Source organism: Pongo abelii, chromosome 3, assembly GCF_028885655.2.
Source record: "Pongo abelii isolate AG06213 chromosome 3, NHGRI_mPonAbe1-v2.0_pri, whole genome shotgun sequence".
Classification (NCBI taxonomy): domain Eukaryota; kingdom Metazoa; phylum Chordata; class Mammalia; order Primates; family Hominidae; genus Pongo; species Pongo abelii.
The window spans coordinates 127,326,823-127,545,265 of NC_071988.2; the positions used below are offsets into that span (position 1 = coordinate 127,326,823).

Below are 218,443 nucleotides of genomic sequence, written 5' to 3' on the forward strand. Positions count from 1 at the left end.
GTTTTCTTGCTGTGAATAATAAACTGTTTCTCTGATGCAGAGGGCTTCCTATCTTCTCTTAGAATATGCATGTACAACAATTGCTGGTTAATTTGTTAGCTTGCAAGTAAGACAACAACTCAGACCTTCCACATTTTCTGACTTAACCCACTTATGCCTAGTGTTCCATTATTGCAATGCTCAGCTTGTAGGAGTTATTTATATCCTACTGTTCAAGGTCATCACCAGGTCTGATTTTTCACCAAAAAATTTGCAACCTCTGGCATAAATGGGTTAACAATGTACAAAATAATCTCAAGAATTAATCATTATATAGGAGCTTATTGTATATAAAGTTAGCTAAAATTAGGTAAAATGCTATAACATTTTGAGCACTAAGTAAGACAGCCTTTTCTTTCATGGTATAGGAAGAAGCCATCAGTGTGTGAACAAGTCATACATTTTCATCTGCAAAGACCCTTGGGAAATGATATTTTTCTTCAAAACTTATCAGGAATGTGCATAACCAGGATGAATCAAAATTCAACATTTATTACATACCATGTGCATATAGTACATTGGCAATGTAGGAAAAGTGAGCAATGTGAGAAAAAATATTGTATTAAACACCAAGAGAGTTCACAATTTATTGGAAAAAGATATATCCTTAAATAACTGAAATGAGGTGATAAAAAAGGTAAAGATACAATATGAGGTATGATAAATCAATTAGGAAAATCCATTGATGTGAGAAATCAATAATGAAAAAATAATTTTGAAAAAGATGAAATAATTGGGAGGGAGAGGGAGGGTCAGTTGAAATGGGGCTAGCACAGAAAATGAACACCCAGAATACGGGGAGAAAAATAGAAAACTATGTTGGGTCATCCCTGCCGCCACATAAGGCACCTCATTCATCAGGATCAACTCTTGGGACTTTGCTAGAAGACGAACTATTTCTTTTTCCTTAAATTCACTGATGCTTTCAATCTTCTGAAGATCTCATCAAGAACCAGTCATTCTAATCATTGTTTTCACACACTATGGAAATCATTAAAATAAAAGTGGTGAAGACTGATTTAAAATAAAAGTTTCCAAGTTTTGTTATATAATTTTTAGCATTTTAAGGTAAGAAACAATAGAAATTTGATTATGAAGACTTTTATTAAATTACAGTATATTACAGATTATATCTTAATAATAAGCCTTTCATCTTTAGGCTAATATGATATAAAAACCTACTTGGCCACATTACTTCTTGAGTTTCTTTTGGGCGGCTTTCTTCTTGACCATCTGTAATCGCTTCATAGCATTGAGCTGTGATTCTTGTGAAGTTGGACCTTTAAGGGATGCTGAGGGAGAGCTGCTGGATTCTGAAGTAGTTTTGCTAGCAGTACTTCCACTAGGTCCTGGTGTTCCACTATTTCCATTCCCACTTAGTTGGCTGCTGCTTCCTGGAACTAAACTACTTGGACTAGGAAGACCTACTTTGCTGACATTGTCACAACTAACTGAGCGACTAAGACCAGTTTTACCCAAGGTTAGAGGTGGAGGTGGTTTTAAAGGTACAGTGGGCGTAGTGCTGTTATTGGAACCTATTTTGGAACCTATTCCACCTTTGGATGATGTTGCCAGACCAGTCAAACCCACAGGTTTCTGGTTAGCTGATGAAGTAGCAGGTTTCCCAGTATTGTTTTGTGTTGTTGAACTCAATTTTGCTGTTGAGGGACCAGCAGAGGAAGTTTTGGCTGCAAAAGCTGCCCATCCAGTTAAGCCACTAGTTACTGATGAGGAAACGCTGGCACTAGAAGAATTTCCTGAAATAACTGTGGATGTCTAAAAAAATAAGGTAAATATTACATTAGAGCCAAGTATAATCAATACCTACATAAACATCCTTGAATATATAAAAAGTCATTAGACTTTTTATATCTAAGTTATGAATTGGGAAATTTAAATTACACTACCAAATTAGGTTCTTATGAAGCTGATCTGAAAAACCACACAGAACGAAACTTATCTGTATCTAGTGGGTATTATCATTTGCAAAGCAGAAAATTTTTGATACCATATTCTTGTTCTAATGATTCCAAAAGAAAATATATGAAATTCCTTTTTGAGAATTGCTTTTAGATTCAATTCTAAGCTATATCTGAAAACCAGATTTAGTGCTTTAACATACTTTTTACCCAACAAAGTATTATCTAGCTTAGTTAAACATCTAATTCTTTTAGACTTTGCTCCAAATAACTAGGGATCATTTCAAAAATTTAATTCACTCTTAATAGCAAAAATGCCCATACCCAGAATATTCAGGAGAACATATCCAAGATGAAGAGATTCAGCCAATGTTTATTTACTGAGTGACTGTGTGAGAGAAAGAAGACAGCTGTATAGATTCTAAACCCATTAAAAAAAATGTTCTCCTAAATTTTGAGCAACAGTTACAGGAGTAAAAAATATATGCAAAGTTAATTACTTAGAAGTGTACAACTTTTATGATGTATTATAAAGGTCTCATGATTTTAGTTTCACAATTTGCCCATGATTCCGGTTAAACTATCATACAAGAGTCTCCTACTCCTTTAATAAGGATTTTATCAATTGCCTCATTAGGCTGCACAGTGACATTTTGGGTAGGACTGATCTCACTCTCTGATATATTTCATAAGGGTATAACACTTCAACTTCTCTGATTAACATCCCTGGCTAATCAGAAGCTCACAATGATACCAATGCCACTATATAAATACATATTGCTCTTGTTCACACAAGAATATATTTTTTCACTTTCACATTAGGCACAAATGTACGTAGTTCAAATTAATTTTGAATTGAATTTCTTATTAACACCTTTTCTACCTTTATACTCTTAAGAAGATTCACAAAAGCATTACGTTCACATATAGGTAAAAGATAAAATTTTACAAAATAACATCCTACTTAAAAAATGGTAGTTATTATACCTAAAATATATCCAGTTATAATTTAGAACTTTACTCTGAAATAGTTGATAAAACATTTTCAGCTCTTGAAATCAAGGTAGCCTTCAATATTGTCTGCATGCATACATTTTTAATCAATGTGAAAAGTAACAAAAATAGAGTTCTGAGATCCTTGTTTTATAAGAGAAGGAATCCAGATATTTGTCCACATACTCTGAAAATTGATAGGATGTTTTCTTACAGTAACATATTAACTATCTTATGAAGTTATCCAGAGAAGAAAAACTACATAAACCATTTATTCCTAGAGGAATATATACCAGCAATGAGAGAAAAAGTTAGTCAAGAAGTAAACCTTTACTTTTCAGTTATGAAAGACCTAATTTTTTTTTCCTTTTCTTGCTATTAAACATAAAACTGTCTGCCATATGGTTAAATGATCTTTCAAAAAACTTCACAAAAGAAAACCCATCTTTAGTAATTAAAAGACCAACACTTAGGAAGTACAAGCAAGAAAGCATGTTCTATGTGTCTGGCATTTCATTTTAATGGCTTGCTGTTGTTTAGTATTGCTTTTCAACAGGATGACCGATGGTTTATAATACTATCAGGACACACAGAAGTAATATAACACAAACAATGGAGACCAAGTGATTTCTTACTATTTCAGTGTAGAAAACAAATTTCTCAAGTTTTTAACTATAAATATTTTCTTGCCCATTTGCTAGATGGGCAAGTTAGAAAAGACATTTGCTTTTTATATGTGAATGGGAACAATTTTTTTATAGTATAAATTTATTCACTTTTATAAAAAGTGAATTTTTTATTAAAGAAACACAAAACTTCTTAATCAAAACAAATATGACAGCAAAGTCTTTAATTTGTTTGCCACAAAATGATTTCATGTTGAATTTTCTAAAAATAAACTTTAGTTTATTTAGTTTATTTAGTAACAGATTAGTCTAAAAATCTACTAAAAAGTGATTATATGCAGAATATAGCAACTCTAATTACTTTCAATAAACTGGTTATTTTTACTTCTATTCCAATTCACCAAGTTCCTATATGACAAATCAATAATGGATATGCCTTGGATAGCAAATCCTCCCTGGCAAATTAAAATGAAAAATAATCTCCAAATATAATTATCAATAAGTTTTTAAAAGTACTTCATATTCATATTCTTTTTCATCACATCAAGGGTATTAAGCTTACTACTTATAGTCACTTAGATAAGGCAATAACTTTAGAGTTTTCTCAGGTCAATCTGAGAATTTGAGGCTAATTTTTTTAAAATATTTTTTTCTTCCATATTTAGTGCTATGCTTGATATTGGAATGTGTACCTCAATAAAAGTATTCTTTTTGTTACAAAATTAGATTAGAAAATTATTTTTTTCCATGATATAAAAAGGCCAAGATATTAAGAAATAATGTAGTATGATTTCAAGGATGCAAACTTAGAAATGAGAAAGGTGATACCCTCACTAGACAATGTGGTCCCTTTGTATAAGAGGTAGATAACATCGAAAGTTTATTATAAAGAAACAAAACAAGACAAAGCAAGAAAACTCCTTCAACAGCCAATAAGAAGGGAGAAAAAAATATTACAAGGCCAATCTGCTCAAGTAGTGTGGGGAGCAAAATTGTTGCTACTGAGGGCAGAGGTATTTTGAATTTAAACCAGATTTCTTTTTCTTTTTTTGAGTCGGAGTTTCACTCTTGTCGCCCAGGCTGGAGTGCAATGGTGCTATCTCAGCTCACTGCAACCTTCGCCTCTGGGGTTCAAGCGATTCTCCTGCCTCAGCCTCCCAAGTAGCTGATCACAGGCACCCGCCACCGTGCCTGGGAATTACAGGTGCCCATCACCACACCTGGCTAATTTTTGTATTTTTAGTAAAGATGGGGTTTCACCATGTTGGCCAGGCTGGTCTCGAACTCCTGACCTCAGGTGAGCCACCCACCTTGGCCTCCCAAAGTTCTGGGACTATCGGTGTGAGTCATGGCGCCTTGCCTGAATTTAAACCAGATTTCTGATTGAAGGTAAGTATCTAACCAGATGAGAATGGTAAAGGATGTCATTTTGGAATGATCATAGACTGTTCCTATTTGTGATAAAAAGAAAAACAACAGAGTTAGAGATTAATTAATGATATAAATGTTCCCTTTCTACCTAATAATAATAGTAGTAAAGTCTTAATTTCTAAAATATAGCCATTTAGTATATAAAGTTTCTCATTAAATTTTTTATCAAGCAACTATTGTTTAGTCAACTAAACTTTAAGATATAATCTTAGATAAAAATAGAATCTACTATACCTTGACTTCTGTTCTCTTAAATGCTAGAAAAGTTGTCTCTTGTTTCAGTTTAGTTTCTGGTTTCTTAACCAGTGGATCTTTGACAGCTGGAGTTACAGAAACAACTGCGGGGGCTGGTTTCTGTGGTGGTTTCTGAGTTTTTTGAGCCTGCAAAAACCAGTGGATTAAATCAGATACAAAATCTTCACTGAATATACAGAAAGATAATAATCTCTCACAGGACTCATCATTGAAATGAAATACAGTTGAACATTTTAAAAAATATTGTGATGATAATGAATATATATGCTCTTTGACAAATTATTATTATCATATTAATGGTTTTACAGATTGTATTAGTTTCTAAACAGTAAAGATAATATTAAGCTTTAGAAATAATACAGAATAGGGTTAGTTAAATACCATTTTAACAAGATAAAATTGTTTTTTAAAGAGCAAAATCACAAACTATATGTAACCGTTAGCTTTACTCATGATGAAGTACATTTATTTCTCATTGGGGTTTGTCAAATACATAGGAGTTTTCTTCTTGGGGTCTAGGCATAAGTCGACTCTCCAGTTGCTGAAGGCAAATTAAAACACAGCTCAGATCATTTATACGGTTTTAAATACAGAACAGGGAGAAAAAAAACTATTGATAAATGATGAAACTTTTTGAGGTTTTTCCACATTGCAAAACTAGGCACGCTAAATCTTTAGAGAAAGTTAATAAATACAAATTTCTGTTATGAAAGAATTTTCACCCACTATTACTTTATAAGCATCTTCAGTTTTATTTTGACCAATAATTGATTTTTTCCTTTATTTTATAACTAGGTACTTGACTAAATTTTCCTATAAACTCTAATCATTTTTGAGTTTATTTTTTAGTGTTTTCTAGGTAGATAATTATAACTGTTTATAAATGGTTATGTGCCACGTTTAAGAGTAATTTTCGGAGTCAAACACAGTTAGGATTAAAACCCAGCAACTGGCTGGGCGCAGTGGCTCACGCCTGTAATCCCAGCACTTTGGGAGGCTGGGGCGGGTGGTTCACTTGAGGTCAGAAGTTTGAGAACAGCCTGGCCCACATGGTGAAACCCCATCTCTACTAAAAATACAGAAATTAGCTGGGCATGGTGGCGGGTGCCTATAATCCCAGCTACTCGGGAGGTTGAGGCAGGAGAATTGTTTGAACCCATTAGGTGGCGGTTGCAGTGAGCTGAGATCGCACCACTGCCCTCCAGCCTGGGCAACAAGAATGAAACTCCATCTCAAAAAAACAACAACAGAAAAAAATTAGCAACTATTTTTCTAGGTACATTACCTCAGGCAAAATATGTGAATCTCTAAAAGCCTCATTCTCTTGATCTGTAAAATGGTAATAGCATTTGTTTCAAAGGTGGGTTATGAGCATGAATTATGATTATGTAAGAGTTTAGCATAGTGTCTGGAAAATGTTGAGTGCTAACAAAAAGTTACTGTTTATTCATCATTATTATTTACAAAGGATAATCAAACTGAATCCAGAAAAATCCATGCATACTGAACGGGGAAAGATGCTTTCCGCCAGCCATTCCATAGTCTTTGATAATCTTCGTAAGCCCATACAGTACTATACCAGGGAATTTATTAACAATTTGTCACCATTTCTGGAAGCCAGAATTTGGCCTATTTTGTTCTTGTTTGGGCCTTCGTGTGTAATCGTGGGCTATTGTTTGCCATACTATATAGTTTGGGTCCTTAAATCTCAATTCGTATCACTTTTTATACTACATACCTTCCACATCAAAGTACACCTACCTTCAACATCACTTATAAAGCAACAATTAGGTCAAGAATATTAAGAATGTTTGAAGTAATTCACTGTTGATTACTGGTACTAGCAGGAAAGGAGAGCCATCTTATCCTTCATTGCAAAACCATGTTACGAGAATGCATCCCTCACAGTAAAACAGAAACATGTGGCCCCAAAACCATGGTTTTCAATCTTAACACTGCCTTCCACCCACATCTAGCACTCCTGAGGTTAGACTCTGAGGACCCACCTAACTTGTGTGTTTTAACAGATAAAGACTAATTATGATGAAGCCCCAGGAAGTACTTCTGCCTGTGAGATCATGGTTCAGTCTTCTGCCTTCCCTGTTTTATCCAGCCATCTTAGAAACTGAGTAAGAAATACCCACAACCCTTTGTCCTTTACTGGTAATACTAGTTTAGGGAACTAGGATATAATTACTGATTCAGTTTTGTTCAACAAAGGTACTAAAATTTTCATTGGATGACTGCTTCAAACATTGCAAAATGTATAAAATTCTCCACTAAGGCACTAACTGCCAGAATAGCAGTACTAAAAAACCCACGTATTTCCAAATGCTGCAAAATAGGAATGTGTTACTACCTTAGATTGAGAACCACTGCAATAAGTGATATGAGTCTCTCACCTGAAGCTGGGGAAAAACTCCACTACTGGGTAGAGAGAAAACTATAGAACTGAAGAATAACCTTGGACCCTGCCATACACGATCACAACATTCTTAACTAGGTCTTCCTACAATAATGTGTACTGCAGAACTTGCCCCAGTTTGAGGAATCTGTGTGAGGAGAAAGGGGATATCAGGTGCTACTTATAATATCTTTGAGATACCTTGGAACAATAACCAATGCACATATGAGAATCTCACTCAAAGCAATTATAGTCAGAATGACTGGATTTAGAATCCCCACTGTTCCAAAATTATCTCATTAAACCTTATATTTCCTGGATTCTCATCTTTAGGCTCACTTCAGATCATGTCTTTTGGTATTTCCCCACATTTGCTCTTGGTGTATTCTAGTCATGTTATAATATTAGCCATGACTCCCCATTTAGTACTTTGACTTCTGGACACACAGACCAGATTCACTGTTGATTTCTGGTACTAATCTGCATTTAGCCTGGCATGGTGGCTCATGCCGATAAACCCAGCACTTTGGGAGGCCAAGGCAGGAGGATCACTTGAGGTCAGGAGTTCGAGACCAGCCCTGGCAACATAGCAAGACTCCATCTCTACAAAAAATAATAAAAAATTAGCTAGGCCTGGTGACACATGCTTGTAGTCCCAGCTACTTGGGAGGCTGAGGTGGGAGGATTGCTTGAGCCTGGGAGGTCGAGGCTGCAGTGAGCCATGGTCACGCTACTGCACTCCAGCCTAGAAAACAGAGTGAGACTCTGTCTCAGAAAAAGAAAAAAATTACATTTACTTCATTTTATTTAACTTAAGAACAACAGAATGTAGAATGTGTCCAGTCTTGAGCTCTGCTTAAGTGCTATGCCAATGAATTACATGCTCTTACTGATAAATTAGATATGATTTGCAAAGTAGATAAAAGAATAAACAGTATCCCAGATGAAAAGAAGAAGCTGAGAAGCAGAACATAAGGGAACATGAAAGTTCTCCACATATTCAGGGAATGACACACTTAGTCTGTGTCAGAGTGGCTAGAGTGTATGAATGTGTATGCTGAAGCAGTAAGAGGGCTGTAAGGTAGAGTCGGGTCAAAAAGAGAAGGTCCATATATGCATCCTAATGAGTATAACCTCATTATATAAGTAATTGAGAGCCACTGGGCCTATATAAGCAGGTAAATATTTTAGAAGAATTCTAATGATAGTAAGCAAAGTGGATTGATAGGAAGCAAGGAGATTTCTTAAGTGGCTATTGCAATAGCCAAGTAATGGACTTGTGGAACAGGGTAATAAAAGAGAAGTGAATAGATTTCAGAGACATATAAGAGGTAGAATTAGCAAATCTGGTAAACAACGGGATATGGAATTAAAAGAGGCATCAAAGATGTTTTCTAATTCAGGCAATTGCAGAAAAAAAAAAACGGATAATAGAACAACTTTTACTTTTAAATATATTGACCTTAAAGTATCTAAAGACTATCTAGTTAGCTATAGAAGCTCATCCAGGAAGAGGGTTAGAACCATAAACATAGATCTGACATGAAATAAATCAGAAAAAAATGGAGGAGAAAAAACTTGGGTGAAGAACAGTGCTTACTTTAGATATTAAGGGAGCTAAAGTGATAATAATAATGAAACAGTTGAGTACATACTAAAGAAAGACAGATTATTGTCACAATTTGTTTCTTTTGACAATTTCCAATTCTTAGTGGTTTCTTATCAATGCTCTGGAATGCATTGCTCATCTGTAATAATTTCACTTGAGATCCTGGAGGGCCAGTTTAAATAATAAATTAAATAAAAATCAAACTGAGTAGAATAGATTGTAACTTGTCACAGAAATTTCCTGTTACAAGTAAGAAATATACACACTATTGATATACACACTTTTCATTTACTACTTTTTATTTCATAGGAATAAATAAAAACACTTCCTATTTCTGATTTAACTGATTAAAAAGTAAAATGGGTATCCCGAATTTTTACTTTTAACTAAGTACTTCTGACCTTTAAAAGATATATTGGTTAGACAAATTTATGTAGAAATTCATTTGATTAACAGACATGAGAACTCTGCAATTGAGAATCACTAATTTAAGGCAGGGGAAGAGAGATGGAAGTGGGAGGGAGAGGTGGAGAATAAGACATTATGGCAATTTCTTGTTTTCTTTAAAAGAAAAATTATGAAATTCATTTATCATGTATCTATTTTATAAGTGAATAAAAGTTAGAAAACTATCCAATATAACAAATGAAAAGATATTTCACTATGATATTAAAGGTAGGTATGTTAGTGAACAGTAAAAAGAGAAAGTACATAGGAAGAATGAGGTAATGGTCACTTGAGGACAATGAGAAGGAAAGACTAAGCAACAGAGAAATGCTGCTGGAAAGACAGATATGCACATATAAATATCACCTCTGTATACATCTTATCCATGCGGTGGTTTAAGCTCACTCAGAAATTTTCTGTATTTCCTTACCAGACCTCAACAAAGAGTGGGGCTTTGTATCTCACCACTTCTCAGTGCTGCATGGTATTTTAAAATGTTTGTAAATACACTGACAGACTAGTAAGGAATATTCATAATTTGTGTGTCACCAATCTTGTTTTATCTATATTAGAATTAGATAAAACTAAACAGAGAAAAATGCACATAACATGGTCTGGTCTTTAGCCATAGAAATATTAATCACATATACATATAAATATTTAAATAATCAGCTTATATTATTTATTTTTTCAATATCTTAAATATTCAAATCTTTGTTTTGAAAGCACATACCAACAAAAACATTGACAGACTGTTTAAAATAAAGAAAAATATGATTCCTACCATTCTTTTCATTTGTCTGGTACATCGGGCACAATACCACACCAGGCGAGGGTCATTCGCTTCCTTGTCTGTCACCTGGGGTTTATGGCAATCTCGGTGGTAGAGATTATGGCACTCCTGACATTCTACTAATTGATTGCCAGATGCCACCATCATTTGCCTAAGAAAACATACCATTAAATATTACACTACTTTTTTAAATGTCATAATTTAAAGTTATTTCAGGGGCCAGGTGTGCTGGCTCATGCCTGTAATCCCAGCACTTTGGGAGGCCAAGGCAGGCGGATCATTTGAGGTCAGGAGTTCAAGACCAGCCTGGCCAACATGATGAAACCCTGTCTCTACTAAAAATACAAAAATCAGCTGGGCGTGGTGGTACACACCTATAATCCCCACTACTCAGGAGGCTGAGGCAGGAGAATCGCTTGAACTTAGGAGATGGAGGCTGCAGTGAGCCAAGATCATGCCACTGCACTCCAGCCTTGGTGACAGAGTAAGACTCTGTCTCAAAAAAAAAAAAAAAAAAAAAAAAAAAAAAGTTATTTCAGGGTTGTTCTGGTAAAGTTTGGTTTATTAAAAAGAAAAAAAATCCCAGAAACCCAAAGAGCAAATAACAAACCCCAACACTTGGCATGCACAAAAGCATAAGCTTTTAAAGCTTATGGTCAACCATTAATAAATATATAGAATGCCTTGATTAAATTTGGCTATTTTCTCATCATTTCTCATCATAATTTTTGTCTTTCTCTCAGAGGGTAGTAGACTCTGATTAGTCTTCCAACAGCCTCATAACATTTTGTATCTCCATTAAATTCCCTTATATTAGTTAGCTATATGTTGTTGTTGTTCTTCATTAATATGAGTTACCTAAAGGTGAGAACTGGACCTAATTATCCACAGTCCTTAGCACATTACTGTACACAAAGGGTGCTCAATAAATGTCTGATCATCTTAATAGAATGAAGTCACATGTGTATAAAAAAGTATAAATTTCAACAGCACAAAAAGCAATCATCATAGACTTAGATTATCAAAGGCATATATATCAAAATATAATAATCACTTTCCCTCTGGAACCCAAAAATGCAGAAAATGTTACAACATGACAGATTTAAAAGCCATAGTTGGGAAACACAAAATAGTTGACAATTTTCAATATGTTAAATTGTTATATGGGCAGTTACCTACTTATCTCCACCCCAGTGCCAAATAATAAAAACAAAATAGAAAATGCACAACAATTGTTCTGATTTTGGGGGTTGAGGAGTGGAAAGGGTCATGTGTTCTTTATAAAGTAACAAAAGAATCTGTGGCAAGTTACAACTTACCTACAAACAACGCAGGCCAATCCCATCTCCATGGCAAAATCATCAGCACTGGTCTCCTCAAAACTGGAAAGGTCAGCCATAGGTAAATCCTTGCTACTTTGGACAGTAATGGGAGATGACTGTGTTTCCGGTTTCTCCAATCTAGGTTTCTTTGGAATATCAACTCCTTCAGTGATATCTGATTTCATCTATAAAAAGCAGGCATCAGAAAATGATAAAGTAATGTGGTAGAATAAACTTTGAGTCACTGAAAGATGAGTAAGAAGGACAATTGGCAATGATCAAGTCCATTTTACAGATATATTCACGTAGTTAGGGACAGATGTGCACATTAAAGATCTGTAGAAGAATTGTAATGAATTTATTAGTACATTAAATGAAACCAGCAAGATAGAAATAAATAAATTGGAACAGTTTAACAAATATTTGTATTTCTCTTTGTACTCTTCTATCTACTAAAGAATTATGGAAGATCGATGGACTTACTTAGACTAGTATCTACCGTACAGACTTAACACATTTGCTTCAAAGCAAATTCGGATTCCTGTCTTTAAGATATAAATATTATCAATATACCCATTAGATTTGGCAAAAATCAAAAAGTCTGATAAGACATGGAATTTGGAATTCTTATACTTTGTTGATGACAGTGTAAATTTAGTACATCTACTTTTGATAGAAATTTGGCAATGCCTAGTAATGTTGAAGATGTCATATCCTATTATATTCACTTACAGGTACACATCCTATAGAAACTATTAACTATAGAAACTATTAACTCCATTGTAATAGAAACAAAGGAGAAATATCTAATTGTGCATCAGTAGGGGAATGATAAACTGGTTAATTTATAGAATGAGTATTATGTAGTAGCTAAAAGAAATCTAGATCTACATGCATCAACAAAGATACATTTCAAAAGCACATAGTTGAGTAGAGAAAAAGTTACCAAAGGATACACACACACGTAGTATGATATCATTTACATAATTTTTTTTTTTGAGACAGAGTCTTGCAGTGTTGCCCAGGCTGGAGTGCAGTGGCACAATCTCTGCTCACTGTAACCTCTGCCTCCTGGGTTAGAGTGATTCTCATGTCTCAGCCTCCTGAGTTGCTGGAACTACAAGTGTGCGCCACCACACCTGGCTAATTTTTGTATTTTTAGTAGAGAGGGGGTTTTGCCATGTTGGCCAGGGTGGCCAACTCCTGACCTGCTGACCTCAAGTGATCCTCCTGCCTTGACCTCCCAAAGTGCTGGGATTACAGGCATGAGCCACCACACCCAGCTTCACTTATGTAGATCTAAAAGCAGAGAAATAATCTAATGTAGTTTATGAACAGCCACTATTTAGCAAAAGTATGAAAACATACGGGATAATATACTCCATCTCAAGGGCAAGGGTTACTGAAGATATCTTTCAAATGTATTTTTTTCTAACTACTAAAATCTTAATTACTATATGTAGAAATCATCTAAAAATAGACAATCCAAGAATCATCTTTGGCCCTGTTCAGGTGCATACCATTCTATAAAGTTTATGTTTAGTCATTTACATCTATACTCTTTCCCATCTTTTCTTTCTTGCTTTCCTTTTTTTTTGAGACAGCGCCTCACTCTGTCACCCAGGCTGGAGTGCAGTGGCACGATCACTACTCACTGCAATCTCTGCCTCCTGCGCTCAAGCAATCCTCCCACCCCCGACCCGCCCACAAATAGCTGGGACTACAGGTGCATGCCACCACACCCAGATGATTTTTGTATTTTTTGTAGAGACGGGGTTTCACCATGTTGCGCAGGCTGATCTTGAACTCCTGAGCTCAAGCAATCTATCTGCCTTGGCCTCCCAAAGTGTATCTATCTTTTCTTCTTAACAACTGTTCCATCTAGGATCTCTGAGGCATAGATTAAAGTTTACACTCAAAGTTACTATACTCCCTAGGGCTCAAATATTTATTGACAATAACTTTTAACCATTTAACTTTAAAATTTGTAAATTTTACTCATTTTTTGAAAAGTCAAAATCTATAGCTATCAATATATATTCACTGAGTGATGTTTATTATATACCTATACCATTATATAAAAGAAACAGGCATAAAACATTGTTTCTTTCTGCTTATGGAACAACTAATTTACTTTCTTTTAACAAGATTAAAATAAAATCTTACTTTATCAGCAGGTCTCTTTTCAGCTTCCTTCTTTACCTTTTCAGTTGTGAGGACCTTGCCATTATTATTACCAGAAGGAAGACTGGATGATATTTTGGGCTCTTGCTTAATGGAAATGTTTTTTGTGCTTGAAATTTTGGGTGGCTCCACATCCTAAAAGATGAAAAAAGGTACCAGTAATTAAATATTCAGACTGATCATCATAAAAAAAAGATCATTAATCTAAACAATTTTCAGTTAAAAATTAAGACATTTCATTATAACCAATGTAATATTCCTTTCTTAAATAGTTAAATAGCTTTATTGAGAAATAATTGATATACAAACTGTACCTTTTTATTTTATTTTTATTTTTTGGGACAGAGTCTCACTCTGTTGCCCAGGCTGGAGTGGAGTGCTATGGCACAGTCTTGGTTCACTGCAACTTCTGCCTCCTGGGTTCAAGTGATTCTCCTGCCTCAGCCTCTCGAGTATCTGGGACTACAGGTGCACCACCATACCTGGCTAATTTTTGTAGTTTTAGTAGAGATGGCGTTTCACCATGTTGGCCACACTGGTCTCAAACTCCAGCCTCAAATGATCCGCCCACCTCGGCCTCCCAAAGTGCTGGGATTACAGATGTGAACCACCACACCCGGCCCAAACTACACCTACTTAAAGTGTAACATTTGATAAGTTTTGACATATGTATACATCTGTGACACCATCACTACAATCAACATAATGAACATATCCATCATCTCTCCAAATTTCCTTGTGGCCCTTTGTAATTACCCTCTTACAGGTATACACCCTATAGAAAAATATGTCTCCCATCATCAAGCAAGAAAAATATGTCTCCCATCATCAGGCATATAGAAAAATATGTCTCCCATCATCACCATCACTTATCTGTTTTCTGTAACAATACATTAGTTTGCATTTCCTAGAAATTTATATAAATGGAATCATATTCTTTTTTGGTCTGGCTTCTTTTACTTCGCATATTTATTTTGAGATTCATCCATGTTGTTAAGTGTATCAATAGTTAATTCCTTTTTATTGCTGAATAATATTCCATTGAATGAATAGACTACAATTTATTTATCAATTTACCTATTGATGGATATTTGGGTTGTCTGCAGTTTGGGACTATTACAAATAAAGCTGTTATGAATATTCATGTACAAATATTTGTACATATCTATGTTTTTATTTCTCTAGAAAAAATAGGAGTGGGTTATATGGTAAGTATTAATATATGCTTAATTACTTGAGAAACTGCCAAACTGTGGCAGTACCATTTTATATTTCCACCAAGCATATATGAGAGAGTTCCAGTTCCTTCTCATCCTCACGAATGCTTTGTATGGCTACTCTTTTTAAATTGTAGATGTTCTAATAGGTATGTAATGGTATCTCATTTAGATTTAATTTACATTTCCCCAATAACTGATGATGTTGAGCAGCTTTTCAAGTGTTCATATGGCATACATATATCTTCTTTGGTAAACTATTTGATAAAATATTTTGCCCATTTAAAAGAAATGAATCTGTTTGTTTCATTATTGAGTTTAAAGAGTTCTTCATAGATTTTGGGCACAAGGCCTTTATCAGATATATGATTTGCAAATATTTTCTCTCAGTCTGTGGCTTGTCTTTTCATTCTGTTTAACTTCGATTCCTTATTCGTGTATTATAGCTTTGCTGATATAGATAACTTGTTATTTATTGTTATTAATAGTATGCATAAACTTTGGCAGCTCTTGGAATTTCCCCTCCCCAAAAAGGAGGGCACTCCCCCACCATTCTAAACAAAACTAAGGCAGCTGAGTGCAGTCTATCTTACTGTGGTAATATGTAAAAGTACAAAAGTATAAATGGGAATAATACACATCAATTTCAGAATAGTGGTTACCTCTGAGGAGGAAGAGAAGAAAAAGGAAGGAGGAATGGGTCCTCAGATCTAGTGGTGGCAGGGCTTGATATATTATTATGCTGATTGTTTAGACAACGGGTTAGCAAACTGAGGCCTATAGTTTTTTATAAACAGTTATATTAGAACACAGCCACACCCATTCATTTTATAATGTATGGCTGCTTTCACATTACCATGGCAGAATTAAATAGTTGCAATGGAGACCATCTGGCACACAAAATCTAGAATTCTTACTATTTGGCTCTTTATAAAGTCTGTTGACCAGTGTACACCACTGGTGTAGACTTAGTGAAGTGTTGAAGAAAATGTTAATAATGCAGATTAAACTTAAAAATGTGTGGTGGCCCAGGTGTGGTGACTCATGCCTGTAATCCCAGCACTTTGGGAAGCCAAGGTGGGCAGATCACTTGAGTCCAGGAGTTTGAGACCAACCTGGGCAACATGGCAAAACTCTGTCTCCACAAAATATAAAAAAATTAGCCAAGCATGGTGGCATGCACCTGTAGTCTTAGCTACTCAAGAGGCTGAAGTGGGAGGATTGCTTGAACCTGAGAGGGAGAGAGCACAGTGAGCCAAGATTGTGCCACTGCACTCCAGCCTGGGTAACAGAGTGAGACCCTGTCTCAACAAAAAAACAAAAAAAAAACAAAAACGTGTATTGTGTGTAACTAAAAAATTGAAGACAAAGTCATGCACTATTAAACTATTACCTAATTCAGCAAAAAAGTTGTTCTAGTTGTTGACGGATGAGTTAAGTTTTAACTGCATTATTTCACATTTGCCTTCCTCATTAATGTAAATGAATATCAACCAATATTCATGTTAGAATACACTTGGAGACCTGGTAATGTTTGTAAGCATTACCTCCAGGTGATTCTTATCCATGCTAAAGTTTAAGAAACACTGGCATAAATCACTCTTCTCACACAAATCTAGTGACGAAAATATTCAGCTGAAGGCTAAAATTAAACGGACCTGGGCTTTAAAAACCTATAACAAAGTAGTTTCTGAAAACTGACCAAGAGAAGTAAACTCTAGCTAGAAACCTAAAGGCAGCATGCTTTTTAATCACAACAAATTTTTCATGTTCTTTAAGAGATAAACTTCCATTTTAGAACCCCATTAAAACAATTGTTTTTCTTTAGTAATAATAGGTTTTCCTATCTGGACAATACCAACACCCACAGTGGAATGAATTTGGTAGTATGTTTTGTAGAGCCATATTGATTTAGTCGATCTGAACTCACTGAACCTACTGCAATGAGAATGGATAGAAGAAATGAAGTCACAATGGTTCTGCTATTCAAAGTACAATAAAAAGGCTTCGGAGTACTAGACCTAGTATTGAAAGAAGACTGGGGACAAAATGCCAGTGTTTACTTGGGCTCTGAGCCTGGGACTAGATCCTCTCTTGAGCTTCAGATTCTGGTTAGACTTGAGCTAGTTATGTTCTATTTTCTCCTTCTCAGTTTGGGATCTAAGTCCACAGACCTGAGTGATTTGGAGTTTCAGGGCCAGAGCTTAGAAGAATTTGATAGAATGTCTTAGTAGGTATTAGGGAATATAATAGGAGTTGTCATTCAGTGACAGCCTATTATGCACCAGGCAGGTACTATACTAGGTGACTTATTTACTGTATCTCCTTCGATTTTTACAACTCTGCAAAGTAGTTCTTATTATCCCCATTTTACCAATAAACAGACTAAGTGAAATGAAGTTTCTACGTACCTCAGTTTCCTTATGTAAAATGAAGAAAACAGTATCTATCTTAAAGGATCATTATCATAATTAAAATTAATTATTCACATAAACTACTCAGAAAAGCACCTGGGACATCAAGATACGTTGTCTATTATTATCACACAATTATAAGATTTAAGTGGAATTTAAAACAGGTATGTTTGGTATCAAAACATATATTCTTTTCACATAAAGCTGCCATCGGCTGCTTTGTTATTATCAAGACAGGAGCTACAGAGTTCTCAGAGTTCATCCATACCTCCTTTTCTCTTAAATTATCCTACCCATATTCAATTTATTTTGTTGAAAAATCTGTCCTTTTACTTGATTTTTTTAATCCTTAAAATATTAGACAATAATTAGAAGTAAGCTGTGGTTACATTCAGCAGCTTAAAAAAATTCTGATCATAAAGAATCGGAAATTAAGTTGTAAACAAGTGAATTCATATACACATAAAGTAGTAGAATAGAATATCCTGCACCCCCAGCTGACTTTTCTATGTGGTGTAACAGTTCTCTGAAAACTTGAAGGAAAAAAAGAAAATAAAGAATATAATTTCTTCGTGCTACAAGGAAAGATTATTTCGGCAGAGATTGTTTTGAGATGGTCTATATGTTATAAATATAGTACTACAGGCCTTACAAAACTCTCTCCAAGCTTTTTATTCATTCAAGTACCTTTTGAGATGGACGGTAACTGGAATCAATGCCCCGAGCCAAAGATTCATCAAGCAGTGCTTTTAGCTTTTCAGCAGAATCTTTACTCTTTGAATGCAAGAAACCTAGTGCTTTCAAAAAAGTGGGATCAAGTTCCAAGTTCACAGTAGCAGCCATTGCAAACGCCTGAAGGAAAAAAAGAGAAAGTAATCTAGAAGACAATGCACAATTATCTATGTTAAAGTTTTACTTTTCTGTTTTTTAATTTGTAATAGATAATACTGTACACATGATATAAAATTTAAAATCACCAAAAAGTTATTACAAATAAAAGTAAATTTCCTTCTTATTCCTCACAGGCATTATCTAGTTCCTTCCCCCGAAACAACTAGCAATATCAGTTTTCTCTGTATCCATATCGATGGTAACGTTTTAAATCCAGGTAGGCCTCTCCCTGCCACAGAACTCCTTCCTAACTGTGTTTTAAAAGATACACTTCACAGTTTCAGTACATAGAACTTGATGGGTTTATGTCAAATTTACTCTGTATCAAAATTTCTTCTCTCAAACCTTATTTCCATAACACAAAGGAAGACTTAGTGTGCATGTGTTTGTGCGTGTAAGGGGTATCGCAAGAGGGCAATGGTGAAAACATGCATTAAGTGATTAGCTATCACGGTCACTGCTGCCGCTTTTACCTCAACTCTTTTTTTTTTTTTTTTTTTTTTTTTCCTAAACTCACCTCTTTAGTTCTCTGCCCCAACCCTGAATGTCTCAGAAAACATATTAATGACAACCTTATTTGATCACATTTAGATTGTGGTATCTCATGCATTAACCTATTTTTAAAAGTAAGGTCTCTGAGGGATAATATCATATCTACTTAAAACACACACACATACACACACACACACACACACACACACACACACACACACAGAGAGCCTATGATGCTTTGTGTCCTAAAGAGCTTAAAAAATAGCCAAGATGGATAAAGATACATACCAAAGGCTTATGAAATTCCACAATACTAAAAAGTTTTGTTTTTAGTTAATACCAATGCTATCATGTGGTTCTGCTTCTGGCTGTCACTTTTTCAAAGACCTCTCCAGGCAAGAAATTATCAAAATAAAAATGTATTCTTTGTGTTCAATCCTTTGATCAATATACTGTGGCTTGAAATCTTCTATCCTTGAGGTTAATATTGTATTAATGCAACACACTTGCACTGCTATAGTTAGGGAACTGTCAGCAATTCCACAGTTATCTCCCATTTTCAGGGGTTTATAACACCATTAAAACTTGCTGTAGGTTGAATCCTAGCATACGAAGGCACATCTGAAAATGGATTTTGTTGTTCCCTCCCCTCCAACTTCACTCCTCATCCTTCTCCACATCTGACAAGAAACACACATACACATCCCTAGGTTTTTTTTTTTTTAAGTTCCCGGGAAGGTATTAGTTATCTATCTGATAACTACAAAATTATTGTCGAATTCTGTACTGTACTAAAATATCATCTGAATCACCCATGGAAAGGAATCCAAAGGCCAGTACTATAATGAAAAAGTGCCCTTATCTCAAACTGTTGTATTTGTAAGAATTTAACAAAATTGAAAAGCAGCCTCTGTCACTTCTTAAAATTATATTATTATATACATCACCTCTACATAATGATAGGTACAGAAAAGTTATTTTAAAATTTACTCATGGGGCTGGCCACCATGTATGTTCTGAGGAAAAAATAGCTCCTTAATAAAATTTCCAAGATTAAAAGGGTAAACCTGCCATTCCTCCAGCATATACAAGGGTAACAGCCTCATCTCTTTTTTTCTTTAAATTCCACTCCTGTGACAGTTTACTAATCTTTCCACTGATTTTATTTCATATAGGTAAAGGAAACAGCAGTTTACTTATCCAGATTGTTATAAAACAATTTATTTTATTGGGTACTGACCAAAGGGTTGACACCTAAAAGAATCCTTGTAATATATTAGAAAAAACATTTCTTGAAATTTCTATGCTGAAAAATGAAAGCCAAGTATTTATTGCTATGTATTTCTACAATCACAGGTAAGAGGTTTACATTACAGATTAGGTGACAAGAGTCAGCACCTAGATTACAAGACTGTGGAAGTCATCAACACTAACATTCCAGTTGGAACCTTGGAGTCAGTTCTTTTTATGCAATCTTGCCATTATAAAACTTAACAGGCTTTGTACCGCTTCCCTAAATTACTAACATGGCCCTTTGGCCCAGTGGTCCCCATGGTGGAATACAGAGAAAAAAACATTAACTTTTTAATTTATTTCTATTTCTTTTTTTTTTTTTTTGAGACAGAGTCTCGTTCTGTCACCCAGGCTGGAGTGCAGTGGCGCTATCTTCGCTCACGGCAAGCTCCGCCTCACGGGTTCACGCCATTCTCCTGCCTCAGCCTCCCGAGTAGCTGGGACTACAGGCATCCGCCACCACGCCTGGCTAATTTTTTGTATTTTTTAGTAGAGACGGGGTTTCACCATGTTAGCCAGGATGGTCTCGATCTCCTGACCTTGTGATCCGCCCGCCTTGGCCTCCCAAAGTGCTGGGATTACAGGCGTAAGCCACTGCGCCCGGCCAATTTATTTCTATTTCTATTTATTTTTTAAAAATCTATTCATATACAGAGTGATAATAGTGTGTTATATAATTGATCTTTAACCTCAAGGAGCTTTATCTTCAGCCAGTGAAATCTGAAACTTGCCACAACTATTCTCCTCTTTTATTACAATCAATTCTCCTTTCTGACTACAATCTTCCATTACTCTATCTCTTCCACTGCCTTAATCCAGGGACCTCTTCAAAGTGCCAAGTCAATCTTTCTTCTGTATTTATTCATTTCTCTATTCCCATTCTACTTGTTCTTTGTTACAGAAGCCTTCAATTTCTTGTCCCTTCTGCTTTCTCCTTATTGACACCCTCTTGCCCTGACTTTTGTTTCCTCACCAAACAGAAAACAGTAGTTGAGCCTAAAATAAAACATCCATGGTTATGTGGTTTATATTTTATATTTTAGTTTTCTATCTTACCTTTACTCCCCCTTTTCTGTTGCCTTCTCTAATTTCTGTTACTTTTCCTTCCTTACTGGCAAATATCCATATAGTGAAAGAAGTTTACTTTCTACAGCAGTCACAGAGGTCAGCAACTTGGTGTAACTGTGTTGATCTATACATACAAAAATATTTTCCTGGAGTCACACCAAATCATGTTACTTCCATACAATTCCTTTCCTGTATATTCATTCCTAAACCCATGGCCAAAACAGACTGTAAAAGAGCCATATCATTCTTACTATGGATTAGAGTTCTAGAAAACAAAGTCCTGTGTATATGTATGAAAGAAAAATGTATATATGAAAGAAATTTAATATATTAAATGTAGGTTTCATTTAAAAAGTAGATGTTGCTTTCAAAAAGGAGAATGTAAGAAAATTAATATTTACAACCTTAAAGCTTTCACTGACCTAGGGAAGTGGTGGTAGTAGTAGTATTGATAGGAGTGAATTCTTAGGTGATGCTAGGAATTAGCTGTGTCAAATGCATATAGCACAAAAATCCCCATTACTAAACAATGATCTTTTTTCTGTATCTCTTATTATCCTTGATTTATTGCAGTATGCCGTTTACTTCCTATCCAGCTCACATTCTGTGGTCCAACCTTTCAATACCTCTTTCAGTACTCTAGGCACCTGAAAGCCCTGTAATTTCCCTACTTTATAGACATCCACCCTGCTAGCCATTCTCTCTCTGCCTGCACCCAAACTCTAAGTGCAACTGAGAGGAATATATATACATTATATCTTCAGAATCACCATTCTCAGCTTGGCGTTCAGTACAACTAGGCAATTCTCTCATCCTTCTCTGGTCAACTCACTTCCCCACTTTCTGCAAAGATCAGTTATACTTTCTCCATTTTCTTTTAAAATTGCTTCTGTGTTTCAGTAGACGGCCTCACCTACTTCACAAAGAGAGGCTGTCAGAGAGGAATTAAGTCAACTTCCTTCCAGCACATCTACAAACTTACCTGCACTCATCCTTTCCTCTTTCCCATCTGATAAAAAAGGAGAAGGTGGCTCTCTATGTAGTGTCACCTGGATCTGGATCCTATCTCTTCTTGTCCCCTCTTGAACCTTGGCCTATGGATTATTTCCCATATCTTCTTTTTTTTTTTTCAGCCTTTTCTTTCTACTGGCATTTTTTCATTGACATTAAATATATTCAAACATCTTCTATCTTTTCTCTTTTATAGCAAAACTTTCTCAGAAATCATATGCTTTTGTACTATTTTTCTTCATTCCTTCTATTTATACAGCAATTCTTGCAATTTGGCCTTTGTCGCACTATTCCATGAAAATGCTCTCATGAGTCATTTGCGGCCTCAGTCAGGTAAACTTAATACATACGATTTTCCCTCCTACTTCTTTGTCAGTTGTCTTTGTAGGTTCCTCCTATCCAATTAAAAATGAGTTCCTCAGTGCTAGGTTCTGGGTCTCTCCTTGACTTGTTCTACATCTTCTTCCAAAAATGTGTTCTCTGAGTCAGCCGCATAGGCATCTCATCAGAACTTAGAAATGCAAACTCTTGGTCTCCATTCCTAGGCCTGCTGAAGAAAAAACTCTGGGAGTAGGGTCTAGAAATCTGTGTTAAGCCTTCCAGGCAATTCTATCTACTCTGAAGTTTGGGAATTATTGCCCTAGACAATTTGATCTATATAGTCTTTTGCCAGCGATTACTAATACATCTCTGCAGTCCACGTGTCTCTCCCAAGATCCAACTGCCAGCTTGACATGGATATCTCATTGGTGCCTCCTATGCAACGTGTCTCCAACAGAGCCACTCATACACTATTCCCTTTTCTCCTAACCAGTTCTTCCTCTAGTAATCCCTTTTTCAAATGACATTTACCCTATTGCCCAAGCCAGTAACCCAGAAGCAGCTTTAACTCTTCCCACTTCCTTAATTCCCACCCCCAATTCAATAACCAAACCTCTTAAACATATCTCAAATCTATCCACCCTTTTCAATCCTTACTACTACCACCCTAGACCAACCCAGCATCATCTATTATCTGGCCCACTGCAAAAGCTTAATCAGTCTCCCACAATCACTCTTGTCATCCTTTAAACCTTTTCATATCACTCACTTGCTTAAAATCCTTTTATCACTTCTCACAATCCAAAGGTTCAAGAATAAGATTCTTAACAAGGTCTCCAATTCTCTACATCAGGGGTCCCTAACCTTCAGGCCATGCAGCAGGAGGTGAGCAGTAGGCAAGTGAGGGAAGCTTCATTTGTATTTACAGCCACTCCCATCACTTGCATTACTACCTGAGCTCTGCCTCCTGTCAGATCACTGGTGGAATTAGATTCTCATAGGAGTGCGAATCCTATGTGAACTGTGCATGTGAGTGATCTAGGTTGTGTGCTCCTTATGAGAATCTAATGCCTGATGATCTGTCACAGTATCCCCCATCATCCCCAGATGAAACCGTCTAGCTGCAGGAAAGCAAGCTCAAGGTTCCCACTGATTCTACATTATGGTGAGTTGTCTAATTATTTTATTATATATTACAATGTAGTAATAAGAGAAATAAAGTGCACAATAAATGTAATGCACTTGAATCATCCTGAAACCATGTCTTCAATGAAACCGGCCCCTGGTGCCAAAAAGGTTGGGGACCATTGCTCTACATGATTAATAACACATATAAAGCAGTTACAACAGTACCTGGCACGTAGTTCACACTCATTAAATGTTACCTAGTATCTCAGGCCATTCTCACTCTCTCTGTTATAGCTATATGACTTATTTCAAGTCCTCCAAAATACTCTTTCTTACCTAAGCACTTCAGTAGAAAGTGTGCCACCCCCACCTCCATCTTAAGTCACCTCTCAAGTTTCAGTTTTTCCTGCACATTCCCTCAACAAAACTAGAAGTTTCACTGTTACATAGTCCAAAAACATTCTGTACTTATTTGTAATATTAATCACACTGTTAATTATGTAAACAATCTTTCTTTCTCATTAGAATGTAAGTTCCATGAAGGCAGGCAGTGGATTGGTCTTGCCTACTGCTGTAACCCCTGTCTGGCAGAGTTCCTGGAAAACAGCAAATAACTGTAAATGTTGGCCAAGTAAATACTTGTTATCTACTTCCAATTTCATAAAACTTTCTCCTCCCTTGAGTTCTGTTATACTCAACTTTTCTGTTTTTCCTCTTCTATCTCTGACTACTCTTTCTTTGGCTTATCTTCTGATCTTTGTTGCTTTTGGTATGGTCCAAGTATTTGTCCTTGGCTGTCTTCTTAGTTCTGCTAGCAGTTTCTTCTTGGTAATCTTATACATATCAGGCTTTCAACTATCATCTCTGGGTAGAAGATTTAATATGTTTTACCCCAACTCCAATCTCTCTTTTTTTTTGAGACATGGTCTTGCTCTGTCACCCAGGTTGGAGTGCACTGAGATCATGGCTCACTGCAGCCTTGAACTCCTGGGCTCCAGTGATCCTCCTGCCTCAGCCTCCCAAGCAGCTAGGACTACAGGCATGCACCACCGTACCCATGCCCAGCTAATTTTGTTGTTTTTTAAGTAGAGCCAGGGTCTTGCTATGTTGCTCTTATCTGGTCTCAAACAATCCTCCTGTTGTGGCTTCCCAAAGTGCTGGGATTACAAGTGTGAGCCAAATCTCTTAAATTTGAATCCCATGTTTCCAAATGCTTAGTGTATGTGTCTATCTGATTCCTTAATGACATCTCAAATTCAGTTACAACTAAAATTGAGATTCTGATTATCTTCCTGAAAAGTTCCTTGTCCTGCTCTTACTTTCAATAAATGACACAACTTTCTTTTAGTCAGGTTTGAGACCAAAGTCTTTCCTTCACTGAGTCTTTCCCTACTCCTTATGTTCAAATAATCAGCAGGCCTTTCCTGTGGATTCTGACTGCAATATTTTTCACACTTGTCCTACTTTACACTTCCACTGCTACTACTGAAATTCAGGTTTTATTAGCTTACTTGAACTATGGCAATAACCTCGTTATTTTCCTTGACTTCAACATTGTTGCCATATGAATTTTCCTGAAACCCAGTTTTCTTCTTTTTCATTAAAATAAAAAAAAAAAATTCTTGCTGAGAAGTCAGGGCTTTCTACCACCTTCAAAATAAAGACCAAATTTCTTGGCCTAGCATTTAAGAAGATCCAGTAACTGGCACAAAAATTATCATTCATCATCCCCAGATCTGCCTTATAGCTAGCTGACCCTGCCACTCTTATTTTTTTTGTCCAGGAAGCTCTTTACTTATTTTTATATATCTACATCCTATCAAGACCCTATTCAAATACTTCTCATGAAGATTTGACTGACAGCTGCTGTGCCCCTCTCCATTCCAAACCCTATTAATAGTCTCTCCCTTCAAGGACATCTCATAGTGCTTTTTCATGGTAGTGCAACTTTCTCCCTTGAAGCTTTTTTTTTTTTTTTTTTTTTTTTTTTGGCACAAGTGTTATGTCCCCTACAAAACTCTGAGTACTTTAAGGGCAGAGTCTATATTTATCTTTTTCCCTATCTCTTTGCCACTTTGCAAAGTACAACAAAATAATGGCTATAGAATTACTGGAATTAAATGATCAAAGTATAGTGGTCTTATCTCTCCTTCTACACAATTGTAGCCATTTCCAAGGTCCCTTCAGCAAAAATCACAAAAGTAACTCACCTCTGCCCCCACAAAAAAAACTCCAAACATCAAAAAAGCAAAAGCAAAGCAATCACCTCTTTCATGACTGGGGACTTGTAGTACAATGTTCCTATCTGTAAAATTCTCATCATCTTTCGCCTGTCTTGCTTAAATTCATTAATCCCACTGGTCTGTAAACTTGATGACAGCAGGAACTTGTTTTGTTCACTGTTATTTCCCTAGTGCTTGAAACTTAATAAGGGCTCAAAAATATTTATCGAATGAATGAACTAGGTTTTTTGGGTAAATGTCACCTTATAAGGCTTCTGTGATCTCTCCAATCTAAATTGGGCATTCATATATAAATATAAGTATGTGCTTTCTCCTAGATCCGTTTTTCACCCTACCTGGCAATCTCAAAAGAAGCCCAAAGTTGATCACATGCATGTGCCCCAGATGAAGGAAACCGAATCTATTCACATAGAGTGCAGTATTACCGTTGCCATTTCATTATGGCTCTAAAAAACTTTGTTCTTCATGACTTCGCAAGCTCTTGCAACCCCTTCCAATAAACATTCTTTTAAAGATGCTGCCTTTTTCACTTCTCCACTGAGTTCTTGGTTCTAGATAACACTGATACCTTAGGGACACCTGGAATCGCAGGAGAAAAGGCTCCGATTCCAAACAATCAAGTGGCTCAAAGCTGACAGCAAACACTTAGAAAAGGAATGTCAATCCTTTGATCAAAGCATCACACATCGAAGGCCTAGAATGGGGGATGGTCCTTGACAGGGGAGCCAAAAGATAAGAGACAATGAGGGAACTACGTAGAGAAGTCACTAAAACCCTCCGACAAAGTCCGAGGCAGGATTCCAAGTCCCTTGTCCCTAGACCTAGAAATATGCTCGGTCCTCATGCCCCGGCCCGTAACTCCCTCGGAGGAAGCACAGTCCTCACTGAAAAGGGAGAGCAGTCAGTCTAGGGCACGCAACCGCCCGTAAATTATGATGATTCCCCTTGAGGAGCGAGGAAACTAATACCCCACGTAGCTACTCTCCCACCTCGCTCCTGGCGGGGGGGTCTCGAGCCTCCAGGAGGAGGCCGGGAGCAGAGTCGCTCAGCATAACTCACCGTTCCGCCCCGCCCTGCCGATCCGTCTGTTCCCGGTGGTCCCTTCGGAAACGGTCCCCGCACTGGCCGGCTCCGAAAGCAGGAAAACAAAGGTTCCCACAGTAGGGGCGGGGGAAACGTTTGGCAGGGCGATAGTAGGAAGTGACGTTACTTCCCTTTTTCCGGTCCGCCGGATTATGAATGACGGCCGGTGCGAGTATTTTCCAGATAAACTGGCTGTCGTTTTTCTCCTGGGCCCTGTGGAAGCGAGTGGTCTGCGGGCAGCAGCTCCCAGAGGCAGCCTTGGAATTCCAGCTCGGGCTGGGCGGGAAGGCGCAGGCGGCCCAGGTCGCCGACACGCTCACGCACCCTCCCTGCCTGGCCGCGCCTCTGCGACCAGGTAAAGAGGGCGCTCGGGCCGCCAGCTTCTCAGCCTCCGCGACCCCCCAAGAACTGCTCTTTTCTTCGGGGGTCTACAGGGCTGAGGATGCGGGGGAAGGGTGGGAAGGACAAGGGCGTGGTATCATCGTCCTGATTTTTCTCCAGCCCTGGGGCCGCCTCAAATTCCTTTTTGGTCACTCCTGCTGAAGGTGCGGGTTGAGGGCTCTGGGCTCCTCGGTAGTACGCGTTTCCCAGTTTCCCCCTAGCCAGTCCCTCATGTCTTCCTCTGCTGATGGAGAAATGGGGCAGCTTCCAGTTGGAGGCGTTGGTTGGGGTGGTTTGATGTTTGCTGTTAAGTGTTACTTCAAGACCTCTTGGGTCATACTAGCTTCTCTTCTCTCTTTGGCATTGAGTTTTCCATTCCAGCCCTTCCTGATTGCAGAAAGCAGTTGTATATGAATACTAAACATTTACTCCAAAGGACTTGCTTCATTTGGGGCCATTTGCTTATGTTTTGTCATCACAGCAGTATCTCTTCGGTTTTTAACTTCTATAGAAAGTTTAATTTGCATGAAAGTTGCTTTGGCTTCAAAAACGTTTGCTAATACACGTACTTCCCATCCCAACTTTCTACCTGGTTTTGGGATTAGATGACTTGTTTTTTTCCCCTTTATTCTTAATGCCAGGATCCCATTCCTTGTCATAAATTCTTAAATATCAAGAAAATGCCAGCTTTAGTAATATATTGTGTGCTACATTATTGATAAAGAAGGTGGTGTATTTCTATTTTATCTAAGCTTATCTGTAAAAACAATGTTTACAGGAGAAAATGCAAAAGCTAGCAAGAACTAGTGATGTGATAATTTTAAACATGTAAACATGGTCATTTAAATCCATGATAATAAACTGTTATAACTAAGTGATTCACTGTCATGTTTAATAAACATTAAGCTATGCGGGTGTTTTTTTTTTTTTCTTTTTTTTAACTGCCTGTTGGGGAGCATACAGCACTGAGAGGATTGCTTTAAGCATACTCATTACTAAAAATTGTGTTTGTATTACACCTGAAGGTATCGTTTTGTGAGGTCTCAGTTCAGAAATAAGACTGAAAAGGTCAATGAGATTTGAGAATCATCATTTCTTACTTTATGTATTTTGCACTTCTACGTGTTTTTGCTTTAATTTAAACACAGCTCAAACTTGAGCTTCTGTAGTAGTGGGCCCATCAAGTTGTTTTTTTTTTTTTTTTGAGCCGGAGTCTTGCTCAGTCGCCTGGGGATGGATTGCAATGGCAACATCCGCCTCCCGGGCTCAAGCAATTCTCTGCCTCAGCCTCCCGAGTAGTTGGGATTACAGGCGCCCACCATCACACTCAGCTCCTTTTTTTTTTTTTTTTTTTTCAGTCGAGGAGGGGTTTCACCATGTTGGCCAGGCTGGTCTCAAACTCCTGACCTCAAATGATCCGCCCGCCTCGGCTTCCCAAAGTGCTGGGATTACAGGTGTGAGCCACTGCGCCCGGCCTGTTTTTGTTTTTTTAAACTTGTTTTACTTGTAGCTTTTGTATCATCATCTGTGATTTTTAAATAAAAATAAATACTGAGTATCCAATTAGCTTTTCTAACAAAGAATAAATACTGAGTATCCAATTAGCCTTTCTAATAGCAACAATTTAGCAGGCCTCAAAATTAACAAATTCTAGAGCCAGCTGATACATCTGTAGTATACACAGTTCCCTAGTATGTTTTTTTTTTTTTTAAATTCTAAGGTATTTAATGTAGCTTATGGAATTCTGTTATGCAGAATATTGGAATACTTGGAATGCAGATATTTAAACCATTTAGATTAAAACAAGCACAGGTATTGTTTGCTGTGAAAATTCAGTAATTTTATTTCATACTTGGTAACATGTTAGCCATTTGCGCTTTCGATCACTGTTAATTATGAGGTCGGGTTTAGCTGAAGGCATTATGACTCCATGGCAACAGATGATTCCCTGATTCTCCAGAGAGAAGATTACACACTTCGTTTGTGGCTAAGGTTACGGTAAGCTTTTCACTTAAAAACTTTTCCTACTTCTTTACCAGATAAGAAAACAGCTAATTTTAATCACTGGCTTTTGTTCTCTAGGACTTAACTGCATCCCATATTACGTATTTAATGAGCTTGAAAAAAATCTCAGTTTTTTTCTTATCTTTTTTGACCCTAAATATTTAAGGTAATTGGCTGCTATCTATCTGTTGAGGGGCAAGTTTGTTTTGTTTTGTTTTGGTTAAATCTATATTATTGTAATAAAATAGGGTACAATTTTCAACCAAATACTGTTGCTTTATGAAAAGCATAAAACACAAGCTAAGTTATAAAATTCAAAATGTTGAACATATGATGTAGGAGAGAATTTAAGCAGGTTTACATTTTAATCTTTAAGAAAAGTAAGTGTTTGTGATTTTTCATACTTATAAACTGTGTTGAACTTCTTATTTTGTGCAATAGGTTAATATGCACATGGATTAAGGGTTTCACATTTATATTTTACCATTTCATGATTCCCTGGCTTTCAGCCTCAGTAACAAATATGTTTTTTCAGTATTTGGTTGGGAAGAACTTCTCAATCAATATAAATCCTTTACCTTTCATGGAAAGAAGCTTGAAAATATGAACCATAATTTGGATTTTGTCCATCAAGGTTTGCATATTTTAATAGTGCCAATTGGTAAGGAATTTGGTTATAAATTATAAAGAAATAACAGTAGCTAGTATTTATTTAAGGACTTAATATGTGACAAACTTTGTTCTGTATAGCACACTACATGGTAGGTACAGTTATTATTGTCTCCATTTTATTATATAAGTGAGGAAACAGATATGCAGAAAAGTTTTTCATAGCCACTAAGAATCAGAACCAGTGTATTTGCACCCAGGTAGTCTGGCTCAACAGTCTCGGCTCTAATCTATTACTTTATAATTCTTGTTTTATAAATATTCTTGCTAGGCACATGTATGGAATCTAATTAAGATTCTTAGTTCCTTTGCCCTGGATATAAGTATACATAAAAACTTCTGTGCTTGCTTTATTTTTGAGTTTGGTTAGATTTCATTTATACTTTTCTCAATTCACCTCACAAAGGTGATCTTATTTCTTCATTTTAATTTATACTTAGTTGGTCCTTAAAATAGAGTTATTAATTTGGAAAAGAAAGAATGGTATCATGAAGAATGAGATTCATGTTGTACCAGGACTAAAGTTATTAATAATACTCTGAGGCAGTGATTTCTGACATTCATATATGTACATTCATTCCTTGAACTAAAGTTTGAGTTCATTAAGCACTGGAGATATTATAGTGTTAGGTGATAAGAGCTATGAAGAAAAAGGGAAGCTAAGTAAGAGGCTAGGGAGTGCTTTTTCAATTCAGGCAGTCAGGGGAGGCTGTTCTGAGTTAATATTTATGCAGAAAAATCAATGAAATGAGGGAGCAAGCCATGTGAATCTCTTGGAGAAAAGCATTCTAGGCAAAGCAATAGCAAGTACAAATATTCTCAAGTGGGAGCATTTCTGGCACCTTCCAAAAACAGCAAGGACAACTGTGGCTAGAAGGGAGTGAAGAAGGATAAAAGATGAGGTAAGAAAGGGATAGCTAGGGTCACAGTAGGCCTATAGACCATAATAGGAAATTTGGATTTTATTCTGAGTGTGCTGAAGAGCCATTGGATGGTTTTGAGCACGAGACATCTGATTTATGTTTTTAAGGATCACCCTGTTGTTGGAGAATGGACTGTTTTATGGAAAGTGGAGAAAAATAGTTAATAGGCTTTTGCAGTAGTCCTTGTAAGCACTGGCGATGACTTAGATTAAGGTGGTAGTGGTAGAGGTGCTGAGGAGTTGGATTTAGCATATACTTCAAAGGTAGAGATGGCAGGGTATGAGAGAGAGAAAAAAAGAAGTTGAGTGGGACTTTTGAGTTTTTGGCCTGAGCATCTGGGTGATTGGTGTTGCCATTTTACCAGGAAGTAGAACACGAAGGGAAGGGGAGCAGGTTTAGAAAAACATCCACATGGAGATGTCAAGTAGAATATAGGAGTCTGGAGTTACGGGAGAAAATATGGCTGGGATATACATGTAAGAGACAGATCATGTTTAAAGCTATGGCGCTGGAGATCACCCAGAACGGTGCTGTCATATTGTGAGTTGTACCCCATTAATGAGTCAGGAAATCAATGTAATGAGTAACAACCAGCATTTAAAAAAACAAGCACAGAGTAAAAAATATCAGATTTATCCCATATAGTAGGATAAGTATTGCTTCATGACATTTTTGTTTCCATTTTATTCAGTGTATTGTGTTACATTATAAAATATATACCTAATTGTGTGGCATGCTCAAAAGTTTGAAAGCCAGTATTCGAAGGATGGAGTGTGGATTGAGAAGAGAGCAAACACTGAGCTGTTGGTCACTGAGACATCTGCAGAGTAGCCAATGAAAGGAATCAGGAAAGAATTGCCAAAGAATTTAATCCAGTGCAGAAACTTGTCAAATAACCCAGCCTTTGGAATGGAAGTTTATATCAAGGATTACTGAGACCAGCATACTTGCTTAGAATAACATAATATCTGATGATTTTCACTTTGGTAAAATCGCTTCAATTTATGAAATTTTATTTATAAATAGTACTACTATATTAGAACAATACCTATTCTTAAATGTCTCTAAATAAGATCTTTTATAAATTTAATTAATACTTTTCGACTGATGTATAATTCTCATCTCTTATTTCCATTATAGGAAATAAATACTTTTAAGGATTGTGAGCATTAGAGTAATGCACATGTTCTGTGTGCTCAGCACGTAGTAGGTGGACAATAAAATGCATGTAATATTTAAAACTTTATTTACCTAATGTTTGTTGAGCTCCTATCAAATTGTAGTCACAAAGATAACTTATTTGAAAAAACAAAAAACAAAACACAGGTTAATCATTTGCAGCAGTTATGCACTTTTTGGTCTTCATTATATAATATATAATTTATCTAATATATAATGTTATACATAATGCCATAGATCTTGACTTGAATTTTGATCACAAAATTTGCAAGCTTTATTTTTTCTGGACTGTGGAGAAGTATGCTTGTTTTTAATATGTTTACTGTTTATCTCTCTCATTCTCTGTGTTTTATCAAGGCTAAGATATATTCATTAGAATGAAAGTGCAAAAAAAAAAAACAACAGATCTGAATGCCTAAATATTAAACCTATGACTAATTCCACCATTTAAAAATATATTAGAACATTCCTGAGTAATGAAATCAAAGACATAATCTTTTCTTTTTACCTATTTATTCATTCGGTAAGATTCCCAAGCAAATTGGCATGTCCAGGAAAGAGATGCACACTCTATTTAATATCCTGAAGTTAGTGGTTTTGTCTGCTACTTTCTCACTCCCTCTCTGCAGAGTGGCACCTGTCAAAGCTGAGAAAGAGTAAATTACTCTATTTCTGTGCTTGGCAGGAATGTAATATGGAGTAACAAGAGCTGTGCCCCAGAAGCCCTAGAGACAAAAGTTGATTCTATAATACCTACCTTCTTAAAGCTCATGACAGAAAATTAATGAACTAAGGCATTCTGAAGCTAGAAAAGAAAAAAGAGGAAGGAATTTTTTTTTTTTTGCCTGTGATATTTGCATACTTGGAGCAAATACCGGTTCTACTCTCTAAAAAGGCACAGTGCAAGCCAAAAACATCACATTCGTACAGGTTTACTAAATATTTAATATTTATTTTAAAAATTACATTAGTACATAATTGGGAGACATTATTCAAGGAGAGTAATTTTTTTTTATTCTAAGATCATTAAGTAACATTTTTAATCTCCCAGGGGAAAACCAACATCTATATTAAAAAAAATACGTTAAGAATCAATAGTACTTTGTTGCATTTTCTCTCAGGCATCTCATTAATTTTTAGATATCACCATGGGCAGGTTATTGCTATTCTGTTTTGCTGACATTTAGCATTTTATTAAGTGCTAACAGTGAGAAGAGTTTATAGAATATGTCTAAAATCCTATTTTCATATTCTTATGTGCCTTGCAACATGGCAAATATAGGCATACTTTTAAAAAGAATATTTCTACATATCTTAAAAGCTATTAAATAGCATGGCTTTGTTTCCAGTTTTTTAAAAAGTGTTAGGATGAGCCTCATAATTACTATTTTTTAGACTGTTGGGCAAATGATGAAATCATTCATGTTTTCTTTCAAATCTGCTTTCTTGAAACACTTAGGGGTCAGTCTTCTTTTTACTCTCCTACTGTCAGGAGAGTGAGTCCAGAGCAAACTCCTCAAAAAAACTTAATTCCTGGAAAGTGTGGTTGGTCCTTTTTGCCCTAGTGTTGTTACAGATCTCACTTTGTTTGACTGTTTTTAAGGACTTGTAGCATAAAGGTGTTATATTAATAATGAAAATATTTCCAGAGCTCTATTCAGCTTTATAAAAAAAACCCTGTAAACTTTGATCTTTAATAAATACTTTTTGTTTTAAAATTATCTCTCAGTGACAAAAATTTTAAAAAAATAAGCTCAGGGAGAAAATGGCATCTGTAAGTTAAAAAGTTGTTGCTTTTACAGTATATAAAGTAATTTTCCCCCAGATAATCTTTTAAGAAGTAACAAATCATGGTATGTATCTGTTATATTTTAATAGAAGAAATATGAAATAAAGCAGTAGTGATCACTTGTATTATTAAGAAACTTTCCAAGATAATACTTTACTAACTATATTTATTTTTTACAATGGATTATAAGTTGTTTAATTTTAAAAAATGAAGAACTAAGAAGCTTAATGTGTTTAGGTCTTGTTTCAGATTTTTTTAAAAAAGGAATTTAAAATACTAAAGAAAATTTAGTATGATGAAGGTTTTCTAAAATTAAGTGTACACTAACATTTTGAATACACTTAAAAGACAAGAGGTGCATGTGTACTTTTTAAAAGCTTTTAAAGTAATTTTCCTTCTAATATGTCATGTTTCTGGTACATATTTCCATGGTGAATGCTTTTAAAGAGTGCCATCTAGTGTCAGTTTTGGAATTGTGATTTATGGATTAGAACATTGGGAATTTTTGACCCGGGAAATGTATAAACATAAAAAGACAGGACAATTGATAAAAACCTTAAGGAATATGACTTGAAAATAGCCATGGAGAATCTGACCGCAAGACTGTGTGTGTTTGCATCTTTAACCAGTGTGTATATCTGTCTCTGCTTTCATTTGTCAAATACTGCTTGCTTATATATATAATAAGCCTATAAAGCAGTGAACAAAAAATTTTTACTCATGGAACATTCTAGTTGGAGGAGACAAATAATAAAATATAGTATATCACCATAGCAATAAGCGCTATGGAGAAAAAACATAGATGGAAATAGGTTTTCTTCAGGGAGCGTGGGGATTGGGGTTTGTGATTTAAATTGAGTAGTCAGGGAAGATCTCAGTAAGAAGTTGCCATTGAATAAATAAATACCTGAAAGAAGTGAGGAAGTGTTCTAGGTACTGGAAACACCAAGTGCAAAGGCCCTGATGTGGGAATGTACCTAGTGTTTTAGCAAGGGTCCCCAACCCCTGGGCCCAGGGCTAGTATCCATCTGTGGCCTGTTAGGAACCCCACCTCAAAGTGGGAGGTGAGTGGCAGGTGAGCCAGCATTACTGCCTGAATGGCGCCTCTTGTCAGATCAGCAGCGGCATCAGATTCTCATAGGAGCTCCAACCCTCTTAACTGCATGCAGGAGGGATCTAGGTTGCACGCTCCTTATGAGAATCTAATGCCTGATTATCTGAGGTGAAACAGTTTCATCCGGAAACCATCTCCATCCCTTCACCAACCTCCCGTGGAAAAATTGTCTTTCATGAAACTGATCCGTGGTGCCAAGAATGTTGGAGATGGCTGTTTTAGAGAATAACAATCTGCTTTGGCTGGAGCAGTGAGCAATGAAGAGAGTTAATGAGACAAACTCAGAGACATAAAGGAGGATTAGATCAAGGAGATTTTTGTAGGCTGTTGCAGAAACTTTGGCTTTTCTCTAAGGAGGATGGGAAGACCTTGGAGGGTTTGGTTATGGGGGTGTGAAGGAAAAGAATGGTGTAACCTGAGATGGGAAGACACATAAGAAGCAGGTTTGAGGGGTGGGAGAGAATTAGGAACTGGATTTTGGACATGTTAACTTTAAGATATCTCAGCTATCAGTATCCATGTTATGGGGAAATTTAAATATTTTTGTATTATGATTCAGCACTCAGCAGTTATCACTTACTTGAGGAGAATCCACTTCTCCTGAAAGAACGAATATCCCCTCCCTATTATTTTGTAGGGTCATAAAAAAGAAGCAGTATGGAAGGACCAGCACTGTCAAAACTTCTCAAGGATATTATCCCCAGACAGCTCTCAGTATTTTTGGTTAATTTATTTCCCCTTCTATTTATCTCCTGTTCTCACCTATAGTGAGACCCCAAAGTACTTGATTGGGAGGGCTCTATTGCAAAGCACTGGGGTTTGCTCATTTTAAAGGAGCTGGGTGTAAAATTTCCTCTAATGCTAGTTAATTGCACAGGGTGGAATTTTTTTCTTTTGGAAGTCAGTCAGTCTGTCTTCAGAAACCTTATAGCATTGTTATCTACTGCAAATTTTTACTGATTTCTAGAACAGGCTTTTGAAACATTCATCTTTTATTTTAGCTTCTAAATGATTATATTCTAAGACCATAATCACTTCAATTTATACTTTAGGTGACCCAATGAAAGAAGAAAATGAAAGCCATAAAGAAAAGTCTTACAGAAGAAGAATACCTGTACCTGGACTTTTCTCACCAAACAAAAGGATGCATCTTTCCTCTTCATACATCTGTAACTTTATTTCTGTTATCTTACTGTGACTGTAAAATCTTTAAAATTTGCTTAGTTGTCACCAAAGAAGTGAGTACAGATAGTTCACTACTAAGAGATGATCTGATCCAGGATGTTGAAATACAGATTATTTCAAGGCAGGAGCTCCCACCAATAGTCCAGAATTGCTGTTTGCCTGCAGTAGTAGAACAATCAGACAATTTTTGTAGAGCAGGACTTGCTGTTGTATTGAGACACATAATCCAGAAATCCTATGAAGCAGACCCCTTAAAGAAGGAACTTTTGGAACTTCTGGGCTTTAAAAAGACTTGCTTGAAAGCCTGTGCTGAAGTAAGTATAATGTCTTTTTTCTGTTATTTGAAGCTACACAGTGATAACATAATTACTTGACCATTTAATATTTTAACTTCCTATTAGGAATAAAAGTTTATTTATTTTTAAAAACCCCAGTAACCAATGAAATAAAGTAGCCCTTTGATATAGTTTGACTATTTATCCCCTCCAAATTTCATGTTGAAATGTGATCCCCAGTGTTGTTGGAGGTGGGACCTGGTAGGAGGTGTTTGGGTCATGGGGGCAGATGCCTCATAAATGGCTTGGTGCTCTCACTGGGGTAATGAGTGAGTTCTTGCTCTATTAGTTCACGAGAGATCTAGCTGTTGAAAAGCGCCTGGTACCTCTTCCTTGCTCTGTCTCGCACCCTCTCTCCCCATGTGACACGCCTGCTCTCCCTTTGCCTTCTACCATGACTAAAAGCTTCCTGAGGTCCTGATCAGAAGCAGATGCTTCTTGTATAGCCTGCAGAACCATGAGCCAAATAAACCTCTTTCCTTTATAAATTACTCAGCCTCACCTATTCCTTTACAGCAGTGTAAAAGGGCTAATATACCCTTTATGTGTGCCAATATTTCAGTGCAGTATTGAAAAATAAGAATTTAAGTCTTAATTTATAAAGTTTGGAGACATTTTTAGAAAATAACTTTTTTTTCTTTATTTTAGTTATGTTGATTTTTAAATGGAATGTTAACATATAAATAGGAGCTCAAATAGCAATGCTTTGGAAGCCCTGCTTATTGTGGGGGCTAGGAGGAGGGTAGGACAGGTGAGGTATATTGTAAAGGCTTTGGGAAGTAATGATTTATTTAGTAAGGGGAATACAGGAGTGCTAAACTTCCTTTGCTTAATGTTTTTACTTCTGAAGCACTGTGATGTGTCTCCTGATACAACATAAAAGCCTAGCCCAGGGATGATTGAGCTCAAAACTTATTTCCCAATAAGACAGTTATTTTTTCTTAAGTTATATTGAAATTAAAAAATCCTTTCATTTCTTGTTTTGTTTTTGTTTTGAAGGTTAGTCAGTGGACCAGGCTATGTGAACTCACCATCCCTTTGGCTATTGAGAATTTTCTCAGAGAATCTTCTGACCAGCCCTCTACTATACCTGTAGAAATACTACAGCTAGAGAAAAAGCTTAGTGAGCCTGTTAGAGTGCATAATGATGATAAGCTCCGCAGGCAGAAGCTCAAGCAACAGAAGGCTGATGGAGTTGGGCCTCCCCTTACTAAGGGAAAGGCAAAGAGCAAGGTCCACACACAGGAAACATCTGAAGAGTTGGATTCTTCATCCAAGAGTCTGGAACTGAAAGTGGCATTCTCAAAGCTCACAGTACAGGAAGAACCAGCTACTACCAACAGAGAGCCTTCTCACATCAGAAAAGCAAAAGCCTCCGACCTTCCACCTCTGGAGCATGTGTTTGCAGAAGGGCTTTACTTCACTCTGGCAGATATTGTGCTCCTGCCCTGTATCCATCATTTCTTGGTAAGGTTTCATCTGGACTGTACACATTACTATGAGTTTCAGTCTATGAAATTGCCTAGGTTTGAATTTCTATTTTACTTAATATCGTCAATATGCTGCTAGGAAAGTTATTAATATCTTTATCCATTTTCTTATCTGCAAAATGGAGATAATAATAGTACCTATCTAAAAGAAAAAATGTAAGGAACAAATTAAAGTTTGTGTGAAGTATGGAGAACAGTGCTTGGCACATAGTAAGCTCTCAATCAAAGTTAGTAATTACTATGACTTTTAATGTGAAGTTGCTAAAATGTTAACAATTGTTATTATTAATTTCAAGTTTCTGTTGTGATTACTTTCTAATAGTAGAAGGTCCAAGTCGGCTCTGTGGCGCAATGGATAATCCATTGGACGTCTACTGTTAGAGGGTCCAGTTAAAAAAAACAACGACTAAAAATCTTGTCAGCTAAATTTTATAATGAATTGTTAGTCACTTAAATTAATCTTAGGTATTATCAAATTGAAAATATTTTATTCTGACCTGTGTGCTTCTCTGTTCTCTCTGAGATTAAAGTAGCTGGCTCTGTTATTATGTGCTGGGGGAGAATAGACAGAACGTTTTCTGAGTAGGAAGATTCTCTCTCTCTCTCTCTCTCTCTCTCTCTCTCTGTGTGTGTCTTACATACACACACTCGCACATGCACACACGTGTGCACACACACATTCCCTCTGTGGAGGAAAAAAGAACAGGGTGAAAATAATACCAGAGTGAACATAGGAAGCTTAGCTCTCTGCAGCCTTCCAATTGGTTTTCAAGAGCTGCATTGCTTTTTGCTTTTGTTTGGGTTTTTCTCTTGGAAGCATTTCCCCCTTTTCCCTACTAAGGAATCAGATATTAGATTTCATTCTCATTATACATCACCAACAATTCAGGTATCTCTATGGACAGAAGAGACTACTATTGAAAATCTATGTATTTGAAGGCTTTGCTTCACAAGTAAACTCGGCAGTATTGATCAATTGTCATTTTCTTAAAGAACATTTCTCTTTTCCTCAAAATTGAACCAAATTTGGCAACCAAAACAATATAAAAAGAGAGAGATCCAGGAATTGTTTAGATGTTGATTGGTATTTTAAATGCCAAATGTCATATGTCTTCATAGAGTCCATGGAGTTGAGTGGGAAGAAGACATTGATTTTTAAATTTTTTCCTAGTCAAATGATTCCTAGATTCTCTTCTCCACGATCCCTCTCTTCTATTACCAAGTTCAGTCATTACAGCAGTCATTTGATACATTATGAAGTACTTGATATTCTGTCTTCTTGACTTCTTTGGATAACTGTGTTTCCAGTTTTATCAGAATTGAATGAAAGTGGCATATCCATTCCTTTATTGAAGAAATTTATTAAAATTGTTTGAATACATAAACTATTCTCAAAATATTTTCCTTTGTTCCTTTGTATTTTTACTGGATTTTTTTTTTTTTTTTTGAGATGGAGTCTCGCTCTGTCACCCAGGCTGAGTGCAGTGGTGTAATCTCAGCTCACTGCAACCTCTCCTTCCTGGGTTAAAGCAATTCTCCTGCCTCAGCCTCCCAAGTAGCTGGGATTACAGATGCATGCCACCATGCCTGGCTAATTTTTGTGTTTTTAAAGTAGAGACGGGGTTTCACCATGTTGGCCAGACTGGTCTCGAACTCCTGACCTTGTGATCCGCCCACCTCATATTTTCAGGAATTCATCTTTCTTTGATAAACCCTTGATATTTGTTATATTTTTTTCTTTAAATCATCTTGGGTAATAAAGTAGTCATTTTAATTCATATAGTGGTTATGTTGGCAAGCCTTTTTGCTAGCATTAACATACATTGAGGTGAATGGAGTGGCCATCCAAATGATCAGAATCAGGATCAAGTTCAACATCCGTAATAAAGCTCAAGTTACCAGAAACGTAAAACTGAATTTAGGGACAGAATATTTAGTCGCAGGAATGAAGTCAAGGACATAAAAGTAAGAGTCAATTTTACTAAGTCAAGGTTTGAATTACTAAGGGTCAAAATTAGAAGAACTAGGGAAAATACACAGTTCTGCTAAACAGAATAAAACCAAAGATGGAAAACAATAACAAGTAGAATGGATGAGGTTTTTTTTTTTTTTTTAATTTGTCAGAGATGAACATGGAAGGGCTAAGGTATTATATATAAACCTGCTGCAAGCTCTTCCTTTTCAGAAAATACTTTATTACTTTACAAAGTTAACTGCTGATGGCTCAGCACCTCATAAGGAAAGGGGCCTGACGATACCCTCTCCTCTGAAAAGTCTTAGAAATAGATTTAAAAGGAATAAATTAATATGTACACTCATGTTTCCCCCCTCTTCAATGTATTTGCTAGAATTTTCTAGTAGATAGCGTATCAACATTATAGGTGAAGTAGCAATGAATAGCTATACTAGGGCAAAATCCTACTGTTCTAATACTAGAAGATTGTATATTATTTTTCAATTGCTACTAGTAAGCAAGTACACTTTGACAGAAATATTTAAAACATTATTGTACACCTATAAGACAGAAAGTTGCATTTTATCATTTTATAAAATCTTCTTATAATTTGAACACTTATGATTTAATTTTCTACATTTTAACTTCTAATGCTTTGAATTGAGTTTAAATACACACACACACACACACACACACACACACACACACACACACAGACATCTTTATTAGCTTAGGTAAAATCATTCCTCTTTTAGAAATTGATTTTTTAGCAAAACTAAATAACTCTTCCTGTGTTCCCATTGGCATAAAATTGGGAACCTCACTTTTTGCTGGCATATTGCAAAATGGTGGATGCCACTTTTTTAGTGGTAAATTTGTATTTTCTGTGTCTATTCCTATTCATTAGGTCCTCAAGAGCTTTTAGCTTTAACTCACTAGTTCTAATTTATAAGTAAAAAACAGAGCGGGGATTATATTTTCATTTAGATAGGTTGTTTACTGTTTTTTCTCTGCTTACACTGCTTACCTAAACATCTGTGAGTATATTTTCAAAAAAGGAGGTATGACTAAGGAAATGATATAAAATAAGAACAAAATATTTTATATAATAAGTGATTGTAAAGGAATGCAAAGGAGGAGATATTTTGAATAGATGCAACATCTTGCTTCTCTTTTTATTCAGACAAATTTTTCTGCCCTTTACTGACAATTAACTACAGAGTTACTAAAATTTTATTTTTGCTTTGATAGCTATACTTTTTTTTTAAACGTTTGTTTTAAAAATAAATTATCTTTTTTTTTCTTGTCCTTAAAGAACTCTGTGATATTTATAATGGTTTTGATCTTATGAGCCAGGTAACTATTTGGAAATCATTTCTTATGAAGAAATTTAATTTTCATTTCACAGAGTTTTCATTAGCAACTTCCTTAAATATGTCTTCATGAGTGTAATGAATGTGGTTCAGTACCTTCTGAGCTATCCGGATATTAGTAGAGTGGCCTGGCATGTTGATAAATGGAGTGACCTGTCAGAATAAACCTCCTCAATTTCTTGTAAACATGAATTATTGTTATTTAATTGCAACTTCATTTCAAAAGAAAGGAAAGATGCCACATACATCTAATAAATAAAAATAAGTCACTAGAAAGAAGAGTACAGGAAAGATGAGGAAAAGAGAAAATTTCTAGTGTGATTATCATGTCTAAAGATCCATTCCCTTAGCACCTAATCTATTTTCAAGAAATTCACAATTTTTGAGAGAATTAATAAACTTTTTGGCTCTCAGGGTACCTTAGAGAGTATTTTTCAAACATTTTTTTTACTTTAACTCAGTAAATACAAATGGCCCTCCATATCCATTGGTTCTGTATTCATGTATTCAACTAACTGCAGATTTAAAATATTTGGAAAAAAAATTGCATCTGTACTGAACATGTACCGACTTTTTTCTTGTCATGATCCCCTAAACAATACAGAATAACAATTATTTGCACAGTGTTTATATTGTATTAGGTATTAGAAGTAATCTAGGATTTAAAGTATAGGAGAGGATGTGTATAGGTTATATGCAAATATATACCATTTTATATCAAGGACATGAGTATGAGTATCTGTGGATTTGGGTATCTGATACAGGTCTTGGAACCAATCCTCCATGAATACTGAGGGACAACTGTAATACATTTTACAAGTTGGATAATTATAGAAATAAATGTATATCTTTAAATAATATGTAAAAAAAATAAATAGTTACAAAATAACTTATAGGATGTGTACTCTGATATTTTCTATTTCATTTTTTAAAAACCTACTATGTTGATTTCACAACCCCTAAATGAGTGATAAATAGCAACTTGAAAAATACTGATTGAGGAGATTGCTCTCTGAAGGTAACAAATGGATTCTTTATCATTTGTTCATTCATTCAACAGGGTATTATTTGCAAGGCAGTGTTTTAAGTGCTTCAGTATTCAAAGAGAGTTACAGTCCTTGTTCTTATAATCAATTGCTTGTGCTCATTTAATCTTAAAGTCCACTTAAAATACAGTATAATATATATGTATGAATTTTTTGTTTTCTGTCCTTTCTGTCTCATGCTCTGGTATTATTGTGAAATATATTTGTAGAGATTTCCTGTGACTTGACCTTTTTATTTAAAGGTCATAATCTGTTCATAATCTGTTCATAATCATAAGTCGTAATGTGTTTGTGACATCATAATGCTTTCTACGGAAACATTTGTTGCCTCTCAAAGAAGCAAGAACACTCTAAATTTTAAAGAAAATAGAATTTGGTGGTAGTGCTCGGGAGAAAGCATCTGACCAAGAGAAAACAGAAATATATGAGTTTGTATCAGGAAGAACAATTTAAAATTTTTCTAATTTGAAAAAATAAAATCTTACTTTAAGTGCTGCTTTATAAAAAAAATCTTCTAAATAGTGCTAGTTATCTTTTTTAGTTTTAAATATTTACAATTTTCTCTTTTATCTTTTTACTATTTTCTTTAGTAAAATGTTCTCCTTACCTCATTGTGTAATTTTTAAAAATATGGTTCTGAAAGATGCTTCTTACATTATTGGTAAGGAATATCATTTAGATTCTGCCTAATAGTTCACACATACAGAGAAGATAGTTTCACACACACAAAAAAATGGAACTTTAGATCACTGTTAATAGTACAAGCTCTCCATTTTTACACTTCTGCAGTGAGCTACAAAATTTCTATGAAACCCCTCAAAATACATCAATGATTGTAGACTAAAGATATTAAATTGTGATAATTTAAACGTGTTACATTATTTGTGTTGAGGAAGTTAATACTTATTTTAATTCTTTCCCTATTAACCACTTAAACTAATTTGCATAAGTATATATTAAGGATTTTAGGTTTTTGATATAATGTTGTCCAATTAACTCTCTATATGCAGTGTGTTAAGAACTTATCAAGTATATAGAGGGTCAGGAACAGAGGAATGTGTTCATGGCCATGAATTATAGATGAAAGGGTTTCCAGATTGGAATGCAGTTGATTACAGAGGAGTTCTTAGAGAGGGTTAAAAACATACTATCAATGAAAGATGTAGACAATTGAATATAAGATGTAAAGTTTTCCAAAATGATTTTCAGTTGTACTATTTATAGACATTTGCAAATGCCATTGTTATTTATATTGATTCTTTTTGGAATTATTATATTCTTCTTTTTCTATTGATGGTTGTTTTCCATTATATAGATGTACCACAGTTTGTCCATTCATCTACTGAAGGGCATTTTGGTTAATTCCAAGTTTTGGCAATTATGAATAAAGATGCTATTAACATCTATCTGTGTTCAGGTTTTTGTGTGGACATAAATTTTCAACTCATTTGAAGCACAGTTACTGGATTGTATGGTAAGAGTATATTTACCTTTGTAAGGAACTACCAAACTGTCTTTCAAAGTGGCTGTACTATTTTTCATTCCCACCAGCAAAGAATGAGAGTTCCTATTGTTCCACATGCACACCATCATTTGGAGTTGTCAGTATTTTGGATTTTTGCCATTCTGATAGGTGATATTTCCTTGTTTTAACTTGTAATCATCTAATGATATATGATGATGAGCATTTTTTTTATATACTTAGTTGCCATCTGTGTATCTTTTTTGGTTGTCTACTCAGATCTTTTGCTCATTTTAATTGTGTTGTTCATTTTCTCATTGCTGAGTTGCTCCAATTTTTATGCTATGAAATGAATCATAAAAACATATAAGACTCATCACTAAAGAAGATATACAAATGGCAAATAATCACATGAAAAGTTGCTCAACATCATTAATCATAGGGAAATGCAAATTAAAATTACAATGAGACACTGCTATATACCCACAAGAATGACTAAAATCAAACAGACTGATAATACCAAGGTTTGACAAGTTGTGAGGAGATACTGGAACCTCCATGGATTGCTAGTGGGAATTGTAAAATGGAAGGGCAACCATGGAGAAGAGTTTAATTTCTTTAAAAGTTAAATATACAGTTACTATAAAACCTAGCAATTTGACTCTTGGATTTCCAAAGAAATGAAAAACAGTTCCACATAAACACTGCTACATTATAATGTATAGCAACATTATTTATAATAACCAACAACTGGAAACATGCAAATATCTTATCAACCAGTGAATGAGTAAGCAAAATATAGTATATCCACACAATGACTACTAGTCATAATAGAAAGGAACAAACGATTGGTCAATGTAACTATATGGATTAACTTCAAAAGCATAATACTAAGTGATAAAAGAAAACCACATTTTATTATTCCATTTGTATGAAATTCTAGAAAAGGCAAAATTACAAACACAGAAAGCCGATCAGTGGTTGTCTGCAACTGACTGGTAGCAGAGATTGAGTGCAAATGGTTACAAGGGAAATTTCGGGGGTGACATAAGTGTTCTAAAACTAGATGGTTGCATAACTGCATGCATTTACTACAACTCATTGTTGTAGTAAATTTATGTGAACTATACACATAAATGTGTGAACGTTGTGGTTTGTAAAGTTACCTCAACACAGCTATTATAAACAAAATATATATAATAATGTGTTTTATTATTTTCCTACCTAGGTAATTATCAGCAGGAAATTTTCTGAGAAGCTGGTAGAATTTCCATTGCTAGCCTCTTGGTACCAGAGGATCCAGGAAGTGCCAGGAGTAAAAACAGCAGCTTCTAAGTGTGGGATCCAATTTCTCCATTTACCAAAGTTGTTGACAACCTCAACTGAACAGCATCCAAACTTAAGTGAAGTCCCAGGTGTAGAAGAGCAAAGCGATCCTTTATTTATAGGAGGACCAAGACCAACCATGGCCAAGTTAATGGTACTTAATTATTATTGAAAAATTCTATGTGATAATATTGCTGAGCATTCTACTCCAACTTGTAATCATTTGTTGACATTATTTTTGTTATAAATTTTATTTGTAGCTTTCTTCACTCTTTACCAGTTAATATTTCTGCTACTTTTTTCATTTATGTGAAGTATACTAAATTGAAAACTTTTAGTATTATGTATTTTTGGAGCCAAGTAAGTCACAATATATACTTTTAAAAAGCACTTTTCTCAAAACTTTTTTTTTTTTTTTTTTTTTTTTATATTCAGGATATTGACCAAGGTAGCATCATACCTGGTCAAGTATACTATTTTAACATAATCTTTTTCTGTTGTAAAGTTTTGGTCTCAGCCTTTTTTAGTTTGGATAATGATTGCAAGTTAAATATAAAGATGAGGCTGGGCGTAGTAGCTTACACCTGTGATCCCAGCATTTTGAGAGACTGAGGCAGGCAGATCACTTGAGGTCAGGAGTTCGAGACCAGTTTGGGCAACATGGCAAAACCCCCTCTCTACTAAAATTACAAAAATTAGCTGGGTGTGGTGGCACGTGCCTGTGGTCCCAGCTATTCAGGAGGCTGAGGCACCAGAATAGCTTGAACTTGGGAGGGCAGAGGTTGCAGTGAGCCGAGATTGTGCCGCTGTACTCCAGCCTGGGCAACAAAGTGAGACTCTGTCTCGGAAAAAAAAAAAAAAAAGAAAAGAAATATAAAGATTAATATCTCAATTTACTTTCCAAGGTTTTGTTTAAATTTGTAATTTTGGAATTCTTTGAATTTTATTTTTACTTTAATCTTTGATTTTAATGTTTTTGTTACATAAAAGCCTGGGCGACAGAGTGAAACCCTGTTTCAAAAAAAAAAAAAAGAACGCATATGCTTTATTTTTTTCTCCTTGAGGCATAGTTTGTTTTCAGTACTAATTGTAAAGTTTTCAACTATGGGCTTTCCTGTCCCTAACATTTGAAATGATCTGCAAAAATATTTTGCTTTTAATAGGTGATGTGAGGATTTATTTGAATAGAGAATTCATGAAGTAATTTAAGTTATCCATCGACTTACACTGGAAAAATATTCATTGTATTTCCCTATTTGGGTTAGGAAGTATTTGAGTTCTGTAGTTAACAGAGTTTACTGATGTAGAAATGGACAGGAAGACTTTGGTAAGGATACCAATCCCTTAACTCTTCAGCTAAGCTCTGTGGCCTATTGATTAAGTAATGAAACATGATTATATAGTTGATTTTAGAAATTATTGAGGCATGTCTAGATTTTGATGTGTCTTGATTATATGACTACACTGCCAAGGGACCTCTGGTTCACCTCTTGAGTGGATATGCAACTTCTTTTGGAAATGATGAAAATATCTTAAAATAGTGGCAATGATTGAACAATTGTGAATATTATAAAAACCACTGAATTGGATACTTTAAAAGGATAAATTATATGGTATTTATATATATTATATCTCAATATAGTTGTGTTTTTTAAAAGACCCTAAGGTAAGAATGAGTTTAGAGAAATGAGAAATAGCAAGAAGGTCAGTGTGGCTAGACTGAAGAAGATAGAAGAGAGGTAGATGATGTCAGAGAGATGTGTTTGTCTTTTTGGAGGCAAATCAGTGCTCTGGGCTTGTAGATCAATAGCCATATCTCTAGCCCTAATGAAAGATTATTTGTACTATTTCCTTTGGGACACAAATTCAGCTAGTTTTTATAATGGAAAGTAATCTCATAAACTGATACAAAGCATTCAATGCTGGAGTCTCACAGATTTTTTATTTGAATAGTTTATTCCTAAAGATAAAAATAACAGAGCCATGGAGATACCTAGATATAGATATAGATATAGATATAGATATAGATATAGATATAGACTGTGTACCTGGAATGTGATTGGAAGGGGTCTGTGAATCCATGTATATGCCATGCCACTGTACATAGATCAAATAAACAAATGTACAACTTCTAAGATGGAGAAGGATCCTGAAAATTTTTTAATATATTGAAAAGTGGTCCTAATTCTTGAAAATATTGGGAACCATTTGGTTACACCAGAGGAATTTTTCTCTAGTGACATTAAAGGCACTTATAAAAGACTAGTATGAGTGGTATTTTGGGGTATGCGTTAAAGTGGTAGCTTTTAGGCTGTGGCGGTTTTCATATATGTAAAGGGAGACTTTGATGGACATATGCAGAGTTCTTTTTTTATTATTTCTATGTGGATTGTTTTTGATAACATTTTCATCCTCAGCTGAACTTTCTCTTTGATATCCAATATATTTCTAGGTAGCTTATTACTTCTATGGATTTTCTGGTAATAATTTTAAAATAGCATTACTTTTTATTATCTCCATATTAAAAAATAGGAAAGTAACTGTGATGTCAAAATACTCAACACATGGTATTTTTATTTAATTAAAATATGTATTTTGGAGAATAGCTGATGATTATTACTATTTATCCTCCTCCCTACCAATATAGAAATATAATTTTTTAGCCTTCAATAATATAATAAGACTATATTAATTCCTTAATTTAGAAAGAGGCTATTTCCTTTTCTAGGAAAAGGGCATTGAAGTGATGTTTTCTCCCCACCCTTGCCCTACTTGGACTCTTGATTGGAATGTTCTCCCTGCAGCAGTCAGCCCAAAGGAAGGTGAGTTTTCTTTTTTCTTTAAGTTTTATTCATAATTTGGATACTGTTTTCAGATCTGTCTTCTAATTCTCTAAATCTCCCTTTGGCTTTATCTAACATTATGATTACACTATCAGTTGAGTTTTCATTTTATTTTTATTATGAAAAATATATATACACAAACCACTTAGATTTAATATTTCTCACATTTTTCTACATCTGTTTTATTTGTTACTGTTTTCTCTTTGCTGACATATTTTGATTTTTTGTTTGTTTGTTTTGTTTTAATTATACTTTAACTTCTAAGGTACATGTGCACAATGTGCAGGTTTGTTACATATGTATACATGTGCCATGTTGGTGTGCTGCACCCATTAACTCGTCATTTACATTAGGTATATCTCCTAATGCTATCCCTCCCCACTCCCCCTACCCCACAACAGGCCCCAGTGTGTGATGTTCCCCTTCCTGTGTCCAAGTGTTCTCATTGTTCAATTCCCACCTATGAGTAAGAACATGCGGTGTTTGCTTTTTCTCCTTGTGATGGTTTACTGAGGATGATGCTTTCCAACTTGATCCATGTCCCTACAAAGGATGTGAACTCATCCTTTTTTATGGCTGCATAGTATTCCATGGTGTATATGTGCCACATTTTCTTAATCTAGTCTATCATTGATGGACATTTGGGTTGGTTCCAAGTCTTTGCTATTGTGAATAGTGCCGCAATAAACATACGTGTGCATGTGTCTTTATAGCAGCATGATTTATAGTCCTTTGGGTATATACCCAGTAATGGGATGGCTGGGTCAAATGGTATTTCTAGTTCTAGATCCCTGAGGAATCACCACACTGACTTCCACAATGGTTGAACTAGTTTACAGTCCCACCAACCGTGTAAAAGTGTTCCTATTTCTCCACATCCTCTCCAGCACCTGTTCTTTCCTGACTTTTTACTGATCGCCATTCTAACTGGTGTGAGATGGTATCTCATTGTGGTTTTGATTTGCATTTCTCTGATGGCCAGTGATGATGAGCATTTTATCATGTGTCTGTTGGCTGCATAAATGTCTTCTTTTGAGAAGTGTCTGTTCATATCCTTTGCCCACTTTTTGATGGGGTTGTTTGTTTTTTTCTTGTAAATTTGTTGGAGTTCATTGTAGATTCTGGATATTAGCCCTTTGTCAGATGAGTAGGTTGCAAAAATTTTCTCCCATTTTGTAGGTTGCCTGTTCACTCTGATGGTAGTTTCTTTTGCTGTGCAGAAGCTCTTTATTTTAATTAGATCCCATTTGTCCATTTTGGCTTTTGTTGCCATTGCTTTTGGTGTTTTAGACATGAAGTCCTTGCCCATGCCTATGTCCTGAATGGTAATGCCTAGGTTTTCTTCTAGGGTTTTTATGGTTTTAGGTCTAAGATTTAAGTCTTTAATCCATCTTGAATTAATTTTTGTATAAGGTGTAAGGAAGAGATCCAGTTTCAGCTTTCTACATATGGCTAGCCAGTTTTCCCAGCACCATTTATTAAATAGGGAATCGTTTCCCCATTTCTTGTTTTTGTCAGGTTTGTCAAAGATCAAATGGTTGTAGATGTGTGGTATTATTTCTGAGGGCTCTGTTCTGTTCCACTGGTCTATATCTCTGTTTTGGTACCAGTACCATGCTGTTTTGGTTACTGTAGCCTTGTAGTATAGTTTGAAGTCAGGTAGCATGATGTCTCCAGCTTTGTTCTTTTAGCTTAGGATTGTCTTGGCAATGTGGGCTCTTTTTTGGTTCCATATGAACTTTAAAGTAGCTTTTTCCAATTCTGTGAAGAAAGTCATTGGTAGCTTGATGAGGATGGCATTGGATCTATAAATTACCTTGGGCAGTATGGCCATTTTCACCATACTGACTCTTCCTATCCATGAGCATGGAATGTTCTTCCATTTGTTTGTGTCCTCTTTTATTTTGTTGAGCAGGAGTTTGTCGTTCTCCTTGAAGAGGTCCTTCACATCCCTTGTAAGTTGGATTCCTAGGTATTTTATTCTCTTTGAAGCAATTGTGAATGGGAGTTCACTCAAGATTTGGCTCTCTGTTTGTCTGTTATTGGTGTATAAGAATGCTTGTGATTTTTGCACGTTGATTTTATATCCTTTGACTTTGCTGAAGTTGCTTATCAGCTTAAGGAGATTTTGGGCTGAGACAATGGGGTTTTCTAGATATACAATCATGTCATCTGCAAACAGGGACAATTTCTTTCTCCTGCCTGATTGCCCTGGCCAGAACTTCCAACACTATGTTGAATAGGAGTGATGAGAGAGGGCATCCCTGTCTTGTGCCAGTTTTCAAAGGGAATGCTTCCAGTTTTTGCCCATTCTGTATGATATTGGCTGTGGGTTTGTCATAGATAGCTCTTATTATTTTCACATACATCCCATCGATACCTAATTTATTGAGAGTTTTTAGCATGAAGGTTGTTGAATTTTGTCAAAGGCCTTTTCTGCATCTGTTGAGATAATCATGTGGTTTTTGTCTTTGGTTCTGCTTATATGCTGGATTACATTTATTGATTTGCGTATATTGAACCAGCCTTGCATCCCAGGGGTGAAGCCCACTTGATCATGGTGGATAAGCTTTTTGATGTGCTGCTGGATTCGGTTTGCCAGTATTTTATTGAGGATTTTTGCATCAATGTTCATCAAGGATAATGGTCTAAAATTCTTTTTTTGTTGTGTCTCTGCCAGGCTTTGGTATCAGGATGATGCTGGCCTCATAAAATGAGTTAGGTAGGATTCCCTCTTTTTCTATTGATTGGAATAGTTTCAGAAGGAATGGTACCAGTTTCTCCTTGTACCTCTGGTAGAATTCGGCTGTGAATCCATCTGGTCCTATACTTTTTTTGGTTGGTAGGCTATTAATTATTGCCTCAATTTCAGAGCCTGTTATTGGTCTATTCAGGGATTCAACATCTTCCTGGTTTAATCTTGGGAGAGTGTATGTGTCCAGTAATTTGTCCATTTCTTCTAGATTTTCTAGTTTATTTGTGTAGAGGTGTTTATAGTATTCTCTGATGGTAGTTTGTATTTCTGTGGGATCGGTGGTGATATCCCCTTTATCATTTTTTATTGCGTCTATTTGATTCTTCTCTCTTTTCTTCTTTAGTAGTCTTGCTAGCGATCTATCAATTTTGTTGATCTTTTAAAAAAAACCAGCTCCTGGATTCATTAATTTTTTGAAGGGTTTTTTGTGTCTCTATTTCCTTCAGTTCTGCTCTGATCTCAGTTATTTCTTGCCTTCTGCTAGCTTTTGAATGTGTTTGCTCTTGCTTTTCTAGTTCTTTTAATTGTGATGTTAGGATGTAAATTTTAGATCTTTCCTGATTTCTCTTGTGGGCATTTAGTGCTATAAATTTCCCTCTACCCACTGCTTTAAATGTGTCCCAGAGATTCTGGTATGTTGTGTCTTTGTTCTCGTTGGTTTCAAAGAACATTTTTATTTCTGCCTTCATTTTGTTATGTACCCAGTAGTCATCCAGGAGCAGGTTGTTCAGTTTCCATGTAGTTGAGCGGTTTTGAGTGAGTTTCTTAATCCTGAGTTCTAGTTTGATTGCACTGTGGTTGAGACAGTTTATTATAATTTCTGTTCTTTTACATTGGCTGAGGATGCTTTACTTCCAACTATGTGGTCAGTTTTGGAATAAGTGTGGTGTGGTGCTGAGAAGAATGTATATTCTGTTGATTTGGGGTGGAGAGTTCTGTAGATGTCTATTAGGTCCGCTCGGTGCAGAGCTGAGTTCAATTCCTGGCTATCCTTGTTAACTTTCTCTCTCGTTGAGCTGTCTAATGTTGACAGTGGGGTGTTAAAGTCTCCCATTATTATTGTGTGGGAGTCTAAGTCTCTTTGTAGGTCTCTAAGGACTTGCTTTATGAATCTGGGTGTTCATGTATTGGGTGCATATATATTTAGGATAGTTAGCTCTTCTTGTTGAATTGATCCATTTACCATTATGTAATGGCCTTCTTTGTCTCTTTTGATCTTTGTTGGTTTAAAGTCTGTTTTAACAGAGACTAGGATTCCAACCCCTGCCTTTTATTGTTTTCCATTTGCTTGGTAGATCTTCCTCCATCCCTTTATTTTGAGCCTATGTGTGTCTCTGCATGTCAGATGGGTCTCCTGAATACAGCACACTGATGGGTGTTGACTCTTTATCCAATTTACCAGTCTGTGTCTTTTAATTGGAGCATTTAGCCCATTTACATTAAGGTTAATATTGTTATGTGTGAATTTGATCCTGTTATTATGATATTAGCTGGTTGTTTTGCTCATTAGTTGATGCAGTTTCTTCCTAGCATCAATGGTCTTTACAGTTTGGCATGTTTTTGCAGTGGCTGGTACTGGTTGTTCCTTTGAATGTTTAGTGCTTCCTTCAGGAGCTCTTGTAGGGCAGGCCTGGTGGTGACAAAATCTCTCAGCATTTGCTTTTCTGTAAAGGATTTTATTTCTCCTTCACTTATGAAGCTTAGTTTGGCTGGATATGAAATTCTGGGTTGAAAATTCATTTCTTTAAGAAAGTTGAATATTGGCCCCCACTCTCTTCTGGCTTGTAGAATTTCTGCCGAGAGATCAGCTGTTAGTCTGATGGGCTTCCCTTTGTGGGTACCCTGACCTTTCTCTCTCGCTGCCCTTAACATTTTTTCCTTCATTTCAACTTTGGTGAATCTTACAATTATGTGTCTTGGAGTTGCTCCTCTTGAGGAATATGTTTGTGGTATTCTCTGTATTTCCTGAATTTGAATGTTGGCCTGCCTTGCTAGGTTGGGGAAGTTCTCCTGGATAAAATCCTGCAGAGTGTTTTCCAACTTGGTTACATTCTCCCTGTCACTTTCAGGTACACCAATCCGATGTGGATTTGGTCTTTTCCCATAGTCCCATATTTCTTGGAGGCTTTGTTCGTTTCTTTTTATTCTTTTTTCTCTAAACTTCTCTTCTTGCTTCATTTCATTCGTTTGATCTTCAGTCACTGATTCCCTTTCTTCCATTTGATCCAATCGGCTACTGAAGCTTGTGCATTCGTCATGTAGTTCTCTTGCCATGGTTTTCAGCTCCATCAGGTCATTTAAGGACTTCTCTACCTTCGTTATTCTAGTTAGCCATTCGTCTAATCTTTTTGCAAGGTTTTTAGCTTCTTTGCGATGGGTTCCTCCTTTAGCTCGGAGAAGTTTGATCGTCTGAAGCCTTCTTCTCTCAACTCGTCAAAGTCATTCTCTGTCCATCTTGGTTCTATTGCTGGGTAGGAGCTGCGTTCCTTTGGAGGAGGAGAGGCGCTCTGATCTTTAGAATTTTCAGCTTTTCTGCTCTGTTTTTTCCCCATCTTTGTGGTTTTGTCTACCTTTGGTCTTTGATGATGGTGACGTACAGATGGGGTTTTGGTGTGGATGTCCTTTCTGTTTGTTAGTTTTCCCTCTAACAGTCAGGACCCTCAGCTGCAAGTCTGTTGGAGTTTGCTGGAGGTCCACTCCAGACCCTGTTTGCCTGGGTATCAGCAGTGTAGGCTGCAGAACTGCGAATATTGTTGAACAGCAAATGTTGCTGCCTGATCGTTCCTCTGGAAGCTTTGTCTCAGAGGGGTACCCGGCCGTGTTAGGTGTCAGTCTGCCCCTACTGGGGATGCCTCCCAGTTAGGCTACTCGGAGGGTCAGGGACTTGCTTGAGGAGGCAGTCTGTCCGTTCTCAGATCTCAAGCTGCGTGCTGGGAGAACCACTACTCTCTTCAAAGCTGTACAGGGACATTTAAGTCTGCAGAGGTTTCTGCAGAGGGTTCTGCTGTGCCCTGCCCCCAGAGTTGGAGTCTACAGAGGCAGGCAGGCCTCCTTGAGCTGCAGTGGGCTCCACCCAGTTCGAGCTTCCAGGCCGCTTTGTTTACCTACTCAAGCTTCAGCAATAGTGGGCGCCCCTTCACCAGCCTCGCTGCTGCCTTGCAGTTTGATCTCAGACTGCTGTGCTAGCAATGAGCAAGGCTCCGTGGGCATGGGATCGTCTGTGCCAGGCACAGGATATAATCTCCTGGTGTGCCGTTTGCTAAGACCATTGGAAAACACACTAGTAGAGTGGGAGTGACCCAATTTTCCAGGTGCTGTGTGTCACCACTTCCCTTGGCTAGGAAAGGGAATTCCCTGACCCCTTGCACTTCCTGGGTGAGGCGATGCCTTGCCCTGCTTCGGCTCACACTCTGTGGGCAGCACCCACTCTCCTGCCCCCACTGTCCGACAAGCCCCAGTAAGATGAACCCGGTACGTCAGTTGGAAATACAGAAATCACCCATCTTCTGCATCATCCCAGTTCATGCTGGGAGCTGTAGACTGGAGCTGTTCCTATTCGGCCATCTTGGAACCGCCCCTGACATATTTTGAAAAAAAAATTCCAGGTAATGTCATACTTTAGGACTCATATTTTAAAAATATTGATATCTTTAATAATCACAATTCCATTATCATAGCTAATAAAAATTAACAAACTTTAATGATCATTTAATGCCCAATTTATAATCCATTTTCTCCAATTGTTTAAAATATTGTTTGAGAAATATTGTTTTATTGTTTGGTTTTAAGGTAAATGATTATATTTTTCTTTGCTGGAAATTATTTTTGGTTTGTTGTTGTTTCTTTATAATTTTTTAAACATAGTTATTTTATATTTTATATTTTGTATTTCTAATAGTTAATAGTTATTTTATATTTTGTACTTGTTATTTCTAATACTTAATGGTCATAGAGGTATAATTCTGCTGTTTGTTTTTTCTGTTGACTTTATTTCTGGTACCTTATTTTCCTGTGAGTTTTGTAATTTTAGACTGTGAATTCATTTGGGGTTACCTCAATGTGTGGTAATCTTGTGGGGCTTGGATTAAGGGTAAATTCCTACAGAAAGGGATTATATTTGTTTATACCTACTAGGACTTAAGACCACTTAGCATTGGTTTTTCAGCTTCAGATTTCTTTAAAAAATGTTTAAATTTAATTATATTTGTTATTTTTTCATTGACACGTAGTAATTGTGCATATTTTTGGGGAACAGTGTGATATTTTGATACATGTATGCAATGTGTAATGATCAAGTTAGTGTAATTAGCATATTCATCATCTCAAACATTTATCATTTCTTTGTGTTAGGAGCAGTGGAAATCTGCTCTTCCAGCTGTTTGAACTGTTATTAGTTATAATCACCAAACAGTGCTGTAGAACCCAGGAACATATTTTTCTCATCTAGCTGTCATTTTATGTCCATTAACCAACTTCTGGCTATACACCCTTTCCAGTCTCTAGTAACCACTATTCTACTCTCTAATTCTATGAGACCACCTTTTTTTACCTTCCATTTGGAAGTGAGAACATGTGATATTTGTCTCTCTGTGCCTGGTTTATTTTATTTAACATAATTTCCTCCAAGCTCATCCATGTTGCTGTGAATGACAAGATTTATTTCATTTTTATGGCTGGATAGTACTCCATCATATATATGTACCACATTTTCTTTATCTCTTCTTCTGTTGATGGACACTTAGGTTGATTCCATATCTTGCCTATTGTGAATAGTGCTGCAATAAACATGTAAGTGCAGATATCTCTTCACTATACTGATTTCTTTTCTTTTGGATATATATCCAGCAGTGGAATTGCTAGATCCTATAGTAGTTCTAATTTCATTTTTGAGAAAACTCCATACTGTGTTTCATAATGGCTGTACTAGTTTACATTCCTACCAACAGTATATAAGAGTTTCCCTTTCTTTGCATCCTCACCATGTTATTTTTTGACTTTTTAATAATAGATGTTCTAACTGGGATGAGAAGATATTATGGGTTTGATTTGCATTTTCCGGATGACTACTTATTTATTTTTGCTATTTAGTTGTTTGAATTCCCTGTGTATTCAGGATATTAATCTTTTGTTGGATGAATAGTTTGCAAATATTTTTTCTCTTTCTGCTGGTTGTCTCTTCACTTGGTTGATTGTTTCCTTTGCTGTATAGGTTTTTAGTTCAATATAATTCTATTTGTCTATTTTTGCTTTTGTTGTCTATGCTTTTACAGTCTTATTCATAAAAACTTGCCCAGTCCAGTGTCTAGAAGCATTCTCCTTATATTTTCTTCTAGTAGTTTTACAGTTTTGGGTCTTACATTTAAGTCTTTAATCCATTTTGAGTGGATTTTGGTGTATGATGAAAGATAAGGTCTACATATGGATATCCAGTTTTTCTAGTACCATTTATTGAAGAGACTGTCCTTTCCCCAGTGAATGTCCTTGACACCTCTGTAAAACATGAGTTGGCTATAAATCAGTGGAGATACACTTTGGATATTTGTCCTCTGTAAATCTCAAGTTGGAATTTAAACCCAAATGTTGAAAGTGGTATCTCAAGGCAGGTGTTTGGTTCATGGAGGCAGATTCCTTATGATTGGCTTTGTGACATCCTCATGGTAATGTGTGAGTTCTCACTCTTATTTCCCATGAGAACTGGTTGTTGAAAAAAGCCTGGTACCTCCTCTACTCTCTCTCTCTTGCTCCCCCTTGCTATGTGATGCCTGCTCCCCTTTGCCTTCTGCCATGAGTGGAAGCTTCCTAAGACCCTTACCAGAAGCAGATGCTGACCTTAGGCTTCTTGTACAGCCTGCAGAATTGTGAGCCAAATAAACCTCTTTTCTTTATAAATTACCCAGCCCCAGATATTCCTTTATAGCAATATACAAATGGACAAAGACAAGTGGATTCATTTCTGGGTTCTCTTTGCTGTTCCCTTGGTCTATGTGTCTGTTTTTAATGCCAGTGCCACACTATTTTGGTTATTATAACTTTGCAGTATATTTGAAAATTAGGTTGTATGAGGCCTTCAGCTTTGTTCCTTTTGCTCAGGATTGCTTTGGCTATTCAGACTCTTCTGTGGTTATACATGAATTTTAGGATTTTTTTTCTATTTTTGTGAGGATTGTCATTAGTATTTTTATAGAGATTACACCGAATCTATAGATCACTTTTGGTACTATGATCGTTTTTAACATATTAATTCTTCTAATGCATGAACATGGATGTCTTTATTTTTTTTGTGTGTCCTCTTCAATTTCTTTTATCAGTGTTTTCTAGTTTTTCTCTAAAAGTCTTTCACTTCTTTAGTTAAATTCATGGTTTTTTTTTTCTTGTTTGTCTTGTTTGTTTTTCCTGTATACAGATGCTACAGAATTTTGCATGTTGATTTTGTATCCTGCAGTTTGGCTGAAATTGTTTATCAGTTCTAAGAGTTTCTTGATAGAGCTCTTTGGTAGGTTTTTCTATATATAAGATTGTGTCATCTGCAAATAGGGACAACTTGACTTCTTCCTTGCCGATTTGGATGCCCTTTATTTCTCTTGCCTAATTGCTCTGGCTAGGACTTAGTAGGATTCAGTAAGGTGAATAAGAGTGGTGAGAATGGGCATCCTTGTCTTGTTCCAATTCTTAGAGGAAAAGCTTTCAGTTTTCCCCATTCAGTATGATGTTAGCTATGGGTTTGACATATGACCTTTATTATGTTGAGGTATGTTCCTTTTATACCCAGTTTGTTGAGAATTTTTATCACAAAGGATGTTGAATTTTATCAACTGCATTTTGTGTATCTATTGAGATAATCACATAAGTTTTGTCCCTCATTCTGTTGATATAATGTATCTGATTTATTGATTTGCATATGTTGAATTATCCTTGTATTCCTGGGGTAAATTCCACTTGATCATGGTAATTAGTGTTGTAATGTGCTGTTGGATTTTCTGTTTGCTAGTATTTTGTTGAGGATTTTTGCATCACTCTTTATCAGGGATATTGGCCTATAGTTTTCTTTTTCTGTTGTATAAGTTTTTTTGTTGTTGTTGTATTCTTGTCTAGTTTTTGTATCATGGTAGTGCTAGCCTCATAGATGAGTTTTGAAGAATTCCCTCCTCTTCAATTTTCTGGAAGAGTTTGAGAAGAACTGGTATTAGATCTTCTTCGAATGTTTGGTATAATTCAGCTGTGAAGCCATCAGGTCCTAAGTTTTTCTTTGATGGGAGACTTTTTATTACTAATTCCATCTTGTTACTCGTAATTGGTCTATTTCTAGGAGGTAGGACACTGCTTCAGCATAGGCACTGGGAAGACATGACTGCAGTTGGTGGCCAATATACTGTTTTTCCAAGAGACTGTGTACCTTTTCAGCTCAGACACAGAGGGGTATGACTGCTCTTGTTGGTCAAGGCCCCATTTACCTGGGATGTCTTGTGTTGCTTCAGTTCTGGTCCAGAGAGGCATGGTGTAGCAAAGACTGGGAGAGGTTTTTAGAACAGCTTTTTCAGGGCATCATTTTCCTTAGAGGCAGTGTGCAGCTTCGGCTCAGTCCCCTAGGAGTAGGTGCAGCCATGACTGAGGGATGGAATGGTTCTGCCAGAACACCCTTTCTCCAGGAATGAGTGCGTAGCTTCAGCTCTAGCTGTGAGTGGGGGCTAGGAGGAGTGCATGAAGCAGCTCCGCTACTGCTTGAGTCCACAGGAAATGGTATAAGAGCTGGTCACAGCTAGGCTTGGGGATGTTAGGGCACTGAACAGGGGTGGTTTGGCAGCAGCTTAGCCTCAGAAATGAAGGGATATTGTGGGTACTCACCTCCGAGCAACACTCCAACAGTAGTTCCAGTTTGCAGATGGCATTGTGCAGTAGCCACATAGGCCCCAGGGTGCAAGACAGTGTCAGCTCCTTCTCTGTGGGATGACAGCTATGCGGACTACAGGCAGCTCCCTCAGCTGGGCTTAAGTACACCGATCAACACTTTGAACAACTATAGTCCTCACTGCTGGAGTGAGGACTATAGTTTTGCTTGCCTTTTGCTAGCCTTTCCCCATGGGGAGAAGTTCCTCCTAATTCCCATCTGATCCCTGCTGGGGAATGGGCTGGTGGAGACCAGGTGTTTCCTTCAGTTCTCTGTACGGCTATCCTGAGTTCCTGTGTTCACCTGAGTTTCTGTTACTTCTTTGATGTACTCCAGCACTCTCCTTTAGTTATTTTCATTATGATGTAGTTATTTATTAGTTGTTTAGGCTGTTTTTGTGGTGGGGGCATGGGAGGCTTCGGCATATGGAGTGCTAGGGACTTCTTAAGCACAGATTCTTTAAACGTTTTTTCATCTAAAACTGAGACTTAAACAGACAAGTTACCTTTTATCATCTTCCTTTGTTGTTGGGTAGAACTTTTTTCATGCGTCTTTTCAGAGGGAATATAGCTTTTGAAGGTTTCTGCTTTCAGGTAGTGATTTTTGTTCCAACTCTCCAACATGCTGGGATGAAGGACTGGCCTCTTTTTGTCCTACTGTTAAAGTCTGGGTCCCTATTATTAGCAAATATCCTCAGGGCAGCCATAGTGTCAGTTTCAAGACTATTACACAAATTTTCAGCAATCCCCCCAACTTTTTACCCCTTCACATTCTTAAGGCCCTATAAATTTTCCTTATTCTGAGGAACCCACCTAGACATGTAAAGGATGCTTGTTTAATTTTAAATACCATTTTAGGTGTTTTTTAGATAGAGAATTCTTTATAATAGCTCAATTTCTTCAAGTATTCACTTATTCTTAAGTTTTATATTTAGCCATATATAATTCTTAATTTTTAATCCTCTTTGAAGTAGTTGCCTTCCCTTTTCATATTCTTTTTTTCTGTGATGCTGCCTAATATTGCCTGTATCTTACGGGTCATTTCTATTCTGTTAATCAAGGAAATAATTTAGAATTCTCCCAGTATGGAAGAAGATCATGTTGGAGAATTAATATTTCTGCCCCAAAGATATTTTATAAAAATAAAAGTGAATTTTTGATCTTTTATTAATTGTATACAAAGATAGTAAAGAATTTGTTAGTGTTTTAGTTTTACATATTTTCTGACATTTCAAAAATTTAAATGTTTTTATGGTACTTACAATTGAATTTTGGCTGTATACACTTAAGTTATAATATAGATTTTGAAGAAGCTAAACTTAGAATTTACTAAATTTAAAAATCCAATTTTCATTAATATTTATGTTTATCAAGAAATGAAAACAGTTTTTTAAATGCCATATGTTTTGCTTTATCCATAATTCATCGACTTGGAGACAAAATAATATTTTCACTTATTAGTATGAGCAATCAATTACATCAGCTACCAACTGAAGGAGATCTCGCATTAAACATTCATGGCTGGTCGTTTTTCTGGTTAGAAGTTCATATCTAACAGAGTTCATGGAATATATTACTCATTACATCCCTATAATTGGATCATCTTGTTTTCATAATATTATGACAAAGAAGCAACTCTAACAGCAGGGCTACAGGGTATACTCACATTACATTCACTGTTTCTTAAGAGGTTTATAGTCTGTTAAAGTAAGGCAGAATTGTGGCATTTTAAGTTTGTTGTTTTCAGTTCTGGTAATTTCAAACATTGCATGATAATAAGATCTTTGTGAAATAAAATTATGTAGGGATGTGGAGGATCACTGTGAAAACATTCTCAAGATTTATGTTTCTGTACTGTCAGGAGAAATCTCTAATACAACCTGTATTATATTAAGATTTTATTGGTACTTGGTTCATTTGGATGTCTCAATGACTGACTCCTTATACTGAAATTCATTTAATTACATCAAGATTTTGGTGCATATTATAATAACCATTCTTTTTACTAATAAAGGCTGTATTAATCCTCATGATAGAAGCTATTTTTTAGGCCAATCCAATCTGCCATCCTCTGCTCTTACCCATTTCTCTCCCCACATCTTATCTACCATTCCTTGAACTTTTTACTGTTTCTCTTATACAACCTGTGTTTACTATTTACATGTCTTTCCTTTTTTCTTCCAGCCTTGAATATTGTTCTTCCCACTCCCCTTGCTGGTTGAAATTATACTTGTCTTTTAAGGATCAATTCAAACGCTGCTTCCTTCATTAAGTCTTCTCTATGGAGTCAACCTGCCTGAAATTTAGTTAACTACCTAGCTAGATAACCCATGGCCAGATACTCAACTTCTCTGTGCCTTGGTTGCCTCATCTGTGGAATGGAGATAATAGTGTGTACCTTATGGAATTGTTGGTATAGTCAGTGCATTAATATGGAAAGCAGTTAGCACAGTGCCTAGGAAATTGCAAATGTTAAATATTTGCCCATATGGAAGTCAGAATTAATTACTGCCTCTTGATATCCTATTAGTACTTTCTCTTTTTTGTTGTTGTTTTTACTTTTTTTTTTTTTTTTATTTCTTAGAGACATGGTCTCACTCTGTCACCCAGGCTGAAGTGCAGTGGCTCAATCATAGCTCATTGCAGCCTCTAACTATTGAGTGCAAGCAATCCTCCCACCTTATCTTCCCAATTAGCTAGGACTACAGGTGCATGCCACCATACCTGGCTAATTTCTTGTTTTGTGTAGAGATGGAGGTCACACTGTGTTGCCTAGGCTGGACCTTTTGTAATTTCTCTTTTTTTTTTTTTGAGACAGAGTTTTGCTCTGTCACCCAGGCTAGAGTGCAGTGGCACAATCTCAGCTCATTGCAAGCACTGCCTCCCAGTTTGACACCATTCTCCTGCCTCAGCCTCCTGAGTAGCTGGGACTACAGGTGCCCACCACCACGCCTGGCTAATTTTTTTGTATTTTTAGTAGAGACGGGGTTTCACCATGTTAGCCAGGATGGTCTCGATCTCCTGACCTCATAATCTGCCCCCCTCAGCCTCCCAGAGTGCTAGGATTACAGGCGTGAGCCACTGCGCCTGGCCTGTAATTTCTTATACTTCGTATTTTTTACTTGTATTATGCTTCTGATACACTATAATTATTTATGTACATGTTTTTCTTCTTCAATAGACTGTGAACTCTTTGAATGTAGGACTCCTGGAGCTAGATACTCAATTATTTTTTATTAAATTGAATGACTTGAAACTACAGATCCTTTATTTAAACTTCCCAAATTTCTGCTTTATCTAGGCAACTCTTTAAATTCTTTTATCTCATGTAGATTTCAAAGGCTGCAATAATTGAGATTTTTTAGTTTGAAGAAAAGAGAACTGAGGATTTAATGTACATTATTATTATATTTTTAATGGATTGTTCGGGAGTAAGTTGCAGACATTGTTCACTTTCACTTCTAAATATTTAAATATTTCCTAAAAACAGGACATTCTTTTTTTTTTTTTTTTTTTTTTTGATGGAGTCTGGCTCTGTCATCCAGGCTGGAGTGTGGTGGTGCGATCTGAGCTTACTGCAAGCTCCCCCCTCCCGGATTCATGCCGTTCTCCTGCCTCAGCCTCCTGAGTAGCTGGGACTACAGGCACCTGCCACCACGCCCAGCTAATTTTTTTTGTATTTTTAGTAGAGACGGGCTTTCACCGTGTTAGTCAGGATGGTCTCGATCTCCTGACCTCGTGATCCGCCTGCCTTGGCCTCCCAAAGTGTTCGGATTACAGGCTTGAGCCACCACGCCTGGCAAAAACAGGACATTCTTTTACATCGTTATAGTATAGTTATCAAACAGGATATTTAATTTAGTACACATTATTATGTAACCTATAGTCTGGCAGATTTTGGCACATTTAGTTGCATTAAGGTGGAACAGTTTACAGCCTTTGTCTTTCATAACATGGTCATTTTTGGAATAGTTCAGGCCATATTTTTGTAGAATGTCTCTCAATTTGGATTTGTCTGATGTTTCCTCATGAGTAGATTCAAGTTATGCATTTTGGGCAGGAATATCACAGATGCGATGTTTTATCCTTCTCAGTGCAGCCTATCAGGAGGCACATTATGTCAGTTTGCACACAGTGCTATTTGGTTAAGCTTTATTGAATTAATAAGTAATTTGTAGAAACATAGTTTCAGACTGTGTAATACCTTCTTTCTTTTCAACCTTGCACTCACTAGTTTATATTCATTGGATGCTTCTTGCCTATGATAGTTACAAAATGGTGATTTTCAAGTCTGTCATCCTTCTATGTTTATTAGTTGCCACTCTTCTGTAAGAAAGTTTTTTCTCCTCTTTTTATTTCTTTATTTACCATCAGTATCAACTCATAAATTTTTATTTTATTAAGTGACTTATAATTCAACACTATTATTATTAGTTTTAATGCTCAAGTTGTCCCAGGTTGTGAGTGGCAACCTGACTTTTGACCCCTTGGAAATGCCCCCAACCATTCTATGGTGACTTCCTTCATTTCTGGCATAACAACATATTACAGGCTTATCTTATCATTTACCTGCCCCAGCCCTAGAGTCAGCTGTTTCTCTAAGGAGTCCTGACTCCCTTTACTAGAGAAGGGCATTTAGAAATTAAGATTAGAGCACTAAGTGTGCTCATTGTTAATGAACTGTTACAGCTTCTAGGTCATCTCAGTAGGGACCTGTATGTATAGATCTATTAGGAAATAGATGTATGCATGCATTCATGTACACATACACATACATATACAACTACACACATCAATGTCTACTGATATATCTATATCTTTTATCCGTCTATCTATATATATGTATACTAAAAATCATGAGTTTATACAGATACATCTAATTCAAATCTAACAATACAGGATTCTTCCTGCTTTTTCCAAATTCAGTGTCTGTATCTGCCTTTTCCAACAGTAAAAATAATAGCCCTTAACATCATTATTGCATTTGCTCCCTTTGTCAGTCTCTCAATTTATGGATAGTAGTTTCAGAATTACTATACCCATATCTGTGTGAAAAATATACCTACTGAGTTGAATTCCAGATGGTTTACCTTTATTTTCATCTTTGAAGTGAGGATGTATAGTCAAAGTTCTCATGCAGATACTTGTGCTATTCTGTACAAAATGAATTCTATAAAGAATGAAAGGTTTTAGTTAGTATTAATCATGTTCCGTAACAAAAAGAGATTTGGCTATGATCATCAATAGTAGTAGAATAGTCTTCTACTTCACTGAGAACATCCAGGCTATTGCATACTCTTTTACTATTTGGCCTCAAATACCTGTGTGATTGCCTTCTCTGTGTGATGAATGAGGGTAACTACTATTTGAGCCTGAGGACTCCTTTTGTTAAGTCCAGAGTCACCCTCTGTTTTTGCCTTGTGAATTTTTGTCCTCTGAATATAAAAGAGGGTTATGGTCTTTTGCCTTAAGATCTAGAACAAAGCTGGCCTAAGCCACTTGATCCATGCATTATTTCACTGTGGCCCTCTCTGTTCTCCAGTAGTTCTTAGGTAGGTGGTTCCTATAGTAGAGGTTGCTACTAGCTTAGAATAACTATATAAATCATGTAGGAGGGAAGATAGTCAGAAGCATGACCTTACATAAGATAAAGAAGACAAAAAGATAGGTGCTTAGGTGTTGTCCCAGTTATAATCTCTTTTATTCACATATTTGATGTCTTAGAAATATGGCCCCATTAAGTGTACCTGAGAATTTAGTTTTGCTTTTAAGCTACATGAAAGTACCATCTTCTAGGGAGAGTGATATGGGGAGAGTGCATAAAAACCTTAAACATTACCACCCATTCACCCTCATCCCTTGCCACCTACTTTAGAGTACATTTGACCCTTGAACAACATGGGGGTTAGGGTCGCTGACTCCCCATGCAGTTGAAAATCTGCATATAAAATTTTGACTCCCCAAAAACTTAATAGCCTACTGTTGACTGGAAGCCTCACCAATAACCTAAACAGTTGATTAACACATATTTTATATGTTATATGTATTATAATAAAGTAAGCTTGAGAAAAGAAAAGGTGATAAAAATCATAAGGAAGAGAAAATATATTTACTATTTATTAGGTGGAAATGGCTCATCATCAAGGTGTACATTCTCGTCATCTTCATTTTAGGTAAGTTAAGGATGAGGAGGAAGTGGAGGGGTTGGTCTTGCAGTCTCGGGAGTGGCAGAGCAGTTCAAACCTGTGGGTCAAATGTATATACTTCTCAGCTGAGATAAAAGGAAAAAGTTTAATGCAAGAGTTTTATCAGAAGGAGATATTATAGTGTCTTCTTTCTAGAAGGCTTTAAAGCTAGCAGATGACATTGCTTGGGATAATAATTTATGAAATCTTAGAACAAGAATTATGAACTGGTATATTCTAACTCTTTGTGTAGATCACTGATTGAATTGATGTTTCTGGGGAGTATGAAATTTTTTAATTCTAGTGGCAGATTATCCTCTTAGTAGCAAGATATTCTTATCAACCTTTATGTATAGTTATTATTGTTGACTAAAGTTTTAAATGTAAAGGCTTATCCTTATGAGGATCGTTTATATAAATACTCTGGTTTTTTCCCATTTATTTTCCGTAAAATATTTGGAGTTGAAAAGAATGAACTGACCCTTAACATTAGGAAAAAATATAAAACAAGGTAGTGATGTATAACTAATAAAAATTGGCTTCAATAAAAAGTCTGTGTGCTCTAGTCCCTACTTCTTTGTTGTGTGTTTCTATAAACCAACAGCAGCACCCCTTCTTTCTTCTCCCAGCAGAAGTGATTTGGGGAAGCAAGGGAAGAGTGTGGTCAAGGTCTTTGGAAAGAGGCAGATACAAGATGAAGAATGAAAGGGCTAAAGGCAGCCTTTTCCCCTATTATTGATTCTTAACTAGGTTCTTACCAACCCTTGAGTGTATGGTAAATATGTAGGCACATTATTTATTGCTGTTCTTGCCAGAAGGCAAGGGATGCTAAAAGTTCACCAAACAAAGAATGGTCTCATCCACAATGTCAGTAATGCTCTCCTTTGCAGGGAATCCAAAACACAAAAACTTTTTCTAAGGCTGGTAGGCAGGACATACAGATGCTGCTTTGTCCCAAATCATTTTTCAAACTAGGATATCTATCAGAATCACTTGGAAGGCTTGTTAAAACAGATTGCAGGGCCCTACCCCACAGTTTCTCTTAAAGGTCTGGGGTAGAGCCCTAGAATTGCATTTCTAAGAAATATCTCTGTGATACTGCTTCTGCTGCTTTGGAAACCACACCATGTGAAGTATTACCCTAGGGAACCAATATAATGCATGCACTGGCTACTTGATTTCACTCTTTGCCACCCAAATAACATGAACAGTATCAAACCTGTCCAAATATTTCTTTACAACTTAATTCTTTTTCTGTTTTTAGCAAAGAGTAAGTCATATATAAGAGCTTGTGCATATCTCTGTGCCATTTGCTAACTATGAGAATGTCTATTTTAGACCAATTATACTGACAAATATAAGTGGAAGTAAAAGTATCCTGATAATGTAAATAAAAATAATGGTCTCCTTTAAGAAAATTTTATTTTTTCTAAAATACTTATCTTGGGTTCTTATTATTTCTACTTTACCACACTAGATGAGACTCAAAACTAGCACATTTGTTTTCTTACTTTTAAAAAATCCAGGTAGACAGTGTAAACAGTTTGTTGTTGTTGTTGTTTATATTAAATAACTTTAGATTTTAAGGCTATTACATTTTGAACTTTTTGGCATTTAAAATACTAAAAGTGGCCAGGCATGGTGGCTCACGCATGTAATCCCAGCACTTTGGGAAGCTGAGGCGGGTGGATCACTTGAGGTCAGGAGTTTAAGACCAGCCTGTCCAGTAAGGTAAAACCCCGTCTCAACCTAAAATACAAAAATTAGCTGTGCGTGGTGGTACGTGCCTGTGGTCCCAGCTACTTGGGAGGCTGAGGTGAAAGAATTGCTTGAACCTGGGAGGCGGAGGTTAGGGTGAGTCAAGATCATGCCACTGTATTCTAGCCTGGCCGACAGAGTGAGACTCCATCTCAAGAAAAAGAAAAAAAAATACGAAAACATATCAATAGTATGAGATCAAAGAGGTGGGTTTTGTTCTGTTTTGTTTTGTTTTTTCACTTTCTGGGAAAAATTTTCCTAAGTTAAATCTTTTTCATTTCTCTAAGTTATATTTAGCTTTGAAATTCAAAACCTGCCCATATTTGACTCAGAACTCTACCAATTTTTGAGTATTTTCTCTTCCATTAAGAGTGAAATTCTCAGTACGCATTTTGTTGCTTTGTCAAAATGTTATTTAAAGTGTTTATTTAAACTTATTTTTAATCTGAAATTAAATGCCTCTAAACAATTCCATATATAAATATGGGCACAATTTATATTAAATGGTTTAAAATATAACAAGATTGCCAAGAACATGCTTGTTATTTGCTTAATAATACTCTTTGGATTTAGTGCCAAAACATTAATGTATATCAGTATAGAAATTGAAATAGATATATATTACATACGATATGTGTTATATATTATATATATGAGTGATATATAGAACAAAACATGTGTTAAATTTATTTCTTTTTCTGGGAGAAAGTTAGAGAAGTCAGCCAGAGTAATAGGAAAAAGAATTTAAACTGGCAAAGAGATGGATAAAATTTTACTGGGCAAAATTATCCATTATGACGTTAAACATTCCTTATATTAGCATTTTTTTTTAAAAATAGAATACTAATTAAATATGCTTGGCAATCAAGAGGTGTTACTGTCGATAGGAATATTTTATAATAGGTTTTAATGAAAACCATAACAAATTTGGTGAATTTTTTAAAATAAAAAAGTAATGTACCCTATAATCTTTATTGGTGAGGAATGTAACAAGGAGGTAGAGAACTAGTAGAAAGGTATCTTTATTTTTCAGTGTTACTGTCTTCTTATGAAACATTAAAAGGTTTAATTAGAAAAAAAGAACCATGTAAAATGCACAATTTTATTATAATTGTATGACAATAATATACTTTTATTATTTAAATTTTAAAAGGTTATTAAAAATTTCACGTGAAGTAACACATAAAATAATTTAATCAAATCCTCCTGAAATGTATCTGTAAGTACAACATAATTTTTAACAAAATCTGAAGACTTTTTGTAGCTTAGACAAGCTTATTCTAAATTTTATATGGAAAAAAACAATTTGAAAAAGAGCAACAGAATCACTCTAGTCAGTGTTAGACTTGCTATGTAGTTATAGTAATTGGAGAGATAGACATATAAAACAATAAAACAATAATAAAACAATAGAGAAGCATAAAAGGTATAAAAGCAACTCAATAGAAGAAGGATAGTCTTTTCAGCAACTATTGCTCTATCAATTGAATATCCATAGGCAAAAAAAAAAAAAAGAATCTCTACCTAAATTGCACACCTTATATTAAAGTTAACTCAAAATAGATCATGGAATTAAATATAAAATTTTAAACTATAAAACTTTAGAAGAAAATATACACAAAATGCTTTGGGACCTAAGCAAAGAGTAGGCAATGTGTTCTTATATGTGACACCAAGAGAATGATCCATTTTGTAAAAATTGATAAATGGGACTTCATCAAAATTAAAAACCTTTGCCCTGCCAAAGACTATTAAAAGGATGACCAAACAAGCTATAGACTGAAAGAAAATATTTGCAAACCACAAATATTCACAAATTTGACAAAGAACTTGGATCAAGAATATATAAAGAGTTCTCAAATCTCAACAGTTAAACAAATAAATAAAAGTCCAATTAGAAAATGGGCAAAAGACATGAACAGACATTTCACCAAAGAGCATATAAGATGGCACATGCATATATGAAAATTTCTTCTATTTTAGCAATTAATATCAGGGAAATGTAAATTTAAACTATAATGAGATATTACTACACACCTATCAGAATGTCTGGAATTGAAAAGTAACAACACTGAATGCTGACAAGGATGCAGAGAAACTGGATCACACATACATTGCTGGTAGGAATTTAAAATGGTACAGCCACTCTAGAAAATAGTTTGTTAGTTTATTACAAAACTGAACATGCAACTACCATAAGACTCAGTAATTGCACTTTTGGGGATTCATTCCAGAAAAATAACAACTTATATTAACATGAAAATCTGCACAAGAATGTTTATAGCAATGTTATTCTTAGTGGCCCCCTAACTGGAAATAACCCAAATATCCTTCAATAGGTGAATAATTCTGGTATATATGTGCAATGGAATACTATTCAGCAATAAAAAATAATGGACTATTAATACTTGCAACAAGTTGAATAGATCTCAAGGGCATTGTGCTTAATGAAAAAAATAGTCTGAAAAGGTTACCTATACTGTATATTTGCCTTTATATAACATTATCAAAATGATAAAACTAGAAAGATTGAGAATAGATTAATATTTGACAGGGATCAAGAATGACAGTAGCAAAGTGTCCCTTGTGGAGAGGGGTTTGTTACACAACTTTATACATGGAATCAAGTTGCATAAAAGGATACATATACTGACAAGTGCATGCATGTAAAAACTGGTAAGAATTAAGGTCTGTAGTTAACAGTATTGCACTAATAATGATTTCCTAGTTTTGCTGTTGTACTAAAATTATTTAAGATGTCACCATTGGGGAAGCTGGGTGAGGGGTTCATGGGAGTCTTATACTATTATTGCAACTTCCTGTGAGTCTGAAATTGTTTCAAAATAAAAAAATTAAAAATAATTTAAGCAGAAATATTTGGAAAAATCAGGGAAATTAAGAATATTAAAATACTTCTCAGCTCACCTTTTTTCAAACAGAAAAATTGGGGAGACGGATTGTAAATCAAATGATAGTTTAATACAAGGCAAGAGCTGCAAAGACATCTGAATATATTTTCTTTGTAATTAATAGCAATGCAGTACTAGTATATACAGATAAACATTGACTTTCACCTTTGACAGACGTCAAACTTCACAGGTTGCTATTCCTAAGCTCACAGAGAAATGGAGAAAGTCAAATTGACGTAGCATAATTTGAGTTTCTTTATCAACATTGCTTCAGAACAGTGATTAATATAGTCTAGGAGTAGCTCAATAATTAAGCCTGGCTGATAGTTTATCCTAGGCTCCCTGAAAACTTCAAGACATCTTGAGGATGTTATGGTGTTATAGATGTTATGTTCATGGAGAAGAAGTAGGGGAAATTCTTTCATACTGAAAGCTTAATAGTATCCAATTTCAATTATACATCTCCATTCAAAATAACTGAAAACTGAAACTAAGTATCTTATTTTGACTGTAAAAATGACTGAGTGAATGAGATCATTTTGAACTTTAAATTTAGCTTAGATATGTGAAAGGCACAGTTGTATAACATTACGCTATTACCTAAATCCCGTGGAACTACTTTGCTGTAAGCAAAGCGTGAAAGAGTAGCAAGATTAAATTCAAATTTTATACTTTAGAGTCCTCAACAAAAATAAGCACATGCCCTGTATCTAACATAGAGACAGCAATTCTTTAGCTAGGACAGCATTGGTAAAATGGGCTCACAGCTTTAGTGCCTCAGTGCCACATAATGTATGGCTTACTGGGTTTCTCTCTCTTTCTGTTTGTGAGCCATGAAACCAGATAGTCTTCTTAGGAAAATACAATGCCTTTTTTAAAACTGTACTAACTGTAGCATGTGATTAAAAGAGAAAGGTTAAAAATCTTTTTTTTCTTCTTGGAGTTAGATTTGCTGTAATTCTTCTCAGTATTATATTATGCTTTGTTCTCTTCTGTGGGGTTAGACTTCAAGAACCCTATTTATAGACCATGTCTTTAAGTACTTTACAAACAGAGACCATAATGACTGATTATCAATAAAGGTTTTAATGGCCAGTATCAAGGGTGTATTATATACAATCTTCTAGAAGTATTGCTTTTTAAAACAAAATACAATTATTTGATGCGAGGAAACATCCATGTGATCATACAAATTTATCTGAGGTTTATTTTATTTAGGTCATATGTAGGGTATAAAAATTGTCTGGGTTTTTTTGTGTCTATGGGAAATGAACAAATTGAATGTTTATTGAATAATCAAGGAGATTTGGGTTTGGTTTTGACTTCACTAAGTTGTTTGTCATAGCACTGAGCAAGTTTGAAAATTACCATGGTTTAGTTTAGAAATATTGTGAGTTTACTAGTAAGAAACTTAAATTATCCATTCAAAGGTACACTTAAGTATTAACAGTACTTACTATTTTTAAGTATTAATATGTTTCAGAGATCATTTTGCTTCAAAGGTTAAAACAGGATTTATGTGAATAATGAAATACTTGTTTCTGAAAACCTTTACCAGCCAAGGGTTCAATTTTCTCGTCAATTAGTATTGAACTGTAGTTGTGTGGGGCCATTTTAATTTAACAAGACTTCCTGGTGAATTTATCTGGAGCACTTCCCAGTTCCACTATGTTTCTAGCAGCATCTGCATTATCTTAGGATAGAAATATGTACCCATTTCAAGATAAGACTTTTCCTAAGCACTTTATATTTTTTTCTTTGTGAGTTTTTCCATTGATCACAAATCCTGGATACCATAATAAAAGGCTGTGATGTTTTAGAATGAGGCAGCTTTAGATGAAAATTTGTAAATATTTGACATAAATTATTAATTTGTAAATTTTTAGCAAGAAACCACTTTAATAGAACAAAACTTACTGTTGAGAGTCATCCAGAAGCAATGAGGGACAGGAAAGAAGAATGTTTTCTCTGAAACAAAGATAGTTGCAATAAAGCATTTAGTTCCAGCTTTCAGCATGATTTCTAGTAAAGATAAAAGAATGAACAATGGAAGACATTCACAGAGTTATTTGTAGTCATATATATATTATGTATACAGTTGGATGTATTCATGAACCAACCTAGGATTAAAAATATTTGAAAAAAATTTGCATCTGTACTGAACATGTACACTTTTTTCTTATCGTGATACCCTAAACAATATAGTAGAACAGCTATTTACATAGCATTTACATTGTGTTAGGTATTACAAGTAATCTAGAGATGACAGTATATGGGAAGATGTGCGTAGATTATGTACAAATATTATGCCATTTGTATCAGGGACTTGAGCATTCGTAGATTTTAGTATCTGTGGGAGGTCATAGAATCAATCCTTCACTGATACTGAGGGGTGACTGTAGTTTATACATAAACTATACATACATACCTGTTCTGAAAGCCCTGAAGTTGATTTCTGTTTATAGTTAATGCAAAACTAGCTTTTTATTAATTCCATTTTGTACATCTGCAAAAAGGCATTTTTTGTGTATATATATACACGTGTGTATATATATACACGTGTGTATATATATACATATATACACATACATACATGTATATATATGTGTGTGTGTGTATATATATGTATATATATGTATATATATATACATATATATACACACACACACATATAATATATCTTATTATTTCGCCGGTTTTCACTGACCAAAACCATCCATATGCCAGATGGCAGGGAAGCCAGTTGAGTAGCCCACGCAGATCAACCTTCAAAGCAGAGAGCAGGTTAAATTGAAGGGGCAAATATTCTGCAGATATCTGACAGAGTAATTGTGGAAATTCAGAGCCAGGAGAGACATTAGAGATCACCTAAAATCAGAAAATTTGAGGTACCTCGTGAGAGTAAGTAACATGCATTGTGTAATTTACAATTAAGACACATTGTCCGTCAATCAGCAGAGTTGAGAACTCTAGCTCTACATGCATTATAGTTCATAATTATGTCACAGTCACCACTTACAGCATCTATGCAAATCGCTTTTTGTGTGTGAAGTTACGCTGATCAGCATTGCTATTGCCTACAAAATTAATAAAATTTGAAATTTATTAACCTGAGGGGCTGGAGTTTGGCCATATTAGAGGAAATATTTTGGAAGAGTAGTTTGTCCCACATAACTTATTTCAGTTCGTACTATAATTCTCTGAAAATTACTTTCAGTGACCATACCTGTTATAGAAAATTGCTGTTTAAGGTGATTATCTTAGACAGGGGGAAGAATTATAATAACCCTTTATTAGAGTCATTGCTTACGAGGCTTAAAATTTGATTAATTCATTTGATTAAAAGGAACATATAAAACTCTTTAATATATTAAGAATTTCCCATTCTCAAAATGAATTCTACCTATTGTTGTTGGAATATGTTTCCTTTTAACATTTTCCTACCTTATTGTTTTCACTAATCTGTTAATACCATCTGGCCAATTATATCAAGTAATTTTACACTTATTGAATGTTCCTGTGGGTGGAGACTATGAAGCATCTCTTCAAACTCTGCTCACATTCTGGAAATCATTGGTCAGAACACTCACTCTGAAATCAGAGATTTTACTTGTGAACAGCAAATTTTGTGTATTTCTCACACAAATGTTATTTTTGCATTCTGGGATCTCTTCATCCTTTCTCATATAGCTTGTGTTATATAGGTTCTTGCTAAGATCTTTTATATCTCTGTATCAAAAAGTAGAAATCATCAATGTCAGCTGAGCTTTTCTGCTACAATTGTGATTATTATATTTAATTGTAAATGCTGCATTGTACCCAACCTATTTCACAAGGAGATATATTCCCTTGATTCTGTATTAAAAAGAAGCCATTGTTAGGTTTGAATGCCTATAGAATATGAAGGTTATAGTAAAAAAAAAAGACTATTTCAATTTAAATGAACCATTTCCTCCTTTTTAAAAAGCAGTAAACTAATTAGCCAAAATATATTGTAGCTTTACAAATGCTTTTACTAGGCCTTTAGACATGTTCCTACTATACTATCTTTTTATTATACAGTGAGATAGAACTTGCCATTTAATGTCAAACCATCAAAGATTTCAGCTACTTCACATGGTTATAGTGTTTGCTTTTAAAACAATTAATTTTAAAAATTTGAAACATAATACAAGTACCCCTAATATAACTGCTGATTTTTAATGGTTCCATAATATCTCACCAAACAGATTTAATATGTTTTGCTGAATTAACTGCAGTTGAATATAAAGTTGCCCTGAACTTATCATTACCGCAGATAACACTACAGTGAAAACATCCTACACATAGCTTTTTCTGTGCTTTCAGTTATTCCCCATGATACAGTTTTTTGAATATTTGTCCCCGCCCAAATCTCATGTTGAATTGTAATCCCCAGTGCTGGAGGTGGGGCCTGGTGGGAGGTGTTTGGGTCATAGAGGCAGATCCCTCATGTCTTGGTGCTGTCTTCACACTAGTGAGTTCTCACGAGATATGGTGGTTTAAAAGTGTGTAGCACCCCTCCCGTCACTCGCTCTCTCTTGCTCCCGTTCTTGTCGTGAAATGTGCCTGCTTCCCCTTTGCTTTCTGCCATAAATGGAAGCCTCCTGAGGCTTCCCCAGAGGCAGATGCCGCTGTGCTTCCTGTACAGCCTGCAGAACTGCAAACCAATTAAATCTGGTTTCTTATAAATTACCCATTCTCAGGTATTTCTTTATAGTAGTGCAAGAATGGCCTCATACACTCTGGAAGGGCGATAATAGGGTTAAAGGATGTGAAATTTTTGCTACCAATATTACGTACTGCTAAACTGATTTCCAGTAGGGCTTAACTAGTTTATTTTACCATCAGCAATGTTAAAGAACCTCTGCTTCATTCCACCTTCAGTGACATTAATTCATTCAATTTTTTATAGGTTTTACAGGCTGGTAGGGAAACTCATTGTTTTATTTTGTATTATTTTATCATCACAAGGTTGGATATTTGCAGGTATTTTGTTTAATATCTGACATCATTTTTCTTGTCAATTTGAATGAATTCTTTAACAAAATGAATATATTAATCTTTATTTGCTAAAGATATTTCTGCAGAATATAATTTGCTTTTTTAATTTCAGTTACCAACATGTTCTTCTTAAAGCTGAGACATTTCACAGGTTTTGTGTTTTAGTTCCACTTTGTATACAACTGTAGCAGAAGTAGGTGGTTTCTATTAGTTCTTAAGAGTATGACAGTCTCAGGTTAAACAACGTAGAGCCTAAGCTTTATAAGTCAGCTAGTAATGGTACAATCAGAAATCTCAGAATTTGTTTAGGCTACATGTTATTTGTTATATCTTTGTTAATTTCCTATTTATTCTACCTTAACTATTTAGAAAAGTCTTCTTAAAATGTCAGCCTCTCTACATTGTGCTAACAGAATTCCCAAGAATATTTATTATTATTATTATTATTATTATTATTAAAAGAATAACCTACATCTAGGAGGCAGCATGAAGGTGGTGATGATAGTTCAGGTGAACCCAGTTTGAGAGATGAAGCTCAAGGGACTAAGAGGAGGCTGTTGGTCCAGTTGTCTCTTACTCCTGGAGGGTTAAATGTTAGTTGTGTTTAGTTTCAACAAAGGAGACGCCCTTACCAACTGGATCCTCCTTAAACAGATTGAGCTACTTGAGGGCATCAGCTGTTCATGTTTGTAACTTTTATGCCTAGCTGAGTCACCAGCACAAAGAAGGCAGAGATTTAATGAATACTGAAATGAAATAATGAATGAATTGTAGGGAAAAATAGTATGGGAGGCAATTGGAGTTATAAACTATAATATTGAATGTGACCACCATGAGTCATCAAAGGAGGAAAATAATTTAAAATTTTTAGTTATCTCTAAGATCTGATTTTTACAAATTTTTACCAAAATTAGAATATCTGTAAATATCCATGTGGACTTAAACAAAAAATGGACTTTTTTGATTAATATAATACAATGATACTCATTTTTTTAATGGAATAGCTAGTGAAATACAGTACAGTACGTTAGTTCCTCAAAGCCAATGTTTCAAGATAATTCAGTCTTATATAATTGTGACCTAAAGCAATAAAACATTGGTAGTTATTTCTCAGTTCTCTTTAGAAGGCTGGCTCATTGGATCTGAGAAGCAGTGCAAAGACAGGAAACCTATGTGTTCTCTACCTTCACAATGTTTAGAAGACCAGTCCAAAAAACTGTGCCTTATGCAGCTTAGTAATTTGGTCAGTTAATGACATGAACATTTGGCTAAGATTTGAGAAAAAAGAAATAGGCAAAAAAAAAAAAAAAGAATTCAAGTATAAAATACAGTGAATTCCAAGTCAGTAAGGGCTGCCTCAAGGACAAGAGATAAAGCCCCCTAATATTAAACTGTGGGAGAATCTGCTTCAGCCACAGGGTTTTCTATTTGGAAACCTGTGGGAGCAGGTAACTTCAATAATCTATATTGTTTTGGAATAGATGCCTTTTAGAACTTTTCTTTTTAAGAAAACATGCTTAAAAGCATAATTTTTTTCTCTTAATCCTCTCTTTTCTATGAGACTTTGATCTTACCAGCTAGATTTTACCAACTGCATTGCATTTTAAAAACATAATTTATCTGTTTGTTAAGAGATTACTAAGTTGGAAAGACTGAGGCAGTAGATGCTGTGAAAGGCCAGAAAGGAGGGGGATTGATCCTTGGTTGGGAAATGGTCCAAGCAGGTCAACCAGGTCTTGAATTTGGCGTTGAATCAAAGTAAACCTTAAATTAAAAAGAAAGAAGAATGTAAAGTATCTTAGTGAGAGGGAACAACATAAATGAAAATGGACTAGAGAGAATTAATGTGGAAAGGGAATTTCAAGTGAATGTCAGGAAAATAGTTTACGAAGTAATGCCAGCTATTGATGGATTGGTATAGTTGAGAACAGCTCACTGAGAAGCTTTAATGTTAAAATCTATTTTTTTAAATAATTAAAGCCAAATTTTACAGTGTTTTTTTAAGTGGGAGGTGTTATGGGGCATTGTTTTCTTTTGATATCAAAACCAATTTCCATGATCTCAGAACTCCTGGACAAAGAACCTCTAATAATTTTGTATATCTCATTATCCTTTTTTAATTTTTTTTTTTTTTTTTTTTGAGATGGAGTCTTTCTCTGTCACTCAAGCTGGAATGCAGTGGTGTAGTCTCGGCTCACTGGAACCCCAGCCTCCCAGGTTAAAGTAATTCTGCTGCTTCAGCCTCCCAAGTAGCTGGGATTATAGGCGCCTGCCACCATATCTGGCTTATTTTTGTATTTTTAGTAACTATGAAGTTTCACCATATTGGCTAGGCTGGTCTCGAACGCCAGACCTCAAGTGATGCAGCCGCCTTGGCCTCCCAAAGTGCCAGGATTACAGGCTTCAGCCACCACTTGGATTCAATAAGCTTTTAAATGTAATTTTCTAAAAACAACTTTTGGAGAGAACAGAGGCATCAATACTGTTACAATCTATTAATTATCTGGCCCTATGGACATTAGTAAGTGACATTCTAGAGTATGAGTGTCAGAGACCAGTGGTTTGTCTATTAAAATAGTAGAATTATCTTACTTGATAATTCTTGAGAAGGCTGTGACTCAGTTTACTAAATTTACCATATTTATTAAATATAAAGCAATGTTTGGCTCCTTGATTCTGCACACCCTTATTTGACTCTGCCTGTTGTCTTTCACATAAGGACTACAGCATTTTTTACTGACTCCTCCTTGACCATCATTTTTCTTATTATAGAATAAAAACCTGGCATTTCCGTGAAGTTGACTTACTGGCTTGTATTGCTATTTACTTCTGGGATGTAGTAATATAGGGATATACTATGGAAAGAAATTTAACAAAAAACAGAAAATTATCTGTAGTTGTCAAGGGCTCATTAACCTTTCTGTGCCTTAAATCGAAGCCACATTTTTGTGTCTGTGTAGCTTGTCATCCTCAATAAAATCTGCTTGAATTTGAAAATTCTATTTCCAGAGCTGCTTTTTATTTGCTCATTACTGACATTCCTCGTTTACTCTTCTCAGCGAGGGACTGGATATTGGTGGGTCTCCCCACCTCAACTCTCCCGAAGGGAGAGAATTCCCTAGGTGTTTTGAGTGACACAGCAACACATTCTTTGGCTTTGTTGTCAAATTGGAAGTGTGTGAATCCTCAGTCCCTCAGGCCAGATATCAGGTGTTTTCCCAAAGGAACCTCTCATATGGAAAATAGTCAGTCTTCCTTTGCATAATTTTTATTACCTAATAAATGATTCAGGTTGGGGCTGTCAGCCCTATGGTGGGCACCTAACTGAAGGAGGCATATGAGTGGCAGATTATAACAATAGGTTATATATTTTGGCCATCAGCCTGAAATCCTAAATGAATATGTTCTAACTCATTTAGTTTCTCCCCAAAGCTTTGTAAGGATATTCTTAGCATTTAATTATACCAAACCAAACTTTAGTTTATTTGGAGTCAGTTATTTGTTCTGGGTTAATTAACACATCTGATTTAAAAGTGATACACACTTAAAATAAATGGAAAATGATTCCTGGGTAGATAGGTCTGTGTGGATGCAGTTTTGTACCTGACCTGGTTCATGTGTCTGACCTATTACTACTTCAAGGAATGTAGTATCAGGTGTTGGTATTTTTCCAAATGGCAGATTGGTCATGTTTGGTGGGATATGCTTAGTGCAGTGTGAAATTGACATTTCAGAGCTCCAGGTTGCTATTTACGGTGACTGGTTTCTATTGATGAACTTTTTGCTTCTTTTACTTACAGACCCACATAAGCTTTTAAAAATTGATTCTCAGTTTTAAATTGATTCATGCTTTTCTTTCAGATAAGGTAGTTTGAATTTCCCTGAATAGTTTTATTCTTGAGTATAATATCTTTTGGGGTATGGTGTTCATTTCACTCTTTCCTACATGTTTCTGAGTAAAACAAATTTAGATTTTGAAAGGTCAGTTAGTCCAACTGCTTTCAATTTGAAGAGACTTAATTCTCCCCAGACAAGCACAATGTATCTCACTTAAAAAATATATTTTAGAGATAAGTAGCTTAAGAATAACTGTACCTATTGAATACCTAGCATGATATCTCCCTCATTTACCTAATAAACAAGACACACATTAGGAACCAACATCAAAATGTTTTTGTACCATATGAAAGCTGTCACAGTTTCTCTTTTTGTTGTAAATGGCTCATCAACTTGGAAATTTCACATAAGTAGATCGGAATTTAAGAGTGCAGAGGATATTAGTATCCTCCTAGAAATTTGTCTGTTATGAAGCCCTTTATTGTTTCATATTTCCACCATGAAAGATATCTCTATAAGGATGAAGCAAAGCAGAAATAAGTAAAAAGGCAAAGGAAATAACTATACTTAAGGATATAAGAGTTAAGCATTTTTCTTCTCAGCCTTTATATATGTCGGTCTTTAACATTTATGAAGTGTTTAGTGTGTGGAAAACATTATCTTAATATTAACTCCTAGAGCACACATTAACAACCCAATGATATATGAACTGCTGTCATCCCATTGTACAGGAAAAGAACTGAAGTATAGAGAAATTAGGTTATTTGCACAAGGTCCCACAACTAGTAAAATGCAGAGTTGATTTAAAAGCATAGCCTCTGGAGCCAGACTGTCCTAACCACCATTTACACTATGCTGCCCTTATGTGTCCACAAGCAACAGTTTACATACCATTTTTTTAATGTTTTACTGTATCATGTATTTTATTTTAGTACCAAAGGAGTAATTATAAACATAACACACTTATTCTGGTATTTTTAGAAATCTTAACTATTATGTCTGAGGTATACAGAGTTATGTTACATTAAAATTTGGAATCAAATTTGTACTCTTTTGAGTTTTCTGAACACATTTCTCTCGTCAAACCATTCCAAAGTTTTTATGTTGCTTTTACATTGAATCAAAAAATACATGTTTAGTAATAATTTGATTTTTCCCCAGAGGTAGTTGTAACCCATCAATTTGAAGGATCACTTCTAAGGTCATCTTAGAATTATTATTGGTCACAAAAAAAGAACATTTAGTTTCAGAATCATTGTTTGGATTTGTTTGTATTCTTTTTTATACATATTTCCTAACATTTCAGCAGTTAATCTTTTTCTTTAGCAGTGATAAAAATTAAAGAGGGGTGGCTATAATTAAAAAAAAGGACAGAAAGTCACATCAAAAGTTTAACAGTGTACCTCTAAATTACACGTATAATATCAACTGATCACCTAATAATGTATTTAGTTATATATGCTTTATATTAGCAAAAAAGTGAACAAGTTTCATAGAAAAAATATTTATCAGAAATTAAATGATTTTTGATGTATTTTATGTTACCATTTTTGATGTATTTTATGTTACCATTATATATCCAACTCAGATATACTAAGTATAGTCTTATATAAATGCTAATTTATACTACATCTTTCCAGTTGCCCATACTTATTTTAAACTCTGTAAGAATTTGTTCGTTTATGAGTGGCTGCAACAGATTTAGAGAAAGATGTTGGATAATTACTCTGCTCAGGCTGCCATAACAAAAGACCACAGACTGGGTGGTTTTAACAATAGAAATTAAGTTTTTCACATTTCTGGAAGCTAGAAGTCCATGATCAGGGTGCCAGCAGGGATGCTTTCTGGCGAGGCTTCTCTTGGCTTGCAGATGGCCACCATATTGCTGTGTCCTCACACAGCTTTTCCTCTGTGTGCACACACTCCTTATGTCTCTTTCTCTTATAAGGACACCAGTCCTGACAAATTAAGGCCCCAGACTTATGACCTCATGTAACCCTAATTACCTCCCTAAAGTTCCTGTCTTCAAATATAGTCATGTTGGAGGTTAGGCCTTTAACATAATTTTTGGGGGACACATTCAGTTCCTAACAATTAGCATCAGTGATTGTGGGTAATCTGCCAGGTTCTGCTGATCATATTCTTTTATTTTTATGTTCAACAAACTAGCATTGTGCAACAAATAAAGACATTTTTCTTTAACTTACCTCACTTAGAGAAAACTTTGAGTGTGTTTTTTATTCACTTTATATCTTTAAGTTTAGGCAAAGTACTAGTATGATGGCTTTCAAAATTTTTTTTACCTTGATCTGCATATAGATATAGATTTTTCATTACAACTCAATTCACATGCACCCACAATCACACATACACATGTACTGTATAACAGAAACAAGAGTTTATTTTATGAATCTTACCCTCTTAAAAGCATTACACCTTGGTATTTTTCTTATATTCTGTTCTCATTTATTTTTAAATTTAATAAATTTAATCCCATTAATTTAATTAATAATGGTCATGACCCACTAAATTGAATCATGAGTTAACACGAAAAATTTGAAAAACTGCTTGCTAGGTAAAACTCATTGATCAGTATTGTCTCAAGGTAGCAATGTTGCTGTATGTGCATTCCTAATAACTCCCCCAGAATTTAACATTTAAACATATTTTTAGCACAGAGTTTTGCTGTTTGTTGTTGACCACTCTCAAGTACTCAATGACTGAAAGAAAACTCTCTAGAAAGTGTAACCCTTCATTTAGAGGGTGCACCAGTTTCTTTCAAATCTTGAAACAGCACAAATAAGAGATCTAGGAGATTGCTACATTGTTGAGGTTGGACTCCTTGAAAGCCAATTTCCCACGAAAATCAGGTGCATATGCACAGTGATATAAGCTATTCAGCAAGTATCTGAATGTATTGTCATCAATGATCTTTGTCCCTGATATGGTCTGGCTCTGTGTCCCCACCCAAATCTCATCTTGAATTGTAATCCAAACTGTAATCCCCACATGTTGCAGGAGGGACCTTGTGGGAGGTGATTAGATCATGGGGCTGGTTCCCCCGTGCTGTTCTCATGATAGCGAATGAGTTCTCATGAGATCTGATGGTTTTATAAGGGGCTTTCCCTGCTTCACTCTGCACTTGTCTCTCCTGCCACCATGGGAAGAAAGACGTGTTTGCTTCCCCTTCCGCCAGGATTGTAAGTTTCCTGAGGCCTCCCCAGCCATGCGGAACTGTGAGTCAATTAAACCTCTTTACTTTATAAATTACCCAGCCTTGGACAGTTCTTTATAGCAGCGTGAGAACAGATTAATACAGTCCCTCTTACATTAATTGGAGAAACTCTAGCATTCAGGGTCCTTTCAGAAAATAGGAACCATTCTAAATACTTCAAACAGGGATAATTTAATACAGGATATTAAATTATATAGGTGATGAAAGCTCTAGAAGCCAAACCAGGAATGGTGACTAATCCCAGAGAATGGTAACAGCAGGAAGCTGCTGGCAGGAGGCAGTGTTACCGAAACCCAGGAGCTGAGGTCATGTGGCAAAAGCTGGAACCACAGAGAGGACTGTCTAGATGAGCTTTAGTCACAAATGAGATGGAGCTGCTGCTGGAGACACTATGGGAAACAAAGAGAAGAGAGAAGAAATAATCTGACTTCTCCCCTGCTCCCACCCTCCATCCTTTTACTAATAGCCTTCATTGGTCAAAACTACTGGAGGCCCAGAGACCAGGGGAAACATAAAAATGTAGTTCCCCGCTATATAGAATAGAACCAAGGAGAGGCAGGGATTGGATCTAAGACCAACTAACCTAAGCAAATGATTGGCATAGATACTTAGAGTCATCTGTTTTTTTTTCTTATTTAATTAATTTTATTTTTGTCATAATACCCACGTAAAAATTCACCCTTGTAAATTACACTCATGTTTATAGATTCATAGAATATGAGTTTTAGGTTTTTAGAATATGTCTTTCTCATGTTTTCATTGAATATATGTGCCTTAATTTATCTATTTCCTTCTAATGGAACATTGCATTTGACATTTTGCTGTTATAAATTACTCTTACGTGACTATATTCATGGAAAGATAGTTTCTCCTATACTGTTTTATTATTTTAAAAGTTATACTCAGAAGATGGATTAGTGTCCCAAAAGCATGAATAGGTTTTTGACTCTTGTTTTTTTTTTTTTTTTTACCAGATTGCTTTTCTATAGCATTTTTCCAGTGTTCCAGTATATAAGTATGATAAGTTAGAAGAAAAGCTTTGGACAAATTGAATTACCAGAGTTTAACTGAGCAAAGAATGATTCATGAATTGAGTAGCCCCCAGAACAGAATATGTTGAGAGTGATTCCTGGCTGTCACATGGTCAGTTAATCTTATGGATGGGCAGAAAAAAGCAGGTGATGTGCAGAAAATGGAAGTGAGGAACAGAAACAGCTAGATTGGTTACAGCTGGGTGTTTGCTTTATTTGAATAGGGTTTGAACAGTTGACCGCCTGTGATTGGCTGAAACTCAGATGCAGTGATTGGCTGAGAGTTGGCTACTTGTTATAAGAGTAAGTTACAGTCTATTTATACATCCAGTTAGGTTACAGTTCACTATGTATGGAGAAACCTTTAGGTCAAACATAAAATATGTAAGGAGTCAACTTAAGGTTAAACTTAATTTAAACAGAACCACTTTTACTGACTTTTATCTACATTAGAATCATTTCATTAAAAAAATCTTGTTGCTTCATTTAGTTGGTGAGTTATGGTAACTGGTTTTCAATGGTTGGTTCTATGATTATTAGGATATTGAGTATATTTTTCACAAATTTATTGACTAGTGGCATTTTTTCTTCTGTAAATAGCTTATTTACATTTTTGCATATTCTTCTAACAAGTTTGCTAAGACTGTGGATCTAGGAAGACAGAGGACAGTTTAACATGGACTCTCATATTGAAAAAAACAAAAACGATAAGCCTGTGTCTCTCCTTCAGCCCTGTAGCCTGGGTGGTGGACTAGAATGAACTATATTGAAAGATCCCTAAAGTCCATTTCCTAAACCAGCCTGACTGGTTCCCTTACAATTCACAATAATAGCTTCCTTTGTTTTTTTCTTCTCTGTGCCCTTAGAACTGGGGTTTGGGGTTAGGGAGGGTCAATCTTTCAAAAAACAAGCACTTAATTTCTCGAAGTGTCATCTTGAGAAAATAATGTGTTTTTTTCATGAAAGAATTCTAGTTTTTTACCTTTTTCTTTTAACTTAAAAACATTTTGTTCCACAAATAAAAATATTTTGAGAAGAAATAGTGTAAAAATTTTTTTTGTTTGTTTTTTTGAGACGGAGTCTCTCCCTGTCTCCCAGGCTGGAGTGCCGTGGCGCGATCTCGGCTCACTGCAAGCTCTGCCTCCCGGGTTCCCGCCATTCTCCTGCTCAGAGTAGCTGGGACTACAGGCGCCCGCCACCACGCCCGGCCAATGATTTTTATATTCTTAAATCTGTGTCTATGTGTTTTTATACATAGTATGAATTACTGCTTTGTTGTTTTGAAAATTAGTTCTTAGCAGTCTATAGGTTTAAAAATTTTCCTTTAGAATTTGAAAGGACCTTAGAGATAATCAGGCCTACTGTTTATCACTAACACAGGATACTATCTTAGTTTTGTAAGAAAAATAAAACATCTTTTATGTATTTGAGGTTTGCAACAATAAAAAGCTTCATTTAGCTCCCTTAAATGCTTTAATTTCCTTCCTTTGAAAGCATTAGACTGCATACTTTAAGTTAAACTCACAATAATTATTTAATTAGCATTCAATATATATAATATAGTTGGCTAAAATATGCTGATTTTTACTTAAATGTTAACATGGTTAATTTAAGATTTATTTTCTACTTCTAGCTTTCATAAGATGTTATGATTTATTCTTACCTTGAGAAAATTATTAGGGATTTATATTATTCTCATATAATCTATTCTATAAAACAAGTATGGAACAAAAAAGTATGATTTTTATAGAATAGATTATATGAAAATAATATAAGAATAAGAGATATAAGCTATTCAACAAGTGATATAAGCTATTCACTATTTTATAGAATATAGAATATATTATTCTCATATAAACCATTCAATAAAACAAGTACAGAACAAAGAATCAAAGTATGAGACTACATTTATAATGTTTTAATTTAAATGAGAAAATTATTTTACATTTAGTAAAAACATACAAAAATTTATACTGACTAATAATCCACTTACAAATTTTATTAAATAATATTTTATTTTCAATCATTTCTATTTAATTAGAGAAAATAGGAAGTTATTTTTAAAAATATACTATACTATACACACATACACACACACACACACACACACACACACATCACTTTTCCTTTCCTGCCAAGAGGATAAAGCCATCATAAGGCTAGGTCTGCAGAGGGGCAGTCTTCATGAACCAGTAACAGTTTGCTGATAAAGGAAGCAGCTAGTAAAGCATGGATAAAATTAACCTACCCATGGTAACCACATTTTATGGATCTACAACTGGAAGATGTGGTTTATGATCAACTGAAGCTTCATCTTCTACTATTTCCCTGTCCTCCCCAGGTTTTTATTCCGTTTCTATTTTTAGATTCTTGAACGTCTCATGATTTCCTTCCTCTGCACCTTTGCAATTGCTGTTTTCTCTTCCTAGAATCTCCAGAATTTGTATCAATTTTGCGAGCAAAGTTTGTAATAATAGCTTTCCTGGCTGGTATAGTTTATAATAGATTATTTAATTTGTTTATTTGTTTTTTGGTATTCCACATTTTTTACCCCTGATTTTTTGTGTATATGTTGCCTTTACAATCAGAATACAGATTTTATTTTATTTATTTTTGAGACAAGGCCTCACTCTGTCACCCAGGCTGGAATGCAGTGGCACATTTATAGCTCACTGCAGCCTCAATCTCCTGGGCTGAAGTGATCCTCTCACCTCAGCCTCCTGAGTAGGTGGGACTATAGGCCCACCACCATGCCTGCCTAATTTTTAAAAAAATTTTGAATAGAGATGCAATATTGTTACGTTTTGCAGGCTGGTCGCTCAACTCCTGAGTTTAAGCAATCCTCCCACCTCAGCCTCCCAAAATGCTAGGATTACAGGTGTGAACCACCACACCTGGCCCAGATTTTATTTGTTTGCTTATGCACATCATCTATATTCTAACATGATTTGACAGATTGGCAGAAGAAAAAGCTTGCTTTGAAAGTCCGTTTTGACTTAACCACATAGCAGCAAACTCAATTAAATATGAAACTCAGATCTCAAAAGTTCAGCATGTTTATAGTTGTTCATTCTGTTTTATTTCTTATGTTTTTCTTTTACTTAGCGTTTAGACTGAGCGTCTTCTATTTTAGCATTTCCCCACATAACACCTTTCTGAGAATTACTTGCTTAACAAAAATTAACTGTCTGTTCCTTATACTTTTTTTTTCCTTTTTTTTTTATTATTATACTTTAAGTTCTGGGATACATGTGCAGAACATGCAGGTTTGTTAAATAAAGTATCCATGTGCCATGGTGGTTTGCTGCACCCATCAATCTGTCATGTACAATTAGGTATTTCTCCTAATGCTATCCCTCCTCTAGTCCCCCAAACTCTAACAGGCCCTGGAGTATGATATTCCCCTCCCTGTGTCCATGTGTTCTCATTATTCAACTCCCACTTATGAGTGAGAATATGCAGTGTTTGGTTTTCTGTTCCTGTGTTAGTTTGCTGAGAATGATGGTTTCCAGCTTCATCCATGTCCCTGCAAAGGACATGAGCTCATCCTTTTTTATGGCTGCATAATATTCCATGGTGTGTATGTGCCACATTTTCTTTATCCAGTCTATCATTGATGGCCATTTGGGTTGGTTCCAAGTCTGTGCTATTGTGAACAGTGCTGCAATAAACTATGTGTGTATGTGTCTTTACAGTAGAATGATTTATAATCCTTTGGGTATATACCCAATAATGGGATTGCTGGGTCAAATGGTATTTCTGGTTCTGTATCCTTGAGGAATCGCCACACTGTCTTCCACAATGGTTGAACTAATTTACACTCCCACCAACAGTGTAAAAGCGTTCCTATTTCTCCATATCCTCTCCAGCGTCTGTTGTTTCCTGACTTTTTAATGATCGCCATTCTAACTGCCATGAGATGGTATCTCATTGTGGTTTTGATTTGAATTTCTCTAACGAACAGTGATGATGAGTTTTTTTTCCATGTTTGTTGGCCATATAAATGTCTTGAGAAGTGTCTGTGCATATACTTCACTAACTTTTTGATGAGGTTTTTTTTTCTTGCAAATTTGTTTAAGTTTCTTGTAGATTCTGGATATTAGCCCTTTATCAGATGGATAAATTGCAAAAATTTTCTCCCATTCTGTAGGTTGCCTGTTCACTCTGATGATAGTTTCTTTTGCTGTGCAGAAGCTCTTTAGTTTAATGAAATCCCATTTGTCAGTTTTGGCTTTGGTTGCAGTGTTTTAGTCATGAAGTCTTTGCCCATTCCTATGTCCTGAATGGTATTGCCTAGGTTTTCTTCTAGAGTTTTTATGGTTTTAGGTCTAACATTGAAGTCTTTAATCCATCTTAAGTTAATTATTGTATAAGGTGTAAGGAAGGGGTCCAGTTGCAGTTTTCTGCATATGGCTATTAAGTTTTCCCAACACCACTTATTAAATAGGGAATCCTTTTCCCATTGCTTGTTTTTGTCAGGTTTGTCAAAGATCAGTTGGTTGTAGATGTGTGATGTTATTTCTGAGGCCTCTGTTCTGTTCCATTCATCTATATATCTGTTTTGGTACCAGTACCATGCTGTTTTGGTTACTGTAGCCTTGTAATACAGTTTGAAGTCAGGTAGCGTGATGCCTCCAACTTTGTTCGTTTTCATTAGGATTGTCTTGGCTATACAGGCTCTTTTTTGGTTCCATATGAACTTTAAAGTGGTTTTTTTCTAATTCTGTGAAGAAAGTCAATGGTAGGTTGATGTTGATAGCACTGAATCTATAAATTACTTTGGGCAGTATGGCCATTTTCACGATATTGATTCTTCCTATCCATGAGCATGGAATGTTTTTCCATTTGTGTGTGTTCTCTCTGATTTCCTTGAGCAGTGGTTTGTAGTTCTCCTTGAAGAGGTCCTTCACATCCATTGTAAGTTGTATTCTCAGGTATTTTATTCTGTTGGCAGCAATTGTGAATGGGAGTTCACTCATGATTTGGCTCTCTTGTTTGTCCGTTATTGGTGCATAGGAATGCTTGTGATTTTTGCACATTGACTTTGTATATATCTTTGCTGAAGTTGCTTATCAGCTTAAGGAGTTTTGGGGCTAAGACAATGGGGTTTTCTAAATATACAGTCATGTATCTGCAGGCAGAGACAATTTGACTTCCTCTCTTCCTATTTGAATACCCTTTATTTCTTTCTCTTGCCTGATTGCCCTGGCCAGAACTTCCAATATTATGTTGAATATGAGTGGTGAGAGAGAGGATCCTTGTCTTGTGCCAGTTTTTGAAGGGAATGCTTCCAGCTTTTGCCTATTCAGTATTATATTGGCTGTAGGTTTGTCATAAATAGCTCTTATTGTTTTGATAGGTGTTCCATCAATACCTAATTTATTGAGTGTTTTTAGCATGAAGTGGTGTGGAATTTTATCAAGAGCCTTTTCTACATCTATTGAGATAATCGTGGTTTTTGTCATTGGTTCTGTTTATGTGATGGATTACATTTATTGATTTGCGTATGTTGAACCAGCCTTGCATCCCAGGGATGAAGCCAATTTGATCGTGGTGGATAAGCTTTTTGATGTGCTACTGGATTCGGTTTGCCAGTATTTTATTGAGGATTTTCACATCAAAGTTCATCATGGATATTAGCCTGAAATTTTCTTTTTTTGTTGTGTCTTTGCCAGGTTTTAGTATCAGGATGATGCTGGCCTCATAAAATGAGTTAGGGAGGAGTCGCTCTTTTTCTGTTGTTTGCAATAGTTTCAGAAGGAATGGTACCAGCTTCTCTTTGTACCTCTGGTAGAATTCGGCTGTGAATCTGTCTGGTCCTGGACTTTTTTTGGTTGGTAGGCTATTAATTACTGCCTCAATTTCAGAACTTGTTATTGGTCTATTCAGGGATTGGACTTCTTCCTGGTTTAGTCCTGGGAAGGTATATGTGTCCAGGAATTTATCCATTTCTTGTAGATTTTCTAGTTTATTTGCATAGAGGTGTTCATAGTATTCTTTTATGGTAGTTTGTATTTCTGTGGGATCAGTGGTGGTATCCCCTTTATTTTTTATCGTGTCTATTTGATTCTTCTCTCTTTTCTTCTTTATTAGTCTGGCTAGCCGTCTATCTATTTTGTTAATCTTTTCAAAAATCCAGCTCCTGGATTCATTAATTTTTTTTTGAAGGGTTTTTCATGTCTCTATCTCCCTCAGTTCTGCTTTGATCTTAGTTATTTCTTGTCTTCTACCAGCTTCTGAATTAGTTTGCTCTTGCTTCTGTAGTTCTTTTAATTGTGATGTTAGGGTGTTGATTTTAGATCTTTCCTGCTTTCTGCTGTGGGCATTTAGTGATATAATTCCCTGTTACCACTGCTTTAGCTGTGTCCCAGAGATTCTGGTACATTGTGTCTTTTTTCTCATTGTTTTCAAAGAACTTATTTATTTCAGCCTTAATTTCGTTATTTACCCTGTAGTCATTCCAGGAGCAGGTTGTTCAGTTTCCATGTAGTTGTGCAGTTTTGAGTGAGTTTCTTAATCCTGAGTTCTAATTTGATTGCACCGTGGTCTGCGAGACTGTTAACGATTTCTGTTCTTTTGCATTTGCTGTGGAGTGTTTTACTTCCAATTATGTGGTCAGTTTTAGAATAAGTGTGATGTGGTGCCGAGAAGAATGTATATTCTGTTGATTTGGGATGGAGAGTTCTGTAGATGTCTATTAGGTTCACTTGGTCCAGAGCTGTGTTCAAATTCTGAATATCCTTGTTAATTTTCTGTCTCGTTGATCTGGCTAATATTGACAGTGGGGTGTTAAAGTCTCCCACTATTACTGTGTGGGAGTCTCAGTCTCTTTGTAGGTCTCTAAGAACTTGCTTTATGAATCTGGGGTGCTCCTGTATTGGCTGCGTATATATTTAGGATAGTTAGCTCTTCTTATTGCATTGATCCTCTTACCATTATGTAATGCCCTTCTTTGTCTCTTTTGATCTTTGTTAGTTAAAGTCTGTTTTATCAGAGACTAGGATTGCAACCCCTGCTCTTTTGCTTTCCATTTGCTTGGTAAATATTCCTCCATCCCTTTATTTTGAGCCTATGTATGTCTTTGCCCATGAGATGGGTCTCTTGAATACAGCACACTGATAGGTCTTGACTCTATGCAATTTGCCAGTCTGTGTCTTTTAATTGGAGCATTTAGTCCATTTACATTAAGTTTAATATTGTTATGTGTGAATTTAAAACTGTCATAATGATGCAAGCTGGTTATTTTGCCCATTAGTTGATGCAATTTCTCAATTTTGTATGTTTTTGCAGTTGCTGGTACTGGTTTTTCCTTTCCATATTTAGTGCTTCCTTCAGGAGCTCTTGTAAGGCAGGCCTGGTGGTGACAAAATCCCTCAGCATTTGCTTGTCTATAAAGGATTTTATTTCTCCTTCACTTATGAAGCTTAGTTTGGCTGGATATGAAATTCTGGGTTGAAAATTCTTTTCATTAAGAATATTGAATATTGGCCCCCACTCTCTTCTGGCTTGTTGGTTTTCTTCAGAGAGATCCGCTGTTAGTCTGACGGGCTTCCCTTTGTGGGTAACCTGACCTTTCTCTCTGGCCGCCCTTAACATTTTTTCCTTCATTTCAACCTTAGTGAATCTGATGATTATGTGTCTTGGGGCTACTCTTCTTGAGGAGTACCTTTGTGGTGTTCTCTGTATTTCCTGAATTTGAAATTGGGCCTATCTTTCTAGATTGGTTGGGGCAGTTCTCCTGGATAATATCCTGCAGAGTGTTTTCCAACTAGGTTCCAGTCTCCCTGTCACTTTCAGGTACACCAATCAAACTTAGGTTAGGTCTTTTTATGTAGTCCCGGATTTCTTAGAGGCTTTGTTCGTTCCTTTTCATTCTTTTTTCTCTAATCTTATCTTCATGCTTTATTTTGTTACATTGATCATCAATCTCTGATATCCTTTCTTCTTGATTGATTAGGCTATTGATACTTTTTTATGCATCACGAAGTTCTTGTGCTGTGTTTTTGAGTTCCAGCAGGTCATTTATGTTCTTCTCTGAACTGGTTATTCTATTAGCAATTCCTCTAACCTTTTTTCAAGGTTCTTAGCTTCTTTGCATTGGGTTAGAACATGCTCTTTTAGCTCGGAGGAGTTTGTTATTACCTTCTGAAACCTACTTCTGTCAATTCGCCAAACTCATTTTCCGTCCAGTTTTGTTCCCTTGCTGGCAAGGAGTTGTGATCCTTTGGAGGAGAAGAGGCATTCTGGATTTTGGAATTTATAGGCTTTTTGCACTGGTTTTTCCTCATCTTCGTGGATTTATCTACCTTTGGTCTTTGATATTGGTGATCTTTGGATGGGGTTTCTGTGTGGATGTCCTTTTTGTTGATGTTGATGCTATTCCTTTCTGTTTATCAGTTTTCTTTCTAACAGTCGGTCCCATCTGCTGCAGGTCTGCTGGAGTTTGCTGGAGGTCTGCTCCACACCCTGTTTGCCTGGGTATCACCAGTGGAGGCTGCAGAACAGCAAAGATTGCTGCCTGTTCCTTCCTCTGGAAGCTTTGTTCCAGAGGGGCACCTGCCAGATGTCAGCCAGAGCTCTTTTGTATGAGGTGTCTGTCGACCTCTGCTGGGAGGTGTCTCCCAGTCAGGAGGCATGGTGGTCCGGGACCCACTTGAGAAGGCAGTCTGTCCCTCAGCAGAGCTTGAGTGCTGTGCTGGGAGATCTGCTCTCTTCAGAGCCAACAGGCAGGAACATTGAAGTCTGCTGAAAGCACACACAGCTGCCCCATCCCCCAGGTGCTCTGTCCCAGGGAGATGGGAGTTTTATCCATAAGCCCGTGACTGGGGCAGCTGCCTTTCTTTCAGAGATGCCCTGTCCAGAGAGGAAGAATCTAGAGAGGCAATCTGGCCACAGCAGCTTTGCTGCACTTCAGTGGACTACGCCCAGTTCGAACTTCCTGGTGGCTTTGTTTATACTGTGAGGGGAAAACCACCTACTCAAGCCTCCATAATGGCAGACACCCCTCCCCACACCAAGCTCCAAAGTCTCAGGTTGCCTTCAGACTGCTGTGCTGGCAGCGAGAATTTCAAGTCAGTGGATCTTAGCTTGCTGGGCTCTGTGGGGGTGGAATCCGCTGAGCTAGACCACTTGGCCCCCTGGCTTCAGCCCCCATTCCAGGGGAGTGAATGGTTCTGTTTTGCTGGCATGCCAGGTGCCACTGGGGTATGAAAAAAAACTCCTGCAGCTAGCTCTGTGTCTACCCAAACAGCCGCCCAGTTTTGTGCTTGAAACCCAGGGCCCTGGTGGTGTAGGCACCCAAGGGAATCTCCTGGTCTTTGGTTTGAGAAGACCGTGGGAAAAGCATAGTATCTGGGCTGAAGTGCACCTTTCCTCACAGCACAGTTCCTCAGGGCTTCCCTTGGCTAGGGGAGGGAGTTCCCTGACACCTTGCACTTCATGGGTGAGACAATGCCCCACCCTGCTTCGGCTCACCCTCCGTGGGCTGTACCCACTGTCTAACCAGTCCCAATGAGATGAGCCGGGTACCTCAGTTGGAAATGCAGAAATCATCCACCTTCTCTGCGTTGATCTTGCTGGGAGCTGCAGACTGGAGCTGTTCCTATTCTGCCAGCTTGCCAGCATGATGCTCCTTACGTTCTTAAAGATTCTAACTTTATCTTTTCTTGATTTCCTCATCTCCAGGATAAGGAAACTGTGTTGAGTGAGCTTTGTGGGGCCATCCATCTCTACTATGCTGCAGTATGCTTTGGGGGAGTCCTATTATTTTATAACTACCTGCCATTCTGCATTCTGTATCTGTCCAACTCAATCTGTGATGGCTGTTGGATTAATCTTCATAATATAGAACCCTAATCACATTGAGCATCTGTTCTGGAATAGAAAAGAATAAAATGTTAATAACTTTCTTCATGCAATGGGAGTTTTGTGAGTTACCATTTATTAAAAGCTGACTAAATAAATTCTACTTAGTAAACAAAAACATATTGATACATTTTTATGTCTGGTACATTCTGGCACCTAAGGATAGTGAATTGATTCAGAATTTATGCATATCACACTAGTAGGGAAATTAAAATTCTATTATTTTGTATTTAATCTTAGCTGATGTATATATATATATATAATGTATATATGCTTATCTTTCTGGTATTAATTTTCTTACGTAGAATATGGACCCTCCAGGCATAACTAGTTTCTATTTCTCATGTACGTCCTCAGAATTTCCGAAACCTCTTTGTTATTGCCAGTCTGGAATGACTTTCCTCCCTTTATCACATTTCTATTTATCTTTCAATATGCAGCTTAGATATTAGATAGCAAGTCTTCCTTCCTTTCTCAATGTCTTCCTTCTTTTTCTATGGAACATTACTTTTTAACCTTGAACTGTAATTTACTTAGGTTCACATTTTCTCCTTCATGAGACTGCTACCTTTTGCAGGCAGGAAGTAGCTTAAAAGCATGAGCTTTTGAGTCAGATAGACCAGACTCTGTCTTTACCAGTTATGCCTACCTAGGCAAGTTACTTGCTTTCTCTAAGTCTTGGTTTTCTCATCTGCAAAATGGGGATGTTAGTAATTACTTCTGTACAGGGTAGCAGTAAGAGTTAAAGAAGACAATGTTTGTAACACACTTAGTACCATGCTTGGTTCATTGGCAAGTGTCCAATAAATTCAAGGCATTTTTAATGATTATATAATTTTAATTATATTATATATTAACAATCCCTTTTACCCTGTGAACTCTTACAAATCACTCAATGTTTTGGATGTAGCAAGTGTTTAATACATATATTTAGGAGAACTTTAACAAATGTTGTTGAATAAAGGCTTAGAGGAATTCAGAAGAGGGAATGATTAGTTCTGATTGTTGGATTAAGGAAGACTTGATTGGGGTTGGCATTTGAACTTTCACATCTGAGTTATGATTTGACAGAAATGAACAACAAAAAAACATTGGAAGCCAGTGACATGCAATTTCAGGGAGAAGTGTGAGCTAAGCTTTACATTCATAATAAAACCTACTCGATGGGTTGGTTTGTTTAATAAATGCATCTAAAGCATTGGCATAGTAAGAATATGGTAAATATTAGCCTGTGTTTTAACAGCCCATATATAGACTACATGTTAAATAAATAACAAAAACTCACTTATAGTATATATGTGTATATACACACACATGCACATGTCATCTTTCACACTAGCTGGAAGGATCTCTGTATGGCAACACTTCCTTAATATTTTTGTTTGCAATATCCATTTGAAAGTACAAAGAAAACATTTATTTTAAAATATTGTTTATTTCAGCTATATATTATTCTTCCTGTTTGTTTGAATTAGTGAGACAATACTTTGCAAATGGCTTTAAGTTGTCAGCTGTTAAGGATTATCATGCCATTTTTTTTCCCCACTGGTATAGCTAAATTTGAGAGAAATCTATACAAGTGACAGCTTACAACAGCTGCAATTGCTTGATATGTGAAAACAATCAAGGGATATATATTATGTGAAGTTCAAGGTCATTTTATTTTAATTAAACATGTCTTGAATTATAATATGTTCCATAATAATGTAACTAAGATTTTTTGTCATACTCTTTTTAAATTTTTTATTTTAATATACTTTCCAGACATATGAAAGTTACAAGAATAGTACAATAATTCTAGTATACCTTTTATCCAGATTCCTCAATGTTAACATTTTGACACCTTTACTTTCTTTCTTTCTCTTTCTCTCTCACTCACACATACTCGTTCTCTCTCTGAACTATGTGAGATAATTGCAGACATGACACCCATCATTTACTCCTGAATATGCCAGAGTGAGGTTCTTAAAAATAAGAAAAAATAGGATATTTTCTTAAATAACCAAAAAACAATTATCAAATTAAGATCATGCAATATTATTATCTGTTCCACAGACCTCATTTAGATGTTGCCATTTGTCCCAATAACGTCCTTTATAACAACAGAAAAATCCCATATTTATGTTTTACATGTAGTTGTCACATCTCTGTGGTTCTCTTTTAATCTGGAACACTTCCTCAGTCTTTCTTTGTCTTTCTTGACCTTAACATTCTTGAAGAACACAGACCAGTTATTTTGCAGAATGCCCCTCAACTTGGATTTGTCGGGTGTTTTCTGATGATTAGAATCAGGTGATGCACTTGGAGCAGGAATAGCATAGAAGTGATATTTTCTTCTCAGTGCATCATGTCAGCAGGACAACAAAAATTGTAAAACATAAATTTTGGAAATTTGGAAAGAAACACTTTTATAATTTTTTAGAATGTTTGAAAACTTGTATTTCTCAATTCTTTTATTTATATTTAACATTTTTCATTTTTTAGCCAATCAGTAAAATATTAAGTATGGAATAACACTTTCCCTACAAGGTTCTCTGTCAAATTTTTGCAATTTGTCAAGTGTATTTATTGTTAAATGAAGGTAAATATAGAAAGACACTCTTTAGTAAGAAATTTAGTTATCTATGGTATTAAATAGTAACATGGGTTTAGTATGAAATAGAGCATTGTGCAAGAATGTTTTTGACAGTTACAAATAAAGAGGTTGAACTAAGTAATTGGTTTGACAGATTTACTTTTGCCAAATTTTGCCACCTAAATCTGAGGCCACTAACGGAAAAGATTCAGGCATTGCCTATTAATGCTCACTTAGTATTGGTTAGCTTTTTCAGATATTTGAGAGAAGGAATTTTCTTTTAAGTCAGAATTAATTTTAAATCAACAGTGTTCTTTTATATAGAAAGATATATGATACTCAGATTTTAAGCCTGATCTTTCTTTCTTTCTTATTTTCCCCTCAAGAGAGAAAAAGCTACTGCCTGATTACAAATCCTGCGGTGCATGTGTTGAATCTAATTACATGTTTCATATTGCTCCTTGCCAACAAATACATGTTAATAATAATGAATAATCAACCTCGCTTAACAAGAGGAACACAAAATGTGTTTCTGCCATTTCTCATGATGGACAGACCCAGGAGTATGTCAAAGATGGTATCCTCACCACATCAGTTGCCTATGACTTATTACCAGCAACCTGCTCTAGATGATGAAGTGTGAAATTGATGGGCACTATAGGGAATTTGAACTGAGATTTCAGGCTAGGGAAGCGCTGTCTCACAATATTCGCCTGCCTTGTTCATTGGCTCACTGGTTTCCCCTAAGGCCTCTTTTTATAATGCTCTGGAAAATGTTTCCTGGCTAGGTTTATGTATGTGCTACTGTATCTGGCTAGCAACCAGATTGATAGAATAAAGCTTATAGGAAATTTTACTATATCCTATTCCCCAGCTGATAGCAAGAAGTCTGAGCCATATAAGAACTGACTGAACAGAATGAACGGATGAAATATTTGAGCGTGTCATTATGAGAATATCTTTCACTGCAGAAGATATTATAAACACTAAAGGGGAAAATGTTGTGCTGTTATCACCTCCCAACTTTTTTAAATTAACTTTTAGAGATTAGTTTGTTAGTGATTCCCACATTTAACTCATGTCAGATGATTCTTTTATAATAGAAGTATTAATTTATAATTTATATTTGATTTATGAAATTGCTTGAATAGTCAAGTATCAATTAATTTAGCAGAGTCTGAAAGTATAGTATATGCTATATCCCTATAATTTATTTCAGAAATTTTCATTTACTTCTGGAATTATTTTCCTCCTGCTTTATTTGAAAAGTCAAGATATTATTATGTTGCTATAGCATTAGTAGAAAAATTCCAGGGAGGCAGTAGAGAGACATATAAGCAAAACTCAAGTTTTCAAGCAGGCCTGAATGTAAAGCTGTATCCTAGCTACTTAATCTCAAGCAAATTAGCTAACATTTCCAAGCCTTAAATTTCTTAGCTTGGAGAATCATAATATTTACCTCACATTCTTAAGTAAAATAATGTATAAAATAACTTGCACAGTGCCTGGCTTTACTTTCTCCTCTCACCCAGTACTTTGATATTTTTGTTGAGGCATAAACAGTGGAATATAAATGTTAACATTATTTAGTATTTTATTTCATCATGATATTTTGTTTCTCTTTGAACTTACTAAATTTAATTTTCCTTTTCTTCTTAATTTTTGAGACAGGGTCTTGCTCTGTTTCCAGGCTGAAATGCAGTGGCACAATAATAGCTCACTGCAGCCTCAAACTCCTGAGCTAAAGGGATCCTCCCCCTCAGCCTCCCAAGTAGTTAGGAATACAGGCGTGTACCATCATGCTCAGCTTTTTTTTTTTTTTTTTTTTTTTTTTTTTTAGTTTTTGTAGAGATGGAGCCTTTTGCTTTTTTGCCCAGGCTGGTCTCGAACTCCTGGCCTCAAGCAATCCTCTAGCCTTAGCCTCGCAAAGTGCCCAATTACAGGCATGAGTCATCTTTCTCAGCCTAATTTTCCTTTCTTTAGAAACAAAATTGGACTCATGACTCTATTAGCATTCTTAAGAAGTATTCTATGCAGAACAGAAGTAGAACAAGCAAGAAAAAGTGAAAATACATCTATTGCTAAGGGAAGGAAGAATTAAAACAGAAATATATTTTTGATAAGATTTTTAAAAATAAAATCTAAATTTTTGGATTTTTTTTTTGCACTTATAATTCTGTCTCTTAGTTTATTTAACTACTTATCTTTTTTTTTTTCTTTTTTTTGACAAAGATAATGCGGGTTTGGGTGAAGCACTTCTAAGTCAAAATGAACTTTTCCCACAGTGGTCAGGAATTGCCATAATGCTATTTTCTAAGGTGCATAGCATGTCTGTGTGGGGTAGTTCGTATTCTGAAGCCCAGAGACTCTTTAGGAATAGTTTTTCTGTGAGATGCTTTGAAAGATATTTTGCTTCATTTAAATGCCCTGTCAGAATAAATGTGCCACTTCTTGCGCATACCTTGTACAAGGTCCGCAACCTCTGTAAACTCTGAATGCCACTGGCAAAACTAAGCAATATTCTGGTTAACCTTCACAAGCAGGGTAGTTGGGAGAAAAATAAGTGAAGAGAATACGAGGAACAGGAGAAGAGAAAGAAAAGGAAAAAGGAGAAAGACGGCCGGGTGTGGTGGCTCATGCCTGTAATCCCAGCAGTTTGGAAGGCCAAGGTGGGAGGATCACTTGAGCTCAGGAGTTCAAGACCAGCCTGGGCAGCATAGCAAGATCTCATCTCTACAAAAAATTTAAAAATTAGCCAAGCATGGTGTGCGCACCTCCCAGCTATGTGGCAGGCTGAGGCAGGAGGATCTGTTGAGCCCAAGAGGTTGTGGCTACAGTGAGCCATGTTCATGCCACTGCAATCCAGCCTGGGCAACAGAGTGAGACCCTATCTCAAAAAACAAAACAAAACAAAAACCACAAAAAAACAGGAGGAAGATAAAAACATCATTCATGGCTTCATAATATATAGGAATTATGATTACTTGAGAATCCTTTTTTTGTGAGACAGAGTCTTGCTCTGTCACTCAGGCTGGAGTACAATGGTGTGATCTTGGCTCACTACTGCCTCCTTCTGGGTTCAAACGATTCTTATGCCTCAGGTCCCCTAGTAGCTGGGATTACAGGTGCGCACCATCACACCCAGCTAATTTTTGTATTTGTAATAGAGATGGGGTTTCACCATGTTGCACGGGCTTACTTGAGAATTCTTAATAATCGCTTCTGATTTTTTGTCTTAATTAATATGTAGATAGTTTATTTCAGGACTTTCACTTTAAGTTTTATGAAAAGAATTATTGTGTTTGTGTATATATAATATATTTTTAAAAATAACTACTAATTTGGGCTAATCTCAAGTAATTTTTTTCTGTAATGTCAAAGTCATCTCATTGATAATAACTATGCTGGAACACAAGTTCATTTTATTTGTACAAAGCACATCTCACATTCTTTCCCTCTGTCTGAGACGGTCAATTTATTCGAATTTGACCTTTCTTCCTCCTAGAGGCATAAATTTGGGCTGATTTATTTGGATAAGATTGGATATTGCACCTGGTATGGATAATACTAGATTACGTCTTCAGGAAATTGAACTTTTTCTGTTTACCCTTTAGAACAAACAGCTTTCTGAAATGAATATGTTAGAGACAGTGTTAGCTTCTTTTTTTGTTTCCATTCTGCTACATAGAATCTTTTCATTTTACAAAAAAGTAGCTTTCTGTTGCTTTAGCAAGTTGGTATATTATACTTTCTGAAACTAAATTTCCTGATACATTCTTGGTAAAATTCAGGGTGATTTGCAGTTGGTGTTGACCTATATGCCTTAAAACTTTTTTATATTAATGTAATCTAAATTTACAGAAAATTACAAAAATAGTACAAAAAAATCCAGATTCACTGTTTACATTTTCATTTTGCCCAATTTTTTTTATCATTCATGCTCCAGTTCTTTTTCTCTCTCCCTCTGTATATGTGTGTATGTGTATGTATATATTTTTCTTGAACCAGTTGAAAGTGAGTTGTAGGCTCTGCACCCGTTTACCCTTACATTCTTTTATATAACCAGAATAGAATGATCAAAATCAGGAATTTTAATATGGATACAATATTATTATCTCCATAGCCTATATTCAAATGTCATCAATTGTCCCAATATCTTTTATATTTATCTTATATCTTATTCATGATTCAGTTCAAGATTATATTGTATGTAGTTTTCAAGTTTCCTTTAATACAGAATTAGCTTCTCTTTTGTCATTTATGATCTTCATATTTTTGGAGAGTACAAGCAAATTAGTTTGAAGAATGTCCATCAATTTGAGTTTGTCTAATTAGATTCATATTATGGATTTGGGGAAGGAATACTACAGAAGTGCTGCACCACAGAAAAGGCATGGGATGTTAGTTTATCCTGTTATTGTTAATGGTGATGCTAAGTACCTAGTTAATATGGCACCTGCCAGGTTTCTGTACTGTAATGTTACTGTTTTTTACTTTGCAATTAAATAATTTGTGGTAGTTTGAGACTATGTACATATCTTATTCCTCACCTACTTTTCATTTAGCATCTGTTGTAGTTTGTTTTTTGTTGCTGTAACAGAATATCATAGACTAGGTAAATTATAGAAGTAGAAATTTATTTGGCTCATGGTTTTTGAGGTGGAGAAGTCCAAGAGCATGGCACTAGCATCTGGTGAGGGTCATCCCATGGCAGAATGTGGAAGGCAGAAGAGAGCACATGAGACAAGAGAGAGACACCAGGGACCAGACTAGCTTTATAACAATTCACCCTCCCAATAACTAACCCATTCCCTAAATAATAACATTAACCCATTCATGAGGGCAGAGACCTCACGACCCAATCACCTGTTATTAGGCCTTACCTTCCAACAAAGTTGCATTGGATTAAACTTACAACTGAACTTTTGGGGAACACATACAACCCAAAGTAGCATCCATTGATGATTGTTGCCTGAATTAATTATCATTAATTACTATAATGTTTGCAAAATTGTGACTTTCTAGCACCCATAATTTATTCTACATTCATTAATTGGCAAACTAAGGAAAAGCTTTCCTTTTTCTTCCCCACTTATCATTTGTTTTCTTTATCTGTATCGGGATAAATTCATGGATTCTTATTTTTTCAATGGATTACATTCTATTATTATCATTATTTATTTTGATACTCAAATTTTCCCACATTTGGCCAGTAAGAGCCCCTTCAAACTAACTCCTGCATCGTTTTGACATGTTCTCATCACTCCTGGAGCACTTCCTTGATTTCTGACATCACAAAATGTTCCAAGATTATCTTGTCCTTTGTCTGACCTAGCGCTGAAAGTAGCCTTTATTCCAAGATCTGGATGTACAGTGTAATAATAGCTACTGGTATGCTACTGCTTTTAGGCCTTCTCAGTGGACACAACTAGGACATATGTATGTCAGTTTGTGTATATATTTGTGTGTAATCAGATCAAACAGATACTAAGATACTTCTAATTCTAATCCAGAAGCAGAGAGTTTGTTTTAGTCTCCTCATGTTGAACAGTAAGACACCTGAGAAATTTGCTCATTTGTAGAATACACAGAAAGTATTTTCAAAATTGTTGACTTATAACATTTTTAAAACAAACTAATATAAAGTCATCACAGGAAAAGAAAATAGAGTAGCATCTCTTATGAATATAGATGTGAAAACTCTCAGCAAAGTATTAGTTAACCAAATCCAGCAACAGATTAAAAAAAAAAAATCATACACCATAACGAAATCAATTTACCCCAGAAAGGCAAGGTTGATATAGCATCCAAAAGTCAATTAAAATAATACATCATATCAGTAGTGTACAGGGCAACAACCACATTTGTTTGTATCAATATCGATTCATGGATTTTTATTTTGTTCAATGTGTTGTGAAATATTTTGACACTAAAATTCCCTAATGCCTACATAAAAAAGGCATTTGATAAAATGCACACTTTCATGCTTTAAACACTTAGCAAACTAGGAAAAGATGGGAACATCCTCAACCAGTTAAAAGACATCTACCAAAAACCACAATTAACATCATACTTAATTGTAAAGGCTAAATGTATTCTCCCTAAAATCAGGAATGATGAGGACGTCTTCTCTTACCAGGACAACTAGGAATAAAAAGGAAAAAAAAAAAGGCCTCTACATTGGAAAAAGAGAAGGGAGAAAACTATCTCTATTTGCAGATAACATGATCTTCTATACAGAAAATCCTAAGAAATCCACTGAAAAACTATTACAATTACTAAACAAGTTTACCAATATTGCAGAATATAAAAGCAATATACAAGTTAGTTGAACTTACACCTGCAGTGAACAATCTGAAAATGAAAGGAAGAAAATAATCCCATTTACAAACCTATCATAAAGATTACAATAACCCTTACATCACATCATACTCATAAATTAACTCTAAATGGATCGAAGATGTAAAGTAAAATGTAAAACTATAAAACTCTTGGAAGAAAACATAGACATAATTATTTGTGATACTGGATTACACAAAGCCTTCTAAGAACAACACTAAAAATACAAGCAATAAAATAAAAAATATAAATTGGACATGATCAACATTTTAAAACTTTTAAGGCCGGGCATGGTGGCTCATGCCTGTAATCCTAGCACTTTTGGAGGCTGAGGCAGGCAGATCACTTGAGGACAGGAGTTTGAGACAACCTTGGTCAACATGGAGAAACCCTGTCTCTACTAAAAGTACAAAAAATTAGCCGGGTGTGGTGGCTCGCACTTGTAGTCCCAGCTACTAAGGAGGCTGAGGCAGGAGAATCGCTTGAACGCCAAAGGCAAAGGTTGCAGTGAACCGGAGACTGCGCACCACTGCACTCTGCCCTGGGCAACAGAGCAAGACTTGGTCTCAAAAGAAAAACAAATAACTTCTGTACTTCAAAGAACACCATCCAAAAAAAAAAAAAAAAGACCACAATCCACATAATGTGAGACTATTATGCTATTATGGCAAATTATATGCCTGATAAGAAACTTATATCTGAAAAATATAAAGCAATATTATTTCCATAACAAAAGACAAATAACCCAATTTTAAAATGGGCAAAGTATCTGAGTAGACATTTCTTCAAATAAGAGACATGGATAAATACTAAGCACATGAATATATGCTCAACATCATTAGCTGTTAGGGAAATGCAAATCAAAACCATAATGAGATACCATTCCACATCTGATAGTATTGCTACAAATAAAATAGCCAGATAATAACAAATGTTGGCCAGAATGTGGATAAATTAGCATCCTCATATACTGCTGTTAGGAATGTAAAATGTTGCAGCCACTTTGGAGAACATTTTGACAGTCCCTTAAAGCTTAAACATGATAATATGACTCAGCAAGTCTACTTTATGTTTACACCCAAGAGAATTGAAAACATACACCCAAACAAAAACTTGTGCAATGAATGGTCATGTATGTGCTATATGTGATGTATCAATCAACAGTAATATATTTATGTAATTTACATATGCTGAGAATGGGGAACATACTCAAAATTTTTTTTTACTGATAAGTGTTCAATAAAGTTTGGAGACCACTGTCTTAGAGCAGTAGTTCTCATACTTTCCATGCATGAGATTCAACAAGGTGTTTGTTAAAGATTTCCGGGCCCTAACCCCAGAGTGTCTAGTTCAGTAGATCTAAGGTAGAGCCTAAAAGTTTGCTTTTCTAAGCAGTCTCCAGATGATGCCAGTGCGTTGGTCCAGGGACATGTTTTGGGTACTTAGATTGTTGTCCCTGTTATGCTAAAGCTTACTGAGGATGCCTGTTAAAATACATATTTTAAGGCCCCACCTCTAGAAATTATGTATCAATAGGCCAAGAATTGGCTTCAGAATTTGCATTAGCAGTGACCACAGGTGATTCTGACTCAGTGGGCCTAAGGATCATCACTTTTTGAGTAATGCTGCTTAGGAGCCTAGAGAGTGGAGTTATGAAATGGTGGGTGTCTGTCAGGGAGAAGCAGCATTGTCCCTTTTGAAAATTGGGAAACTGTTCTTCAAATATTCTCTGAGTCTGAGAATAAATTCAGAGTCAGGAAAATTCTCCTTGGATTCTCTCTTAAAGGATACTGATGGAAAAAAAAGACATGAGCTAATGAGAAGCATTCAATAAAATAGAAATGTTGGAAAGCTTTTTCCCCCTCTCGGGAGCTAGATTTATACTTTTGTTTGCAAACAAATTTTCAAGAATATAGAAATTATGTAAAGCATGATTTTTTGGTATCATTATTACTATTTTAAAACTAAACATTTAAAACTTTTATTCCATTAGGACATCATAACCTTCACATACATTTACTGACTACAAAATTGATAAAGTAAAAGAAAGAAAAATAATCACCCCGGTCTTAACAATCATTGTAAAACTTCCGAATTTCTTTACAGGTTTTTGTTTTTGCTTTTAGTACACAGTTGTGTTATTGTTGTTATTTGGTTTCATGATTTCTTTGTATTAGTGATGATAGTGTATATGATGTTTTGTTTCCTTTTTTCCTCCTGAATTGTGTCATAAATATTTTCCCTGTGGTTTCATAAATACTTTAATAGGATGGCCCATTGAATTATAGTGTACCGCCATTTGTTTTACATTTTTAAATATTTAGAAGTTATATTTCATACATTTTCCATTAGATTCATAGAGTTTTATAATTGGAAGTTACCAAAGATGATTTCTACTTGTCCATTTTACAAATAGTTAAACCAGTTTTCCCAAAGTCACAAAGTTAAAAATGGCAAAGTTAGAGCTAAAGCCCGTTTTCTCACTCCTGTTGTACTGTTTATTCCACTATGTTGTGCTGTTTTCTCTAATAGTTTAAAATTTACTGGAAAGAACATTAGATTTGTGCCACTTTGTTTCCTACTTAACCCACTTATTCTTTGTTCTTTTTTCCTCTTTTCCTGCCTGCTTTGAGGTAGTTTGAGTATTTTTGATGATTCTGTCTTATCTCCACAATTGACTTATTGAGTATATCTCACTTAAAAAAAAGTAGTAATTTCTTTAGGGTTTAAGATACACATCTTTATCACAGTCTACCTGAAAACACTGTTTTCAGAAAGAGCTTTAGAATAAAGTAAATGCAGGTACCTAACAGACACATAGTTTTAACAAATATATCTTGTTTGTTTAGTATAAATTAAGATATTTTGTATATTATTGACATTTATAATAACTAAATAAATTTCTTATATTATCCCTACTTTTTTTTAATGCAAAGACTACCAAGCATCTTGTATTCCTTAACCCAAATATGTCAAGTTCTTATAGTGGACAAATGTGAATTTTGGATCTCCCCATTAACAAGACATTTATGAGAAGACTGTTTTCCTTTTAATTGCAGTGCTGCTAATAGAGACGACATGTCTTCAAGGAAGTGACCAAATCTTGAACCTTATTTAAAACTACCATAGATTTTTGAACTGTGAATTTTATTATTAAGACATGAAATTGTAGTTTGTGTGTCTGTATGTGTTTTCTCTTTTTTGCCTTTGCAACCAATGTAAGTGTACTCATTGAATGTTGGAATTAGGGACTCAAAAGCTCGTTTAAACCAAACTCTTTATATAACAGAAAAGGAAACACAGAAAAGGAAACTGATTATCTGTTGCTGCATAATAAATTACTGTAAAACTTAGTGGTTTATACAGCTAGTATTTATTATCACACAGTTTCTGTGGCCCAGCAATCTTGGGATGGCTTAGGTGGGCCCTCTGGCTCAGAGCCTCTCAGAAGGCTACACAGTCAGTGTGTAGGCTGGGCTGTGGTCTCGTCACAAGGCTCAACTTGGAGAGGACCTACTTCCAAGTCCATTTACATGTCTGTTAGCAGGATCCTGTTCAAGTACTGTTGGAATGAGGGTCTCAGATCCTCACTGGCTGTTCACTGGGAGCGTTAGTTGCTACAGGCCTCTGTAGGGCAGCTGAGAGCATCGCAGTTGGCTTCCCTCAGAGTGTGCCGTGGAGAAAGCAAGCCAGAGAGGGAATTCACAGTCTGTTTATAACTTAAACAGACTTGGAAGTGACATCCCATCCCCTTTACTATATTCTGCTCGTTTGAAGTGAGTCACCAGGTTCAGCCTATAATGAAGGGGAGAGGATTACACAAAGGTGTGAATACAGGAGGGAGGACCATTGGGAAGTACCTTAGATGCTGCCTACCACAGAGACCCAAATAAGTGAAATGCCCAGTCATACATACATTTTGTTAGTGGCAAAGCAGGGCCAGCTTCCTGATCTCTCAATTCTCAGTTAGTCCATTGTTCTTTTGAATTTTCCCTAGTCATTTAAAAAAAAAAAAAAGTTAATGACATAATAACCCTTACTTTTTGAGAGGATAAATTACTTTTAATTCACTGCAACTCACCAGATTACTCTTAATATTGCAGTAGGGGAAAGATGCAGAGAAAAAATAATAGTTTGATATCATTACTAGTTTTGCTTTTCTACTCAGTGGAAATCTGTGCCAAGTATAGAAGCAAAGTTGTAAAGGAGAGCTAGGAATGTTGACAGCAACTAACTTAGAGATCTCTCAGTTAAAACTTCAAACTACACAGCTTGATCTGAATTTGTTAGTTGGGTGCTTCTACAATAAACTCATATTTTTAAGAAAATGATAGACATTAGTATGCTTTACAAATGCTTACATAATTTACATTATGATTCAAATAAAATAGGTTAAAGCCAAGTTAAGAGCATTAATATGATTTAAAAATGTGAAAGGCAAGGCTGGGCATGGTGGCTTATGCCTGTATTCCCAGGGAGGATCGCTTGAGGCCAGGAGTTCGAGACCACCCTAGGCAACATAGTAAGACTTTTGTCTGTAAAAAAATTTTAAAACAATTAGCCAGGTGTAGCGGTCATGCCTGTAGCCCCAGCTACTCAGGAGGCTGAGGTAGGAGGATCACTTTAGCCTGGGAGTTTGAGGCTCCAGTGAGCTATGATTGCACTATTGCACTCCAGTCTGGACAACAGAGGGAGACCCTGTCTTCCCACAAAAAAGAAAAAGCAAACGGCAGCAGGAGCACTGTGCTTGGATCTAGGAGTGCTTATTGCCATTAAATGTTTGGGAATAAACCTTACAGAGCGATGGAGGTAAAGTAGAAAAGGGAACACACCCAATTTGTGAGCTGAGGAAAGATATTAAGGATATAAGCAACACAAATTGCCCTTAGTGCCTTTTTTTAAAAATTTTATGTTTTCAGAGCAGTTGTTAGCTGAAACGGAAGTGATAACCAACATCCACTCATCCTTATTGTTTTATCACTGTACTAAAGCATGGACAGCTAATATATATCTAGCAAACAATGAGTTGTTATGCCTCTACTTAAGAACCACTTTCTCATTTAGGAAAAGTGAACTGATTTTTCTCATGGCCAAAAAAGCAATCCAGAACAGAAATAGAAGACAGCCATTCCTCTGATATAATTGAGAAGTCTATTAAGAAAAAAGAGGGAACAAGGAATGATAAGATGTAGAACTATTTGGTTGTTGATGAGTAAAACATGTGTTTGTTTTTTTTTTAAATTGCTTTGAATGTCATTGATGTATCTCAGTGCAAAAGTTACTTTTTCAGAGAAATGTGCCTCCAGCATCCTAACTAAACTTTGTCCTTCCACATTCCTGTCATTATCAGGTTATTCTGTGTAATATTTCATAGCAATTATACATTTTAAAAATTGTCTATTTTCTCTCCTTGAGAACATATACACCATGAGAACAGACACTTTGTCTATCTCATTCACTACTGGATTCCCAGAACCTAAAACAGTTCCTGAAACATACTAGGTACTTAACACTTTTGTTGAATGATTAAATACAGTATTCCAAATACACAGAAGAATCTATATGTCAGAGCTTTACAAACTTTCACTTTTAGCTTGTTGGTAATTTTTTCATAGCACTACTATACCAAAGGAAATATATAACTTTCTCATTTATTAGATAATTATGTCCAAACAACTTAATAAGCATTTATATCTAAAAAACTTAAGAGCACTTAGGGAAAAATATACATAAATTTAAGGAAAATAATGTTTTATGTCATTATTAACCAGTTACTTACAAATGTAATATATGCTTCTGTTGTGGACTTCATAACTTCTCAAGCAATAGGATCAGATTGGACACTGCTCTTCATGTCCTGTTCCACAGTGATTCTTATGCTTTTTATTACAGCAACTACTAAAAATCCAACTTTGCAAAAAATATGATGTCAATAAAATTAATGTAGTGTGATCTACTGTTGAAACTGTGAACTGTCTCATCTAGTAGTCTGTGTGGTATCCAACAGATATTCAACAAAGCTGTATTTTCTTTGAAAATTTAAACTATCCCACAGCACCCTGAGAACCATAATTTAAATGGGTTAAGTTTACTTCATTTTTTTATATGGTACATTGAAAGCCTGAATGTTCAGGGAAGAGGCTCAGACTCTTCTTTGTAAGCTGGGAGGAAAAAAAACAAGACATGAGCTACAAGAAGCAACCTAGGATTAGGGCACTATTAGCAGATCAGGGTCAGAAACATTGACCTGGAGAAATCAGTCATAGTCAATACTTAAGAAATCAGAATCCGAGCATATTAAAAAATACTAGAGCAGAATTAGACGGCTAAACAAATCAAGAACCTTTAAATTAGAACAGACAAGGCTAGCATAAGTTGATTTTCGTATCAAAACTTAGTCTTAATTATAAAGTATTAATATCATGTTGAGTACGGTTTCCCTGCATTGAAAATGAGATTGGGCTAGATGACCTATAAGATCCCTGGTAAATCTCTTGTAAAATGATCTACATAAAAGAGCAGTATTTTTTAGAATTGTGAATCTTTACTGCCGGAAGGAAACTTAGACATTTTCTGCTTAAATTCCCTCTACATCCTTCTAGTTATAATGAAGCTTAGTCTAGCAATTGCTTTTATGTGCAAATATGAAACAATCATTCTGAAATTCAAACAGCTTATTTTTAATGAACAAGGAAAGCCTACAGTTTCTATGACTTAAAGCTTTTTAGTGTTGATTTCAATTGTGTAATAAAATCTGTAATCTTAATGTTTATATAAATCTAAATTAGAATTTGTAAAAATAGTCAAGCTTATAAAAGTCTCATATAAAAGTATGAGAGTAATACTAACTGAATTGCATTACATTTGACCATATGCTAGCCTTTATAACTGTTATCTAAATCTTAACTCTCTAATCAGCCACTACCAGTTAAATGGAGTTGAAACATCTCTGACCTATAACAACCTATAGCAAGATGTGCACTAGTATATTAATATATACTGAAACCAGACTTCAGCAATTTTGTCAAGACCTTTGTAAGGTTTTCTTGTATTCTGTTACCTTGTTTCCTAAGCCCTATCTCTGATCAATCTGTTTTCAAGCTTACAAATAAGAAATTATTGCTAATTTTTTGGGGTGTGATATCATGATTATGTTTTTTAAAAAAAAATCTTTATAAGAGATACATAGTGACATATTTCAAGGTGAAATAATATGACTGTCTGGAATTTACTTTAAGATTAAAACAGAGTTCATTCTAAAAAATGCCTATTTTGGTGTTAACTGAATTGAATTGAATTGAAAAAAATATGCCTTACAAGTTTTATTTCATATTTACCCTACCACCCTACCTATATTTTTACATGCATTATTAAGGGAATGCTCTTTATAGTGTGCAGTTTCTACCTCAAATCTCCGCATACTACATAATCTTGCTTCTCACTCCCTGCCCCCACCCACCGCAGCCAAGACCTAAGTCCCTTTTGCACAAGCCAGTAAAAAAGATTAATGAATTTCTGGTTACTTTTTAATCTGCGTAAATGATGTGAGTATAGCATGAAGCCCACCCTGACAGAGCTATGCTGTGATCTTTTCAAGTTAGATTAAGGGCTCACTAAGCAGGGCGTGCCCATTAAATTATAATGTTGTAAAGCTTGAATTCTGGAACACATACTACTGGTATTTAGTTTTTAATAGGATTATCCCTACTATGAAATAATTTGAGAACATATGTTATATTCTTCTGAAACTGTAGGTTGATTTGGTATGAAAAGAGATGAGCTGCTTTTCTCTCTGTCTCCAGAAACTATTTGTTTTTAATACTCTGGAGATTATAAGACATATACAGAAAATGAGCATCTCATGAAGCATTTAGATCCTTATTCATCTTACGTAATAATGCTTTCTTATTCATGTACTTGAAATATAACAGTAAAAGCACATCTTAACTGTGTAAGTCTGAAAAAGGCAAAACTATGGAGACAGTGAAAAGATCAGTGGTTGCCAGACTACTGGGAGGAGGTAGAGATGAACAGGTGGAGCACAGAGGATATTTAGGGCAATGAACATCCCCGTATGATACTACAATGGTAGATATATGTCATTATATGTTTCTCCAAACCCATAGAATGTATACCACTAACAATGAATCCTAATATAAACTGCGGACTTTCAGTTATGATGTGTCAATGTAGGTTCATCACTATTTTTTATTATTATTATTATACTTTAAGTTTTAGGGTATATGTGCACAATCTGCAGGTTAGTTACATATGTATACATGTGCCATGCTGGTGTGCTGCACCCATTAACTCATCCCCCCACCCCCGTCCCCCTACCCCACAACAGTCCCCAGAGTGTGATGTTCCCCTTCCTGTGTCCATGTGTTCTCATTGTTCAATTCCTACCTATGAGTGAGAACATGCGGTGTTTGGTTTTTTGTCCTTGCGATAGTTTGCTGAGAAAGATGATTTCCAATTTCATCCATGTGCCTACAAAGGACATGAACTCATCATTTTTTATGGCTGCATAGTATTCCATGGTGTATATGTGCCACATTTTCTTAATCCAGTCTATCATTGTTGGACATTTGGGTTGGTTCCAAGTCTTTGCTATTGTGAATAGTGCTGCAATAAACATACATGTGCATGTGTCTTTATAGCAGCATGATTTATAGTCCTTTGGGTATATACCCAGTAATGGGATGGCTGGGTCAAATGGTATTTCTAGTTCTAGATCCCTGAGGAATCGCCACACTGACTTCCACAATGGTTGAACTAGTTTACAGTCCCACCAACAGTGTAAAAGTGTTCCTATTTGTCCACATCCTCTCCAGCACCTGTTGTTTCCTGACTTTTTAATGATTGCCATTCTAACTGGTGTGAGATGGTATCTCATTGTGGTTTTGATTTGCATTTCTCTGATGGCCAGTGATGATGAGCATTTTTTCATGTGTCTTTTGGCTGCATAAATGTCTTCTTTTGAGAAGTGTCTGTTCATATCCTTTGCCCACTTTTAGATGGGGTTGTTTGTTTTTTTCTTGTAAATTTGTTGGAGTTCATTGTAGATTCTGGATATTAGCCCTTTGTCAGATGAGTAGGTTGCGAAAATTTTCTCCCATTTTGTAGGTTGCCTGTTCACTCTGATGGTAGTTTCTTTTGCTGTGCAGAAGCTCTTGAGTTTAATTAGATCCCATTTGTCAATTTTGGCTTTTGTTGCCATTGCTTTTGGTGTTTTAGACATGAAGTCCTTGCCCATGCCTGTGTCCTGAATGGTAATGCCTAGGTTTTCTTCTAGGGTTTTTATGGTTTTAGGTCTAACGTTTAAGTCTTTAATCCATCTTGAATTAATTTTTGTATAAGGTGTAAGGAAGGAATCCAGTTTCAGCTTTCTACATATGGCTAGCCAGTTTTCCCAGCACCATTTATTAAATAGGGAATCCTTCCCCATTGCTTGTTTTTCTCAGGTTTGTCAAAGATCAGATATTGTAGATATGTGGTATTATTTCTGAGGGCTCTGTTCTGTTCCATTGATCTATATCTCTGTTTTGGTACCAGTACCATGCTGTTTTGGTTACTGTAGCCTTGTAGTATAGTTTGAAGTCAGGTAGCATAATGCCTCCAGCTTTGTTCTTTTGGCTTAGGATTGACTTGGAGATGCGGGCTCTTTTTTGGTTCCATATGAACTTTAAAGTAGTTTTCTCCAATTCTGTGAAGAAAGTCATTGGTAGCTTGATGGGGATGGGATTGAATCTATAAATTACCTTGGGCAGTATGGCCATTTTCACGATATTGATTCTTCCTACCCATGAGCATGGAACGTTCTTCCATTTGTTTGTATCCTCTTTTATTTCCTTGAGCAGTGGTTTGTAGTTCTCCTTGAAGAGGTCCTTCATGTCCCTTGTAAGTTGGATTCCTAAGCATTTTATTCTCTTTGAAGCAATTGTGAATGGGAGTTCACTCATGATTTGGCTCTCTGTTTGTCTGTTATTAGTGTATAAGAATGCTTGTGATTTTTGCACATTGATTTTGTATCCTGAGACTTTGCTGAAGTTACTTACCAGCTTAAGGAGATTTTGGGCTGAGACAATGGGGTTTTCTAGATATACAATCATGTCATCTGAAAACAGGGACAATTTGACTTCCTCTTTTCCTAATTGAATACCCTTGATTTCCTTCTCCTTCCTAATTGCCCTGGCCAGAACTTCCAACATTATGTTGAATAGGAGTGGTGAGAGAGGGCATCCCTGTCTTGTGCCAGTTTTCAAAGGGAATGCTTCCAGTTTTTGCCCATTCAGTATGATATTGGCTGTGGGTTTGTCATAGATAGCTCTTATTATTTTGAGATACGTCCCATCAATACCTAATTTATTGAGAGTTTTTAGCATGAAGGTTGTTGAATTTTGTCAAAGGCCTTTTCTGCATCTATTGAGATAATCATGTGGTTTTTGTCTTTGGTTCTGTTTATATGCTGGATTGCTTTTATTGATTTGCTTATATTGAACCAGCCTTGCATCCCAGTGATGAAGCCCACTTGATCATGGTGGATAAGCTTTTTGATGTGCTGCTGGATTCGGTTTGCCAGTATTTTATTGAGGATTTTTGCATCAATGTTCATCAAGGATATCAGTCTAAAATTCTCTTTTTTGGTTGTGTCTCTGCCCGGCTTTGGTTTCAGGATGATGCTGGCCTCATAAAATGAGTTACGGAGGATTCCCTCTTTTTCTATTGATTGGAATAGTTTCAGAAGGAATGGTACCGGTTCCTCCTTGTAGCTCTGGTAGAATTCGGCTGTGAATCTGTCTGGTCCTGGACTCTTTTTTGTTGGTAAGCTATTGATTATTGCCACAATTTCAGCTCCTGTTATTGGTCTATTCAGAGATTCAACTTCTTCCTGGTTTAGTCTTAGGAGCATGTATGTGTCGAGGAATTTATCCATTTCTTCTAGATTTTCTAGTTTATTTGCGTAGAGTTGTTTGTAGTATTCTCTGATGGTAGTTTGTATTTCTGTGGGATTGGTGGTGATATCCCCTTTATCATTTTTTATTGCATCTATTTGATTCTTCTTTTTTTCTTTGTAAGTCTTGCTAGCGGTCTATCGATTTTGTTGATCCTTTCAAAAAACCAGCTCCTGGATTCATTAATTTTTTGAAGGGTTTTTTTTTGTCTCTATTTCCTTCAGTTCTGCTCTGATTTTAGTTATTTCTTGCCTTCTGCTAGCTTTTGAATGTGTTTGCTCTTGCTTTTCTAGTTCTTTTAATTGTGATGTTAGGGTGTCAATTTTGGATCTTTCCTCGTTTCTCTTGTGGGCATTTAGTGCTATAAGTTTCCCTCTACACACTGCTTTGAATGTGTCCCAGATATTCTGGTATGTTGTCTTTGTTCTCGTTGGTTTCAAAGAACATCTTTATTTCTGCCTTCATTTCCTTATGTACCCAGTAATCATCCAGGAGCAGGTTGTTCAGTTTCCATGTAGTTGAGCGGTTTTGAGTGAGTTTCTTAATCCTGAGTTCGAGTTTGATTGCACTGTGGTCTGAGAGACAGTTTGTTGTAATTTCTGTTCTTTTACATTTGCTGAGGAGAGCTTTACTTCCAACTATGTGGTCAATTTTGGAATAGGTGTGGTGTGGTACTGAAAAAAATGTATATTCTGTTGATTTGGGGTGGAGAGTTCTGTAGATGTCTATTAGGTCTGCTTGGTGCAGAGCTGAGTTCTTTTCCTGGCTATCTTTGTTAACTTTCTGTCTCGTTGATCTGTCTAATGTTGACAGTGGGGTGTTAAAGTCTCCCATTATTATTGTGTGGGAGTCTAAGTCTCTTTGTAGGTCACTCAGGACTTGCTTTATGAATCTGGGTGCTCTTGTATTGGGTGCATATATATTTAGGATAGTTAGTTCTTCTTGTTGAATTGATCCCTTTACCATTATGTAATGGCCTTCTTTGTCTCTTTTGATCTTTGTTGGTTTAAACTCTATTTTATCAGAGACTAGGATTCCAACCCCTGCCTTTTTTTGTTTTCCATTTGCTTGGTAGATCTTCCTCCATCCTTTTATTTTGAGCCTATGTGTGTCTCTGCACGTGAGATGGGTTTCCTGAATACAGCACACTGATGGGTCTTGACTCTTGATCCAATTTGCCAGTCTGTGTCTTTTAATTGGAGCATTTAGTCCATTTACATTTAAAGTTAATATTCTTATGTGTGAATTTGATCCTGTCATTATGATGTTAGCTGGTTATTTTGCTCGTTAGTTGATGCAGTTTCTTCCTAGTCTCGATGGTCTTTACATTTTGGCATGATTTTGCAGTGGCTAGTACCAGTTGTTCCTTTCCATGTTTAGTGCTTCCTTCAGGAGCTCCTTTAGGGCAGGCCTGGTGGTGACAAAATCTCTCAGCATTTGCTTGTCTGTAAAGGATTTTATTTCTCCTTCACTTATGAAGCTTAGTTTGGCTGGATATGAAATTCTGGGTAGAAAATTATTTCCTTTAAGTATGTTGAATATTGGCCCCCACTCTCTTCTGGCTTGTAGAGTTTCTGCCGAGAGATCAGCTGTTAGTCTGAGGGGCTTCCCTTTGTGGGTAACCCGACCTTTCTCTCTGGCTGCCCTTAACATTTTTTCCTTCATTTCAACTTTGGTGAATCTGACAATTATGTGTCTTGGAGTTGCTCTTCTCAAGGAGTATCTTTGTGGGGTTCTTTGTATTTCCTGAATCTGAATGTTGGCCTGCCTTGCTAGGTTGGGGAAGTTCTCCTGGATAATATCCTGCAGAGTGTTTTCCAACTTGGTTCCATTCTCCCCTTCACTTTCAGGTACACCAATCAGACGTAGATTTGGTCTTTTCACATAGTCCCATATTTCTTGGAGGCTTTGTGCGTTTCTTTTTATTCTTTTTTCTGTAAACTTCCCTTCTTGCTTCATTTCATTCATTTTATCTTCCATCAGTGATACCCTTTCTTCTAGTTGATCACATCGGCTCCTGAGGCTTCTGCATTCTTCACGTAGAAAGCCTTGGCTTTCAGCTCCATCAGCTCCTTTAAGCACTACTCTGTATTGGTTATTCCTGTTATACATTCGTCTAAATTTTTTTCAAAGTTTTCAACTTCTTTGCCTTTGGTTTGAATTTCCTCCTGTAGCTCGGAGTAGTTTGATCCTCTGAAGCCTTCTTCTCTCAACTCGTCAAAGTCATTCTCCGTCCAGCTTTGTTCCGTTGCTGGTGAGGAACTGCGTTCCTTTGGAGGAGGAGAGGTGCTCTGCTTTTTAGGGTTTCCAGTTTTTCTGCTCTGTTTTTTCCCCATCTTTGTGGTTTTATCTGCTTTGGTCTTTGATGATGGTGATGTACAGATGGGTTTTTGGTGTGGATGTCCTTTCTGTTTGCTAGTTTTCCTTCTAACAGACAGGACCCTCAACTGCAGGTCTGTTGGAGTTTGCTAGAGGTCCACTCCAGACCCTGTTTGCCTGGGTATCAGCAGCGGTGTCTGCAGAACAGTGGATTTTCGTGAACCGCGAATGCTGCTGTCTGATCGTTCCTCTGGAAGTTTTATCTCAGAGGAGTACCCGGCCATGTGAGGTGTCAGTCTGCCCCTACTATTGGGTGCCTCCCAGTTAGGCTGCTCGGGGGTCAGGGGTCAGGGACCCACTTGAGGAGGCAGTCTGCCCTTTCTCAGATCTCCAGCTGCGTGCTGGGAGAACCACTGCTCTCTTCAAAGCTGTCAGACAGGGACATTTAAGTCTGCAGAGGTTACTGCTTTCTTTTTGTTTGTCTGTGCCCTGCCCCCAGAGGTGGAGCCTACAGAGGCAGGCAGGCCTCCTTGAGCTGTGGTTGGCTCCACCCAGTTCGAGCTTCCTGGCTGCTTTGTTTACCTAAGCAAGCCTGGGCAATGGCAGGCATACCTCGCCTAGCCTCACTGCCACCTCGCACTTTGATCTCAGACTGCTGTGCTAGCAATCAGCGAGACTCCGTGGGCGTAGGACCCACTGAGCCAGGTGTGGGATATAATCTCCTGGTGCGCCGTTTACTAAGCCGATCGGAAAAGCACAGTATTCGAGTGGGAGTGACCCGATTTTCCAGGTGCCGTCTATCACCCCTTTCCTTGACCAGGAAAGGGAACTCCCTGACCCCTTGCGCTTCCCGAGTGAGGCAATGCCTCACCCTGCTTCGGCTCGCGCATGGTGCACTGCACCCACTGTCCTGCGCCCACTGTCTGGCACTCCCTAGTGAGAAGAACCTGGTACCTCAGATGGAAATGCAGAAATCACCCGTCTTCTGCCTCGCTCACGCTTGAGCTGTAGACCGGAGCTGTTCCTATTCGGCCATCTTGGCTCCTCGGTTCATCACTATTAACAAAGGTACCACTGTGGTTCATGATGCTGACAATGAGAAAGGCTGTCAAGGGGAGGGGAGCAAGAGTTAGGTGGTTATATAGCAAATTTCTACAGCTTCTGCTTAATTTTATTATGAACCTAAAACTGCTCTTAAAAGTAAAGTCTATAACACACTCACATGTTTTAATATTTTTGGTGTTTTTTTCCTGTACTGCCCAAGGGTTTAACAACTCTATGGCCTATAAAATGTCTTCTATTCAACATATCCTCACTAAGAAAGTATATTCATATATGAAATAAACTTACTGGAGTCTTTCGCATTTCCAAAGTTTGAGCTGGATTTTTCTTTTTATTTCTACCATGTTTGTTTTTACTTTTTATTATTTCTGCTTTTATCTATCTATCTATCTATCTCTCTATCTATCTATCTATGAGACAGAGTCTCACTCTGTCGCCCAGGCTGGAGTGCAGTGGCAGGCTTGGCCCACTGCAACCTCTGCCTCCCGGGTTCAAGCGATTTTCCTGCCTCAGCCTCCTGAGTAGCTGGGATTACAGGCACCTGCCACCACGCCCAGCTAATTTTTTGTATTTTTAGTAGAGTCGGGGTTTCACCATGTTGGCCAGGCTGGTCTCAAACTCCTGACCTCAGGTGATCCACCCGCCTTGGCCTCCCAAAGAGCTGGGATTACAGGCATGAGCCACCCTTCCTTGTATATTGTGGGTTTTACTTGACATATTGGATCAAATACTTGTTTATTTTTCCATGCTTCTTGTTTTCCAATGAATGTATCTTATAAAAGCTGTAGACATTTTTCTGAGACCTGCTTTGGTTGTATCTCATAAGTAGTGATATATCATGTTCTCTTTGTTCTTCATTTCTTAATAGTAGTGGTTTTGTTTTGATTAATATTTTAGTGTATTTATGAAGTATTTTTTAGTTTTAGGTGTTTATTGTTGGGATGAATTTAAGGACAGTTTTTGTTGCATTGTGATCAGAATCTCTAATCCAATGTATGATCAATTTTATAAGTGTTCATGGGCATTTAAAAATGTATATTCTGCCTAAGCTGGACACAAAGTTCATACCTGTGTGCATGTGTGTATCTATTCATAAATAAAACATCTTTAGATTCTTCTGAAGCATCTAAAATCATTAGGCCTGTAATCCACCTGGCAACAATTGAGTAGATCCAAGTAGGAAACCTGCCTTCACATACATTTAGGGAGGTTGATCCCTTCTCAGCTCCAACCAGGTGTACACATACATGTAAACATTTATAGATCGCCTTGTTAATTAAACATTCAGTCCTCTGACCTATAGATTGTGATTTAATTGCAAAATGTGTATTTTAGCTTCCCACGTTGATGATAGCTTTTCAGAGTCTTTTTTTCTAACACTATTTGTTTTACATATTTTGATACTTTGCTGTTCTGTCCATAAAAATTCACAACTGCTGCATCCCTGTAGAATCGAGCTTTCATTAGCTATTTAATATTTTAGCCTTGAGTGCTTTCATCTGATATTAATATTGTAACTTTTGTTTCCTTTTGTTAACTTTACCTGTGTATTAGTCTGTTTTCATACTGCTGGTAAAGACATACCCGAGACTGGATAATTTATACAGGAAAGAGGTTTAATGGATTTATAGTTCCATGTGGCTGGGGAAGCCTCACAATAATGTTGAAAGGCAAGGGGGAGCAAGTCATGTCTTACATGGATAGCAGCAGGCAAAGAGAGAGAGAGCGAGCTTGTGCAGGGAACCTCCTGTTTTTAAAACCATCAGATCTTGTGAGATTTATTCACCATTGTGAGAACAGCACGGGAAAGAATTGACCCCATGATTCAGTTACCTCCCACTGGGTTCCTCCCATGACATGTGGAAATTGTGGAAGTTACAATTCAAGATGAGATTTGGGTGGGGACACAGCCAAACCATATTGACCCGGAATGTTGATATTCACTCTTATTTCCATTTTTTGTCATATCATTTTTATTTTAGCTGATTTTTATGTTTTTATTATTATTAAATCTGAGCATTCATATCTTTTGGTAGCCAAATACAACATTTGCCAGGTCTGGTTTTATTTAGGCAATGTATCTTTTTCCTTGATTCATCATGTTTTCTTACTGTCTTTAGTTTCTGTTTTCCTGAATTTTGCCAAATTGATCATATTTTTTTGCTCTCTGACCCCGTTACTTTTGGCTTCTGGTATAAAGGTCACAAACTGATGGTCCTTGGGCCAGAAAACCACAGATATGTGTTGATTAGGCCATATACTCCTAAAACATCTTTTTAAATTATTTGCCAACTTTCAAAAAGCTACAGATTTATACATCAGTAATTTTTGGAAATGGGTAAGAGGAAATTGAATTGGATGTGCATTTAGTTTGGATTGGGAGCTACATTTATATGACATACAGTCACTTCTATGTATAGAGGATCGGCTTCCAAGAAGTTCCTGCAGTCACCAGGCTAACTCCATTTCTTCTGAGACAAGAAAAACTTTGCCTCAAAAAGATTGACTTGGGTGTGGAGAAGGGTTGAAGAGGAAATGATAAGAGACAGAGATATGTGTGTGTGTGTGTGTGTGTGTGTGTGTGTGTGTGTGTGTGTCTGGGTTCAGCAGAGGTGGCCAAATTTGTCAGTATAGGCTCACAGACACCAGGATTTAATATTCATACCTATCATGTTAGGTAGTTAATTTCTTTCCCACTACCTAACTTTTTTCTTGTTATTTTTTTTCTCCTGTCCTATTTTTTTCCCTGTTGGAACGTGTAAATAAATAATTGGAGTAAATATCACACAAAGATAGTTGTGTTCATATACCAGCATACCTTGGAGATATTGCAGGTTCAGTTCCATACTACCACAATGAAGTGAATATTGCAATAAAGTGAATCACATGCATTTTTTGGTTTGCCAGTGCCCATGAAAGTTGTGTTTACACTATAATACTGTAGTCCATTGTACAATAGCATTATGTCTTTAAAAAGCATACATAATTTTGTTTAAAATACTTTATTGCTAAAAAAAAAAAAATGCTAAGCATCATTGGAACCTTCAGCAAGTCATAATACTTTTGCTGATGGAGGGTCTTGCCTTGATGTTGATGGCTGCTGACTGACCAGAGTGGTGGTTGCTCAAGGTTGGGGTTTGTGGCAAATTATTAAAATAAGACAACAATGAAGTTTGCTGCATGGATTGACTCTTCCTTTCACAGACTATTTCTCTGTAGTATTTGATGCTGTTTGGTAGCATTTTACACCCAATAGAACTTTTTTTTTTTTTGAGACAGAGTCTTGCCCTGTCACCCAGGCTAGAATGCAATGGTGCGATCTTGGCTCACTGCAACCTCCGCCTGCTGGGCTCAAGCGATTCTCCTGTCTCCCAAGTAACTGGAATTACAGGCGTGCACCACCATACCTGGCTGACTTTTTGTATTTTAGTAGAGACAGGGTTTCACCATGTTGGCCAGGCAGGTCACAATAGAACTCCTAAAATTGGAGTCAGTCCTCTCAAACCCTGCTGCTACTTTATCAACAATGTTTATATAGTGTTCTAAGTCCTTTGTTGTCATTTCAACAGTGTTTTCGCAGCATCTTCATCAGGAGTAGATTCCATCTCAGGAAACCACTTTTTTTGCTCATCCATAGGAAGCCACTCCTCATCTGTACAGGTTTATCATGAGATTGCAACAATTCAGTCCCATCTTCAGGATCTACTTCTAATCCTAGTTCTCTTGCTATTTCCATTATATCCGCAGTTGCTTGCTCTTCTGAAGTCTTAAACCCCTCAAAATGTCATCCATGATGGTTAGAATTAACTTCTTCAACACTCCCGTTCATATTGATATTGTGACCTCCTCCTGTGAATTATGAATGTTCTGAATGGCATCTAAATTGGCAAATCCTTTCCAGAAGGTTTTCAAATTACTTTGCCAAGATCTTTCAGAGATGTTACTACCAATAGCAGCTATAGTGTTATGAAATGAAGTTGTTAAGTAATAAGACCTGAAAGTCAAAATTACTCCTTGAACCATGAGCTGCAGAATGGATGTTGTGTTAGCAGACATAAAAATATTAATTTCCTTGTAGATCTCCATCAGAGCTCTTGAGTGACCAAATGCATTGTCAATGAGTCATGATATTTTAAAGGGAATCTTTTTTCTGAGTAGTAAGTCTCAATAATGGGTCTTGAAATATTTTTTAAAACATGCTCTAAGCAGGTGTGCAATCACCCAGACTTTGTTATTCCATTTCTAGAATACAGGCAGAATAAATTTATCATCATTTATAAGGGCCCTAGGATTTTCAAAATGGTAAATGAGCATTGGCTTCAACCTAAAGTCTCCAGCTGTATGAGTCCCTAACAAGAGTGGTCAGCCTGTCCTTTGAAGCTAGGCATTGACTTCCTTTTCTAGATATGAAAGTCCTAGATGGCATCTTCTTCTGATAGAGGGCTGGTTTATCTACATTGAAAAATCTGTTCTTTAGTGTAGCCACCTCATCAATTATCTAGATCTTCTGGATAACTTGCTGCATCTTCTACTTCAGCACTTGCTGTTTCATCTTGCACTTTTATGTCATGGAGATATCTCCTTTATTAAACCTGATAAACCAATCTCTGCTAGGCTCCAATTTTTCTTGTGTAGCTTCCTCACCTCTGTCAGCATTTATAGAATTGAAGAGAGTTAGGGCTTTGCTCTGGATTAGGTGTTTGTATAAGGGAATGTTTTGTCTGGTTTGATCTATTCAGACTACAAACACTTCCCAGTTATCAGTAATGAGACGTTTTGCTTTCTTATCATTCATGTATTCACTAAAGGAGCATTTTTAATTTCCTTCAAGAACATCTTTGCATTCATATCTTGGCTAGCTCGTGCAAGAGGTCTGTCTCAACCTTCAACATGCCTTCCTCACTAACCTTAATAGTTCTAGCCTTTGATTTAAAGTGAGAGACATGTGACTCTTTTCATTGAACACTTAGGGTCATTGTAGGGCTATTAATTGGCCTAATTTCAGTATTTTTGTGTCTTAGGAAATAGGGAGGCCCAATGAGAGGGAGAGAGACAGGAGAACAGCTGGTTGTTGGAGCAGTGAGAACACACACAACATTTATTGATGAAGTTTGTTGTCTTAAGTGGGCATGGTTCATGGCTCCCCAAAATAATTTCAATAGTAACAACAAAGATCACTTATCACAGATCTCCATAACAGATATAATAATGAAAAAGTCTGGTGTATTATGAGAATTACCAAAATGTGACACAGAAACATAAAGTGAACACATGCTGTTGGGAAAATAGCACTGACAGACTTAACACAGGGTTGCAAAAAAAAAAATCTTCATTTTGTAAAAAACACAGTATTTCTGAAGCACAATAAGAAAGAGGTATATCTGCTTGTTCTTACTTATAAGTGGGAGCTAAACATTGAGTATACATGGACACAAAGAAGGGAACAGTAGACACCAGGGCCTACTTAAGGGTGTAGGGTAAGAGGAGGGTGAAATTTCTTCATTGACGTGGCTTTCACGGAAGATTATGAAATCCTTTTATTGTGCTTATATAAAAATTTACAAATATCTGTATTAGTCCATTTCACACTGCTGATAAAGACATACCTGAGACTGGGGAATTTACAAAGGAAAGAGGTTTAATGGACTTGCAGTTATACATGGCTGGGGAGGCCTCACAATTATGGTGGAAGGCAAGGAGGAGCAAGTCACATCTTATGTGGATGGCGGCAGGCAAGAAGAGAGCTTGTGCAAGGACACTCTTGTTTTTAAAACAACCAGATCCCATGAGATTTACTCACTATCACAAGAACAGCACAGGAAAGACCCACCCCCTTAATTCAATCACCTCCCACCAGGTTCCTCCCAGGACACGTGGGAATTGTGGGAATTATAATTCAAGATGAGATTTGGGTGGGGACACAGCCAAACCATATCAATACCATTTAGGCAGTTTTGCCTGATGTCACTGATTTTGGGAGAGCTTTCTAACCTTTAAGAATCTTGAGTTTGAAATTTTTCCCAAGTCTGAACATGAAAAAGTGAAAAATATGTTTAAGCCTATAAAGCAAAATGATGATTTTATAAATGTGTATGACACAAAAAGCAAAAATATTTGAAATTATTCCACACATAGGCAAAGCAAGGAAGAGAATTTTCAAAACTGATGTCAATTGCTATTGATGCATAATAGTTGCCCAATAATATGATCAATTCTCATTATTCGTAGTAGTTATGTTTTATGAAGTCACTACAAACACTGAGTTGGCAAATACTGAACCACTGCTCCTGGGGAAATACAGGGTTAGGTTCTGGCAAGCCTCTGGTCCCATTTTTGTCAACTGATAGCCTTATTTTATATGTGTTTCTATTTAAAGACATCTTATTTAATATATATAGTTGATTCATTTACACTGAGTTCACAGCCAGCAGCACCATAATGCATGCCTGAACAAACCTTATGTAACGTAAATTTTCTCTATAAGGTGCATCACAGCCTTCTTGTACTTAGGAAAACTAGACAGCATTTCAGCACTGGCAGCAAATTTTAATAGCAAAATCACCCAAAAAAAGGCGCAAAAATTTGAAAAATGTGGAACTAAATAGACCATGAGAAGGATACTTGTTTATAATATGAGAGCTGAAACAAGAAAGATAGTCATCTTCTTCCACCTCAGCTAGGACTGCTTCTCGACCTTTTGGCTAAGATCAAGTGCAACCTCAGCTAGGAACATGTAATCAGGTGACTCAAATATTTCACTGCTCTGTACATATTCACAAATGACTACAAATGCAACTCAAGAATGGATTTTTGAGTTACAAATAAATTCTAGCAAGTAGGCAAATGCACAAATATAGAATCTGCAAATAATGAGAATTGACTGTATCTCATCCATTCTACTCTAGGCCTTGGAGATATCAAGACGGAATGAGTGCAAACCTTGTTAAATGAATTTTATTAGGGTGGTAGTGTTAAAGAATAAAGGGTAGTTTTCTTCTTACAAGTTTTTTTAAAGTAATAAAATGACTTAAAATGACATGTTAAAATTATGATTTAATTTGATGAAATCAAATTAAGAAGTAAATAAGTATCTGTTATGGGTAACATGACTTCTGTATAAAGTTCATCAATATATTGTTTGATTCATTCTTCTGCTATAATGAGCATGCAGTATTCTCTGATTTTTTTAATGAAAAGAAAAATGGGTAATTATGTTGGGAACAAAAATTTAAAGTAAATAAGATTAAAGCCAAACTTTTGATGACAGATTTAGAAAAATTATCTGCACCAAGATTACATAAAATCCACTGTTATTTTCTTGTGATAATAAGCATCATTTTATAACTTCTCTTTTAAAAATTTTCTTTTCCAAGAGCCATTCAGTGGGTGCTTATGAAGCCAAACCTATGAGTCCTGACAGACCTGGTTAGACTTCTACTTTTCTATTTACTAGCTATGTGACTTGGGCAAATTTATTAACGTTTGTAAGCACACTCTTAACTTCGTTGTCAAATATAGATAATGAAGGATATCCCTAATTGTAAAATGAATATAATGAAGGATATAATTTATTCTTGTTGTAAAATGAGGATAATGTTTATGAGGATGAAATGGGATAGTACAGTGTATAAAAACTACTTAGACTAAAGCTTGGCACATCATGATATTGTTTGTTTGGTTTGCTTGTTTTGTCAGAGAAGGTATCTCTCTAAATACTTGAATAAGGTTCTACTGCCTTCATATGTAAATGCAGCTGTGGAAAGTATTCTTAAGCCACAATTGTCTCTTCAAATGTTGCTCCATTATGTGGCATATAATACTGTAGAGTGATCTGAAGCCAACCTCTTTTCTATACTTGTGCATACCTGTTATCCTGCCTTCATGCCTTAATACTTAAAGTGTTCTGTCTGATCAAAACCTCTGCCTGTTTATTCATTTTTTTCTTAGGATACTTAACAGCAGTAGAATCTTTTTGTTATTTTTACCATACCAGGTGAGTTATTTGAAATATAATTTATAACTATTTTCTGTCTAGTAATATTTCCTTCCTTCAAGACAATTTACATTTTGAATAAAATTTTCCTTCCATATATTCTGATCTTCTCTTCAGGAACACTGGTTATCCATAAGTTTACATTTCATCATCTATTCACCATACTCCTCATATTTCTCTTCCCTTTAACTTCTTTTTTCTCTCTGTCCTCTTCTTTGCATTCAGGAGGTCCTCTTAAGCCATAATCCAGTTTTTCTGCAATAGCAATCTGCTTCTTAACATTTATAATGAGGCGTTTGCTATGTTTGTAAAGCTATAATAACACCACATTGCTATAAAGATTGTCATATATCTGGGATCACGTAGAATGTATCTGGAATAAGGAGTAAGCCAAGAAGTCTCTGATCTCTTGAAGTAGTTGGGCAAACACCCCACACTCTAGTGTGAGGTGAGTAGATGTGAAGGATAAGCAACTTACATTTACTGAAGGCCACTGGTTTGCTGGGACTCTGCTGCAGTACTATTTCTTTCTCACAATAGTCCTACAAATACTATTGTTATTTACGTTTTACAGATGAAAGGCAAATACTCAGAAGTATTTGACAAGGTCAGACAGCTAATGAATGGGCCAAATATGAAATACCAAAACCTTTGTTCCTTTCACAATATTTTTTGTCTCATGTGGCAACATGCATTTCCCCGAGAAAAGCTCCCATTTGGTTTTTCAGTCATAATTTATTTTTCCTTCTTGTTGGTACTATTCTCAAATGGCTGGCCTCCAGTTCTACAGGGGAAGTATTGAATGTAGAGAATGTTAAAATAAACATTGATAGCATCAAGAAATTCTTGCCAATAGCTTAAGAGTGAGAGAGGAGATAGAAAAAGTATAAAAAGCAGACGAAATTTACTGATTCTCATAAAAATTAGAATGTATATCTTTATAACCTGAGGGCATTATTATAATGCTATATTATTTATAATTGATACTCATAAATATGACACAGTCATTAAGAAAAGATGAAATTATGTTCAAGTTTTTTAAAGAAGGCTAAGAAACATGTAACTGACAAGAAATTTCAAAGTTGTAAAAAATGTTTTGGGTTATTTGTAATAGCAGAAAAAATTGAAATATCCCAAATGACTATCCATAGGAGAATGGACATGTTATATTATAGCTCTAAAATGGAATACTAAGAGTAGTGGAAAAAAAAAAAACACAACTCCATGTGTCAACATGGATGCAACTTGAAAACATACTGTTGTATGAAAAGTGCAAGAATTATACATATAATTCCATTTATATGAAGTTTAGGAAACTTCAAATCTGAATGATATGTTATTAGAAATACATATCTATGTGGTAAAACTCAAAAGAAAACCAATAGAATGGTAAATACAAAATTCAGTATAGTGGTTATTTCAGGGCTGGGAAAGGTGAGGGAGATATAGTTGGTTAGGGATATGCACATAGGACTTCAAAAATACTACTAATTTTTTGTTTTTGTAAAGCTGGATAATGGATAGTTCAGTAGTTTTTATCATCACCATTATTATTTATAACTCATGTAGTTTAAAATGTATTTCTATTTATGAACCAAAAAAATTGGTTCTTAAGAGTATATTTTAGTTATCTGGTAGTATTTAGTTATCAGAAATTTTCCAAAAATATCAGATTGGTGATTCATTATTGTTATTATTACAATGTAAAACATAAACAGATGGCTATATCAGGAAGCTCGCTTTTAAAATAATATTCATTTATTTAAATAAAGAAACTTTTCTATTAAATAGCGTACTGGATAATAGTATTTATTAGATGGTTTTTATGAAAGGGAATTATTCAAAATAGAATAATCCCCTAAATTATAGTATGTCTTCTAAAAATTCTGGTGCTTTGGGTTAGTGAAGAGTAAATTTCAGTAACAAAACACTGTGTTAAATTTTAGAGAAAGCGTCACCTAATTCAGGGGATTTATATGTCATGATTATTTAATGTTAATTACCTGAGGGTATTGTAGAAGTTTCTGTTAAATACCTGAGGGTGTTGTAGAAATTCATGGAGGACATTTTTTTGTCCTCTAGTAATCATGACTGAGCATCTACACATTGCAATACTTATTCTATTCTAAAATACTGATTCTTTTTTTATTCAACCTTTATTTTAAGTTCAAGGGTACATGTACAGTATACACAGGTTTGCTACATAGGTGAACGTGTGCCATGTTGGTTTGTGGCACAGATCATCCCATCACCTAGGAATTAAGCCGAGCATCCATTAGCTATTCTTCCTGATGCTCTCCACCCTCCCTTCCAACAGGCCCCCTGTGTGTGTTGCTCCCCTGCCATGTGTCCATGTGTTGTCATCGTTCAGTTCCCACTTATAAGTGAGAACATGCAGTGTTTGGTTTTTTGTTCCTGTGTTAGTTTCTGATGATGATGGCTTGCAATTCCATCCATGTCCCTGCAAAGGACATGGTCTCTTTCCTTTTTTATGGCTGCATAGTAAAATACTGATTTTATTTCTCCTTCATATTACAGCTATTATATTTATTTTTATTTAGATTACATAGGTCAATAAGCTAAATTCAATAATTGAAAAGGGATATTATAAAATATTTATTGTAAAAGGGTGTTAAAACTGATAGGGCTAAGAAAAAACTAATCTGAAACCCATATGGAATATGTGGACTAATTTTTCTGAAGGGTTAAGATCAAGCCAGAAATCTCTAAGAAAAATTACATGAAGATTTAGAAGCTTTATGTATTTCTCCACTGTGTTTTTATTTTAATTGCATTATAACCCATAATTAATAATCTAATGCAGATTGACATTCATGAATAAGAAAAAATCTATTAATTTTCATTTCTTGTTTATGAATAAAAGGATTCAGCTTCCCTTTTATTAAAACTCTAGAAGGCACGTCTATTTTGAAAGGTTTTCTAATATATTTTTCATTGAGAATTTTTTAATACACAATTATTTTTAATTTCATCTGTCATTTTGGGAGGGAATAGAATGTAAGATTCTGTTTGGTTTTTATTGTTTTTTAACAGGTGGTTTGGGAACAGAGTATACTCTGATGCCTTGTATCAGGATCGCTCTTTTATGCAAAATGCTTTACTTTTCCTGGAAACTAATCTCCTTAAAAGCTAATACCCAAATCAAACAATGTACCCTTTTCAGTGCTGAATAAAAATGGGTCAGGAAGGGATTAAAAAACTGGCATTGCACTAAAGTGAGGCAATGAAAGTTTTACTGTTTAAGCTCCCCTTGTTATATGAGAATTTATAAATTACCAGTAATTTAGGCTCCATTCTTCTGCCTCTTCTTCTTTCCCTCCCCCTATGTAAGCCATTATTGTTGATACATGTATGAAACATTGTTTTTTAAAGAAATTTTCCCATTACATCTGTTAGAAATTTAGAATGTCAATCAGCATTGAATCCAGTTTGCTTCGTCTGTATATTTAATCAGTGAAAAAACTTAGGCTGATTTTGCATTATATTTACTACTTCAGTTTCTGCCTGTGTCCCTTCTTCATTCATCTTCTTTTTCCTTAGTGTCTGATGATCAACACTGTGTCCTTAATAGGCGTCAAGTTTACTGAAGTGTTTGATTCAATAAACATATCTGAAAATCTACTAGGTACAAAGACTTGTAACAGTTGGTATAGAGTTGAGTAAATATAAGAGTTTGCAGTCTCATTGAGAATCCCTCAAAATAAGACTAACTTAGATATCTCCAGTACAAATGAAAATAGGTATCTGATTGTGGAGAGAGTATCTAAACTTTTTGAGCTTCTTTTATTCATATGGAAAATGGAGGACAAATGCAGACCTTTATATAATTTTCTATAGTTAGTTTTCAGTACAGGAGATAAGGTATACAAAGCTCTTAGCATAGTACTGCCATGTAGGAGGATTCCAATAAATGGTTTATATTATTGGTACTGTTTTTATATTTGGCCATTAAACCACGCTTATTTTCTCCACATTATCTGTTTCCCTACTCTGAACCTATCAATTAAAAAGAATATCCAAGTCTTTATGTTTTTACCTATAAAATAACTGGGTTAGACTTGGTAAGCTTTAGAGTTTCTTTCTTCTTTATAATTATATAGAACTTTGTTTAAGGAAGTGGGTACCATCCGTATACAGATTTTCCAAGTCAACTTAGTGTATATAAGTATTTCATATCATCTCTTTCTCTCTTCAAATGTTCAGTACTTCCTCCCTTTCTCTCTTAATTCAAAGAGAAAATAGAAAAATTAAAAAGAGCTCTACATATTTTATCAGTAAACACACCAACATATCTGTTTCTATGTCCATACACTACAGGCCCTCCGATCCTATTCCCATTTAAGCCCATGTCTCACTGTGCACTGTATTTCATCCCCTTGTGTCCTCAACAGTTTTTCTTAGTTATGCCAGTCAGATAGCAAAAATTCTAAGGTAGCTTTCACTTTTTAAAATCCTCCCTTACCTCACTTAGCCCTACACCGACCACGCCATTTACGTGCTCCACTTTAACAAAACTCCTTAGATATTCATGACTTCATCTTCTCTTCCTCCACTCTCTTCTTCCAATCTTTTGTTTAAAATTACCCATTTTTTAAAGTTGTAAAAGTAGTACAATGAATACCCGTGTAGCCTTCATATAGAATCACCAGTTTTTACTATTTTGTCTTACCTTCTCTCTTTATCTGACATATACATTTTTCTTCAACCATTTGAGAGTTCCTTGCAGACATCATAACATTTCACCGCAAAATACTTCAACATATGTCTCCTAAGAAAAAAGGGTATTCTCTTATATAAATATAATCACAAGCCAATTATCACCTACAGGAAATTTGACATCAATATAATAATGTTATGGAATACAATGCCCGTATTGAAATTCTCCCAATTGTTCAATAGCGCTCTCACTCTCTCTTTGAATATGCAATAACCAATCAAAGATAGGCATTGTTTTTAATTGTCATATATCTTAAGTATCCTTTAATATAGGATCCTGTCCTATAAAATTTGTTTTGTCTTTCTTAACTTTAACATTTTGAAAAAGAATCTATTCCAAGTATTTTACAGAATGTTCTCAATTTGGATTTATCTATTTCCTCTATTAGATGAAAATTAAACTATTGGCAAGACTACAACAGAATGACTCAAACATTTTGGCCAGCATACTATAGAGCTAATGGTGTATGCCTTGAGTATACCACAGCAGGGAGCACATGGTATCAGTTTGACACATTGTTTGTTATATTAGGTTTGATCACTTGGTTGATATGGTGTCTGTCAGATTTCTTCATTGTAAGAATACCGGTTTCCCTTTGTAATAATAGTCTCCAAGGAGCTACTTTGAAACCATCGTGTTCTCCAGTAAGTTTTCCTCAATGGTTTTAGCATCCGTTGATGATTTCTGTGCAAATCAGTTATTACAACGGTCATTATTAAATGGTGATTTTTGTATTTTTATTATGCCTTGTACATGTATCAGTTTTCCTTCTTCTCTCTTGATCCTATGATAATCAGACCTCTGTCCCATCATTCTAACAAAACTGCTGTTGTCAAGGTTACTAATGACTTCTGTTTACTAAATATAATAGACTAGTCTCAGTCCTTATCTTATTTGGTGTATCAGCTGCATTTGACAAAGTTGATCATTTTTCTCTTGAAATACCCCTTGATTTGCCTCTGAGAAACCAATAGAATAACCGCTTATCAGTCTCCTTTTCAGTTCTTCAGCTTCCAAATCTCTAAACATTGAAAAACTCAGGGCTTAGTCCTTATACCTCCACTGCAAAACAATATATGGCAGTTTGATTCTTTCTAATTGCTCAGGCTCAGAACTCTAGAGTCATCCCTGTCTCTTTATTTTACCCTCTACATCAGTCCATCAGCAAATTCTGTCAGCTCTGTTTTTAAAATATGTTTCAAGTCAAATCACTTCTCACTACCTCCACTGCTGTATCTTAATCTAAGCAACTATCATGTCTAGCTTGACTATTTCAGTAGTGACCTAGTTAGACTTCCTATTTAAGTTAAATAATGTCCCCAAATCCATCTAATTCAAAATAGAATCCAAAGTTTCCACATAGATTAAAAAGCTTTGCATACTGTAGCCCCTGGCTACTTCTTTGATCTTCTCTTCTGCGGTCTGGAATTCACTAACTGCAGCAGTCCTCCCTTATTTGCAGTTTCGCTTTCTGTGGTTTAGTTACCCACACTCCACTGTGGCCCAAAAATATTAAATGAAAAATTCCAGAAATAAACAATTTATAACTTTTAAATTGCTCATCATTCTAAGTAGCATGATGAAATCTGGCACAATCCCACTGCGTTCTGCCTGGGACATGAATCATTCCTTTGCCCAGCAAATCCACACTGTGTACACTACTAGCCTGATGGTCACTTAGTAGCTATCTTGATCAGATCGACGGTTGCAATATTGCAGTGCTTGAGTCCAAATTTTACTTAATAATGGCTCCAAAGCACAAAAGTAATGATGCTGACAGTTTGGATATGCCGAAGAGAAGCTATAAAGTGCAAGCATTAAGTGAAGAAGTAAAAGTTGTTGACTTAATAAGGACAGAAAAAACTCATATGCTGAGATTGCTAAGATCTGTGGTAAGAACACATCTATCCATGAAATTATGAAGAAGGGAAAAGAATCCATTCTAGTTTTGCTGCCGTACCTCAAGCCACAAAAATTATGGCCATTTCAGTGTCTGATAAGTGTTTGGTTAAGATGGAAAAGTCCTTAAATTCATGGGTAGAAGACATGAGCAGAAATGTGGTCTGATTGATGGCAGTTGGGTTCAGTACTATCTAAGGTTTCAGTTATTCACTGAAGGTCTTAGAATGTATCCCAAGGATAAGGGGAGACTACTGTATACTTGTTATTCTCTTTGTTTGGAAAACTCTTCCCCTAGATAATCCATATACCTTACTCTCTCACTTTATTCAGATCTCAATGTCACCTTATTAGAGAGGCCCTTTCAGGTCAGCCTATCTATAATACGTTTACTCTTCCTTCCTCTTTCTCCCCTTTCTAATTTTTCTTTTTAACCCCTAATATAGTATATTTATTTGTTTTGTGTGTATCACCTATCTACCCCCACTGGAATGTGTACTCCATGGCAGCAAGGACTGCAATATACCCAACCCTTAAAACAGTGCCTAGCACATCTTAAGCACCTAATAAATATTTGTTAAATTAACTGTTGAAATTCTTTTTAGTAGTCTATTAATGATGACAAGTAAAGACAGGTTGTTGTTTTTTTTTCCACTTTCAATGTAAGTCTTAATTTTATATCTGGTCTTTTTTCCTCCTAAGACGTTTACATTGTCTCAAAGTATACTTCAGTGAGAAATTATGTTTTTCTAGGTTCTATAAATTAATGGGTTATTTATAGTGTTGCTGCTTCTACTACTAATCCCAGCATGTTTTTCTCAGTATTTGGATATGATTCCTTAAAAGGTAACAAATTTCTTAGATGCTAACCTAGGTTTTTTTATTATAAATAATAGCACAAAGTCTTTTATTAAATCATTCACTTATGAATTTTAAAGGCCATCAATACAAAGTATTTATTTTACTGCCCCACATAATTCTCTAGGAAGTCTACCTGTCTTATATTGGCTAATGAAGGGAGAAAGTTCTAACTTCTCTTTATTGAATTAAAAGTAAAACTAGCCACATGTTTATAAGATTAAACTAATGCAAAATTTTAACTCACCAACATCTCCCTGGTATTTTTTTCTTCTATTTATTTGGTTTCTCTATGTATCATATATATGTGGGATTTAAATAATAGGAAGAAATATATAAGACCTCAAGTCTGATTTTAGCAGTTCTTGGTTTGTTTGAACGAGTGAGGAAATTATCATGCTTGTTCTGTGGGTATGCAGATACACGAATGTTACTTATAAATGCCCTCATGCTACCATGTCTGTGTCTCTAACATCAGGGAATGGATTTCAGAGAAGATAATGAGGTGTTTATATTCTGTTTTTTTATTGGCTATCCAGAAATGTTAAATTTTAAGCATTATCTTCAAGAGTTCTCATACGCAATTAGCTATTTCAGTATAAAATTAAATGATTGATTTTAATGGTGAACACTATTTATGACTTTATGTTCTCAGGATATTTTTAAAGTTTACATTGTATATGTCATGTTGTTTTCCTATGTTAATTTTCAAGAAGAAATATTATAATAACTAATATATTTGAACTTTTAAACATCATTTTTATAGCTCTCAATTTCAAGGAATAAAAATTATTTTGGTACCTTTTATTCCTTTATGTTAATATTACCTTCTCAGTGACAGGAGCCCAAGTAGCATATAACTGAATTTTGCATTTTAAGTAATTTCTGTAGGTCCCTGGGAAACACAGTTGTCCTGAGGTGGAAGGGTCTATAATCTAAAGAATCTGATCTGTGTCTTTGTTGACTCACTGCATTCATTGGAACTGGATTTTAAAGAGCAAGTAGGCATTTTTAGGCAAAGAGGTAAATAAAGCAATATTTCCTGAAGTAGATTCCTAAAATAGTCCCTAAAGATAATTAGATAGTAAAAACATTCAGTTGTCAAGTAATCTGGAGAAATACTATGTTATTCTGGATTAACCAGTTTCTGTACTGCAAGACTCCTTAGCACTTTTACTGTGCTGGTGGGTATTGTGATTCTCCAAAAAAAATAGAAAATGTATTAATTTTCTAAAGCTACCTGATGGTAGAACTCACTATTTTTCTCTCTAAATATCTTTTTATATCTCTTTCCTCTTAGTATCTTGAGAGACTACTGTTCCACAAGTGTGAAATTTCTGAAATATTAGTATTCATGACAAAGTAAACTGCATGTTTAAAACCTCAGAAAGATGATACAATATGGTGTGTTTGAAGAATAACTGGTAGTTTCATCTGACCAGAGAATGATCAGATTATGGGAGTAAAGGAGTGGCACGAAGTGAGCTCAACCCAGTTGATGAAGTCTCAGTGTTAAAAATCTGTCCTATCAGCAGTGGGGGAACCAATGAAGACTTTTAAGAAGGGAAGTAGTATGAACACATTTGCATTTTAGAAGGAATGGGCATGAAAAGGTGAGACTTTAGGGCTGAGTGTTTAATTAGAAGACTATTACAAGTGATAAATAATTGTGAACTGAAGATGTGGCTTTGTTTGGAGGATGATGAGTGGATGATGATATTATTAACAAATAGAATATCAGGAAGAAAACAAGTTTCATGGTAAAAGAGTTCAGTTTTTGGACATGTTTGGCTTGAAGTCTCTGGATGGCACAGGCATATATTAAGAATGCAATTGGAAAATCTGATCTACAGTTCTAGAGAGCAGTGTGAACTGAACTATGTATAGATTTGGGTATCAGTATGATGTTTCAAACCATGAGAGGACGAGAGAGAGATAATAGACATCTTTCTGATGATAAATGTTTACGCATCCCACCTGAGTTTTTCTGTGGTTAATTTACTTCAGATCCAGAATCTTTGGTTCTGAGTTTCTGAAAATGTTTTTAAATGTCATCAAAATCTAGAAAGTATACCTTTAGCAAGTAAACATCAGGAGTGCTGTGATTACTTTGGTTATTTGGTCAGTTGGCTTTGTGTATGTGTGCTTGTTTATGCTTACGCACTATAGTTTTTATTTTTATTTTTTATTTTCACGTAGAGACAGGGTCTCACTGTGTTGACCAGGCTGGTCTCAAACTCCTGGCCTCAAGCAGTCTTCCCGCCTCTGCCTCCAAAGTGCCAGCATTACTGATGTGAGCCACCATACCTGGCTGTATACAATGTTTTAAATCAGCTATTGTCCATTACTTTTGTATTTAAAAGTCTAAACGGTGAAGACATAGGAGAATTTGTATTTACTGAATTAGGTTGTGGCCAAAAGAAGCACCTACTGTGGGTATACAATAACCATTAAGGTAAGTCTTGAATATATATATATTTTTTTACTAAATCCAAGCCATTTATATACATATGTTTTAACTCCAGCACTCCCACCACATGACATTTCCTTGAAAAATATACTTTAGCATGTCTCTTATGCTGATTTTAGATTGAAATAAATATATTATCAAAAAGATAATGTTTAATAATGATGAAAATTTCTCTGGTGTCAGAAAAACATGAAATAAATACAGAGGGGAGGCAGCATAGTGCATTCTAAAGTAGAAAAAAATTATATTTATTTATTTTTCTTAAAAAGACAGTAAGCTTTACTACTATTTAACAGAGAAATTGTTACTACTATGTATATTTGGGTCCTATTCAAAATATTTTACTAATAAAGGATTTATGTTTTCTGGGGTGGTAGATAAGAGCACACACCTTGAAGTGAGACCAGCAGGATTCAAATCCTGACTCCATCATGGAGTAACTATGTGACCAAAGCAAGCTACTTCATTATTTTTGTTTACATTTTTCATCTGATAATGCAGTAACAGTACCCAACCTCTTTGAGCTGTTATGAAAAAGGATTGATATAATAAATAAAATATGCTTAGCACATTGTAATCATTCAGTAGTGCTAATACCAGCACATAAGAATATCCATTCAGTGGACTTCATATATACAGGTTGAGCATCACTAATCCAAAAATCCAAAATCTAAAATGCTCCAAAACCTGGAACTTTTTGAGTGCTGACATGATGCAACAAGTGGAAAATTCCACGCATAAGTACTTACCACAAACTTTGTTTTGAGCACAAAATTATTTAAAATGTTGCATAAAATTACCTTCAGGCTATTTGTATAAGGTATATGTGAAACATAAATAAATTATGTGTTTACACTTGAGACCCATCCCCAAGATATCTCATTATGTACTTGCAAATTTTCCAAAATGCAGAAAAAAAATTTCCGAAACCCAAAATACTTCCGGTCCCAAGCATTTCAGACACTCAACCAACATTCATGATGAGTGTAAGTATACACAGTTGTAATGATCTCCCTCAAACCCTAGCTCTTTTCTACCTAAAGACTTTTGCATCAGCAGTTCCATTTATATGGAGTGCTTTTTCTCTTGTTTCCCATGGCTAGCTTCTTCTTTTTATTCAAATTTCAATTCAGTTACCTGCTCAATGATGGCTTCAAGATTACCTAATATAAAATATTCACCTAGTCAATTTCAACCATATTATTCTATTTTAATTTCCTCCATATCATCACTTAATTTTTTATTATAAAACTCCCATCACTGGAATGTAAACATCACCCTTGTTCTCCATTGTTTCCAGCACTTTGATCAGGGCCAGGCATATAATAAGTGCTTTAAAAAAATTTGCTAAATTAATGAACTAGTCTGTTGAGGTTGTAATGAAAGAACCAGAGAAAAAGAGAGAGATTCAAAATTTCAGTTTCAGAAAAAATGCTTTCCCCTGCCCTACCTAGGCCCTAAACCAGTATACCTATTTCAGCAGACTCAGACTTCCCAACTGGTATAGTTTGAGTATAGTCTTGCTATTTTAGATCTTACATCCATTGTTACATAGGATAAGATATGGTCACCCACATGTCTCCTGTAGTGCAAGCTTTCTCTGCCTAGCCCTTTGTGTCTTTCCCTTTTCCTAAACCCTGCTGGCTGGAGCACTGCTAAACACTACTGCTGGCCAGGCATGGTGGCTCACACCTGTAATCCCAGCACTTTGGGAGGCCGAGGCTGTTGGATCACCTGAGGTCAGGAGTTCAAGACCAGCCTGGCCAATATGGCGAAACCTTGTCTCTACTAAAAATACAAAAATTAGCCGGGCGTGATGGCGTGCACCTGTAATTCCAGCTACTCGGGAGGCTGAGGCAGGAGAATTGCTTGAACCCTGGAGGTGGAGGTTGCAGTGAGCTGAGATCGTGCCATTACACTCCAGCCTGGGTGACTGAGTGAGACTCTGTCTCAAAAAAAATAAATAAATAAAAATAAAAATAAATTTAAAAAAATAAATACTACCACTGCTAGGTACCACCCATCAAATTAGACCTATGCAGATATCAATACTTTCCCAGATTGAGTCCTTTTTGAATATTAATTTGGATCACTGTTCCCACCCCTATCCATGCCTGTAGCTGGGTTCATTCCGAGAGTCTTTTTCTTTCCACCATCCCTTGCTGCTGTGATCCTAACATTCTTTACGGTTAGGCCCATAAAGTTAGGATCCTTAGAAAGGGAAAAGGAATGGTAGAACTGGAATGCAAAACTGCCTTTGTGGTTTATACAGACCCTATGTAACTTGTATGAATAGCCCTGCCTTTGAGTGTTAACTTTTAAGTTTAATAACCATTCTCTATTTTGATTATTGTCATAGTATTGAGCACTATTTCATGTGTAGATAGGTGCCCTAATAGATACTATTCAACGATGCTAATTCTTACAAAGCCAATATTATGGTATCTGTCTGATGCTCCATTGCCACATAAATAACCTCTGCAAAGCTTAATGCCTTTTCATAACAATTATTGATTTTATTCACAGTTCTGCAGTTTGTTTAGGGCTTGATGGGAAAGCTTGTCTGTTCTCCATACAGCATCAGCAGAGGAGGCTTGACATCTTAAAGCATACTTCTGTGTTCCAAGAGCAACCATCTCAAAAGACAAAAATTGGAAGCTGCCAGAAAAGAGCACCATGTTGTTTCTGTATTAGATAGGTCAAACAGTCATGGAGCTGAGATTTAATAACAGACATAGATGCCACCTCTAGATGGGAATACCATATTTTAATATAGTATTAATATTGCCAAGAATTTAGGGCCATGTCACCTTAGATATTCAGCATTTCATTTTTTAAGCAAAATAAAATATATGACAAAAAAAATCAAAGAAGAAAACCTATAAGGTCAGATCACAGTGGAAATTAGAACACCATGTGCACAAAAGAAGTATTTTTTTAAAAAATCACTTGACTCTGGGAAAGTTGGCATCATTTCAGACTACTACAGTGATATTTAACCTAATTACTGTGAAACATCAATTGGAAGCCAACTGAGGATTACTTGAATGGCCTCAAAAAGTTAACAAAACTATTAAAACACCTTACTGTTGTTAACTTAAGCCTCTGAAAAAGAGGGAAAAGAAGTAAATACCAAACTGTTTTCTACAGTTAGCTTTTTTGTTTTAAAAACATTTCAGTTTGGTCTTGTGGGCAACTTAGACAATATTATGGACTTAAAATAACAACAACAAAACCCCAAAATGCCAGAGCAAAGTAATGTTTACTTTGTGTGGTGTAAATGGTATTTGGATGAAATGAAAATATATGTGTTCAATTAATTGTGGATTCTGGTATTCGGAAATTAAAAATTTTTTTTCATCTTAGAGAAAAAAATGGCAGGAATAAGAAGGTTTTACAATTTCTATTATTCACTGTATGTGAGCTCTTCTATAAACAAAGCAGAAGCTTTGACCTGGTAAGAAATGTGATTATACTTTCTTCAACTTTTGTCCCTCAACCCAACATCTTGCCTAAACAGTTTTTAGTTATTGACTTTTTAAAAGATGCTTTAGAATTAGATATGGAAGGGTGAAAGGTGCATGATATTTTTAGTCAGCATCTGCAGTACTATAACATGAAAGATCTTCCCAATCTATTTTCATTTCTTTCCTTCTGGATAATCTGATTTCGCAACAAATTGATTGCTCAACCTCTGCATATCACTTTTCAATAAAATCAAAAAGGTTGCTACAGTCCCAAGGTGGGGAAATGGTCTCTTTCTGGAAAGGGTGAGACCCAAAGGTCAGTTCATTAAACAGAGTGACTTAGGAGACCTCTAATGCCTTAGCAATATATTCTAAAATCCTGACATTTCGAAACTTAAATTGATCCTTTTCATTCATAAGCCAGCCCTTGAAAATTTTATTTAGAGGAAAAACTGAAGTAAAATACATTTTATGATTGACTCTGAATAATTAAATTTTTCCCTAAGATATAATTACTAGGGAATCACTCATTTCCCTGCTAGAAAGCACCTCATTTCCTTGAACGCTCACACATGAAAAAGACACCAACATTGAAATTCTGACATCACAATTAATTAAAAGCATCTGTTTAAGACAGATGTAACAGATCATATTGAAAAGAAGACTGAACCTGACATTAAAAATCCTACTTTAGAGTCCCAGCTTCACCACTTACCAGTTGCATGTCTTTGAACAAGTGCAAAGTTTGAGCAACCTATTTAGTGATCAGTGTCCTCATTTGTAAAATAAGAAAAATGTCATCCACTCTAACAACCTGACAGAGTTTTGAGGTTAGATGGTGTATCAAATATGCAAGTGCTTAATATATTGCAAAGCATCATATAAGCAGAAAGTATCCATCATTTTAGGAACTTTAATGAAACATATATGGATTTTTGTAAGTTGTGGCTGTTAAAATTTCTTTTAAGAACATTGTACAATGTGATTAATAAAATACATTTTCTAAGCACAAATATAATGTTTTGTACTAATTAAACAAACTATATGCTCATTAAGGATAGAAACTAAGAGTTATATATCTTTACGTCTCTAACAGTTTAGAGAACAGTTCTATATAAGCCAAGTTAGTTGCTTGATGTGTTGAATGAATGATGGAGAAAGATACTTATGAGGTCATTATTCCTCAATTTGGAAGTATAAATTAGCCTTTTTTAACATTATGAATTCCAATGAATTCTGCTCTCTTTTTAGTTAATTATTGAATACTCTAATAGTATATGTAACAAAATTATAAGAGTAAAAATGCCATCACACTGTTAAGTTGTTGATGATTTCATAGACTGAACTGTGGGGTTTGTGAATGGGGAAGAGTATCAGATTATTAGTATCCACTGTTAGAAGAAAATTGTCACATTGAGGTCAGTGCAGCTAAGAGGATTAGTGATAGTAGCCTCCAACTGGCTTTAAAAATGTAAAATTAAAATAACTATTCTGGATTTTTTGTATTTTCAACAAGTTATCACCAAAATTTAAACAAAGTTGCCCTAACCTACAGTGTAAACTTTATGTTGCTGCCTAATTTCATGTATTTTCTCAGGAGTTTCTTTAGGAATTCTGTTCTTCCATTCTAGCTTTTGAAGTCTACTTACACAGCTTTAAATGGCTGTTTTCTTATTCTCTCACAAAAGTTTTCAGAAACTTTTCTATCCCTACTTAAAATACTGTTTTATAGTTGACTTGTTTTACTGTTTTGACAAATGCCTGCATAGCATCGACATCTAACGTATTTTTACACTTAGTACCTGCAAAAATTAGCATAATGCCTTGAAATGCAGTTTGTCATAACTGCAGAGAAAACTCATTCATTAAACTTTTATTGAGAACCTTTTATGTGCTTATCAGTCTCCTGGTAATCTTTTCATTTAATTGGACCCAAGTTTATGCAGTTCCAGGAAAAAATATTCGTATCTATTTCAGGGAGACAGAAGCAATTTCAGCTAACGGTTTTTTGGGGAGTTATTTTAATGAATTATACTTAGGTATCATTTTATAATAAGTCGTTTCACTGGTTAACAATAATAGACTTTATAGTATAAAAGATTTGTTATTTTGGGTAGTAACAACGAGCCTGAAAAAGTAACTTTTTTCTCTTTTGTCTTGAAAAAAATTGTTATTGACAAAAGTAAGAGATGTTTTAAATTCATCCTGGAATAAGGAAAGGTGATGGGGTTCCTAAAGTTTTAAAGCAAGGAGATAGGTTTTAAGCAAAGGGAACAAATTATATAAAGGAACTAACTCATAAGGTGTGATAAATTCAAAGAAATGTCACTTGTGTAGAGAGGCTGGAACAATGGGCAAATATTGAAAGTAGCAGATGAGGTTAGCAAATTAATCAGAGCCCAGATCATTAAAGGCCTTGCTTTCTTGCCAAGACATCAATATTTTTTTCTTAAGGCAGAGAGGAGCCTGTAAAGGTATTTAAGCAAAGGAGAGATACTTTAATGGGTACATTTGGAAGGGACTTTAGTAATATACTGAGGAAAAGCATGCTCAGTGATTAGCTATGGAACAACGAGACAGAATGTGGTGAGCATAGTGCATCAGGGGTATAACAAGGGAAGAGGAGCCTGAGAAGGAGAGTGAGGAGAATTTAATAGGGGTTCAAAAGATTTCTTGATCTAGAACACTGGGGTTCAAAATGATTTAATGAGTTCAATTGATTCCATTTTATTTTTTAATTAAATCACTTAATGGCAGAAAGCATCAATTGGGGTCCAATGCTCCAGATAATTTTATGGATAATCCTATCTAATTTGAGGATATACTATATCCAGAATAAAAATGATGCAGACTAACATTATAAAAGAACACCTTAGTTGGTAATAATGTAAAATTAACAGTGCTGTCTATTCAGATTGAACTTGTCCCTAAGCAGCTCTAAGCACATTAAATATGAAAGCAAGGCCATGTTTTCGGTAAGACACGGAGAGGCAAACAACAAGCAATGTCATTTCCTATCTGGCACTGTCTGCCTGTATTTTCGTGTCAATCTCATATTCTACTACTTCCCCCATTGATCTCTCATTTTTAGGTGCAAGTGAGTTAATTGTAGTTTTCTCCTAAATATGTCATATTGTTCTTGGCATGCCTTCCCCATCCCCATTCTATCTGGTAAGTTTCTGATCCTCAAATGCCCAAGTCTCTGTAAAGGCCATTCTAATGTCTCAAGACATTTCTATTTTATCTTCAATGCACATACTTTTGCACATAATTAACACACACCTTCTTCTTAAATACCCTGTTAACTTCTTAAGAACAGAAACTATGTCTTCTTATTCATTTCTGTTGAGATGCGTCCTCTGCATATAGATGAGTATTGGGCATATAAGTAGGTATCTTACTTATTGTTCCAAGCATGAAAACCATAGCAACTATGGGGATAGAACCTCGGCTTTGCTGTTGATTGCCCTATAAAGCATGATAAATGACCATTCATCAGCTTGTCTTTCTTAATGCTGTTAATCAGACCTCTTTTGAAAACATTAACATTTGTGGTTGTCGCCTTCCCTCTCACCTGTTCAAGGTTCTATTAGTGCCACCTTGTCTATTCAGTTGTCTTATACCTTCTTTAAAAGAGTGGTGTATACAACATTGATCTCTGTTGAAAAAATTTGCTTTTGCTCTTGATTTTTTTACCTTTTTGGTGTGTTTTTAAGCTCTAAACATAGTTTTAGCCTTCTTTGTCTCCATATTTTAAAAAAAAATCACAGAATACTGTTGGTGTGCTATATCTCAAACAAATGTTTTGAAAACAAAACAGCAAAAGAATATTTAGTAAAGACATCTAATGAGTATCCACGCACTCTTTTATAAGTAAGTTATAACTTGTAAGATACTTGTTATTTTAAGCTAAGAAACAAAAAATTAAGAGCTGCCTGATTTGGGACATAAATTACTACACTGAATATGTGTGCTGGTGGTACATGTACACATTTTCCAGTGATTTTTTTTTTCATTATGTGATGCTTTGGATGAACCAAAAATGCTGGTGTTTTAACATGGCTTCCCCCTTGCTTAAAAATTGGCTCCTTTACCTCTGTACTTTCTTTTCTGGCAATGCAAACCACACTGAAGTGTCTAATCAAGAACCTCCTAACTGGAATTAGACAAAGAAAAAACTCATTTGCAGAAGAATTGCATGCAGAACAAATGACATCATTTGTATTAAAACATTCTACACTTAGATTTCTTTTTCCGTGACACTAGAGATCCATCGTTTTTAGTCAAGCTAAAAATAGATTGTAATTATATGCTTGTAAATAATGTCTCAGGCACAAGGATACTGAATAAAAATAGAAAGTAGGATTTGATTTTTAATTTAATACTGTATCCCAAAATACCACTTCTTTACCTTGTTGAATATATTTGAGATCCTGCTCATATTTCCTGGAGCTTCGTAATATTTATAAAACTAGAATGGGGAAAGAGAATGCTTTATTAGAGGTAGCTTTTCCATAAAGCATCTGAGCACCATGCTGCTGTATTTTTAGCTCAATCTCTGTGAATATTGTGTGCAGCGTATGGTCTCTCAACTTAAACACAATCCTGAAAAGTACCTCTTTGCTTTCAGCCTTCATTTCTACATGTATTTTTTTATATGCAAAGATGCAGTATTAGCAAGAAAAATAGATCTCCATCAGCATTTGCTTTTGAAACAGACCTAAGGAAGTTAGGTAATTCTAAATTTCTAATAAAAATGTGGTATAGAACTTGATATTAGATATTCCATTTAATAATTTTTTTCCTATCTCCTTATTCTTAACAAAAACATTCCTTTTAACTTTCTTTTATGAAAATTCTTTGACTAGGAACTGTTAAGAAATCTACAAACAGAGCAAAGACAGAAATGCTCGTGCTCATTCCTTACTTCATGGTGGCTCCATTTAATAGCGGTATTTTTTACTCTAGGTCTCTGAAGAGCCTCAAAGGACTTTTCTTTTTGCCTTCTGACACCTCCTTTCCTCCCCTCTTCTTGTTCTTATTCTTTCTCCTGCAAATTAAAACTGCATTGCCATAAAAATATAAGGCATATTTGGATGAATAGAAGGATGGATAGAAGTTTGATAAATCAAGTATAGTAAGTTGTTAATGGTAGAATTTCGGTGGAGGGTATAAAGGCATTCACTCTAAGATTCTTTCAGTTTTGCTAGATGCTTGAAAGCTGTCATGACAAAAATCTCTTAGGAGTGGTTACCCATGAAGGGTGGGATTACAGCTTTTACTTATTCTGTGTTTAAATATTGTACACTTATATTATTAGAGAAAAATGAAGATAGTTCTTTTAAAAGCGACATGAATCTGTCTTCACGAATGAAGTCATCAGAGTATTGACTTAACTGTTCTTCATATTTGAAATTTACATTCATCCATGCTAAATAATTAAGGATGTGACAAAAGAATCAGCTGTGTATGATGCTCACATCATTACAATAGGAAATTGGGTACTTCAATTATAGTGTATATATAGTCAATGGAATACTATGCAGCCATTAAAATATATAGATAGGAAGAAACGCATTGACATGGAAAGATATTTATAATATTTCATATTTTGTAATATAACATTTTATATTTTATACCTAGCTAGAACACATAAAATTTATGAATATAACTGAAAGTAACCATACATATACATAAAATGTTATCGCTGAATTATGATGCTATAAATTTTTTATATAGATTTTTTTATTTACATTTAAAAATCTTTCCTAAAATAATATTTTCCTGTGCTTTTTAACTTAGTAACATAAGAGAGAAGGAAAACAGAAAAGAGAAGAAAAGAGAAAGGTCTTGCCATTTTTCTGGGAAAAAGGAGCAAGGAAACCTTAGTATGTTTAATTTTTTATCAAACCAAAAAGATTATCGGGATTTTCCCTTTTATCTATATCATGGAAATCTGGTGTCTTACATTTTCTTAATTTTGCTCTTGTAAAGAATGCACTTGAAATATGTAAAAACAAATAATTTCATTCATTCTTCTGAAGATATTTTCATGGATTTGACTAGCGGTTTTGAAAGGAAAGTTAAGATGTTTTTATGTTGTGGGGCCCCAGGCATTTCATACTTGGAAATGCTCTATCTTGAATCTCTAATTGCATTATATTTCTATCTGACTCACGAGGAAAGGAAGCTTCAAAGCAGAAAACAGAAAATCCAATTTCTCCCTAAATACAGTAACCATTGATATATTTCAGACAATGTAACACCTCTGTTTCAAGGTTTCCCACTGTCCTACACAGAAGAATCAAGAGTTCAAGGATGTGCCAATTAAGCGATAAAAATATTTTTACTTATTATGGATCTCTCTATAAGGAGATTAAGCAATGTGTTGAAATTAGGTACTCTTTACAACATGTCTCTGAAAAAAGATAAAGGGAGAAGACAATTACTGTTATTTTTTCCATTCTGCCAACTTTAATTGGACACTTGGTTTATGACCCTAAACTTAGTGTTTCAGTTATTGTTTCCACGCTTTAAAAGACATACTTTTCCCCATAGATTTTCTTTCAATGGCTATTGAAGGAAATGTTGAATGGACATAAAAGTAAAACAAGCAAAAATAAAGTTCATCTCGGGTTCTAGTCCTCTAGCCCTCATAGTCTGTTACATGGAATTCATCATTTATTCTTTTATATGTATGTATGTGTGTGTATGCTCCTTCCCCTCCTCCTCCTCTATGCTGGTAGTCTATTTTAAGCATGTCTTCTTGTTCCCTCAAAATATGTAATGTTTTGTGGTCTTCATCTCTTGTCTTTCTCAGGTAAAATGTCCAGTGATCGAGCTTTGAGGAAGCAGCAACAGTTGAACAACCTTGTCTATGTGGTAACAAATCAGGCCAAACCTGGTGACAGAATTGTGGATTTCTGCAGTGGTGGGGTATTTTATCTCTCCTTTCATCCTTTTTAGTCTTTCTAAGATTATGAGACTTTTCTATATTACATTCAAGATCACGTTTTTATTTGGCAAGATTGTGGTTTCAGAATGAGGAAAAGCTGTGGGGACCAAAACTAACTTGTTTGTCTTACTGACTTTTTCAGGGCCATGTTGGAATTGTCCTTGCTCACATGCTGCCATCATGTCAGGTAAAGCCAGAATAAGAGATAAAAGGAAATATTTTAAAATTATACAGTTCAGCTAGCCAAATTTAGTTTATCCCTGCTCTTGGAGTTTCTAATCACTCACCCAAGTCAAATATGTGGTACAGGCATTGTCTTTTCTTTGAAATAAACTTCCAAGACTCAGAATCTTAAGGAAAAAAAAGTAAAGTAAGATCATAAAACAGTTATCAATTTTTAAAAGAGGTTTATAGGTTTAAGTAATTTTTCAAAGGAATGGCTATTTTATTGCTAAATAAAATAATTATGATTCAACTAGTTTAATTTTCCATATAATTTTTAAGTGGAAATATTGACCTCTGAAACTTGCTGAGCATGTTCTTTTGGTATCTTGATTTTGATCCATTGCATCAAAATTATTAACAATAGCAAAATTTTTTAAAGCAAAAAAAAAAAAAAAAAAAAACCAAAACCTACCATACTGATCCATCAAGTGCTTTGCTTTTCTTGTTCTCATTAAGTCATTGTCCATATGGATGCTAATTGTTGCAGATTTTAAAAATGCAAACACAATTTATCCCTTGCTTTCATTCAATATTGTATCATAAATGTTTTTCCCTGTTGCTAATAGTTTTACGTATCATCATATTTCGGAGACTACCAAATATATTTTCAAGTAAATATATCATAATGTATTCAATCATTGCCACAATTTGTTAGAATTTTGTGCTGATTTTAGTCTTCTGCCATGTTAAATCAGTTCCTCACTGTGACCACTTTTTAGCATAAAAGTCTGTTTGTTTTTGTTTTTGTTTTGTTTTTAATACAAACTCAACTGCAACAGAGTCTTTGCTTGTGAGCTCTCTGGAAGGTGTGAACTAGTTATAGTGAATACTTCCAGAAGAAAAAAAAATGTGGAAGAACTAATAGACTGGCCAGAATAACATGTAACAGAATGATGATGAGGGGACAGGGAATAGCATTCTTTTATTTTTCTTTTCTTAGAGAATAAACAGGAAAATAAATAAGGAATCCTGGGAGAAGAGGCAGGTGTTTGTTTTATTATTAAGTAATGCAATAATTTTGTGATTGAGTAGGAGGAAGAGAGCTCACAGAGTAAAATTCTGAGAAGCAGAGTCAGGGATGTAATATCTTTTCTTCCCTTATTAATATTTCTGGAAGCTTAGAAAGGTTGAAACCAAAAATGAGTAATCTTGTCTAGAATAAAGTCAGGAAAGCCTTTCACACCAAGTATAGTCTAACAGGTTTTTCAAACGGATTTTTTCTTACAGACAAGCATAAGAACAAAATAAGAACTAGGAATGATAGTGATGAAAGTGACTTAATTCTTTTCATTTTTCTCCATTCAAACCATCTTCTCTGCCTAGATTATCACTGGAGTCTCCTAACTGGTTTCTCTGCCCTCTGGCCTTGTTCCCACCAATCCATACCATACATTACAGACTACTAAAACTTCTTTTATCATAAATGCATGATCTGGTTTCGGTTTACCTCTCCAGCCTCATTTTCACCCTTCACACCCTGTCCCCCCATCGCCACTATCACCATGACACACATTGTGCCCTGGAAATTGTGTACCAATTTTCTCAGTTCTTCAAACATGCCATATTCTTTCTCATCTTGGGCCTTCATATGTTTCTCTCCCTAAAATACTCTTCCATGCCCCCCAGACTGATTTGTATTCATTTTTTAGGCCTCAGTTAATATGTTACTTACCCATGAAAATAGTCATCAAGTTTGAGTGCTCCCATTGACATTGTTTGTCTTTCATTTAACGCTTATCACACGGTATTATTATTATTTTTTGATGTTTTGGTTTTGGTTTTTTTGTTTGTTTGGTTGGTTGATTGGTTGGTTGGGTTTTTTTTGAGACAGATTCTCCCTGCGACGCCCAGGCTGGAGTACAGTGGTGCGATCTCAGCTCACTGTAACCTCTGCTTCCTGGGTTCAAGGGATTCTCCTGCCTCTGCCTCCCAAATAACTGGGACTACAGATGCACACTACTACACCCGGCTAATTTTTGTATTTTTAGTAGAAACGGGGTTTCACCATATTGGCCAGGCTAATTTCAAGTTCCTGACCTCAAGTGATCCGCTTGCCTCGGCCTCCCAAAGTGTTGGGATTACAGGCGTGAGCTACCACGCCCGGCCCACGCTGTATTATTATTGCTTGTTTCACTTGTATCACTATGCTTCAAAGCTATATCACTATAGTTCAAAGACCTTTCATTTTTCCTTTCTGTACCAGATTATGTGACATACTTCCTGCCACAGAATAGAGGCTCAATATAATACGTTCTACATTATTAAAGCTATGAAATATAGTAATAATACTTTGCCTAATGTCTGAATTATGTAACTAAATATACTATTGTTTTCTGGGTAAAATCTAGGTTACATTAATAGAAAACAAGGAATTATCATTAATTCGTGCTAAGAAGAGAAGTGACGAACTGGGTTTAAGCAACATTTGGTTCATTCAAGCAAATATGGAATATTTTACTGGGATGTTTAATATTGGAGTAAGTAATCAAGTAATTTCAATTTCTTTAATTAGCTAAATAAGAAAAATTGCATGCCTTAGAGTAAATAAAAAAGATAATTTTGTGTTCTTTGCTAAACAAATTTATAATTTTGTATACTTATATTATCTATGAAATATAGCATATTAATGAATATTATTTTACTCATAGCACTTCGTCATTACATAATAGAGATAACATTGGCTCCTCTATCAGACCAGAACTTTGTTTTCTTCACTACAGAATCCCCAGTAGCAAGTGCTGAAAACTGGTTAATAATTGAATAATTGATTCTGATGAACATGACTAGCCTTGGTTTATTCTGCATTTTTAGAAGACAATGAAGGAAAAGAAAAAAGAAAAGAAAAATAACTTGTTAGTAATCTCTAAATACAAGCATTGCCTTGTGATTTTTTTTAGCTAAGATTTTATATTTACATGTATTTTCAGGTTCCAAGAGAGAAAGTATATTGATCATGTTTCTAAACCTTTGGATCAAATTGTTATTATTTGATATTATGAAAAATCCCTAAAATATGTAATTCTGCCTGATCATTAAACCCCAGGGTTTTATTATTTCTTGTAGACTTTGAGTTTTATGAACATGTTAGTGTCGCCGCTATTTCTTATATTTGCTTTAAATAATTTTTTTTCTGATTTTGATAGGAATATACATTTTGATAGTAATACAGAAAAATACATAGTAATATAAAGAAGAAATAACCTATATGCCTACTATCAAGTGATAAATACTATCAAAAATCTTTAGTTTTTATATATTTATGCACTCATATAAATGCATATTTTACACATATGTGAACACTGTTAAGACCATACTACATAGATCCTGCATTGACTGAATACTGTTAAAAATCTTTTACCTACTTTTTAATCATACATTTTTTCTCATTGTTATAATGCAGTTATTACTATGATGGATATTTTATGCATCCTTTAAGAATTTCGATGCATTTGCCAAACCACTTTCCAGGAAGGTTCTTACTGACATCCTTTCTAATTACATAAGTTCATATAAACATGCGGTTGTCTAGGTAGAACTTTTATCAACTTATGTAATTCAGACCTTTTATAGTATTTCTGATTTTTACCCAGTGAAGTTTATTTCTTAAATATTGACTACTGCAAATTTGGGGGTTTATTGTAATTTTTTTCAACCTAAAAAGTATGCTATTTATTTCCTTTGTAGACACGATCTACAGTTTACTTCTCTTTTTATAAGCCTGGCTGTTAATAAGGAAATTCAGGAAAATGTAGACATGTAATCTAGAAAATTCAAATTAAAAATATACCTGTGCAGCTTTAACTTTACATAAATGTTGAGGTAAAGTTTAGAGCTTCTCCCATGAAACAAGCCATTAAACCAGTCCAGATATTACCAGTATACCAGACAGAATGGTAGCAAGTAAATGTGGACAGCTACCCATTTATTTACCTCACAAAGCATGGAATTTCCAGCCTATGTCTGTTCCATCTGTCTCTTGGCCCTTCATGACTTATAGATGCTAAATCACTCTAGCATATTCTTGTAACTTCCAAGTGTATAATTTACTAACGCCACCTAAAAATGTATATATCTCTTTGGAAGTGAAATTTTTCTCTACATTTCATAATACATCTATAATGGCTTTTTTTCCTTTCATAATTACCCTTGTCAAGGTGTATAGAAAATGGATTAAAATTGCTTAGAAGGTTAAATTAAAAGTAGATTCACTCTGAAGAGAATAATTTGCCTAGGAGAGTAATAGAGGTATTGTCACTAGGTAAATCAGACTAAATGCATCAGAGGTTCTAACTCCTGTGTTAAATGCATTCCAGTATACACACAAAAAAATTTAAAAAATATTGTGGCTAGAGAGGAAAGCAGAATAATCAGATATTGGAAATGCATTAAAACTGCATAAATTCATGGTTTTGTGATATTTCAATAAGGGCTTAGTTAGCATTTATCTTTGCTTAGTAAATGCTTTATTTTTTTCATTTACTATTTTTCTTTAGATATAAAAATTAATAGTATAAACAAGATTTTAATGAAAGAATTTTAAAAGACTTAGAAACAACTAAGTCTTTTTAAATTATTAAATTTTATAATATGTGTATTAGTACCCATGCTCTCAAACAATATTACAAATATTTATTTGCAAATAGTATTACATAAAGGGTCAAGACTACGGAAAAATGCTCATTTTGCATTAAAACCAAAAACTGTATCAAGGCTAAACAGCCTGCCACCAACATGTTTAGTTGGAAAATTTCAACAATAACAAACAGTCATTTCAACCAGATGATAAGGTACTGATTTCTAACAGTATTGGTGAATCGTTTCTGATCATCAACATGTATATGAAAATCTCAAAAGTTTTATTTTCTAGTTATTGGTATTTGCTTTTTGCTATTTTGCCCACAATATAATTTTTAATTATTGTTTATGACTCATAAGTGCTGACTACTTAATTATAAGCTCATTTCTATTTATGTATGTATGTTAGTGTACAATTAAAAGAAGCATGTGCAATTATAGACTGTAATTCGGTAACATTTTTGATGAGTAATTATATAATCCTTGTTTTAAAAGATAAGGACCTTGAGAAATTATATATTCTGCAGGCACGCTTTTTAAAAATCATTAAGGCAAAATAGGGGACTTCTGAGATGGAAATAGCAGATAGAGGTATTTCAACCCCGCTTCTCCCCAAAAAAGTTCAGACCCCCAAATAACAAGAACAAGAATCAGAAAAATCAAACTCTATGATGAAGCTATAGTCAACATTCTATAACTTGAATCACAATATGAAGTGTGAAGATGAAAAGCAGATTGAAGAAAACTGGTAAGTTATTGAGTAGAGGAGAAGGAAGATAAAATTTAAATGCATGCCAGGCAGAGTGGCAAGAAGGCTATCAGGACACAAACCACTTTGCTCCCACAGAATCCCAGAAAAGTTTAGGAATTCAGAACATCAGAAACCTCAGAGGAAATGAATAGGGAGGGACTGAAATCGTGTTTAATTAAAAATATTAGAGACAAGATTCCTGCTCTCATCTTGTTGTAAACAAGAAACTACCTCACCCCAACTCCTAAGAGAGACAGGAAGTTTATTCTATAGAAGAAACTGAACCAGAGAGGCACCAAGTATAGAGATATCAGGCATAGAGAAGGGCAATGGTGATGTGCCATACCAAGAATAAGAACTAAATGAGAATCTGCATACTGAAGGATAGATCTCTTCCCTACCCATCTGCCTCCTAATTCCAGAACCACAGAAACCAGGATCATTTCTACAATCACCAGGATTAAAAGATTCCCCTCTGTAGAAGCAGAACTGTCCCCAGAGAAAAGAACTACAGATACTGCAGCTATAATTTAAAAAAAAAAAAAGAAAGGCACCTGTCCAGGCTTTTTGATCACCCAATCAGTAGTGAAGCCCACCAGTTTTCAAAGCCTTACTCTTTCATTCAGAACTTCCAATCAACTTTTTAGTGGTTTACTCTTTAATATAAACAGCTAAAGGAATACCAAACATGGAAAACTTCCAAAATGGAAGATAGAGACCTGTATTAGTCTGTTCTCACACTGCTAATAAAGACATACCCAAGACTGGGTAATTTATAAAGAAAAGAGGTTTAATTGATTCACAGTTCCACATGGCTAGGGAGGTCTCACAATCATGGAGGAAGGCGAATGAGGAGCAAAGTCACGTCTTACATGGCGGCAGGCAAGAGCGTGTGTGGGGGAACTCCCCTTTATAAAACGATCAGATTTCATAAGACTTACTCACTCTCATGAGAACAGCATGGGAAAGACCCACGCCCATCATTCGGTTACCTCCCACTGGGTACCTTCCATGACACGTGGGAAATATGGGAGCTACAATTCAAGATGAGATTTGGGTAGGGACATAGTCAAACCATATCAAGACCAAAGCAACAAACATAATAAAGGGTCTTAGTCAGGGAGAGACTAGAGAAGATAATACATTGGTGAAACAAGGATATAATAAAAAAGAAAAAGAGGGAATGATCAGAGAACAAGAAAGGACGTCTTGAAAAATAAAAATATGTTAGTCAAAATTGAAAACAAATTAAAAATTAAGAGATAAAGTATTTTCTTAAAGAAGTATAGGATACCACTTGAAAAAAATAGAACTTAAAAAAAAAAAAAGAAGAAGAAGAAATGAAACTGGAAAGAAGCAAATTTTTTAAATTAGAGATTTAGTCCAGGAATCAAATACCTCAGTAATAGCAGGACCAGAAAAAGAAAACTGGTAAATGGTGGGGAGGAAAACATCAAAGAAAATACAGGAAAATGTGTTAATAATTAAGAATGCATTTCTCTTGATAAAGTTAGCTTACAAAATGGCCTAAGCCAGGGCACATTGTGAAATTTCAGAACACCAAGGGTGAACAGATTTTCCCATCTGTTTCCACAGAGGGAAAAAAAAATAGTGATATACAATAATTTAGAATCAAAATGCTATCACACTTCTTAATAGTAGTGTGGAAGGCTCAGTGACAGTGAAACAATATCTCAAAAATTCTAACAGAAAACTTCTAATCTAAAATTCTATAGCTAATCTAAATTCTATAGAATCTAAAATTCTATAGCTAATCCATCAATCTAGTAAAAAAAAGTAAAATAAAGAAAAATTCGACAGTCAAGATCTCAATAAAATGTACATTGTACATACCCCTTTTCAGCAAGCTACTAGATAATGTGCTTCATTAAAATATAAAGTAAATAAGAAAAGGATTAAGTGGTATCCAATACAAGAGAAAAATTTTTAGTATCATGGGAGAGGGAAGTCTTAGGGCAAGAGCTGGGCAACAGGCCTAGAAAGCATTGAGTCCATATTTTAGTAAAACGTCAGAAAGCCCAGGAAAGATGTCTCTAGGAAAGAAAAATGGAGCTGACCAATTATTTGAAAGTTTTCAAACAGTGGAAAATTACATTGTAGAGCATTTTGCAGAGCTTTTGAGTAGGGAACGACTTGGATGTTAAAAAAACAAGCAGAAAGCCTGATACCCAGCACACTTCCCTCGGCAGTCAAAGATGGAAAAAGGGAAGATAGTGTATAAATGTGCCAAAAAAAAGCCAAAAGCTCTTGTCTCCTAGTAGAAAGATAATAAATAATGTCTAATATTTACAAATCAAGAGATATCAATATACATTCATCATATAGAAAAACAGATTTTCAGGAAGTAAACCAATGAATTGAACAGCATTGACTTTGGTACACAGATTTTCTTTCAGTGGTGTGGCAGTGTGTACAAAAAAGGGACTTTTAATATAATTGCATACCTTTTAGCATTATTTGAATTTTAAAGCTGATTACCTATAATATTGTATGAAAGTTTTAAAAGAGGGGAAACAAGAGTACACAGGTGGGACTAGCCTGCTTCTCTGTCTAAGGTATCTATAGTTAAGAATCCTTCTTCGAAAAGCAACGCCAGAGAGAATGATTGGGCTGGGGCAAGTTTAGAGATCATTCAGTTCAACCTTCTCCTTTTACAGGTAGAGAATTTGAGGCCACAAGAAAGGAAGAGTGACCTAGCAAGTTAATGTGGGGGCTAGGTCTAGAAGTCCAGTCAGTGACTCCCTGTTTACTTACATATCTAAAGAAAAGAGTAAATAGAGCATAGAGAACTAAAAAAAGAAGTTTGGAGTCAGACACATTGAGCTTAAATCTTGGCTCTTTGTTAAAAAAAAATTACAATTATTTCTCTTACTTGGAGCAATATTGACCAATTTTTGTTTAAGAACTCTGCTTGTTTTTGTGTGTTCACATCTCTTGCTCATTTTACTCTCACTTTATTGGGCTTTTTCTTTCTTCTTAGAAGTTTGTTATATATTAAGAATATAAGCCTTTTGTTTGTGCTGTAAGTTGTCAATCCTTTCCCTACTTTGTCATTTGTCTTTTTACTTATGGTTTGGTTTTCTGCCAGTCTCTACTAAAAATACAAAAATTAGCTGGGTGTGGTGGCAGGCAGCTGTAATCCCAGCTACTTGGGAGGCTGAGGCAGGAGAATTGCTTGAACCCTGGAGGCAGAGGTTGCAGGGAATCGAGATCACACCGTTGCACTCCAGCCTGGGTGACAAGAGTGAAACTGCATCTCAAAAATAAATAAATAAATAAAAATAAATTTTATTTTGTCAGATTTATTAACCTTACCCCTTATTGCATGTAGATTTTTAGCTTAGTTAGGAATTACTTCCCATTCCCCTTGGTTGTGCAGGAATTTACTCATATTTATTGCATTTTAAATCTCTAATGCATTCAAAATTTATTTCCTATGTGTGATGAGAGGAAAAGATCTAATTTTTATTTTTTTATATGGCTGTCTGGTTAACCAAACATTACGTATTAAAAAGTCCATCTTTTCTCCCTGGTTTGAAATACCACCTTTATTGTATGATAAATTTCCATATCCAATGGTTTTTTTGGTCTGTATCTCTCTTCATTATTTGCCTGTTATTTCTGAGTTTCATTTGATAACAGTGAAAACTAGGAGTATGTGATGCAGTAAAACCTTTTCGACCGAAAACCTATTATTAGTAGACAATTATTACATTATCTATAAACTATTATATAAATAGTTATTCAAGTTACTTATTTTGTTTAAATGAAGGAAATAAACTCACTTTTTTGCATGTAGTGAAAGGAATGTGAACCTAAGTAAAGAGAGACTTATAAAAGTACATTTTCTAAACTCTTTTTTGCTCAGAGCCTGAAGAGGTTTTGTAGAGAAGCCGCCTGATACATGGCGTCAGGCTTTGAGGTCAGCATCCTGCCCCTCAGTAGCTGTTTTGTTGTGGGCAAGTTCTTAATTTCCCAAGACTTCATTTCCTCGCATCTAAATTGGAGATAATAAAGTCTTTCAGGGATGTTGTGAGCATAGTTCTGAGTGCCATCACCCAGCATAGCATAGTGCCAGCACATAAACACTCAGTAAATGTCAGTTTGCTTTCCCTCCAGGGGAAGATGTGTCTATAATTTTTACTATGAAATTTTCTCCAACTAGTCATGAAAATAAGGATTAGCCTGTTTTTTACTCTGAAAAGCTGACTAAAAGGAGCAGATGAGAAATCAAGGTTATTTACTTTCCCATTCCCTGTAGTTATTGCTGCCTTTACTGGATACCAGCCTTCCTAGGCTGTTTTCAGAGTGAAACAAGGAAGGTGGAATGACAGCAACATGGAGATTGTTGACTTCTATGTGGCTCATGTAGGTCTAGAAGGAGGAGGAGGAATTCAGGACTAGGATTAAGAACAGAGATCTTGCTTTCCTCTTCCTGGTAGAGTATTGTTTGTATTGTTTTTAGCTTTCCAGTTCAAAGGGGGCATCTGGTTTATAATATTTTACTTTCGCTGGGCGCGGTGGCTCATGCCTGTAATCCCAGCACTTTGGGAGGCCAAGGTGGGCGGATCGCCTGAGGTCGGGAGTTCGAGACCAGTCTGACCAACATGGTGAAACCCCATCTCTACTAAAAATACAAAAATAGCCGGGCGTGGTGGCACATGCTGTAATCCCAGCTACTCGGGAGGCTGAGGCAGAAGAATTGCTTGAACCCGGGAGGCGGAGGTTGCGGTGAGCCGAGGTCGTGCCATTGCACTCCAGCCTGGGCAACAAGAGCAAAATTCTGTCTCAAAAAAAAAAGGTTCTAAAATTTACAGAAAATCTCCTCTTTACCCTGAGAGCCCCTCCCTACCCTGAAGTTGGTGAGGGGAGATTATAATTCATTACAATTTATGTCTGTTCAGGATGAAATGGAGATGTGAGGGGTTTTTTTGGTGTTTTTTGTCAAAATCCAGTACAGGTTATTCATCTTTTAGAATCCCCACATCTAATTTTCACTCAGAGTCCTATTTAGGCTTTATTTGGCCTAAGAATTTTCATAATTATCTCATTTGTAGTAAGATTATAGTAAGTATAGATATAGTAAGTATAGATATACTTAAGGATATGTGTTTTAAAAACACTTAAAAATCATTTTGAGTTATTTTTATGAGTTATTGAAGCCCCACTTAGTATTCTAATTCATAATTTCATTCAATCCTTTTAAAATACACTCATTGAAAATAGTTCCTGTAACTCATCATTCAATGTTAAGGATTGTTATTATGTGAAAACATCTTAAAAGGTACTACATGATATGATTCAGTTAGTTTTAATACAGCCCTGATTAGATTATATTAATGTGGCATTTGAGGAAGTGTTTTCAAATACATTTTTATTTAATTTTTGCAACAGCATTGTGATATATCAGTATTGTTAAGCATCATTTATAGTTGAAGAGATTAAGGCCCAAAGAAGCTAAATTTTAAGTGGCTCAGGGTTACACAGGTAACCAGAGTAATAGACTCTAAATTCTCGTTTCGAATCTAGTGTTCCTGGAACGATGCTATAGTTTAGATAAACACTTGTGTTAATTTTTCCACACTAAAATTGCATCAAATTTTCCATTGAATGAATCTTATGCTTTATTTGCAATATTCCGTTTGTAACCTTTCAAACTTGCTTAGTTTTCATAATTAATTGATATGTGTAGCTAAGTAGTCCTTTGGTATGGCCAAATGAGAACTATTTAAAAGGCATGAAAATTGCACTGTGAGTTAAGAGGGAACTTAGTGCTAAGGCCTGGTTTTATTTTGTAGGTAGCATTGCATGCTTGTGGAGTGGCAACAGACATGGTGATTGAGCACTGTATCAAAACACGGGCTTCCTTCGTCACATGCCCTTGCTGTTATGGTTTCATTCAGAACACCTCAAAGTTCAATTTTCCAAAAAGGTGAGAAATTCAGTGTTCTACATAAGACACCAACATGGGTATAAGCCAGGACACAAAACTTGTTTGATATAAAGTTGCAATGACTTAATTTTTGGCTCATTTCTTCTTTCCACAATGCCAAATATTGTTTATAAATTGTATAAGGAAGAGAAGAACTCCTTTATGTTTGTCCCTGATTTTTCCCCTGGATCCACTTTTTGCTGAAATTTAGAAGCAAGGCTATCCAGGAGACAGGCAACTAGAAGTCTATTGGCTTTAGCGCTTCTCTCTGTATTTCCAAATAAATTTAAAACTGTAACCGTACATAATGTCTATGAGAGGCAGTCAAGTATAGTAAAGTGTTTAGGACCTGGAAGTATAGTGCCTGGGGGAAAATACTAGCTCCTTATCATTTTATAAGGCAAATTACTTAAACTCTTTTTGCCTTAGTTTTCTTGTCTACAAAATGAGGGTTATGATAATAACTACCTCAAGGTTTTTGTGAAAATTTAATGATATGTGTAAAGCCTTTAGAAGTGGCAAGAATAAGTATTCAATAAATGTGAACTGTTGCTAATAATGGTAGTAATGTCACAGGATCCTTGGGGTGTCGCTTTGCCAGCTGGAACCTCTGTGGTTGGTGGAATGTTTGCCTGAGTTTTGCTTGGGCCCACTGGGCTCATTCTGCTCACTCATCCTGGCAGGCTGCTCTTGGCTTGCACTACCAGCCCAGATCCCACACCTGCCAAGGGTGAGCCAGGTACAGAGTGGTGAGGGGTACATGAATGAGCAAGCACAGGGTCCGGCCACTTCACACAGCCAGGCATGCTGGTTGCTGTGGGGCAGGCATCTCCAGGCACCAGCATGGGTGCTGGCTCCCTCGAGGCTGCAGCTGGACCAGGTGTACTGCAAGCAGCTTCCACTCTGAGCACTAGGGAACGCAGTGGCAACCAGAAGCTTGGAAACGCCAGGAGCCGCAGAGCCCCTCAGAGGATGTCACAGCCCTGGCTCAGGGAGCTCCTATGACTGGGCTCCCTGAAGAGCCGCATCTCTTCTCTCCTCTCTTCTCTCCTTCTCATGCTTGCAACATGGCGAGTGGGTGTATTTCGGGGCAGGGGGGCATGTGAGCCCTGTTTGTGTTACAACTCTTAGTCTTGCCATTTGGCAGGTCCTGAGTTCTTGTCCCAAATCCAGGAAGAATGAGGTACACAGACAATTGGAGGATGAGCAAGGCAAAGAGGTGCTTTATTGAGCGACAGTACAGCTCTCAGGAGATACAAAGTGGGTAGCTCCTCTCCACAGACAGTCATCCCAATGTCTGCTCAGCTCTCAACCGAGAGGAGACCCACAGAGGGTAGCTTCTCTCCATAGGCAGGTCATCCCAATGTCTACTCAGCTCTCAGGTGGAAGGAGACCCGCAGTGGGTAGCTGCTCTCTGCAGGCAGGTCATCTCATCTCATCTCATCTCTGCAACCCTCAGCAGAGAAGAGATCCAGAGTGGGTAGCTTCTTTCTGCAGGCAGGTCATCCATTGTCTGCCTAAGTCTGGCAGAGTCCAGGGTTTTTATGGACTCCAGAGGGAAGGAAGTGCATGCTGATTGGTCCATGGGTAGCCACGGGTGGGCGTCGAAAAAGCACTCTAAGTTCTCACTTTGGTCCACGGAGCTGGCAGCCTGGACCCCAGGCTTCGGGCCCGTCCTGGGTTGATGGTGGGGCTTCACCAGAGATCTGCCCCTTTCTACCTAGGAGCCTGTCTGCCTCCTGTTGCCATCAACCTGCCATCCATGGTGCCCATGGCATCCAGGCTGTTTGTTCCAAGGGGTGCCTGCCGGCCCATATCAAGCTGCCCTCAGTCCCCCCTTGGTGTCCATCTCATGCTCTGGGGGCTGAGGCAGGGGTGGGGGCTGGCATGTCAGCACCACCTTGAGTGCACACACACCTGGCCAGGTCACCACAGTGCCTGGGCTCAGCCTCAACTTTTGGTGGCCTTTACAGTATGTTACTACCACTTCCTGTCTTTTTCACACCTATGTAGATTTACTGACATTTGTCCTCCCTTGTCCTTTGAACTGATATCTTTAGAAAGTTTCTTTGTGACTAAGACCTATCTCAATCACCAAAAATACAGTTGGGAATTTATAAATAGCATACTGTTTCTACAGTACATGGAAAGAAGTACTCTTTTCAAACAAACTAATTGGCACTAATAAATTTAGTATCAAACGTGTAAGTCAATGTTTTTGAATGACTTCAGAGTGAAGGTTATAGCATTAATAAAAGACAATGTTTATGGAATGTATGTTTATCTTTATTAGCTGTGACAACAATGATTTCCTGATGTATTAATCATGCCTTTTTAAATTTTCTGATGTTTTACTATTTGCTGATCCTAGAGAGACTGTTCCTCCCAGGGCTAGCCAATTCCTAGAGATAGTAAAGGTCTTATCAACAAGCATACCTTGCATAAGTAAACCAACCAACCCAGAGCCCTTACTACTTTTATCAAGCTCTTATTACTTCCAGGCCACTATCCCCCTGCCCTACTACCTTAGGGCCAGATATCAAACAAGTAGGACCAGCCCTATGCCTAAGTTCACTGAAATTATTCAAACTAGCCACTCCCAAGCCTGCTTACGTCACCTTTTTCTTCCCATGGAAACCTCTGCCTCCTGACCTGTACTGGTGTTTCCCCATGTGGCTCTTCATCACATGGCATGTGAGTAATATGCCTTCTTCTTGGGGAACTGTGAGTAATAAAGTATCTTTTCAATGGCAGTCCTCTCCTGATCTGTTGGCTGTGCCACATCTGAATAACAGTAAAACCCACATGTTAAAACACCTGAATCTTAGTGTTCCCATGAGGGATAGAGACAAAAAATGTACTTCTCTAACAGTGTAAACAATCTGTGGAATAGATTTCTTAAAATTAATAACATATTGATGATATGCTTTTCTGTCTTTTTATAAAAACATTTCAAACTGGCATAGTTTTTACTTCACCATAGCATTTTATGCTTTTTACATACAAAGCATATTTTTATATAATTTAGTTTCTTCAAGATTATCTTACTCTTAATATTTGGAATGATGACTAATTCCTTTTTTTTCTGTTTCAGTGAACAATTCAAGAAAACTTTATCATACAAGGTAACCTTAAAAAGATCTAGATGTCATCCTAATACACTTTTTATCCTTTATATTTTTCCCTCTCATATTTCTAGTGGAGTAAATAATCTATAGTTATAATTGAATAACTCACGAATGTCTAACATGGGTTTCTTTTTCTCTCTTTTGCAAATCCAGATTAGCTCTTCAAGTAGGTAACAAGATTTGTGAAGGGTCTGAGATTTTAACTCTACTTGCAGTCTAACAACAAGTTAGCCTGCCCAGTGGATGCTGGCAGAAGATATGAGACCCCTAAGTCAGAGACAAAAGACAGTTTGTTGCTCATGGCAATAGTGGTAGCCACAATACCATTGTTTCACACTGACTCTCTACGGCCCAATTCCCACAGGGCAGAAGCAAATGGGCCAAGTACCACCTGCCCTTTTGTTCCAGAGGGAGAAACTATATATTTTCCAAGGCTATTTACTCTGCAAACGTGCTTGAAAAGATAATCTATAACAGAGGAAAATTCTTTTGTAAAAGGTCAGATAGTAACTATTTTAGGCTATGCTGGCCACAACAAATCTCCAAGTATTCTTCTCAATGTCCTTGACATTCTTTTTGTTTTTGTTGTTGGTTTACAACTCTTTAAAAATATAAAAACTTTCTTAACTCACAAGCCACACAAAAACTGGTCATAGGCTAGACTTGGCCTGTGGGCCAAACCTTGCTGACCACTGGTCTGGAACAAAGACAGTCAGTGTCTCTGCTCGTAAAACATGAAGAAACACAAGAGACCCACAGAGAATTGTCTTCCAAAAGTAGTCAGAACATATATAGTTTTTAGTCACCAATCTGATCAAAACAGTTTCTAGCTTCCTAAACATCACCACTATCCAATTAACTGGTCAATAGCATGATATAATACAATTTAAGAAATGATAATATTTGAGAAAAATATATAAATAATTCCATTAGAAGTTGACAAATTCATTTGGATTCTTAGTTAATGCCACTTTTTGCACAGACTCACTAAAAACATAGTCTCATTTTATATACCAGCCCCTATATTTTAGAACTTTTACTTTCTCTTCCATCCAACAGTTGAAATATACTGAGGTATAGTGACCTAAAAATGTTCATTGTTACCACATCAGCAGCTGTATCTCCTTCCTTCCTGCTTTCTAACTCAAATGCCCGCTTCCAGCTCTGTCTCTTACCACCTTATGTGCTACTCACACCTTCCCCTCTTCCTACCAACCCCGCACCCTGTACAAATATGCACAGATAGGGAGAGGGGAGAACTTTTAGTGTTCATGCTTTCAGCCAAAATCACAACATTGCTGGCCTTCACCTACTAGATTAAAAGCTTACATATTTTAGGAAACCGTATGATTTTGTAAGAAACATTAGGACCCAAGAAACTTTATTTGCATAACATTCAAAACATCTCACCTTTCTTTCACGAGGCTATGCCAATAAAGTAGAAAATAAATTGGGAAAACAGCCCAGGTGCAGTGGCTCACGCCTGTAAACCCAGCACTTTGGGAGGCCAAGGCAGGCGGATCACTTGAGAACAGAATTCAAGACCAGACTGACCAACATGGTGAAACCCCGTTTCTACTAAAAATACAAAAATCAGTCGGGTGTGGTGACACACACCTGTAATCTCAACTACTCAGGAGGCTGAGGCACGAGAATTGGTTGAGATCAGGAGGCAGAGGTTGCAGTGAGCTGAGATTGTGCCATTGCATTCCCACTCCAGCCCGGGTGAGAGAGTGATACTCTGTCTCAAGAAAAGAGAGAGAGAGAGGAGAGAAGAAAGAGAGGAGAATAAAAGAAAGGAAAAGGAAAGAAAAGAAAAAAGAACTTGGGAAAACAAAAACTAGACCCCTGTTTCTGATCCCTCCTTTGAGTGATGCTAGTTAAACCAAACAATGAAAGGATGTATGGAAAAAATCAAGGGTGGTGAAGAGATAGGCTGCCCATGGTCTCCTGGCTAGAAAAGAATGTAAAATTTCTACAGTAGGGACAGGGCACACAGAGTCTTTCAGAAAGCAGAAACTCCCCAGTACACCAGTCATAACCTTTATCTACTCTTTCTCCAACACCCACAAAAGCTGCTTGGCCTTTTGAAGGCCTCAGAACTTTGTGCCAAAGTATCTTGAGACTCACTTTGGAAGTGTTTTTCTCTACAGTTCAATTTAGACAGCAACCTTTACTGAGTAGCTACCATGTGCCTTGCCCTTTCAGAACTTGATTTTGACCAAAGAGAACATACACACAAATAATTCCAATAAAATATGGTGAGACTTATCAGTACAAGAGAACTGAATCTTATCTGAGATTGCGATTGCCTTGACATTACCATTATATAAAATGAATCTTAATTTACAAACACCATGAGGACAAAGTGCACACTGTTTCTTCAAGTCATGTAATTCTAAATTATCCTTCTCTCCTTTCGTTGATGCCTGTTAGTTTGTGGCGAGTTAAAGTTATTAATTGAAACCATTTTATTAGTTTTTCACCCATTGTCATGAAACTTTATAGTGAGCATTAAAATGTTTTTTTAAAAGCATACAAGTTGAGACAAAGATATCCCTTTTAAAAAACCAACATTGCCACAATCATTTCACTTATTAAAAATGGAGGCTTCCATTTTTAATGTACAGAATACTAAAGAACAAATGATGAATCTGAGTTTAACCTGTTTGCTAAGCTGACAGGTGAGATTATGTACACACTTAGAAACAACAGCTGTTCTGAATGAACAGTTGTCGTGGGATCATTGCTTCATTTTGACTCTGCCTAATCACTCACTTTTGACTATATGCAGATTTAAGAGTACTGTGCAAAATCATCAACTCTGCTTTTAAAGCCTTCTTTTCTTTTTCATTAATGCACTCTTTTCTAAGATTGTTAAGCAGAAGTAATAGTCAGGTCCTTACCTCAGGCCATCTTTACAGTTTGTTTTAAAGCAGAAAGGGATACACTTCCTGCAGCCTTTTGGAGTGAGAGAAAGAAATCAGGCTTCTCTCCTCTAAAAGGACTAAGTGAAGGTAAGAGTCAGGAAAAGCCAAGAACTAGCTACCACCCTGCTGGATATCCCAGAAAACTACAGAAGCCACACAGTGATCTGCATTGCTTCCTTTTCCTCTGATAGAATGAAAAGCCACTTAGCAGGCCAGGCGCGGTACCTCATGCCTGTAATCCCAGCACTTTGGGAGGCCAAGGCGGGCAGATCACAAGGTCAGGAGTTCGAAACCAGCCTGGCCAACATGGTGAAACCCTGTCTCTACTAAAAAAAATAAATAAATACAAAAATTAGCCAGCATGGTGGCGTGCGCCTGTAGTGCCAGCTACTCAGGAGGCTGGGGCAGGAGTATTGCTTGAATCCAGGAGGCGGAGGTTGCAGTGAGCCGAGATTGTGCCACTGCACTCGAGCCTGGGCAACAGAGCAAAACTCCGTCTCAAAAAAAAAAAGAAAGAAAGAAAGAAAAGAAAAGCCACTTAGCAAGACTGCCTGGAACCACATTCCAGAGTTTCAAATACATTTTATAAAAGAAAAATATAAGTGAATTTTTGGTCTTTTAATTTAACACATTATAATAGCAAAATGTAACCATATTTTTATATTTCAGCTAAAAGCAACTGGGCAAAATGACCCTGAGAATTTTCTGTGCATCTGTTCGTAAGAACTACATCTGGGCCAGCTGGGCATGGTGGCTCACACCTGTTAATCACAGGACTTTGGAAGGCTGAGGTGGGCGGATCACCTGAGGCCAGGAGTTCGAGACCAGCCTGGCCAACATGGTGAAACCCCGTTTCTACTGAAAAAAAAAAAAAATACAAAAATACAAAAAATTAGCCAAATGTGGTGGCATTTGTCTATAGTCCCAACTACACGGAGGCTGAGGCATGAGAATCACTAGGAGTCTGGGAGATGAAGGTTGCAGTGAGCCAAGATTGCGCCACTGCACTCCAGCCTAGGAGACGGCGAGACTGTCTCAAAACAAAACAAAAAAATACAGTGTACTTGAAGGGAAGAAATTATTAAGTACCATCTTCTGAAAGTTTACTTTTTTCAAAAGTACTATTTGTGCAGTACTTTATTCGATTAAACAATGTTGAACTCCAGAAAAATGAGGTAGTTTTTTTGGTGGTTGTTTTTATAACTTTGAAGCAGAAGATAAAAATAAACCCACATTCTATTGCTTTTTCTTTTAGGAACACATGATTCTGTGCAGATTTGCAGACCAGACAGCTGTCCAGCTCCCACCCCAACGAAGGCTCATAGGTATGTGTTTTCACAGAGCAGCTGTTGAGTGTATTATGTACAATATGACTGGGAATGATTGGACCAAGTCTATATGGGAAAAATTTAGCAACATGTCTATTTTTCAATGAGAAACTGAATATGTTCTTCCCAAAAAAACTTAATTCATATTGAAAAGGGTATTGTAACTATAACATTTTATCCTATTTTGGTTAACTTTAGTACTTTTAAATGTATTTTGAACGTTTGTACATTGAGTAGAATTCTTACATTAAATCTTACTGTTATGAACAAACTGCAAGATCTATCAAAAGCCATAAAAGAAAATAATAAAGATTAAAAAGTCAACTATGTATACCAAAATTGATACATTATAAAATGTATACACAGGGATGATAATGTTTTCTTTCTCAGGAAAAAGGATACTTGTGTATTATTTATCACAGATGAATTTGTTTGACAATATTAAATATTACCTAAGTTGGGAGACCACAGAAACATTTCAAGTTTAATAAATAATTGATTTATTGAAGACTTCACTTTAGAAAAAGAAATCACATTTAAAAGAATAACAGCAGTTAATAGTTAATAACAGCAGTTAATATTTAAGCACTGAGCTAAATGCTCTTGACTGTTATCTTGGTAAATTCTTACAAATATACATATGGGGTAGGTACTATTATTTACATTTTAATGATAAGAAAACTGAGACAAAAGCTTGCCTGGGGTCCTTCATCTGGTAGATGATGGAGCTAAACTATGAACCCAAATTATTTGATTCTGGACATGAAGTTCTTGTCCACCTTAGTTACTGCTTCCCAGCATACTGGTGTCATATCAGGGTTTAAGATAAGTGGGTTCAGTCAAAACTAATCTTAAAATTATTCAGAGAAGCCCAACATTGGACACCATCATATTTTTTCTCTAAATTTACAATGTAGCCCCTTTTCCTTCATGATATACTAGAAAACAGATTGTTGTTTCTTTGGCTGAGCACCAGATGAAGCTGTTAGCTTACATTCAGAGACCAAGTTGTATGAGAAATCCTTATCTTTAAACTCTAAAATCAAAGGCAGCATAGCAAGATGCTCACACTTGGAGACCTGAGACCTGAGACTCAAGGAGTAAGTGATTCCTTGTCTTTCTCACTCTCTGCAGCCTAAACATTTGGAAAGAACTCATTCTCTCCTGCCTGCAACCTCTTTGTCTTTCAATGCCTTTCTTTCTTGCTCCTCCTTTTCCCATCTCCAACACTCTGAATTAATCAAATACACATTTGATGAGACTCCACTCACTAGACCCATGTCTTAGTCTGTTTTGCACTGCTATAACACAATACCATAGACTGGGTAATTCATAATGAACAAATTTGTATTTGGCTCACATTTCTGGAGGCTAGGAAGTCCAAGATCAAGGGGCTGGCATCTGGTGAGGGTCTTCTTCCTGCATCATAACATGATGAAAGGCATCACATGGCAAGAGAAAGAGCAAGAGAAGGCTGAACTTGTCCTTTTATAAGGAACCCACACTCTAGATAATGAACACACTACCATGATAATGGTATTAATTCATTCACTCCACCCTCTTGGCCTAATCACCTCACATTAGGCCCCACTTCCTAACACTGTTGCATTGCGGATTCAGTTTCCAACACATGCTTTCTGGAGGACACATTCAAATGATAGCAATCCAATGAAGACATAATTAGTATGGTGGATGGATGGGTACATGGTAGATGTGTGTTTTAGGTATCAAACTAAAGGGGAGTAGCTGGCAGGGAAGTTGCTAGAGTGGCAGGGGGAGCATTTGGCAATGGGAAGAACGGGGAATCACAGTGAGAGAAAGCTGTCACGTCTACATCCTGCTTTACACAGGCCATTCCTGTGTTCTGTGAACATTTTTAGGAAACTCCCCAGGCCCACAAAGGTAGACTACCAGCGGCTAAATTTCAGTTGTAGAGACACTTCAACATGTGAAAACATGAAATTCTTCTACATAATGGAAAAGGAAAAATTAACTGGACTGGGATCAAAGCCAAGGGTAAATAAGCTGCAATGTAAACCCTGGGTGGGTACTTAAGGAATGTAGAGCATCCCATTCTGACAGAGAATGTTTCATTTTAAACTAAAAAGTAGATGGGAGAAACATTTACAGATGTCTTAAAGGAAAGACAATATTTTAAGGGGAAAAAAAGAATGTCAGCCATAAGGCTGTTAATGAAGAAGGGATGATTTTGCCTAAATGGAATTCTAGATATCTCTTTTTATATCATTTCTAACACAGTTTATTCTTTGTGGGATGGGCCCTTTTAAGGAAAATGTACAAAATAAACATTTTAAATGTGAGTCTCTCATTGCTAATTCTTACCTACTGATTTCACCTTCCACTGTTTTTTTCTGAGGATTCTGTTGTTCATAGAACTTTTCTATTTTGGTGATCTGTCTTCATTTCTGAAGTTGTTTTAGTTTATCAGTTTCCACTGTCATTCAATGTTTAGGCATTATTATAGTTGTTTAGGAAAAATATAATGAAGTTCTGCATAGTCAGTGATCTTTTTCCAGGAGGATGAGGAAGCTTATATATTGAATTTAGAGCAATTGAAAGTATAAAAGTAAATCATGGCTTTGAATATATTCAGCCCCAAATCATTTTTCCCAAGCTACTTTTAAAGTTTGTGTTTGCCAAAGGAAAACAAATTAACTGCTTTTCTTGCCAGTCAGGTTTCCCTTTTTGTCTTCCAAAGATTGTAAATGAAATGCAATACCACTATTTTATAGAGGTTTAGGAGATCAGAAAATTAAGAGTATACTACACTCAACATTACATTTCCACCTGAAATAAAAGGCATGTAATTTAGAATTTTCTCAAATATTTTTTATTTCTCACTTCCTCATAGCCCTAAAAAACTTCAGCTGGAAAAGTTAATGTCTTTCAGACACCACTTAAATCAGCATGTTATTTTAAATATTCTTAAAAACAAATTTTTTGTCCACAACATTACAGATAATGTAGTTTTACAGGGAAAGCAGAGAAAAAGTCTTTAAATGTATTTTTAACCAAAGTAGGAAATACCGTCTGAGGCTCTAATTTGAGATTTGCTTATAAATATATCTGAAAAGGTTAACATTCTTTAAATTATTAGCAGAGGCAAATATATGAAGTGCCATGTTTTTGTCACCATCATCTTTCCACATTGATCAAGGATTAAATTGAAAGAAACTAAACAAGACTTAGGGGTACAAAGCATGCTCCATAGTACTTGCAGATTTTGTCACTGTATAGATTCCCTTAAACAAACTGAAATTGTCCTGCTAGTGAAAGGGTGTCTCATGATACCATTTGACTGTATTTCAGGAAAACAGTGCATGTGCTTGGTGGATCTGGATCGAGCAAGAGCTGCAGAAGAATGTGGATACTCCGTTCAAGTGATATCCATGGAGCCAGAGAACTGCTCTCCCAAAAATAACATGATTGTGGGAGTCCCCATTTAAAATGAGATATTCACATTTGATATTTTGCCATCCGTCTTCATGTTGGATGCCCAGTGGCATTCAGGAGGTTCTTGGCATAACTAGGAAACAGCATTAGCCATCTTGAACCTATTATGCTCAGGAGGGAAAGCAACAGGGAAATCTTGGAAGTAAAGGCTCCCTGCAAAGCATCACAAATGCTCTTACAATGTGTGATTAAAGGACTGCTGGTTTTCATAGTGAGAATCCCCTGAAGTCTCAGCTGCCAAAAGAATAATACTAGTGGAGGTTCCATCACAGGAATAACAATTTCCTTCTCACTTCACAAGCTCCTCTGATCTTGCCAATGTGATGTTTAATTCAAAACAGCGCACTTACAGCCTTTATTTTATACTTATTTAGATATTCACATGGGGACTGAAAGTAGACTCAGTGGAGTTTTTTGTTTTTTATATTTTTAGCAATTGTACTTTTTCTATCACTTTAAAAAAATCTAGTCAGGTAATTATAGTATAGTTATTTTTAAGCTGGGGTTAGTTGAACTTGTATAGCATTTAATATACTCCTTTTAAATATATTTCTGCCAGGCATGGTGGCTCATGCCTATAATCCTAGCACTTTGAGAGGCCAAGGTGAGAGGATCATTTGAGCCCAGGATATTGAGACCAGCCTGCGCTACAAAAAAATCCAAAAAATGAGGTGGGAGGATCACTTGAGCCCAGGAAGTCAAGGCTGCAGTGAGCCTTGATAGCACCACTGCACTCCTGCCTGGGTGACAAAGCGAGACCTAGATTCAAAATAAATCAGTGAATGAATTAATAAACAAATAAATAAATAAATAAATTTCCCATCAATTACCACATGAGATCGTCACTGGTTCAAATTATTAAATAATTGCCATAAATTTCCTATTATGGGAATGTGGAATTTGGACATACATTTTAACAATAAGTACATTGATTAATACATTTAAGTTTATAAGTAATTATTGAGGATCCAGTATTTTCAAGACCTTGGCCTAGATTCTTTTCAATTCAAAGATGAGTTGCAAAAGACATAATGTTTTGCCTGTGGAAGTAAATCATCTAGAAGAAAAAGATTAAAGAATTAGTTAAGCTTTTTTTTTTTTTTTTTTTTTTTTTTTGAGACAGAGTTTCGCTCTTGTTGCCCAGGCTGGAATTCAATGGCTCGATCTTGGCTCACCACAACCTCTCTATTCTCCTGCCTCAGCCTCCCGAGTAGCTAGGATTATAGGCACCTGCCGCCACGCCCAGCTAATTTTGTTTGTAATTTTAGTAGAGATGGGGTTTCTCCATGTTGGCCAGGCTGGTCTCGAACTCCTGACCTCAGGTGATCTACCCGCCTCAGCCTCCCAAAGTGCTGAGATTACAGGTGTGAGCCACCTCACCTGGCCATGTTCTTTATGGAATACTACAATGTGTTGTCACAGGATTTGTTATTCAGATGTCAATCATTTTTATTGATATATTTCTGGGTAAAACTTAGTGGTGTGAGGAGTGCAGAATATGGAAGCTTACCTAAATTCTTTTTCTGCCAGCCAACATTTTAAAAGACAAATGATGCATCCTTTCTCAATGCTGCTAATTCTTTAAATTTTACATGTCCCAATTTATTCCATTTGAGATTTATTTTAATGTTTTCAACCCCTGTGTAACATGTATCATGAGGAGAAAGCACTATCATTGATCATCACTATGGATTAAAATATAGGAATATTTTACAGGGCAGTATGGGTGGGGGTGGGAGACATATTGGAATCGTGTTTTCTGGGATAAAATTTTTTAAAAATTAATCATTAGCCCTGAGTATTTTAGTCATTTGTGTTGTTATCTAAAACATGCTCTTTTATTCTGGACTTTCTTATTTTAATTGAGGTTTAATTTATATACAATACAATAACAGATTTTTAAGTATTCATTTGAGATGTTTTGACAACTGTATATACACATGCAACCATCACTGAAATCAGATATAGAATATTCCCCTTAAATATTGTCAGGTAAACACACTGAGAATATTTTTTCCAGTCTGTGGCTTACCTACTTATTTTCATAATGAATGTTTTAATTGTGATGAAGATTTAATTTACCCTTTTACTTTAATGATTAATATTTTCTGTGTCCTTTCTAATAAATTTTACCAACTCTGAGGTTATAAGATTTCTCCTAAGATTTTTTTTGTAGAAACTTTATGGTCCTAGCTTATTACATTTAGGTCTATGATCGATCTCAAATCAAACTCACATATAAAGGTAGGTAGGTTTTGAGGAATATATAGTTGTTTCAGCATCATTAAATAAAAATCCCTTCCTCTCTTCATTGAACTGCCTTGGCACCTCAGTTGAAAGTCAGTTGATCTATATGTATGGTTCTATTTCTGAATTCTCTAGTCTTTTCCATTAATCTGTTTGTTTTGATTGCTGTAGCTTTTATAGTAAATCGGGAAATCAGGTAGTTTGTCTCCCAATTTTATTTTTCATTCTCTAGATTATTTTGGCTCTCTGGATCCATTGTAACCCCAGATAAATCGTAGAATTGACTTATCAATTTCTTTTTAAAATTTTACCAAAAAAGCTTGCTGGGATTTTTGGTATTGCCTGTTCTCTTTAGATCAATTTGAGGAAAATGAATGTCTTAACAAGACTGAATCTTATAATCTATGAAGATATCTTTGCATGTGTTTAGGTCTCCTTTAATTACTCAGAAACATTTTGTAATTTTCTGTGTAGATTATTTGTTTTATTTATTATGATTTTATTTTTTTAATGTTATTACCCTGAGCTTTTTACATGGTGTTCCCTGTACTTAGAATAACCTCCTTTTACCCCTCCCACTAGCTTAATGTCATTCATCCTTCTGCTCTGAGACTTGACCTCCCTGGAATTAGGTATCTGTTATAAAATGTTTACCATCCAGAGTAGTCTTCTCAGTCCTCCCGAGGTGACTCAAGGTACACTCCCCCCACCACCACCACCAAAAACAAAAAGCCTATCTGATGAGTATGGAGAACAAAAATAGAAAGGGGAGCAGGGCGTGGTAGCTCGTGCCTGTAATATCAGCACTTTGGGATGCCGAGGCAGGTGGGTCACTTGAGGTCAGGAGTTTGAGACTAGCCTGACCAACGTGGTGAAACCCTGTCTCTACTAAAAATACAAAAATAAGCCTGGTGGTGGTAGCATATGCCTGTAATCCCAGCTACTAGGGAGGCTAAGGCAGAAGAATCGCTTGAGCCTGGGAGGCGGAGGTTGTGGTGAACTGAGATTGTGCCACTGCACTCCAGTCTGGGTGACAGAGTGAGACCCTGTCTCAAAAAAAGAAAAATAGAAAGGGGACCCCATTGCTCTCCCACCCTTGTTCTTGGCATGGCATTCTCCAGCTGTGATGTCTGCGGCTAGTAAGAGATATGGGTATTGTGATTGCTCTTCGGGCATTATTTTTCTATGTAAATCCTTGCCAATGCTTCTTCCCAGCCAGGGCAAATAAAAAGAGTTGGATGCAGGGAGCAGGAAGATTGTTGCAATGATAAAAGCCCAACAAGTGACCTGATCTTACCCTCACCTTTGTCCATCAAATGCAAGGCTACTGCTCACTGATCTATCTCTCCCAAGGTTGTAATAATATTAGAAACCACAGCTCATCTTTCATTGACTTTTGAGCCTGACTCAGAAACAGGAGTATAATTATTAATGGCTAAACTATCTTATCTTGGGAGAAAAATTTCAGTCATATTAGATATCAAAACATTTTCAGGGCACACATGCAAGATAATATGTAAATAACACCAATTAAACATTTAGTTTCATTCTATAGATTTTGGCTACAGGAGTTACCCATTCCATGGTTCAAGAAAATTGCTATTAATAGAGCTTTCACATACTGAAACCTGTTTTTCTACTGACTTTCATAATGAAATTAGAGATAAAGTGATATAATGAAATTATAATAAAGTGATACGTTTTGAAATTATAATTTTTTAAAAGAATACAAAAGTAGTTTGGAGTTCTTTAATACTTTTTTTTTTCTTTTTGAGACAGGGTCTCACTCTGTTACCCAGGTGAACACGGCTCACTGCAGCCTCCACCTCCCTGAGCTCAAGTGATCCTCCTACCTCAGCCTCCAGAGTAGCAGGGACTACAGGCACATGCCACCACGTCCAGCTAATTTTTGTATTTTTTTGTAGAGATGATGTTTCATCATGTTGCCCAGGCTGGTTTCAAACACCTGGGCTCAACCAATCCGCCCACCTCAGCCTCTCAATGTGCTGGGATTACAGGTGTGAGCCACCATAACTGGCCAAATACACATTTTTAATTACAAAGAAATACATATTTGTTGTAGAAAAGAAGATGTGGCTAAACAAAAAGAAGAAAATTCTTAAATTCACGGTGTTAATACTTTGTTGTATGCCTCCTAGACTTTTTTTTTGTGATAGACACACACATTTGTTTTTATTCATTTTTCATTTTATAGAGATAGGGGTCTCACCATGTTGCCCACACTGGTCTTGAACTCCTGGGCTCAGGCAATCCTCCCACCTTGGCCTCCCAAAGTGCCAGGATTACAGGCATTAGCCACCCCACCTGGCCCACCCAGATTTATTTAACAAACATTCATACAGTACTTAATATTTGCTAGGCACTATTCTAAACCCTTTACAAATAACTCATTTAGTCTTTTAAGTCATTTTTTCCTCATAGTGACCCTATGAGCTAGATACCGTTAGTAATCCTGTTTTACAGGAACTGAGGCTAAGTTTACACAATAAATGCAGACCTGGATTTGAACTCAGCCAGTAACTGGTAGAACTAATATTCAAATTCAGGCTCTTTAGCCATCCTATCAGGATTGGCTGGGATAAACTATGATAACAAAATCTCTGTGTTTTTATCCAAGAAGGATGTATTTTTCATTCATAGCACATATCTGTCCAAATTGCTATGACTACTTCACATTATCATCATACCATGACTTAGCCTGACTGGTTAGCCTCTACTGGGAACGTAGCTGGTCTCCTGGCAAGGGAAAAATTGGCATGGCAAACTACCAGCTAGTTATTGAAGATTCAGCTCAGATGTGATACACATTACTTCCCTTATTTTGTTGGCTAAAGTGAGATATATAGTGCCTCCTGATATTAATAGGGTGGGAATATATAGCTTTATGTAATAATATAACATGCCACCCACAATATAGTTGAAGGAAGAAAGGGAAGGAGAGGATGAGGGGAAAAGACAAAAGTAAAAGACCATCGTATATTCCAGTTTGGAAATAGAGTTCTTACATGCCATTGACTTGGTGTAGGGCATTCTCTCTAATCCATCAAAGAGAAGGAAGGCATGTGCTATAGGCATTTCCGGCTATGGTTTTCCCCACCGTATCAGCAGAAGATATGTTCCAAGATCTCTAATAGATGCCTGAATCCTTGAATGGTACTGAACCCTATATATACTGTGTTTCAGTCTGATAACCAAGATGGCTACTAAGTGGCGTGGTTAGCTTATATAGTGTGGATACGCTGGACAAAGGGGTGATTCAAGTCTTGGGCTGGATGGAATGGTACAGCACAAGATTTCATCACTCAGAAGCATGAAATTTAAAACTTATGAATTATTTATTTCTGGAATTTTCCAATTAATATTTTCAAACCACAGGTAACTGAAATGGTGGAAAGTGAAACCATGATTGAGGGAATTAACTGTATTGTTTTGTGAACTTTCACACTTACCTTTAGAAGGTTGGAGAAACATTAAATGGAGTTTCAAATTTGCAAAGTCCATTTCTGACTCATATATTAAAGTATTTGACCTATAGTACCAAATATTCCATTAAGAAGGTACAAGTTTACACTCCTACGAGGAATATATGAGTGTTTATTTCCCTACACCCTTCATCGATACAGGCATTATCAGATATCTCTTTAAATATTGGCCAATTTAGTGGGCAAAGAATGCTATCTTGTATAAAAGTAGATGATTGCATACTTTTTCATATGTTTTTGCACAATTTATAATCTGAGTTTTCTAGGCAATTATTAATTTATTTATTTAATCAATACATTTATTGAACTTTGAGCCTAGGCATTGCATTTATGTTTCTTACTCATTTTTTACCTGGTACTTTCATCTTTCACATAAATTAGTAAAAGTTTACATGTTGATTAAAGACTTTTTATTACATTATCTTTTTCTGAGTTGGCCTTTATGGAGGAAGGTGTTGTTTTGTTTTAGTTTGCTATTGTAAAGTTTAAAATATATGTCACTTTCTTGTGGTTTCTCAGAAAAAATTCCCCCCCAATTAAAAAATATCTGTATTTTTTAAATTCTAATTCTTTAATAGTTTTAGTTGTTACATTTAAATCTTTAAACAACCAATAATTTCTTCTGGTTGGTAGTTTGAGGTGGAAATCTAATATTCCTTTTGATGTTAGTTACTTTTCAAAATACCATTGTAAAAAAGCCAGATTTGTATCAGATTGATTTGAGTGCCTTTATTATGTATTAAGTACACCAGGGACTTTCTTCACTTGCATTCTGTTCTTTTATTATTATTAATATTTTAATACTTTAAGTTCTAGGATACATGTGCAGAAGTGCAGGTTACATAGGTATACATGTGCCATGATGGTTTGCTGCACCTATCAACCTGTCATCTACATTAGGTATTTTTCCTAAGGCTATCCCTCCTCTCGCCCCCAACCACCGAACAGGCCCTGGTGTATGATGTTCCCCTCCCATGTCCATGTGTTCTCATTGTTCAACTTCCACTTATGAGTGAGAACATGCCGTGTTTGGTTTTCTGTTCCTGTGTTAGTTTGCTGAGAATGATGATCTCCAGCTTCACCCATGTCCCTGCAAAGGACATGAACTCATTCTTTTTTATGGTTGCATAGTATTCCATGGTGTATATATGTCCAATTTCTTTATCCAGTCTATCATTGATGGACTTTTGGGTTGGTTCCAAGTCTTTGCTATTGTGAATAGTGCTGCAATAAACATACATGTGCATGTGTCTTTATAGCAGAATGATTTATAATCCTTTGGGTATATACCCAGTAATGGGATTGCTGGGTCAAATTGTATTTCTGGTTCTAGATCCTTGAGGAATTTGTGGTCCACAATGGTTGAACTAATTTACAATCCCAACAACAGTGTAAAAGTGTTCCTATTTCTCCACATCCTCTCCAGCATCTGTTGTTTCCTGACATTTTAATGATCACCATTCTAACTGGCAAGAGATGGTATCTCATTGTGGTTTTGATTTGCATTTCTCTAATGACCAGTGATGATGAGCTTTTTTTCCATATGTGTGTTGGCCACATAAATGTCTTCTTTTGAGAAGTGTCTGTTCATATTGTTCGCCCACTTTTTGATGAGGTTATTTTTTTCTTGTAACTTTAAGTTCCTTGTAGATTCTGGTTGTTAGCCCTTTGTCAGATGGATAGATTGCAAAAATTTTCTCCCATTCTATAGGTAGCCTGTTCACTCTGACGATAGTATCTTTTGCTGTACAGAAGCTCTTTAGTTTATTTAGATCCCATTTGTCAATTTTGGCTTTTGTTGGCATTGGTGTTAGTGTTTTAGTCATGAAGTCTTTGCCCATGCCTATGTCGTAAATGGTATTGCCTAGGTTTTCTTCTAGGGTTTTTATGGTTTTAGGTCTTACATTTAAATCTTTAATCCATCTTGAGTTAATTTTTGTATAAGGTGTAAGGAAGGGGTCCAGTTTCAGTTTTCTGTATATGGCTAGCCAGTTTTCCCAACAACATTTATTAAATAGGGAATTATTTTCCTATTGCTTGCTTTTGTTAGGTTTGTCAAAGATAAGATTGTTGTAGATGTGTAATGTTATGTCTGAGGCCTCTGTTCTGTTCCATTGGTCTATATATCCATTTTGATACCAGTACCGTGCTGTTTTGGTTACTGTAAGCTTGTAGTATACTTTGAAGTCAGGTAGCATGATGCCTCCAGCTTTGTTCTTTCTGCTTAGGATTATCTTGGCTATATAGACTCTTTTTTGGTTCCATATGAAATTTAAAGTGGTTTTTTCTAATTCTGTGAAGAAAGTCAATGGTAGCTTGATGTTGATAGCACTGAATCTATAAATACTTTGGGCAGTATGGCCATTTTCACAATATTGATTCTTCCTATCCATGAGCATGGAATGTTTTTCCATTTGTTTGTGTCTTCTCTTATTTCCTTGAGCAGTGGTTTGTAGTTCTCCTTGAAGAGGTCCTTCACATCCCTTGTAAGTTGTATTCCTAGGTATTTTATTCTCTTAGTAGCAATTGTGAGTGGGTGTTCACTCATGATTTGGTTCTCTGTCCATTATTGGTGTATAGGAATGCTTGTGACTTTTGCACATTGATTTTGTATCCTACTACTTTGCTGAAGTTGCTTATCTACTTAAGGAGTTTTGGGGCTAAGATGATGGGATTTTCTAAATATACAATGATGTCATCTGCAAATAGAGACAATTTGACTTCCTCTCTTCCTATTTGAATACATTTCTTTCTCTTGCCTGATTTCCCTGGCCAGAACTTCCAATATTATGTTGAATAGGAATGGTGAGAGAGGACATCCTTGTCTTGTTCCAGTTTTCGAAGGGAATGCTTCCAGCTTTTGCCTATTCAGTATTATATTGGCTGTGAGTTTGCCATAAATAGCTCTTACTGTTTTGATATATTCCATCAATACCTAGTTTATTGAGTGTCCTTAGCCTGAAGGGGTGTTGTTTTATTGAAGGGCTTTTCTGCATCTATTGAGATAATCATGTGGTTTTTGTCATTGGTTCTGTTTATGTGATGGATTACATTTATTGATTTGGGTATGTTGAACCAGCCTTGCATCCCAGGGAGGGAGCCGACTTAATCGTGGTGGGTAAGCTTTTTAATGTGCTGCTGGATTCGGTGTGCCAGTATTTTATTGAGGATTTTCACATCAATGTTCATTGAGGATATTGGCCTGAAATATTCTTTTTTTGTTGTGTCTCTGCCAGGCTTTGGTATCAGGATGATGCTGGCCTCATAAAATAAGTTAGGGAGGAGTCCCTCTTTTTCTATTGTTGGAGTAGTTTCAGAAGGAATGGTACCAGCTCCTTTGTACCTCTGTTAGAATTCAGCTGTGAATCTGCCTGGACCTGGGCTTTTTTTGGTTGGTAGGCTATTTATTACTGCCTCAATTTCAGAACTTCTTACTGGTCTATTCAGGGATTCAACTTCTTCCTGGTTTAGTCTGGGGAGGGTGTATGTGTTCAGGAATTTATCCATTTCTTGTAGATTTTCTAGTTTATTTGCATAGAGGTGTTTATAGTATTCTCTGATGGTAGTTTGTATTTCTGTGGGATCAGTGGTGATATCCCCTTTATCATTTTTTATTGTGTCTATTTGATTTTTCTCTCTTTTCTTCTTTATTAGTCTGGCTAGCAGTCTATTTTGTTAATCTTTTCAAAAAAAAACCAGCTCCTGTATTCATTGATTTTTTGAAGGGTTTTTTGTGTCTCTATCTCCTTCAGTTCTGCTCTGATCTTAGTTATTTCTTGTCTTCTGCTAGCTTTTGAATTTGTTGGCTCTTGCATCTCTGATTCTTTTAATTGTGATGTTAGGGTGTCGATTTTAGATCTTTCCCACTTTCTCTTGTGGGCATTTAGTGCTATAAATTTCCCTCTACACACTGCTTTAGCTGTGTCCCAGAGATTCTAGTACATTGTGTCTTTGGCTTCAGTGGTTTCAAAGAACTTACTTATTTCAGCCTTCATTTTGTTATGTACCCAGTAGTCATTCAGGAGCAGGTTGTTCAGTTTCCATGTAGTTGTGTGATTTTGAGTGAGGTTCTTATTTGATTGCACTGTGGTCTGAGAGACTGTTTGTTATGATTTCTATTCCTTTACATTTGCTGAGAAGCGTTTTCTTTCCAATTACATGGTTGATTTTAGAATAAGTGCTATGTGTTGTTGAGAAGAATGTATATTCTGTTGATTTGGGGTGGAGGGTTCTGTAGATGTCTATTAGTTCTACTTGGTCCAGAGCTGAGTTCAAATTCTGAATATCCTTGTTAATTTTCTGTCTCATTGGTCTGACTAATATTGATAGCAGAATGTTTAAGTCTCCAACTATTATTGTGGGAGTCTAATATAGTGTGTCTTCCACTATTATTATGGGAGTCTCAGTCTCTTTGTAGGTCTCTGAGAACTTGCTTTATGAATCTAGGGTGCGCCTGTATTGGGTGCATATATGTTTAGGATAGTTAGCTCTTCTTTTTGCATTGATTCCTTTACCATTATGTAATACCCTTCTTTGTCTTTTTTAATTTTTATTGGTTTAAAGTCTGTTTATCAGAGACGAGGATTGCAACACAGGCTTTTTTTTTTTGCTTTCCATTTCCTTGGTAAATATTCCTCCATCCCATTATTTTGTGTCTATGTGTGTCTTTGCATGTGAGATCGGTCTCCTGAATACAGCACACCAATGGTTCTTGACTCTTTATCCAGTTTGCCAGTCTGTGACTTTTAATTGGGGCATTTAGCCCATTTACATTTAAGGTTAATATTGGTTTTTTTGTTTGTTTCTTTTGTTTTGTTTTTTGAGACAGATTCTTATTCTGTCATCAGGCTGGAGTGCAGTGGTGCAATCTCAACTCCCTCTGCCTCCCGGGTTCAAGCAATTCTCCTGCCTCAGCCTCCCGAGTAGCTGGGACTCCAGGCACGCGCCACCGTGCCTGGCTAATTCTTTTGTATTTTTAGTAGAGACGGGGTTTCACCAGGTTGGCCAGGATGATCTCAGTTTCTTGACCTCGTGATCCACCTGCCTTGGCCTCCCAAAGGGCTGGGATTACAGGCGTGAGCCACCACTCCTGGTCAAAGGTTAATATTGTTATGTGAGAATTTGATCCTGTCATCGTGAGGCTAGCTGGTTATTTTGCACATTAATTGATGCAGTTTCTTCATTGTCATTGGTCTTTATATTTTGGTATGTTTTTGCAGTGGCTAGTACCAGTTTTCCTTTCCATATTTAGTGCTTCCTTCAGGCACTCTTGTAAGGTAGGCCTGGTGGTGATAAAATTCCTCAGCAATTGCTTGTCTGTAAAGGATTTTATTTCTCCTTATGAAGCTTAGTTTGGCTGGATATGAAATTCTGGATTGAAAATTCTTTTATTTAAGAATGTTGAATGTTGGCCCCCACTCTCTTCTGGCTTGTAGGGTTTCTGCAGAGAGATCAGCTGTTAGTCTGATGGGCTTCCCTTTGTAGGTCACCCAATCTTTATCTCTGGCTGCCCTTAACATTTTTCCCTTCTTTTCAACCTTCATGAATCTGATGATTATGTATCTTGGGGTTGCTCTTTTCGAGGAGTACCTTAGTGGTGTTCTCTGTATTTCTTGAGTTTGAAGGTTGGCCTGTCTTGCTAAGTTGAGGAAGTTCTCTGGGATAATATCCTGAAGTGTATTTTCCAACTTGGTTCCATTCTCCCCCTTACTTTCAGGTACACCAATCAAATGTAGGTTTGGTCTTTTCACATAGTCCCATATGTCTTAGAGGATTTGTTCATTCCTTTCATTTTTTTTCTCTAATCGTGTCTTCACATTTTATTTCATTATGTTGATCTTAAATCTCTGATATCGTTTCTTCTTCTTGATCAATTCAGCTATTGATACTTGTGTATGCTTCACAAAGTTCTTGTGCTGTGTTTTTCAGCTCCATCACGTCATTTATGTTCTTCTCTAAACTGGTAATTCTAGTTAGCAATTCCTCTAATGTTTTTTCAAGGTTCTTAGCTTCCTTGCATATAACTAGAACATGCTTCTTTAGCTCAGAGGAGTTCGTTATTACCCACCTTCTGAAGCCTACTTCTGTTAATTCGTCAAACTCATCCTCTGTCCAGTTTTGTTCCCTTGCTGGCAAGGAGTTGTGATCCTTTGGAGGAGAAGAGGCATGCTGGTTTTTCCTCATCTTCATGGATTCATCTACTTTGGTCTTTGATGCTGAGGACCTTTGGATGGGGATTTTGTGTGGGTGTCCTTTTTGTTGATGTTGATGTTACTGCTTTCTGTTTGTTAGTTTTCCTTCTAACTGTCAGGACCATCTGCTGGAGTTTGCTGGAGGTCCTCTCCAGACCCTGTTTGCCTGGGTATCACCAGTGGAGGCTACAGAACAGCAAAGATTGCTCCCTGCTCCTTCCTCTGGAAGCTTCATCCCAGAGGGGCACCCGCCAGATGCCAGCTGAAGCTCTCCTGTATAAGGTGTCTGTTGACCCCTGCTGGGAAGTGTCTCCTAGTGAGGAGGCACAAGGGTCAGGGACCCACTTGAGGAGTCAGTCTGTCCCTTAGCAGAAATCAAGCACTGTGCTGGGAGATCTGCTGCTCTCTTCAGAGCCAGCAGGCAGCAACATTTAAGTCTGATGAAGCTATGCCCACAGTTGCCCCTTCCCCCAGGTGCTCTGTCCCAGGGAGATAGGCGTTTTATCTATAAGCCCCTAACTAGGGCTTCTCTCTTTCTTTCAGAGATGCCCTCCCCAGAGAGGAGGAATCTAGAGAAGCAGTCTGGCTACAGTGGCTTTGCTGCACTGTGGTGGGCTCTGCTCAGTCTAACCTTCCCTGCATCTTTGTTTACATTGTGAGGGGAAAACCACGTACTCAGGCCTCAGTAATGATGGACGCCCCTCCCCCATCCAAGCTTGAGTGTCCCTGGTCAACTTCAGACTGCTGTGCTGGCAGTGAGAATTTCCAGCCAGTGGATTTTAGCTTGCTTGGCTCCGTGGGGGTGGGACCCGCTGAGCAAGACCACTCGGCTCCCTGGCTTCTGTCCCCTTTCCAGGAGAGTGAATGGTTCTGTCTTGCTGGGGTTCTAGGCGCCACTGGGGTATGAAAAAAAAAACTTCTGCAGCTAACTCGGTGTCTGCCCAAACGGCTGCCCAGTTTTGTGCTTGAAACCCAGGGCACTGGTGGTATAGGCACCTGAGGGAATCTCCTGGTCTGTGGGTTGCAAAAACCATGGGAAAATCGTCATATCTGGGCTGGAATGCACCGTCCCTCACGGCACAGTCCCTCAGGGCTTCCCTTAGCAAGGGGAGTTCCCCAACCCCTTGTGCTTCCTGGGTGAGGTGACACCCCACCCTGCTTTTGATCACCCTCCATGGGCTGCACCTACTATCTAACCAGTCCCAGTGAGATGAACGGGTACCTCAGTTGGAAATGCAGAAATCACCTGCCTTCTGCATTGATCTCGCTGGAAGCTGCAGACTGGAGCTGTATGTATTCAGCCATCTTGCTGGTGTTTCCCACAGTCTGTTCTTATACCAGAACCACACTCACTCAATTATTGCAGCTTTCTATTAAATTTTTACATCCGGCAGGCTGTTTTCTGTTTGGTAATCATGTTAAGGGTTTTTGACCTGAGATACATAGAAGGTATGAGCTCTCCTGAAATTGTACCCAGTTTTTCAAAAATGCAGGTATATGGATTTTCCTTAAGTGGTGGACCATAATTTTAATTGGATTATTAAAATGATCCATGACCCAAAACATTAAATATCACTAACCTAAAGGAAGCAAAAACATTACAATATAATTCAATGTTCTGCACTAAGAACTTAGCCGAATATTAAAATATTTTCTTCCAATATTTACAGAAAAAGTTATTTGCTTTTGTAAAACTCCTTTGTCATAGCACTATAGGAAAGCAAGGTTTTGTTCATTTGCTTTTGGTTTTTTGTTTGTTTGCTTGCTTTTAGACATAGCTTATCTGATCTCAATAACAACAGTATAAAATCAAACAAGAAAACAAAATTCAGCAGTAAACAGAAGAGTATATTTAGTGGATGACTCATCTAAAAAGTCTCGAAAATTTCCAGTGAGTTAGATATTGTGTTAGTTGCTATCACATACAAGAAGAAGCCTTTCTGTCCAATAAAAGTGTTCTCTCCCAGTTACTCTCTATTTCCCCACAATACATTTGTGTATATGTTTATTTTGTCTTCCTCACTAGAATGTAAGCTCCAAGCAGTCCATTTTATCCACAATTATACTCTCAGTACTTAATTCGGTGTCAGGTACATAGTAGGAATTCAATAAATACAGAATGAGTAATATATTTTAATCTCTTTCATGTGGGGAATTGTGTTACTTTGGTTTGTACTGTTTTATTTTGTTTAATATCCTTAACAAATGAGCAAATCACATGCTAAAGAACATAAAGGAGTAACAGTTACTGCCTTATGTCATCTGAATAGTTTTTATAAAGAGGATGCTGGTCAATTATATTCCCTGTCCATGAAGGAAAAAGCAAAAGGGCTTTTTTTGAGTGAGTTTATGCCAAAGTGAAGAGAGAAGTTTCTCAAAAAATGTTAGTTTGATATTTACCATCATAAATCTGGCCCAGCATAGAGCATGGCTCAAACTAGGTGCTTAATAAATATCTGTTGAATGAGTGATACTGAATGACCATCAAGGGAATAAGACAGTGAAATGTGCAATCTGTAGGGCATGCTACTTCTCTATCACTAGTACATCTTTAATAAGAAAAGGGAGGTTAAGGTGATTCCAACATGGCCGAATAGGAACAGCTCCAGTCTACAGCTCCCAGCGTGAGCAATGCAGAAGACAAATGATTTCTGCATTTCCAACTGAGGTACCAGGTTCATCTCACTGGTGATTGTCGGACAGTGGGTGCAGCACACCAAGCGTGAGCCGAAGCAGGGCGAGGCATCACCTCACCCAGGAAGTGCAAGGGGCCAGGGAATTCCCTTTCCTAGACAAGGAAAGGGGTGACAGACGGCACCTGGAAAATCGAGACACTCCCACCCTAATACTGCACTTTTCCGATGCTCTTAGCAAACGGCACAGCAGGAGATTATATCCTACACCTGGCTCAGAGGGTCCTACGCCCACGGAGCCTCACTCATTGCTAGCACAGCAGTCTGAGGTCAAACTGCAAGGTGGCAGCAAGGCTGGGGGAGGGGCGCCAGCTATTGCTGAGGCTTGAGTAGGTAAACAAAGTCCTGGAAGCTTGAACTGGGTGGAGCCCACCGCAGCTCAAGGAGGCCTGACTGCCTCTGTAGACTCCACCTCTGGGGGCACGGTGTAGCCAAATAAAAGGCAGCAGAAACCTCTGCAGACTTTAATGTCCCTGTCTGACAGCTTTGAAGAGAGTAGTGGTTCTCCCAGCACGCAGCTTGAGATCTGAGAACGCACAGACTGCCTCCTCAAGTGGGTCCCTGACCCCCAAGTAGCCTAACTGGGAGGCATCCCCCAGTAGGGGCAGACACCTCACATGGCCAGGTACCCCTCTGAGACAAAACTTCCAGAGGAACGATCAGGCAGCAAAATTTACTGTTCACCAATATTCGCGGTTCTGCAGCCTCCGCTGCTGATACCCAGGCAAACAGGGACTGGAGTGGACCTCCAGCAAACTCTAACAGACCTGCAGCTGAGGGTCCAGACTGTTAGAAGGAAAACTAACAAACAGAAAGAAAATCCACACCAAAACCCCATCTGTACATCACCATCATCAAAGACCAAAGGTAGATAAAACCACAAAGATGGGGAAAAAACAGAGCAGAAAAACTGAAAATTCTAAGAAGCAGAGCACCTTTCCTCCTCCAAAGGAACGCAGCCCCTCACCAGGAACGGAATAAAATTGGAAGGAAAATGACTTTGACGAATTGAGAGAACAAGGCGTCAGATGATCAAACTTCTCTGAGCTAAAGGAGGAAGTTCGAACCCATGGCAAAGAAGTTAAAAACCTTGAAAAAAGATTAGACGAATGGCTAACTAGAATAACCAATGCAGAGAAGTCCTTAAAAGACCTGACAGAGCTGAAAACCATGGCATGAGAACTACATGACGAATGCACAAGCTTCAGTAGCTGATTCGATCAACTGGAAGAAAGGTTATCAATGATGGAAGATGAAATAAACAAAATGAGGCAAGAAGAGAAGTTTAGAGAAAAAAGAATAAAAATAAATGAACAAAGCCTCCAAGAAATATGGGACTATGTGAAAAGACCAAATCTACATCTGATTGGTGTACCTGAAAGTGACGGGGAGAATGGAACCAAGTTGGAAAACACTCTGCAGGATATTTTCCAGGAGAACTTCCCCAATCTAGCAAGGTAGGCCAACATTCAAACTCACGAAATACAGAGAACGCCACAAAGATACTCTTCAAGAAGAGCAACTCCAAGACACATAATTGTCAGATTCACCAAAGTTGAAATGAAGGAAAAAATGTTAAGGGCAGCCAGAGAGAAAGGTCGGGTTACCCACAAAGGGAAGCCCATCAGACTAACAGCTGATCTCTTGGCAGAAATTCTACAAGCCAGAAGGGAGTGGGGGTGAATATTCAACATTCTTAAAGAAAAGAATTTTTAACCCAGAATTTCATATCCAGCCAATCTAAGCTTCATAAGTGAAACAGAAATAAAATACTTTACAGACAAGCAAATGCTGAGAGATTTTGTAAACACCAGGCCTGCCGTACAAGAGCTCCTGAAGGAAGCACAAAACATGGAAAGGAACAACCGGTACCAGCCACTGCAAAAACATGTCAAATTGTAAAGACCGTCAAGGCTAGGAAGAAACTGCATCAATCAATGAGCAAAATAACCAGATAACATCATAACGACAGGATCAAATTCACATATAACAATATTAACCTTAAATGTAAATGGGCTAAATGCTCCAATTAAAAGACACAGACTGGCAAATTGGATCAAGAGTCAAGACCCATCAGTGTGCTGTATTCAGGAAACCCATCTCACATGCAGAGACACACATAGGCTCAAAATAAAAGGATGGAGGAAGATCTACCAAGCAAATGGAAAGCAAAAAAAGGCAGGGATTGCAATCCTAGTCTCTGATAAAACAGATTTTAAACCAACAAAGATCAAAAGAGACAAAGAAGGCCATTATATAATGGTAAAGGGATCAATTCAACAAGAAGAGCTGACTATCCTAAATATATATGCACCAAATACAGGAGCACCCAGATTCATAAAGCAAGTCCTTAGAGACCTACAAAGACACTTAGACTCCCACACAATAATAATGGGAGACTTTAACACCCCACTGTCAACATTAGACAGATCAACGAGACAGAAAGTTAACAAGCATATCCAGGAATTGAACTTAGCTCTGCACCAAGCAGACCTAATAGACATCTACAGAACTCTCCACCCCAAATCAACAGAATATACATTCTTCTCAGCACCACACCACACTTATTCCAAAATTGACCATATAGTTGGAAGTAAAGTACTCCTCAGGAAATGTAAAATAATAGAAACTATAACAAACTGTCTCAGACCGCAATGCAATCAAACTAAAGCTCAGCATTAAGAAACTCACTCAAAACCACTCAACTACATGGAAACTGAGCAACCTGCTCCTGAATGATTACTGGGTACATAACGAAATGAAGGCAGAAATAAAGATGTTCTTTGAAACCAACGAGAACAAAGACACAACTTACCAGAATCTCTGGGATGCATTCAAAGCAGTGTGTAGAGGGAAATTTATAGCACGAAATGCCCACAAGAGAAAGCAGGAAAGATCTAAAATTGACACCCTAACATCACAATTAAAAGAACTAGAGAAGCAATAGCAAACACATTCAAAAGCTAGCAGAAGGCAAGAAATAACTAAGATCAGAGCAGAACTAAAGGAGATAGAGACACAAAAAACCCTTCAAAAAATCAATAAACCCAGGAGCTGGTTTTTTGAAAAGGTCAACAAAATTGATAGACTGCTAGCAAAACTAATAAAGAAGAAAAGAGAGACGAATCAACTAGATGCAATAAAAAATGATAAAGGGGATATCACCACCAATCCCACAGAAATACAAACTACCATCAAAGAATACTATAAACACCTCTATGGAAATAAACTAGAAAATCTAGAAGAAATGGATAAATTCCTGGACAGATACACCCTCCCAAGACTAAACCAGGAAGAAGGTGAATCTCTGAATAGACCAATAACAGGCTCTGAAATTGAGGCAATAATTAATAGCTTACCAACCAAAAAAAGTCCAGGACCAGATGGATTCACTGCCAAATTCTACCAGAGGTACAAGGAGGAGCTGGTACCATTCCTTCTGAAACTATTCCAATCAATAGAAAAAGAGGGAATATTCCCTAATTCATTTTATGAGGCCAGCATCATCCTGATACCAAAGCCGGGCAGAGACACAACAAAAAAAGAATTTTAGATCAATAATCCTGATGAACACTGATGCAAAAATCCTCAATAAAATACTGGCAAACTGAATCCAGCAACACATCAAAAAGCTTGTCCACCATCATCAAGTGGGCTTCATCCCTGGGATGCAAGGCTGGTTCAACATACACAAATCAATAAACATAATCCAGCATATAAACAGAATCAACGACAAAAAACACATGATTATCTCAATAGATGCAGAAAAGGCCTTTGACAAAATTCAACAGCGCTTCATGCTAAAAGCTCTCAACACACTAGGTATTGATGGGACGTATCTCAAAATAAGAGCTATTTATGACAAACCCACAGCCAATATCATACTGAATGGGCAAAAACTGGAAGCATTTCCTTTGAAAACTGGCACAAGACAGGGATGCCCTCTTTCATCACTCCTATTCAACATAGTGTTGGAAGTTCTGGCCAGGGCAATCAGGCAGGAGAAGGAAATAAAGGGTATTCGATTAGGAAAAGAGGAAGTCAAATTGCAGATGACATGATTGTATATCTAGAAAACCCCATTGTCTCAGCCCAAAATCTCCTTAAGCTGATAAGCAACTTCAGCAAAGTCTCAGGATACAAAATCAATGTGCAAAAATCACAAGCATTCTTATACACCAAAAACAGACAAACAGAGAGCCAAATCATGAGTGAACTCCCATTCACAATTGCTTCAAAGAGAATAAAATACCTAGGAATCCAACTTACAAGGGATGTGAAGGACCTCTTCAAGGAGAACTACAAACCACTGCTCAAGGAAATAAAAGAGGATACAAATAAATGGAAGAACATTCCATGCTCATGGGTAGGAAGAATAAATATCGTAAAAATGGCCATAATTCCAAAGGTAATTTATAGATTCAATGCCATCCCCATCAAGCTACCAATGACTTTCTTCACAGAATTGGAAAAAACTACTTTAAAATTCACATGGAACCAAAAAATAGCCTGCATTGCCAAGATAATCCTAAGCCAAAAGAACAAAGCTGGAAGCATCACACTACCTGACTTCAAACTATACTACAAGGCTACAGTAACCAAAACAGCATGGTACTGGTACCAAAACAGAGATATAGATCAATGGAACAGAACAGAGCCCTCAGAAATAATGCCACACATCTACAACTATCTGCTCTTTGACAAACCTGACAAAAACAAGAAATGGGGAAAGGATTCCCTATTTAATAAATGGTGCTGGGAAAACTGGCTACCCATATGTAGAAAGCTGAAACTGGATCCCTTCCTTACACCTTATATAAAAATTAATGCAAGATGGATTAAAGATTTAAATGTTAGACCTAAAACCATAAAAACCCTAGAAGGAAACCTAAACAATACCATTCAGGACAGGCATGGGCAAGGACTTCATTTCTAAAACACCAAAAGCAATGGCAACAAAAGCCAAAATTGACAAATTGGATCTAATTAAAATAAAGAGCTTCTGCACAGCAAAAGAAACTACCATCAGAGTGAACAGGCAACCTACAAAATGGGAGAAAATTTTTGCCATCTACTCATCTGACAAAGGGCTAATATCCAGAATCTACAAAGAACTCATACAAATTTACAAGAAAAAACAAACAACCCCATCAAAAAGTGAGCAAAGGATATGAACAGACACTTCTCAAAAGAAGACATTTATGCAGCCAACAGACACATGAAAAAATGCTCATCATCACTGGCCATCAGAGAAATGCAAATCAAAACCACAGTGAGATACCATCTCACACCAGTTAGAATGGCGATCATTAAAAAGGAAACAACAGCTGCTGGAGAGGATGTGGAGGAATAGGAACACTTTTACACTGTTGGTGGGACTGTAAACTAGTTCAACCATTGTGGAAGTCAGTGTGGCAATTCCTCAGGGATCTAGAACTAGAAATACCATTTGACCCAGCCATCCCATTACTGGGTATATACCCAAAGGACTATAAATCATGCTGCTATAAAGACACATGCACACGTATGTTTATTGTGGCATTATTCACAATAGCAAAGACTTGGAACCAACCCAAATGTTGAACAATGATAGACTGGATTAAGAAAATGTGGCACATATACATCATGGAATACTATGCAGCCATAAAAAATGATGAGTTCATGTCCTTTGTAGGGACATGGATGAAGCTGGAAACCATCATTCTCAGCAAACTATCGCAAGGCCAAAAAACCAAACACTGCATGTTCTCACTCATAGGTGGGAATTAAACAATGAGAACACAAGAATATGGAAAGGGGAACATCACACACGGGCCTGTTGTGGGGTGGGGGGAGGGGAGAAGGATAGCATTAGGAGACATACCTAATGTAAATGATGAGTTAATGGGTGCAGCACACCAACATGGCACATGTATACATATGTAACAAACCTGCACATTGTGCACATGTACCCTAAAACTTAAAGTATAATAAATAAATAAATAAATAAGAAAGAAAAGGGAAGCTTGCTCTTCCACGTCTGATAACTAGTTTCAGTCACAGATCTTTTCTCACCATCTGCTTGTGTTTCAGACAGAGGGAAAACATATGCAGAGCCTACAGACTAATTTTCCTGCTGGATGTTTTCTGCTTTACATAGAACAGCTAGCTCAATTATCTGAGAATAATTGATAACTCAGTACAATTTTGGAATGTAGCACATATTTTGTTGAGAACAACAACTTTATCCCTGAAAACCTTCTCAGTAATCAGAAAAAGTAAGCTAGAACTTCTTGGGTGGGCAAGGAAACCCAGCGTAGGATTAAAATTTACCATGGACAATTAAAACCATGGTTTATATAAATAAACAACTGAGAGTTGACTATATATAATAATAAGTGAATTTTATACATATATTTTGTCACTGCAAATTTATAAATGCTCATGTCAGTTATTTGATTTAAAACTTTTTCATATTAGATCCCTCACAAATCATCCCACAACTTACTTTAAAGTTGAATGGGACTAAAAAAACATAAGTACATTCCTAAGTATAGAGTGACTGCTCTTTTCTTACTATATTTTGAGTTTAGTACTGCCACAATGCAGAGTGATGTCACTGATACTCTGAGTAGCCTTTTAACTGATAACGTGGAGGCATGTTTGTTACTGAATTAAGAGCAGCCAGCTGCTTTGGGAAAGTTTGTATGTATTTTGGGAAATGAAAGGGGGTGGTGGGAAGAGAGGAAACAATGCACGTGAATTACTAAAGCTTCATTTTTCCCCCAGTCTTACTGTAAGAGAGCATCTTTGGATTATTTCTAGAATTGCACAACTGGAAATAGTTCATGTAACCAAATCATGAATTTCAGCATCTTCATTAAACTTCCAAATTTTCTGACAGAATAAAGTCAATCTGATTTTTAAAGATATCCAGAGCAAAAAATTTTATCCTCTCTCTCAGTAAATCTTTAGCATATTTTCTATAGCTCACCTCAAGGAAATTCTATTTTAGACAAAGTCTTCATGCTATTAATACATATAAAATGCATCTCAGAAACTAGGCGCAGTGGCTCACACCTGTAATTCCAACATTTGGGGAGGCAAAGGCAGGAGGACTGCTTGAGCCCAGGAGTTCAAGACCAACCTCGGCAACATGGCAAGACCTTATCTCTACAAAAAATAAATTAGCCAGCTATGGTGGCACACATCTGTAGAGCCAACTACTTGGAAGGCTGAGGTTAGAGGATTGCTTAAGCCCAGGAATTCGAGGCTGCAGTGCACTATAATCATGCCACTGAACTCCAGCCTGAGTGACAGAGTGAGAACCTGCATAAATAGATGATAGATAGATAGATAGACAGATAGTTTGATCGATAATATTGGGAAAAACAAAATGCATCTCTCAGGTGCTTATGTCAATAGAAAGGGACAACAATTATCAACTAACTTCCCTTGCTTTAAATTAGAATGTACTTCAAAAGTACTATTTTTAACCTATGTTTTCTTTATTATTGTTTATATAGTAGTGTTAAAATTATCAGACTGAGCAGTCCTAATTTTACTTTTTGAGTCTTATTTCCTATGTCTTTGAATATTTCTAAGGCTATCTACCAAGTCTAGCCCAACTTTCAATTTTTCCTTGGCTGTAAATCTTACAAAACTAGTAAGTGTTTTGAACAGAATAATTAAAGTCAATTATTCATTCTCTTAATTACCTAAAACTCTAATTCTTCTTTTTAATTAATTAATTTATTATTATTATACTTTAGGTTTTAGGGTACATATGCGCAATGTGCAGGTTAGTTACATATGTATACATGTGCCATGCTGATGCGCTGCACCCACTAACTCGTCATCTAGCATTAGGTATATCGCCCAATGCTATCCCTCCCCCCTCCCCCAACCCCACAACAGTCCCCAGAGTGTGATGTTCCCCTTCCTGTGTCCATGTGTTCTCATTGTTCAATTCCCACATATGAGTGAGAATATGTGGTGTTTGGTTTTTTGTTCTTGCGATAGTTTACTGAGAATGATGATTTCCAATTTCATCCATGTCCCTACAAAGGACATGAACTCATCATTTTTTATGGCTGCAGAGTATTCCATGGTGTATATGTGCCACATTTTCTTAATCCAGTCTATCATTGTTGGACATTTGGGTTGGTTCCAAGTCTTTGCTATTGTGAATAATGCCACAATAAAAATATGTGTGCATGTGTCTTTATAGCAGCATGATTTATAGTCCTTTGGGTATATACCCAGTAATGGGATGGCTGGGTCAAATGGTATTTCTAGTTCTAGATCCCTGAGGAATTGCCACACTGACTTCCACAATGGTTGAACTAGTTTACAGTCCCACCAACAGTGTAAAAGTGTTCCTATTCCTCCACATCCTCTCCAGCACCTGTTGTTTCCTGATTTTTTAATGACTGCCATTCTAACTGGTGTGAGATGGTATCTCACTGTGGTTTTGATTTGCATTTCTCTGATGGCCAGTGATGGTGAGCATTTTTTCATGTGTTTCTTGGCTGCATAAATGTCTTCTTTTGAGAAGTGTCTGTTCATGTCCTTCGCCCACTTTTTGATGGGGTTGTTTGTTTTTCTCTTGTAAATTTGTTTGAGCTCATTGTAGATTCTGGATATTAGCCCTTTGTCAGATGAGTAGTTTGTGAAAATTTTCTCCCATTTTGTAGGTTGCCTGTTCACTCTGATGGTAGTTTCTTTTGCTGTGCAGAAGCTCTTTAGTTTAATTAGATCCCATTTGTCAATTTTGGCTTTTGTTGCCATTGCTTTTGGTGTTTTAGACATGAAGTCCTTGCCCATGCCTATGTCCTGAATGGTAATGCCTAGGTTTTCTTCTAGGATTTTTATGATTTTATGTCTAACGTTTAACTCTTTAATCCACCTTGAATTGATTTTGGTATAAGGTGTAAGGAAGTGATCCAGTTTCAGCTTGCTACATATGGCTAGCCAGTTTTCCCAGCACCATTTATTAAATAGGGAATCCTTTCCCCATTTCTTGTTTTTCTCAGGTTTGTCAAAGATCAGATAGTTGTAGATATGCAGCATTATTTCTGAGGGCTCTGTTCTCTTCCATTGATCTATATCTCTGTTTTGGTACCAGTACCATGCTCTATTGGTTACTGTAGCCTTGTAGTATAGTTTGAAGTCAGGTAGTGTGATGCCTCCAGCTTTGTTCTTTTGGCTTAGGACTGACTTGGTGATGCGGGCTCTTTTTTGGTTCCATATGAACTTTAAAGTAGTTTTTTCCAGTTCTGTGAAGAAAGTCATTGGTAGCTCGATGGGGATGGCATTGAATCTGTAAATTACCTTGGGCAGTATGGCCATTTTCATCATATTGATTCTTCCTACCCATGAGCATGGAATGTTCTTCCATTTGTTTGTATCCTCTTTTATTTCCTTGAGCAGTGGTTTGTAGTTCTCCTTGAAGAGGTCCTTCACATCCCTTGTAAGTTGGATTCCTAGGTATTTTATTCTCTTTGAAGCAATTGTGAATGGGAGTTCACTCATGATTTGGCTCTCTGTTTGTCTGTTTTTGGTATATAAGAATGCTTGTGATTTTTGCACATTGATTTTGTATCCTGAGACTTTGCTGAAGTTGCTTATCAGCTTAAGGAGATTTTGGGCTGAGACAATGGGGTTTTCTAGATATACAATCAGGTCGTCTGCAAACAGGAACAATTTGACTTCCTCTTTTCCTAGTTGAATACCCATTATTTCCTTCTCCTGCCTAATTGCCCTGGCCAGAACTTCCAACACTAGGTTGAATAGAAGTGGTGACAGAGGGCATCCCTGTCTTGTGCCAGTTTTCAAAGGAAATGCTTCCAGTTTTTGCCCATTCAGTATGATATTGGCTGTGGGTTTGTCATAGATAGCTCTTATTATTTTGAGATACGTCCCATCAATACCTAATTTATTGAGAGTTTTTAGCATGAAGGGTTGTTGAATTTTGTCAAAGGCCTTTTCTGCATCTATTGAGATAATCATGTGGTTTTCGTCTTTGGTTCTGTTTATATGCTGGATTACATTTATTGATTTGCGTATATTGAACCAGCCTTGCATCCCAGGGATGAAGCCCACTTGATCATGGTGGATAAGCTTTTTGATGTGCTGCTGGATTCGGTTTGCCAGTATTTTATTGAGGATTTTTGCATCAATGTTCATCAAGGATATCGGTCTAAAATTCTCTTTTTTGGTTGTGTCTCTGCCCGGCTTTGGTATCCGGATGATGCTGGCCTCATAAAATGAGTTAGGGAGGATTCCCTCTTTTTCTATTGATTGGAATAGTTTCAGAAGAAATGGTACCAGTTCCTCCTTGTACCTCTGGTAGAATTCGGCTGTGAATCCACCTGGTCCTGGACTCTTTTTGGTTGGTAAGCGATTGATTATTGCCACAATTTCAGCTCCAGTTATTGGTCTATTCAGAGATTCAACTTCTTCCTGGTTTAGTCTTGGGAGAGTGTATGTGTCGAGGAATTTATCCATTTCTTCTAGATTTTCTAGTTTATTTGCATAGAGGTGTTTGTAGTATTCTCTGATGGTAGTTTGTATTTCTGTGGGATTGGTGGTGATATCCCCTTTATCATTTTTTATTGCATCTATTTGATTCTTCTCTCTTTTCTTCTTTATTAGTCTTGATAGCAGTCTATCAATTTTGTTGATCTTTTCAAAAAACCAGCTCCTGGATTCATTAATTTTTTGAAGGGTTTTTTGTGTCTCTATTTCCTTCAGTTCTGCTCTGATTTTAGTTATTTCTTGCCTTCTGCTAGCTTTTGAATGTGTTTGCTCTTGCTTTTCTAGTTCTTTTAATTGTGATGTTAGGGTGTCAGTTTTGAATCTTTCCTGCTTTCTCTTGTGGGCATATAGTGCTATAAATTTCCCTCTACACACTGCTTTGAATGCATCCCAGAGATTCTGGTATGTTGTGTCTTTGTTCTTGTTGGTTTCAAAGAACATCTTTATTTCTGCCTTCATTTCATTATGTACCCAGTAGTCATTCAGGAGCAGGTTGTTCAATTTCTATGTAGTTGAGCGGTTTTGAGTGAGATTCTTAATCCTAAGTTCTAGTTTGATTGCACTGTGTTCTGAGAGATAGTTTGTTATAATTTATGTTCTTTTACATTTGTTGAGGAGAGCTTTACTTCCAAGTATGTGGTCAATTTTGGAATAGGTGTGGTGTGGTGCTGAAAAAAATGTATATTCTGTTGATTTGGGGTGGAGAGTTCTGTAGATGTCTATTAGGTCTGCTTGGTGCAGAGCTGAGTTCAATTCCTGGGTATCCTTGTTGACTTTCTGTCTCGATCTGTCTAATGTTGACAGTGGGGTGTTAAAGTCTCCCATTATTAATGTGTGGGAGTCTAAGTCTCTTTGTACGTCGCTCAGGACTTGCTTTATGAATCTGGGTGCTCCTGTATTTGGTGCATATATATTCAGGATAGTTAGCTCTTCTTGTTGAATTGATCCATTTATCATTATGTAATGGCCTTCTTTGTCTCTTTTGATCTTTGTTGGTTTAAAGTCTATTTTATCAGAGACTAGGATTGCAACCCCTGCCTTTTTTTGCTTTCCATTTGCTTGGTAGATCTTCCTCCATCCTTTTATTTTGAGCCTATGTGTGTCTCTGCATGTGAGATGGGTTTCCTGAATACAGCACACTGATGGGTCTTGAGTCTTTATACAATTTGCCAGTCTGTGTCTTTTAATTGGAGCATTTAGTCCATTTACATTTAAAGTTAGTATTGTTATGTGTGAATTTGATCCTGTCATTATGATGTTAGCTGGTTATTTTGCTCGTTAGTTGATGCAGTGTCTTCCTAGTCTCGATGGTCTTTACATGTTGGCATGATTTTGCAGCGGCTGGTACCGGTTGTGCCTTTCCATGTTTAGTGCTTCCTTCAGGAGCTCTTTTAGGGCAGGCCTGGTGGTGACAAAATCTCTCAGCATTTGCTTGTCTGTAAAGGATTTTATTTCTCCTTCACTTTTGTAGCTTAGTTTGGCTGGATATGAAATTCTGGGTTGAAAATTCTTTTCTTTAAGAATGTTGAATATTGGCCCCCACTCTCTTCTGGCTTGTAGAGTTTCTGCTGAGAGATCTGCTGTTAGTCTGATGGGCTTCCCTTTGAGGGTAACCCAACCTTTCTCTCTGGCTGCCCGTAACATTTTTTCCTTCATTTCAACTTTGGTGAATCTGACAATTATGTGTCTTGGAGTTGCTCTTCTCATGGAGTATCTTTGTGGCGTTCTCTGTATTTCCTGAATCTGAATGTTGGCCTGCCTTGCTAGATTGGGGAAGTTCTCCTGGATAATATCCTGCATAGTGTTTTCCAACTTGTTTCCATTCTCCCTGTCACTTTCAGGTACACAAATCAGACGTAGATTTGGTCTTTTCACATAGTCCCATATTTCTTGGAGGCTTTGCTTGTTTCTTTTTATTCTTTTTTCTCTAAACTTCCCTTCTCACTTCATTTCATTCATTTCACCTTCCATCACTGATACCCTTTCTTCCAGTTGATCGCATCAGCTCCTGAGGCTTCTGCATTCTTCACATAGTTCTCGAGCCTTGGTTTTCAGCTCCATCAGCTCCTTTAAGCACTTCTCTGTGTTGGTTATTCTAGTTATACATTCTTCTAAATTTTTTTCAAAGTTTTCAACTTCTTTGCCTTTGGTTTGAATATCCTCCTGTAGCTCGGAGTAATTTAATCATCTGAAGCCTTCTTCTCTCAGCTCGTCAAAGTCATTCTCCATCCAGCTTTGTTCCGTTGCTGGTGAGGAACTGCGTTCCTTTGGAGGAGGAGAGGCGCTCTGCTTTTTAGAGTTTCCAGTTTTTCTGCTCTGTTTTTTCCCCATCTTTGTGGTTTGATCTACTTTTGGTCTTTGATGATTGTGATGTACAGATGGGTTTTTGGTGTGGATGTCCTTTCTGTTTGTTAGTTTTCCTTCTAACAGACAGGACCCTCAGCTGCAGGTCTGTTGGAGTACCCGGCTGTGTGAGATGTCAGTCTGCCCCTGCTGGGGGGTGCCTCCCAGTTAGGCTACTTGGGGGTCCCAGGTCAGGGACCCACTTGAGGAGGCAGTCTGCCCCTTTTCAGATCTCCAGCTGCGTGCTAGGAGAACCACTGCTCTCTTCAAAGCTGTCAGACAGGGACATTTAAGTCTGCAGAGGTTACTGCTGTCTTTTTGTTTGTCTGTGCCCTGCCCCCAGAGGTGGAGCCTACAGAGGCAGGCAGGCCTCCTTGAGCTGTGGTGGGCTCCACCCAGTTAGAGCTTCCTGGCTGCTTTGTTTCCCTAAGCAAGTCTGGGCAATGGCGGGGCCTCCCTCCCCTAGCCTCGCTGCCGCCTTGCAGTTTGATCTCAGACTGCTGTGCTAGCAATCAGCGAGACTCCGTGGGCGTAGGACCCTCTGAGCCAGGTGCGGGATATAATCTCCTGGTGTGCCTTTTTTAAGCCCATCGGAAAAGCGCAGTGTTCAGGTGGGGGTGACCCGATTTTCCAGGTGCCATCTGTCACCCCTTTCTTTGACTAGGAAAGGGAACTCCCTGACCCCTTGCGCTTCCCGAGTGAGGCAATGCCTTGCCCTTCTTCCGCTCCTGCACGGTGCATGCATCCACTGACCTGCGCCCACTGTCTGGCACTCCCTATTGAGATGAACCCGGTACCTCAGATGGAAATGCAGAAATCACCCGTCTTCTGTGTCGCTCACCCTGGGAGCTGTAGACCAGAGCTGTTCCTATTCGGCCATCTTGGCTCCTCAAGCCTAAAACTCTAATTCTTGTTGTCTAACAGAGAAGCCCTGCCTTGTTCTTCCTTATAATAGTCTTGGCTATTCTTGTCCTTTTGCTCTTCCATCTGAAATTAAGATCTGCTCTCCATGTATCATGAAAAAGCCTTTAGGAATTTTTACTGGAGCTGCACTCAATTTAGAGATTAATAGGGAAGAATTGACATCTTCTTAAGTCTTCTTATTCCTGAACATGGTATATATGAACAAGATAGTTCCCTTCAATTCCTACTTTATCATGAACAGTTGCCAATTTTGGTATCTACTGAAGTGATCATCTAGGTTTTCTCGTTTTGGTATCTTAGTGAGGGTAATTCCATATATATACATATATATACACATTTTTTTTTTTTTTGAGGCGGAGTCTCGCTCTGTAGTCCAGGCTGGAGTGCAGTGGTGCATTCTCAGCTCACTGCAAGCTCCGCCTCCCAGGTTCACACCATTCTCCTGCCTCAGCCTCCCGAGTAGCTAGGACTACAGGCGCCTGCCACCACGTCTGGCTAATTATTTGTATTTTTAGTAAAGACGGGGTTTCACCATGTTAGCCAGGAAGGTCTTGATCTCCTGACCTCATGATCCACCCACCTTGGCCTCCCAAAGTGCTGGGATTACAGGCTCCATTAATATATTTTATAATGTTAAATTGTTCTTATATTCCTGGGGAAAAACTTAACTTGCTCAAGAAAAGGTTTTTCCCAGTTACTAACATTTTATTTTTAATTTTAATTTTATTATCTTTGTTCCTAAGTGTGATTGGACTTTCTGATATTATCCTGATCTGTTTTGGATCAAGATTATTCTAGCACCATTAACTGATCTGAAGAATATTTTTTCTATTCCCTGGAACTGCTTTTATAAAACACGGATAATTTTTCTCAAATGCTTGGTTCACTGGCCTATAAAACCATCTAGCATATTTGGGGATGGGAGAAAACAAATTAGATTTTAAGCTATTTATTAAATTTCCTTAATTTTAATTGGTATATTCAGGTTTTCCATTTCTTCTTGAATCACTTTTCTAAGTTGTATTTTTCTAACACATTGCCTGGGTTGACTTTATTTCTTTATCTAGGCTGGTGATGAAAACTTAAAACAAAAATCTAGGCTTCTAACTGACTTTGAAAAACACCTTGTATTATTTTTTGACCCTCTAGCAATTTGTGTTCTCACCTAATAGTTACGCTGTCTAGACCATATTTTCTAAATTTATTGCCTTGTACAAGTGAATCACCTAACCTTCCTAGAGCCAAGATAAATTAGAACTATCTCTTCTTTCTGATCTACCTGGGACTTTTATCCTAATAGATCAGGCGAGTCTGACAGTGTTTATTCTTCATAAAGAGTTGCTGGCAGCTATCAGCAAGGTGCTTGCAAGGTTTTTTCTTCAATGATTTTTAAATGTACAGACATTTACTGTATAGAATTTATACTCACCTTGCTATAGTTCTTGGAGGTACTATGAATATCATCAAAAGTATTTTTCAAGACCAAATTTTAGAAACAGTAATAGAAAATGTACAATAGAATGAAACCTTGAACAGTTTTCTTGAAGAGGCACATGGTCCTTAAGAAGATATGGTGGAACGCAAGTCCAGAGTAATTTATACTCAATCGTGTGTTTTCCTATCTCCCAGTCATATATTAAAATGTACTATAAATTTATGTCACTAGTAAGAAGCACTTATTGATGTCTCTGATGATGTGCCAAAGCAATTGAAAGAAGATTGCCAGTTGCCATCAGGTGCAAATTAAAAGATTATTATCAAATGTCATGGGAAAGGAGAAGCATTTCAGGGTTTTTTTTTTTTTTTTTGGTCCCATCCTAGGGATTCCAGAATGAAGGAGCTATAGCAGCAGCTGCTCTTCTACAATGTATTTGTATGGCCTTCACAATGAATTCACTGATTTTTGTAGTCTGGAGAAAATCTTCCTGTCATCTGTGTTTTCCTCAAAGTCACCCTTTACCTCTCCTCCTTGTCCTTTATACATAGCTTTGTCTTATCGCCAAGCTCAGACTTTTGGAAAAGATAGAAGAAAAAAAAAAAGGTCATCTTTAAGTTGCTAAATTTGAATTTCTAAATACATTATCCTGTGACAGTCTTATTTTCAATAAGAAGCCATTCATTTCTTTGAGGAGGGGACTAATGGATGAGTTTATTTTAAGAAATGGGAAAATCCAATGTATTTGAAATCAAGACTTGACCATCTCACAACAAAACAGATGTGGACTATCTCAGGAGGGGCAGGAACTAGTGCTTCTGGATACCTTGCTACCTGTGGCTGAAATAAATGGGCTGATGCAAATTAAAACAGGTAAAAAAATGTGAGTAACGACTAGCAAAACTTTGACCTGTTGGGGATTTTATTAGGTATCAGGGATTATAAAAGCAAAGGAGTAACCTAATGGAGATGGCATATTTTCTACTCAATTCTAATCAACAATCTCTTCTTAATCTTCAGGTTACCTAAACATTGCACATATGGTGAAAGCTGAAATTATTAAGAAATAAAGTTTACTTAGGTTACTCGAAAATAATTGCAAAGACACAAATGGTCAACATTTACCTTAAATCATTAACTTGCAAATGAAATGCAATTGAATGGGTTTTCTTACTTTCTGCCTCATGCCTTACACCTTTGGTGACTTTTCCACATGAGAAAAATAAATGAAAATAGAAAAATTTAGCTTTCCTACTATAAAATTACTAATTTTTTACCTCATTCTTTGATAACTAGTAACTAGTATATTGCTTTGTGGTACTAGTGTTCACAGCAAAAGTGTTTTTTCAACTGTTTTCTTGGGAAAGGCATACTGCTTTCTGACTGTACAAATCATTTATATGATGCTCAATCTATCATTCTGGATCAAATTGCCTTTGGTCTTTTTATATCACTGCTCTTGAAGAACACAGGGTCCTTGCAATGACATTTGTGCTGCTTGAAGTGGGGACCAATCCTTCTGGGTAACCTTTTATGAAATCACTGAATGGCAGCTAGCCTAATACTGGTTGTCCTCCTTTAGGCGATGACATTTGAGCTGCTATGATCTTCATCTTGCAGCATCTCAAAGCCAATTATTCATCCAGGTTTTCAGCAGCATTAGCAATGATTCCTTCTTTTTCTTGCTGACTTTATAAAATGTATTTTGGCACTCTCAATTAGCCATGTATTCAAAAAGACAAGCTTTGGGTGAATGTTGACTCAGGCTCACACCCATGCTAATGATAGAGGTGCTGTAACTACATAGCCAACTCCCCATAATAAGAGGGAATGTACACATAAATTGAAAAATTTATTAATCCTATTATTTTAATCATTAAAGTCAAATTTTCAATTATCCATACTAAATTAAGGGAGCAATTTATAGGTAATCCAAAATATCTTTTTGTATTAGACTTGGCTCTTTGCTTGCAATTTACTACAAGTAATACGATACCTGAGAGGTGGCAACGTAAAAAAGCATATAATTCTTGCAGCTGGGATTTAGTAAAAACATAAAAACTTGTTTGCAACCAAAAAAAACTTGGTTTAGATTTAAAGACAGCCATGGATCCACAAAGCAGTCTATGTATAAAGAATGGAGTATATTTTTAAACATCCACTCTAAATTGTTTTTTTTTTAGAGAGTTTGCTGGATTAGACAGTCAGTGGGTGTTCCTTAAATTGTCCACACATCCCTTATCCATTTTCTGCCCGGCTAGTGTCCACAAGAAGCTGACACTGGGAGGCATCAGTAGAAAATCAGAAGACAGAAGAAATAGAGATATAAGGGTACTACTCCCTGCTCCCTGTGTCCATGAAGATGTATCTGGCACTCTGTATGTCTTAAGAACTATCTGAGGGGCCTTCCTCTAGGGTTGCAGTTGTCAGGGGCTGCGGTTTCCACCTTTGTCCCTTTACACCCAAAGCTGTTTATGTGCTTCCCATTTTTGCTAGTGTCTTTGCATCTCACCACCTCTTATTCCCTTCACTCAGCCTACACATCTGTCCATTGTCCCTGCATTAAAGTGTTTGCATTTGAACCATGCTATGGTCTGAATGTGCCCCCCAAAATTTTTATGTTGAAACAATTGCCAATGCAATAGTATTAAGAGGTGGGGACTTTAGGGGGTGATTAAGTCATGAGGGCTCCACCCTTGTGTATGGGTTTAAAGCCTTATTTTAAAAAGCTTTGCATAGCATTTGCCCCCTTTGCTTTTCCACCTTTTGTTATGTAGGAATGCAGCAAGAGGTGCTATCTTGGAAGAAGACAGCACCCCTCACTAGAAACCAAACCTACCAGTGCCTTGATTTTGGACTCCCCTGCCTCCAGAACTGTGATAAAATAAATTTTGTTCTTTATAAATTTCCCAGTCTTCATATCTTGTTACAGCAGTGAACAGACTAAGACAAGCCACCTAATGTTACTTATTACCTGCTGGAAACCTGATTCCTGCAGAGAAACTAAAAATATATAGACATAAACGGCTTTGATTTTATCTTTTTAAATCTCTAATTATCAGAATTGCCTGGAGAATATTTTTTAAACACAGGTTACTGGGTTCAATCTGAGTCCTTCTGTAAAGGATGGAGCAGATAGGACTAAGTCTGGTTCATTGATATGGTTTGGGTCTGTGTCTTTGCCCAAAGCTCATGTCAACTTGTAATCCCCAGTGTTGAAGGTGGTGCCTGGTGGGAGGTGATGGACTGATGAGGGTGGACTTCTCATGGTTTAGCACTGTCCCCCACTTGGTACTGTATAGTGAGTTATCACGAGATCTGGTTGTTTTAAAAGTGTGTAGCACCTCCTCAATCTCTCTCTTCCTCCTGCTCCAGCCATGTCAGACAAGTCTGCTTCCCCTTTCCCTTCTACCATAATTATAAGTTTCCTGAAGCCTCCCCAGAAGCAGAAGCCTGTACAACCTGCAGAACCATGAGACACTTAAACCTCTTTTCTTTATATATTACCCAGTCTCAAGTATTTCTTTACAGCAGTGCAAGAACAGACTAAATACATTCATTCATTATTATGTACCCAGCATTTAACCCAAGACCTTGAATAATCATTTTTAAAGCATTGTTTATACATAGTAAAACAAATTAAAGTAGCACAATGAGATTCATAATTGAAAGATTCTACACAGAATGAATGTATTATATAATTATAATAATATAACACATCAATAATTATATACGACATACATAATAAATTTAATAGTATTTATATTTACTTATATAGTTCTGGGCTGATATTAAAACATGCTTAATATTGTGGTGATCACAATATTCAAATCTGAGAATTTGTCAAACAACTCTCATCTTCTCTACACAGTGTATGTTAGGCAAATAGTAATGAAGTTATTTTTTCTTCCAGATATTTGAATGAATCAGAATGTCTAAAGGTAGAGTCTAGGAATTTATATTTTTAGAAATTCCTTCAGATGAGATGATTCTGATGACCAGTTACTTCCACAAACTCTAATCTTTTACTTACAATGTTAGATCTGGAGGAGCTTTTAGCCATAATCTAGTTCTACTAATGTGTTTAGAAATTGACCAACTTTAAGTCTGAGAGATTAAATAACTTGTCATATATAATCGTAATATTTTCATACTTAGCAATACATTTGGGGACAAATGACAAGAAATGAGAAATGGAACTAAAAGAAAAAGTTTTTACCAAAAAAGGCAAAAACTAATCTATAGCTTGGCCTGAAGGACTATGAGAGTTCAGCTCTGTGTAGGCTGCAGGACATTCTAACAGTGGGCTCACCACAGCTCATGCCCACCCTTAGACCCTTGATCAGAATCCTGTCACAAGGTAACTAAGGAGAGTTTCTTCCTTCACGTCCTTTCTTTTCTACAGGCATTCATCCAATTATGCCCAATACTTGAAAAGAAGTATCTATATCGACCTTCTCTTCCATAAAAATTTCTCAAACAACTCTTATCTCCATGCAGCATAAATTAGGCAACTAGTAGTGAAGTTCTTTTTTCCTCCAGAAATCTGACAGTAATTTAAAATTCACTTGCAAACATAATATTTTGTGAAAATATGCCAAAAATGTTTAATACCTAACCCTCTTACTTCTGCCTGCATATTAACATGATTAGAAAATATTGGTGCCTAGATATTCATCAGAAAGTAAACATTTAGTCGCCTGGCTGATATTCACAAAATTATTTTACTCTGTTCAAATGGAATTTGCTGCTGACTACAGTAATTCTTCTATCTTTTAAAAGGAGCTCTGTGGTTACTATCTTCAAAAATATTCAATAGCTCCAAATAAATGTGTTCACATAGTTTTTAAAGTACCAATAAAGTAAAATTTAGGATCTGCAAGAAAATGATCCTCATTCTTTTTTAAATTATCTTAAAGACTATAAGTATTAATAGCATTAATAGTAATTTGCATTGATAAAACACTACATGTTATATGCTGAGCATTATGCACAGAGTACCCCATTTATACAAAAAAATGAAAGATACTTAGGCAATTATTATTTGTGAATATTTGTGTTATATATATACACATACATATATGAGCATAAATTATACTAACATTATAAAAGTATAATACTATGTCAATAGTTACATAATGACATGTATTACATTATATACTATTTATAACTTATTTACTTAAGTATAGAGAGAAAATTTCTGGGCAGATGTTAAGACACAGTTAATATTATAGCAATCACTGGTGTTTGCCCACCCAATAGCCATTCTCCTTCTTTTTTGCCAACAGAACAGAGGATGAGTTATGATTGACCTAAACCAGTCATGGCAATCTTGTTCTCTTTTACCAGTGGTGAGTCTAGGTTCTTGCCTGGGGTTGAGAGATAAGGAGAAGTCTGCTTACAGCTTCTGGAAAGGATTTCCCACCTCATAAAATGCAGACACGCGTGAGCATCCTTCCTGCTCAGAAAATTTTCATTTCGCTTGAGGCCTGAGTTCGAGACCAGCCTGGCCAACATGGTGAAACCCCATCTCTACAAAAAATACAAAAATTAGCTAGGAATGGTGGCGCTTGCCTGTAGTCCCAGCTACTTGGGAGGCTGAGTCATGAGGTGGAGGTTGCAGTGACCCAAGATTGTACCACTGCACTCCAGCCTGAACGACAGAGCAGGATCCTGTCTCAAAAAAAAAAAAAAAACACGAAAAAGCAGACATGTGCCTGCTCTCTCTCTAGGGCAATTCACTTAAGAAGAAGAAAACTGCTAGGACCTGGAGCTAGGCTCTGAGAAAATAACAGGGGGAAGAATGTGAGCATCTAGCTCAAATGCTTCTGTGTGTAGTCTTTTGAGAAAGGACTAGGTCTTGATACACTACTTTAGTTATTATACATGTGTTACATTTTGGTTGAGAGGCCATATGAATGTGTTGGTTTTAAATAGTTCCACCCCTGACTCTCCACCTTAATGTACAGATGATGCTGTAGCATACCTATTTTTAGCCCTCACTTTTTACCCACTTGGCTGTGTATAAATGACCTTAAGGCCTTTTCCCAGTAAGAAAGTCTCCAGAATCCCAAAATGTAAAACTATGTTGCTTTTTACCCTATTTTCAATACTGTCAACCCTAGAATACTCAGAAATAGAATTGTTTGTATGTTGTTATTTTTGTATAATCATACTACAATGTCTGTGAGTTTACTTTAGCTATGATAATTCAAACTGAATGTGAGTTTACTACACAAAGCTCTTTGCCAATATCTATTTTCTCCTCTTTTATAAGAGAAAGTGGGTTGTCCAGTTATAGAAAGTGTTATTTTGTAATGACAGAGTGAGAAAATCACTTCCCTGTCACCCCAGCATGCTCACACATACACATACACTCAAAATGGAGCTTTTAAATTGAATTGTGCTATAACTAATTCAAGCCTACATTTTCTTCCGCCCTAGCAATATGTGCTGTGAATCTACAGTCTGTGAAACCATCAGGCCACAGGGTGTGGTAGACTGAGCCCAGGCTTTGGAATTAGACAGACCTGAATTAGAAACCAGACTTTACCGTTTACTAGCTGTGTGACCTTGGGTGAGTTACTTAATCTCTCTCGGTCTCTGGTTCTTCATTGGAAAACCAAGGATAACACTGACCTAGAAATTGTTTGTTTTTCCTAGAAAAGGAACTTAAAAATTTAGCTTAGTTATCCAGCTTCCTTTCATTCTCTCTACAAATAAAGGTCAAAAAATAAGTGTATACCAAATATGAATGTCCAATCAGACATTATAGATACATTTTCTTCCCACTTTGGAAAAATGTTGTCATTCATTAAAAACTATAGTTGGATTTAAAATAAGATATCCTCAAGTATTAGAGCAATATAAAAAATACATAATTTTCTTTAGTTTTTGATTGAATATGACAGCTACTAAATTATACACAAAAGTTTGATATTCAAGGATTCAAACATAAAACACTAATCCAATAATACACTGACATTGAAACTGGATTTCAAAAGAAAAGCAATCAATCACATATGCTTCAAACACAGAATACAAAATCAAAATAATAGGTGAAAATTAAAATTTTCTTTTTAATTATATCTGAAAAACTTAGAGAAAACATTCTAAGTTTCAAAAGTTTCAAAAAATATTTTCAACTATGTACTCAAACAAATGGTTTTTTTGCTTGAATAGAAGGAACCATTAATAAACTGAAGTAAACAATTTAAAATTTAAGAGACTACATACCTTATATTTTAATTTAAAGTGATTCAAATTTTATTAAAATTTGATAACATTATTTTGCTATTACACTATTTTGCTGACAGAGGTAAGTTCTGATCCTGAAATGATAGCCCAGGACAGTTGAAGTCAAGCTAGTTGACCACATCCTTTGATGCCCCCTCTGTCTGGCCATCAAATCTGGGCAGGCTGGGATTTAGCTCTGAGCTCTGAATCTGTTTCAGGCAGATGGCAGCAGCAGAAGTTGCTTCTCTAGGAACTTTTTGATCCAGGGCCTGTTCTGATTAGAAGCTTACTCTAACCCAGGTTGGTGAAGGTGTCCGAAGAAAGGTGTCAGTACTCGCTGCTGACTCCTCTGGAAGATTTCACATTGTCTCAGTTAAGCTACATCATAACAGCCATTTTGCTTTAAAATCATATGTTGAGACAGGACACAGTAGCGGTCTTGAAGTCCCAGCTACTCAGGAGTCTGAGGTGGAAGATCACTTGAGCCTAGGAGTTCAAGGCCAGCCTAGGCAACATAGAGAGACCCTGTCTCTAAAACAAAAACAAAAATCAGAAAATCATTTATTGATAATTGTTCATTGCATGTACATGAATTTAATATTCTTTTCCTAATGTGTCACATTCTATTGGTTTTAAATATACAACTTCATTGGTGTTTATCCTAAAAATCTTTGGTTAATGTTCAAATGTGTCACTAAAAGTTTTATTTCAGTTTTAGAATGTCATTTCATTGGTAGAGAGAAACGTATGAGTTTAAACCTCATTTGGTGGGGAATAGTTTACATATATTTAAAATATCCACTTTTCCCTTAAGAAGATTTTGCCAAAACCTGTTCCAGTATGTGAACTTGTCCTTAATATTTAAGATTTTGTGAGGATTCCAGGATACTGAAACACTAAGTCCAGATCATAGTGATTAGACAGACATTGTGAGATTTCTTCCCAGTTTTCTTCAAGAACATCCTCTCTTCCTCCCTCAACTATAACATTAGCAGTGAGCCCTTCTTCCTACATTTATACCAAATAAACCCAACACTCTCTGATTAAAAAAAAAAAGGGGGGGTGGTGAACATCTGACCCATGAGCCATGTCAGTCTGATTATTTTTCTCTTGAAAATCTGATTCCCCATGGCACTCAACGGTCCTTCCTCTCCTGAATTCCATGAGGAGCATCTGTATAATAAATCCTCCTGTATTTTAAGTGGCCAGAATGAGTTTGTTTCTTGCAACCAAATGAGCTCTAAGGCAGAGTGAAGCCATATTCTGTTAAAAATTCTACATGTCTAACTCTATCCACAGCAAGGGAGTATTTGATAATGACATCTTCTTTGAAATACTTCCATCCAAGACTTGTGTTCATTCTTCTAAGTTACCGACATTTAAACTTAATGTTAATTACAGTATTGGATTAGATATATATGGCCTTAGAGAAAGTCAGACCATCATATTTTGTAATTCAATTCCTTTATAGAGAGTGACTTGTAAAATTTATGACTCACTTTACATTTGCCCTACTCTTTTCAAAGTGAAGATGCTTCCTTTTACTTGAAGAAGAAGAATGGTAGGAGTTGAGTAACTATGCCTTCTTCGTAGCATCTGTTAACATTTACTCTCTTTTCCAAGTAGTAGGCCTATTCTTTTCATGCTGAACTTCTTCTTCCAAGCATTGCTAAATAAGCTCTAGTGTTTTTGTCAAGCCTCCACTAATTTGGTACACAGCAAAGGACTATTAGTTCATTTACCTTTCAATTTGAGGGATAAGAAATCATTTATCTTTCAATCTAAGGTAAGAGTAAATGAATTTGGGAGGATACAAATAAGTTTCTTTCAAAAAAATTGAAAAAAATGTGTTAAAAATAATTGTGGCAAATAGATAAATTGGGAATTCACCTCATGGAGAAAATACACATGACTGCACAGGTTCTGAAGAATATCCTTATAGCCAAATGGAATAGCCTAAAATTTCTGTGATCATTTGCTTTTTCCTGGCATCTCTAGAACTATGATTTTTCACAGCGAAGGTGCATGCTGTTTTAACAGTCACAAATTAGGATGTTTTCAACTTTGTCCTGGTGGAATTGTCCTGTTTCAGTACAACACACACATGTTATGCAATAGATATCTGTCAAATTATTTACTGAAAAAAATAAATCTCTCTTCAAGACTATAAAGACATTTGAGCTGATTGCACCAGGGATTGACATGAGTTGAGAGAAATCTCCTGCCTGGAAAGCAGCATTTGGCTCTGCTCCTAGAAGCTAAACCTGGATAGCAAGTCCAGCCAGGCTTTTCTTTTCCTTCTTCTGAATTGGTATGTGCCACTTTCATCCCTATTTCATTAAAAATAATAAACTCTTTATGTCTCTAGTTCAGGTGACTCCCTCCTTCTCCAGAAGCTTCCTAAGGCTTACACTGGCTATTCTGCAAGCAGTATTCATACCTGTTGTTGAAAGACAGGAACCTCTGCTTCCAGCTCGTAGTAAGAGACAAAGCAAAAATAAAAACAAAAACCCTATGCCGAGAGAGAGAGAGAGAGAGACTCATGAGAATGCACAAACAGTCCAGCATTCCTTCCTATCTAGATGCTGTGGAAAGCAATAGAAGTACAGATGCTCCATTGCTTTATATTCACATATGCCACAGCATATACTGTGATCTGGATAATAAATGCTGGAGTTATACTTCCTATGTTAAACTTTACAGCTACTGTTAATTGAATGTCATCTATGTAACAGACACTGTAGTGATGGCATTATATATTTACTCATTAAATTTTTACAATAACTCTGCAAGACACATATTAGTATTTCTATATAATAGAAGAGGAAACTGAGTTTCAGAGAGGGTAAATGATTAGTCATAGTTCAGCTGGTATTTATGAGTGTGGTTAAATCTGCAATTTGACAGACCCTAAAGTACTGTCCTGCATTAATTTTTTATTAAGTAAAATTGTTCAGAATCACACTGTACCCCTAGACATACATTTTGGAAGATGAGATAATACTTCTAAGATGATGTGATTTCTTTGATGAAATTATTTTGCAAATAATTACAGTTAATAGGCACATTACCAGAGTTAAAGATACTATAATGAAAAACATTAATCTACCAATATCCTCCAACTTCTCAATTTCAACGAATTTTACACTTCAGATTATTTGCACTGGAGACTAAGGTCTTGCTCATACAATAGATCAGATAGCTCAAGCTGTGTATAGAATGGTGTTTAGTTTTTTCCACCTTCAATGGAACAAGTAAAAGTAGTCTTAACTGATGTAGATTATGCACAAATACCTTTCCAGTAAAGAGGTGTGAGATCTTGGAATTTTACTTGCTATTTTTGTCTAGGGAAAGGCAATCTATTCTATGAGAGACAGATTTTACCTTTTAAACAAGGGGCCCTTAAGGGTGAACTGTTATAAATGTGCAATACCTACATATAGGAAAGCCGGTACAATCAGATATTTTAAATTTTTTCCTAAGAACAGAAGCTGTATTAAGAAACAGGGAAAAAAGGAGGAGGTTCCAAGATGGCTGAATAGGAACAGCTCCAGTCTACAGCTTCCAGCGTGAGCGATGCAGAAGACTGGTGATTTCTGCATTTCCAGCTGAAGTACCGGGTTCATCTCACTGGGGCTTGTCGGACAGTGGGTGCAGCCCACAGAGCGTGAGCCAAAGCAGGGCAGGGAATAGCCTCACCCGGGAAGCTAAAGGGGTCGGGGAATTCCCTTTCTTAGCCAAGGGAAGCCATGACAGATGGTACCTGGAAAATCGGGACACTTCCACCCTAATACTGCATTTTTCCAACAGTCTTAGCAAATGGCACACCAGGAGATTATATCCTGCGCCTGGCTCAGAGGATCCCATGCCCATGGAGCCTCGCTCACTGCTAGCACAGCAGCCTGAGATCCAACTGCAACGTGGCAGCAAGGCTGCAGGTGGGGCGTCTGCCATTGCTGAGGCTTCAGTAGGTAAACAAAGCAGCCGGGAAGCTTGAACTGGGTGGAGCCCACCGCAGCTCAAGGAGGCCTACCTGCCTCTGTAGACTCCACCTCTGGGGGTAAGGCATAGCTGAACAAAAGTCAGCAGAAACTTCTGCAGACTTAAACATCCCTGTCAGACAGCTTTGAAGAGAGTAGTGGTTCTCCCAGCACAGAGTTTGAGATCTGAGAACGGACAGACTGCCCCCTCAAGTAGGTCCCTGACCCCTGAGTAGCCTAACTGGGAGACACCTCCCACTAGGGGCTGACCGACACTTCATACAGCTGGGTGCCCCTGTGAGACAAAGCTTCCAGAGGAAGGATCAGGCAGCAACATCTGCCATTCTGCAATATTTGCTGTTCTTCAGCCTCCGCTGGTGATACCCAGGCAAACAGGGTCTGGAGTGGACCTCCAGCAAACTCCAACAGACCTTCAGCTGAGGGTCCTCACTGTTAGAAGGAAAACTAACAAACAGAAAGGACATCCACACCAAAATCCCATCTGTATGTCACCATCATCAAAGACCAAAGGTAGATAAAACCACAAAGATGGGGAGAAAACAAAACAGAAAGCTGAAAATTCTAAAACTCAGAGCGCCTCTTCTCCTCCAAAGGAATGCAGCTGCTCACCAGCAACAGACCAAAGCTGGATGGAAAATGACTTTGACGAGTTGAGAAAACAAGGCTTCAGACGATCGGTAATAACAAACTTCTCCGAGCTAAAGGAGGATGTTCGAACCCATCGCAAAGAAGCTAAAAACCTTGGAAAAAGATTAGACGAATGGCTAACTAGAATAAATAGCATAGAGAAGACCATAAATGACCTGATGGAGTTGAAAACCATGGCATGAGAATTACGTGATGCATGCACAAGCTTCAGTAGCTGATTCGATCAAGTGGAAGAAAGGGTATCAGTGATTGAAGATCAAATGAATGAAATGAAGTGAGAAGAGAAGTTTAGAGAAAAAAGAATAAAAAGAAACAAACAAAGCCTCCAAGAAATATTGGACTATGTGAAAAGAACAACTCTACGTCTGATTGGTGTACCTGAAAGTGATGGGGAGAATGGAACCAAGTTGGAAAACACACCTCAGGATATTCTCCAGGAGAACTTCCCCAACCTAGCAAGGCAGGCCAAAATTCAAATTCAGGAAATACAGAGAACACCATAAAGATACTTCTTGAGAAGAGCAACTCCAAGAAAGATAATAGTCAGATTCACCAAAGTTGAAATGAAAAAATGTTAAGGGCAGCCAGAGAGAAAGGTCGGTTTACCCACAAAGGGAAGCCCATCAGACTAACAGCTGAACTCTCAGCAGAAACTATACAAGACAGAAAAGAGTGGGGGCCAATATTCAACATTCTTAAAGAATTTTCAACCCAGAATTTCATATCCAGCCAAACTAAGCTACAAAAGTGAAGGAGAAATAAAATCCTTTACAGACAACCAAATGCTGAGAGATTTTGTAACCACCAGGCCTGCCTTACAAGAGCTCCTGAAGGAAGCACGAAACATGGAAAGGAACAACCGGTACCAGCCACTACAAAAACATGCCAAATTGTAAAGACCATCAATGCTAGGTAGAAACTGCATCAACTAACGAGCAAAATAACCAGCTAACATCATAATGACAGGATCAAATTCACACATAACCATATCAACCTTAAATGTAAATGGGCTAAATGCTCCAATTAAAAGACACAGACTGGCAAATTGGATAGTCAAGACCCATTAGTGTGCTGTATTCAGGAAACCCATCTCATGTGCAGAGACACACATCAGCTCAAAATAAAGGGATGGAGGAAGATCTACCAAGCAAATGGAAAACAAAAAAAAAGCAGGGGTTGCAATCCTAGTCTCTGATAAAAGACTTTAAACCAACAAAGATCAAAATAGACAAAGAAGGCCATTATATAATGGTAAAGGGATCAATTCAACAAGAAGAACTGACTATCCTAAATATATATGCACCAAATACAGGAGCACCCAGATTCATAAAGCTAGTCCTTAGAGACCTACAAAGAAACTTAGACTCCCACCCAAGAATAATGGGAGATTTTAACATCCCACTGTCAACATTAGACAGATCAACCAGACAGAAAGTTAACAAGGATAACCAGGAATTGAACTCAGCTCTGCACCAAGCGGACCTAATAGACATCTACAGAACTCTCCACCTCAAATCAATAGAATATACATTCTTCTCAGCACCACATTGCACTTAGTCCAAAATTGACACATAGTTAGAAGTAAAGTACTCCTCAGCAAATGTAAAAGAACAGAAATTATAACAAAGTGTCTCTCAGACCAGAGTGCAATCAAACTAGAACTCAGGATCAAGAAACTCACTCAAAACCACTCAACTACATGGAAACTGAACAACCTGCTCCTGAATGACTACAGGGTACATAACGAAATGAAGGCAGAATAAAGATGTTCTTTGAAACCAATGAGAACAAAGACACAACATAACAGAATCTCTGGGACACATTTAAAGCAGTGTGTAGAGGGAAATTTATAGCACTATATGCCCACAAGAGAAAGCAGGAAAGATCCAAAATTGACACCCTAACATCACAATTAACAGAACTAGAAAAGCAAGAGCAAACACATTCAAAAGCTAGCAGAAGACAAGAAATAACTAAGATCAGAGCAGAACTGAAGGAGATAGAGACACAAAAAACCCTTCAAAAAATCAATGAATCCAGGAGCTGGTTTTTTGAAAAGATCAACAAAATTGATAGACCACTAGCAAGACTAATAAAGAAGAAAAGAGAGAAGAATCAAATGGATGCAATAAAAAATGATAAAGGGGATATCACCACCCATCCCACAGAAATACAAACTACCATCAAAGAATACTATAAACACCTCTATGCAAATAAACTAGGAAATCTAGAAGAAATGGATAAATTCCTGGACATATACACCCTCCCAAGACTAAACCAGGAAGAAGTTGAATCCCTGAATAGACCAATAACAGGCTCTGAAATTGAGGCAATAATTAATAGCTTACCAACAAAAAAAGTCCAGGACCAGACAGACGCACAGCCGAATTCTACCAGAGGTACAAAGAGGAGCTGGTACCATTCCTCTGAAACTATTCCAATCAATAGAAAAAGAGGGAATCCTCCCTAACTCATTTTATGAGGCCAGCATCATCCTGATAACCAAGCCTGGCAGAGACACAACAAAAAAAGAGAATTTTAGACCAACATCCCTGATGAACATCGATGCAAACATCCTCAATAAAATACTGGCAAACCAAATCCAGCAGCACATCAAAAAGCTTACCCACCATGATCAAGTGGGCTTCATCCCTGGGATGCAAGGCTGGTTCAACATATGCAAATCAATAAATGTAATCCATCATATAAACAGAACCAAAGGCAAAAACTACTTGATTATCTCAATAGATGCAGAAAAGGCCTTTGACAAAATTCAACAGCACTTCATGCTAAAAACTCTCAGTAAACTAGGCATTGATGGATGTTTCTCAAAATAACAAGAGCTATTTATGACAAACCTACAGCCAATATCATACTGAATGGACAAAAACTGGAAGCATTCCCTTTGAAAACTGGCACAAGACAGGGATGCCCTCTCTCACCACTTCTATTCAACATAGTGTTGGAAGTTCTGGCCAGGGCAATCAGGCAGGAGAAAGAAATAAAGGGTATTCAATTAGGAAAACAGGAAGTCATATTGTTCCTGTTTGCAGATGACATGATTGTATATTTAGAAAACCCCATCGTCTCAGCCCAAAATCTCCTTAAGCTGATAAGCAACTTCAGCAAAGTCTCAGGATACAAAATCAATGTGCAAAAATCACAAGCATTCTTATACACCAAAAACAGACAAACAGAGAGCCAAATCATGAGTGAATTCCCATTCACAGTTGCTTCAAAGAGAATAAAATACCTAGGAATCCAACTTACAAGGGATGTGAAGGACCTCTTCAAGGAGAACTACAAACTACTGCTCAATGAAATAAAAGAGGACGCAAACAAATGGAAGAACATTCCATGCTCATGGATAGGAAGAATCAATATTGTGAAAATTGCCATACTGCTCAAGGTAATTTATAGATTCAATGCCATCCCCATCAAGCTACCAATGACTTTCTTCACAGAATTGGAAAAAACTACTTTAAAGTTCATATGGAACCAAAAAAGAGCCCGCATTGCCAAGACAATCCTAAGCCAAAAGAACAAAGCTGGAGGCATTATGCTACCTGACTTCAAACTATACTACAAGGCTACAGTAACCAAAACAGCATGGTACTGGTACCAAAATAGAGATATACACCAATGGAACAGAACAGAGCCCTCAGAAATAACATCACACATCTACAACCATCTGATCTCTGACAAACCTGACAAAAACAATAAATGGGGAAAGGATTCTCTATTTAATAAATGGTGCTGGGAAAACTGGCGAGCCATATGTAGAAAGTGGAAACTGTATCCCTTCCTTACACCTTATACCAAAATTAATTCAAGGTAGATTAAAGACTTAAATGTTAGACCTAAAACCATAAAAACCCTAAAAGAAAACCTAGGCAATACCATTCAGGACATAGGCATGGGCAAGGACTTCATGACTAAAACAATCTACCCACCTGACGAAGGGCTAATATCCAGAATCTACAAAGAACTTAAACAAATTTACAAGAACTTAAAGTATAATAATAATAAAAAATCAAACAACTCCATCAAAAAATGGGCAAAGGATATGAACAGACACTTCTCAAAAGAAAACATTTATGCAGCCAACAGACACATGAAAAAATGCTTATCGTCACTGGCCATCAGAGAAATGCAAATCAAAACCACAATGAGATACCATCTCACACCAGTTAGAATGGCGATCATTAAAAAGTCAGGAAACAACAGATGCTGGAGAGGATGTGGAGAAATAGGGACACTTTTACACCGTTGGAGGGACTGTAAACTAGTTCAACCATTGTGGAAGACAGTGTGGCGATTCCTCAAGGAGCTAGAACTAGAAATATCATTTGATCCAGCCATCCCATTACTGGGTATATACCCAAAGGATTATAAATCATGCTGCTATGAAGACACATGCACACATATGTTTATTGCGGCACTATTCACAGTAGCAAAGACTTGGAACTAACCCAAATGTCCATCAATGATAGACTGGATTAAGGAAATGTGGCACATATACACCATGGAATACTATTCTGCCATAAAAAAGGATGAGCTCATGTCCTTTGTGGGGACATGGAAGAAGCTGGAAACCATCATTCTCAGCAAACTATCGCAAGGACAGAAAACCAAACACCGCATGTTCTCACTCATAGGTGGGAACTGAACAATGAGGACACTCGGACACAGGATGGGGAACATCACACACTGGGGCCTGTTGTGGGGTTGGGGGAGGGGAGAAGGATAGCATTAGGAGATATACCTAATGTAAATGATGAGTTAGTGGGTGCAGCACACCAACATGGCACATGTATACATATGTAACAAACCTGCACGTTGTGCACACATACCCTAGAACTTAAAGTATAATAATAATAATAAAAAGAAACAGGAGAAAAAGAAAAACTGATACGAAATACCAAAATAACAAATAAACGACTAAGCTGGAGCCTTGAAATCAAACTCAAATGTTAACAGTTGAGGGACTATGTTTTTATCTTCTGCTTATTGAGTTTATTTTAGTCCTGCTTCTTTCTAAAATGGACTTGGAGAAAATCCTCAAGAAATCACCATATAAAATAAGGCTAATAAAACAGAGAGAAAATCAAGACCAGGGCAAGCAGGGAAAGAACACACATGCTAACCTACCCTAAGTGTTAAAATAATTCTTGTGACAGAATTTAACTCTGAGATTCCTGGCAGTCACTTAAAAAAAAAAAAAAAGACCCTTTTTTAGAGTGATTTTAGGTTCACAACAAAATTGAGCAGAAAGGACAGAATCTTCCCATATACTTTCTGTGCTGTCATGCACAACCTCCCCCGTTATCAACATGGTACATTTGTTATAAATGATGAACCTACATTGCCACATGATTATCACCTGAAGTGCATAGTTTACATTAGGTTCACTCTTGGTGTTGTACATTCTACAAATATATATTGGGTTTTGACAAATATAGAATGACATGTATCTACCATTATAGTATCATACGGAATAGTTCCATTACCCTAAAAATTCTCTGTTTTCTGCCTAGTCATCCCTCTCTCCAACCCTGGAAACCACTGATGGTTCTACCGTTGCCATAGTTTTCTGGAATCCACTTTTAAAAGGAAAGTTTGATATAGTACGTTTAACGAGAAAAGAGAAGACATAACATTTTCTCAAAGAGACAGAATTTTTCGTAGCCCTAAATTCTGTAAGAAATGAGTTACCTTATGGGATCAAGATGGATGCATCAGATAACATCCACAACAGTCTTTCAGAAGGTACATAGGCAGATCTTATTTGACTACTTCTTGTTAAAAAAAAAACCAAAAAAACAAAAAAAACAGCTCATAAAAGCTAAAGTCCAACTCAGTAAGAGAAGAGTCTTCCAAGTTCTAAATTTAGCTATAAGAGACTAGCTTGATCAAAGGTTAATACCTGTGAAACCCAGAGGAGTTGGCAATGTATCTCCTAACTAGACTCACTTCCATAAATATCATTTATTTTAACAAAGATGTTTACAAGCAGTAAAGTTTTGTCAGAAAAATAGGTCTTCTGTGTTGTTTGAGAACAGATGCATGTTTTGGAGTCCAGAAGGGTAGAATGACAATTTATTAGGAAAGGTGAAAAGCTTAACTAGTACTTTCTCAATGTAGCAGTGGGATGCAAGGGTGTTTTAGGCAACTTTAAATTAGCACAAATACTTTGATTAAAAACTCAGTTGTGATTAGTGATTCACAACACAACATGCAAGACTGGTTTAGGCACAGAAAATGTTAATGTAAGTGTTTGCAATGGTCTGCCTTGGAAATAGAAAAACCTGAGTAGAGAACCATTGAATTTCCAGCAGGAAAGTCTCCACTTGAGTTAAGGAGGCAACCAATATTTGTTGAGTACTTACTACATGTGTCATGTGTAGGGCTACGTACTTTATGCAATTTACCTAGTTTAACTGGGTGAGTTACATGTTAAGAATTCCCCAGTAAATATATTGACTTGCTGTATGATGAGAATCCTTGACTAAATGGAATTTGAAGAATGATTTTCAAAGAAAATATTTTTTACAGTAATGTCATAATGTTTAGCTTTTTTCTGACAGTAATTAAATACTAAGTTCACTGGCTTCTTGAAGGACATGGAAAAAAGAAGGTTAGGCATTCAATTAAAAGTTTTCACTTTCCTCCTTGGCACACTAGAAAAATACATATTCCAGTTTCCCTTGCAGTTAAGTTGGGGGCCCTGTGACTAGGCAGTGGCAAATGGCAGGCCACAGATCCCCAGGTCTGATTGCCTATGTTCTCTCTCTCCCTTGTCCATGTGTCTACAAAAGAACTCCTAAAAGAGCGAATGATGGAAGGAGCTCAGATCCTTGAGTAGCCATTTACGGAGAGTTGTTTAGGAGAGCTGTCCAACCTGCATTAAACTTTGCACTATTGCAAGGAATTTTTATTGTGTTAAGCCTAAGATGTTGGGAGTAGTGTGTTACAGGATATAACTAGCTTTACCACTCCTGGTTTTATGATACTAAAAATTTATTGTCAGCATAGAATAATCTTCCAATTTTATAAATAAAAACATAAATCAAAAATTAAAAAAGTATTAGATCATTGACACAATTTTTAAAAGGCTGAAAGGTTAAAATATAACTACTTTGTAACACTTGAAACTGCTTTCTTATTTGTTGGTCAGACATTTCTGCCTATTTCAATTCTTCTTGTGATATTAAAATGGAATTAAAGGTCTATTAAATAAGGTCTTCTATTGTCTTCAGCAAAATTATTTGAAGACAGGTGAGAAACATCCACAGTAATAGCTGTGCCTGAAGCTGTTGACTTCTCATATGTGCTACATTAGACCAAAAGATCAATGCTGTATTGGTCCATTTTCATGCTGCTGATAAAGACATAACCGAGACTTGGCAATTTCAAAAACAAAGTGGTTGAATTGGATTTACAGTTCCACATGGCTGGGGAAGCCTCACAATCATGGTGGAAAGCAAGGAAGAGCAAGTCATGTCTTACATGGATGGCACATGCAAAAAGGGAGCTTGTGCAGATAAATTCCTGTTTTTAAAACCATCAGATCTCATGAGACTCATTCACTATCATGAGAACAGTGCAGGAAAGACCTGCCCCATAATTCAATCACCTCCCACCAGGCTCCTCCCATGACTTGTGGGAATTGTGGGAGTTACAATTCAAGATGAGATTTGGGTGGGGACACAGCCAAACCATATCAAATGCTTTCAGCTTGTAAAGAGAAAGCCAGCGTAAAATTTTGAAGATCAGTCTTCTGAGTTGGTAATTTTTTCATATTTTTAAATTTTTCATATAGATGTGTATTCACCCATATTTAAATTAACAATTTTTATAACTATGTAGCTTATTGAGTGTTCTTATTTTTTTCCAATAGGTTTTAAATGACTATATGGTCTAGTTATATAATCATATCATCTTCAGATAATGAGAACTTGGCCTCTTGCTTTTAGGTATTCATATATATTTTCCTTGTCTAATTGCATCAAATAATATTTCCAGGATATTTCAAAATGAAAAATAGTAATATCAGCACCCTCTTCTTGTTCCTGACATGAATAAGAATTCTCCCAAGATTTCACCATTATACAGTATTCTGGCTTTTTGTTTCCAATAGAAATATATCTCAATAGATCCGTCTCTCTTCTATGAATAGAGTTTTTGTTTTGTTTTGTTTTAATCTGGATTATATAGTGCTGACCATAGGGTCTGTAGCACCCTTAGGAGGTCTTCTTAGGTTTAAGTAAACTTTCAGGCTCATGAGACTATCATGGCTACATTTGGCATCTATTTATACAGAAGGATACAGGACAGCCACCACAGTTTGCCGGTGTAGCATCAATTGTGTCTCTTTGGTGGAACACTTTACACAGCAGTACAGCTCAGGTGTAAGATGTGACCCACTTTACACAGGTGGGAAACTGTCTTGGCTTAATAGACTCATGCCCCTCTGGAGCGTCTCTTGGACAACCCCTTAGGCATAGTGCCCAGAGTCCCTTCAAGGGATATGCCCCATAAGAGTCACTGTACACAAGAGATCCAGTGGTTTGCTAACAGCTGTATTTGGCTCTTCCTGTTTAAATGTGGTTTACCAATCAGGGGGCCATTTTAACCAGCAATATAGCAACAGATGTAGCCATGCATAGATAACTAAATATAATTTTTATCAATACATTCTAGATATTCTGTAATTTCAGTTGTTATTTATAATTTTTTATTTTGACTTGAACACTGAATCTAATCTCTTCTCACCTCTAAAGCACTTTGCTTTTGAAGTCATTTTCTCTTTTCAAGACAGTAGAATCAGGCTCTCATCCTCACCATTCCACTAAAACTAGCCTTATCAAGATCATCAGTGATCTCCTTGTCAAGTCTGATGATAACTTCTTAGTCCTGATCTTATTTAACCTTTCTATCTCTGGCTTATAAGACAATATACTTGCTTGAGTTTTCTATTACACCCCTATCTCCTTCTTTTCATTTTCATGGGTTTCTTCCCTACTTAAATTTTGGAACATCCTTAGTTCTTAGTCCTTAGTTCTCTTAATTAGATTTCTTCTCTCTCCCTCCACTCTCTTCATTCTACATCTACATTCACTGTCTCTCATCCAGTCCCAGGGACTTAAATACTGTTGTGACTGACAATTTACATTTTGAGCCCTAGGATCTCCGAGTTGCAGAGTTGTGCAGCATACTGCCTATTTGACTTCTCCACTTGAATGTCTATAAGACATCTTACACTTCACTTGTCTGAAGTATAACTTCACATAATAGTCTGTGGTGGTGACTATTAGTTGCTCTCTAAATTCTGCTCTTCCTTCTTCCATAGTGATAGAAGGTTGAGTTAATGACTAGGCTATATTTTCCAGTCTCCCTTGCAATTGCATGTGACTATCTGACCTAGTTCTTTCGAGTGAAAGGGAACAGCATTAATAGGTGCTATTTCCTGGCTCTAGTCCTTACGAGAACAAGTGTGCCTCCTCCATATTTTCTTTTTTTTAAAATTATTATTATACTTTAAGTTTTAGGGTACATGTGCACAATGTGCAGGTTAGTTACATATGTATACATGTGCCATGCTGGTGTGCTGCACCCATTAACTCGTCATTTAGCATTAGGTATATCTCCTAATGCTATCCCTCCCCCCTCACCCCACCCCACAACAGGCCCCAGAGTGTGATGTTCCCCTTTCTGTGTCCATGTGTTCTCATTGTTCAATTCCCATCTATGAGTGATAACATGCGGTGTTTGGTTTTTTATCCTTGCAATAGTTTACTTAGAATGATGATTTCCAATTTCATCCATGTTCCTACAAAGGACATGAACTCATCATTTTTGATGGCTGCATAGTATTCCATGGTATATATGTGCCACATTTTCTTAATCCAGTCTATCGTTGTTGGACATTTGGGTTGGTTCCAAGTCTTTGCTATTGTGAATAGTGCCGCAAT

General features: G+C 36.5%; 2 protein-coding genes and 1 long non-coding RNA gene across 5 annotated transcripts; 1 reads left to right on the forward strand and 2 right to left on the reverse strand.

The window, feature by feature from the left end:
- Nucleotides 1–1,124: 1,124 nt before the first annotated feature.
- INTS12 (integrator complex subunit 12) lies at nt 1,125–27,183 on the reverse strand. Its single transcript, NM_001131725.2, is given in 7 exon segments — nt 1,125–1,815; nt 5,243–5,389; nt 10,508–10,667; nt 11,836–12,023; nt 14,005–14,157; nt 18,341–18,505; nt 27,160–27,183. Coding segments are annotated over 6 exon segments (1,389 nt in total). The 5' UTR covers nt 18,497–18,505; nt 27,160–27,183; the 3' UTR covers nt 1,125–1,230.
- Nucleotides 27,184–27,402: 219 nt separating this feature from the next.
- GSTCD (glutathione S-transferase C-terminal domain containing) lies at nt 27,403–168,880 on the forward strand. Of its 3 annotated transcripts, none has more exons than XM_009240235.4 (12): nt 27,403–27,538; nt 36,295–36,741; nt 37,762–38,229; nt 45,316–45,567; nt 48,142–48,235; nt 144,232–144,347; nt 144,509–144,553; nt 146,940–147,068; nt 155,737–155,870; nt 158,965–158,995; nt 163,184–163,253; nt 166,587–168,880. In XM_009240235.4, exons 2-12 carry the CDS (start codon nt 36,316–36,318, stop codon nt 166,721–166,723), a joined length of 1,902 nt encoding a protein of 633 aa, XP_009238510.3. In that variant the 5' UTR covers nt 27,403–27,538; nt 36,295–36,315; the 3' UTR covers nt 166,724–168,880. The 3 variants fall into 3 exon arrangements, with proteins under 3 accessions (XP_009238510.3, XP_009238511.3, XP_054410211.1); XM_009240236.4 differs by lacking the exon at nt 27,403–27,538 and adding an exon at nt 27,597–27,728; XM_054554236.2 differs by lacking the exon at nt 27,403–27,538 and adding an exon at nt 27,726–29,562.
- LOC103890477 (uncharacterized) lies at nt 136,436–148,530 on the reverse strand. Its single transcript, XR_008524665.1, has 5 exons — nt 148,379–148,530; nt 144,654–144,716; nt 142,339–142,461; nt 141,823–141,882; nt 136,436–136,602 (listed from the first exon to the last, which is right to left on the reverse strand). It is a non-coding gene; the product is annotated as an uncharacterized LOC103890477 (long non-coding RNA).
- Nucleotides 168,881–218,443: the final 49,563 nt, after the last annotated feature.

Coding starts and splice junctions, on each gene's coding strand:
- GSTCD (XM_009240235.4), top strand. CDS start 36,316: ATGAAAGCCATAAAGAAAAGTCTTACAGAAGAAGAATACCTGTACCTG. Junction 48,236..144,231: donor AGCAGTCAGCCCAAAGGAAG/GTGAGTTTTCTT, acceptor TGTCTTTCTCAG/GTAAAATGTCCAGTGATCGA. Junction 147,069..155,736: donor CTGGGATGTTTAATATTGGA/GTAAGTAATCAA, acceptor TTTATTTTGTAG/GTAGCATTGCATGCTTGTGG.